This window comes from Tinamus guttatus, unplaced genomic scaffold (genome assembly GCF_059628265.1).
Source record: "Tinamus guttatus ecotype Peru unplaced genomic scaffold, ASM5962826v1 Tinamus_guttatus_pri_ptg000089l, whole genome shotgun sequence".
In the NCBI taxonomy this organism is placed as follows: Eukaryota; Metazoa; Chordata; class Aves; order Tinamiformes; family Tinamidae; genus Tinamus; species Tinamus guttatus.
Genome location: NW_028288623.1, coordinates 2,764,066 through 3,051,609, shown reverse-complemented (window position 1 = coordinate 3,051,609; position 287,544 = coordinate 2,764,066). Strand labels below are relative to the sequence as shown.

The 287,544-nt window shown below is 42.4% G+C and overlaps 9 protein-coding genes and 1 long non-coding RNA gene across 10 annotated transcripts; 6 read left to right on the top strand and 4 right to left on the bottom strand.

Annotated features, from left to right (window-relative positions):
• The first annotated feature begins 51,970 nt into the window (after window positions 1–51,970).
• On the top strand, window positions 51,971–63,419 carry DLL4 (delta like canonical Notch ligand 4). Its single transcript, XM_088520420.1, has 11 exons — window positions 51,971–52,000; window positions 52,046–52,309; window positions 52,775–52,832; window positions 53,733–54,002; window positions 54,965–55,025; window positions 55,134–55,264; window positions 56,759–56,928; window positions 57,970–58,189; window positions 58,639–59,347; window positions 60,077–60,185; window positions 61,566–63,419. Exons 1-11 carry the CDS (start codon window positions 51,971–51,973, stop codon window positions 61,569–61,571), a joined length of 2,028 nt encoding a protein of 675 aa, XP_088376546.1. The 3' UTR covers window positions 61,572–63,419.
• Window positions 63,420–89,701: 26,282 nt separating this feature from the next.
• On the top strand, window positions 89,702–90,758 carry CHAC1 (ChaC glutathione specific gamma-glutamylcyclotransferase 1). The gene is made up of 3 exons (XM_088520427.1): window positions 89,702–89,927; window positions 90,012–90,047; window positions 90,301–90,758. The coding sequence occupies exons 1-3, from the start codon at window positions 89,718–89,720 to the stop codon at window positions 90,727–90,729; spliced, it is 675 nt and encodes a 224-aa protein (XP_088376553.1). The 5' UTR covers window positions 89,702–89,717; the 3' UTR covers window positions 90,730–90,758.
• A 12,090-nt stretch (window positions 90,759–102,848) lies between these two features.
• INO80 (INO80 complex ATPase subunit) lies at window positions 102,849–155,623 on the bottom strand. The gene is made up of 35 exons (XM_088520499.1): window positions 155,399–155,623; window positions 154,354–154,520; window positions 154,185–154,252; window positions 152,485–152,646; window positions 150,603–150,723; window positions 149,049–149,263; window positions 147,994–148,047; window positions 146,274–146,477; window positions 144,982–145,177; window positions 144,723–144,790; window positions 144,215–144,424; window positions 143,559–143,639; window positions 142,334–142,429; window positions 140,385–140,444; window positions 139,584–139,726; window positions 138,661–138,745; window positions 138,031–138,148; window positions 137,504–137,589; window positions 136,746–136,913; window positions 136,156–136,289; window positions 135,259–135,326; window positions 133,798–133,891; window positions 132,543–132,720; window positions 128,429–128,569; window positions 122,669–122,894; window positions 117,714–117,841; window positions 113,513–113,607; window positions 110,926–110,998; window positions 109,765–109,923; window positions 108,645–108,747; window positions 107,974–108,062; window positions 107,047–107,202; window positions 106,471–106,630; window positions 105,451–105,666; window positions 102,849–104,857 (listed from the first exon to the last, which is right to left on the bottom strand). Exons 1-35 carry the CDS (start codon window positions 155,539–155,541, stop codon window positions 104,640–104,642), a joined length of 4,683 nt encoding a protein of 1,560 aa, XP_088376625.1. The 5' UTR covers window positions 155,542–155,623; the 3' UTR covers window positions 102,849–104,639.
• Window positions 155,624–165,855: 10,232 nt separating this feature from the next.
• Window positions 165,856–180,676, bottom strand: EXD1 (exonuclease 3'-5' domain containing 1). Its single transcript, XM_088520419.1, has 11 exons — window positions 180,535–180,676; window positions 179,889–179,957; window positions 179,338–179,389; window positions 177,703–177,836; window positions 176,397–176,464; window positions 175,780–175,866; window positions 174,676–174,780; window positions 174,491–174,571; window positions 172,640–172,783; window positions 170,801–170,992; window positions 165,856–166,167 (listed from the first exon to the last, which is right to left on the bottom strand). Exons 1-11 carry the CDS (start codon window positions 180,659–180,661, stop codon window positions 165,856–165,858), a joined length of 1,371 nt encoding a protein of 456 aa, XP_088376545.1. The 5' UTR covers window positions 180,662–180,676.
• A 282-nt stretch (window positions 180,677–180,958) lies between these two features.
• On the top strand, window positions 180,959–198,216 carry CHP1 (calcineurin like EF-hand protein 1). Its single transcript, XM_088520497.1, has 7 exons — window positions 180,959–181,113; window positions 185,739–185,811; window positions 192,843–192,923; window positions 194,280–194,407; window positions 195,346–195,407; window positions 196,441–196,563; window positions 198,011–198,216. The coding sequence occupies exons 1-7, from the start codon at window positions 181,047–181,049 to the stop codon at window positions 198,062–198,064; spliced, it is 588 nt and encodes a 195-aa protein (XP_088376623.1). The 5' UTR covers window positions 180,959–181,046; the 3' UTR covers window positions 198,065–198,216.
• Window positions 198,217–202,044: 3,828 nt separating this feature from the next.
• Window positions 202,045–206,782, top strand: LOC148595502 (uncharacterized). The gene is made up of 4 exons (XR_015913135.1): window positions 202,045–202,159; window positions 204,382–204,418; window positions 205,014–205,074; window positions 206,003–206,782. It is a non-coding gene; the product is annotated as an uncharacterized LOC148595502 (long non-coding RNA).
• A 10,919-nt stretch (window positions 206,783–217,701) lies between these two features.
• Window positions 217,702–220,413, bottom strand: OIP5 (Opa interacting protein 5). Its single transcript, XM_088520426.1, has 5 exons — window positions 220,152–220,413; window positions 220,018–220,084; window positions 219,138–219,260; window positions 218,560–218,641; window positions 217,702–218,010 (listed from the first exon to the last, which is right to left on the bottom strand). Exons 1-5 carry the CDS (start codon window positions 220,408–220,410, stop codon window positions 217,852–217,854), a joined length of 690 nt encoding a protein of 229 aa, XP_088376552.1. The 5' UTR covers window positions 220,411–220,413; the 3' UTR covers window positions 217,702–217,851.
• Window positions 220,414–220,753: 340 nt separating this feature from the next.
• On the top strand, window positions 220,754–231,018 carry NUSAP1 (nucleolar and spindle associated protein 1). Its single transcript, XM_088520494.1, has 12 exons — window positions 220,754–220,860; window positions 221,962–222,027; window positions 222,833–223,024; window positions 224,265–224,433; window positions 225,492–225,575; window positions 226,200–226,312; window positions 226,948–227,013; window positions 227,232–227,419; window positions 228,042–228,229; window positions 229,636–229,746; window positions 230,313–230,424; window positions 230,914–231,018. Exons 1-12 carry the CDS (start codon window positions 220,768–220,770, stop codon window positions 230,999–231,001), a joined length of 1,470 nt encoding a protein of 489 aa, XP_088376620.1. The 5' UTR covers window positions 220,754–220,767; the 3' UTR covers window positions 231,002–231,018.
• Window positions 231,019–233,290: 2,272 nt separating this feature from the next.
• NDUFAF1 (NADH:ubiquinone oxidoreductase complex assembly factor 1) lies at window positions 233,291–238,874 on the bottom strand. Its single transcript, XM_010218876.2, has 4 exons — window positions 238,255–238,874; window positions 236,157–236,342; window positions 235,717–235,791; window positions 233,291–233,463 (listed from the first exon to the last, which is right to left on the bottom strand). The coding sequence occupies exons 1-4, from the start codon at window positions 238,753–238,755 to the stop codon at window positions 233,329–233,331; spliced, it is 897 nt and encodes a 298-aa protein (XP_010217178.1). The 5' UTR covers window positions 238,756–238,874; the 3' UTR covers window positions 233,291–233,328.
• A 1,940-nt stretch (window positions 238,875–240,814) lies between these two features.
• Window positions 240,815–268,557, top strand: RTF1 (RTF1 homolog, Paf1/RNA polymerase II complex component). Its single transcript, XM_088520496.1, has 18 exons — window positions 240,815–240,917; window positions 242,802–242,912; window positions 250,841–250,988; window positions 252,462–252,666; window positions 255,319–255,433; window positions 257,039–257,150; window positions 257,968–258,103; window positions 258,696–258,873; window positions 260,041–260,123; window positions 261,226–261,313; window positions 261,401–261,508; window positions 262,092–262,169; window positions 263,390–263,511; window positions 263,869–263,926; window positions 264,511–264,588; window positions 265,692–265,787; window positions 266,085–266,196; window positions 267,708–268,557. The coding sequence occupies exons 1-18, from the start codon at window positions 240,840–240,842 to the stop codon at window positions 267,812–267,814; spliced, it is 2,013 nt and encodes a 670-aa protein (XP_088376622.1). The 5' UTR covers window positions 240,815–240,839; the 3' UTR covers window positions 267,815–268,557.
• Window positions 268,558–287,544: the final 18,987 nt, after the last annotated feature.

The window sequence follows — 287,544 nt, the reverse complement described above, 5'->3', positions numbered from 1 at the left end:
TATCAGTGGCCACCACTGAAAAGAGACCATCCCCATCCTCTGCACTCCCTCCCTTGAGGTATTTATATACACTGATTAGATCCCCTCTCAGCCTTCTCTTCTCCAGGCTGAACATCTCCAGACAAACGTACCCATCGCTATCATCTGCTAAGTAAACTCTGCAGAATTTATGAAAGAAAAGCAACAAGGAAGCTCTGAGGCAGGCTTGTCCAAATTCCTTTCTGTATATGAGGATGCTTCTCCTTGCTACATTTCACATGCTTCCTGCAGGTAAGAAACACAATCCTACCAATGTACCTAATAATGTCAATGTAGCTATAATGACCATATGTGCAACTCAGCAAAAAGAAGGTGACTAAGCTGTTTTACCTGATGTTATCCTACTTGCCAAAGTCAGGATGGATGCAACTTCAGTCAAGGTTGGGAGCTGTCACGACATTAGTGTATGAAGTGGCCAGGAAACTGCATGATATATCCAGGCCTTCTAATACCAAATTATGCTACAGCTCTCTTAGCTCTCCAGTAAACCCATATTTCTAATTATTCAGCTGCATTACTTGATCCTGGCAGGAGGAAACCTTACTTTCCTGCATCAATTCAATGTCAGACTCACTGAAGATCAGATCTAAAATATTTTATCCCAAAAGATGTCAGCACTATTTGTAAGCTTGCAGAGCAAAGAAAGACAGCAAAAAGCATCAAATCTATTTGTACTGATAATGGTTCAGACTGCAAATAGTAAATTCCACACAGTGTCAGAAAGACACTTTATCTTCAGGGTTGCCCATGAGCTCTGTAACATCCTCCACACATGCAAGCATTGTCACCCCCCAGGTAAATTCCACTGCCTCTTGGTCTACTCAGGTAAACCCTTCAGCCCCCTTCCCTGGTGCAACATCCAGAATAAAAAGATTTCTCTCCTTGAGAAAGCCAGTATGATAACGCACCCAAGTCGATAACCTTGTTTTATGGCTGAGCATTCTGACTTTGCCTGTCCACCCTTGCCTTTCAATGCAAAAATCTCAAGCAAGAACATACAAGATGTGGAGCCATTTAGTCACCTGCATGGGAATCTAATATTGAAAAGAGTAACAAGCACTGGATTCAAGGTCACAGAAAACTCTCTCATTTGCCTTGTCACCTAATTGGAAATATTTCCCACAAACAATATGGAGTGTTGGCCTCTGTGTAACCTTAGGCTGCACTAAAGGGATGCAAGGAATTTTCTGCTACTTCTCCAGCCTCTTGGCCATAAAAAGAATGGTAAAATGCTGTAATCCAAGTTCAAAAGGGTGATAGAACTTCAGTGCCCAAGATTCTCCAACTCTCTTCTTACTTCCCCCTCACCAAAAGCCCCAACAGCTTCACATAAAGACTGTCCTAAAGAGCATGAAGGAAAGCACCATGGAGAGGGGATCAATGAACTTCCTTAAGATCCCAGGGACGTTGCCTTCTTTGCTAAGACAACAGCTGCACAGACTTCCTATCTCCTATAGGGGCCTCACGGGCAAGGCTACTTCTTCATGGGCCAAAGCCAGAAAACTCAAAATACTACAGACAGATGGCAGCTGCTGGAAAGCCAGCCGAGTCAAAACAGCATCTTGAGATGTATCTAGATTATCCATGTCACGAAGGGCCCTGAAAATAAACCCCATCCTTTTTCTCCTCCCACGTGGGATCCAGGTGGGGCCCAGCTGGCACTGTACACCCTGTGCAAAATGGGTGTTCCCCATGTCTGCACGAGAACCCCCATGGAGCCTGGCTGCGTTGTGGGAGTCTTCTAACTGGGACTTAGTGTTAACATTTCCTTGTATCTCAGATACATGCTGGAAGAGGTTAGCCCTCCTTTTGTCCTGAAGGCCTTCACAAAACTGGCTGATGACAGCTTTCTTCTACGATACCAAACTCCTCTCCAACTCTCATGCTCATATGATTGTTAGCCTATGGTCAGCAATGAAGATTTTTAAGACAACTCTGTAATTAGTTAGTCTACAGATATATAGAATAATGATGTCATATAATGCATCTAAAAAGCCATATATAAATGTCCAGAGAAGGAAAACAGAAATGCTACTAGCCTCTGCTTACATCCCCTTGCCTGTCTCTGGGTGCTCTTTCAAACTGAATTTACCAGCACACTATTAGGTACTTAGCTAGACACTGCTTACTGAACACCACCTACTATTATTGCCCTGCACTTGCAAAGTTCAACTAGAATGAAACCATAGAAAACTCCTCCAATGGTCTGTGTTACCTGGCATCCCGTTATGGTAGCAACTTTCCCATACAGCGTGTTGACCTGACTACCAGCTCCTTTTCAAGACAAAACATCTCTTCTTTAGGGAAGACACCTAAAAACATCCTCTAGCCTTTAGCATTCCATACAGCTTGCAGAAATGTTGTGGCAGCTCCTAACCTTTGAGGTTGTTTTCTCTATCAGTCTCTGCAGCTGAACAATTAATAGCTCCTGTGCAAAGGAGCTGACGAGCTGTCAGTGAGAAAGAATAACTTCTATAAAAAGTTCTTCCTTTTACTTTTGATGATATAGGCTGTAGATGGTGGCACAATGGTAACTCACATCCAGCTAAGAGAAATGAAATGATAAGCCCTGTTCTGACTGCACTGCAGCAGAGCAGCCGCTCTACCCTGATAGCCCTCCCAGGCCCAGAGGTCTGCAGCCACAGACCTGCATGTCCCCCAAGGGCACACAAACATCATGCCCAAAATAGTCTTGCTCACTGGGCCCTTCTCAGATCTGAATCCGAGTCCTCTGAAAAACACACCTACCTCTGGAACTCAGAGTGTTAGTTTCTGTCTCAGCGCCTGAAAAATCTGTGCTGTATGTGCTCTCATCCAGCCTGTCCCCCTCAGCTACCTGAACTTATCCCACCCCTTTCTTTTGTGCTTTTTCTGCAGTCCTCCCTCCCCTCATTGACTGGAACGTGTACCCAAATGATCAGTTACGATCTCCAGCATTTATCCTGGAAACTTGTTTGGTCTGCATGTATTAATGACCATTGTCCTTCCTGCAAGCTAGAGAAACATCTAGTTTCTTCTCCTCTTAATTCAGGCAATGTCTTGTTCGGGAAGCTCACTGTCCATGGAAATGTTCTGTAGCTCAGAGAGCTCAAGGACAGTCTCATGGTTCTTGTGACCCTGACACTCCCTCAGCTACCCTACTTCTCTTTCCCATTTGAAGAGTTTCTCCTGGTCTCCTCCTTGCATCCTGACCAGCCTCACCATATGTATAACCTCTTCTTCCAGCCTCACAGCTGAGATTCTGGCACAACTATGAGTGTGCAGATGTTCCTGGTCTCATTTTTCTTTACCCTGTCTTGTTGTGTTCTTAATACAGCAGTCTCCCCCATATGCCTGGATTTTTTCTGCAGTCTAACAGATCCTGAATTTCACTGCTGCTCATTCCTTGACATTGAGTCATCCCCATGCCTGCATAAGAGAGAAACAAAATTTGACCTGACCACAAAGGGTGGAAAGAGTTCTTCACTGAAAATGAAGGCCTCTCGAGCCCTCCTCAGGCTGCTCAAAATGCAGGTGTGTCTGCAGAGGAAACTTTTCACTGTAGCACCGGACACAAGGACCATCATCACTACTGAGGTATTCCATTTTGTCAAAATGCAGCATTTTTCCTCCCTGTGAGCTATAGATTCAGTAATGGGCTCAGTGTTTGTAACTATTTAAGATACTCGGAGAAAAAAATAAGCAAACGTTTCCATAGAAGCTGTGCAACTTTACTATAAGGGTAACACCAGCAAAGAACATCTGGTTCATTTTGGACATGAAGCTAAATTACAAGCTTAACAGACCGTTGAATTTTTTTAAAAAAAATGCTATTATCATAATATTGGACTTTTTCCTGGTGGCAGACACTTCCAAGAGAAATTTCAGACCAGAAAATGTCAGTGAATTATTTACTAACTAAAAGGTGAATCATTGCTTTCACTTGTATGGGAGAAATTCCTAAAAAAATGAGTGGGAGAGCCCCAGCTCACCAAATCCCAAGAAAAACATTTGTTTCTGCCCTCACTAGAGCTCAGTCAGATCACTGGGGTGAGCGGTGTCCCTCCAAGGAGTTCTTCCATATCCCAGCTCATCAGGACAAGGGTGAGCAGGGCCAGCTAGCCAGGCAGCTATCAGGAAGCTGGAATTTTCACATGTTCCTTCCAGGCAGCATTTTGTACCCAGAAAGAACATCAGAAAACTTGAGGAATATGGCTTAAAATTAAAAGACAGATTTTGAAAAATGACCCAAAGAATCATACTGAAATCCCTACATAGGGCAAATCTAGCTGCTTTTCGCTGCCCTTTTTTTTTTCTTTTTTTTTTCTTTTTTTTTTTTTGATCAGCCCAGGTACAATACTTCATTTCTATTTATTCTATTTATGTTTACATTTCTTGTTTTCTTTTTCTTCTGCTACGCTGGCTCCTAGTTTATGTGTCGGACTGTTTGCCATGAGTATCACTGGAAACTTAACAGATTGAAACGATCATTTCTCAGCCTGATAACTTGACAGCCACTTTCTGAAAGTGAAACTGGTGCAGAGGTAAAAGGACAGTTGTTCTAGTCACGGTTCTAGTGACTAGACACGTGTTCTAGTCACGGTTCAACCACGGTTCCTCTGTTCCATGTGCAATGTGATTTGAAAAATGTTTTCACTATTTCTTCCGAAGCTATTTCTTCTCAAGAGTAAAGACACACAGTCAGTAAAACAACTGTCTCGTCAAATGCAAACAAATTCAGCTCCTAGTCTCCATCTAATCATTAATGCAATGTTTATCCATCCCATGTTGCAAGAGAGTAATACGTTCCAAATGGGAGTTCTTAAGAAAAAAAAAAATAGTCTTTGTTGTCAGCCTTTCCCTCTCTCCTCATTGCAAATACTTTTGCTAAGAGCTTCAGGAATTAGAACTTCTCTAAGCAGCATTGTATCAACATAATCTAACCACCCCACAAACACATTTCAAATAAAGTTACAGAAATCATGTGTTGCACAATGCAAAGACACTTGACATCTCTCTGTTATACTATGCGTGGAGGAAAGCCCCGCGCTTTCTTCCCCTCATTCCAGCTTGAGTCTTTGACATTCCAGTAAATAAATCCAGTGTTCACACTGTAAAAAGACATCAAACATCTTTGAATCATATGCTCATGCTCTTTTCTTAATTAACTTATACCAAAAAGGTCAATGAATGCTTTTTTTCTCCTATGGTTTGAGGGGGTGTTTGTTATTTACCATTTATTGAGTAACACCATATTTCCTATTCCTGGAATCTTCCCATTCTTGCAATATCTGTCTTAGTGTGAGGGCATCTGCAGCATTTCCTCAAAACTGCATCAGGCAGGAGTCGGGCAGGCAGGACAGAACCTGGAAGGGAGTAAATTGGGTGGTAGGGAAAAAGGAAATCTCAAAGTTAAAGCAGCAGAGCAGGACAGAAACAGAACACAACAATACCACTTTCTGCTACTGGTAGAAGACCTTATTTGGTGATACATAAAAATGCCTTTTTGCCATTCTTTTCTGCTGCCTCGTGATACGGTGTCAAACATGTGCTCCAAGCAGACAGACCAAGAGAAAGAAGCTGCTGCAGATCAGCTTTGCACAAGACTTCCTCTTTGCCAAACCATGAGGGGGGAAAAATTCCTTCACCAGCTTCCAAACTGCAGAGAAGCTTAGTCTGCAAAATGCCGAAGGGCTCGATCCAATACATTGGTTCAAGGGGGAATGAAACAAAATACAGAGAAACATAAGAGACCTCTTGGGTCACACAGTCTCGTCCTCTGTATATACAGGCACCAAGCACAGAATTGTTTTTAAAACATCCATAAATCATCTGCTTTTGCTTAGAAAGGAGACAGGAATCACTACAATGTTGCATAAAAAAAAATCTATTCCATAGGGGAATGTAATCTATGAATAACTCTGCAGTTCCTGAGATTGCTCAGATGAACAAGTCTATTATGCTTATGCTTAAAAATATTACTTTCATTCCACCTATGAATTCTTAAACTTCCAGCTAGCAGAGTTTACCAGCCTTTACTGGCTAAAAGAAAAAATTCATTGCTTTCAGACACTTCTTTTTGATCTAAATTTTAATCAGCAAAGATAAAATAACGTCTTAACTTTCTTGAAGGAGTATAACATTTCCTCAACTGAAAAGCAGGTTTTTGGATTGCCTTTTTTATTCTTCAACCTCTTTTCTGACTTTCCTGCAATTTTCACTCCCCACCTTTTCACATCACCTAGCAGTGATGGAGTCAGTTTGCCGTTGTGGTTTCCAAAGCTGTAATACACCAAACTGTAGCATCTCTGTGCTCTCCTGAGGCATCCTGGATTTCCCGCTGGCACATCTCAAGGACAGTGCCCTTTTTTCTGCCAAATTGTCACATTATGTGATCACACCCAAAAGGTAATCTACAATTATTCTTGTGTCCTTCCCAGGTTCCCATCTTTCAACATGCCATTGAACTTAGCTAAAGTGCTGAGTTCAATAGGCAGTGAGACAGCAGAGTTGAACACTGTATGTAAAAGTTTTATCTTGGTCATTGAAGGGATCTACTGGCTAAATCAAAGAGAGTAATAGAGTGAACACAATGAATCCCAAATAAATCTCTAATGCCGCTAATCTTATTCAACAACAATAGTCAAGAATATGCTAGGAGTCCTCGGTCTAAATATTAAGTTCAGATTTGTGGTACTATCACAAAATTTAAAAGTACTATAATCTATTTACATACATTTTAGACACATATTGGACAAATGACATGGATGAATCCAAGGGGTTCAACAACCAAGGAAACAGATAATTTAGTTTCAGAGCGCTCTTCCTAATACACTTAGAAAAATATGAGGGCTTGCCAAAATAGAGCAAAAGTAGTGGAGAAGAAAAGAGATCACATACAAGGACATCACTTCCCCAGGAAATGGTGCTGTTGCACGCAATGGCAGCGTGTGGTAACTTCTTGGGCCTACTATCAAGAGGAGCAAGACACTCTAAGCCTGTGTAGACCTAGAGAGACTCACACTATAGCTCAATCTTCCTCTTGCAGCTAATGCCAGCTTTATTTTACCAAGCTCATTCTTCTATCTTCAAGAGTAAGTCCACTGGAAGAATGAACTGGTGCTGGCCACTATTTCTGAAAGACAGTAGTTGTTGCTGAGAGAGATGCCATAAAATTATGGCATCTAGAGGTAAGAGGACACAGGACACTGCCAGCTTAAAGGAGTTCGAGGCCACGGTAAAGACCAGACTTGCTCACTGTTTGGTGTGAAGAGGTTGCCACCACAGATGAGTTGGAACAAGCAGGCAGCACACCAGAAGATATCTTGACTCTCTGTTTCTGGAGCAGGTCAGTGCCTGAGAACTACTCTGTGCTAGAGCAACAGCCTGAGCCCAAAGAATCCTTTCTGTGAGGCTGCATCTTGCTCCTATGGCTCCTCTGCACCTCAGAGTGGGGTCACAGCTACAGTGACTCTCTGACTATGTTTTTCAGCCAGTCTGACACCCTCTGGTATAACCCGTGTGGAGGGGAGTCCCTCGGAAGCCAGCGAGCCTCCCTGCAAGAGGGCTCTCAGGGATGGGTGCTGGATCTGCCCCCAAATCTCTGTGATAACTGATGCAACAGTTTTCTACTCACTAGATGGAGCTAGTGGATGCTGGCAATTCTGTCCTCCTGGAGGTGCCAAGCAAACTTGCCTCTCGGTCCCAAATGGAGAAAGGATGTTTTCTCTGCCGCCCAAGCAGTGTCCCCAGCCTCTTAGGATTTCATCATGGAAAAGGAGAACTTGTGTTAAGCGTGGAGGACTGGAAGTTTGAAGATTATAATGTTGGCTCATGAAAATTCAGAAGAAGATCTGAATGAACATTTCTTGCAAGTTCTAGAAGGAACAAATTCAAATGAAATGGGGAAAAAATAACACCACTGAAAATCAGCAGCCTCTCGTATGGAGAAGTCAGACAGAAGAGAAATCAGAAAGATGCTGGAAATGCTATTGTCCACAAACATCCCAGAACCAGCAAGGTAAAAGCTTTGGAACAAATTTCTATTGTCCTCAAAAAGCAAAGTAAGCATGTGAGATATTGCTCAGCCCCAGTTCTGCAGGATGTGGGACAAAGAGGAGGGGCTTGTCTGGAGCCCGCTGACTTGTGCTGCCTTCCCTGGGACACAGAGATCCCTGTCAGGAAAGGTGGCCTCAAAGAGGGGACAGTGGTGTTTGCAGGTCTGTGTCACAGTGTTTCCCAGAGCAGCTGTTCCAGTCCATCGAAAGCAGGTTTGTTGAACATGCAGTCATGCAAGAGACTCTCAAGATAAGATTGGCCAGGGGACAAAACTGGTGAATAGTAGAAATGTAAAGGACCCAACCACTGAGCATTAAGGCATGGAGAAGTACTGTTGGGACTGTCGTTTATCAGGTATTCAAGCATCCTTGAGGGCTTTCTGAAAGGAAAGAGCATTTTACTAAGGCCATATGATATTTTAGGTGTTAACCAGACTCCACATTCAGCTTTGAAAATTATTTAACAGAATTTTTGTTTTCAGGTACACGGCCCAGAAAGGGCAGGACATGGGTGGCTTCGGGGAGAAGGGTTGTACCCCACCCAGCTGAAGACTGGAACAGTTGCGTTATTCATGTGTTTGGCTTACCTCCGGTCATGGCGAGCTGCATACTTCTGCACCAGGGTCTCGCATGGTAAAATCAGGTCCCCAGTTGACAAGTTACTTTGAAAGCAGTGGAGTTTGGTTATAGAAACCGGAGGCTCTAACTCAGAGGCCTTCTGCAAGTACCAAATTTTATCATCACTGACACTAGTTCTCTGTATTGCTTGCAAAGAAAACTCATGTCTGGCTACCAAACCCTCCACAAGCCATACCATAGCAGTCATACCAACTGGTATGACTGAAAAGTGGAGGCTCTCCAACCTTACCACCTCTGGTTTCCACTAGTGAGTGGTTCCCACACCACAAAGCATTACGCAGTGCCAATATGCCTTTAGAAAGCATTTCCTAGAGGATAGAGTCCGTCGGGTTGTATCCCCACCCTGCCTACTGTGTGGCTGCAATTTTCTGCAAGTCCCTTTCTTACCCTGCAGAAAGGAGATGATGCTGCAGTGACAGGGTGCCAGTAAGCACAGGGTGATCATGTTCCTACAGTGTCACTCTCTTTCCCAAACCCTTAAAAGCCATAACAGGAGACTCAGCACTTCCAGAGGGATCATCAGTGGCCTATTTCATCCAGACAGCACCAAGAGGCGCTGGCCTATGCCAGCAGCTGAGCAGCACCCATGGCAGCACCACGGCCCCACATCTTGCCAGGACAGAAGCCAGACACAACAATAGCAAAGCTCCCAGTGCCCTTAGAGGGCAGGCGGGCGGCTGAGGCAGGTGACACGCTTCATGCTCTGCTGCCAGACACTGGCAGACCTATTTGAGGCCATCCCTTTGCACGCGGCCTCCTCTCCCTCTTTAGACCACGGGCCAGCAGGGCAGCATTATCCCCTGAGCCCAGGTCTGTTGCTATTAGTCCCCTTGGCATATGGCACCTGAAATCACGCTGGGCATCACTGCCTCTGCGCTGGGCTTCCCTTCTGACACTCCTGCATTCAGCACAGCCCACACCCCGGCCGCAGGGGGATTTTTACAAAGGGGAGAATGCTTCCTTTCAGCAGCCTGGGGTCAGTGCAGGGCTGCTTCGCTCACAGAGGTCAATCATTAGGATGCTTGGAGAGGGCTGGGATGCTTGGGAAGAGTAGGATATTCTCCACCCCCCTGCTTCTCCCAGTGCTGCGTGTTGTCACGATGATAAATGAGAGAGTGAGGTGGGGAAGCTCTTGACTGCGCGTGGCCTGGGCCCCTGGGGCTTCACAAACTACTGCAAAGCGGCAGCTGATAAAATGGTAACTAATTCAATTAGTGAAATTTAATTTAGGTGGGGAGCGGATGGTGACTTTGCCAAGACCATATGGGAAACCAGTGGTGTTTCCATATAGAAGAACTTAATTTAAACAATGAACTCATGGGTCTTCATAACCCAGCAGCCAAAGAGCCCCCAGGAAGCCCTGGAAAGAGTTGTACTGATTAACTAGACAAAAGCATGGCAAGTCTGGGCCAGGCGGCAGGAGGGAGGGGGAGCTGGTAACAAAAATGATCCATGTTCAGATCACGAACATCGCCAAGTTGAAAGAAATCCCTCTCGGCGCCACAAAATAGTGTTCACCTTTTTACATATCCCCCGCCTGCTTCCTCAAAGCAACGTGCTCCACGGCTGAAGTTCCGCAGCCCAGCAGGAGACAGCATGAGCTCGGACGTGCTAGGTGAGAAGGAAGAGCTGGATACGTGCTGCTAATCAGTGGGGAAACTGCTCCGAGGAGCCATGCCAAACTTCTGTAAAGGCTAATTAGAGTAAAAGGCTTCCTGTCTGTCACAGCCCTGCGAGGCTGCGCGCCGTCCAAGTATGTGAGACACCTGCGTTCAGCGCGCCTGGCCTTTCAGTGCTGCAAGGCACTGGTGGCGTGGTGGAGTGAGAGGAAGACTCATGGCACAAATGTTTTGGCAGGAGGAAGGAGTGACGATCAGACAGTCCTGCAGAGCTGGGTCTTCAGCACGGAGGGAAGAACGAGCTGCTGAGGAAACCAGGATGCGGAGAGATGCCCTGCTTTCCCAGGGGGAATCGCACTGCAACGTCTGCAGGTCAACATGAACCTCAGCTTTCCTGCCTGGAGTGGGGATTATTTAGGAGGAAAGTCACACCAAATAACGGGGGGGTTGGTTAGGTTTATTTGACACTGAGTGCCTGCAGAGTCTGGAAAGATTTCTATGAGCAAGTTGTATTAGCAAGATCCTTCCCAGTACTGAAACTGTGGGTGTAAACTTTCCTGGAAATCCATCTCTAGGTTTGAAAACCTGGGAAATCCTGCAGAAAAGACACACTTACTCCTCCAGCAGCGAATAGAAACACCGCTATGTGATGAAAGCAACCAAGTACCACGAACAGTCAGCATAAGTAGCAAATAATGAACGCTTACCGAGAAAACGCTTACGGAGAAATGCTCAATCAGTTGCCTATGGCTGTACCTCCAAGGCCTTGGTGTCTGTTGGGAACAATCACGGCTCAGCAGCAGACCAGGAAAACTCCAGGAGAAATTCCAGCTCAATTCTTATTGCAGCTAAGGTTCATACAGGGAAAGAGTGTCCTGTTGCAATATCCATGCATGGATTAGGCCCATTCTGGTGTATGGCTGTGATTCAGCAAGGCACATCCAAGGCAAGCCAGGAGAACCCTTAGTTTTCCCAATTAACAGGCACTTTGGTGTTTTGCTGTCAGGGAAGAGTTTAAGTGCTCGCATGCAGTGGAACATAAGTCTAAGTAGGAAGGTCTCTGAAACAGCTCTTTGGGCTGTGTAGGTACCAGATAGGTCACTATCTGTGCTGCCTGCTCATGGTCTCAGGGGCTAATCTGGCTCCAGGAGTCATGAGGATGCAAAGATGTAACTGTTCTCTGCATGGAAGCATCACATTAGGACCACATCCTCCAAAGGATTCCTTGCCAGGAGGATCTTCTCCTTCAGATGAACTCATCACCTGCAGATGCTGGTCTGTGCATGCAGAAAGATGCAAAATACTTCCAATGGCATGGGGTGGGGGGAAGAATAAGAGCTAGCCTGTTATAATATCAGGCCGATGAAGAGACATCTCAGGAAATGGATTTGAAGCAAAATATAATGTGATCAACTGCTGCCATATACAGATGATAAGAATATATACACATATATATATATATACACATATACACAGATGGGAGAGTTTCTCTTCCACTGCTCAGACCTGAGCTTTGAGTGCTAGCAGAAGGCAGACCACTCCTCTCGGATACTGTATAGAACCTGTGCCATAATACAGTCAATTCAATAACACGATGGATTTAAGTCTCAAGAGAGCAGGGGAAAATCCAGAGTGGGGCTTTCTGGGGTTTGTTTCTTTTATGCACCACTGGAACCAGGAAATATATCAATATGGAAGTTTAGAAATGGTCTGAGGTTTCGCGGAACTTGCATCAGAGTGGCCCAGTGCCTAATACTACCGTAATTCACAAAGGTCACAAACTGAAGTGCTGGTTTCAGGCAGCAGCTCTGGGAATTTCAGAGGGCTGTTTAAAGGAACTCTTCGAGGGTTGGCCAAGGTACCAATGAAGCTGTTCTGGAATCTCACTTCACCGCAAAAATGCATAAAAATTAACTATGTATTTTGTCAACACCCATGACAATGCAGAACTTTTGTCCATGCTCATGAACTTTTTATCGGAGAAAGATATAAATGTCTACCTAGGGAGTCACAAAATTTTTGAGATGATCGTGCATGGAAAATTTTCAAGTTCTAACCAAAGTCTCTAGGAAAAGACATATGGGAAGTGTTAGCTGGTCTTTCTGCAGTGTATGCTATTGATGAGTTATCTGTCTATGCTCCAAAAGGTTCTCCTACGTATTGTGCCAAGATGGAGATTACTGCACTAGGCTTTTCCAGAGCATTTTGCACTAGTGCAGTGAAAGCTGCAGTGGAGGAAGTCCAGGGGCCCTGTTTAAGACACCTGCCTTTTTTTTTTTTTTCTGTTGTTGCACCATCACATGAGCTTTGCTCCAAAGCAGGGAGAAGACCTGGGGCTGGTGGTCAGCTGCAACACCACTGGTGCCATCCTTAGCCCAGTGGAACTTGCACTGTGGAAGCACAGAGAAGGCTAGTGCATTCACAGAGACAAGAATAAACCACGTTACAATAGGATTTGGCAGCAAATGCTGAGCATTGCTCCCTTTGCTGCTGCTGGGGGTGCAGAGGAACCACAGCTCTCAGAGAGAGGCTACATTTCAGGTCAGTCCTCTGACCCAGAGATAAATGAGGCTGCACCTAAGCCTCCGTGTTTGCATTTGCTTATTTTTTGTTTCAGCAGTACCAGAGGATGGCTGTGATGTTTTTTAGCTTCATTGTAATATACTCGTTTGTGCCGTAATCTGGAGGAGGCAGGGTCTCCTGGTGAAAGTCGTGCATTGGTCAGCACACTTAGCTCCGTCCCACCGCACGTGGCCAGAGTCCCCAGGATGGCTAGCAGCCTGTAGGAACGCAGGCTCTGCCTATTTGAATTCCTGAAAATTCAGGCAAACAGCCTCAGATAAAGATTACAGGCCACATTTTGATAAACATGCACAATTACAGATATAATGTTTTAGACTGCTGAAATAATGAAGAACAGTCTCTGCCTGCCTTAGTGGCAGGGGTTAGGGTGCTACTCTGCCAGGGGTCTCACTGAAATGAACCATTTGGAATAGTCCTGATCTCAATATACACTCATCTATATCATCACATACAGTTTCATCTACCTGTTTATCCATCGTTGTTGGGAAACATGTATTTTTTTTCCAGATTCCCATTGAGCTTGCGGATCTGCTGCTCTCCCAAGCTCATGGCCATACTGATGGCACCCCATGGTGCCTTGGGGGAGGAATACGAGTTTGATAAAACAACAAGGCTCTGAACAGATCTGCTCCTTTGCTGGAAACAATGGGCTGGGTAGGCATCAACCCCACTACAAAATCTTTAACAGTCCGTGTATTTTAAAAGCATGTTTAAACTGCTCTGAAAGCCTCCTATTTAGAGAGCTAAGCTTCAAGTGGCTGCTATAGGCAGAGTGAACGCACAGAGGGAAGTGGAGGTCACAGTCAGGTGGGGCTTTCCCACAGATGTCCCACAGGAACTGTGCACCATGGGCCACGCGCTCGGTAGCTGTCGTGTTATGGCCAAGCTTGTGTGCCACACATTTCGCCACTGAATCTTATCTTAAGGTAACCTTTCTGAACTCAGAATGCAAGACCCTGGCAGCCATACTCATGGACCCCAAGTTCACACACAGGCACCTTTACTGATTTTAAAGAACTTGGATATTGCCAAATCATTTTGCTGTTTAACTGGCCACTCATGAAGGAAATCAAGAAGCAAACTCAAACTTATCCTAAGAAAAAACATCTCGTAAAATTTATTTTACTTAGACTGCTGTCCATGACCAGGTAATACCATTACCATCAGGACAGGCCGTACTGCATGCTTTCCAGGTAATCTGTGTTTCAGTCCCACTTGCTCCTGGGGACTGTAGGGAATCCATCTGCTTCTTGAGGAACTCTACTCACTCCTCCTGCTGAGGAGACTTCAGTACTGCACAAATTTCACAGGCATTTGCCTGTGTGCCCTGTTTGTCCTGAATTCCCAGATCCTGCTGCCAGCCTCCAAGCAAAGCAAACCTTACACATGCTACGCAGCCTTTCTCTTGAAATGACCTCACCATCCCCAACAGCAACTGCTCCAATACGAGCATTTCCTGAGCTGAAAGGACATTGTCATAACTAGGGCCTTTTACAATGCGCTCTACAAAAAGAGGGAAGGAAAGTAAATATAGAAAATTAAGGAGATATTCAACACTCTTAGAGACACAACGAAAGGAAAACTGACAGGAAATGACTTTATAATGGGGCCAAATTCAGACTTGTTAGTCCTTAATCCTTACCGAGGCAATCTTCCTCCAGGAGTAACTGAGCTACAAGCACACAATACCTCTGGAAGTGAGTGCAACCTGCTGAGTAACTACTGAGAGCCTTTGCACTGAGATCACGAGCCAGGCTCTTACTGCAATATCTAAATAAAGCCCTTAGGTTGCTAGCCAGAGGCTTTCAGTTGGGACAGTTTGAGCCTGGCTGGGTGAGCTTAAAACCTCATCTGCAGCTACTCGTGGATAGCGCCGCGACTAGGCCCACACGCTGCTGCAGCACGAGTCCAGGTAGCAGCTTTTGTCTGGTCTATGCCAGTCATCTCTGCACTCCCACAAGTGAACTGAGAGAGACAGATGTGTGTCCAAAAGATAATTAATCCCCTCTCAAGATAGATGGCATTAACGGGGGAGGAGAGATTAAACTGCTGTTTGAAGATGCTCCCACAGACTAGCGGGAAGCAGAGATAACTAACTTAGACTAAACACCTATCCACTACATAGAGAAGGGATGAATCCCATCGCTACGGTCTAAACCGATAATGTAATACAGATGTGTAGAGGAGTAAGTGACCAGATGGTGAATTTATCATACTACAGTGTAGTTTCTTATAATATAAATACAGGCTGATGAAATAGTTGAATTGCTGTACAGACCGTCTCAGCTTCATTGCAAGAGCTAGTCTGGAGCCATTACAATTTGTCACAGGGCTGTAAATATATTTTTAGAAAATAATATGGCCTGGAAATAAAACATTATGTGCAAACAATAATTTTTGGTCCATTAATCTAAGGTTATCCAAATTGAGGAAGAATCCTAGAGTCCATTTTTTCCACACTGTGTAGAAAAAAATATATTTAATGCCAAATTACATTTAAATTAACAAAACCACTGTAAGACTGCAATACATTAAGATTACTAAAGACTCTCCCAAGTATTCCCCTGTGCCTCAGAAGCAATGGTTTTATTCTGAACTAGCAAAGCAAATTTTTCTTCAGGATTCCTTGGGTCACAAAGCTACCAAAACACTTCAGCAAAGCTATTCTGATGCTGTGGAACCTCTTAAAATAAAAAAGAGGGAGAAAAATTTTAAAAATAAATTCAGACCTGTGTGAATCACTCCACCGTATGGGAGCGGTTCCTATGGTGTGAGCAAAGGGCAGCATGTGATGACCCTCCCAGAGCAGGACATGAATCAGGCTGAGACTCACAGCTCACTGCAGCTCCTCCTCTCCTGCTACAGAGCTTGGCGCAAGCCCACCAGAGAGCAAGGGCACTGCCAGGGAGAGCCAGGAAGATCCCAGCATGAACGTGTAGGGTGCAGGGAGGCCTTTGGGACATTTGGACAGGCTCCCTCCAAAGCCCCAGAGCTGTTCTTCAAGAGAAGGACAGTGGAAGATGACCTGCAAGTGCAATGTCTGGGAATTGAAGGATGCTCTTATTTTCAGACTGGGTGCTAACAGCAGCCTTGGCTCTCCCTTAGCCTTTGCAGTGGCCCTCTGGGCATGTGGTGCAGAGCGTGGTCCCCTAACAATGCACCTTCCCGCTCTCCAGGCTGCTTTTGGGAAAGGCTTTGAAGATGTGCATGTTTATAGGGTGTCTACAAAGAATGTTCTTTTTTGATATAAGCTACTTGCCCAGGGACTTTTCCTTCCAAGGAATTTCTTCCAGCTGTGTATGGAAAACCAGTAAGAGCAGGCATTCATCCAGCATTTTCAGAAGTTATGCCTGTGTTAGTAGCTGGCATTGCTTCATGAAAGAAACATCGTGTTCAAAATTGGAAATATCTTTGATCTATTAATCATTTAGTTTACATAACTTTGTCATTAGTGAACATTTTACGCAATTCCAAAGTTCAGGAAAGCAACTCTTCAGGGGAAACGCAAATCAGCAATTCAGGTTGCTAACTGATTACATCTCCTGAATCCTGCCTTACAAATAGACCAGTGTGGCCTAATGCTCTTGCCTTGTATTTGCTTATAAAATAGCCCAGCCATTCAAATTTAGCTATTCTTTCATCTTGCTCTGTCTCCTCCATGGAGCTTTTCTTTATAATAGCCTAAAGAGAAGATCTTAGAGGATATCTTGGTTGTGGGAGGAATAAAGGTGTGTTGAAGATTTGAAAGACAGCATTTAAAAAAACAGGGGACATCGGGGCTACATAACACAATCAATGAGACTAATGCCCTCCAAAGGCCATTCTGGTCTTGAGGGTTGCTTCATCTTTACTTCTCCTCATTTCATCTCTCCACTATTGCTGGAATCCCACAACTGACAGAGTCCCATATCTGGGTTTCAAAAGAAAGCTCCCCTGTGAAGCACCTCATGGACTATGTCACTGTGTGAGGCCTTGGGGGAAGCAATTCAGTTCTAACCAACTGATATCTTGAAGCATAGGATCTGGCTGTTCTGTAGCCATGGATGTTATCAATGCAACAAAAAGATATGTGATTTCATGTTTTGTGATTTTTTTTTAAATCTTGTCCTTGAAGCTTCTGTGGGGCAGGACACCTAATGAAGATTATTGTAAGGGGGCAGATGGAGGGAGTGGGAGAAATGTAAAGAGAAGAATTATGAAGAATCAGAGTCTCTTTTTAAAAGCACAAAAGGTATATAGATGACTGATTAGAGTACCCTAATCCCTCCCTGATCTTTATCTGTCCTGTGTTTACTTAAGAAAATGTCCACTCTTTCAAGTACCTCCCCTTGCCAAGAATTTTATGAATCAGAGGCAGAAAATATCTTGAGATAAAGTAGTTAGACTTGATATAATAATACTTCTTTGAACACTAGATTTTAACATCCCAACCAGAGCAGCTTTAAAGAACACCATTACCTTTCTCCCTCTGAAGCTGTCCTGTACATCACATGTTCAATGTTAGGAGGAACCTCAACACATCCTCTTTGAAATCTTGCAAATAATTCAGTCTACGCTCATGCATCTTTTAGCCAAGCTAACAACGACCTAATTGTCTCGCACACTACTTCACTGCCCTAGAGTAAATCTGGAGGAATTTTGTCTTGCTCAAGAGAGGCAAGTTGGTGAATACAAGAAGAGAGCCAGGTGATGCCTGTACCTGCATCTCTCTTGTCATTTTTTTCTCTCTTTTTTCTTTTTCTCCATGCATTTTTCTTCTATTCCCACTGCTGATGGCAGCAGCAGGAGTGCAGGGCCAGCTGTGGAGCTGCCAGGTGCAGAGCCACCGTGGCCGAGTCACACTTCAGGCGTGAGTGTCGAGCCTCACGCAACCTGCCAAAGCCGCACCGCTTCCCACGGGGATGTAGGAAAAGGGAAATGACTCCTGTGCTGGTTGGACAGTTTCGCGACAGAGCCGACCGCTCCCTTGCCTCACGTATTGCCAGATAACGAGAGCGCGTCCCCACACCAGCGCTTCCCCTTGGGTCTGTGCAGCCAAAGGCCGCTGCTCGCACATTGTCCTGCACATTGGCAGAGGCCGGGATTCAGGACACTCTTATCACCCTCTGATCCTCTCAGGGCACCTCTGTTTGGGGAACTACAGTTCTGTCCCTCTGACCACACACATACCCTTCTGTTGCCCGCTCCTGCAGCATGTGCCCAGGAGCAAGGGAAGCAAGGAATAACATGGTGAAGGTGGCTTCTCCACTGGCAGTGCCACAAGGGCAAGGCCATGTGTCCCAGGGCCACCTCGCCCGAGGAGAAGGAGGTACAAGAGGAAGACGGACACGGCGATGAATGCGGCGCTGACTTTTGTGCACCAAGCCTGCTGGTGCTCAGGGCCAGCCTGGCACAAGCCAGCTTCAGAGAGGAAGTCAGGTACTTCCCAGACACACCAGCTCCGGACTGCGATCACGTTGTTCGTGACCAGAGCCAGCCGGCCCCAGGCAGGGGGGTTAGCTCTCCTGTGAGCCTGTCCAGGCTGGTCTGCCCGCTGAGGTCAGCGCCCGCGGGGTCAGCATCGTGGCACCGCTCAGCAGCACTGACAGGGCAGGCGGCAGCATTGGGCTTCCCCTTCCCCAACACACCAAGTGGACAACAAAATGATTGAAAAATATATCTTGGGAGAGGAAAAGAACATCCTTCACCTTAATAACAAAGACACAGGCCAGTCACACGTCCGGGGCATGAAGAAAAGCTGCCTTTTCTCAGGGCCATCCTCAGGGGCTGCCTGCGCCTTTTCCCAGGGCAGAAAACCCTCGACAAGCCCATCAATCCCTCCCAAGCCTACCGAGAAAACCGTTCTCCCTGACCCAGTCCCCCTTCAGTCTTGCTGACCACCAATATGTGGTCTGTGCATTTCCCTTTCAAAATGTAGCACATTCTCAATAATTTTACAGTAAATCACTTCCCCATTTCCTTTGTTTACGCTAGGTGGATTCGGTGATTTCCATGTCCATGTGACGCAGTATTTGGCACATGAGCACAACCCATACCATCATTTCATCATATGCCCTGCTAATACCCAATGTCCAGGAAAGAAGGTAAGAGGTCCAGCTGTCATTTCCTCTCACTCTCCTGCTCCAGTTCAAACTCATCTCTGGAAACCACAGCCCAGAGTATCTCAGTCCCTTCCTCCCTCAAGCAGGATGGTCCAAACTGCTGGTGCAGCACAACTCAGACCTGCCCCTGCCAGACAAGCACCACAGTTTACTGAGTACAGCTGTTCCTTGACTCATCGCACTGTAATGCCATGAATCTTACATTTCTCTTGGAACAGCAGTGCAGTTTTGAAAGGAGAAATAACTGGTAACACTGCCCACATCCCACTCAGTTTCCTCAAGAAAAGTAAATGTCTAATTCCAAAACTGTTCTATCCATGAGGCGTCTGAGATTCCAAGAAGCATGGATCTCTATCTCCTGAGCTTAGGAAGAACAGCACTTCTCGAAGTGCTGCAACAGTCTGGTCTCCAGAGAAGGGGTAAGTGCTGCCACTGCTGCACGGTTGCACCGGCTCTGGGCCATGTTCAGCCACCCCTGCCTGCCTGCACTGCGCGCAGCAGCACCCAGGTCAGCGCCCAGGGGTGCCGGCCCGGAGGGAGGCACAGCCTCAGGCTCTGCCTTGTCTGCCCCGACTTTGAACACAGCAGTACCCAGCAGCCCGGACCCCAGCAATGATTGCAGCAGGCGTTTTGTAAACCAGCAGTTGGAGAGTTTGGAGTTCCCCCAGTGGAGCACCACCAGGGACAGCGCTGAGGCAGAGGAGTCCTGGTCCCACCGGGACCTGCGGCCCTCTGTCCTCTGCAGGGTGAGACCACACAGGCAGACAAGACCTCCAGATCACATGGACACTCTACACACCTCTTCGCCATTTCCCAGCTGCAAAGTGCTACCTAACTGCCACGAGGTGCCTGATATGGAAGCTGCCTCTACACAGTTTCCAGCATCATGACTATTTCTGGTTGTCATCAGCATAGCCATCAAATGCGGGATGTCCTGACACAGCCACAGTTATAGCTGAGAAGCATTTTAGGAGGATGCTGGCTGTGAATAAGCTCAGGATCTAGAGTTTGATCTTTTCACTGTGCAAACCCCCTGAGGTCCCTAAAGCAAGTAGGCCGAATTCTGCTCTTGAGCAGACCCATCACTACACCCCTCACAGAGCACCAAGACTACAAGATACTCAGGCACCTCCTTCCCCAAGGCTGGGAGAAGAGGGAGGGGGAGCATTGCCTCTGGTGCTATAAAGCAAAACTGTGGATATTATCCCAGGCCTTCTCCAGAGGCCTGGAGCAGGCAGGGAGCAGATACATGTCCCCAGGCAGAGGAAGAGGCACTGACCCTTCCTCAGGGTGGATCGCAAAAATATCCCTCGCTCCTCCAGCAACCTCTGTTTTTCACCTCTCTCTTTCTATCCCCCAGCAAATACTGCTCATATAATGATAGTAAAGATAAATCCAAAGGATACTTCCTGCTACCCTCAGCCTGTGCCAGAAGCAAGGAGTGCCCCAGCACTGCCTCCCTGCCCTCTCCTCCTCCTCCTCCCTGGGCTTTGGGCCTCTCTCTGAGAGCAAACCGCTGGGCTGCACCCTGACATTTCTTGGCTTTTTGGGGCCTGGGTCCCAACCTTGATGTTTTTTTCAATGCCATTTTTTGTATGTGCTGAATATGAGGGCTGGAAGGCTCCACATCGCTGCGGGCTCTGTAATGAGGCTCCTGCCACGCTGGTGCCAGGTGCTTTTCTTCCCAAGGGCCTGGTCAGTGCCAATTCCCCGAGGCACCCGCTGCAGCAGGTTAAGGGTCTCCATGGAGATCTCAGCAAGTCCTTCTCTGCACTCCCTCCCTCCTTTCTGTTTATTGTAAACAGCATCCCTATCTCAGCTGGAGCTGGTAGTGCTCCGCTTTGCCCTGGTCACCTGCCCACCCAAGTTGCCTCTCAGCCTGCTGTTGCCTGGGAAAACAGCAATGCCACCCTTTGAAAATAACCCGCACGTGACAGCGGGCTCTATTCAGTCCCATCTTGTTTTGTTTTGTTCTGTTTTTTCAAATCAGATTTGCCTGGCTCTTCCCTGGCAGCTGCAGGACTGGGCTGCCAATGAAGGCTGTGTGTCCATGTGCGAGGGAACATTTGGGAGAGTCTGTGGGAAGGAGTCACAACCCCCAAACCCCTTTCCTTTCTCCCATCCGCATCACCCCGCCATAGGAAAGGGCACTTGCACGCCTAAGGTAGTTCCCCTGTGTAGCCCTCCCCTGTACCCATTCCTACAGGATAGCTTGACCCAACCGAGATGATGAGGAAAGCCCTTAAACTGCTGACACCCTTTGCACTTTGTTTTTAACACTACCAAAGAAACAAATACCAAAGCTGGGTTGTGCCGATCAGAGACCCCAGCCCTCCCTCGATCCTCCTTCATGTCAGAACTAGGGTTGACATGGCAGAAATTCGCTGACAGAAAAATTCACACATTCACTGACAGAAAAACAATCTTCTCTCTGCACACGTGGAGCTGGCTTTCAGGTGGCTCGGGAAGCACTGCAGCTCCCTACCCAGCTCTTCAGTCACTGGAGGGAGAAGGACAGAGTCTGGCCCCAGGGAGGGCAGGGCTGTCCCATTATACTGGGGTTATGTAGCCCATTATAGCACAACCTTGCCCTGTCTTAGGGCAGGCGTGAGAAGCACCCAGAGTGGGGAAACACTGTTCTCTTCCTCAGGAATTTTTTAAAAGAGATTTGAGGAAATATGTGGGGGAGTAAACGCTCCTGTGTTCCTTCCTAATCTATCACCATCCTCTCTGTAACACGAACGCCTGGCACTTCCCCAGCGTATCACTACCGTCCCTCCATTCCTGACGCTATTTTGAGACTGTATCTTCACAGCAATCAACCCTTCCAAAACAATTTCTCCAATATATTTGGCACAAACAGGAATTTTTTCCCTGACATGTCTGTACAACAGCACATAGTGCTCATCACTGGCTTTTGTGCTCAGCCTCGAGGAAACCTGCCTCTCCCTGTCCACAGGAATGCCTTCCACCCGCTCAGCTTCCTGGCCCCTCTTGGAGCAGCACTGGAGTTTGCTCCTGGAGGCTATTGGAGGCTGTGCGTGAACAGTATGTACATCCCACACTCAAGTCACAGCTGGCCTGCAGGTGGCCTGGAATCCATGGCTTCATTTCTTGGTGCCTCAGCTTCTTTCTCTGGAGCACTGAAATGGTGACACAGGTCTCCTTTTGGAAGTATTTTGACACCTTTGACTAAATACGAGCTAAATAAGCCTCTGCAACCGGTCTCTGTAAATGGTCGTCCATTTACATCGGTAGTTTCCTGCAAGAAATGAGGCAGTATATTTTTGGAGCATGCCACTGCCATAGCACAGAGTAAACATTTTACATCTAAAATTGCCCAGGGAGAGGGTTTTGCCAGCTGACTCCTCTTACAATAGCCAAGCAGTAGCAGTGTGTGTGATTCACCATCCTTCCAGGCTCGCTGCATTTTGCATCATCCGCTCAGCTCCCGGCGGGGCCTTTGCCGCTCCTGACCCCCGGGCGTGTTTACTGCCTGCACGCGGGGCTGCGGAACAGAGCACACGCACAAAACGCACCTGCATGGAGACCTGCCCAGCTCCTGTCCAGGGAGCGATAGGAGCCCTACAGGACCCTGTGTCTGGCACACACCACACATCACTTAGTGTGTCATAAGCCTACATGTAGGAAGCACCATGTAAAATGTGTGCAAAACATGACTATGATAAAATAAAGTTTGTGTGGCAGGTATTAAACCACTCTTGCTTCCGACCTGTGATTTGCACAGAAAGACAGGCACTGACTGATAGAAACTGAGATAGAAGGAGGTCCTGATGGTAAACAAGCTTCTTCCCATTAAATGATTTCAGGAGGATTGGAAAAGCCTACTTCCCTTTTGATATCTGCATCCAGCTATGTCAAACACTCCTTTTTTATTTCATACCTTTGTGACCAAAGATTCAGAGAGAAGTTTACATGCTTTGACGGTACAGGGGTCTAAGTGTCCCAGCTCCAGGGTGGTGGGTGCAGCTCTCAGGTCACTGTAATGGGTAGAGGACCAGGGTCGCGCCCATCACTGACAGACCTGGGGGCAGCTCCCCACCCCACCACTTGGGCAGCCCTGTGCAACAACAGTCCAGGGGCCAACCCCCCCGCTTTTCCCATTTGCCCTTGGACTGCTGCCTACTAGGTTCTCTATAACATTTGCCCTGCAGTCCATAAAGGGGCAGCACCCGCAAGAACTAACCCAGTTAAACTCCTCCCAATATTTTGGGGAAACCAACCACTGCTTTTGGAAAGTGATGTGTGAAGGTCTCTTACTTCCTCGCATTCTTGCTCCCTCAGTAATCTCACTGGGGGGGGGCGGTAGGAAGTGTCTCCAGGGAGAAGAGGAAAGATCTTTCAGTTCCTTTCAGGTCCATGTGAAAAATAAGGTTTCCTACAACCTTTCCTGTTCAAGGCAGATTTTTCCTGGCCTCTAACCAAGTCTGTTCAGCTGATTTGCACTCAAAGCCATAATGCAGGGTCAATGTGTTCAAATGTGAGCTGCATTTTACTGTTAACCGATGCAGTTCTTCCCAGAACCTCCACCTGGGAGCAAAGCTCACGGTGGAGGAGTTTGGAAGCAGGAGCGTTAATGCCAACAAGCACGAACACTGATGACTAGGCAATGAGATCCTTCCCTTGTGCAAAGCAGGCCCTTTCATCCAGTGCGTGACAGGAAGGCAGTGTCTCCTAGTTAGATGTGGGCAAGCCAGTGCCTAACGCTCTAACTTGACTGGCCTCACAAAGGCTCCAAACGACAACCTCTCCCATGGGAGCAATCCCATCTGTTGCTGGGGGAGAATAATCACCTTCAGGCAGAGATGAAAGCCAGGACATCGGACACAAGTGCAGCACAGGTACCAAAAATGGTGCAAACCAATGAGATCATCTTGGCCCTCCCCCATGCTTAGGCAATCCAGGATTGTTCCCTGCCGCCCTCCAAACAATGCCACTTACCCCAGATGTAAGCAGAGCACAGGAATTGCCAAACACAATGCAGTGAAGAGCACAGAATGAGCTCATAGGAGTTAATCCGATTCCTGCAATAAAACAGTGCAGGGCTCTGCTCTCTGTCCTGCCACAGTCTCTGGAGCCAGCCTTTCTCTAAAGATGTGCTAACGCTCAAGCACAAGCTGGGCATACTGGTGAGCTGCTGAAACAACCTGCAGCCAGGAAAATGCGGCACAACATTATTGACAAATGCTCTTGCTACTGAAACCATTGCTTTGTTTAGGTGGAATCCACAAGCCTTATTATTCACTAAGATTTGGGGAGCAAAGCTTTACTTCCAAGAATGCTCATGGAAAGGAAATCCATTGTGTAGGCCAACATGAATAGACCTTGCATATGCAGCTTGTATAGGAAGCATCCAGGTGGCTAGGGAGAAAATAGCTTCTTATCCAATCAGGTTATACACTACAAGCAGCTACTGGTGATTTGAAAGCAGTCAGAATGCATCCCCTTCTCCATCCACACCTCATCCCAACAGGAGTTAGAAACAATGCTGTATAACAAGCAGGCAGCAGGATTTGCCACAATGTGGCAAATCCTCTCGATGGCCAACATAAAAGCCACCCATCAACCAGCGCTCTCCCTCGCTATGTGGGACACAGGAACAAAACAACAAAAAGCATGTTCATAGGGTGAAAAGGAGTTCCCCAAAGGTTCCTTGGATTAGCATCTCACAGCACTTCATGCACAGTAAACCCTAACCCAAAGGGTTAAAGATGCCTGCCATCAGTACACTTTCCTAGAACTGGTCCAGGCTGCAAACCCATCTCCCCCTCCTACTTAAAATCATGTAGCTGATAAAAAGCAGGGAAGCTTTCATCACTATTCTGTATGCATAATAAGGTTTAATTTGCAGAGCAATGAGTACTTAGTTAGCAAGTGCACACACACACAGCTTGTTCATTTATGTGACTGATAACCAGCAACACAATTCCTCAGCCAGAGTTCAGAGAGCAAATATGAAAATATATTTTTATGCTGGAATGCAACAGCCTGCACAAAAATATGTCCTCCAAGTGCAACACACTGTAAGCAGGAGAGTAAGTAAAATAAGCAAATGCATGTCATTTCATCTGGGTCACAAGTTGACTCAGCATGACATTTCCTTTCATAAGGAGGAACACTGGGAGAAAAGAGACTCTTTGGGCATACTGAAATATATTTGGGCAGTTTTTCACTAGTTCTCTTGACTATTTTTGAGATTATCTGGTCTAATAGTTTAAGGTTTTTTTCCCCTGTCACAGTCAAGATTTTCTTTTTACTTGATCTTGTAGGTTCGTAAGTCATAATTCTGCATCCCCCAAAACTACCTTGTTGTACAGCTGTGATTGATGAACTCAGCCACATGATTCTGCCACAGAAAACAGGAGCCTACAGGCTGAAAACATCTCTGACTTCAACACTAGCAGCTTTTTCAAGGCATCTGAGACAACCTCCCTTTCCCCCATGTTAGCCTTCTCCTCGTGAGTGATGCTTTGCAGCTGTCTCTTCCAGCAGCGAGTGCTCCCAAGGGAGCCCTTTATACAGCTGCTCTTCAACGGCTGAAGTGGGAACACGCGTCCTGCGTCTCGACACTCGCACTCGCAGCTCTGGGAAGCCCTGTGGGTGGTTTGTATGGACAAGGCAGCTTGGGCTGCCTTGCTCGGCCTGCCTCGCAGAGAGGACACGCGGCACTGGTCCCTGCCGCGTCCCCTGGGGACACATCCTCCTGTGGAGGAGCTGAGCCGCACGGCCGCCCCTCTGAGCGCCCTGGCTGCAGACACCAAGGAGAGAAGGAGCCAGGACCTGCACTTCAAAAACCTTGTTTGTGTGTTAAAAACTCAGCCATGATCCACACAACCCTCCACACGAGCCCAGGGGCTCCACAGGACGTGGACGCTCACCGTGGCTGCAAGGCTGGCAGGAAAGGCTGACCTAACCCTACTCCAAGCAGCCCCTCAGACCCATTGTCTTGGAATAGGGGTAACGATGGATACCCAGGATGTTTCATCATTTCCCAGCACTGTTACAAGGCCCACGCTAAAACCTAATCAAAAACTTTTTGTTTTCCTTTGATTTTTATGTGCCTAAACTGTTGGCTATTCATCTCCTAACCTTTGATCTCCTGTTATTAAATGAGTGCCCATTTGCCCAGGGATGAGTAGGACAAATCCATGAGTTAACTGGGAGCAAGACCCTGGTGAGATGTTTACCACTTTGGAGATGTTCTTCACCTCTCCTCAGTTACTTCTCCCTGCATCCACCCTCCATCTATCCAAGTTCAATTACTTTTTTCTCAGCTGCACACTTGCCCCAGGATCAAATAAACTAAAGGCAGCACAAGTCAGCAGTAGAAAATAGGGCAATGAGCCTCCAAGTGAGTTTGGCAAAGAGGTTAAGACAACACAGTATACCAAACTCGTGGCCCTGCTTACTGACAATTAGCCAAATATCAGCTGCTGGAATCCTTCCTACCTAATATTTACAATTTCAGAGCTGGTCCCCATGTGTCAATCACTACCCTGCACACTTACTCAGTGTGCCGTTGTCTAAACACAAGAAGTCCTGCAGGTCATGTCCAAAGCAGCCTGAGCATACAGCTGACATGGGGGAAACCTGGCACAATTACACGCTGTGCGAGGGCACCACAGGGATGTGCACACAACAACAACATGATCTTAACATTTGTCCCTTTTCCCTCAGTTTTCTTAGTTCCCTTAGGTTCATGTTCTCCCCTATCCTTGAGCAGGAGTGAAGGCCCCACAATTCCAGGTTGGACCAGGACTTTTCCACCATTGCCACAATAAGCGCTTATATAAGAGCAACAGCAGCACCACTACCATTTGGAAAAGAGGTTGTGTGCAGCACCTTGCACGTTTCAGTTGCTAACGCAATAAAGAAGCAATAACAGCCCTTCCTTGGGTCTGGTCCAGCTGTTTATTGCAGAGGTCCCGAGGCACAGCTGTTAACCACCAGATCCAGACCCTCTAGTTACAGCTGAAACTGTGCCATATTCCTGCTTACAGATTTTGCTTTTCTTCTTTGAAAGAGCCTACTCGGAATGCACTGAGTTTTGTGTAGTTAGATATCCAGGAAAAGTAGATGCTGAACGCTGCTTACAGGCACTTTGCTGAGTGAGGCTCCCTCTTATTTTGCTAGCCCATCTCGCGGGAGCACTGCAAAGAAATTCATCTGCGTCTGCTCCCCAGATGAACTTGCCTTCTGCCTACAGGACATTTGAAATAGAGAGCATGAATTAACCTGCCTTGTGCATACAGGCTGGATTAAGAAAATGCAAATAACTGTAATAGTAAATAAAATATAAGTATCTATAGGAACTTAGGAGGATAACTCAGATAAGTCAGAGGAGGAGATAAAGTTTTTTCCCTCCAGAAAATTTCCTCATCTTTTCTGTGATTAGCCTTAGGATGAGTTGTGATTTACTACTATTATTTGCACAGGTTGTTAAAAAGTAATATGGAAAGGAGGCAAAAACTAGCAGCTACCAGAGACAGGGTAGGCTGATCCTGGTGGAATTCACTTAGAAATAAGGCTTTTATTCATCTGAATAAGACCCAGGTACATGCAACATATGATCTTTATACTATAGAAGGACCTAACAGAAGTGCATCAAGGTAGTCTGCTGTTTCTGGTAATCAGCTGAGAAACAAGTCCTAGGCTCAGCCCACACAATTCTCCCTTTGCAAGGAGGACACGTCCTGCTTGAGGCAAAGTGTGACGGTCCAGACCCATCTGAGAGTGAAGAGCACCTGCATTTAGGCACTTGAGGGTTGCCACTAGACGCAGATGAACTTCGAAAGCACCTCCCTCCCAAAGGCCCCCTAAGCAGGCGATGGAGCTCGCTGTCAGCAGCATTGCCACCCCAGCACTGCCCTACCAAAAAAATGGAGGAGAAAATGTGAACATGAGCATGTTACTACTGCAAATAAGGGGCCAGCAGCCTGGTTGTCCCAGAAGTGTGACCAACACAGCCTTTTCTTCAAACAAAGAGGAAACGAGTTACATCCCCTGATGGAGACTGTTAACTGGGGTCAGGTGGCACGTGCAGGCCTGTAACTTTAGCGATCTTGGTGCCAAGAAAAATATCTTAGCTGCGCTTCCTCCGTGCTGTCGGTGGGCAGGACAGCCCCAGTTGTTTCCTCCAGATTGGTAGGCAAATGGACAAATGGGAATGTTTGTTGTACTTGGATGCAGTCTCGGACCCATCTATAAAAAGATATCTGAGCGACAGTGTGAATCTCTGCAGCTGTTTGCTGAGTGGTGGAAATTGCTCTGCTGACAGTTCCTCAGCTCAGGCTGAAGCTGGTGGCCTCCCTGCCACAAAGGCCATGCAGGCTGAGGCTCGTCCTCAGTTTCAGAGGTGTCTGCTCCATCCCTGCATGCGCTCAGGACGCTGCACTGGGCAGGCAACACCAGCAACGTCTGCCCGCTTCAGCTCCCTCTTGCACCCAGCGCCAGTCTCCATCACAGAGAGGAAGAGGAGGAAATCTGGCACCCCGAAAGCAGGGCTCCACACCAGTGTGGTAGGAAGACCTCTGGGAGAAGGGAAAAGGCCACAAAACAGAAAGGTTCAAGAAGCACCCCATGAGTGAGACCTTCCCGAGGGCCGATAGATCCATCTCTGCCACGCTACGCAAAGCGAGCGGGCATGCACCGATGGGTCAGCAAGCGGTACCAGTACCAGTACCTGCCCCGTACGCATTGGTGCCCGAATAATACCATTTCTTGGCTTTATTACCAGTTACGACTATTTTTTTTCACCTCAGATCTCTTCCACAATTTTGACCTTTCTTCTTTAAAGTCCTACTTTAAAACCAACGAGTACCTCATGAAGTTTTAAGTAATTATCAGGCAGGGACCAACATGGATAAAAAAAAATGCAGGAATTTTTTTTTCCACAAAAGATCTGATTCCATTTTTTTGTCCAGGATGGCAAGAGTGTCAGAAGAGTGTTTTGACCCCTTGCTGTTTGGTAATCTGCACACACGCAGCGGTAAGAGAGCCCAGCCCCTGGGAGAGCCTTCAGGCAAGGCAGATGCCCGGATTCAGGCACGATGCCCTCGAGGCTCGGATTGTGTCACATCCTCCATCCATTAATGCATTGCAAGCTCAGGAAACATCCCAGGCACCTCCTCCGTACCTGAGCAGCTGCTCAGTACTCCATAATTTGAGCTGCAAACTTCCAACCAAATTCCCTTTTTGTAAATAACCTGGTTTATGCTTCTTGGTTAGCACAGAGCGAAATAAAGCCAAAACCCAGCACCTTGATTTTATATTGCCTTGCTGGCAACAACATAGCTGTAAAACACACCACCAACCTGAGAGCACAGCCCAACTGCCTTGCACAAGAGAAAATAGCAACGTAAGTTGCAAGAAAGAAGGGTTCAGAGCACCCTGCTCCTTATGCCCAACCCGCCTGGCAGGCGGCATCTCAGCTGCTCTTCCCTGGAGAGCTCGGTCCTTTCCTTTACTCCTCCAAGTAGAGCTGGGGTCACCTCCAACAACCACTAATATCAGGATTGAACGGGTCCACCTTCCTAAAGTTGACTGCAATTTCTCTCCACTCAATGCATTGTTTCGAAAACACTGAGCAAAGCCAGCCCTTTCCACACACGTTGCTGCTCTCCTTGTCCTGCGGAGATCAACGCACCACAGAGAAGACTCCGTCACGCGCCACCGTTTCAGAAAAGCACGAGAAAGCACGCGTGGCTGCCGCTTAGATAAGAGGCCACAAACAAACCAGAAACAACCGGAGAAAACTCAATTCAAGGTTTACTCCAGGATGGACGTCTTGCTACGATAAATTAAAGTGTTTTTCATTATTAAAAATAAACAAAGCAATGAAAGTGAACCATGTCACCATTCATACACTTAAAAAACATCTTTAATCTGCTTGGGAAAATCTTTTTTCCCTGTAACAGGAAAAAATATTAGTTGTCCAGATAACAAGCAAAACAAAATCAACTAAAGGGCATCAAGAGACTTCCTGAAATTGAAAAAAAACAATGTTTTGTGTAACAAGTTTAAAAAAAAAAAAAAACATACACAGCAAGCAGAATGATTCCTCCAGTTTCTTTGGGTCGTTCTTGGTTTCAGGAACACGAGGATACACAAGCAGTTGAAGGTTTTATTTAACTTTGCAGCACTTTACAGCTGTGCTGACCCTCTTCCCTTCTCCCCTCCCCCTCCCCGGAAACCATTTGTCTTTCTAGTGCCTTATTTTTAACAGCTCAGCCCAGCCTCCGGGGGACATTTGTAAAAAGGACGAGAGAACCTAATCCAGTAGCTTTGGGGTACCCAAGTCCAAAATAACAGAGGTGGCACCAAGCAGCACAGAGGCCCATTCGCAAGCCACGGTGCTCCCTGCGGCCACGCGCGGGAGCAGTGACCGGCTGTCCCGAGGGGATGGGAAGCGCCACTGCTTGCCCGTCGGGGCCGGGGGCGATGCCAGCCGCGCTGTGGGGAGCACCGGGACACTGCTTGTCCCACTGTAAGTCAGCTCCATAAACAAGGCGGGGAAGCTCGTGCAGTACCTGCCGGAGGGCGGCTTGGCCCACCACCAGCGCGAGGACACCTCTATGCTCGCAGGTGCCAGCAGCAAGGGCAGCAGCATGGCATGATGCGCTCTGCGCTGCTGGGTGGGGAGCCCAGGAAGCCCTTGGCTGTGCCTGCTGCTTTGGGGAGCCCAACAAATCATTCCCCCCTTGCTGAATGTGGAACTGTTTTGTTTAATGGCATTTATGGCTTCCACAGGTTTGCTTCTGTGCTCAGCTGTGTGGATTAATCACAGCGAGGGAAGGCTCGAAGGCCTCCCGCATTACAGCTACCCTGGTTTTAGCTGTCGACGCTGGTTGCAGTGCACACGTGTGTGCACAGAACTGTGTCCTTATAAGCACCCATGGAAACAAGTCCACCCTAATACACCTCCAAGCCCATTTCAAATGCGCCCTTGGAGATGCTGAAGCACTTTCTGAGCACATTTATGGCAGTCGAAGTCAGGCTGTTGAGTGTTTGCAGAGCTATTCCCTAGACAGGTGTAGTGCTGGCCAAAGCAAATTGATTTAGAAACGTCAACACATATTCATGGATTATTTGCTCAGTGCAGGCACTTATAGTAAATGTCAATAGAACTAGGAATAGGGCTCAGGGTGCCAGTAAGGAAACCTCTAGCTTTGCAGCAAGCGTCCGTAACACAATGGGAAAGAAACACAGGCCTATAAAGCAAAAGGAAACCCCAGAGGAACGGGACAGGGCAGGAAAGCACAGTCAGATCCACATCCCCCCTTTCTGGGGCCATTCCAGCAACAGGGGTGGTGAGTTACGATGCCTTCTGCGTAGCTCCCCTTCGGCAGGACCAGATCCCTTCGCATAGCAGGTGGCTCCCGCACCAGAGGCGGCCTTGAAGGCCACAAACTGCCTCTGCCACATGCAGCATGTGGGCCCTGGGGGCAAATTCAGTGCTTCCCCGCAGCCCTCGGGCAGGCGACGCTCTCCCACCTCCCCTTCTCTGCTAGGAGCAGCCCCTGCCACATCCCTGCAGGATGGAGACCTGTCACGTCAGACTGCCATATGAGACCCGGAGGGGCTAGAAGACCCCACGCAGGGGTCAGAGGTGCAGCGCATTTGCACCATGGGCAGAAGGCATGCTGTGCTCAAGTGGCCTCCCCACGTGCACACGAGGGGATCTGCTCTTACCCCTTCTTACAGGCAAACTGCCACTATTCAGGTGCCCTGGAAAGGCCTGGGCTCAGTTTGGGAGGCGTCTGGTGTGATGCGGCCAAGGCTACAGCAGGGAAGGGAATGACCCCAGCGCTGATGCTCTTCCAGGTGATGCAGGCACAGCCCAGCTCACCCACATGAAGGTTCATCTTTAGTTTTACTGCAGCACCGTGTTGACACCAGCGAGACCTTTTTCTTGCTGCAGCTGCCCTTCTGCTCATCGTGGGAAACATCACCCGTGCCCATTGCCGCAGCCTCCGGGCTGCCGGCTGCCACGCACAGCAAGGAGACCGGCCCGCAGGGAAATATCCAGCTGGGCTGTGCCACCCACCCGCGGCCCTTCGACACCCCCCATACACACTGCAGGCTTTCACTCCATCGTGCAAGGTCACCAGGCCTGTCGTGAGTCCTAACATACACAAATGACACAGGGCATCAGCAGCACACAGCAGGAAAACGCTGATGCTTTGTCATCAGTTAGGATGTGTGGGGTTTTTTTTCCCCCCTTCTCTAAAAAACAAACAAAAACAACAACAAAAATAACAAAAATAAACATCCTAACTGATTATAGAGATCTGTGCTCTGGGCGGGGGGGGGGAGAGAAGGGGGGGAAATGCATGCAGCAAAAGTATTTTCTATTTTCTACCTGCAGGAGAGCCACATAAGGAAAGCAGTTTCCTTCATTATTATTCTGCACACAGGAAAAAAAAAGTTTGTGTCACTTTAGGGACTTTTTGGCATCTATTTATTTTGGGAAAAATTTTTATTTTGTAAGATACAAGTGCATCTTACAGATGGATAAAGCGCTGTGCCCCTTCTCCATAAATACTTGCTGCTTGCAACATCTGCTTTACCTGCGCATGCAGAAACAAGCCAGAGCGCCCCACGACTGCCAACAGCTGGGAGAGCCGGCACCCTCCAGCATGGCTGCTGCTCACAACATTCACATGTGTTTTGGCAAATATTGTGTGCAAAATTTGGAAATGAACTTTTTTTGGGGAAAAAAAAAGGCACTCTTGAAGGCATAAACACATGCAGACAGCAAACTCTTAAAGCAGCTCTATCATGACTGAAATATAAATAGATATTTGCTGGAAATCGCTGGCAGTATTTGCTTGGCAAGGGTTATTGTTAGAAAATATAATTGATATTAATGTCTAGGGTTATCTCATCTGATTGTATCAGCAAAATACAGCATCTAATTACTTTTAACATGATTTTAGCAGGCGAGCAGTCAATGCTGGAGAACAGAGTTCTCTTTTTAAAGACAGCAAAATACCACCCAATTATAAATTAAACTCCAGACCGAGGCCAGCTAACAATCCTGGGATCCAGTTTGGAGAAAGCAGCAGTTTACTATTAAGCTTGGGATGATTCTTGCAATTATTTCTCCATGGAAGTAACACTTCTCTGAAAAAATAATGTCGTTACCCTGCAGAACATAGAAATGATACAATAGCTGACTGCTTGGAGCTCACTCGCCACCTGCTTTTCCTTGTTTTGTTTTCTAGCCTCTAATTACTGAGCAGAGTCAATTCCTAATGAGGCCGTTTGATTTCCTGTTTTTCATACTTCTTGAGCCACTTAAAGAGCCAGGCCAACATAAAAGAAACCCTTTTCTAAACAGATTTTAAATTAATTATAACAACCTTAGCAGTGGCTGTTGTCGCCATGAGTTCTGCCTTGAGTTTTCCATGGCTGTATTTCTCATTTAATATTTCCATATGAAATAACATTTTTTGTTGTTGTTGTTTTGTTTGGTTTTCCCCCCCAACAATGCAAACTGGAAATTCTTGTCCAGGAAATTGTAGCCAGAGAAACACAGTGTCTGGGGCTGAGGAGGAAAAGGTGATGATGTCATGAATAACTGGGCTGTGAGAAAAGATGGAGCATGAATAAGGAGGGAAATATTCTGACGTCCGTCTTTTAAGCTGGAAGATAAACACTTGTTGTGAATGGTACACAGCGGCCCCCAGAAGGGCCTGTAGGAAGCACCGCGGCATTAAATGACTGCCTAGAAATGCATGAATGATACCAAGGAGGTCTTTGGGTCCTCTCCTAACCCCTCCGAGGGCACGTGACGCCTCTCAGCACATGTTTCAGGGCTGGCCCTGGGAATCTGGAGATTGGCGACAGGTCCTCAGATCTACAGATTTCACAGTCCTTCTCCTTCTTCCACTCTCCCCTTCCTCCTCATCCTGTCCCTCCATCCTCGCTCTACACGGAGGCCATCCTGCTTTCCCCAGCACAATGCTGCTCCCCTCACTCTCAGAGCAGCCCTCATTTCACCAACTTGCAGAGGCACTTAAGGACTCTCCTACGGATCAACCCCATCCTGCAGCCGAGCACCTTCCCCAGATGCTTTCTCTGGGGCAGAGCCCCAAGGCCCTGCCAAGGTAACACACCATCACAGCACATGCAAATGCCGCCAACTTAGAGGGGACCCAGCCCAGCTGCAGAGTCCATCGTGCTGGGACACTCCAGCAGCACGAGGCAATCCCCATCCCAAAAGGCCTGGAGGCTGAGCAAGTGTGGTTACACAGATCAGCCCCTGACTGGTTACATTAGTGAGCACTGGAGTTCCGCTGTGAAGACTGCATTTAAAGCTCACTGAAAAAGCCCAACTTGCTGCTAGAAACCTAGCGAAAGACAATCTGTGCTATAGCTCCAAAAATTAAGCTGTGCCTCAGCCGGGGAGGGCTGCATTCCAACCCCACCCAAATCATAAAGCTGAGAAAACTTCAATGGGCACTAGTTTCTGGATTATTATTATTATTATGACAGGGTTTTCCTCTCAGGATTCAGAGTCTCTGTAAATGGTGGGAAAAAGGGTTTTATACAACCTCCAGTCTCCACATGACAAAGTGACTGCCTATTCCTACAGTCATCTGAACAGAATAGACGGAATAAGCTATTGTCTGTGCTCAGGAGTCAGCTACTGCACCGGCACTTGATTGGTCCAGGATGTAGGGGAACAAAAAGGTCATTGAATAAAAGAAGAACAATACTTCTCATGAAACAAATGAGCTTTTGCTAATTTATAACATGTTTGGTTTGGGTATCATATACATCAAAATGATGTAATTAGTAAATGTCATTTTCTAGAAAGAGAGCGCGCTCAGAAAACTGTTAATGATGGGAATTTCCTGCCCCAGGCTGGAGTCTTTGGACTACCGGGGCATCATAAAGTTGCCATATTTCACAGATAATTGGAATGGGCACAAAGTATAACACAGATGTAGGACAACAAGAAACGGAAAGAGTTCACCTACTGCAAAGGTTAATGGCACTGGAGGATTAACGAAAGAAATACCAGGGAATGGAGGCTGTTTAAAACCTGCCTGGCATATTCCAAACGCAAAGCTTGCATCACCTTTCCACTCTGAAGCACTTACAGCCTGAACTGGAGTCACAAATTTGCAAGGGGCCCTGCGTGTGCAATGCATTAAACCCCCTTTCAAGCACCACCATTGCTCACACTGCACAGTTCAGCTCAGCTCATCCTCTTTCTGTAACAGGCAGAGCCCCAAGCTCAGATCTCAGAGCACCTCATCAAAAGGACACTGAGCAGAAGCTTCACATTTGTGCAGGGCGCTGTTCAACATAAACTGCAAGGACAGTTTTCAATAAGGAACCTCCACATACGCAACACAAACTTCAACTTTTGGAGGTTTAAGAGTGCCAAGCACTCGCTGCCCCTCCACATGCATTCAGGGACACACGGTCGCACTCACAAACGTAAGGCTCACATTGCAGGCTACATTTCCTAGACACAAAGGAAAAACTGCTCTGGTGGAGCTTTCCACCCAAAGGGGAGTCAGAAATACTGGAGACTTGCATGTTGGAGACACTTCTTGAGCAGTGTCATTCCGCATTGCTTGGGGCCATCTCTTACACTTCTTGATGCAAATAGAGCCAGGCCCTCTGCCTCTCAGCAGGATATGAAGGACCTGGGAAGACGAGGAACCTCACTGTTAGGGAAAACACTAAGTGTCTTGCCTTTTCTTCACAAATTAGCCTTGAAACAAAGCTGAAGCACAGACTTGTACAAACCCACCATGAGAAGAGCAACCAGCTCCAGATGTGAAGGTCAAAAAGACCAAGAAGTTCCCTTCAGACACGTGGATGCTCTCTTCAAATAAGTTGTGGCCACTTATGCAAGACTCACTTCCCTCACACCCTTAAGTCAGTACTGAGCTGAATGTTGTTATAATGAATGGAAAAAATATCTGCTGAGGTTATAGGAGATGAGGACGCATAGACAGGAGCTGGGAGGATGGGCGGTCTACCAGATTAAGAGTCTACTATAAAGCCTATGCCCTGATGCATTTCTTCAGGAGGCTATGATAAAGATCCACTGATATGTTTTAATTTCATATGTTATTGACCTTCCCTGCAGAGATTTTGCTTCCGTTTTAGTCTTTCGGATTCGAGTCCTGCTGTAACATGAAGACACTTGAGTGTCCCATGGTCAGCATGATGGGCTCTGCTCAGCAGGGCTCACCAGAGCTCCGGCTGGTCCCCAAGCGGCTCCACACAGGCAGAGTGGTGAATGAATTGCCATCTAGAAAATCTTTTCTCATGTGAAAAATCCAATAGTCAGGTTTATGAACAGAAGTCTCCTCTGGCAACCACCACAGCATTCTGAGCTGTGCGATAAATATCTTATATTAGTTCATGTTTCCTTCTTTGCAGGAATTACTCAGGCACATGTGAAACAATAACGTGATTCGTAAAAGCTTCCTTGATCATTTCTACCACAACTTTGTTCTTTGCGGCAAATTAAATCTATGTGGGAACTGAACTGGGGGCCCAAAGGGCCAGTGAACTCTAATCACAGAGTTTCTTCTGCCAGTAATGGGCATGTTTGAACTGGAAATGTTTAACTGTTAGGGATTTTTACCTCTATATTAGCAAAGGAAGGACACCTCTAAATGTGACATTCTTCTCCCCAGGAAATACCCTTACATTCTCTGCTAGCTCAGAAAGGAAAACACTCCAGTGCAAATAATTTACTTCACACCCGCTTCTTTCCTTTACTTCAATTTGCTTTTTTAAAAATTCTGCCTGCTGCCAATTTTTCTATCTTTTATGAAGATTAACCCAGCAATTCCCACCTTTGCAAGCAGCTCCAACGGAAATCTGCTAAACGAATAATCTTGAGTCAACAAAATTATCCTCTGATGGCCTCTGGTTGAGCCAGCTGTGTTTCTGTAATGCTGCTCACGGAGAGGAAAGCAGGAGCTTTCTCCTGGGAGACAGCGCTTGGACCCTAGGGCTGTGAGGGCACGCTGGACAAGCCACCACATGCACCGGTGCGCACGCAGCGCACGACCCAAGCTCGTGCCGAGGGCTGGGGGCAGCAGCATTCCAGCTTTCCAAAAACTTTTATTGCTTTACTGCTAATCCACTCACACAAAGGGCAGTTTGCTCTTCTTGCAAGAGAAGCGACAGGGCAGCCCTTCCCGAGCAGCCTGGTGGCTACCTGGGCCTGAGGCACCCGCCGCTGCAGGAACCAGGATGTTCCATAAGTTGACTCACAAACTATCCACCTTTCAGCAAATGCCTCACTTACCATAAACAAGCACCTAGAGCACACTTTCAGTTCCTCTAAAGCACACTCCACTCTAACCCTGCCTGCAGCTCACCAGACAGGAACGTGTCCGTACTCTCACAGAAATGCCAGGTCTCTGCAGCTATTTTCATGACACAAGCATGATTCAAAGAAATGAGGCTGCTGGATGGAGAGGTGGGGAGAGAAAGGGACTTTGCTGGAGAGATGAATCGCCCATGATAGCACAGGCGTGGGAAGATGCCTGGGTGGGGGCACTGAAGATATGGGCAGCTCTTGTTTGCTGTAATGGCTTCCCTGATCTTTAGTGGCTGCATGGAGAAGAGCAATAAAGATGCAATTTGGGTTAAACATTTATTTACTGCCTACTTAGAATACATGCCATTAAGCTAACCCAATAGTCCCATCTTATATTGTATCAGCCCAAAGTCCTATAGTCCCACTAAGTGCATTGTTTTTGCCACAGTTCTTGCTGGTACCTAACCCAAATGCTATGGTAGAAGGCATGGGGAAACAGTGGGTAGCAGCAAGACAGTACAAAGGAAGAGTCAGGAATAGGGATAGGAAAAGAAGATAGAGGAGGGCAGAAACACCTAAATAAGCTTTCCAGAAATGAGCAAGTAGGGGCATCCTAAAACACAAGAAAGAGAAGCAGTAAGAGAGGAGATTATTAATCTCCTAAAAGAAGGAGAGAAAGCAAAGAAGAAGAGACAAGACGGGACTGAATAAATGGATACTGTGAACAGGGGAGGGAAACTGCTCTGCTGGATTCTCCTATGAAGTGTATGAAGTGATCATTTTATAGTAGTGGGAGTAATGAGGGATTCAGGGACTCAGCAAGGAGACAAGCACATGGGAGGAGACAGAAGTTAAATGACACCAAAAAGCAAAGTAGCACAGCAAGGAAGGAGACTGGACTAGAACAAAAAAAGTGAAAGGAAAAACAGTCTAAATGCAATGCCAGCTCTGGGGTTAGGGCCATTGCTTTTGCACATTTATCTCCCTTCCTGCATTTCTCTGGAAAAAGTTCTATTCAGCCGGGACAGGGGGTGGAGTGGAACAGCTGAAGGCCATGCAAATGCAGAGGGACGGAGCCAACTTGCCAGCTGGACATATGTGACACGAAAGCCACAGCAAATCTGTGCATTGCAACCTCTAGATAGAGGTCTCCTCTCTTGATATGGAGACTCACATCATGCCAGGGTCCGATGTTCCCATCGGCAGAGTTCTCCAAAGTCAAGATCGTTGTTTTTGTGACGCTTCGCCAAGGTGTCTGTTCCTGAATCACTATGGCAGCAAGGAGCAAGGCTGAGGAGACAGGGAAGGGGACAGCCAGGAGGGATATGTGGCTGCTCACATGCAGAGTTGAGCACAAGTCCCCTGTAGCTAGTTGCAGAAAAAACAAAATTAGATGAAAAATCTAAAATACTCAGGATGACTGATGAGGAAAGCACGTAAGCAAGGGCACGCTGTGGATCCCAGACACTGCACAAACCACCCTCTGCTCTGGACCACAGAGAACCAGGATTCTTGTTCACAGCTTCTCTGCCATGTGATGTGCTGGTGATTCTGGGTACCTTCCCATGCCTCAGTTTCCACTTACATGAAAAATATAACAGCCTTGACCAATTAAAAGGGCAACAATTGCCATGTTAAAAAAAGGTCTAGATAGGCTCCAGAGAGGATGCAATGTATTGCATCAACTAGCAAATGGCAACTGCAAAATTGGCAAGGAGAGCACAGACATTGGAGGGAAGAGGGAGAGGATGGGATCAACATAAGGATGGCTGTACAAGGTCTTTTTTAATGCATAGAAGGTTATGTTTGAACCCGCAACATCTTATAGCAGTGAGTTTCATAATTTAAACATACTCTTTACAAAAAATAAAAACAGTTCCTTCTGCTTCTTTTAAAGTCACAGACTGATAGCTTCATTTAGTGCTTCCAAACTCATAAGCTACAATAAATAGCAACGTCATTCCCTATTTCATTTTCTCCATTTTAGGGATCTCTCTCAGACTACAAAAGCAGGTGACAGAGGCTGGTTGTTTAACCATTCCTCTTAACAGATGCCATGCCATGTCCCTAACTGTTTCTGTGGCCCTTTTCTGTCCCTTTCTAGGACTAGTGGGACCAGGACCGTGGACAGGTCCAGACATGGCAACACTGCAGACCTGAACCACAGCCAGTTAAGTCTTCTCCCCAGGTCCTGTCCTAGAAACTTGCAACATTCCTCCCACCCCCTCACAAAGAGGGACACCAAAGCTGATGGCAAGCATGAGAAGCCTTGGTGTATGCAAGGTGACAAGTCTGGCAGGCAGCAGCAGCCACCTCCTGCATCACACAGGGCTATCCAGGCTCACCTGGAATTCAGGGCCAGACGCACGCAGGGCGAGGGAGCAACTCGCAGAGCCAGGCAGCAGCCAACAGACTTGATGCAGCCAGTCACACATCCCACCTCCCCTCCTCAGCCCCTGCTCCTGAAGTCACACGAGTTGTGTTGCCAGAGGGGGCTGGTGGCAGCAGAAGTGCCACTCCTCACCTTCCTGCCCATTGATTAAAATGCTTGGATGATCAGCTCTGGCTTCCTTGCAAGCTTTTAGGCGCTGGAAAAGCAATACACCTTCTGCATGGATTTGCATGTCGCATTCATGAAGCACAGGTTTCTGCACACGCTTGCGGTGAGACAGTACTGAACATTTGCCCATTCCCAGTGTTACCAGCAGGTTCACAAACAAACTTAAGAGAAATCTTCACACATTGATGAACTTCTAACAACTTATTAATGCAATTTTCTGCTTTGGAGAGAAACAAAACACATACTAAAAATGCATGAAATCAAGACGCTTCATCTGAACAGTAACACACACACACACCCCGATGTGTGCACACCCCCCTTTTCCAAGGGGACGGCCACTGCAAAGAGACCCTTGCTCCCAGAGTTTTAATACTTAGGTTTTGTTGGATTTGCAAGCTGCTTTCCTGATAAGGAGCTGGCACTAGCAACAAGCCGTTATCTCATCTCCACAGAAATAGCTTCCTTTGCCAGACTAGCTTTCAACATTTACTCACAGCAGTTGGAAGAGCTGGATCTCCAAGGGAGACTTTTCTTACCAGCCTGGAAAAAGATACTCCGATAAATGCAAAACATTAATCCTGAGGCACATGTTTGAATTTGACTCATGTACCCACACTGCTGCTGCTCTGCTGCCCAAATGCCCTAGCTGTGCAGATATCCCATAGCAAACCATAGCAGCACCACATCTCAAAGACTATGGGATCTCACTGGGATGGAGCAGAAGGAAACGATGGGAAAATCCTAATGAAGAACGCTGATGTGAGCTCAGCCAAGTGCACTCTTCCCATTGCCATGGCACTGCATTAGGACAGGACAGAGGGAACAACTCAGAGAGGAGAGGAAGGAGAAAGCTCAGACCAGCCTTACACAACTTTAGCGGCTACAAGCATCACTACAAACTTTGCACACCAAAGTTCAAGGACTTGCCATACAGCAATGACTCTGGTGACTTACTAAACTTACGTGTTAGTAAGAGAACACACATCCAAAACTTCCTCGCAAGACTTAATTCAAGCAGAATGGTTTGAAGGCATTGCAAGAACCCAGTCTGAATTATGTCCACTGATACAGAATTAGTTAACCCCTTTCATTGGTTGACTTGGAAGATTCCTATGGTGCCTGACCACTTACAGGATCACAGACAGCTCAGCTCCAGGTTAGCTAAAGTCTATATATGTGAAGCACAACAAAAAAACACTTCTGTATCTGCTTCAGCTGTAGTTAGAGGGCCTCAGAGTCAGCAACAGATAGAGACTTGGGCTTTTCAGCAGATTTCTACTTAACAATACCTGCTGTTTTAGGAGCCACCTGACAGCCACTGCGGTGTTCACATGCCCAAAATATCAACTATGTCAAGATCATAAATATCTTTTGATAAGATCTTTAAGTGTCCTATTTGTGCTTTAAGTATCCTATTTGGGCTTTTGTTATTCCTCATTCAAATTGCAATTGGCTCAAGCATAGTGTTTTTTTTTTTTTTAAATATAAATCATTCTCCTAAGCACCCTTGTTGAACACCTCTAAATGACTGCTCAGTTAGAAGAAATTTGAATAATTAATACAAATATCAGACTTTAGCCCAATATCAGGTAGGCAAAGAGAAGAGAAAGGAGAGTCAGAGGGAGGCACTTGTTCCAAGAGCTGAAACACAACCAAAAGGCATGCCCTTGACTTCCTCCCTCCAAACCGCAGCCTTTGGAGGAGCAGGTACACTAAGGCAGGCTCCCTGATCATCTGTTTAGATCCAGTCCCCTGCCCCAAGTGTCATCTCCTCCTCCATACCTCATTACACGCTCTTCTCCTTTTCCTCATGTCCTTTCTCACCTCTAGGTGTCTTTGTAGGCAACATCACCCCATGCAAACAAAATGCAATACAGGTTCTTCCCCTCACGCTGCTTACCTTTCCAGTCTCCCACCACAGTGCTGGTTCTAAGGGTGGCTCTGAGCACACAGAATGTGCCAAGAGCCACCTGGGCCAGGATTAACAGGGAGCTCCTCAGCAGGCCTGTGAGCCCCAGGTGAACACACAGTGATGCTGCACCTGCTAAGGAATGAGATCTCTGAAAGCATCCTGGGAATCAGAGAAGCATCTTGACAGGTGGATCTGTTCCCTACTTTTAACCATTCTCTTCATTTGCAGAACAAGGAGGTGTTTCAAGGCATGCTCGTAATGCCTATTTATTTAGGGGGATTACAGGGCTTATTTGAGGCTGACTTGAGCTGGGTTCCCCAGCAAGAGGAGCAGGCAGTGAGAAGCAAGCAGGGTTTGCACTAGCAGTCACAGCTGTGCCAGACTTTTATTTCGGAGCATCTTCTGCGCCGGCTCCCCTGTGAGAGCCCCGCTGGCAGTGGTCGCTGTGGCAGAGCTCACGTGGGGAAACGGGCCCTGGGGAGTTTCCTGCAGTGTCATCTGCGCTTGCTCTGAGAAAGAGCAGGTATCATGGTGGTTAAAACTCACGCCAACAGCACATGGCAACCCTCCCATCCCAGCTCCTGCTACCATGGCTGCTGGCAGACAGCATGGGAAACAACCAGGAGAAAGGACTCATAAAGGCCTTGCCAAAACTCTCAAATATAAAAGCTGCAGCTAGGAGTACTTTAAAGCTGGATGTAGTCTTTGTAAATGAATGTTTGCTGTTTTCCCTGATGTTAAGAGTTAGCAAAAATTAATCAGCTGTGAATTGTTTCTAAAAGGAGACAAGAAGCAGCTCTCATCCTCAGGGGGGCTGCAGCAGGCCTGAAATGAAACAGAACATGAAAATGTGGCCAAAGCTCTTAAACAGGAAAACAAGCAGGCACCAAAATAAGCAGTTGTACAGTATGTTGTGTAAAGTGCTTTCGCTGGACAATTCATCATTAACAGAATGTGTTAATGTTAACTGAATATTAACAGTGGAATGAAATAAAGCACCCCTGTTTGGTGATATTCTCCAAAGACTTCAGCTGCCACCCGGTGAATTTCAAGACTAAAAGCTAAAGCCTCTGCTAGATCCTAGATAATAAACATGCTGCATATCTAAATTGGTATATGTCTTGGCATTTGACCAGCAAAACATCCATGTAAAACCGTATGCCAGTAAATCTGCCTTTGGCCTTTAAGCTGATTATATAAGGGTTAACTATGAGATTCCCCTAATAAATGAATAAAATCCACAGATATTTTATAAGCTATTGATCCATCACCAACCCTTTGGAGGCATGCTGAAGGTATAAGCAATAAGATGGAAATGCTTTGTAACCTACAAAGAGGTGCTCCAATGGAAGGAGAGTCAAAATGCAAGAGCTGACTTGGAGGTTGTATTCCTTCCTATTTTATAAGACACTCTGCAAGGATTGTGTTCTCCTTGGACCACAGCATCACCATTCATTTTTGTCTCCATTGTGCGACTGTTTTGTCTGTTCAGACACCAAATGAGGCATTAATCTCATCTCACATTAGCTTTCTGAAAAAAATGACCACTTGACCTGGTCGTTTAGGTTCCTCTGGAGTCAGTGGAAAGAGAAAAGCATCCCCATGAAGATGTTAATCTAGCACAGATTCCCCTCCTAGCATGGGAGATACCATCCCATCTCTCAGCATTGGATCAGGAGGAAATTTAGACACTTGCAGTAGCCTATATGCCTACTAGAAACCTGAAGTAAGATGAGACAAATCCTGTCCTAAGCTCCTGGAAGGACAGCTTCCTGCTGCGGGACATGCACAGGCTGAGCTCCGCACCTCACCCAAGGCTTTTAAGAGAATTGTAAATTCTCTTAATCAACCTCAGTAAGTTAACCTCACCTCACTGCTAAGTTCTTCCCTCATGACAGCTACATGCCCTCTAGGACAGGACTGGTCTCTGTCCTCTGTCCTCTTTGACAGTGTTTGGTCACCTGGCTAGATGTTAGCAGTCACCTCCTTATGCAGTCTCCAATACTGGAGGCCACCCTGTGACAGGAGGTCTTGTGCTCCCGCCCTGCTGGTTGAGCGGGACAGCACAGCTCCATCAGAGCGTGGCAAAGAGCCTTGCCGGCGGCCCTTGTGGAAAAGAGCCTTCACACACACAGATTCACAGAATGGTTGAGGTTGGAAGGGGCCTCTAGAGATCATCTAGTCCAACCCCACTGCTCCAGCAGGGGCACCTAGAGCATGTGTCACAGGGTGGCATCCAGGCGAGTTTGGAAGCTCTCCAGAGAAGGAAACTCCACAACCTCTCTGGGCAGCCTGTTCCAGGGCTCTTCCCAGGAGTCCTCGCAGCTACTCGGCTCACGAGAGGCTCCTGTGCAGGCTGACGCTGGGAACATCTCCACGCCAGTCCCTGGCCTGCAGGGAGGGGACAGCAGCACTGTGGGCCTGAAAGCAGGAGGCAGGAGCCTGGTACCCCATGCCCTCCATGGACTATTGTTTTGCACCATTTAACACTTACAGATTAAGCTTTTACTGCTCATCTATCTAGGGCTCGCTATGTGGTCCAGTAGCAGCTTTCTTTAGTCTACTAAATTACCTGATGAAACTTTTGATTTAAGGAATACAGCTGGAAGCGTGGACCAGCATAGCTTCTACCATCTAAATGGATCTACTGTCACATATGACTGACAAGATATTTATGCTGATGGGTCAACAGACAGACAGACAGATTCATTAATTTTCTTCTCTCTTGTCCTATTATCTAAGCCCCTGTGCCATCCACAGTCACTGGAGTGAATGTTCATTTCTGTTCCATTGTCATACTAACTACTGCTCTAGTTTAAGTATTCTTTTGAACCCTAAGAACAATGTGCACAAGGCACAAATCCATCCCACTCTTCCATGGCTAAGTAGGGCCATTAGACAGGAGAAACAATAGAGACGCAGCGGGGGCTCTGTGTTTGCTCCCTGCATGGCCGCACACAAAGACAAAAAGCGAGGAGGGCTGCTTGGGCCAGGGATGGGTGTTGGACACCCTGGTGCACTCGTTTTCCCAGCATCCCCAGATCACAAAGGAAAAGAGGTTTTGCACGGGCCTGCAGAGGCTACATCAGTCACTGGGCACAGGACCTCATTGTTTGGTTTGTTTTGTTCCCCTGAACAATATGTCACATATTTACTTTCCTCTTGGAGGGCTGATGCTAGCATAAAATCATCACCATGTTATGTCCAAATGTCAGCATGCCACATCACCACAGCTCCACATGAGGCTGCTTCATGGGCCCCCGCTAGGATTTCTGCATCCAATCATTTCCCAAAAGAAGTGTTTGCAGGATGTGAGATCTTCTTAAAATAGGACAAACCCAGAAATCCTGGAGCCGGTGGCAGCCCTCGTTCATGTCTCTGTCTTGAGTGACTCCATCTGGACAATCCAGGATTGCTTTTGATGGGCTGTGGAAGCAGCTGCTCCTGGTTAACAAGTAAGTATAAATGCTATGGATAAAAAGTCAAAATGGTCTTTCTCGTTCTTCAGTCATTAGTGAGTTTCACCTCTAATGCAGAGATTTTAGAAAGGATTTTCTAATTTGTGTGTCCAACTCTATTTTGGATACCTTTAACTTTTACCGGGGCACAGCTCCGGGAAGTTACAACTATCTTGGTCCAGATTTTCCGGTGCAAAAGCAGGTGCAACTCCCATCAAGTCCCACAGGCCTTCTCCTGCTATTACACCATCACCAGCTTCCAAATTTGACCAGAAATTAGGTTCTGGGTGTTCAATAGCCAATGCCTACTGCTGGTCCCCTCCAACAGAAGGGAAAGGAGAAGAGCACAGCAAAAAAGCAGCATAACCACCATATCTGACGCTGGCCAACATGCGCTTGGTGAGTCCAGCAGATCAGCCTGCAGAAGGCAGATACCCTCCGGGCGATGGCACCACAACCGCCTCCACATGTGCAGAGCTGGAGGTGGTGCAGCCTGGGCTGCCCCCGGAGGGGCTTTCATCCAGGAGCCTCCTCCTGCCCTGCCTGAGCAGCCTTGAGCTGCGCTGGCGCCGTGCGCATCTGACTTGGGGACATGCTCTGCCAAATCTCAAATGCCAGAGGTTTGAAGCTTCCTGCTCCTGCTGTCTGAACTCAAGCGCCACAATGCTGGGTCCGTACCAAGCATCCCGTGGGTTTGGTGCGGGGGACCGGAGAGGAGGCGCTGGGCATGCAGTCGGAGCGCGGATCCACGCCACTCCCTGGGGGAAAGGTTTAAACTGCTTTTTACTGTTTTTCAGAGACAGCTCTCTTCATTCAACACTACATAGGATAACCCCAAACATATTTGAAGTAGTCAAGGGCTGCCATCTGCTTGAAGACACGGGCCTTCTGATGCAGGAGTTGCCCAAGTCTGGCCCATGGGACATTTGCTACGGAGTCTGCAGAAGGGTTTCTCCTTGTAACTGAGGCAAACCTGTGCTTTTATACTGTTTTGCTGCCTCAGGCCAGCACCTCATCCCAACACACTGACCCATATGTGATTTTGTATGAATTAAAACTTGGGGTCCTCTGAGCTATTCCCTCTCCAGCTCTCTCCTGTTAATCTCCCTCACAACTCTCATGTTCAAAACAAAGACCAAGATCTACTCATCTCCCATGTTCCAGTCAGAGCTTCCAGGAACTATTTCTATGAAAAATCCCAATTTTGGCCAGTTGTCTTTGGTAAAAAAGCCAAATCACTGAATTTCAAAGGAAATCAGACTTTTACAGTCAGGTGCATTTGAAAATAGTATCCATGGTCTGAACTGAATTAATTAAGAAAGAAACAGATCCACAAAGTTGAAGTATGTGCATATCTATAACTATTTGTTCATATTATGCATTTCATTTTATGTATATTTCAGAGTTAAACCAATAAAGGTGCCTCTCAAGGACTCTAGGCACTCACAGCATAATTAATAGCTCCATAAACACAGTGAGATGAGATCCCCACAGCTCTTGGATCACCTCTTGCAAGGGAACTTGGACAGCCCCACACTGTGCCAGGACTTCTCTGTACCTTATTACCCCCTTCATTTGCTCATAACCCAACAATAAGGTTTTTCCTGCATGCAGATCTGCTAAGAGGCATCTATAAAAAGCAATCCCTGTTTCTCCCTCAGCTGTGAGGAGAAAGGGGGGACATAGGGGCAATTTCCCCCCTCCCGGGGCCCGGGGTGGTCACAGGAAAAGCCTAGACAAGACTTGCCCTTGCCTGTGGTAAATAAGCACACGGACAAGCACCAGGCACCTGCCTCTCGCCGCTCCTGCTGCCAGGGCTGCAGCATGAAGGCACCAGGGGCCATTGCTGGGGAGAGACCCACCAGGGAGCGGATGGACTCCTGTGCCCGGGAGGACCCGCTAAGGGTGGTGGCCAAGCCAGCCTTGCCCCTCGCCACAGGGCAGCCACTCGCATGGGCAGCAGTGCCTCTTTGTGCCTGGGTGAATTCCTTAAAACATGGCAAGGATCTGCTGTCTAGTAAAATAAAAAGGAAGCCAAAATGTCACCAGCCACTCTAAAGATTGAGACCTGCAGGAATCCCAGCACCTGGTGTGCCGGTGAGCTGCCATACTTCAGCAGGGGAGATGGGAGCGGTGCTAAAGGAGAAGGTGAGATTGGGGGTGAGCTAGTCTCAGAGGAAAGCAAAAAAAAAGAAAAAAAAATGAAGAAAAAAAAAAGGGTCCCTTTTAACTTTTTTGTTTGCTTTTCAGCTCTGCTCAGTACGCTGGCAGAGGGTCCCTGTGGAGGCAAAGCCTGGCTGGGTGGCTGTCCCGGTGGGGCGCGGGGCTGGGGTAGAGGTTTGGAGCTGCTGTGGCATCTGGCATGAAAAAAATGTCCCGGGAAGCTGTTACATTAAATGGCCAAATCGATTTATTGAATGGCAGGTGTTAGCTACAAACAGATGGAGAACATAAAGGCATAAGCAGGCATTTGTATGGAAAAGAAGCCATCGATTTGTAGCGAGGGGCTCAGTAGTGATCGTTACACCCTTTAATAGAAATGTTCTTTTTTTTATGGGCTCAGCTCGGAGCAACAAAAGGGCGCGCGGGCACCGCGGCCGCCCGCCACGGGGCCTCTGCTCCTGGCGCTGGTCCGGGATGTGAGGAGCCGAATCGGGCCGGGCGGAGCCGAACGGGCCGGGCCGAGCGGAGCCGAGCGGGGCCGAGCGGAGCGGAGCGGGCCGGGGGGAGCGGCGCGCGCGGCAGCGGGCGGGCTGCCCCAGTTGGCACGCGGCGTGGCCGGGCCGCCCGTGGCAGCGCCCCGCGGCAGATGAGGCACGCGCCGGCCTCATTACAATGAGAATGGACAGGCTGGAGGAGCCATGTGGCAGCAACAGTTTGCAAATCCCCCCTCCTTCTGTGCAAATCGGGAAACATTTCCAAACATTTGTACCCCAAATCGACCACATTAACACCCCTCCGAGCGGCTCTCCCTGGAGAGATGCTCTGTGCCATGCACATTTAGGCAGAAACAAAACAAGCAAGTGGGACTTTTTTTTTTGTCTTTTCTCTCTTTTTTTTTTCTTTCTTTTTCAGACCCTTGGTGTGTGTCAGCGCTGAATCGATGCGCAACTTTCTAGCTAAGGGATTTAAAAGCCATCAGGGAATCGGGTTCCCCAATTCTCTTCGGGGTCGTACACATGGAAGGAGCTGGCGAGCACGGAATAAATGGGCATGTTCCTACTTCAGGAGCCAAAACGACGATCGGCGGAGCCAACAGAAGAGCCGCGGCGACGAGGGGACCGCGCGAGGTGCAGAGCGCAGTGTCCCCCTTGTGCGGGCGCTGAGTACTGACATCGTTATGACACGGTCGGGGACGGCCGGGGGAAGCCCCTTCCAAAAGTCCCACGGGGCCGAGCGCTGCCCCGCTCCCGGAAAGGGACGAGACCCGCTGCCCGCCCGCGGCCGGGCGAGCCTCCCACGCAAGGGAGCGGGGTTAGTTCCCAGCCTTGCGGCCCCTCCGGCGGCAGAAAGCGCCCGCGCCCGTGCGGTGCCCCTTTCAGTGGCCCCTTTGGGGCAAAAGAAAGCGCCACGGTGGCGTCGGATGCACCTGGCAGCGCGGGGCGGGGGGCAGCGCTGCCCGCCCCCCCGGAGGGAGGGGGCAGCCCGGGGCGGGGGGGCGCGGGGCCCTGCGCGGGCTGGCGACGTTCACCCGCCCGCAGTTAATTAGGGCTGGCTCGTTAGCGGTGCCCCGGGCCCCGCTCCCGCCCCAGGCAACGCGCCCCGCCGGGGAGCCGCGTTTCTTCAGCGGGGGAGGGAGAAGGGAGGGGGCAGCGATGGCTCTCCCCGAAACGGCCCGGGGACCCGTGGAGCCTGCAAGGGCTGCGCTTGTGCTCTGCGCTGCCGAGTCTCAGCTGCCTGATGCTGTTAATGCGACTTCTTTATCTGAATCCTGCGCGCTTGGGTGTCACCGTGCAGCAGGTGGTTTACCCTGCTCCCCGGTTATTGCTTTATGGCCGGGCCCCTTTTATAGCTGCAATCGCTCGGGAGCTTCGAAGAGGATTTTAGGTCGGTTTTGCACGACGCGCTCCAGCTTCTGAAAATATTCTATTGCGGTGGGCGCGCGGGTTGCTGCAGCGGCCCCAGCGCCGCGGGGCCAGTCTCGCTCTGCTGCGCTCCCCGCGGGCCGTGGCCGGTCCATGGGCCGTTACCGAGGCCGGGCGACAGCGGCTCCAGGCGCTGCGGAGGTGCCCGCCGCGCGCGCAGGATTCCGGCGAAGTTTTGGTGGAGCTGTGAAAAAGCAGAGATGAGCTCGCCCTGTTCTAACCTACATTAGCTCCGGGTCCATATGGTAGATGCTGCCTGTGGATCTCCAGCACCAAAGCGAGGCCTATTCTTGCACGCCGCCCTGCTTGTGCCAGATGGTGCCTGGACCGAGTGGCCATGCGTGGGGTGGCTCTGGTTAGCCTAATAAACGTCCAATACAAGTCAAAAATCAAAACACACACATACTAACATCTGCTAGAGCCTGCAGTACCCAGCTAGCCTTTCAATACTGAATTAAAGAGCCCCACAGCCCTTCTGTTCCCCTAGGTTAGACACTCATTACCATTTATCAAGCACTGATGTTATCTGGCCTCTCATTTTATTTAGTACCGAAGCTATTAGCATCAGATTTGATTTTGACAGTTGACGCTGCTGCTGGTAAAGCCGGGATCTGGCCGGGTGGATCGCTGCAAAATTCCGAGTTCATCAGCGGCGACACATTCCTCCTTCCGACTTGTTTACGAGGAGGGCCAGACAAAAGAGCTCCTCTCTTGTGCCTCTGCCTCGCGGTTCCTCTCCACCCGCGCCCCGCTGCCGTCGCGCCCGGGGAGGCCGCACGCAGACACCGGGGCGGCAGCTGAGCCGGGGAGCCGGCCCCGGGAGCGCTGCTTGTGCCCCGGCTCTGCCTGGCCCGCCGCTCCACGGGGAGAAGTTTTAATCACCCTTCCAGGGGGACCTCAGGGCCAGACCTGCCTCCTCCCCAAACACACGTACGCGCTGATGCGATCGCGCCGGCCGCGGCTGCATCGTCGCCGGCTCCCCGAGGCACCTCCAAAGCTGTGCCCGGCCCCTCCTCCCCTGCGCCCGAGCCGGCGCCCCAGCCGCATCCCGCACCAGAGCGGGTTTCCAAGAGAATTGGCTTTTTGTTGGCAAGGTAAGAGCGGAGGGGTATGGCCGGGGAAATTTAGTGAGGATAGGCTGCTCGGCGTGCTGCCTCGCCTCCAAACCACCCAGATCTCAGGATTTCAGGATTGTTTTTATTTTTTTTTCTCTGAAGGGGGGGATCCACGCTAGCCGCAGGTGCCTGGGAGGCGAGCGCAGGAGCTGCAGCGCGACATGCGCCGCCGCGGCGCTGTCCCAGGTGACGCCGCCCGCGCGGGGAGCTTCGCCGCGTGGCGAGGCGGGCGCTGGCAGAAAGGTGGCAAGGCCTCATTTCCATACAGCTGAGGGCTTATCTCGCGCTCCCCGCCCCCCGCCCCGCTCTGCTGTCCATTTAACAAGCTGAAATAAAAAGCCACATGAAAGGCCTGCTCTGTGCTCGGCTTTAATGAGGGACACGCGACCCAACAATGCGTGCACGCCGCAATCAGGCCAAGGGCTTCGCTGGCACACGCCGCATCGCGGCGCGGCCGCAGCCCCAGCCCCTGGCAGGCGCCTCGCCACGTACCCACCTCGCCAGCGCCCGCAGGTGCCCTCGCCGCCCGCCCGCTGCCCCGTTCCCTGCGGCCGGGGCGCCCGAGCCGCGACGTGAAGCGGGGCCGCCCCGGCTGCTCTCTGCCCCCCAGTGCAAACTCCATTTCACTTCCACCTGCTGCCGTGGCGGGCGGCAGGGCCGCGGCAGCGGGTGCCGCGCGGGCGGGCGGGCGGGGGCGCGGGGAAGCGGCGCTCCGCGGAGCGGCGCTTCGCGGGCGCCGGCCGCGGGGCAGCCCGCGGGCGCGGGCGCCCTAAATATCTCAACAGATGCTTGGCTTGCTCGTAATCAGCTCGGCTCCTTGGTGGCCACTGCAGCGGCGGCAGCAGCAGGGTATTAATTCTAGATATGAGGGCTCCCACAGCATTTGGCTCTTTTTTTTTTTTCTTCCAGAAAGGAAAGATGGAAAAGGGGAGGGCGGGCTCGCCCGTGAGTCTGACTGACAGTTTACATAATGAGCTTGCGGGGACGAGAGGCAACTATATAAACAGCTCGCAGGGAAGCAACTTTTCCATTTACTGAGCGCTGCTAGCACCGGTTAAAGGAGGAGCAGTCCAACACTAAGCACTCCCCTTTGCGTCGCTCATCGAGTCCACTCGGCTTTGGAGTTTATTACGGCGGCTAAAGCAACCAGAGTTGGGTCGTGGGCTGCAGGATTAATTCCCAGAAGGGGACGTTTTCACACCTGGATTTTTACCTTCCGATTTCTGCTGGTGCTCGGGGAATACTTGGAAGAGCAGGTTGCTCCAGGAGAATCGCCGTGACGCTTCTCTTTTCCCCGCCAAGCGAGAAGCGTTTGCTTAGACCATTTGAGGAATACAGGAAGAAAAGTGAACCCACTCAGAATTGGAAGCCTTGAGTAACACAAGGATGACAGCCTTGCGCACCTTTGGCTTGACGTTTCTGTTAATGATATTGCAGCAGGTAATCACACATTGAAAAAAAAAAAAAAAAAAAAGGTTCGCTAAATGTAAAGCGGGTGATGGCAGCAAGTTTGCATGGCAAAGCCTGGGTAAGCTCTGATTTTGGCTATTTTGTGTGTCTCCCCTTTGTGCAGAGGGTGTCCGGCTCCGGCGTCTTCCAGCTGGAGCTGCACGAGTTCGTGAACAGCCACGGGGCTCTGGCCAGCGGGAAGTCCTGCTCGCCCCACTGCAGGACCTTCTTTCGCGTTTGCTTGAAGCACTTCCAGGCAGTGGTCTCCCCGGGCTCCTGCACTTTCGGCAGCATCATCACCCCAGTTCTGGGAATAAACACCTTCAGCATCAAGGATACAGAGCGATTTGACAGCCCCATTAAGTTACCCTTTAACTTCACGTGGCCGGTGAGATTCCGCTTGAAACGCGGTTGCCGCGGCGGGGCAGGAGGGCGGCAGGGAAGGCGAATCGCAGAGCGCTGCTCAGCGGCGCTGAAAACGAGCTACTTTTCGCTGGCAGACTTATTTCCAGAAGTTACTTTTAAACGAAATGGAAAGTGCATTAAGTCCAGAAGCGCTTAGGAAAATAAATGTTAAATAGAAAGGAGGAGGGAAGTAAGCGGGGAAAATCTGCGCTCTATAAAGCGCGGAGGGAGTATGTGTGTTGGGGAGTGCCTAGGCATTAAAATGAGGAACAAAATGCTCTCCTCCCGCGCTCGAAAGGAGAAACGGTCGCCCGAGGGATGCGGAGCTCCGTGTCGGCGCCGCAGATGCCGTAACGCGATCCGCAATTAGGTTAATTAAGACGCGCGCGGCGGCGGGTGCGGGGGCTTGCGGCGGCACCGGGGCTCACGCTGCTCTTTGCGCCCGCAGGGGACCTTCTCGCTGATCATCCAGGCCTGGCACGCGCCTGCCAACTACCTGCCCGAAGGTGAATGCGGCTCCGCGCTGCCCCTAGGGGGCGGCCGCGCCCCGGGAGCGCCCGCGCGCGCCCTCACCCCGGTAACGGCCCCAACGGCCGCCCCGAAACGGTTAACGGCTAACGGCCGCCGCGGCGCTGACCTCACCGCGCTCACATGTTTATACGATAATTTCAGGGCTGGCTTTATCCTCCCATCAGGAGCGAGTCCCTCCACGATATCCATCAGGGCCGCTTTGATTCTGTCCCCTACCTAATCTCCCAACACAATTGCGTTTCCTCCGGTTTATTTTTGGCGTGGGAAAGAAAGGGGCTCTTTGGTGAGAAAACCGCAAGGCTGCCAAAAAGTCCTGACTGCCTTTTCCTGTATTTTACACCTTTTTCGAATTCCGCCCTTTGGAAAGGAATAATGGCTTTGGGATGTTTTTCTGGCATAGAGGAAAAGGATATTTCAACAGCAAAACAGTTCTCACTTTGAAAAGCTCCCTGCAAAGCCTCTTACGGCCGAGTTCCTAGTCACTGATCCCGGAGGCCACGGGGGCAAGGGGCAGCCCCATTTCCCACCCCATCTCCCTCTCCTCAGCGCTCCTAGCACAGTGTTGCTTGGTTTGCTTACACAAATGTGTGCATTTTTTGAAATATATATATATACACCTATATATATATGTGAAGTATATAGGTAAGAACAGCACCATATGTGGAAGCCGGGTCTTGTTTCTAATTTTTGGTGATGGGGTGCCTGATTTTCACATTGTTCCCTTTCCAAATGACATATATATATTATCTCTCCATATATAAGTTTATGTATAGATTTTTTTTCACGCTGTCCTCTCGGTTGGGGCGGGGGTACCGCGGCCAGAGGGGCACAGGCTGCCACCGCTCACGCCGCTCTTGTCCCCGCTGTCACCGCAGGCTCCCGGCTGCCTCCCGAGGACTGGCTCATCAGCCAGATGGCGATCCAGCGCTCACTGGCGGTGGGCGAAGACTGGTCGCAGGACGTGCAGAGCAGCGCGCAGACCCAGCTGCACTACTCCTACCGGGTGATCTGCAGCGAGAACTACTACGGCGAGAGCTGCTCCCGCCTCTGCAAGCGCCGTGATGACCGCTTCGGCCATTACGTGTGCGAGCCTGACGGCAGCCTCGCCTGCCTGCCCGGCTGGACCGGCGAGTACTGCACAGAGCGTAAGTGCTGCGCTGCACTGCCGGTGGGGCTGCCTTGCAGGGCCTGCGGGGGGTGGTGTGTCCCCTCATGCTTGCACCCCCTCTACGTCTTGGGGAGCATTAGCTGCATGCACTTCTTGAGACCCGCACCTAATGTGAGCGCTGCTCAGCGTGAGTAGGAATGCAGCTCATGGGGGCTTTGAGGAAATGCGTGTCCCCAAAACATCAGGGAGCTGCTCAACAAACGGATGCAGAGCCTGAAAACTGGCTGCCTCGGAGCAGTGGCTCTGAGGGTTTGAGCTCGCTGTCCTTAAACATTGTGGCCACAATGGCACTGGTAAGGCGCCTTGCACAGTCACATGGTAGCCACCAGGCCATGTTTTCTTCCTGACCTTTCTCCTCCAGGCCTGGAGAAGGAAAGTCACACTCTGAGGACTTTAGCCCTGTCTGCTGTGACTGCCAGCGCAGGTGGCAGCAGTGATGGGACAGCGAACAGAGAAGGGCTCTTGGCTGATCTCCCTGAATCCCTGGTGTCCATTCCAAGTTAAAATAATTGCAGCTTGCTCATACAAATGCTTCCACCCTTTCCACTGTCAGAGAGAATCACAGGCGTCGCAGCGTAGTAGTGGGAATTTTTAGCTTAGAGTCAGGCTCCTACTGTTGGGGGTTTTTTAGGTCTTCATTAGCACAGGCACAGCCACCTCCTCTTGCTCCTTTTCTAGCAAGAGTTGCAAGAGTTCATGTTTGTTGTATAAATAGCAAAAACTAAAGGACAACTTGTCAAATGTTGGTTCTCCTTGTTCACTTCCTCCTGCTCCAGAACTCCTCGTACTGAGGATTTTTAAACCAAAGTTTGCACCAAAGAGCAAAACAAGTTTTCAAAGCACCTTTTTAAATGCAGGCATTTCCCCGTTTACAATTGCAGTCTATATTGCCATATGTATTTATCTAAACATTTTTGCATTTTTATGTTCTCTTTACAGCCATCTGTCTGTCTGGATGTACTGAACAGAATGGATACTGTAACAAGCCTGGAGAGTGCATGTGAGTAGATGGCATTTGCAATCTGAACTTCAGTTAAAATGTCACCTTGTAATAGAAACTTCAGCTCTTTTCTGTGTCATTAATGTTTTAACTTGGCCTTTCTTTTAGCTGTCGTCCTGGATGGCAAGGCCGCTACTGCGATGAGTGCATTCCACATATAGGCTGCCGCCACGGGACTTGTAAAACACAATGGCAGTGCATATGTGATGAAGGATGGGGTGGCCTCTTCTGTGACCAAGGTTAGTTCCAAAGGTTGTGCTTACAGCTCTAGGCTGAGTCTTCCTTGGTACTGGACTAAGGAATCTGTGCCATAGTTTCTAAAACTAAGTCTCCTCAAGGTACATGTTTATAGGCATCAGTTAGTACCAAGGCTTTCTTAGACAATATTTTTTTCTTTTTCTTTTCCTTTTCTTTATTTTATTTATTTATTTTTAGCAATTTTAGCTGAAAGCAAACCTTTCTGGCAGTTGCATTTTTGTCTTTTGTTTTTCTTTTTTTAATTGGAAAAAAAAATGGATCAATTGTTGAACAGGCAATTTTTCTGCCTGCTCAAACTAAGTTTAACTTATTCCTGAACAAATATAACAGTTTACTAAACAGTTTCCAGCAGCAGTAAATACCATCATTTGGACCTTCCTAATTTTGCATACAAGGAAGTTAACTCGTGGAGCATAAGAGAAAAATCATGTAAGCAAGAATGAAAAGTACAGGTTCCATTTTAAGGTACACCAGACCACTTCCACCTATTCAACCCACTGAATCACTGAACCGTAGCCAGCTGAGCAGTCATGTCCTCAAGGCCATATATGCACTGCTGGCATTGAGAGCAGTAAGCACTCAAACTAAGTTAAGTGTTTTCAAGTCAGTTATAGGATTAAGATGGGAAAGTCTGAATAAGCAGGAAAAGCAAAGTTGCAGGTTTTTTTTTTTTTTTCTGCTTGTAGTTATCTATTAACCAGTTGTATTCCAATTACTGTGGTATTTATAGTGCTTATAAAGATTTTCTGCTTATGTCCTATGAACTTGTGTGCTTAACCTCTGTCGCCAATTGAATAGAAAAAAAAAGCACTATCAAGTTTGGCAGAGCATTTGGACAGTTTAAACTAATAATATTCATAACAAGAGAGCATCGTAAATAAATAATAAAAGGTTTGGAATGTTTGTTTAAATCTCCAAGAATAAAGTTTTCTTTTTAATTCCCTCCCACTTCCCCAGAACTTGCCTGGGAGCACACTTTTTAAGGATGGGTTTTACTGTTTTAATACGTGGCATACTCCACACTAAGCGTTTCTACGGCCATGGAGTGCCTTTCAGAGAACATACACTTATGAAGTACATTTTCTAACCTGATAGGTGGGCAGCTAAATCCCATTACAGCCAATGCAGCCAATGGAGTTACACACACACAAAAAAGGAGAGTATGCTTAAGCACTAATAGACTTAAAACTTTGCCAGGTCTCCCACAATTCAGAGCTTACTGTGTTGCTGTGGTGGACATAGAGGAATAATGAAAATACCTAATACACTGAAAAAACTGTTTGTCATATTGATAATCTGAATACTAATCTCCAGTATTTCTACTAACAGCAAAAAGATTTCTTATTGAAAATCCTGTGCTTTTTGCTGGCTAAAGCATTTTTGTTTCTATTTACTGTGCTCTTCGAGCCTTGAGGAAATAAATGGCTTTTCCCAGCTGTCAAAGACCTGTCTCTAACGTGTTGGTATCTTTGCAGATCTCAACTATTGCACTCACCACAGACCATGCAAAAATGGAGCAACTTGCATGAACACTGGCCAGGGCAGTTACACATGTTCATGCAAACCTGGCTTTACTGGTGTGGACTGCGAACATGAGATCAGCGAGTGTGACAGCAACCCTTGTAGGAATGGTGGTAGTTGCACGGTAAGGGCATTTTAAATGTAAAGTCTTTGTGAGAAGCAAGCCTAGGTATACCTTTTCAGAAATGGTTTTGTGACAACATAATGGGAATTTGATATTGTACAGGTTCATTACCGACGCTCACAACTATCATCCTGAACCCTTCCCTAGAGGTGTCAGTGGAGGAAGCATGTTACAGGAGATGTATCATCTAGATCGGAACTAGTCAACTGATCCTTAGGTTTCTGTGGCAGCCATTATGAGATCTTGGCAAGATCTATGGCAGGTGAGGGAGCAGAGCTGTAAAACAATAAGCTTCCCAACGGAGGTGCTTATAGAAATGCACTAAATCTGCATTTTAAAGAGTAAATAAAACATTTGCTTTCTGGGAGCATAGCATCAGATAGAATGAGGAAATCAGCTGAGACATCTGTGAAATGTGGTTCCGCGTTTTTAGTTTTCTGCAGTCTAGTGTTTCAGTGTATTTTTAGATCCATTCAGTGATTAACTCTACTTGTTGATAAAGACAGGTAGATTATAGACCTCAAATGTGATAGGAGGCACATTTTGATTAAAACTAATGATGCAAGAGTCTAGCTCTTTTCTCCCAGGGATGTGGACACATTGTATTGGGAAAGAACAGAGAGTTTTGTTGTACTCTAAGTGGGCAAAGTAAAATCAGTTCTTGTGAGAAATGGGCTATCACACAGAAGAAAAACATCCAGATGACAGCTGTATAGGTTAATACATGCTATTTGCTCTAGGGGGACCTCAGGAATCCCAGTAGGCAGCGGTGGCATTGCTAATGCTTTGTCTACTTGCCTGTACTGCGCCAGCTCTGTTATGTACATACAGGACTACTCGTGAGAGCAGAATCTGGTCCATTCATGGCTCCATCCGTCACAGTAAAGTATTCAGATACACACTGTGCCAATGCTGCTTTGGCCACATTTGAGTGTGAATGAGAAGGGGTAGAGCAGCACTCAGTGTTGACCAAAAACAAACATGCAAGCAGCTATTATTTGGTGACATCAAATAACAGTCATTTCATGATGTGTTTTACAGGACATGGAGAATGGTTACCACTGCCTGTGCCCCCCTGGATACTATGGGACTCACTGCGAGCACAGTGCTTTGACGTGTATCGATTCTCCATGTTTTAACGGCGGCACGTGCTTGGAAAAAGAACAAGGGGCCAGCTACACTTGCCTTTGTCCTCTAGGCTTCACAGGGTCAAACTGTGAAAAAAAAGTAGACAGGTGCACAAGCAACCCATGTGCAAACGGTAAGTCTTTTTATCTCCAAATCTCTTGTCTCTTTGACCTGTTCATGCTTTTCAGTGCAGAAGTGATAGAAATCCAATCTGACCTCTATGGTTGCTAGAAATATTAAGCCCTTTTTCCCCATTGTATTCCATATCTCCCTTAATCTTGATCTCTTGGGAGACTTTCCTTGGCATTTTCTCTGCAATAAAAATGCACAAGGCTTATTGTGGGGTGGAAGAGATGGCAGAATTATATAGATTAAATTAACTTTAATTCATATTTGAAAGGGGCATCATTTTAAGCCACAATGATAAAATTAGGCAATCTGAAAAGAACTTGCAGATGCATTTGGTAGTTTTGTAAAATAATATCCCTCTTCTTGAGGCAGGAAAACATTCTTGCCACAGAGATTTAGGTTTCAGAATGAAGTGTATCACCAACTGATTTTTTTTTTTCCTTTTTTCCCCAGGCGGCAATTGCTTTTACCTGGGTCAGATTCGTGTGTGTCGTTGTCGGGCTGGTTTCTCTGGTCAGAAATGTGAGATAAACATCAACGACTGTGCCAGGAACCCATGTTCCAATGGGGGAACTTGCCACGACCTGATCAATGACTATACGTGCACGTGCTTGCCAGGCTATAGTGGCAGGAACTGTGACATCAAAACCAGAGACGAATGTGCTTCTGGGCCATGTGAGAATGGAGGCACATGCTACAGCGGACTTTATAGTGCCAGCTTTGTCTGCTACTGTCCTTCTGGTTTCATGGGGAACCGTTGCGAGTTACCAGTTTATACAGTGCCTGTTACACTTCCTCCTAAACCAGTCCCCTGGATTGCTATATCCATGGGGGTGGGGCTGGTGGCTTTGCTCATACTGTTTTGCATGATAGCCATGGTCATCAGGCAGATGAGGATGCACCCAGAGCAGGAGTTGGAGACAATGAATAACCTGTCTGACTTCCAGAAGGACAATCTCATTCCAGCTTCACAGCTCAAAAACACCAATAAAAATAAAGACCTTGAAGTAGACTGTGGGCTAGAAAAATCAAACTACAAACCCAAGAACCATAAACTGGACTATAATCTGGTAAAAGACCTGACAAGTAGAGGAACACAGGAGGATAAATACTACAAAAGTGAAAAGTGTTTAGGAGAAAAATCTCCCCTCCGACTACACAGGTGAGAATGCGGTCTTTGTAGTCTTTTGTAAGCCTCCCTGCCATCTTCCTAACGAGAAAATACAAAAGAAAGAATTGATTCAGGAAGATAAAATACAAAACAAACAAGAACAAAGCTAGGAATTTTCACACTGGAGTATGCACATGCACGTCATAGCCAAGCAGTGTCCCTAGCTAAGTCAAACAATTCAGTTGAGTGTTGGTGCTAGTTTTTGCTAGTATGGGTGAGCAAGAGTGGCTAGCCCAGTGGTGAAACTAAGAAGTGGCTTTCCTTCCTCCAATACATCATGAAGAGACAACAACAGTATGCCATACAGGCTTTAAAAATAAGTATTTCACTTACTAAGAAGGCAAAGTGAACTACTCAGAGTGGGATAGAATAAATACTGTTGTCCAAAAAGAAAAAGGTATCCACTGGCTCATTAGTCTTCTGATCAGACAAAGTCTTGCCTGAGTTCGGCTTGTGACTCTGAGGTATAGATTTGAGTAGAGCTGAGGAGTAGATTTATGAGACTGGACATGCCAGAAGCATGGCAAGGCAGTACTTATTTCTTACGTCCACTTTTGCAATGTCCTGCCCATTGTATAGAATATGGGAAACTTGATCCTCTGGTCTCGCCTCCCACACCCTCATGGCTCTCTTATTTCACCTCTCCATGTTCACAGAAGATTTCAAGGGCCAGCAATGTTTGAAGTCAAATAACATTCTTTTCTCTTTGCCCTGCTATAGTGAAAAGCCAGAATGTAGAATATCAGCGATATGCTCTCCAAGGGATTCAATGTACCAGTCTGTCTTCGTGATAACAGAAGAAAGGAATGAATGCATCATAGCCACAGAGGTAAGAAGTGCACTGCTCCCTAAAATCATATGGGGGCAGACATGAATTCACAAAGTAAAGGGGGAAAATTATCAACTAGAATTACATCTGAGAAAGTAACTCCGTTTCCAGGGTTCACAGCTACTTTCCAGCATGCACCTCTCCTCTTCTGTGGTGCACAAGAACATAAGGGAACATAAATTAGCAGCTCCAATTTTATTAATCCAGATATTTTGAGCTTAGGTAAATAGGTAGGAGATGTAAGCACTGAATATCAGCCCATAAAATTCAGTGAAGTGTAGATTATTTTCTCTTAAATAGATAGTCAGCAAAAATGGGAATAGTAAGAGTCTACAGATCCATAGATGTAAAGCTAGAACTTTCTTCATGACTACAACAGATTATCTGTGTTCTGTAGAAAGAAGTAAATCTGTAGATTTCCAGCAGAAGATGGTAGGTAACTGCATGTGCTAATGCGTAAGTGTTGCAACCACTTAGGGAGTCTGTAATAAGACATGGAAAGAAGTTCAACCTCAGGGCCTTTAAGCTCCAAATGTGTTCATGGCTCCAAGAGAAATTACTACTTGTGGTACTGGTAAACATGTCAAGATTTTGATAGTATTTTGAAAGGTTAGATATAGAAAACAGATTTTTAAGGAAGGCCTGAGAATTGAACAATCCTAAGATTTTTAAAAGACTTTTTTTTTTTTTTCCTAGTTGTCTCTTCTAGTCTAACTATCTTCAGGACAAGTTGCAGGTAGTTTCAGGCTCCAGGAAAGAGGAGCTTGCTGTACCATATAGCAGTGATCTGTGAATGTAGCTCTGCAGGAATCTGTCTCCCTTGTCAGTATGCATATCAGATTTCTGCTTAGAGGCAAGCTGGAATACAAGTCAACCAGCAATATTAACAGTTTAAGACAAACCAAAAGGATTTTTCAAAGATACAAATGACAGTTAGACACTTAATTCCCACTAACTGACCTACATACCATTTGTTCCTTTGAAGATCTTGCTGACCAAAGCCAGACTCTCAGGATTATATCAAGCACCTCAGGAAGTACTCTTATTTTCAGGGTTACTTCTCCAAACATCAGTCCAATCTGATGCTTTTGAACACAAGCTATTTAAGTATATCACTTGCCTGTTATGGAGACCTTGTAAGCACCTATATTTGTAAGTTTTTAGCCTAAATACTCTTTCCCTCACATAAGGTCAAGAGGCTACTTGTCATATTCTCTCTCTGGATCCAATCAAAAACTTCATACATTGATAGTAAAGCTGCAGGAATATTTAGCTTAAATTACTTTGATTTGAATACTTGATTTATTAACTTGTTAACTCTGCAGTGCTCTGTACACCGTGCTTCCTTTTCATTCCTTGTATTACTTTGCACCCTGACAGGTATAAGACTGAAGATCAGTCCATTTGCACCTCAGATTGGTAATGCCAGTAGATGGACGTTCCTGCTGCATTGTTTACAATTCAGAACTGGATCGGACTGTTTTTAATTACATGCAACTTGCTGCTCTCAGGCGGAGGATGGAACTGGGTGAACTGGACAGACTGTGAATTAACAGAAAGATGCAATACACCTTTTTGTTCTTACTGCCCTTGTTGATACCAGAAATCTCATTGGCTGTACAAGAGGGGAGGCAGAGGGAAAAGAAAGGGGTTTAAAATGCTGTTGTTTTGATACGTTTTTTTAAAGATTCTGAGGCCAGTTCCTCATGGACAGACCCGTGGCTTTCCAGAACTCTGATTATGGGAGGTGCCAGTTGAGGAGACGGCACTGAACTGTCACAGATGTTGCAACGGAAGGTGTGAAGAAAGACACATTGCTATGCAGATAATGGATACAAAATAAATGAGATCTCCATTTTTTTTCTTCTGGGTTTAGAAGTGCCTAAAATGTGTCAAGAGAATCTTAAGGAGCCCAAACAAAGACTTGACTGCTCTACTTGCAGTTACCTGAACAGTATTGGGCAGGAGTGCTTGATTCTTCCTGCTACACATCTATTTGCATCTCCTCTCTATTGCTGCATGTATTGGAGACAGTTCAAGGGGTGAGAGGAGGAAGAAAAGAGGGATACAGAACTTACATTTCATCTCATTTGGTGATGCTTTGGAGAACTGATTGACATAAGCCACGATATGGGACAGGATTTTCATGAGTTTAAACCCTTGAGAAGGGAAAGGTGTGATAAGGAATGTCTACTGCCTCTTCTCCATTATGAGGAGAGACATAATCCCAGCCTTACAAATGCGTTTAAAATCAATCAGTTTCTAGGACCTATATGGGCTGAGATGTCTCAGCTGTTTTCATGCCCTTTGCACTACCACTGATTGTGAATGGAAGTTACATTTTTCTTCTCCTCTCTCATTCTCTCTCCATCCCGTATTACGCAAATTTGGGTTTTATGTTGTGTTTCTGAATTAGGTGCCACCTTCTACTGCAAAGAGTCTCAAAGTCACAGCTGAAACTTTCTGAAGGGGAGGAGATACTATCACCTTTCCTAATTCCCTGTCTGGTTGCAGAACTCCCACTTTTCTTGTTCCAAATGCCCAAAGAGAAGCATCCACCAAGAAGGCCCCTGCCACAAGAGGTGGAGATGAGGGCGAGAAGGTGCTAGGCTTGTCCCATTTCCTTCATACATACCCACCCCCTGACACAGGGAAAAGGGGAAGGCTGCCCCTGGAAACCAGAGGCAAACCTAAACTCTTCTCTTAGACACATATTTACCGCAGTAATACTGACAGCCCCGCAGAAAGTGCTGTGACTGTAAAAAAGATGAGACTTTGGGGTGTGGCAGAATGAGGAGAGAGGAAACAAGACGGCTTCAAAGAAACCTGGACTGTGCTCTCCCTCAGACAGCAATAGTCCTGCCCTTGTAAATCCTGTCGTTGGACTAGCCCATCTACTGCTTGGACTGTGCAGACAAGGCCCTTTCATAATGTCCACTACTGACCTTCTGCTCTGACCATGTAGGACCATTTTGAAGATGACCTTCAGAAATCAATAATATGGGTTTTAGTTTGTCTGTCTGTAGTTTATTTTGAAGTCTAGTATTTCAGTAATTTAAAAAAATCAGAAGCACTGAACTTTCTACGTTTTATAACATTATTTTGTATATAATGTATATTTATAATCAAAACAGAAGTGTAAATATGTTTATTACTTCTCATGTAATGTTTTTAATGTGATGACAAAGTTTGAATTTTATTTTTTTTTCAAACAATGAAAATACTTTCCTGCTACTATGAGGATTATTGTGGTTTGTCCTTTTACAGTCCTGGTAGGTTTCATGATTCTGTGACAGCCTGAGTTACTTGAAACTTCAGACATGAGCTTGTCTGCTCACTGTTAGCAGCCCTGCATTTGCATTTTGCAAACCAGCCTGCTGTTGACTGCTTTTACAACCATTAACTGATGTCAACAAAGATGTTCAGCTGAGTGATACTCATCTGACAGAAAATTCTACATATCTATTTTGTGCTATATGATATTTAAATAATATATAGATGCATACTCTGTTGGTATGAGTGGGATTAAACAGTCAGAAAAGTTATTTTTATTAATTCATTCTGCATTTTTTTTCTTCCATGACAACTTGTGGCATGGAAGGTATAGATTTAATATCTTTCAAAGTGGCTTAATAAATGTCTTGAGTTGGGGTTCACATATAAGACAAGATATGATTTCTATTTTTTTTTAATTCTATTTCTTCAAATTCTTTCATTTTTCCCTACTTGCCTTATTCTTCCACAGCATCTACAACTGTGCTTGCAAAATTGTACTCCTGTTTGTTCGAACAGGGTGGGTGAGACTGAGCCCTCCTTCACAGCATGAGGGGGAGTGTGAGGCTTTTTCCCACAGAGCTGCCTACGCGCCAGCGGCGGCACCATCCTCCCAGGTCTAACAAAGTCATTCCGCTGAATAGGCCTTCTGGAGAACGGCTCCACAAGAAGGGGAAAAAACAAACTTATACAAAATGCTCCCAAGAGGTTTAGTAGCCCTTGAAATGCATGCATTTACAGACAATTAAATCCCTCACTAGATCAGCTAGATGCAATACAATCATCATCTGAATGCACAAAAGCAAAAACTACAAGAACAGGAAACCACTGCTGCTCTATTTAAAAACTAGGCTTTTTTTCTTGTTGACAAAATGCCAAAAAAGCATCTTAGTTTAAGAGGCCTTTGCTATCTTTCTGCAAAATAAAATCTAACCAAAACCCACTAGTTTTCATCTAAAAAGCACAAACACTATAAAAGCACTATACCAAATACATTTTGACTTTGTCTTTAAAGCACTGCAAATAATGGTTAATAAGAGTCCTTCTGAGTGCATTATTAAGGTTACATAAATGCTATTTACTTTGGGTGGTTTTCCTTCTCCCTCTTTGGCTCTTTTCTTAGTGAAATTAACTTTCAAATCCCAATCAATTTCCCCGGCTACCATTAAAACAAATTTAAGATGAAACTCAGAAATAAAAAGCCTCCTCCCCCTCCCCAAACATTCACCCTGTAGAGAAAATTATGAAAAACAAGCCATTGACAAAAAGCCGAGCAGATGCTCCCTGCTTGCAGTCCTTGCTCGGCAATGTGAAATAAACCCAACAGATGCCTCTCTTAATTGAGCCCATGGATTACATACACACATGCACTCTGTCCTGCTTAAAACAAAACACACACAAAAATCAAACAGGAAAATAGCCAGAGAACTCTTCTCAAAGCCTAGGCAAGCAAGAATACTAAGACCAAAAAAGACTCAGCTCTTCCTGCTCAAAGTGAGACAGGAAACCGTATCCGTAGACAGAAGGGAGTTGAAATCCATTAAAACCCATGGACCTGATTATGTAGATCCCACAGGGTAAAACAGGTACAACACATGCCTTTGTGTATCCACACAGGAGAGAGGAAAAAAAAATAAAATAAAAATAAAACGTGCATCAGCTCACAAGGAAATTCGTGAATATTTACTGTAGGCAGCACTGCACTCTGCAGCTACCAGAATAGATCATAGGTCCTACACAGGAAAAACAGGAGCGCGGCCTACTTCCACGCAGGGGGAGATGGAAGCACATGTGAATCTATGCACGTGTGCACATCTCCAAGTCTGTGCCAAAGAAATTACAAGCAAATTAGACAAAGGTATAATATGACCTAGATTTAACCCATATCTTCATCCAAAAAATTCCTCACCAAGCACTGCTGTGCACAGTCTGCTCACCAGCCTGTCCCTCCAAGTGAGCGCATCTCAGAGGCACAGCTCAACTGCCTGAGAAGAGCCTCGAGGTCCTCTGGGGTTAGAAGGGCTCCCTCAAATGTCAAACATTGCCCACAACAACCACAGGTGATACCAGGGCCAGTATATTACATTTAGCTTGCCTGATAGATGTGGATAACACACATCATTGTGCAAAACTGTAGAGTCTAAGACTCACTTGTGGACTGGGACTAACTTTGGTCAGCATAATTTGGAACTAACTATGGCAAGGCTCAAGGACAGATTTATCTTGAGGACTGCACTTAAACTTGCCTTCCACTGTAAGAGACTGCACAGATCAATTCACGTAAAAATGATCTAACTTAACAACTACAAGAATAGGCATTTGATCCTGCAAACCTCTCTCGTGTTTCCTCTTATTTGTACTCTGTAGAAATTGTTTCATAGCCACAGAGCCCTTCATAGCCCTTCATCCACAGCAAATTCAAAGCTGGCTTGACAGAGATGGCTGCCACTCAGTGCAGCGCTTTGCTCATTTTGTTCCAGTTTTGAGATCCAGACCTTCACCATTTACCTCTTAAACAGCCTGCTCTTTAGGAGAAACAGATGCTGGGATATACCCGTAACTATAGCACCCACTGGTGCTGAGACAACATGCAGCAGGACCGCGTTCACTAAGACACAGCACAGGGCATGGCATTCAGCTAGGTATGTGTAGAAGAGGGACGCTTGTAAAAATACGCTTGATACAAAACATGCCCCAAACGGGATAAAATGCAAAACATCCAGACATTGAAATACTTGGCCAGCAGTAGCACTCAGCCTTCAAGGAGCTGTTGAGACAGATTAAGTCAGCTTGTGCAACTACAACCATCCAATAGATGAAACCATCTCTGTAAAAACAGATTTCATGTGCTTTGGTTACTCCTCAGTCTTTTTCTTTCAGTTTATGCTAATAAAAGGCATAGCTAAATGAGGAAGGCGTAGCAAGCCACTAACACCACCTATGCTGCAGTGACTTAAGCAGAAGTTATGTATCTATGTTTGCCTGTCATTCTTCTTGCCTTATCTCACATACCTGATCCATAAATACATACTGATTTTACACAGTAGATAAGACACTCCCATCACACTAGAGCAGGCAGGAGAGTGAGAGTCATAATCCAAATTCCAGTTGTAGAGATGTGACATAATTCAGTGGCCCTCTGCCATGCCTCAACTGTTTTCATAACTTCAATTTTACAGCCTATCTGGAGAGTCAACAGCAATATTTCAACCCCACTACTCTCCCTCTCTGCATCTCTGTTTCCTTTTGCTAACTCAGCTCCCAGAGCTTGCAGGTAGTGACCTGATATTCTGATTGCTGGTGACGCCCAAAACGGTGACATTTCTCTTCTGCCTGTTCTATCCCTGCCCATTCTGCTCTCAAGCCTTGTCTGGACAACACGGTGACTCAGCTCCATAAAACTATCCTTTCTCTCTCTCCTCCCTGCACTGTTCTTATCTCCACTGTTGCCCTCACTCCTTTTCCCACACGTAGCTCTGTGGTACATTTCTCCAGCTCCGAGGTTCTTCACGCTGCTGTGTTAGCACTGGGCTCCTGTCTGATTCACTGCGCAAAGCCCTGCATGTAGAGCAAAAATTCCAGGTGCCAGATCAATGAGTCCATGCACAGCATTCAGTTCAGGGGACCTGCATGTCCTATCTCCCCTTTCCTTTTACGTCATTACAGCAAACTATCAAGCAACCTCCCTCTACAGATATCTAAGCTCTCCCTTCCAATTTGCTGCTCAGCTCTTGGGAGACACAGGGGCACAGAGACAGAAATACCGTGTGCTTACAAAGCTTATCCAGCAATCACTCACGAGCACAAGTCTTCCCTGCTTCCAGCCACAAGCCACAAACCATGCAGTTCGCAGCAGGACTCAGTGGTGACAGACTTGGGGCAAGGGAGGGGCTCTCCAACCCACAGGACTGCACCCCCTGGAGCAGGAAGAATTAAAAATAAATTTTAAAAGTGCAGAGAGAGAAGTGGACTGAAAAACAATTCTTGCTTCCTGAGTCGCCATCTCATTGTCCTCCTTTCCAACTGGGTCACGCAGGGCTCCCAACTAACATGTCAATATTGCCTGCAGTCTGAGACTGGAGACTGGAGAGGTAAGTTAAATAGAGTGGCCTTCACCTGCAGATAACATAATCCTGGATGTTATGTGACCTGCAAAGCACACACAAAAAAGCCCTAGATGGCTTTACCTAACCAGATGCACCAGGCCTAGTATTTCCCGCATCATCACATGCGCTTGCTTGCTGTAGCTCTATTGGCTTCACTAGAACTGTTATCCTGCTCTGCTGCCCCAAGAGCTGACACCTTAACGTACAGCAGCCAAGCAGCTACAGGTCCCCCTTTTGCCTCAGCCAATACCCTGCCAGGTCTCAGGCAATATCTATTTTTAAGTTCATCTAAGAAGTCTGTTCTTGTCAAATCCATCGAGCCAAAATGCTATAAAGACTGGTTCCCCTTTTCACAACAGCGTACTCTGCCTACCTGAAAGGGCAGAGAGGGAGAGACGAGAAAAGATCCCTGAGTCTCCTTCTGCTGGAGACAGCAGGCAAATCTCCTGGCTGCTGCTTGTATGGGGAAGATGCGTTCTGGCTCACAGCAAGCAGAGACACCATCTTGGGGCAGAAGACAAACAGGAGCGGCTTTCTCCCAACTGACCCAAATCATGGGAGCACCTACTCTTCTTGGTTGCTTTGGACAGAAGCAGGAAAAGTCCAGCAAAGCTTAACAACGGCCTATCATCTTTGGTTTGTAGATGAAGGTTTGCCAATTCAGCGGATAAACCCTTCCTAAACTGCTGTCTGTATGACAAAGCTGCCTGTAACATTAGTACATAACTACTGTAATAGAGCCAAATCTATTTAATTTCCTCTGTGAGCATTGTGTCTTTCCTTCTACCAGCTGAGGTGGGCAGTGCTCAGGCTCCCATTTACCTCTGGTTATTGATCTATCTTGCAGGCTGCTCCACTTGGGCAAAGCATGCCCTGGACGAGGTCCAGATCATTCACTCCCAGGAAGAGTCCCAAGGTGCAGAACAGCACCTTGTCCACAGCCGTGTTTTGCAAATACACAGATAAATGAGGAAAACGTAGTTTGAGGAGAGGCTGTTTGGGGATGGCATCTTTTATCTGTGCTTTATGATTTATTTATTGAGTCTTTGCTGGCTTTACGAAGGTTTTATTGATTACATTTTTTTTTAATTAACTGCCTGGAAGGTCACAGAAACACCATGTTTGTTTTCATCAATTGAATTAAACCAACTCATATTTAACATCCAAACAAATTTGTTGAGAGTTAAGCTTATGGCTAGAGCAGCCATTACCAGCCAGAACAGGACGTGACCATCCTGGCACTGTGCAGAAGCTCTGACAATTCCTGTGCTTGGACGTGCAGCTCCCACAATGTGTATGAAAGCAGGGTTGCTGCAGCCAAATTTCTGGTGCAAATATGAATCACTGTGCATTTGAAATTTATTTTCTATTAACACTGTTTGATATTTGCCTTACATTTTCTGCTTTGGCAAAAAATGCCAAAGCATTGCCAAGACATTTTTGTTCTGGTCCATAAACTCATTTGCTCTCTGGAACACTGTCAGCAAAGAAACATGAGAAAACTTGAACAAAATGTATTATGGAAAAAAAAAAAAAAAGAACCAGAATTGAAGTGTGATAATTATGAACGACATGACCTGGCTCTTATCACACTCTTCAATTCAGCCCACCAGCTCCCAGTGCTGGCTTTGCTTCCCCATTAATAACTCCTCCCACTCTCATGTCTCCTTATGCCACAGAGGCGCTTTGCTTCCCTCAGATCTGCTCCCTTCATGAAGATGGTTACACTGATTTTCACTTTGCTAATCGTATTTAAGTTCTGTCATAAGGATATATTTTTTTAAAAACTTCTCCAAAATATTGAATAAAACTATAATACAGGAGGGAAAATCCCAGAAATGGAGTTCGCTTACATTGGAGAAATAGGCAAAAGTCCATAGATTTGTAATTATGAAAAGCTCCTTTTCACTGAGGCAATTAAAGATGACCTTCTATCAGACATGTTTTGTGTACACAGGGAGGAAGAACTTCTTAGCAGTTCTGGCAGTTATACCACAATCTGCTCTCAGCTATTGTGGGCATATGCAGATTAATTTGGAGCAGGATTAATTTTACCTCACTTCAGGCATCCAAATGTGAAGCATCTAGCTTACGCCAATTTTATCTGCAGTTCCCAGAAGACAGACACTTCCAGCTTCCTCCCCTGAAACTGGTGGGGATTAACTGGGAATTAACTGCTTTCTAGAATTTGACTCTTAAGAAAGCCCATACCATTAAGTAAAATGGGATAACCAACTTTAAGTTGGTTCAGACAGTGCAAGATGCATCCCTACCCATAGATTTTCGTGGGAACCTTGGTAACTAAGCACATCATTTTCCTCTGCACTCAGCAGGAAGTGAGCACTTACCCCCCGCATGTGTTTTTGAGAATCTACCTTTTAATGACTATATATATTCCACTTTCCTCAAGTGTAAGACGGAGTTAATAATATTCATGTGACTCAGAAGGATGTTGTGAGGGTTCATTCATATCTTTCAGATTCTTTGGGAAAAGATGCTACGGAAGCGCAAATAATTATTTACTGTTCTCATCTTATTGTTCAAGCAACAGCTCAATGTAAACAGTATCTGGGAAAGCAAAACAGCTGTATTCAAATGCAGGGTGGCAGACCTTGCTCCCTCCTCCTCTTCTCGCCGTGGAAGAGGATTTTTCCTTGCGCGGCAGTCCCAAGCCAGGCCACGCATTGTGTTACAATCATCGCTTCCTGTTTGTTACCTTCTGACATCATGTCCTGCTTCCTGCCCGATTATAACTCGCCAACTGTTTTTCCTCAAGCAAGGGCCGAACTTCCCACCGCCCCCCTCAACCCAACCCCGTGTCTTTTCGCTGGCGACCCCGCCGGCAGCAGGGGGCGCCGCCGCGCCGAGCTGAGCCGCGCCGAGCCGAGCCTAACAGCGCCGAGGGGAGCGCGGCGCCTTGGGGCTCAGAGCGGTTCTAGCAGAGCTCCTCTTAGGACGCCCTTACAGTGAGCGAGAAGGGGCTGCCTATGCGGATACCCCCCAGGGTCTCCCTGTGAGGGAGCACAAGAAAGCAGCACTCCCAGCGCTGTAGGCGGGTCAGCCGCACACAGCACTCTAACGGGGCTCGCCCCGCCTGGCAGCCGGCTGGGCACAGGCCTTTCCCTTTGCTCTGCAGCCTTGTGCTGAGCCGGCTGAAGCACGCGCTGCAGGAGAGTGCACGGCAGCAGCAAAGCACACAGGATTCACGTGGTCCCCAGTAGCTGGTCTCAGCAGCTTATCGCTCTACTGTGCCAAGGCCTTCAGTGGATTTTCTTCTTATTTCAGCATCCAACAACTTTCCCCATGGGTGGCTTTTAGCATGTGGTGTTTTCTCCCTGTGCCTACTATCAAATCATGTCCCAACTTCTGTGTCAGTACCTGAACCAGTGAGGCCCTTTCGGTCTCTCCCTGAACATCTGAAGCAATTTCAGTGGCTTTTCTCTCCGCTCTCTCCAGGTTTTTCAGCATCCTCTTTTTCTTCAAGACCTGAGGACTCCATGGAGTTTTCTTGTATCCAGCTTTCCAGTGCCATAGGGGCAAGAACACCTTCCTCCTCCTCCTCATTACACCCCTGCTTATGCCCCTGAGGACTACATGGATCCCAGCAGAGGTCCCCTTCCCAAGCCACTGGGGGACTGCTCTGTTCTTGCCGGTTGCTTGATGACGTCTCCAAAGTCCTGGCAGGACTTTGAGATCTGAGACATGGAGCAGTCCGCAGGGTAGTAGAAAGGAAACATTCTGCAGTTCTGATTTTTAAGGCTCTGGGGACAGGGACACACAGGAAAATAATCTAACTTTAAAACCAGTTCATACTAAAGCACTCAGGAGATTTCTAGGAACTATTATGCAATTTCAGTCTGTGCCTTTACCTGCGCTCCTGTGGTCACAGGTCACTTCAACAGCAATCCTCTTTACGATACAGTACCTAGTGCAGAGCCTGATCCAGCTAATATATACTAGTGGTTTCTTACCGTGTGTCAGGTCACCACCTTTCGAATATGAAAAAATAAAAAGCTACTGCAGACAAATGCCAGTGGCTGCTGCCAGAGCAGCCTGCACAACTGCAATTTCCTCAGCAGCTGTGAAACAAGCAGCTTTGGAGGCCAGCAGCCAGCCCCATGGCTGCTTCTGTTATACATGAGGCAGATCCTGCCACCTTCCTTCAGCTGAGGAGACCTCCCGGGGGGAGGAAGAATAGGCCTCTTCAGGCCATTCTGCAGTGAGTGCTCTGCCATGGAGAAGGCACCTCAAGGCCTGTGTCCCATGTTTTCAAAGTGTTCTGAGTCATCTGGGAGGAAAACGCTATTGAGCGTTCCTTGCATAGGGTAGATTTTGTGTCCTATCCAATGACTCATTTCTCAGGCCTGTTTGGACAGTCCATCCATGCATTTTCATTTCTTGTGGTCTGCAGTGATTTCTTTTTAAGGCTCTTTGGTGTAAGTGCCTTATAAGTAGAAAATCATGTGGTATTTACTGCCGGTAGTTACTAGCCCTAAGGTTCCTGTTTATAAAAAACGCATTAATAAAGAAGGCAGACAAGATACTGTGAGCCAGAGATGTTTTTTTGAGTGACCACAGTGAAGGGTGAAACACAGCACAATTCAGGAGGTTTGGCTAGGGAAGGTTGCAGAGATGCGGTAACAGTAAAGTTTGGAAGAGTGTTACGGGTTGGCAGTGGAAGTGGGAGGCTGTGTTGTGCTTCTGCTCCTGCAACTCCATGCCTGCAGTTGCTGGCTCCGTACAAACATATCTGTAACTGTTCCTCACACACTGATCGGCAGAAAGGGCACATAGGCCACTAGTGAGACTGGTGCTGCCAAAGCTTAAGATTCTACCAGGCCATACAGATTGGAGGCATTAGAGACCCCTGAACAGTTCTGTGGCAGGAGCTTGATCAAATTTGTGCTTAGCAGCATGCCGTCTGATGAGGAGCTGACTATTTCCTCCCACCTACGGCAGGCCAAAAAAGAGTGCCTCTGATCCTTCACCTTTTGTGAGCCTTGCCTGTTTAGACTGCAAACTATTTGAGGGAGAAACTGTGTCTCGCTCTGGCTTTGGCAATATTTGGGTGGTTCTGAGAAACAGCACAGGAAAGACCCTGAGCATTCTGAAATGCAGAAAGAAGAGATTAAAGTGGCAGTACTTGATCTACAGCAAAAAGTGAAAGCCTTTCCTACTGACCCTAAATGAACATGACATGCAAGCTTCTAACTAGCTGCTTTCTTAATAAGCATGTGCAAATAGGACTGTACTAATGCTAGTGGCCCCACTGCAGTATAGATCCCCATGGCTCCAGTAGTGTAGTCCTTAAGGAGCTGGAAAAACAGTATCTCTGACCAATGGTGCAGAGCCGGTAGAAGTCAGTAGAGCAATCACAGCCTGAGACAAGAGCTCCAAGGCGGCAAAGGTTCAGGGGGGCAGCAGAGTATGCCTGCCACAGGGGCACCATAACTGAGTAGAGCTGTAGAGTTTCTTCCAGCTGCAGAGCCGTGCCCTGGCAGTGCACATTCTGGCTGATAGGGAAGGGAGCCACGCTGCTGTGTGGCCATGGGGTATGTAAGTCAGTCCTGTGGCCACAGGGGTAGCTCACTATTATGCTATATTGGGAGTACAAATGCACTATCGGGTAATCATAGGTAGGACTTCTGCTTTACTAAGTGCAAAGGTTTTGCATAGCTCTGGGACTAGAGAGGCAAGGAATGCTGTAAATAAATCTGTATGGCCACAGGGAGCGCCCTAAGATGCTGCAAAGTGCCTTCTGCACAGACGGATGCCAGGTCTGCCGGCTGCAGGCAGGGAATAGGGTGTGCAGTATTGGGACCCATACTGTGGTACAGCCAAGGTGCAAGCACAGACTCTGGAGACAAGGGGAGGCAACTTGGGCTTTTTTGGTGGGACCTGAAGCTAACACTCCTCCAGATCTCTAGAAGATGGAACAAATTCTCCTCCTTCAGAAATCCATAGAGACAACCTCTGTCCAGATTCCATCAGACCCAGGGAGATTTATAGCCCTAGGCCTTCAGTGATTGAGTGCCTTGTAGCTCCATGACACGGCCATACAGGTTATAGATTTTCATTTGGAGACCTGCAGCAGGGCTAGGAAGGGCACCTTCCTGACAGTCACAGCTCATGTTTCAGTTTTGTGCTGCAGCTTCACACAAGAAGAGCTACTGAGAAACACTAGGCACAGAAAGAAAGCGAAGAGCATCGCAATCCCACTCCAGGACCCTCCTTCAGGGGGCTCTCTAGCCGTGAGCAAGATCACTGGCTTTCGGAACTGTTATGAATGCCATAGGGAAGCACAAAGATCTCCTGCACAGTTCCCACAAGAATTCTTCAAGTACAAGTCACTACTCCGTGCATAATCAGCCTTCTATAATCAGCCAAAACTATTCAGTTGCAGCAGAAGTTTTCATGGTAAGGGGAGAGACCATGTTTCTCAGCTATGACTTACTATAGCACTAAACAGCACTGCAGCAAGTGAAATGGATGAGATCTGCAGCAGAGATGACCATGGAAAAGCCCACTTTTTTGAGCTCACTCTTTAAAATCCACACACTTGTGCTGTCTTACAGAAAAATTCCTACTAGCTGAGGATGATGCTTCTGCCAGACTCTGAATGTCATCATATGGAGATCTGCTCCTACACAGAAGGGTGCAGAAAAGATGATGTGCTAATGAGCTACCTTCTTATCCCTGCTGTCAGTTCAGTGACTCTCTCTCCTCCTTTTCCCTTTCCCTGAACTGCAAATGTAATTGCTCTCCACCAGCACTGATAAGAGTTCCGTCCATCTGCAACCCTGGAATCCCTCCAGAGGGCAAAGTCTTGGCTTTGTGTTTCAAATTATCCTGACTTTTCACTAGAGTAAGAAGGAAATAGCGAGCAGGGCATGGATGCAGCCAGAGTGAGCAATTGGAACCAGGACAGCTTCCCTCTGCCTTTGGACTACCCAGGCTGCCCTCCTGCCAGCACTCAGCAAACCGGTGCCAGCCTGTTGCTACCATGTCACCCGTACTGTTATTCTGCTTAGCACTGACTTGTGTGCTAAGGTCTAAGCAGAAGGAGAAGTGAACCTAAACAGCTGGTGACCTGCTCCCTTCTTGTGTGGCAGACAGGAAGGCAGGCAGGTGCTGGAGGCGAGCCCTCATGTGCACATGGCCTGGGCACAGGCAAACAGGGTACTTTCACCTCACTGACAGCATTTCACAGAATCACAAAATGGTTGCGGCTGGAAGGGACCTCTAGAGATCATCTAGTCCAACCCCTCTACTCAGGCAGGGACACCTAGAGCATGTGGCATAGGATCACTTCCAGGTGGGGTTTGAAGATGTCCAGAGAAGAAGACTCCGCAACCTCTCTGGGCAGCCTGTTCCAGGGCTCTGTCACCCTCACAGTAAAGAAGTTCTTCCTCAAATGAGTTCTTCCTCATTTCCCACTGCACGCTTAGGCAAACCACTTTCTCTCCACCTCTCTTCCAGGTGTAAAATGGGGCTAGCACTTACTCATGTGCCTTGGAGAGGGATCATTAGACTCAATTAGCCAATCTAGGAAGAGTTAGGATTTAGCATTGCTAGAAGATACTGATGCAATGGCTGAGCCTTCTCCAGCTAGAAGCATGCAGAGGCAGTAAATGCAGCAAGGTCGATGCTGAGGTCCCCTGGTGCCTGTGGCCTCTTGAAGACATAACATGATTTCAGGTTTCCTGTGTCATCTTTCACGTCGCCCCTCCACACACTGATTAGAGCCTGCTGAGAAGGGAATGGTTCTGTTGTTTAGGGACCTCAGAAAGGAAGGAGATGAGGAAAGAAACTGATCATTAGCAAGAACCCCACATGGAAATATGAGCAGCTTGCCTACTGAGTTTTCCAAGAGGCATGACAGGTAAAACATTTGAGAAAGAGTAGCATCTGAGCAGTTGCTTTAATTTTCCATACACAAAGGCAGCTTCCCAGGGAAGACTCTTGTCTATAAATGTAGCAATGATACTCTCGAACTTTGCTGTTTCTCAACTCCATCACTTATGGAATCTGCGCAGGACATTTCTTGCTTTTTCAATTTAAAGACTCAAGTTGAGACCTGAATGCCTTTTTCTGCTTCTTAACTAACCTGGTTGCCAAATAGGAAATTTTGTTTCCCAATCCAGGACATTTGGTACTCCACAAACACCACAAGAAGCTGGGAAGTTCAGCTTGTGCTTTATCTGGTCCAGTTTCTTCTGGGAAAAGGCACACCTAGCCACAGGGTGGCTCTCCCCTAGGACTTCTCCCACCTTAGGGCTCTTTAAATGTTTGTACTGCTAAATCCTCAGCAATGTGATGTAACCTTTGCTATATATATCACTAATACTATGACGTCTCACAAGGAGCTACTCAGGTACTGGGTTCTTTTGCCTCACAGTGCATTCCAACATGAGCAATATGCAAAACATTATGGCTATTACACATCCATATGATGACACCTTTCTTCCATAACCACCAATACAGCATCTTGAAGTTCCTCTTTAATTGCCATCATAATCTTCCTCTACCACATATATATGCAAAGGTCAAAAATAGCTCAATAAAAAGGAGCAAATTCTGTTATGTGAAAGTGGTTCACATTTGATGGAGGCTTTACTCCTCAGAATTAAGGTTTCTCAGAGGTTGCTGGGTCCAGTTTTGACTCTTCTGTGGTGAAGAACTGTTTGAAAGAAGCCAAATAGCAGAACTATACTTTTGTTCAGCATACACCAAGTCACAACATACACCAGACTTCCAGAGAGGAAGAGATCCATTCTTGGCTTAGATTTGCTTTTCATACATCCCCTATTTGACTACAACAGGAGCTGTATGTAGGCTTTGTATTAGATATATAGAGACCTCTTCACCTACATCGATCACCACTTTAGGACATCATCTTGCTGCGAAATCTATTTAAATTCTCCCTGCCCTTTCACTTAACTTGCCCACCCATGTATCCATCCAAGCGCACGGCTCTACTTGCTGCTTTGCAGCATGCAGCAATGAAACTTGGAAAGCCAGTTTAATGATCTGGTTTCCCACCAGTTTGATCTGGAAGAGCACAGTTGCCCGGTGCCTTATTTCTAGGAAATTTCATATTATAGGCTCCAGTTTCAACAAAAGAGGTAATGAAGTGGGGAAGAAGAGCGGGTGTCCAACAATTCAAAGATTGGGAATTATATGGCCTTTGGAAAACAATCTGCTCTCCTCAGCCATGGACTCTGGACTCAGCCATGTCCAGAGTTGGAACCAAAAAGCCTAGTAGTTTTGGAGAGATATTTCATATTCTGCCTCCGAAGGTGTCTGTTTTGCATAGGCTCAGACTATCAAAGTCAACATAAGTGCTTAATCGTAAGCATGTGATTAAGTTCAGCTTCAAGGAATTTAAGCATATTCCTAAACAGTCTGCACACAGGAACCTCTGATAATTTTAATCTAGTTTTTCTTTGTTAAGATCCCTATATTCTTCTGTAAGTTTTGAAAATGTTACAGGGCCTGATCATAACATTATACACACAGATGTCAGCCCGTGAATTGAAAGTACCATAAGTGCACACTCCTGTAGGAAGCAGTGGAATTCAGAATAAAGATTTGGGCCTTATACCCATGTGTCAACCCTTAGGAATAAGCCCCCACCAACCAATCCTCTAGAGAGCAAGATACAACTGCCTTCTTTCCCTGAAGATCTGCATTAAGCACCTCTCTCCCAGCCAGTGCCCAGGAGCTCCAGCTGACATTGCTGGCTAGCTGAGTGCTATGAGACCAGACTTCATGAGATTAGGTAGAGGTTTAAATATTATGCTAAAAAATCATTATGCTATTAGAAGATTAGAGGAAAACAGTCTTCCTATCTGAGCTGCTACAGATTTTCTAAAAGGAGAATCGCACTAGAGACAAGACCGAAATACCCTGGCAAGGCCCCGGTGCCCTGCACGACGACATGTGTGCAGACTCCTCAACATGAAGAATAAGCTGTGCACCTCCCAGCACTGCAGCTAGCAAATTCATATGCATAAGACTGTGGAAAGCAAGTGGTTGTACAACCACTTTGTTATAATTGTTTGGAGGCACTAGAGCTCGTTTATTTTCTTACAGTTAAGATAGAGTCAAGGGACTGCTTTCTATTCAATATACGCAAGCAATAGGACAGAGAGTCTTTCCTCAGCAGAGTAATTATCTGAAGCCAAAGTAAAGGGAGACAAGTATCTATTAAAAAGTTAACTTGGTCAGCTGTTGTCCTGGCACTCATCTAGTGTTCCCACTTCACAGAAAAATCTGGCAGTGCACTCCTTAGCCTGATATAACCTCAGGCTATGTGTAACACCAGAATTAGTAAACAACTGATGACGATGCCTCTGCTCAAGTACAGCATTCCTGCCTAATCATTACTTCATGTACCAACACTCAGATTATGACTTTGATATTCTACTGACACACTGGTCATCAGCTTCCAGCATTCGTGCAGCCAAAGTGTCCCACAGCTTTAGTTTGCTTCAGTGAAAAAAAATTGCTATAGCCAGTACTACACAGCTCACTGCCAGCTCTCACCCCAGTCATTAACAGGGGACACCCTAGGAAAATCTGGGTGCCGATTCACCTAAATTACATTTCACTCTATGCTGTATTGTTATGACTGTCTGGTGTCTCTGATAGAGGAGTGCTAGCCAGTAGGAAGCATGATATGCCCGGACGTAGTTGGAATTTAGGTAGGAGGAATTTGCGTAGACTATTTGTAAAAGCACATAAACCAAATCAACCTAATTTCTTCCTTCCTCCTCCCCTCTTCTCCTCCCACCCACACTGATTCCATTATTTTTCAGGAGTCCAATATGCCCAGATGATGCACCCTGTGCCCACATTGCCTTTTGCTCCAGGCAAAGCAGACATCCTGCACTGCCACTCTAATCTGGTGGCATTTTCTGAGTTACCCTGCACAGACAGACATAACGAGACAAAGTATTGGGCATTGGGAACTTCCCATAGCATCTCAAGAGCAGCTGAAAGCAGATATTAGAGGGTGAAGAATGGCAATGGAAACTCTGGCCTTGGTATAAACGGAATGAACTATTAATTTCAGCATGGCTACATTTAGCTTGTGCCCTTAGGTCAGTTCCTAGAAGTTCAGCATGTGAGATAGCATTAAGTTAGAAACACCGACAAACTAAAATCTGCAACAGACTCATGTCATGGCAGAGCTGAGGAAGGGAAAGGTAAATGCCAGGTCAGGTTCAATAGCTGAACTTGAGCAGATGGAGAAAGAAACATGATCTTGTAGGAATTAGTGACAGTGCACTTAGCCAGGAGAGGAGCAACATCAGGATATTGTCAGAATGTAAGAAAAAGTACAGCCTGTGCCACTACTGAGACAGGCGCTCAGGAGTTACCCAAACAGAGGTGAGAACAGGCTAGCAGTCAAAACATTGCGCTGTCCATACTGGATGTTCTATTTGGCCACAGAAATAAGAACACATGCTAGGTATGGCACAGTTCTCGCTGAAGCAGAACTTTATTTGCTCGTGTCCAAAGGTCACTTACAGCAGAGGAGCTCCTAAGTGGAGCTTAAATATATTTACTAGTGATCTTCTACTAGCCAAGAGCTTGTCCCTGCCAGCCTGCATTGTTTTGCAGTCCCACAGTTACTGTGTGGCCCAGTGCCTGTCTCCCAAGTCACCATGTCCCCTTCTCAGAAGGGGATTTACTGTCTCGAGTCACCATCCTGTTGCCTTTCAGTTAGGACCAAGGATTACAGAACTCACCAACACTTCCCATAGACTGCATGGGTGGCTTGGGAGCAGCGCAAGAAGGTCTTCTCTGCACCCAGCAAAAGTCACTGAGTAAACTTTTCTGCACACAGGCTGGCAGCAGCCTTCCTACATCACGTTTGCAGCAGAAGCAGGGAAGCTGCAACAGAAGCGATGGCTGTAGGAGTGCTAGTTGCTTAGACAATCAGATACAGCACAGCAACATAGTTAGAATTTAACTCAAAACCCAGCCCTACCTCATTACGCCCAGGAAACTGAGCCAAGGGCACTGCCTGGGCTTGACTTTGCTTGTTTCTCCCCAGAGAAGGAAGGAGAAGCTGGTATTCCAGTTATGGGTCTGTCTAGATGACACAAAGCTGGGGCAGGAATGCCAATGATCATGGCAAGCCGGGCAGATGCAACCACACAGTCCGAGGAAACCCTTTGCGCAGACAATGGCATGAATCATGAGCAGTACAGGTGGACTAGGCCAGTGGCTCCTGGTCTTCCTACGTGCCTGGAGTCAGCTCCCCTGAATCACACCCCCTAGCAAACTGCCACCAGCTGGAATTTGGGGACTTCATTCTCATGCCCTGACTCAGTCTGGTGACCAACCTCTCTTTTTGTAGCCAGTACAACAGCGGTTTTGGTCAGGCAGTCAGTGTTGTTCCTCCTACCCTACCTTCTGTTACTACCACAGCCTGTGACTTGACACAGTATACTCTAAGGAAGCTTCTGCTTCCGACTGAGCGCAGAGCAGGACAGCCATTCTGCCACATGCACACTTTACGTACCAGGCAGGAAGAAACACAGTAAAACACTTGCATGTCTGCTTTTTTTTTTTTTTAAGCCAGACTCGAACTGCAAAGAGGCTGCAACCGAAGCTGCTGCCAATATGGTGGCAGACCACAAAAATTGTTACTCCTCTTAAAAAATGAATCCATTTTATTTTCCCAGAAAAAAAAATCTGATCTCACGTAGGCTACAGCTGCGGATGGGAACAGGCACTTTCTGACCTCCCATTCCAGAGGGCTTGGGAGCACCATTTCTCCAAAAACTAAATTTTGAAAGAATTTATCTTCATTATTCTAAGAAGTTATTAAGTATTTGAGAGTCATGACATCCCCATGATAAAGACGATACCTTGAAGCTTTCAAATGCTGCTACAGTGAAATGCCACAAAGGCTATTACATGCACCAGGATCAACCATAAGGGCTCACAGCCAATGCACACAGCAGTTCTGGCCAGCCAGCTGTTTCCCCTACTGTCACCTTGCACGTGGTTGAGAGTGGAAGAGCAGTGCCCATTATAGGCAATAGGCAACACTTTTGAGTACTCTGTGCTGCAAATTCTTTCAACTCATATTTGCCAGGGCACCACATGGAAGAGGGGCAATGCTTAGCAGATGTGCAAGTCATCTCCTGGCTGAAGTGTTTTTTTTTTTTTCCCCAAAACAATTTCCATTAAGTAAATAGCATTGTGCTGTATAGAAGGTGGTGATCACTGGTGTATGCTGTGCCATGACTTTTTGAAGAGTACCTGTAATTAGTAGTGACAGATATTCAGATCTTTTTGGCTCATCATGGAAACATGCAGCACAGAAAACTGCAGACCTAGATTCCCCAAACCAATGCAACTTTTACTTGGAGTGGTGGGGCTGTACTGGTTGAGGTCTAAGGACCAAAAACTTAAGTGGACACCACTTAGAAAATCACAAGAGAAGTAGAGTTATTGTAAAGCCAGAGGCTGCCCTATTGCTCTACTGTTGAGCCAGAATCTGAGCAGAATCTGCCATACATGAAAACTCACTGGCTCACATACAACACACTTACAGCTGTTCCTCAAATCTCAAGACAGTTCACAACAGAGGTATCTCCATTACAGAAATACAGAGGGACTGATTTTCAACTGTTTATCAGAGGAATTCTCTATAGGAATGCAAGTTATATTCAAACAAAATCTTAAAACACAAAAATTAGACCAGTGTCCGCTTTTAAAGCAAAATCTTTCATTATTTATCACTTAAAAATTGACTTGGTAGGATCCACAAGCTAACGATCATTTAGGGTTGCCAGGTTTTTATGTCATGCTAACCAGACTCTTCACTAATTACAGAAAAACAAGCAAATCAAATACAGTGATAACACAGCATCAAACACAATTTGTCTTCTTTTCTAGCAATAAGTTGCATTATGCATTGCATCAGCTAGCTTAATTGCCCACAGCAACATTCAAGTGTTTGAAACAGTGAGATGTGATGTACATGAGACGTATTTACATGAACTTAAAAAAATGGAAAGAAAAAAAGAGAAAGAACCCAGTGAAGGGCATCTTACTTATTTGGATGTCTACTTGTTCCTGTTCTCTATGCTGATCCACAAATCTCATGCAGTGACAGCTAATTTGTTGTTTTGATTGCAACATCGACACAGGTATCTTCCTGCCCTAGAACTATCAGAATTTTAAATTTAAACAATGTTACTATCCTTTTGACACGGTTTCTGCCGCATCCTGTGCTAAACTACAGCTTTCTACACCTGAGAGATTTTGCTTTTCTGGAAAGGTCTCAGAGCAGCCCTTCGGCCCAGGTTGTACAGAGATCACTCCCCTCCCGCCTCCCCCATCCACTGCTAGTCACAGAGCAGAGGATGCTGCATCCTCTCATTAGCTGGGGTTTGAAGAACAGCAATTTTCATCACCAAGTCATGCTTGTACCCCCTTTTTCTTGGGTTGCTTGTACACGTCCTTTTGTTTTGTCAAGGATTTGGCTGCGTGGGAGGCAGATGGGGTCCCCCTTTCCCCTGAAATGGGGGCTATCAGTAATTGTTGCTGCTTCTCCTTCACCTCAAGGAGGGCTGAGGCTGCTGTGGCATTGGCTGCGCTCTTTACAGAAGTGCTTACTGGGCTCTGCAGCTAACTGGTACAGGAAAGATTTGGTGCTATTTGTGCTGCTTAGTCTCATTCCAGACATGACCTTTATTGCTTTGTTACAGGTCTTTCTCTCAAGTCTTTAGCTGCTTGGCTTATGGACTTTGTTATGGGCTTGCTTCTCTGCTGGCAAGTAGGACGCGAATTTCAGGCTGCTTTCTGCCTCACCCTTCAAAATCCCACATAACGCTGTCATATCACCCAGTGCATATCTCCTCATTACAGGTTTCTCAGTAGTCAAGTGGTAAGATGCTGCTTCAGTGTTGGCATCAGTAAGTTCTGCAACTCCTACCTTGCTGTTAGTGCAGCAACCAGATGCTTCAGGCACCTCCACTTGTGCCTAGTCTGGGCTCTGTGGTCATCCTCTTGCTAGAAGTGTCTTGCATTTAGTAGAAAATGGATTATAACATCTAGGCCACACAGAAATAGCATTTATTCTGAAGATACCATGCAGGCAAGTCAGTTCAATAACTTATCAGCATAAACTGATGAAGCTTTTCTGATACCATAACACTACAGAATTTTTGAGCTTGCCTCCGACTGATTGAGATTTCACTTAGGCTATTTCTTGTGATGTTTCTGGAACAGAAACTTTGGATTTTGGATCTCTAAGCTAGACCACTCATGTCCAGCTAATGCTCATGTGCTTTGCTTCAGCTTGAATAACAGCCCTGTTTTTTTATCCCTCCATGTCCCTGCAACCAGACATAAGGTAAAGCAGTCCTATTCTCCTGCTTATGTGTAGTTAGACTAAGCAACTTAGGCACATCCAGTCTCCTCTGGAAGGAACAGATCTTCATCCCCTCAGTCATCCTAATAGCGCTTCTCTGTTAAGTCTGTATTTTGTCTTTCTTTTGACCTGTAAACAGTTTTTCAAATGAGGCTTCAGGAGGGTATTTTGCAACAGCATTAACTCTTTTTTGTCCATTTGGCAAAAAGCTCCCTTTATGTATCCAGGAACCACAGTTGCGTGTCTGAGAACAACAGTACCCAGTCAGTGCACCCCAATTTTCTCCTCTTTATCCAGTGCTATCATTGCTCTTTTAACAGTTTGAAAATTTTCAGTGGGAAAATCTTGTCTTAATTCCTGTCTGCATCTCTGCTAATAACTTGTCAAATTGTATTAAATACTTTATTAAAGCCTAGACAAATTGAATCTTCTGCCTGTTTTATCTATAAAAGTCAATCATCAAAGAAAGTTGTGAAGTTAGTCCACAGTGAACTTTCTGCTATGGTCATGTTTTTTTTTTTTTTTTTTTTTTTGTATTTCCGTCTCAAACTATTCTTTCTGTTATGAAGTAGAAAGGTTTTTTTCGTTGTTGTTTTTATTTTATTTTTTAAGTGTTATTGAGGTCAGACTAACAAGTCTTAAATTATCTACATCACATTTTTTTCCTCTGTGTCTCAGATATAGACAATGCTTGCTATTTCCCAGCCACGTGGCACCTGCCCCACTTAGATATATTTACATTCCTTGCTTATAAACTCTTTGTGTCTGTTCTTTCACCTCTCCTGACATAAGCGCCAGGAGCTCTTAGAACTTCTTTTGCTTCAGATGTGGTGATTTTTTAAAACAATTATGATAATCATCATCCTCTCTTTTACTGGCTTGCACCTAAGCTATCTTTAGTCTTGACACTCATGTGTCACTTCTTTCTTTTTAGGTGGCTGGAAGTTTTCTTACCAAGTCTTCAACCTCCTGTTGTAATGTGTAATTTACCCTTAACTTCTGTAGTTTTTGCTTCATTCCATACTAAAGTGCCAAAACACAACTTTCGCTGTTGCATAATCCCTTTTACATCCTATGTAAGCTCCTTGTGCCCTTTTGGAAATGGGCTGGTTACTTCCCTAAATACTTTTCCTTCTTTGATTTAGGATGCAAATCTAAAATTCCTACCTTTGACTTAAAATTCTGAGGCTCTTCCATGTTTCAGTCTTTGGACTCTTCAGTCTATTTGATTTTATCAGTAAGTTCCTTCATTTTTTTTCTTCAAAAATTCTTCAAAATTTCTTTAAAATACATTCTACTACTCTTTATAAATATACTTTTTTTTAAAAGCAATAAACCTGTTTTTCTTCTCTTTATACTTGAATTGAAATTAAATTGCCTTCTGGCTCAGGATTATTTTATGCAATTAGTTCTGATAAGGTGGTAATTAGCCCCAATAAGGACATTTACAGTAAAGTCTAAGGTTCCCAGCCCATACCATATGAGCTATGCATTTCCCATCCCTGCCTTACCTCAAAGGTACTATCGTGGAGCCTCCTTCTCTGCAGATCTTCCAAACCCGCTTGGACGCAGTCCTGTGCCACGTGCTCTAGGTCACCCTGCGTGTGCAGGGGGGTTGGACTAGATGATCTCTAGAGGTCCCTTCCAACCTTAAGCATTCTATGATTCTATGGCCATCCACAGGCTAATCCTTGACTCCTCCGCAGTACCCTTCTAGTCTCCATGTCAGTGTGGTGGCCGTCAGTACTTTCTGGGCAGCAGAGACATGTAGTGGGGTGCAAAGAGCCATGGGTACAACTCAATGGAGGCAGAGCCTGTCGCAAATCAGCTCTGAGGCTTGGGATGCTATAGGCTCAGGTAAAAGGGTTTCCAGCAGGTCTGGACTCAGTTTTTATGTTCCGTTTCTTCTTTGTTCATCCCTCAAGCTGTGCTGGTAGCCACTTCTTGAGATTCTTTCCCAGCCTGAAAGAAGAAAAGACAAAATTCCAAAACTTCTGTTATGATCCTCCATGCTGCCTTGCCAATGTCTAGTCTGTATGTATGTTTTTAACCAAGATAAAAGCTATCAAGAAATTAAATTTCTGATTATTGAGAAATTCTTTATGGACCAATGCTGGAGGACCTCAGTAATCACTCAGCAATGTCGGGTCTGACTGAGAGGCAACGTGATTGTAGCAACACAGAGCAATTCCCACCAGTGTGGCCAAAGCTGCCACCATGCCTGATGTGAGAGTGGGAGGGGAAGTCAGTTAAAAAGCAAAATGCATCAGGAAGCTTTTGTGTATGAGACTCAAAAGCCAAAAAGCCAATGCTGGTTTTCTTCAGAGGACTATGTGGTAAACTATCAGGCCACTGAGAATTGATGGCAGGTAAGCATGCTGTTTGGAATCAGAAAACCAAGCTTTTAGCTGGAAGCTTCAACAACGCCACCTCTGCTTGTGCATGTGTTTGAAACAAGGAGGACCGTGCATTTATCTGGTGTGTGTTCCAGTCTGGAAACTGTAAATTGTAAATGCCAGAAGACTTGGATTAAACAGATAGAAGTGCCTAAGAATTATGGTGGTGCACATGAATGTACATCATGGATTATCAAGGGAATAGTGCTGATTTACATTACTTGCAAATGCTTGTGGCAGTTTGAACTTCCAATCTCAATATTTCTGAGCTTTGCTGAAGCCTTAGCGAAAAGGGGCAAGTTTGTTCGTTTTAAAGATTTTTGCCTCTACAGAGAGAGGAATGCAGTGCCAAGTGCTGACAGAGGAAGATAGGGCGTCTGGAAATAAGCCAACAGTCCTCCTGTTCCCAGTCAATATTTCCCAAATGAAGCAAGTTTTGATAAAACGTGGTGTATCTTCAGCTTACTGAAACAAATAAGAGGCCTGGTATACAAGATGAAGTTAATGATGGTTTCGATCCACTGCTGTGTGTCATGCCAGCCCCATTGCTGGTTCCTCTGGCTCCGCAGTGATTCACCACTATCTTGTAAAACAGGCAACACTGGCACTTTGTTAGTCACCTGGCACTGACTTGCTCACTCTGGACAAGCAGCAGATTTACTGCTAAGCAGAAACTAGATCTTCCCTTTCCTGGAACCTGGGAAAACCACAGTCAGGCCGCAATGTGTAAAGCTACAATTGGCTTTTTTTCGTTCCTAAAAGTCGCCAGGCCAAAACAAAAAGCAAAAACATGCAAAAAGAGAAAGCTTTGTGATTACATGGTTAAGAGATTATGCCCACCTTCTTCTGTTACTTTTTCTCTTATCCAGTTGTAAACTGTAAAGTGCTATGCTTTTTTTTTCCACCTGCTTTTTTTGTGCCCCTGGATCTACACCTAGTTACTTAACAGTTAACACAATTGCTGTTCCATATCCTCCCTCACAGCAATTGGAGCATTCCTGTGGTTTTGGTCGCAGGCTGTTCTTCCTGCCTTATGGAGGCAAGCACCACCAGCACTAAGAGATACTCCTGGGGCCCCTCAGTACCCACCTGCTCTGCTTCTGCAAACGCTGCTCTCCCAACCACCCATGTGCTTTTCTTGCATGGTCACTTCCTCCAATCACTTTCCTCAGCCCTGTTGTCCCCACACCCTTTGATTTATTTAACCAAAGTGAAAAGAAGGCATAGTCTACAATGAGAAATGCATTAATGAAAGCCTGACACAAATGAACAAAAAAACTTAAACTTTTGATGTATATGCCACAACTTCTTTAAAATCTTTCCCTAGGTTATGATGCTAATCCTAAGGCAATATCCCAAGGATTTTACACAAGAAAATCAGGAATTCAACTTTAAAAGGTGTTTCTAACCTCACACCTAATTGATCTGGGTGTAACAGCACTGAAGTGAGCAGAGACCTATTGTTAAACTGGTGTGAGGTCCCTTAAGGGTTTTGCCTTAGGCATTGGCTCTTAATTGCAAATCTGGTCTTGCTATATTGCAGTCTTCTGGCAATGTAAAACATACAATTCAGAAAGCTCCGAGATGGAAAGCAGCTATTTTTCTCCCTCAGTCATTGATTATGTGGTTGCTTCCCAGTAGTATGTGTATATTTTTTTCTTCATTTTTCTTAGCTTGCCCTAACAGCTATCTATTGCTTTATTTGCCAGACTGACGTATAATCCACCTGGATCAAACTCACTTGCAGTGGAAAGAGGCTGGATTTTTTTTCTGGTGTACTCTGAGTACTGCAGCTCTACAAATAGACAATGTATTGGCATTCTGTATATGGAAAGAGGGGAGGGGAAGGAATAAGAGCACCAGAGGAAGAAACTCCAGAAGATGCAGGAGCATTTGTGTGTGATGTGAAGGCTGGGAGGACTCAGTTGACGTTGGGCCTGTGAGTCTGAATAGGGCAGAGAAGGTAACTGTGGAAAGCAGAAGCGGAGAGAGTGGGAGAAGAAAAATAAGGAGCTTACTGTGGGCTTTCTTAAGACTGAACTGGTGATAGACCACCCGAGGTGACCACCCAAGAATAAATCAGAGTAGGAGAGGGCATCTTGTACACAGCACTGTAGGACAGACCTGTGGCCATGCAAGACTCTTCATGTCACCCATAATCAATGTACCAAGCTACAGAGAAGACCCTTTACAGTATATACATATATATGTACAAACACTTGCGTGATGAGCTGAGAAAGGGAACACACCGAGCAAGAAAGAAAGCCCTCCCCTCACCAGCTTTTGCCATGGAAGGCCAGGAAGAGCAGGGGATCAGATGGGGGACACTGAAGACTGGAGAAACTCAAAGAAGTCAAGGCCAGAGCAAAGATCTAGAATCTGCCAAAAAAGGTGTATGTTGGTTGCATGGGATCCAGCGCGAAACTTGAGAAAATCAGCCTGTTTAGAGTGATTAGATGCAAAGGAAAAGAACAGCAATGAGAAATATTTATATAAAAATAGCTCAGTGGTTTTGCTTCTCATTCTTTATCCACACATTCCTCCCAGAATAGCCAGATAATTTTCACCCAGCTCCTTAGCTGGGCACCTTAGTCACCACAGTGTCATTTAAGCTGATTTGCAACCAGGTTAAAATTCAAACAGAGATGTCAAACACAAACAGTTCATAGACCCATCTACACAACAAATGTGATGTATTACAAGCCCATACTCCAGTTTGGCTATAGCACAAGGAAAAGAGCACTCAATTTGCCTCATTCAGCACCAGATCCCTGCATTCATGTGGCTTTTATTATTCTCTTAGTCTCACTTATACACCTTACTTCTCTGCTCTGCTGCCATCGGGAGTTTTTCCTTCACTCAGTTTAATATTAACTACTTGGTCTTCCAATATGGCCAGTTAACAACGCCAGATGAAGACAAAGTGTGGTGATGCAAAATCCTGAGCAGGTCTTGTCAGTTAATTCAGCCTGAATTTCTCTCATTTTCCCCTTGCCCCAGCATGAGCTGGCCAAGAGCCTCTCTGAATGGACAGCTTTCCTGCACAACCAATCCGTTCCTTGGCAGACTGAATACGTAGGAAAAACTCACCGGTGGGTTCTGCAGTGCAATGAGCATGTATGTGCATGGCTAGGCTGGAGGATGAGGAAACACACATGATAATTTCTGCTTCTATCTTCCAATGCATAGCTTTTCTCTATATGTATTTTAAGTTCCGTCTGAAGACAATCTACTTCTTGTCAGCCCTTGCTAAGACTGTACAAACAGAAAATGGAAAACCCCATCAAGTGATGAGTACCTACACGCATACCTTCCCTAAAATTGAAGAGCTGGTCATCGCTGTGAGTAAGGGTCTCGTAGCTGATGATCCACGGTGATCACCGGACTGGAATGTCACTAACAATACCTTTTTTCCACCTGAAGGCCATTTTACTGAGAGATCACAGAAAAGGCTGATTTTTTGACATCCACCAGAATTAGGAACCTTATGAATTCTGCCTAGCAGCATTTCTGACCTTATTGTAAGGTGCAGAATATTTGACTGAGGACAGGAGTCTGACCAGAGAAATCCCGCTCTGGTCCTCACAGCGGCAGATGGCGAGAAACCCAACTTCTCCTCCTAGCCCATGGCCATGCTCTTGGCTGGGGCAGCACCCAGGACTGCAGGGGAGCCACAGGTGCTTTGGACATGGCCCAACCCTGGCTTAGGACACGCCGATGACGCTTGGCACGGTGACATGGAAATACTGGCGTGACAGACGCAATACGGCTCTTAACCTCAGACAGATTACGTGTGTCCTGCAGCCCTCAGATACCTGGCAGAGGCACAGTGGCACAAACATTTGGGTGATAGACTGCAAAACGAGGTTTCCCCTTCCCCAGCCTGAGGGAGTGGCTTCGAGACATGCGGGAAGAGTGTTCGGGGACCGCCCCGGGCCGGCTACGTCAAGGCAGCAGGGCGACCTGCCGCCAGGGCAGGCGTGAACCGGCCAACGCCGAGGCCGGGAAGCCCCCCGGCTCCTTCTCGGCCATGAGGAGAGGGCGGCCCCTCCCCCAGCGCCAACCGCCGCAGCGCCAACGGCTCTAACGGCTCCAACGGCCGCAACCCCTCGCGCACCCCACACCTGACGCAACCCGCGCCCCGCTTTGCCCCATGCGCGAAACACGGCGGCCGCGTTGCATCACCCCGCGCCGCCGCCAATCAGCGCGCGGCAGCGGCCCCCCACCGCCAATGAGGGGCCGTCCGCCGGTGATGGGGCGGGGTCGCCGCCGGCCGGGCCTTTAAAGGGCGGCGGCGGGAGATGCCCGGCACTAGCGCTCAGCGCTGCTGTCCCCAGCGACCCCAGCCGCGAGTGCCATGAAGCGCGAGCAGGAGCTGCCGGTGCCGCCGCCCCGCTCGGGGGAGGCGGGCGCTGCGGAGCCCGAGCCACCCATGTGGATCTTCGGGTACGGCTCGCTCGTGTGGCGGCCGGGCTTCGAGTTCACGTCGCGCAAGGTGGGCTTCATCCGCGGCTACAGCCGCCGCTTCTGGCAGGGCGACACCTTCCACCGCGGCAGCGCCAAGGCGGTAAGTGCCGGGAGCCATGGGCGGGCGGGCGGCGCGGGGGGCGCCTGGCTCTAGTGGCTCTAACGGCTCTGTCTCTCTCCACAGCCCGGCCGGGTAGTGACGCTGCTGGAGGAGCGCGGGGTGAGTGCGGGGCTGGGGATGGGGAGAGGGGCGGGAGCTGGTCCGGGCAGCGGGTCCTCGCTGCTGTCGGCAGCCGGGGGCATTGCCTTGGGTGAGGGGAGGGCGGTCTTCTGCCACCCATCTCTGTCATCAGCTCCATCTCCAAGCAGGTTCCTAGCAGAAACCTGAAAGGAATACCTGAAAACATAGGTGGTGGGCTTGCTTTTCTTTAGCGAAGCTGCAGCATCTCCTAACCACCTTGCTCTTCTTTCAGGCATGCACCTGGGGTGTAGCCTACGAGGTGTGCGGAGAGCAGATTGCTGCATCACTGCAGTACCTGAACGTGCGTGAAGCTGTCCTGGGAGGCTATGACACCAAGTTTGTGAAGTTCCACCCGCAGGATAAGGATGCAGGCGAGCCCATCTTGGCACTTGTTTACATTGCAACACCACAGAACCCATCCTACCTGGGCCCAGCCTCTGAAGAAGACATTGCAGCTCAAATCATTGTCTCAAGTGGTTGTGCTGGCCATAACATCGAGTACTTGCTGAGACTGGCGGACTTCATGCGCTACTTCTGTCCTCAAGCAGAGGATGAACATCTCTTCTCCATTGAAGAGGCTCTTATTTCTATTCTTCCCAGCCTGTACCACACAGAGGAATCCCTAGAAGAAACTGCAAATGTCCCTTCTGCTAAGGGGTGAAGCAGAAGACTTATAGGGTACCAGAAAAATGAACAGTATGGAGAAACAAAATAGGACAACCCTAATTCCAACAAAATATACTGGACTGGGCAAATATAAAGGGAACCTTAGCAAATAGTAGGGCAGAGAGGAAGGGGAGGAGCTGTAAAGGATGCTTGCTATGAGACTTGCAATTGATGTGCCTGTTACACTCCTCATCTGTAACACTAATTATTGCTGCTTTCCCAGTGGGCAGCAGGGATCTTGGCTGGTAGATAACTCTGCTCTGTAAGAGTTGCTTCTGGGGTCAAACCTGAAGCTTTCACTCTCTAGAGAAGAGGCTTGTCTCTTCCATGTACTTCCTTTCTCTCTCTCTTTATTTTTATTTATTTTTTTTCCTCCCCCATCCCCATTTCCTCCTCTTTCTCTGGAGCCCAGTTGAACAGGACTTAACTGAACTGAAGCAGTATATATGTAATTCTACCTCAGGCTGGCAAAGCTGCTTGTGTGGTGGTGGTGATGTGGGCAGGCTCTGCCAAACAAGATCTTCTGTTTTTTCCCCTGTCCCTGTTCCACTACAATGACCTTACAGCAAATGTCAGGATTTCTGTGCAATATTAAGTGAATTTGCCTCTGTAGGCTACTGTGGTCCTACTTCCTTGCCTTGCAAAGGATCAGATGAATGCACTTTTTTTCTAAAATATCACGTATTTATTGTGTTGTATGTCCTTTTAGGAGCAGTTTCTGAACTATTTACTTACATACTACACTGGTATGTGGTTCACATTCAACTTTGCATTTGTGCCTTCTAGTTTAGATCAGTTTTTTTGAGGAGCTAAGCCTGCTTTAAAAATGAAAGCTTTTCTCCAAGCTTCACTGCCTTGACCTGCTATTGATCTGGCTGAGTTGGTAAGAAGTGGTCCTGCCTGTGAGGGAAGCCTGCACTGTCTGCAGGAAACCTGTTTGGATGCAGCAGTGCTTTAACCCTCTACTGGATGAGCCTGTTTATGCTTCTGGATGGTATGAGCCTCTCTAGGGGAGTGCTCTAGTTTCCTACAGAGGTGTATAAGCAATCCCATCTGTATATACAGTTTCCTCTGACTACAAGGGACCATGACTGAGCATATTTGCAAGCCTTTGAGTTAATCAAGAAGCCTCTTTCCATCATAGTAAGCAGAGGCAATGCTGCAAGCTCACGTTCTTCAGCCTCACACAGTAGCAGCTATGAAATCATAGGCTTTAGTTTAAAAAAAACAAAACCCCAACTGTGGCAAAACCATTTTTGGGAGTGGTCTCCTGGGACACTAATTCTTCCTAAGTGTTGTGTGTTTTATTCTATTTTTATTAAAAAGTGTGTGGGGAGGGGCTTGAAAGTGTTTCTATTACTGTGGCTTTTAGTCATATAAAGCTATACTGTACTGTGCCCAGTAATAAAACAAAAAGACAGTTTTTAAATGATCTGTGCCTATCAGCTGTGATTTCCTGTTCCAACTGACTCTTTTTACTAGATCTGAAAAATAAAGCAATGCCTCTGTAAAAGCTCCCTGCTGAGCAGCCTGCTTCTGCCACATCTATTAAGAGAGACTGAGTGACCTCCCTTTCTGAAAAGGAGGGAGTTAAATCATCTTGTTTTTCCCAGCTTTCACCTCTTGCTGGTCCTGGTGGAGGAGTGCTGACCACAGATACAAACTGGCCCTCCTGGCAGTGGTCAGGCACAGAGGTGTATTTTTTCTTTGGCAGGTCAGAGGGCTTCTGTTTAAGTGTAACTGAGCCTTGCCTTACTTCTTGGAAACAGGGAAAGGACAAGAAGGTGCTGCCTGCAGCTTGATGCCCTGATGGGAGCAGGGGAGGAAGCTGCTTCCCTTTCCCTTGGCTTGTGTGCAGCGTGCTCTGTGCAGGGCTGATGCAGGGCTGCCCTGCTAAGGACTGCACCAGGCACCTCTTGCCTCAGGACTGGTAGATCACATTACTCACCAGCATTACCTGTCTTGGGCCTCCTAAGCGGTGAAGGAGGGACAATGGAGTGAAACAAATGATTAATTAACAATAAATTAACTCACCTAATGAAAGGTGGGTGAATATTAGAGAAAACTGAACTCTTCCTGTTGCTTGGAGGCTCTTGCTACAACTGAGCAGCTGCATTTCCCTATGGGGGCTGTACAGCTGGGGTTCAGCTACAAAAAACAAAGACTTGGTCCTTCTAAGGGAGAGTATGCACCAGAAAGCCTCTTTTTTTTTTTTTTTTACTCTCTTCTGCTGGCAGTTGTGCTGCTTCTCTGGGGAATCATAAAACACCTTTGGAGGTGTTGGAGTATCTCCACAGGCAACTCTGGAGATACTTAGCAATGTCCTGTTCCAAGTCTCCTTTGAAAGAAAGCATACCCATAATTGATGTGCATTTTTATTACTAAGCTGGTATTTGGGGAGTTTACATGCAAAATACTGCTAGATATTTCTGAGGATACGAGCTAGTGGCTTCGTCTTTTGTTTGCAGTCTTCTCTTTTCCTCCAAGTTCCCCCGTGACAAACTTATCCTATTGGGTCCCCTCATGTTAAAAAACAGCTTTTCTGTCTATAGTAAAAATGTGTTTATAAGCTCTCTTACCTACTCCCCAAGCTTTCAAGCAGTACAATGCAAATGACTGCAGTTCCTCCTTCACCTTCTCCCAATTGCCCATCCTCTGGTTCGCACGTAGCCCTGGGAATGTAGGCCTGACTCACCATTTCCTAGAAGGCATTAGGGAAAGGCAACACAGCTAAATACTGTAGACAACAGTTAATCCAACTCTGGCCTTCATAGGTATAAAACACTCCTAAGCGGTCCTTGCTAGAAGAGGAGAAAGGAAAAAGATACTTGGGAGTGTTAACAAGATTCAGAGGAGATAAAAGCAGAAGGAAAAGGCTGTTTTTTAGATGATACCATATCACGCAGTGTTAAAAACCAAGGAGACCTCACAGTGATCATTAGAATCATTAGGATGATTCTAGCTTTGGTAGAAATGAGATCCTGGATGTAAATACTACAGTACCTATATTGTAGACCTATACTACAGAACTACAGTACTTATACTGTAGTTCAAACACAGTATCACCAAGCTGTAAACTTACCTAATCAATACTCCATGTTTTTTTTTTTTTTTTTAGATGAGATTCAGGATTCAAAAAATCAATGAGATGGAAGAGGCTCTTACATGCAGTCGGTTGCAGTACAGGGGCACAGTTAAGAAGAGGGAAGGTCGAGGAGAGGCCAGTGACTCCTGAGAGGGGTAGGGAGCAGCCCAGTCTCTCCTGTTTGGGCCGGGCTCCTTGAGGAGAACGCACAGCTGAGTACCCGGAAAGTGGGGCCAGCGCAGACTCTTCACGACATCGAAGAGCCAGAGCAGCCTGGCAGCGCCAGCAGCAGCGAGGCACTCGCGGGGAGGGAAATCACTCTGGGGACTGACCCACAGCAGCCTCGGGGCCCCACGGCTCTGCTGTGCACAGCTGGCAGAGGCAGTGAGTGCCCAAGTGCCAAAAAATGGCACATATTGAGTTTCGCAGCTGCTATGGGAGCTGCAGCTGGTTGTATGTAGCACATGTGTTACTCCATATGTGTCTGCCTGCCACTCAAGAGACAGACTGAAAGGTGGATTTTATCACTTACAGATGCTTCATTAGCAGAGGAAAAATGTAAGCCAAAAGCAAACACCACTTATCAGAGCTACTGGCTTCTGCTCTGCTCACACACAGCCTCTGCAGCAATACAGCCTGGCTGGCACGTGCAGAAAGCAGCCTGTAATTTTGTTGTTGTTGTTATTAGAGCATCTGCAGAGGCTGCGCTCTGTCAGGCTCCTCCATCTGCAGTGGAGGCTGAACAGCACTTCACACACTGCAGAGCTGATCTGTCAAGAAACAACGTCTGGTTTTGTAACAGCCTGTTATTCTGCTCCTGCTACCTAAGAGGACAAAAGAGTGAGGAAGGGAAAATAACAAGGGCCTAATGGATGCGTTCCTGCAGCGAGACAAATGAGATGGGTTTTGTACAGTATGGCCTGATGCAGTCAAGAGAAAACAGAGATGTGGTCACCCATGTACTTTGGACCTTCTCCACATAACAGTTTTCATATATTTCAGTGCCAAAACAGTAGTACTGCCTATGGCCAGCAGATGCCAAAATCTAGTAACGTGAGTCAGCTGAGACCTGAAATTCCTTAGAGGATCTTTAAATTGGTTTATATTGCCTTCAGTTCTGCAGCATAGTCCCACTGGCAGAGGGGAAAATGAACAAGCAGAGTTTTGACAGGAGCCTTCTTGGCATCAGAGCTCCCACTTCCATGCTGTCAGGGCTCATGAAATGCCGTAGACTTTAGTAGCACCAAATCCAGAGGTTTTTTTGTGCAGTAATCTACAGAGAGTGTAAGACAGCGCAGTCCCCGCATGTGAGCGGGCAGTGATGCACCACTAACACACAGCCTGGCTCAGCACTGCACGGTTCCCTGGCCACAGGAAGGGATTAAAAAAAAAAATAGACTTGCAGCCAGGTTATGGAAAAACTACCAACACTGCAAAAGTCGGAACCACTCAGCAGATCTCAGGGTTTCCTATTAACTTTCTACCTAAGTCTAAACTGTTTGGCTTAAGCAGAAGCCTCTCTAGCTTAGCTACACAGTACTGGAGGCATGAGATAAAACTCTGTGTGTTTTCATAGTGTTGTTAGGACCAGGGGGCAGCAGGGAGGAAAGGGAGGCAGGAAGGAAGTGGGCACCCTGGACAACACTGTGGAAGAGCTACATGCTTTATTTACAAGCCCTGTACACTTTTTGTTTGGCTTTTGGATGTGTTTTATTCTTTCTCAGTTCCCTTCTCATCTCATATGTAGTGCCAGCCAAACTGATGAGTGTTTATGCTTTTGAATTCCTGAAGCGCAGCCAGTACCTTGAACTCTAGAGAATGAGACTGAAATAACGTAAAAGGTCAGGCAAGTTCAAAGACAGAGAGATGCTGTTTTCCTAGCTGGGGACACCAAACTGTTCCCAGACCATGGTGAGCCCTTCTGGGGACACAGGAACAAAGACTTCTCTCTTCTGTCCTCCTGTTTATGCTGCTTTTTGCCTCCCTCTTATCACTATTTTCATGAGACTCATTCCCCTTGATCCTAAATTAAAATCACCAAGGATCAGTTTTGCCCAGTTCTTACAATTTAAGTGACATGTGATAGCCAGTGGTCTTAAAAGCTCATATCACCAAGAGAATTGGGAAGGGAGAAGTTTTTATCCAAAGCTTTCAAGCCATGGTAGCTCAGGTGGCTCCAGAAGATAACAGGTACTGCAGCACTCAGTGGCACCCAACAACTGGCAAGTGCTTCGCGGAAGGAGAAGTCTCAGGATTAACTTTATACAGATGAGGTTCCGTTCAGCCTGTAAAACCTTGCTGCTTAGCAATTTTGCCCTGCAAAAACATGACTAACACAGACCTGCGCCCACGCAGCGAGTACATGGAAGCTGGCTGTACCGTGCAGGTCAGATGTTGCGCAGGGAGGGCGGCCACAGGCGGCCTCTGAGGTACCAGGCTCACCACACGTTCTGCACGAAGCCCTTGCGCATGTTTCTGGCTGCAGGTTTCCATGGACCAGGGAGTCATAAGAACGCGCACACACACACACACACACACACACACACACGCACACACACACAGCACGGCCTGCTTGAGGCCAGGCACCTTCCCCTCACAGACTCGCACAGCAGCGCCCCTGCCCCAAGTATCCTCATTCGCAGGGCAAGGGAGAGGCTAAGGGCGGTCTGGGCTGACACCGGCGCTGGACTTCTTTAGCTTATGGCCTCAGTAATCTGTTTTGCTACCTCGAAGCAAAGTCATGGACATAGCAGCACCATCAGCACAAGCAGTACTGAAATAATTTCGCAGACTCACATCCAGCCCTCATACAGGAATTGTAAACAGCCCCAGGGGCAACCGCATCAGCTCGCTGCCATTCAACTCTGTCGACACAAAGCATATGTGGCATTTGAAAACATTCAGGAAAAACAAGCAAAATGAAAGCAGCCTCTTTTCCTTCTTGCCTAGAGGATACAGCAGCACTTGCAAGCCCCAGGTCAGCAAAAAGGCGGCATGTGATGGGGAGGGAGGGAGCACTTGCTGTCCCACTCCCAGGGACGCGTGAGGTGGCCCCAGCGTTGAGAGAAACACGGTGGTTGCGCTGCAGTGTCCCCTCGCCCCACAGGCCCGGGTGCTTTCCAAGGCCAGCACTGTGAGCCACCTCTGGGAACCGCAACCAAATGCAGAGGGGCTGCTGGCGCTCGCAGGGTCAGATACTGTTACACAGAGCTGGGTCAACAGCCTTGTCCTCAGGGCACTCCGACACACATCACAAGCTGGAACTTCTCACTTTGCTGCTTTTTTTTTTTTCCTCAGTGAAGTGCTCATTTCCTTCAGAAAAGTTCCTTTCAAACAGCTAGCTAGTTTTCAGGCTATACACTTATTTGTTCTTCGGTCTTCTTTATAACAGCTTTTCTTCAAGACTTTAATCTTCCTCCAACACACAGAATCATTTTGAAAAAAGAGCAGGAATGCCCAGCTCCCTGGAGCTATGATGATTACGGCTTTTTATCTTCCCTTTCACACTCAAGCTCACACACTCCATTACCTCAGTTGGGGCAGGAGTCAGACAAAATCATCTCTCCTGCTTCTGCATAGCACAGTAGATTCTGGAAGCATTTGCATCGCTAAACCACATATATATTGCATCTATTCCTGGAAATATATCTGGTAACTCGAGGACAGATCAGTCCTAGACTGAAGATAATAAATAACCGTGGGATCACTCTCAATCTCATATCCACTATTTCTTTCAGTGGATTCTTGTCTCATTTCACCTCATGCAGGACGTTAATAAACGAGCAGAAGTTCTTTTCCTTGTTTCCCCCTTGTTTAATAGGTGCTCCCACATTCATTTACTTACCTTGCTCTGAATGCAAGGGGGTTCCCATATAGGTTTTCCTATATTGACTTTTCTCTAGCAAATCACTGTAACAATCTATCACTTCACAAAATTTAATCCATCTCCAGAGTACCTTTCTGAAGCAGCCTAATTTTGATTTTTTGAAATGGAGAAGTGGAAGACCAAGAGTGCAAGTTCAAAAGTGAGCCATGGGTGAAACATTAAGGGATGACATTATTCAGAGCACTTGGAACCACATGTTAGCTATTGTAAGTATTCACAGATCTATCTATCGTAGGCTTTCAGAGACACCCTGTGGGAAAAAGATACTGTGTGTTCATGAAATCAGGACTGCATTTTGATACATTCATACAAGAACTATTCTAATTTTTAATGAAAACCCTTATGTTCGCCATTGTCTACTTTGAATCCATGTTTTTGCAATTTTAGTAATTTCCTCTCAGCATTCTTAAAACTTCACATACTTAACTTGGAAAATATTTATTCACTGGCATAAAATTAACTTTGAAAAATAAACATTTTTAAGTGGTTGTGTTTTGGTTTTGTTCCTTTTTTTTTTTTCTCTCGTCTTTACATATCCTTCAAATTAGCTGTAAGCCTGCAAGCTTCTTTAGCTAACAGCTTAGGTTTGCTGTTGCAGGCAGTTCCAAACTGCGTTTATTCCTGCAACATCACAGACATGAGCTCTGTTTTAAATTTGAAATGTGAACATTACTTCTTGCATTTGTTACCAATGCAGAGATTGGTATCAATGTTGGGGAGACCTCTTCCATTTCCCCTGCTTGCAAGGGAAAGCCATGGAGCTTTGGCACAGGTAGCACAGTGGTGCTCGGCGGGGTGTCCAGCTGCCTTCCATTTTATTTACTAGTCAGCAACACACTCCACCGATGGGCTGGAAGATAAGGGCAAAAACACACACAAAAAAACTAGTGTGTTTAAAAAAAAATCATAATGCAAAGCAATATTTAGCAAACCAAGCTTGAAATTTGCTGACCATCCACTGTCAGGAAAAAAAAACCCCACAACTGTTATCCACTCAGTGAAATACAGAAATCCAATCTGTGCTTTGCAATTTAAGACCAACACAGAAAGGTTCAGGACTACCAAAGGTGACTTCTTGGAAGCAGTCAGGCCACTGCAAAGCAATGCAAACCACGCTTACCCCGTTCACTTCTCTGTGATAAGGTTAGGTGGCTTTTAGGCCTCCTTTGATATCAGTTTAGGCTTCAGCTTAAGCTTGTCTACTGAGAAAAGTGACTTGAATTAAAGGATGTAATTTTGTTACATACAAAAGTCAATATTTCTGGCTGTGAATAAGGAAATTTGAATTATTTTAATATCAATTTTATATGACAGTCCAAAACAGGAGTTAGCTTTCAAGTAGATTGTGGTAATTTCAGAGCAACAACAAAGCTTCTCGTTTTTGGAAGGTGAAGGTTTATTCAAGCTAACAATGCTGCACGCTGTACATACTCTTAGCGTTACTTTAACTCAGTTTTCATAACCTTGAGCTGCAAGGTTATGATGGTCCTGTTTAAAAGCTGACATCTTTAAAAAGCCCTTCTCCTGACAACATGAAGTCCTAACGGCAACACAGGGGTCTCAAAATGAGTTAGATGAGGCTAGGGAGGAGGAGGCAAAACCAGGTGCTTACAAAGTCATAAAGACGACAAGGGAGACGGTGCTCCCTGGACCCTTTGGAGATCGCATCACACTGCTGCTCCTGTGCTACAGTAGAGGATTTAGCACCATCAGTGGTGCTCTGGAAGGAAGGAACAGTCCATAGGGGAACTCAAGAGGGCATGAAAGTGTTATTTAAATTTTTCCTCCCATACCTCATTCTATCCATGACGCTCATCAGCTTAGGCAGGAAGGAGTAGTCATTTCATACCTGAGCACTGAAACACTTCCTCATGCCTGGATGCAAACTAATGGCCTCAGATGCCACTAGAAGAGCAGTGTGTAAATTGAGTTTGGTATAAAATGTCTGGAAGATCCATGAGTTTTGAGGTAACTTTCCTTATGGAAGAAGCAGGACATAAAAGAAGTGTAAAGCTGGAGAAAACCCAACTTGTCACACATTTCTCCATTTCATAAGGTGTTTGTTTCAGGCTTTTCAAAGAAACAAATGCTAGTCTGAGTGCTACAAGAAAAGCTGCTGTTTACAATACAGACCCGCTGGTTGAATCTGAGCTGAGCCATCTGTATGATCCTAACAACGATGCCCCTGTGCAAAATGCTGACCTACTCCCTCTCACCACTATCCACCGGCTTCACGCTGCAAAGCAAAAAAAAAATAAAAAATAAAAAAAATCCTTCTCAATTCAGTGGGTACTTGTACCTAGAAGCAGATACGTGACTGCCTTTACTCTTATGCATGTGTCTGAGCTGTACTCAGCATACAAGCAGCATGTCTTCGCGTAGAGCTAAGGGTTGTTTAAATCCGACTGCCCAAAGACTTCAGGAGAGCATGCAGGCCACAACCACCGCTCCCAGAGCACGAGGCATCCCCATAAAGCTCCTTTGTAGGCAAAATGAGCACTGCAGAGTGAAGAGTAAACTAAATAAATGACAGACATAGAAGTGAGAGGAAGAGCCTGTAAGGGTATCTAGGAACAGAAGCAGGCCAGGGAGATGGGGATTGGCAGTGCTGTGCTCAGCATTTCCCAAATGATGTTGATCCACATCCTGCCCCCAATCCCAAATGATGGGATTATTTGGACTCTTCCTTCTTCTCCCTCCCAGCTGCAACTCAGCTGCCTGCTCTTCAGCTCCCACAAAAGTAACATTCCTACTCCATCTGACCAGATCTTTTCCTGCTGTGTGCTTCAAGTGCTGCCTCCACTGGAAAATGCTGCCAATGGAAATCTTTCAGGCAAATGGACAAAACGTAGCCCTAGGCAGGCAGAAGGCGTTCACAAACAAGACACGGACAACAACAGCAGACGCACTGTGGCGAGGAAAGCATGCAACAGAGAGGGAGAAGGCAGGGGAGCAACACCAGGAGCCCTTTGGGCAAGGCAGGACACGCACCCTGGCGTTAAAACTAGAGCAGTTCTAAGTGGAAACCCTCCTGCAGCAATTTGCCTAACCTTGTACAAAGCACAACAGGGAGACCTACTGGCTGACTGAACAAGGAAAACTGACTCAATCCAGGATACAGACAGAAAATGCTTTGCAGGGTTATTTAATTTAACATTTAGAATATGAGAACCTCAGTTATTTACAAAAAGAAAAAAAAATCAGAAATAGGAATTCTGAAAATATCATGCAATCAAACTGTGGAAGGGACTGTATAGCTAACCAGGAAAATTTCTGAAGACAGCATGATACAGCTCCCTGGCTATCTGATGGACGTGGTTTTGAAAAGGAGTTGGGATTAGAGTGCTCTGTTTTTATAATGTGTCAATCCTACATGTTGTCTTTCACAACTTGTCTGCGGTGAGCAGCAAGTTCTCCTCTCACACCCTTAATGCATACCTTGGCTTCTTGTCTTTTGCAGGACTTTTTGTTTTATTTTTCTGGGTGGCTTGCTTGTTTTTGCCACCTTCTGGGATGCTGCAGATGAACCACAGCCAGACACTACATGTAGAGCAGACTATGTTGGTGCTCCTGGTCTTGCTGCTGTCAGAGGCCTGGCCTCTATGCAGTGTCCGCACTCAAAAGTCAATCATTAGGCTTCCTCCTCTCTGCAGCTACCCCACCTAGTTTTTGAGAAAAGACAATGATCTCAATTATTCTTCCTTTCTTCTTTACACATTACAGAGCAGCACATTACAGCTGCACTTTGTAGTCTCTAGGACTTCATTTTGTCCCTAGTTAGGAAGATTTTTCTGCTGATGGTATGTGCAGTGGGGAGAAGGAATGTTCTGGGGCTTCTTCTGAATTACACAGCCCTAGTAGGAAAACAGAGACGTGTGGATGGGGATGGGACCTGATGGGAAATGGACCCTCTTTTAGAACAATCTTCCCTGTTAACCTAAGAAAAATTTTACATTTAAATAGCTTCAAAAGTAATACCAATCAGTGGTCCGTACTGAACAGTTTTACAGTAACTGTGGAGTAAAAATATAGATGCTATAATCAAATGGCATGAGCAACCCACAAAATTCCCAATATCCCCTTCAAGAATTAAAATCAATTTACCTCTCTAGCTGATCCCACAAACTAGTCCATTTTACTCAATTCCATATTGCCAATCACAAAACTTCCCTCCACCTCCTTAACAGTCCCACAAGTGTGTTTGCCTTTCTAGCACTAGTGAATTCTAAAAACCAAGACATGAGAATAAAACACCTTCCATATTAAAAAAAAAGAAAAAAAAATCCCAATTCCTTGTTTAATGTCAAGGAAACACAGATCTTCTATCATGCACAAAATGAAAAATGGATCAGTTTAACTATTTACAGAAATTGAGATGGATACATTCTAGCAGCTCATTTCTTTATTTCACTGCTACATTAGGTCTTCCAGAACTTACTAGTCTAATTTAGTTTCACAAGCATTTAGGGTATCACTACTTTTATCACAATTTATCATGTCACTCTGTATTTCTTTTGAAGATTAAATTATTTTAATATATATAAAAAGTGATATTCTCAAAGTTTTACAATATAATTGAATTCGCTTCATCTTCCAAAACAGTAGCAGGCTACAGTACATATCACATTTCCCCAATCTTTTCAGATTACAAACCATTTTTTTCTCTCCATTTTGCATTATACCAAATTCTGATGCAACTTTGTAGCAGTTGGAAAATCAACACTGCATAGAAGACAGTATTTTCAAATACTACAAAAAAAAAACACAAAAAGAAAAAAGAAAAAAAAGGAAAAAAAAGAAACTATGGGGAATGATGTCCCCAAAAGAAAAACTATTGAATTCAACTGACGTACTTCAGACACATATATAATTTTCCATATTATACTTGCATATATTTCCTTGTGATCTATTGCATATATACTCCAAAGTAGATCACAAATAGCTAGTGAATACAGATATATAACTGCACAGTTGCAACTGAAAAAAATTACAGAATATGATATTCCAAAGAGGGCAAATACTCGAGAGCATTGCTTTGAGGAGCATATGTCCACAGATGCATTTCCAGATGCACACCCTTGTGCTCTCAGCACTAATCCTTTCATTTGTACAGTTATATGCATAAAAAACACCAAGACACTGATTTACATAAAATTATCTCACTCCATTTTTATTTAAGATTTTCTTCTCCAGTTAGTAAAAGAAAGATGTGTCTCTCTTTATACATATGTACAGTTCAGTTATAAAAATAGACAGCACATTCAAAGAGAAAAAAAGGCTTGGCATTTGTCTGATTCCCTCTAAATATCATATATACATGTGAATACGAGGGGAAGGGGGAAGTCTTTACGAGTTAATTAAACACCATCTCCCCCCTCAATTATCCCCTGCAAATCTGTTTAAAAATCAATCTAACTAAGCTCAGTTCTGCTATTTTCAGGTGTGCAAATTAGAGGCAGAGCCAACAGGAAGCACTCGCTCCACACTGTAGGACGCCAGGCAAAGGATTCGGGGTCGGAAAAAAAATTATATTAATAAAAAAGTCATCTTCTGTTGTCACAGCCCAGACCTGTAACTCGTAACTTGCTTCTCTCTCTTGAGGGAAAGTGCCCTGGCAGAAGAGCCATTTAATTCAACGCGCCAGGCAGAAGAACTGCCCCACATCTCAATCTCAGTGCAATGCAGACAGCGCTTACAGCCAAGCAAGGGGCCACGGAGGGGTCCTGCACAGTGAGGATGGGGAAGGAGCGACCGGAGGAGGAGAACGCAGACAGGCACGGGCAGCGCTGCCTCCTGCCACGCAGACGGGACTCGGCTTTCGGGACCCGCGCGCTGCCGTGGACTCTAAGCTATGTGGGACAATCACAAGGATGAAGGGAAAACACACCGGAAGAACAGTCAATAATGGATGGTTGGGATGAGACTTAAATTTTTCCCACGATGTGACCGGAAAGGGGAATGGCACAGTCCTATTTCTCAATGCTGTCTTTCATTGCTCCCCTCGCAGCACTGCCAGCTGCAGGACCACGCTCAGTTATGGCACAGTGAGAGGAACAGCAGCAAACTCTTCCTCAGCACTTCAGCCTTCCCTCTTCTTGACATTTGTAAAAGTAGAGCCTGATTTTGTTTCCAAGCCTGTAAGAGTTCAGCACACCTCAAAAAATGAGAGAAATCATTCTTAACAGAGTGGATACTCTTGCTGACAGACAAACTTTGAAATGTAAACCACTGGCTTGTAGCTCCTTCCTTTCTATGAAGTGGAGACCGTACTTCTCACTAAGCCTACTTGTGTTCTCATTACTCAAGAGACTCTGAACCTGTTCTTGGCAAGCGATGCTGAAGAGATCCACTCCTTGGAAACCATCTGAGACACCCTCCTTTGAATTTCAGACCTTCAAAGTACCACTCAGAAGAATCTGAGATTCTTTGATCACCCAACATCCTCAGCTTGGCACCTGATTTCCCCCACATGTATGCTGTCCAGTCCCCAGTACGGAAATGTCTTCCGACTCTGCAGGACAACCTTGGGGTTCAGATGTTGATTTCATAGAATAAAACTAAAGCTGGGTTCCACCTCAGGCTACAGGAGAGAAAGTATACTGGGGTGACCTCAAGCACACACGGCATAGAGTAGCTGGATGCTTTCTCAGTAATCTTTGTCAGACGACATTGAATTAAACAAACACAAAAAAGGGGATCTGACACACTCTCAGCCACCCCGGACCACCCCTCCTTCTTGCAGTGTCTGCAAAGACAAATTTTTGGGATACACATAATCAAAGTGCTCACATAGGCCACCCATTCCCATTGTGCTTTGATTTTCTTTTCACACACGCTGGGCAGCAACAAGGCATTCATCTCATGCCTTCAGCTGGCAGGGTGGTCTACTCTGAAAGCCAACACAGTTCAGACAAGCTTTGGGGGTTCAAAATTACTACCGACCGCCTGAGGTGTGGGCACCTTTGCTTTGCTTCCGAATCGGAGTTTCTGGTATGAGGCTGCTGGTCAGGTTTAAGCTTTTGGGGGTCCCACAAACACTGTTTCCTTTGCTCAAAGGGGAGCTCAGGGGAGAAGAGGCGCTTGAAGGTCCAAAATCAGCAAGTCCAGAAGGCCGAATAATTGCTGTTTGTAGAGGGCTACTTGCAGACATGCCTAGCAATGGAAAAGAGAATCAAATACCACGTGAACATGTTATTCCACTTGTTCCTCTTTACCAGCAAATAAAAACAACTTTAATGGTGTCCACATACTAACAATTACTTCTAATACGACCATGAATTCTCTCAGTTCATAAATTTGGACAGTTTAACAAAGAGGGATGTACAATTCATCTTGGGTTTATACTATGTGCAGCCTTCAGCTGGCATAAAGCTGAAACTCCGTCACTGTCAGCTTAGAACATTTGGGAACCTGGTGTTGTATCATCAACATGACAGCAATACAGAAAGAACACAGCTATACTCCTGAGACAAATATCACTACATTTGCCTGGACACCAGAAGAAAAAACGTAGGAGATAATTCACAGGGCAGATGAGACTTCCTCTGCCTGTGAAACTGACTAACCTATCACACAGTTACCATGCCACACCGTCAATTGTCTGGACCTCAGAAGAGACCCAACACAAACTACCAGCAATGCAACACTTCAATCTACTTTTTAACAGGCTGTGAACAAACAATTCGGTCGGATTCACGTGGTCGGCTCTGCTCTCCATAGGCTGCTGCCTCCCCGTCCCCACGTACCTTTGGAGACGTTGTACCCGTAGGCTGCGTACGCCGCTGCAGAGGCTGCTGCTGCTCCTGCCTTGGCACCTGCCATCGCGGCTGCGCTTCCTGCTGTCGACTTCCGGCTTCTGCTTTTCCCAGCGCTTTTGGATCCACTGTTTGGAGCTTTGGGACGACCCCGGTTTCTATTTGACTGGCCTCTCCCAGAGAGAGGTGTGTCTTGCGCTGAAACACCTTCACAAGAGGAGGACATCAAAACAGTTACTTGTAAGTAGCAGACACGATGCCTCACGGCTGAACACAGTGTCATAACCGCCTGCCACTTACACTAAGCTGCTAACAAGCGCTGATTCCCTGGTTTAGACATACAAAATATATACACTGCTCACAACACCCTTCTCCCTTCACTAGCTACATCTCATTAGCTATAACTAATGGTTATTATTATCAATCCCCTCCACAGATAGGTGAAGGATTCTGGGTTTTAATTAGCTCAGGATGAAGTACTTTCATACTTGAAGATACTACTTCTTTTTCTTTTCATTTGCTATCTGTAAATGAATTTATCAAAATTATGGGTCTATTTATTTCAGTATCTAAAACTATGGCAGTTAAAAACATTTCCCATTATGTAAAATTACAGCTGCTTCAATCATCCAGTAGAAAAAGAGAGTTTACTACCAGTCCTATGGTAAATTCAAGTAAATGCTCAGAGATGAATATTTCTGTGGATGCCTATAATTTGGCAAAATGCAAGTAATATGAAGAGCTTTCTATAACACAGGAACAAATGACAAAACTCTAACTAACGCAAGAAACGTAAGTGTGATTGACAACAGACTACAAACAGGAATTTTGCTATCAAATCTGAAGTAAAATTACAGTGGAAAGTTACACTTTTCTAATTTTTTCACCTCTTCCCAAATCTTGCCAGTCACCTATAATACTGTGATTAAAACGCAGGAAGTGCATCATCTAGGCATACAAAAATTAAGGTTTAACAATATGTTAGTAGTAAGTCAAAGCAGCAGCACTGACCATTGATGGTATCGGAAACTGAACCAGTAATGGAAGCAGGAGAGTTTGTTGCCCTTGACTGAGGTGCTGAGGAAGCTGGATCATCCACAATTACGAGCATATCACTGCTGCTCTCATCAGGAGGGATAGAGCCCATGTGTAATTCACTGCTGATGGATATCTAAACAAGATAGAGAACAAAGCTGCTAGCTTCTCACGTTAGGAAAGGGGAATGAAGGGTACAAACATAACGCGACCTTCAAAGAACACACACTCAGATGTAGTTAACTGGTAGTTGTTCTGTCTTTTTTTATGCATCACACTGCCCAGTTTCATATCCTGCCTAATCACATCACACCTGTCCACAGGTTGAGCTGCAGTAAAGACCTCCAGGTACTCTTCATTTCAACCGATCAAAAGATATGTTAAGAAGCTGGAGATTAATGGGGTCAAGAGAGAAGAGAAACCTCTATTCACTTTAAATTACATATTAGCTTTAAAACAAACAAACAAAAACAAACACAGAAAGGAAGAATCCTACAGGGTATAAGTCCACCATTGAAATGGGGCGTAGCTCAAAGCAGCAGCAAGTCTTACCTCACTGAAAGGGCTGGGCATAGCAGAGTCCACACTAATGAAGGAGTCGTCACCATCAGCAGACAGGTTGGAGTTATCAGCTGAGGGAACAAATGGGATCACCAGGTTCATGCCCTCTTTCTTTCTCTTCCCATCCAATTCATCTTCCTTTTTCTTCTGAAAGAAATAAATAAAACAATACAGGGAATGAAAAATACAATAAAACAGGAAGAAAGGGAACAAGCTAACTGAAATCCCAACAACCAATGCAATACAACTTCAGGATCACCCTGTCCAGAATTAACCAAAACAGCTTCTGAAGGACAGAGTACAGATCTCAGCGGCTGCTTCTTTAGATCAAAGTCCTCTGCCCAAAAAAGAGCGGCAGAAACGCTGTAGAATGATTCTTATAGGATTACTTTCATTTCCATTACCGTTTTAAGTGAACTTGAAATTCTTGACCATTATACTGAATTGCAATTAATTAATATAAAACTCCCTATTCCTAAAAAAACCCCTCATTTTCCTGAACTAGTTTTAATGACCTTTTTTAAAACAAACTAAACTTCCCTCATTCCACACGAGCCACAAAACACAAAACGCAGATAAAACCCAAATAACCACATTTACATTCCCTTGTTGACAGTCCCAAAAATCGTAATTGGGTATCCATTTCATATGCCACAAAATGACCATATGATCATTATGTTTTTCAAGCATAAATCCCCAACTGTTGTCTGTAGACTACTGATGAATCTACAAAGACAAATAAAAACGCGATACATATTTTGTAATATCCCTGCCATCAATTGATGCTCAATGGTGAAGGGAAGCAGGACTTATTCAACAGATTGCTTTTGCACAAGATGTTTCCACAGCATGTAATAATATGCCTGAAGATTTTCAGTCTCCATCTCTGAAATAGGCACCCTCTTTGTATCAAAATACCTTCTCAGCATATTTTTCCCTTTTACGTTTACGCTCCTTCACACGATTTGTCTCTTCCTGTTGTCGCTTCTCTTCTTGACGCTGACGCACTGTCAGAACAAAAGCACAAAACTGCCATCACTGGAATGTTGTTTTATAGCCCTTTGTGAATACTATGAGGAACCTTAGTTTGAACAGGGCTGCGAAGAAAAGCCAGTCATATTACTAAAACTCACTGAAGGGCTCAAAGGAGAAATAATATACATATATTTTTTTGTATCCAAATTACTAGAAAGTCTTCCTGAGAAATCTTCTTTGAAGACAGAAGTCTACGTCTAACTTCAAAAGTATAATGAAAAACAGTGTTCTTTATTAATACTTGTTTGTTACGACCTACATAATTCTTTTCACAGCTTTGCCATTCGGGAACAATGTAATGATCCTGAACAAGTGCCAATAAAAACTTTATCATATCATTATGTCTCTTAAACACAACTTATCCTCTCAGCTCTGTAGTGATATGAAACCAGCTTGTACTAACAAGAGCTGGCAGTGCAAAAATGAGCCAGAAAACAGAAGTGGTTATCAGCAATACATGTGTTTGTAGAGATTTAAAAAAAAAAAAAAAAAAAAAAAAAGTGAGCTAATTAACTAGAAGATGGTTTGAATGCTGCAAGATGAATTTCACATACATTTCTTTTCTAGTTCCTCATCATCCAGTAGAAGGCTAACCACCTCTTTTGGTTTCAAGGTATCAGGTTTGAAATTGCCACCTGAAATCACCATTCGCTGGATCTAGAAGAAAAGCAAATCAGAAAAAAGTGTAAGTGCAAGCATGTGAAAGTTGGAGCAGTCTCAACGTCTCGATCATACTAAAGTTCTTAGCAAAACTTAAGGAGATTTTATTGACAGTATAACTATTAAAACAGACAGCAAATGAGCTAGAAAATTGCCATTCCTTGTGCAATGCCGCATGCTTCTAAAGCAACGTGTAATAAAATAAAAACAACAGTATTAAGATACTGCTGAACATTAAGTAAAGATAAAGCAGTACTTTCTGAAGGGTAAATATTACCAATCCTATTTTATAAATAATTTGCAAGGGGTTCATGTAAAAGGCACAAAATTTTCAGTCTCTTTGTCTGAAAACCTCCATATTTAATCTAAATCCCCTAAGTAAGCAACTTTCTCAATTTCTATAGCTTTAACAACAACAACAAACAAAAATAAAGAGAACGCAAAGTATGAAAAGAGATTATACAATTCAAGACCAGAAGCTTTGGTATGAGTTTAAATTATTTGTATTAGCAGCAGAAAGATTATACTCTGCAGTTTTCAGGTTAATGGCAGGTGACCCTATTGTAGTATCCCAGAGCAAAATAGATGAAATTCAGCAGGGAAAATGTGAACACATTCAACTGGAGATGCTTCAATTGCTAAAATGCAAACTAGATGCTAAGTAAAGAAAAGCTAACCACTGCCTAAGTATGAAGAAAGCTAAAAGAAATCCCTGAACACACACAACATCTGAGTCTTGTTACGGGTAAAGGCTCTAGCTTTGAAGAGGTCTGCGTACTTTTAGTGTGTCATAAAGTTTTCATGAAGGCATGGTGTTAATAGTTAGCTTCTTCCTACTTCATATAATACAGCCGTAGTGCTGCTGTGCTGCAACAGATATTGTTGTTGTTCTTATTTTTACTTAGCAAATATAGTAACATCTGGCTTCCCTTCAAGCTCCTGGCACCATTTTTTCTGTTTCTTCATTCATTTCGATACATGTTTCCTGCTACCAGATGATTTCTTTGTTCCTACCTCACTCTTTTCCTTGGCCCTTTGTAAGATGCGCTCCTCAATGGTGCCTTTACATATCAAGCGATAAACAGTGACCTGTTTTGTTTGACCCAGCCTGTGGGCCCGGTCCATGGCTTGCTGGTCTACTGTTGGGTTCCAATCACTGTCATAGAAAATTACCTGGAAAAGAACACCAGAAGGGATTAAACAAAAACACACGCTTAAGAACATGCTGATTAAGAACTAAAAAAAGAAAACAGTTGAGAAAAATTAAAACTCCACTATAGTATCCAGAGAGCTACCTTTTCACTGTAGGCTGAATTCACCTAGCCTTGCGCAGTACTCCAACGACTTCTTCATTGCATTTCAGATGCATTCAAACTCCTCAATACTCTATATTCAATTTCTATAAAATGTCATTAGAATCTTATCTTTTTTTTTTTTTTTTTTTTAAAAAAGAAGTCTGCTTTGGAGGCACAAAATTCTGAAGTTACCATATTAAATCACTATCATGTGACTGACCTATAACTAATTATGCCACTAATCTATTTTAGTGTGTTATTTACGTCAAAAAGCAGCACCAAATTTTAATTTCATGCAAAGAGGAACAGTTCAAGAATAACTTTTTCTTTCAAACCCTATTAAAATCTATCTTCTAATGCTCTTACTACAAACAACCAAAATACCACATTAAATTTATACTGCCCAGTCATTCTAACAATATGCACAGTAAACACAAAGCACAGACGTTAAAACAAACTTAAGGCAGCAAAGTGAAGCATTCAGAAAGTCACAACTGAGAACTAAGACTGGTTATGCAAGAAACCTGCAGGACTATGCATGTATTTCTACTTATTCCCTCTGTTGAAACAATTTCAGTCATGAGTACTTTGCAGTTTTGATCATGCTACAAATACTTTTCCATTTTTTTTAAGTGACAGCAAGATATGACGGTATATTTAAAAAAAAAAAAGCACAGCTGAAAGACTTTCACACAGAAAGCCCAATTTTGTTAAATAAATTGTGGTGACTGGAAGCAGGAGATGAGCACCATGGGAAAACCGGTGTAAGGGGGCATATGAGATATGAAAAGCAAGGAAATATTTAAGCTGAAAAGTAAACATTAATAAGCCAATTTCTATGCTGCATAAGGCTTTGTGAGCTCTACTAAGCTTTACCTACCGTATCTGCAGCTGTAAGGTTAATGCCCAAGCCACCAGCTCTTGTACTTAACAGGAACACAAAAATATCATTCCTGAAAAGGAAGTAGGAAAAAACACTCATTTTGCGCACGATGAACAAGAATTAACCACGGAAGCTAACTTTTTTATCCCCAAGAAATGATCATAGTTATTTCTCCCTCAAACACTTCAGAATGTTTTGTGCTTTTCATGGACAAGAAAAGAAAGAAAACATAGAAAAGAGTGAAAGTAGTTAATATTCCAGCAGCCCTGATCTGTAAACATAAACATGCAGTTTGCTAAAGAAGCTCCTTATTCTCTATCAAAAGAAACCAGGGTTTACTTATCTTGCCTCTATGGGAAATTAAGATTTCATTTGGACAAAGAACAATTTATAGTTTCAAAGAATTGATCAACATTAGGAAAAAAAAACTTGCCCTAACAATGCTCAATTGACACAGAAAGGAAAATAGATGCTGAAACGATGTGGATGCAAGTTTTGTTCTAAATTCTGTGCCTTGCACAGAACCAAGCTTCCTGGGGAGAGTGGAGGTGAATCTTATCAGTAATAAAAACAAACTGTCAAATACACAGGTACAATAGAAAAGGACCAGGGCATGAATAAGCTTCCCGTATGAAAATTTCTTAACTCCAATCCTCATTCTACGGCTGTTTAAATCAATAATTCTGATCTCTTGGGTTCAGTTTCTGTATATGTAAAAAGAGATTAAAATGAATCCTTTCAAGACAATAATGTAAGGATTCTGTTGTGACTGACTGCAGACTGTTTTGATGATGAACTGTGCAGGCAGTGCTAACAACCAGATACTGCAAAAAGAGAAAGTGCCTCTAACCCAAGCTCTTTGAGATTTGTTGCCTGGAAGTTCTGTTCTGAAACTAGAATACAAATGTGCTGGTAGTCTGAAATCTAATATGAAAATCCATTTTGAGTTATGGACAGTTGGGAGGAACTGAAACAAAACTGTCAGGTTCTACACTTGAGGCCAAAGGAGTCTGCAAGGGCACATTCACCATGAGGGTGATCCTTGGCCAGAAAGTCTCCTCAGTGTTGCAACAACAGTGGAACATGCATGTAGACAGTCACCTGAACATCCAGTTTTGAAATGCGCCTGGAAGTGCCATATGGAAAGAAATAGGATAGTGCCACAGACACTACTGCATGGCTATATATTTTCAGCACCCTGCTAAGGCATCCTGTGCAATAGTTTAGTCTTAGTCATGCTTTTTTCCTGGAAACATTTCTCATAAGCAAACTGCGTTTAAGAGGAACTCAAATCACATTTTAATAGGAATTCTTGTTTTGACTGGCTGACCTATCTCTCAAAGGGATTTCCTGTTGAAATGATTATTTTTCTTTAGTTGTTCTATTCATTAATAAAAATAAATTCTGTTCATGAATAAAAACATCTTTTTGACTTCTTTTACAGGAAGAAGCATCAGGATTTCAGGAGAACATCATAAGCACCAAGGAACCTGTTTCTGACAACTGGAAACAGAAACAGGAAGAAAGATTCTGCAAAGGGCTCTCGCTTCAGGTATCGGATATGATCTGTTGCCAGTTCTATCACTCAGAGGAGGAACAGCCTCTTCATTGCACACAGTCACTCAGCTCTTCAAGCACTGCATGAACTAGTGGCCTGAAAGACGAGATATTGTTTCCCCTCCAGTCTCCAACCACGATACCTTGGAACTGTTCTCTGTTCTAAAATGAGTGCCCTCACCCTGCAGTAAGCAATAATGCATCATCCTTACTTCTTTGAAAGCAAAGTGACCATGTTTTTTAAAGATCACATCACCAATCGAGAAGGGTAAACTGGCTAATGGATCATACAGTCTTTGACTCAACTACTAAACCAAAGCAACATCCCTCAAGCCATATCTAAAGATCAAAAGGAAACTCAATAGCCATAAATTCAATAATAAATCATGTATCTCAGTGCAAGCAAAGCTAGACTAAAATATCTGAATTTATAATGAATAAGTAACTTCCTTTTCTGATATGGTAGTGAAAGTTGCAAGAAACCATTTTGATTTACTAAATTGAACTAGTCAGTATATCTTACTATTTAATAAAAACATTTTATCATTAATATATTAGTTTAAGGTTTTTTAATAAATCTTGCCACATTCAAGATAAAATTAACCAATTATACATGCTGAAATGGTATGGCTTGTTATACTGGAATCCAGGTCAGTTTCAAAAGCTCCATCATGCCCCAGTTTTCTATTTCATCTTCAGAATGTCAGTTCTCAGAGCACACAAACATCTGGTCCCTTTCCACTAAGGTGTCTATAAGCATACTTGGGATGGAAAAGAAACAGAACTCAGAGTTCACTAAAATTTGCTTCTGATACTCTGTTTCACAGATTACAAATTCCTGAATGCTACTGGATTCAACAGACACAAATACTGGTCAGCAAATCACCAACAGCAAACCTTGAATGTTTGAGATAAAGTCAATTTGAAATCATAAAATATAACCTAAGCACAAGCATTTTATTGACTTCTATTGTACCTTAGACCAAATCTGCATGTGCACATGATTTAGCATTATTAAATGCATTACCTGTTCTGAAAATCAGCTACCATATCCCTTCGCTCAGAAATCTTCGAAGAGCCATCCAATCTCATGTAAGTATGTTTCCTGTAAACCATATACTCCTACAAAGAACACAGAGAAAAAAAATACAGTTGCTCTTGAAATTGCTCTGTCTTCATTCTTCAGGAAAAAGCTATGAAATGCAATTCACACTGATAGGAAAGAAAACCTTGAACTATCATAACTAAATAAGCTCTAAGTGTATGTAAGCAAAACTTCGTAATAATAGAAGTTTGACGTTAAAGCTACTCTTAATCATTTCTTAATTACTTTTTGCATTTCACACAAGCTAAGGAATACAAATTACGTCAGTTCAGCCTTTATTCATTTACAATTTTCCTTTCAGCATTTCAGAACTGGGGATGCACATATTGGACTGTGTTCAGATACATATATATTTTTTTCCTGCAAGTAAACAAACAGGTAAAAATCACTAACTTTAACAGTTTGCCTTTACATAACCAAAACTTTGACCAAATCAAATAAAAACACAGACACACAAAAAACAAGATAGACACGTTTTTGTTCTCCGCTGATTTTAAACAACTTGACTAGTGGCTCTAAAAAGCCTGCAGCAACACCTGCCCAGGCTTTCCCTCACTTGTGAAGAGCCTGTGAATCTCACTGAGTACAGGAACACTTTGAAACTGGTGTATGAACACATAGCTCCTGCCAAGAGGCAGAACTGGAACCATTGCCTAGGATGCAAATCAAATGGCACCAAACAGCAATGCTGTAGGCAAAGGCTTTCTTCCATGACAGATTTTTTAATGCTGTGAAGTGCCTAGTATTTTCTGGTAACTGTGCAGCAAATCAATGATTTTTTAAATACAGAGATGGATCTCTAGGCTACCTAGATATCCTAGTTTCTTTGAGAAGACACCTTCTTAACATCTTATCACTGACATCCTTTGCTGATCTAACTCCTATTTGTTACATTAGCTGGATGTAAATCCTACTGGTGTATGCATCGCTTTCTGAGAATTTGCGACTGCACAGGAAGACAGAAAGGGAACAGATGGTGCTTTAGAAGTAAGAATCATTAAATTCATCTCGCTCCAAGCTGCAATGTTCAGCAAATCAAGGACTGATGTGGTGTGAGAAGACAAGGTGCTATCTGCACTCTACAGAAACTCCTAACAATGCCACACTCTGTTATCCTTTCCAGTTTTCCTTCACTCTTCCTCTCCCTCTTTCGTTCTGCTTCACTAATGCAGGAGAGGTAAAAACGGCTGCCACACTATAAGGAACCTGGGGAAAAGACTGCTTACCTGAAAAGAAGTTTGAGTTTAAGTCAGAAGAATTAGGAAAATACAGATGAATAAAAAAATAACAATATCAAAAAGGTCATAAGTCCCACTTGGTCTGCCTCTATGGAATATAACTCATGTCTGACAGGACTTTAGCAGAGAGAGATAGAATTTTAAAGCAGAGAAGAGCTGCTTAACCAGGCACTTAGGCCCTCATTTACTATTGCTTTATCCCATTTCCACACAAGGATAGAGTTGTCAGTTAGGCACTATGTGACCTTCTTCAGAGATCTGATTGATCCTCTTTATCACAAGAGCCTTTTCTTTCCTATTGTCTCTATCAGCATTTATTTTGATTCAATCTTTTAACATCTTGACTCACTCTTCTCTCATCTGACTACTAACCATCTCTTCATTAGCACATCTCCTAACCAAACTTCATCACAAATAGAGACGTTTTCCATTCTGTCAAGTGCTTGTCATCCCAGACCTTAATTCCACTATGAAACAATTTACAAAGGAATAAACTATTCTATACTTTCAAAACTGAAATGCATGTTTTCCTTACATGAAATTAGCTTAGTAACTTGGCCTTTAATCAAACCTTCCTTCAATTCTCTGCTTACCAGGTTCTAGGCTCTGAGGCTTCAACCCTCTCCACCTGCCCATGGTCAAAAAGAAAACCTTACAGGGTTTTAACAGCGCTCCTGTGAAAGCCTTTTTTCTTTGTTTAAATACAGTTATTCAGTAACTTATTATTATTATTTTTAATATTAACAGTACACTTGCAGTTCAGAAAAAGAAACTATATTACAATTTATACTACACAGTAGTTTGGTGTTTTGATCACTCTCAGAAACGACATGCTTTCAGCTTTAGGAAAAAAAAAAGGACACTAAGAGCAAAGAAACTATTCAAGAATTAACATACTTGGCTCCCTAACTTTATCTGGGCACTTGATGTACTTGATCACCGCCTATCTTTCTATTCCCTGCAAACGGTGGAGAAACAAGAAAACGCAGAACACGGGGAGGTAAAGCACCACCTAATCCATGACCATCTGGAAGGATTGAGGTCACGCCACTGTGTGCAGATTGCATAGTTGAGACAAAAGGAAGAACCGACAATAACCACATCAAGAGGTACAAGATGACAAAACCAGCAAGCATTGTAATTGTTCTAAAAGTTTTAAAAAGTCAATGGTTAATCTTCTGGGGACACTTACACTAGACTTGTTTGAAAATTCAGCTGATGATCTTTATTAGTCAGAGGAGCCAGCAAGACAGCAGAAGTATTAATGTAGGAAAAATAATGGAATGGACCCTGGCTGTGGAGCACCAGCGGAAGAAATGAGCAAGGAAGAATGACTCCATCAGGTTAATGCAGTATTAAAGTAACTACTCTTCTGGCCTCAGACACAGATGTTTTCTCAAAAAGTATAAAATGTCTTTTCCTCCCTATTTCATTATCCAAATCAAGCTCTGTGTATTTCAACACGAACAAAATTATGCATATTTTGGCAGCATATAAAACTGAGACATTTTACTGAATGTAGAATATAATTTGACCCCTCATCAGATGAATGCAATGTGTACCCTGCCGAAATCACTGGCAATTACTCTTACATACAGGAGAAAACAATCAGATCTGAAAAAAATAAATGTGACATTAGCCTAAAAAGCATGTAATACTTTGTAATACAGAGCTGCATGAAATAATAATAATGAAATTTGTTGAAACAAAATCATTTTCCTCTTTGTATTTATATCTGCTGTTCTGTAACAGCTGAATAAAGAAGCAGTTCTTAAGCTAAAGCTAAATCAAACCAACCTAGTTTTATGACTTTGTAAGCGTGTATTTTGTGCTCTCTGACCTGCATGGATTAGGCTGATATAGTAGCTGTTACACTGATACAATCAAAATACTGTTAAAAGAAACAGGACATCCTATAGTCTTTCATACTTAAGTAGGTTAAGGGGATGAATTTTGATACTTCTGGACAGAAAAAGAAATCTGTTGCTATACAACTTTTGCAAAGATTTTCTCACAACCCGAGTCCTTACTTGACTTTCAGCTGGCTTAGTTCAGGCATCTGAAACATGGTGGGGGAGGAAGTAAAAACAGAACATGGTAGTTGACTTATTTGGGTAATAAAATTCAACAAATGAAGTTGAGCATTTAGGAGATACTATAGGAAAGACTATTTGCTCCCAAGCCTTTAAAATGGAATGCTAACAGAAAAGACAGCAGCACTAAACACTCGGCCTTATGGGCTCCATGGTGTAACGCAGGACAACAACAAACCTGCAACATGTCCAATGCCTGGCACACAAAAAGGAGGCATAGGAAGCAATGCTAGAGAAAGAACCAAGATACAGAATGGCAGCCACCCAAGCTCTCTGCTTTGCCTCATAGCAGGGAATAACAAAACAAAAAGCAGCTTACAAATGAGCTTATACAAACTGCTGGCCTTAAAATGCTCTTACAGGACATGTGATTTAGGTAGTAGAAATTACAAAAATGTATAAAAATTGAAAAGGAAACTGAACACTTTCGTAGAAGAGGAATCAATTTAGGATTACTGAATATACAGAAACCACAGCTGGCTCACAAAGTCCTTGAGTTGCATATTGCTGGAGGCTGAGGTAATAATCAGGAAATATCACCGTTCTTAAACACCTTTCCCCTAACCATCTGCTTCTGTACATCGGTGGAAGCATGACCCTCGTCTGGAATTTTTGTCTGACTTTGTATGGCAACTCTTATATTCTCACTTCAGTCAATGCATTTAGTGGGTATCCCTAATTACAATAATTTTACATCAGGTTTACTACATCCAAAGTACAGAATATTCTCTAAATATTATAGCTAAATCTGCAGCTTCAGAATTCGCCTCTGGTAGGCTACAGTTCTCCTACCTCCAGTAGGTCAATCATCCGTGTCATCTGAGAGTAGATGAGAACTCTGTGTCCTTGAGATTTCAGACGTGTCAGCAGAAGATCAAGAGCATGAAGTTTCCCACTATCCGTGATCAGACTCTCTTTGTCTAAGAGGAAAAGAGAAAAAAGCAGGTAACTAAAAAAGCCCAAACAACAGCATGTAACAAATTAACTTCTAAGTTTTGTAGGATTTCACTCCATCATAATCCTTAAGGTGATGAGCTGTGATGAAAGAAGCTACAAGATCCCCTTTCAATGATTTATATCATCACACTGCTGATGGTAACTTTTGTTAGCTGGAATGGGAACACAGGAACATACCTGCTTGGCAAAATCTCACCACATGTTTCCATTTTCCAGCTATTTCCTCCTTCTAAGGGTTTATCCATGTCAACAACCACAACATGCCTTCATATTAATCTGGCAGTTAAAGTCTCCCTACCCCCTCCCCCCCGCAACTTTAAACATGAAATGTTGTCTTTTGGGCACTTCCTGTTAACGTTTTGCTGAGCTTTAGACCTATTCTTCATGGATTTAGTTTCAAGACCAAACCTGACACCAACACAGAGTGAAAACAATTCTCTAGGTCACTGTAAGGTAACAGCCTCTCAACAGCGCTGCCTTTACTCTTTTTACTCTTTTCTTTCCTCCATTTTTGGTTTTCTGATTGTTTTAAGAAATGTTTCTCAATGGCAATTTTTTAAGCCATTCCAAATCTTATATTTCACGTCCTCTGTGTTTCAGCACCGCTCATGAATTATTTTTCAGGAAGGAGATCTTCCTGTTTGTACATTCTGTACATAAACTTCAGTAAACAATACGTTACTGTTGAAAGAGGATGAAGAGAACTTTACTTCCAAAAATTATCTGTTGGAAAGGCCTCTGATGATTTTTTATTCCTTGGGATGCCTGAATGTAGGTCTGCAGCCAAAACGGAAAGTTGACAACTGCAGATGGTGCCGTGGCTAGTACAGAATCCAAATATTTCCAACGTGTCTAGCAGGTACCATTCTAACCATTCTCTCATTCTCTCAGAAGAGGCAGCCACGGTTTCTGTGCATCAAAACTGCTGAGCTGTCAGAACTGCTTAAAATTATTAAGAGATTATACTCGCACTGTAAACTGTGAGTGTTTTCTCCTTCGGTAAATTTAGAGCAATGAATATTGCTCTAAATTAGTACTTTATCAATTATAAAACCTAGACAAAAGAGCTCTGCTCTTCTTTCCTGGTCAGCCTATTGGGGCATTCAGTGCTCTGCTCTCCCTTTTCCACACAGATCTCATCCCACGGTGGTGCTGTTGCCTTGCCAGGGCTGAGCACCATGTACCACTGCTTGAATCACCAGCAACCACCCCAGGGAATACATCTACTACAGAGGTAAGCCAAGCAGATTCTGCAAGGCAAACTCAAGGTCACAGCTCAGGTGCACATTTGTTTTAGAGGCAACATAATGTACAATGACACACTAACCTCTAAAACGTAATATAGTCTCAATTACATGGAACTTTTTAACAATTTCAAGAATTCTTCTAAGAAAGGCCAAACCGTGAGCTTGCACAGTTAAATGATTACAGAAATAAAGTAGGGTTATTTGGTTTTAAAATACATTTGTTACACCAAAAAGTCTGCACAAAAGGAATGTTTATTCTCTTCACTAAATGGGATTTTATTCTTTAGATGATAAACCACTATGCTTTTCTTTTGTTCTGATCTGTGAGCTTGTATTTCAGAATAAATTAAATAAAAGGAGCAATGTAACATGAAAAGCCTAGATACATGTAACAAACTAATATGATTATTAACCAAAAGCCATCTGAATGGAAGGAGAAAGAGACAACATGCCGGGGCTGTTCAAAAGTCAATGCAGACTGACTCAGATAAACATACCAGCAAGTTTCCAAAAGCAAGACCCTTCCACTTTTCTCATATACTCTTTTTGTAAGCATGAATAGGTAAAACAAAAAATTGGTAACTGGAAATGATGCGTGTCCTTTGCTGCTCGACCTCCACTGTATAAGTATCTATTTTTAAAAAGCAGTATAATTCAAATTACAACCAAAGGACGACTTTGCAGACAGTTTTACAGCTCTGAAAGTTAGCAATTTGTTAACAATTTAGTTTATCAGATATGTTGGCATAACAGAATTTCTAAGAAAATTTTTGAGGAAAACAAAACAGAACTATCAAAAAAGATTTATCACTACCAGAAGAGAAAAACATTCAGTGCTAGACTGGCATCTTTAAGTATGCTCTCTTGACACTGATGTGTTTTCCAAGCTCAAACGCTTTTATGTGCTTAAAGTCTGCCACCTAGTGCTTAAAAATGACCAATTCCATAAACCTCTTAAAAATATACTTATTTATTCAAGCTGTCTTCAGAAAACAGGACATTTAGTAGGGGAAGGAGAGAAGAGGGGAAAAAAATAGCACCTTCCATCTTCAGTTTCTCTCACTGCTACCTCCCTTTTACCATGGGAGAAAAAGAACTTGTTTGATTTTAAATTACACTTCAAAAAATTGCAATTTTACATTCTTGTTTTTTTTATTTACCACTCAACAATTCCAATGACAATGTCTTTTGATTTTCATTTTAATAGTATCATCAAAGGAATATCATTTTAACCAAAAACTTTCAGCAAGTCGTGAGATACAGATCCTGGGCTGCAAGGTAAGTTCTCCCTGGGATGTTATCACTGGGTTCTTCTGCAGTACAGCATGCAAAAAATGTGAAACAACCAGAGCAAAGAGCTAGGAGCTGTAAAATCAACATTGTACTGCTTCAGTCTGGGGAGGGAAGGAAAGAAAAAAAAAAAAAAAAAAGCCCTGCCTCCAGGCACAGAGCGAGGGATATGGACATAAATTACCTACAAGGGGATACTCCGGTATACTATGGCCTGGGAAAAATAGTCACAAGTGATTATGACTCAAAATAACCCCAGCTGGGAGCTCTGGCCCATGACTGGAGCTGGGATTGGGGATCTCTGGAGAATGCGAGAAAGTGCCTCTGGACATGCAAAAAGCCGAGGGAAGGGAGATAAAGAGCGGGAGCAGCTGAGAGCCCCGCTCCCCTCCCGGCCGCCCGCAGCACAATGGGGTCAGTGAGGAGCTAACCGGCTCTCACAGTAAACAGCCAGTGAGGCCGGTGCTTTTTATCGATGCTAAAAGGACTCAGACGCTTCCTGCCATTTAATCCAGGACCATTTTTCTTTCAAAGAACAGGAAAAGCCTCAAGAGATTCCCACAGTGATCGTAAGCGAGCCTGCTGCCAGGGGACTGGGAGCACCGAGTCTGAGGAGAGATAGACCTGGGTTAAGAGAGACACGTTTCCCCTTTGCTCCTGTCACCTCTTCACCACACACCTTCACACCTACAGCTTCATTTTACACTTGCTGGACTGCAGCCTGGTAAACGGCGTCTTCCATGGCTTTCTGCAGTGCGCTGTGCCTGCTTCTGCATGTATAAACACAGCTGTGCTGCTGTGCCATCAGCCCTCTCCCCTCAGAATAGGTTTAGGCTTGAATACTGCTTCCCACCTAAATTAAAACACAGCTGTATCAATCTACTTCTGTATCTCTCAATTCCAAACATCCCAAATTCTACCAGCTTTTACAGCACTCATCCCAACCATACTTTCAGTCAACTTCTGCACTGAGCTCTGGCAGTTTATCTTTCCCTGCACCTATTCACTCATCCCTGTAAGTTTCTTGCAAGCCATCTTTACTCCTTTATAAATTTTTGCCGATAACACAATCATCAGCCTAAAACTGAAAAGTGTTTTGTTGAGATTTTACCCCTCTCTCTACTCTAATGCCAGCCATAAATATTCCCAATTTTCCTCATTTCTCCCTCTATGCTTTCTATTTTCAGTACCTCCCTGTAGTAATCCATCTTCTGTTTCCAAATAATTGATAAATTACCCAATGTGCTCCTAAAGAAAGAACACTGTATAGAATCATCAAATATCATTAAACATTAATCTAGCACAAGCTCAGCAAAAACAGTTCCTCTTCAAATGACTCCAAATACTTGAGGTATCTTCTCAAACCGGACTACAGCAAGCAAAAGGCCATTTTCCTTTTACTGTGTTCACTTCCCCCGCCAAACATCCTTGACCCAAAAGGCTCTGGGAATAACTTAGGATCTGGCAGTGTAAGCTGTTTTTCCTCTTGGCTATCTCTCAGATCTCTAGTGCTTTATGCAGAACTCAGTTCACTGCTCGGGACCATCTTCTGACAAAACTAGAGTGCATCCAGACCACGTAAGTCATTGCAGTATTGGTAACCAAATTCTAACTGATCTTGGATTACTTTAGTCAAATTCCAAGGGAAAAGAAACGAAGTGTGTTTTCTTTACAATTACACTGGTATCTTTTACTGCTTTACCAAGAAATATGAATAAGTCTTTTTTCCAGCTGAAATTCAGTAAATCCCTTATGCCTTATTTTCCAAGCCAATTTCCCTTGAGCCCCAAGCCCTTCTTTCCAAGGACTGTAACAAGTAGTGCTTACCCTTCCACTAGGAAGACCAACAGAAGAACTCTTAGGTCACTACCAAGGTTCTTCAGAAAAAGGAGATTGTTAATTTTATTGAAATCCCTCCCTCTCCAACCTAACAGTAGTATTCTTTTAGTAAGTAAGACCACCTCCTTACAGTCATTTTGAGAGCTAACCGCTACAGACAGAATCATAGAATTACAGAATTCTTAAGGTTGGAAGGGACCCCCAGAGATCATCCAGCCCAATCTCCAAGGTGGTAAACATTTTTATCAGACTTGATCAGTCTTCATACACAGCTTTACCCTAGACAGCAAAGAGTACGAAGTCACAGCATATTTTAAGACAGAGTTAATTTTCACTCATGAAGTAAAAGACTGCTCCCCAAACACTGTGACCACCAAAGAGCAGATGTCCTTATCTAACAAACTATAAGCTTACCTGGTATCCTGATAAAAGACCAGCCATTCTGAGGTGTGATTCCCAGCAGCCCTCCTGGACACTCGGGGAAGAAGCGGGAGCACTGCTTCACCCAGTCAGCGGCTAGTTCGGGGGCTCCGTGGAGCACACACTGCTTTGCTTCTAGGCTTCCTCCTTCCTTTAGTGCCCTGCGCTCATATTCTGCACTACGATCATTGCAATAGAATTCCAGCGGCACAGCAGTTACCTACAAATTAAATAACAATCAATACTCTTGTTCATAAACTCTCTTTAAACCTCATTCCCCAAATCCTCAACTCAATAACTTTCCCCAAAGTTCAAATTTTAAAAGCTAAATCATTACTGACATATACAAATGGAAAACAATCACAGACTGAATTAAAATAAGAAAAGCTGTAATACTTCAGCATTGCACAAAAAAGCCCTATGAACGATCAGTTGTGGACTTCTTTCCTTTGATAAACAGTGCCTTGTGTCAACTGCCATGCAACGGATGGCAAAGCTGAAAGTAAAGAATGTTATCTTTGCTGTGCACGTCATTTTGCCCAGACTTGTTTTTTTAATTTCTGCCTTTCACAATCAGTCTTTACCAAGCAAAAATGAGATTTACAAATTGTCCTTGGCAAAAACTCATGGTATAATTCAAAATTAGGAAGACGCATAAGCTAGGAAAAAAAAAGAAAGGGCAATAGTCACAGCCCGCAGGAGCACACTTCTGAGCAGTCACGCTGACCTGGACAGAAGTGGGCCCCAGAAACAGGGCCAGTGAGCACAGGATCATCTCCTGTTTCTTGAAACCGTTCTACAAATTCCTCGCCCCATTACCTACTTAATTACTTACAACCCAGCTACACAGGCTAGTGTTGCAAACACAGGAAATCTGATTTTATGCCATATGAGCTATCTTGGAACATTTCCATCACTTTTTTTTTTTCCCAAGCCTGGACAGACAGTAGAAGGTACATGTTAGCCAAACAGCTGTATGCCCAGAGGTCTGTCAAGTCCCTGAGTAAAGAGTCTGTTCCAGCTGACAAGGCTGCCCTTTGTACACTATATAGTTTTCTCTTATCTCTCCCTTACCAGGTAACAGGCAACTTCAAGATGCCATCCTGTGCTACAGATAACTGCAGAGAGCACACAGATTTTGATGACTGGCCAATGAAGAGCAAAGCAGCAAGATGAACATAGGAAGTCTCTCCTCACAGATGCATCTCACCAGGAGAGACAAGGAATGCTGCGCTACATGATGTGATGTGCGCTGCTCTTGTACTAGAGGGACAGGGTTGGAGCTTAAAAACAGATCTGTAGGCACAACGATCTCTGAAATTCTTCCATTCTCTCCAACCCACTGGAATAATGAAAACCAAAAAGGGAAACAGACAAAAGCTCTGACATATCAGGGCAGTCTATTCTCCAGGGCTCATCTTAAGATCCTTCACCAAGAGTTAAACCATACAGCCCAAAGCAAATGGAACAATTACAGCACTTTCACTCGCACACACATATACAATTCACTGTGTAACACAAAATTCTTTACAATTAAAGGCAGACTGCCAACTTCTCCCTATCTTTTCTGAATATAGGTCTGCTTTGGGCTAGAGTTCTGGGGAGGCATTTACAAAAGCTATTTATAATCCAGTTCGCAAAATATAGTAGAAACTTTCACATACTATCAAGAGACCTAGAGATTTGTTGTAAACTCACTTAAATTAAAAAACAAAACTATAGTTTAGTATTAAATTTAAGTATAGTAATACTTAAAACAGAGAAAAGTTAGGAATTTGCAATGCTTTGTTTGTAGCTTTTTTCACTAATAAAAAAGCAAATATATCACTTCTTTACAAGCCACATTTTCTGTACTTCAGGAGTAGAATTTAAAAGATTATTATCCATGTATATTCATGTATGTTAGAAGCATTATCATGAAACCTAGCAGTCTGGAGGATGAACACATGAACTAAAGGAATACTAAAAATAAAGCAAAAAATAAAATAGGAACACAGATGAAAACAACTTGCTGAAATTTTCCCATTTTAAAAAAGGGTGTAGAGCTGCACAGTGAGAAATATAAGAGAAGTCTGTAGACTTGGATGGTGAACAGTAACAGCTGAGTTTCTGGAGAATTAGAAAGGTGTGGGAATTTGATAATGGGACAGTTAAAACACTAAAGACAGAGAAAACATTATCTGTGTATTGCAGCTGAAAAAATTCTACGTTTTTGTTATTTTTAAGCCAAACCGGCTTACAGGTCTATATGCAGTGTCATGCGGAATTCTGCAAAGTGAAAGGGACCAGAATAAATAAGATTTTTTTATACATGTGCACTACTTACTCCAACTTACTACACGTTAGGGTTCATGCTATCTTGCACTGCCATCTGCAGTTAAAGCACAGGACTGAGTCCTGAAGAGGCTTCTGCAGAAGCGGATAGGGCTTCTCACAATTCAAAAGTTCAGATCTTGCTGCCTGAAGGACTGATGTCCAATGGAAACCATTGCAGCCATTCGTATTGTTTCTTTTAAGGGACACTACTAACCCTCGGACTTCTGTTCATGTTTCCATACTAGACAGACAGGAACAAACACTGACAGCCATGCACAATCAGTTACACTTATTGCCAGGACATCCAGGAGTGATAGCCATTATACACAAAGCAGAGCAAACTAATAACTAATACAGAAATGTAGCTAATCTAATAAAAACAACATGGAGATTTGTATACTGGGAGCTTTATAAGAAAAATAAAATCACATTGCAAAATTCTACAAGCAATGTTTCAGCAATGCTTTACCTAAAGGAAGACCTATTAGAAGACAGTCCTGAGATGAATGCTGTGTGTGCTTCAGAATAACCTCTCTGTTAGCAGGAACAAATCTTGCCACACAGAAAACGCACCTGGGTAACAGTGACTAACATCTGAGACCATGACCATCTTTACTGCAAGCTTTTGGGGGGTTTTGCTCGTTTGTTTGTTTTTAAAATGCACACATACACACACACTTCTAAGGTAAAGCTCTACGTCTTTTATACCCTCTTACAGGGGAAAAATAACATAACAGACAAAAATTTTCCATTCAAGCTGGTTCTCCTCTGTTTATTTTTTCCCCAAGAAAGAGTGTTTTTTGTCACGCTTTTCTTTTGTGTGTGTGACGTTTTACTTGTGACAAAATGTATGAGAGACCTAAGTGCTAACCCTCATGTATTTCAATCCATTATTTTCGAATAGACTGAATAACAGTGTCACAGTTCATGAACACATTTAAAAGAAAGAAAAAAAAAAGAGTGTTAATACATTCACATACCCCCTTTCCTTCAATTCTGTGACTTAGAATATTTTTTTTTCCTTGCATTTAGGTCCATGCAAAATTAACCCTTTAAACATTGTATGTTGTCCAGAGGCAATTTGCATTGCAATTGTGACACTGGGATCTATCTGCTAAACTAAAATGAATTGAATTAATCAGCTTTCTAATGAAAATACAAGATCCATCTTCCAAGTTTATTTTTTAGACACTGAAGCCTGTATTTCTTCAGAAAAAAATGCCAGCAAATGGATACAAAGAAAAAAACTGTACTGAAATCCCTCATTACCACCAATCCTCCTTGCCTCTCACCTCCATTTTCCCAGAGCTGCCACATGAAAAAAATCACAGTCCTATTCCATCATTTGCTCCATTAACTTCCCAAAATCATCACAAGTCAAACAACAACAGAAGGCTACACTTTCTGGAAACACTAGAAACATATGTGCTCTTTCTGCTGCTTCAGGTCTCATACCTTCCTGCCAAGAGCTTCCAGCAAGCATAAAATTAAGTATTTCTATTCCTAGAAACAAAAAAACATGTCTCCACTTAATCATTTTTATACATCAGCCAAGCCAGAACAAACACCTTTACTAGAATAAAAATCAGACATGACCTCCCTTCTCCTTTCCCTCACTACCACCCAAGCCTCTTCACTCAAGTCCCTTCTGACTTTCTAAAGCAGAGGAAGTATTTGACATATCCTCCTGAGCAGCGCAACTCTAGGCACAGAGAGTCCCAGGGTAAGGGGATCCGAAGGAGCAGGGGCATCATGTTAACTTTCAGAATAACTCCTAACTCCTTAACAGACAGTATGTTGAGATGGGGAGATGATATGCTATTCCTATATATATGCTATTCCTATACATACGTTGTTGAAGGAGCATCATAGAGGCGCTATCTGCCATCCTCCCTTCTCCAGAGGCTAACATGCCATTGCCGACACAGTTGCATTAGAACAGGCCTACACAAGTAACATCAACGCTGACTAAAGAATAGAATATCTGGGTGGCCTGATAATAAAAGTCTACCATTAGCCTATTTTCGTATCACTATTACTAATATGACTGCTCTTGAAAGAATGGGGATTTTATTGGCCTGCTTTGGTGCTTCAAAGCAACTGCAAGCAGACGTCCTCATTCTTAGTCCCACTGATGCCAAGTTTTCACTATATTTCAGGTAGGATTTTTCCCCAAGAGCAGATGATTAACTGGGACTCTGAAAATTTTCATAAATATAAAATCAATTATTCCTTGCAAGAGAATGAAAGTTTTTTCATATTTTATTGGAAAATAAAGCAATGCAAGACAAGTCTATCGTATTAGTTATTGTTTGTAGCTTTGCAATTTCTCATTTAGATTTCTTCATCTCCAATTACTAAGCTGAAAACAACAAAGGACTACACAGCAAAGAAAAAAAAAGCAAAACCAAAAATATTCAAGATGAATAAATTGACTATGCACTATCTGCTTGGTGATGCACAGCTTCAGCTTTTTTGTACTTAACAGGGACAAGGATGTGCCTAGCAGGATTTTACCTCTGTATTTTACCAGCATTCTACAGAAATGGTATGTTTATCTTACTTTTAGCTGCTTCCTCAAAACTGAACATCCAGACAACTACGAGAAACAATATTCAATAGTTTACCTTTTGCCAAAAGCCTGGGTCAGAACCTCCTCTGTACAAAAGGCTGTTCTGCAGATGGAAACTCTCCATAGGTCTGCTTATCTAGTCCGAGGTCACATATGGCAGATTCAAGCCCAGATTTGAATCATGGGAACATTTTGCCCAACTTCACCAAGATGTAGTAAAGCAAAATGAAAACAACAGCCATACACTTGTGAAGGTGCCTTCTGTCAGTCCAACAAATTTCAGCTAAAGTAATTTCAGAATTCAGTTACTAGTGAATAGACAACCCAAAGCAGTGCCACCTAATAGTGAGAAAATTTAGAAAACGCCAGCTCAAATAATCCTCACATAGTGGAATTTGATGTTTCCTTTTTGGAGCACAAGCTGACACAATGACAGGGCTTGAATGTTCTTCAAAAAAGCAATCCTCCTCAGCTTGGTTTGTCAACACACCTGCTAAAAAACATCCCCATCCTATTTACATACCTTACCTACACCCTCTTCAGATTACAGGTGAACGATCTGTTTGGCCATCCGTTCTATAATTTTACAGCTTTTGGTACTATGAGAGAAAGTGAAATCTAGATATCTCCAAATTACTCATGTTGGGAGCATCTTACTACCACTTCCCTTTTCCCATCAATACACATCACAGCCATTTCCCCTATGACAAAAAGCTCTATAGAATACAGTAGCAAAAGGATATCCTTATGACATTTTAACCCAATCAAAAGAAAGTAGTAGATCATTCTGTTCCTTGGACACAATTCTAACAGAAGATTTAAAATACAATAGAAAACATATAATTTACAGCTTAACTTGGACTTACCCGTGGACTGGCTATGCACAGGAAGGATGGCAGCTCAGTCACCTGGCAGCACCGTACACATGAGGTAGCTGATCTCCTTCGGTGTATGACATGATCTGAATGGCCAGTAACTGCCTTGCAGTAGCTACTGAACACAAAGTTCTAAAAACAAAATTAGAAGTTATTATGTTAAAAGCTATCATGAAGTTAATATGCCCATGAAGAGTAAATCTTATGAAATCATACAACCATTCATGTGAAAAAATGACAAGGAACATTCACCAAATATTTCCCTTGGAAAGAGGAAACTCTATACATCATCTGCAGTGAAACTGTACAGGATCTTTGTCTAATTATCAGAATAGTCAAATTTTGAAATGGTTGAAAACAGCACAGCCAACAGTCACATTTAGCCTTTATGCTCAGCTGGAACAGGAAACAAGTTTTTCCTTCTTCAAACCTTCTGATCTTAGCTTTTACGATGAAGAGAGTACATGAACATCTATTAGGTCTACTCTCACACAGCTTTCAAGATACTCCTTTATCTATTCTGCATGGGAATAAAAAAGTGAATTTTGGAATATTTGTGCTAGCTATTTCCGTGCTAGTTCACACTCCTCCTCAAGCACATTTAGCCACATGTATAACCAGAGAGCACTTCAACAGACACAAGCCTAAAAGATACTCTGCATTTTCTCATGGAGGGAATCTGAGAACATAAAAGCCTGCATCAGAGGGCCTGGGATTCAGCGGCTGGGAGGAAAGATGGGAAAGTGAGTGCCAAAGTGGAAGTGAGCTGTAAGTGGAGCAAGCGGCAAGACTGACTCAAAGCAACTCCTTTATCTTAAAAGGCCCCCCCCCCAGGCTCATAACTTGAGGATATAGTTGATCTTATGGTGAACAATCAGTGTTGCGTGCAGTGACATGAGGTTTCCAGTTAAGTCTGTTGACGGCAAGGGTTGGCATACTGATTGTAGCCTGGTTGTTAAAGAGGTTTGTTAACTTTATTTCCTGGAAAGTGAGGCCACAGGAGATAGATAAGAGAGGAATTCCACTTTCTTATAGGCTATTATTCAGAAACAATTCACTAACAAACGGTAGTTTCAAATCTATCAAAGGAATGCAGCTCTACTATTTATCTCTCTTTTGGAAGCCAATATCAAAGAATCATCAAAGATGGCTTCAGCCCAATTAGAAGTATACAGGAAAAAACGTAGGGAAAGCTTCTTAGAAGGCATCCAAAATAAGAAAAAAAGAAACATTATTTTGTATATACACAGTATTAGAAGGCATTCTTGTACATGGGCATTAGTCTAGTTCTCAGCTCCATGCTTTCTGTGCACAAATCATGAGCAAGTCGCATGAGAAGTACCCCTCTGAAATCCACAACATATACAACCATTAACAATCCATGAACAGTGCAGAGAACAGATGTAAGAGGGACAGCAGAGACTGGCTTCCCATCAGTCATCCACATGGAAAAGACTGAGTGAGATTATAGAGCAGAAAACAGACACAGCTCTAAAATGGATCATGTACTTCAGTACAACAACTTTAGTACAGAAACACAAGAGGATATTAAAAAGCAATCATGTACACATCCATTGCAAAGATGCAATCCAAATAGTGCTGAAAGTGACGGCCATATTGCAAATAGGGCTGCAAAGAAATACAGCTAAGGGGCACCAGCAGTCCCAAGTTCATTAACACTTCTAACTTCTTGTAGATAGAAAACACGGAAAGTGAAGGAGAGAACAGGAGAAAACTGATCTCAGCAGACCAGTTTTTATATGCATACAAATAAACACTAATGCTGTGGAGATGCGGAACACAGGAGATGAATGGAATTCACTCGGCAAGAATTTTCTGTGATGATATGAAGAAATTCATGATATCTTCAGAGAGATATTACCTTAATTTCAGGAAGATACATTAAAAGAATGGATTTTTTTGTTTGTTTACAGACTTATTTTTATAGTTTGTGTCACATCGGAAACACTGGTCTGAAGAGTTAAGAAAAGCCTTTCCAAATTTATACCATTTCCTTTTTCCTCTGTTTTTTTCCCCTCCCCACTCCTATATGTTACTATCTTACAAAACTGTAGATGAAGACTCAGGAAATTTCATATGAGAAATTTCTCAAAGAAAGTGCCCCTGTTTTAACTCAGAATAATAGGTGCTGTTAAAAGACAAGGGCAGCTCAGTTTCAACTATTCTCTTCACTTTGCTTTTTTTTGGTTTGTTTTTAGATGAGATGTCCTAAATGTAGACAAATCCTGCAAACATATCGTATTTTAAAGTGACTTCAAGTAGTAACTTTGTCTGTCATGGAGATTTGAATAAAAGTTCTGAAAGACTCCTTCAGATTTACTAGGGTTATCACAAGCATGCTGTACTGCATACACTGTTGAACTTTGCTCCTCAGGAGGCTCTTTTCTAATGTAGGAGCCACTAGTTACACAAGTTAAAACACTCACAGCACTAGGGCCGCCAGAGACACAAGTACTGGCTTCCTGAGAAGCAGAGATAGTTTGGAGAAACCAAATATATATTCAGGTCTTTCCGGATTGTAGCACAGGTGGGATTATAGTCCTTCCATAAGCTTTTCATTCTGCTATAATTATTAAAAGTTGGGCATGCGTATGCCACATTTCACATGTAGCATATATAATGCAAATTGATCTTTTGTTCTTCAAGAAAAGATATCATTTTTCATTTCATTATTTATACAAGCTAATCCAGTCTGTATAAAGACTTGCATATGTAGATTTGCATATAGATTGCATGTATCTGTATACAGATCGGCATGTAGAAGATTTGCATATGCAGATTTCCTTTCTACATATGCAAACATGATTTCTACCTTCCTCTAAGCACATACAACTGTGCTCATGATTACACCGCCTTCTATTTCTTTACTGCTAGGCTGCAACATTTATAAGAACACAAAAGTTCCCTTAGACCATAAAAAGGACCAGTATAGTTTACAGCTACAGTATAGTTTCAAGGATAAGAATTACACAGTCAGTACACAAAAGGCCAAATATAAATTCAGAAAAATTACTGTGGGCACATCAATGCACAGTAGCATTTTACCAAGTGAGATATGGAGGCAGGCAGTACTTAAAACAGCAGCACAGCCAGAGTTAAGCAGCCCAACAGAGTTAGCACACTCAGTTGGCTTGCTCTTTGTTTCATAACTAGGACTCCTTTGCTGGCTTTACTGTTGACGCTGCAAAACATGACACCAAGCCCAAGGTTGGTTTCCTACTGCTTACGCATCTTCAATTTCAACTTCTTCTACATGCTATTGAGTTGAATTCTGGCTATCTCCTTTCCCTTTCTACACTCATGGCAGAAGCAATGATCTTTAAAGAAATTTGGCTTACCCAAGCAAGATCTCACTGCTTCAAAAAGATTTTTTCACTGCATATATGACAACTGCCACTTAAAGAACATTTTCAGCTGTATTCTCTGTATGCTTGCCATTTTGTGAACTTACTTTCCAGTGAAACAAACTGAAGAAGCTATGGTTCAGCACATGAGATTAACAGCAATTTAGTCATGAAAAGACAAAACATCACCACCTATACACATGGAAAAGTTTATGGAAAATAACCTTGTACTACACAGATGAACGTATCTGGAATCTATCTGCCAGCAACAAAAGCAAATTTCAGAGTAGAAAGACACCACTGACAATGCTCATCTACCAACTCTGAAACACTACGAGACTGAAGTGTGCTTATCCCAGTTGCTGCATCAATACTTAAGTTAAAAATGAAGTGGCTTCAATCAATCAGAAAACAACAGAACCCACAGTTCTCCTATTTTTATTACATATCTTAAGCTCATATGCTTAAGAATCCATCCATGACAAATCGTAAGTCTAGTTCTGTTGCACCAGTATTGAGATTTCTAATCCAACTAATCTATTTATTGTACAGCAAGTTTTACAACGAACCATTACATAGTAGGCCTATTTTTCTGCTTAGTAATCTGAACTTTGTGTTTCTAATACAGCAGACAAGAGAGCACACTGATGAAGTCAGCCTGTTTCCAAGTTTGTGTGTTCTGCTTTTTTCTCTCTCATGAGGATTTGCTAATGCCTGCACATCACAAAAATGCTGCTTACCTGCAGCAAAGTGCAGCTGTGCAAGTTGGGAAAAGAGAGTGGTAAATTTACATCAAGCAAGAAATCTTTGTTTCTCAGATAACGTGACCCCTGTTGGTTCTCCCCTTCTGTGTCCACCCAGGAGCGCAAGTGATGGAGCCTGTAGGATGCTTTCAAAGACAGGAAAAGAGCTAACCACCTGAAGAACAAACAAACAAACAAACAAGAAAAAAAATAGACACATCTGTCAACTCCTTTGTGAAACAGGAAGGCTTTAATATATTTAGTAGCACAGTTCCACTTGACATTTGTTTTTTTTCAGAATTTCTAGCTTACAGTGCCCTGACCTGAGGGAAGTGATTTTTTCAGACATTTTCCAATTATATTGGCTCCTACTTTTTTTTTTTTTTCCTAAAGCGGCTTAATTCTTAATGATGAAATCAGAATACACTTCAAAACACTTCAGAAGTGCAGGATTCACTTCAAGGGGGTGAAGCACTTCAAGGTCAAGCCTGAATCAGCCGCTACTACCTATCCCTGCACTCCAATTTCTCCGCAAATTGCTCCGTACATAAATTATTCACTATAACTTGCAGGATGAATGCAGAATATATCTCAAGTATCGTTCATATAGATCAAGAGAAAATTGTATTACGTTAGTGAAACACAGAGAAACAGTCCTGCAACAAAAATAACTGTAACCATGAAAGAATTTGACACTTAAAAAGCCCTAAGAGCACGCTTACTTATTAATAAGGTTTGCTTTTAAGATTAAATTACTTACAGTTACTATCTAACATCAGAGAGTATTTTACTTAAATAGATCACTTCCTTTTCCAAGATAAGGCACTTTACAGCATTAAATCATTCACCATCCCAAGCCCATGTTTTAGAACTCCATTTCACATTGTAAATGGAATATGTGGAAATGCAACAATATGGCTTAGAGATGAATTTTGTGTGTGATGATGCCAAAAACCTACAATGCGCTCCAGAGTAAACTCTTCTCTCACCTTTTGATTGTCTTAGGCATTTTTAATGATGTAAAATCTTTGTAATGCAGTTTTTTTCTTGACAGAGGCATAAAAACTATAACAGAGACCTATACCTGGAAGAACACTCTAGATGTTATTATGACATTAAATAACGACAGATAAGTAATAAATACTAAGAGAGGCAGAAAAAATATTTACGGAGATGCTTCTAATCTACTATCGCTAGTACTTTTACTTTAATCACTAAAAGGTGGGTAGCAGAGGTGGGGGAAGGTCCTCACCTGGCTAAATGTCCCTGATGCATAAGGTTTGCCATTTCTGCTGGAGACATGTCAATAAACCGGAGGAAAGAAAAACAGCTTTCTTCATTGTTACCTATGTCACAGAAATACTAAAGTTAAGGCAGACATTTCAGACACTCATACCTGAAAACATGAGAAAACCTGAAAAACACTGAAAAAACTGAGCATACTTCACAAACTCTGGTAAATTCTATTCAAGAGGCAGAGATCCTCTAACATAAATCTAAGGGAAGAAAATGGAGGTCCTAATTTAACCATGACTTTTTAGAAATACTGAAAAATTCATCTTAATTGCTGTTCCCTGACTCTAAGCTTCAAATGAATTACCAGGCTGTTCAATTTCCAATCTGGGCAAGAGAAGGACATTGACAAAGAAAGACAGACGTGTTCTAGGCCAGAAAAACAAAAGCATATAGTTTATTTGACCTGCCAGGAATCAATGGGCAGTGTGCCTGTTTGGTAATCAGAACATGCATCTCCCAGACATCCTGGCAGGGCACACATACATGAAAGGAGCCTGCCAAAAATGGGCACTCTCACCCAGCCAGGAGACACTGGGATTGGGAGGGCAGTAAGAATACTGTAAAAGGGGGAAAGACATAATAAAAATGGCAAGGATTATGGAAGGAGGGGAGCAGGAAAGGTAGCTTGGACTGTTAATCAAGAGAGCACTAGGTATCCTGAATATCACTCATGCCTCTTTATTTAACAGCTGCACAGAAAAACTAAACACCCCAAATTAATGATTCCCCCAAATATTTTCCCTTTAGGGTATGTCAAAGAGAGTTCCCCTCCAAAAAGCCAGTTAATGAATATCGAAACAAATGCAGACCACAGTAATCAGCGAGAGCATTACAGACAAGTGCAGACTCCTGCTGCTGCATGTTGGTTATTCTTACTCAATGAGAATTTTGTGTAGGTGAACCTGCCCAGGCTAACAGGTTTCAGCATAACAATGCAGCCATTATAGCCTTGTGCCTTTTTTCCCAAAATTTTCCCTACTCCAGCACCTGAGCAATCTGAGTTGCTCTTTTAGTGAGCAAATTCTATCTATAATGTTAAATTTTATTTGTAAGTATAAATAGATTTTTCTCATTAATTATATCCATGGTCATTTTAATTCTCCTCCTTTTTACTTGAAAGAGACATCAGGAGTTTAGCATGCAGTACAGACTGAACTAAATTAATCGAGGATTTCCATACACTGAATCTGTGAAAAAAAAAGTAAGAATATAAAAGCATCATTATTTCTTTAAAGCAGGTTAAAACATGGCAGGAGGAATAGATTAATCAGTGAATAAACAGGTCTCCTACAGAATATTCTTCTACCATCCTTCCCATACTGGAAAGACAAAATATATGTGATGACTTCCCATCAACAAAGGATAGTATCACATACAAATGTGCAACCCAAGTGATTTCTCCAAACTCTAAACCTACCCTTTCTATGGAAGAGAGACTGCTGGATGTGGTCTGGTGCAAATGGGGAAAGTAAAACCTGTAACCACCTGAAAGCAAAACAAACAAAACCTCTAAGAAAATGCTAATGAAGACAATGTTCAAACACATAGACAGAAAAAACATTGTGATGCCCCCAAAGCAGGACAACAGTCCAGTTCCCAATGATCAGCAACTCAACTCCCCAGATATCTGGAACTGCAAAGTATCTGGAACTGCATAGTAGTCGACAAAAAACATCTATCCAGATGCACTGTACCATTATTCATTTTAAACTGAAACACACCACTGTTCTAGAACTGCATTTTATGTTGTAAACCAGTTAGTTTTATCTTCAAAAATGATTTTCTTATGGCCCGCAATAGAATTTCTCATAACCGAGGGCAAAACTGATTAATCAGGAACTGCCACAAACAAGGAAAACGGCAGACTGCACTCAGGCTGCTTTTATTCATCCAAGGTAAGCATTACAAGCTCCCAAGGCAGCAGTAGGTGCTCACACTATTCATATCACAACGAAGACATACTGATAGCTTCCTTAAACATGAAAAGCCACTGAAGGGAAACCATTTTTTTTTAAAGAATTCTACTGAAGCTTAATTCTATTACACATTACCAGCAACAAATTTAAATTCCTTCTCCTTTTCCTGACTTTCCCTTTCAACCAAAGGGATATTTGATTACCAGGATTCCACTAAGAAAGAGCATCAGATATCAGACACTTACCAGCTGAATAAACGAAAAGAAACTAGGAATGCATTGCTTGACCCACGCTATTTAAGAACATCAAGTAAGGAGGTTAATTAACACTTACAAAGCTAAAATAAGTCTAAGTAATACTAAAAATGCTAAGCTGGAGAGGAAGTTGAGTTGGCTTGCCTGTCTCGTGAGTGGTTAAAGACCCTGATCAGTCCATGACGGTAGATGAACTTTGAAATCTGATATGGCTTTAGGGAGATGTGAAATGGAGACCAGGTTTCTTGTCGTTCAAACAGCTCTGGGTGATTACACACCTGTAAGAAAGGCAGCATGTAAACCACTGGGGAGGAACAAATCTAGCCCAATGCCGTATTTATATCCCAAAGTAACTGAGACTACTGATCACTCGAATTCCAGTATTGATTAGTACTACATAGCTATTTTAGCATATCCATTCAAGTTTGAATACTGCATCATTACCTTTTCCTATATACATCATCCCTACTGCGCTCTTACTCACAGGTGAATGCTCTCCCTAGCAATCAATTTGTAGCTAACCCATTTAGCAGAAGCATGATTTGGCAAAAGCTCTTCTAAGCAAACATTGCATATACTCCATCAAAACACAGATGAACTGCGTAGAAATTTGCTTACCAATGCCAGAAACATTTTTTCAGATCGTGTTTTCCAGAAGTCACATTTTAGTTCTGAACTAATGATTGATTATACATAGGAAGGAAAGAAGAGAAACAAAGACAAAATATTCTTACCTTCCTGAACTGCATGACTAGATTCATAAGACTACTAGTGGTAGTCTGTGCTTGCTGAGTAGTGCCCATTGAGGACTGCAACAGGTCATCAATAGAGATTTTGTTCTTCAGAGCTTGGTACAGCAGCTTCTGTCGACTTGTCTGCTGGCAGTACATAAGGATTTCAATCTGGAAAACAGTAATGAAACGTTAACTTTTTTTTTCTTTGAAAGGTTGCAAGAACATATGAGTACACATAAGCCAGAGACAAATGTATCTTCAGGAAAGCACGTACAGTTTTCTCAAAGAATATACACAGGCAACTGAATTCGTATCTTCTAATTTGGAGAGGGTGATCTTAACCAATGTGTTTTAGAAAGCTTATGTAATGATATAGCAGACGTATCTTTGAACATATTTAAGGATTTAAGGCAAAACCTATACTAAATCCATGCCAAACCTTTCTCAACATCCACTGGAGACTTATATAACCCAATCACTTGTCCTTCACTTCATTTACTCATATTTCTATCAACCTGCTCTTCTTTTTTTTAAATAACTCTTAACAAAATGTTTTCTCTAGGTTAAGACTTTGTTAATTAGAGGCTCTTCAATTACATTCACATCTGGAATGGAGTCTGGGGCCAAAAACAGATGGTCTGTGAAAGGCCTACAATCAAACTTCAGCTATGCAGATTAAGGAATGGATTTATAAACAACAGCACTAAGCTGGGACAAAGTTACATGAAATATTCATTCCAAATAAGTATTTTTGTCACCTTATCTGACAACTCATTTTCCACATCTTTCTTGATTCTTCTCAACATAAATGGTTTCAGAATCATGTGCAAGCGGGACAGCTGGTCTGAAATGCAGAATAAGGGAAAGAAAAGCGTATTGAGTTTTCCTATGAAAAGTCTGTTCAGACTCTTACTGCTCAGCCATTTCTGCTCATATAAGTACTTAAAGCACAGGCTTGGTGCTTCTGTTAAAAAAGTGTATATATTATATATGCATTATAAATAGCTATATATGTATATTTACATTTATAATATAGACATGATTTTACATGTATATATAGATGTTTTTCAATGCGACATCTTTACGTTTTTCCACTCCTAAAGTATGCTGTCCTGTAGTCAGGACCAAAAGCTTCCACATAAACTACACAGTCCATAATACTCCAACCCAATACATTCTCTGCTTTACATGACATTCCTCATATGAAACAACAGATGAAGTTTATCCACTGGCAGTCTAAAAAGACAGTATTTTTTTATCCATTGTAATCATACATGGCACTCACTCTCATCAATGGCAGATTTGTTCTCTGCATGGCTCTCTATGTCCTTAGAGAACCACTCATTGAACTCTTCATGGGAATCAAACAAGGTCGGCATGATAAAGTGCAGCAGGGCCCATAGCTAAAAAGAGGAAAAAAATAGCAACTTAGCAAAAGTCATCGTGCTGTGGACAAGTTATTAGGAATCTCAATCTTACTGCAGCTCCTCATATGCAAGTCACCTTAAAAGGTTGTAAGACACAACAAACAAAACATATATTAAAAAAATATTCTTTTTTTCCATTTTACACTGGAAAAATGCCAGATATATCAACTCATTAGGACACCATTAGAAAGCAATGACAAATTCAGGACAATGACTTTGACCAACTGAAGAAAAAAACACTGGAGTTACACTTATCCTGAAATCCAGGTACAACTAACGAACAGATATCTTCATACTGTTATTCAAATGCCTGGCATATACCCAAATTTCTCCTCTGAAAGTTGACCCCATGTTTATTTGCCAATGTCTGCTACACATGTAATCCCACAGCCACTCAAATAAAGCAGATTGCTCAACAGCTCACTCGCTAACTTATGGGATGTATTATTGTCATAAAGAAAAGGTAGCTCTTGAGAGCTTCTGAATACCTCAGCCATTGTGTTCTGGATTGGGGTCCCAGTCAACAACAGTCTATTTCGACACTGGAACTGTAGCAGGATTTTCCAACGGACACTGATTAGATAAAATCAAGAAAATTGTTAAAACTGAATTTGTACAAGGAGTATGAAACAAAAGCAATTTTAAAAGCAAGCATTTGAAGTGACCTTCCCAAGTGAGTTTTGGAGGTTACTAAGTGCATAGGCTGCTGTGGAAGGAGCACTGAGCTCTGCATGGCAGTTTCCAAACAATGCTGTGGAGGCATTAGGTCTGAATGAGTATCCCCCTAAAGCAGTTCTAAACTCATGAAAATGAAGACTTGACGTGTACAGTGGCAATCATGGGAAAGGGTATGACAAAACAAGTAGAAAAGTAAAGATGGAAAAATCTGTTACTTTGGAAAAACTGAATTGAAAACTTCTTGAAACAAAGTTCTGAGACAAAGATTGGGCTTTCCTGCAGCCTGCAGCATCTACAGGTTCTGACCTTTACCGGTATCTGTAGATGCCACTGAAGAATGAATCAATATAATTAATTTAATGGAGGCAACAAAAGTAATACACATCTGTTAAAGGCTACAGATTGTTCCCTAGGAGAACTACATGACTGATTATGAAAGAAGAAGCTAAAAGGCACTTCACACCATTTTATTTCACTGTCCTCTATGTTACACATGTTTCTGTCACACTTTTTAATTACACTTCACTTATTTGGGGCAGCAAAGCCTAAAAACTGCATCATTCTAATTTCACAGAGTTGGATTCATATAGGGACTTAACTAAGTTTGACATTTAAAGGCTCTTGTGAATGTTAATTTTAACTTCTATCTACTTGTGCAGTTTTGACATTTTCTTAGTGTATCTTTGAAAGGCTGATGGATGAGGGAAGATTTTGTTTCTAGTTCATTTATTACCTGGAGCTACTTTTGAGTGCTTGTGCTTCATCCAGCACCATATATTGCCACTTCACTCGCTGGAAATATTTCACATCCTGCACGACTAGCTGATAACTGGTAATTACCACATGGAAAGGAGCATCCTGAGTATACAACGTCTTCTATAATCACAAAATAAGAGACAAACATCCACATGAGGTAAACGGATTGTGAAGAATTCACTAGCATATACTGTGATTTCAGACTCTTTCATAATCTTTTCTCATTCCTACTGCATTCTGTTCTCCATCTTGCTTTTTAACTAATCACAAAAGACACTTCAGCTGGTGAATGTGAACTTCAGCCCACCTGCCCTTGAACGATTTCAAATGCTTCTTAACATGCCAGACCAGAACCAGGCATCGAGCCCTATAAATACTTTTTACCCATATAAATTGGGAACATGCTGACAGACACACAGGGATTCCCAAGTTAGGTTATTAGGTTATACAAACAGAATACACAGTTCTGGACATGGAGATCGCCTGCTTTATCTATCTGCAATGCTGTCTTTTGTTCAGCTGAACTCTGTACTCTCCTAAATTGCCCTGTACAGGAGAGTTTTTCCACTTTGTTACATTAATCATAGAATCATAGAATCATAGAATGCTTAGGGTTGGAAGGGACCTCTAGAGATCATCTAGTCCAACTACTACACTGACGAGGAAACAGAACTCTACATACACACGTTCTTTAGCTGGGTAGGATGTATCTACAATTTCTGCTCTACTTTGCACAAATCATAAAGGTAGACAAAGCGTATGTGAATATCAATATTACCTGACTCCAAAATTTTCTGATCACCTTTCTATCATGGGGATTTCCCCAGTAAGGTAGCACCTGAAACAGCCCAAAAGTACAAAGATATTACGTTCAAATAGAGACATACCTCTAGCAGAATTTATTCTACAAAATGAACAAGACTGCTTTCACCAAAGCAAGCAAAAGGGAAAATGATTTTTTTTAACATACAGAAAAATCAGAAAGGACTTAAAAATACTGAGAATGTTCCATACAAAAGTGTCAAGCAACTTATGCCAAGTGTAGAGTAGATCATTCTGTACTAGAATCTCAATGTCCAGAAGCATCTCTTTCCAGTTATACTTTCAAAATTACAACTGATACTTAGTTTACTGCAGAAGGAAGTTTGCCCAGAACCTGTTCTCCTGTTATTTAACTTTTTGTCGCTGACCATACCAATTCTGTTGGTTTTATACACCGAAACTGTTCTTAAACTCTGAGATAAAGCATCTACTCGTGACATATTTTATAAGAGTACAAAAATAAAAGCACTACTGCCAAATAAGTTTCTTGATCAATTTATAGCTCTGAATTTTATGGGTCCTTTTACTCAGAACATGGATCTGATCTTTGAACTGAACTAAAACAGGTGAGAGTTTCTAGTTAATAATATTCTATCGCCATCTCTCGTCTAATGAAAGAACTACACTGAAGCGGGATTAAAAATACTGAATGCTGGTTTCTGAAGCGAGGAAAGGTCTTAAATGCTTCCATCCTGCAAACCTTGACCTCTATAAAGCTCGCACACAAGTGCCTTTGGCTGGACGTTCTTTCAACCATTCTAAAAGAAGGATACTAGTGAAGAAATACCAAATTAATCAAAGTGTAATTTGTCCTTCATTTTACATATTTTTTCATGCACTGGAATAAATTAATTCACTGTGATTTACTGTAAATATACACGTAACTCTGTATGAATGGAAGAAGGAACAAAAACGGTTTAAAAAATATGATAAAACACATGGTTAGTTTTACATGCTTACAGGTAATAGTATCATTATTAATTTTTACAAAATATTTTGTTCTAGAAAGTAACTAGACATAATGGAAATAGCCCCCTCCCCCAAACAGCTACATAATGAGAGAAACAAAGACAATTATTTTTTAAAATCAAAAAGTGAAAAATCATCTTTTCAAAAGTGTCCTGACTGTGTATTTGGAAATGTCTTCCATATTTCACTTATGAGAAGGAGAAAGTATAAAAAACGCTTACCTATTCCATGCCATAAACTGGTTAGGCAAAGTTATAGAGAGTAAATAGGCAGAATGGACGACTGTTCTAATAATGTTTTCTCTTCTAGGGTTTCGACACAATTCTCTATTGCTTTTGGCTATGCAGAGGTAGTTTTTGCTGTTGTTGATGTTAAGATAATTAATTAAGGTAAGTCTACACTAATTTAAGTATTTCTATTTCTCTTTGTGCATCAGTTTTTCTTGATTATTAATTGCATGCTTATGGTTCTTCTATATTCCCTTAATAACAACTATATTTTCTCTCATCTGTTTAGGATTCTGTTTTCGTTTACATAAAATCTTTATCCTCCGATTAAGTCAAACTACTATGAAAAACTAAAAATGCTGCTCTAAACCTGAGGCATGTAAGGCTGAAATACTATTCTTATGTCTGTTTCCAGGCCTTATATTACAGCTGAATGTCACACCTGCCCAACTTCAATTCCTCACTAGGAAGGTGTCTTTAAGCTGTTCTAGAATGACCTCGTGTGACATAGGAATAACATTTCTAAGCCCCGCAAAACTGAATTCTCTAGAAAAACAGGATCATTAAAGAAATTGCAAAATCAGAACTAGAAACTACAAACTTCTAATTTCAAACTAATTAGTTCACTAAGATGTGGCAAAGAACTCAAGAGAACAAAACAATCTGCTTTTGAGACAACAGAAATAACTTTCCTGTACACATTCATTACCTTAAATTTAGGAACAAATCTGGCAAATTCCTGATGCCAGTTGTTGAGAGTAGAGGCAGGTGAAATTATTAAAAAAGGTCCCCAGATGTTCTCCCTCTGAAATGTATACATTAAAACACACACACATTGAATTTAGAGACTGCTGTAAACAGTATTACAACTACTAAATGGCAATGATTCAAATACACTATATATGAAAACTTCTAGCAGCCCAGCAGGCTAGAGCAGACCTAATGTTTAACTAAGACTTCTTTCACAACAGCAAAGTTGTACCCAGAACAACTCTTCGTCTCACCCCCTTGTTTCTAGAAGTTGGTGCTTTCAGATTAATAGCAGCCCTTGCCATTATGTGAATGAAAAGTCATCAGGTGGCATGGGAAATCTTAGCTCCATCATCTTTGCTTTAGATGAGAATAACAAAATTAAGCCACTAGCATACTGATGGTCATAAAGGTGCATAAAGGAGAGCAGGGAAAAGCAAAAGCTTCCGAAGACTCAAACTACAATGCAGCAGGAAGCCAAGCCTATCAGCTGTCTCCTCCACACAGGTCAGCTCAACAGCCTTGGGTGCTGCAAGCCCTTCTGATATTCTGTTTGACAGTGGCATTTAACTGGTGTCAGAAAGAACATAAATAGATGTAGATAACTGTCACTCATTCACTACTATAAATAGTTCAGTTCTCACTCCAACTGATCAATGTCTTCTGTTTAAGGCAAGCGACTGGATGCCAATCAAAACTTCTTCTTTTGCCGTTTTTAAAATATATCTGCATGAAGAAGTCCACTTTATGTCTTTTGCTTTGTTTGCCTGCCATGGCACAGAAGAATCATTATGCTATCCATACAGACTGCCATGAAGTTCAGAAATTGGGCTTCACTTCTACAGGTAATCTGTAAAACTCAACTATAAAATCTGTAACGTGCTCTGTCATCAGACTTCCACATTAAAGTGTGAATGAAAAGGTGCCGCTTTGAATAATCTTGTATTTTACATTATATTATAGTTAACATAAGTGTAAGTATACTTATAGTTGCATATATAAAGATACATGTATGTATAGATACATGCACATATCCTTTTAGAGATGCAGCTTTAAAACAAATACTATGGATAAAAAGTATCTTAAGATATTCAAGCTTTATCATCTGTAATTAGTCAAACACAGAAAAAAATATGCATGTTCTATCAAATAGGCTGACCAAGAAGAAGCCATAACACACTTACCTCAGCCAAATGTGCAAGGAGAGCAATGCTTTGTACTGTTTTACCCAGACCCATTTCATCTGCCAAGATGCCATTGATGCCCTGCAAAAGAGCCCCAAAAGAATACATTTGCCCTGCCACTTCTTAACGTACAGGACTAGGAGAACAAGCTGCCACCAAGCTTAGTGGAAGCAGACCCATTGCAACAAATCTGAAATGCTTAACCAGCTCCTAAGTTTTCTATCAAGAGGTAAGTTCCCCAAACTGCACTTTCATTTCTAGGCCTATTTTTTTCCCCCCACTCAACCTGCCTGCACTTTGCAATCACACTGCAACCTGCTTGTGGGTAAGGCTGCCTGCAGTTACAGGCTCACCAAAATCTGAAACAGCATGAAACTCCGAGGAGCTGAAATTTCCTCTGGGTGACCTAACTGGTAAATGGTTGCATAAACACCCACATAAAGAATCTTGAGGTAAATTATGTATTCAAAGTTATTTCCCAAGTAAGTCAAGAATAATAACAGGTGTTTTGCATACTTTCTCTTCTACAAAAAGACATTACAAATGTAGCATGCATGGTCTAATTTTAAAACTAGCAATTTATTTTTGACCAAGATTACTCTAATGACTTAAATTATCCTAGAAGTTTTAGATATTTGCAAAATGTACCAAGATACCTGTTCATATAGGTTGGCCAGCCAGTTCATGCCTTTTAGTTGATAACCTTTCAGTTTGCCATTGAAAATGGTAGGCTGAGGAATGTCTTCTCCTGCCCGGATAGATGGGTTTGCTAAACTGTAGCTCTCTCCAAAACCAGTACCAGACTTGTTAGCAGCCCGTAGAGCAGCTGCCCGACTCTCCTTTGCATCTTCATCAAATGATCTGGTCTAAATGAGAGAAAAATATGCATAAGATGATGAACATATAAACTTATCAAGAAACTCTGTAACAAAAGATCTTACATTTCTTATTAAAACATAGGATGTCTGCCATATATCAGTGAAAAATAAGCCTGTTCTCATAGTTCAAATCATTATTTTTCCAGCTGTTTGTCACAGAAAGGGGAAATCCAGCTTGCAGCCATGATAATATATAGTGACTTGAATCAGTTACTGTGAATAATCACAGGTTTAGGACCCTACTACTTTGCCTTCCATTTTTTGCACGGACCCGAAAAATACACACCCTGGCCTGGTGAATCTGGAAAGCATCTTCAGCGTTCTTCAGCGCTTGAGCTTTGTAGTAGTTACTATCTGAAAACAGGAAGTGCATGTTAGAGCTCTGCAGTAGTAACCATCCAAATCGACATACCGATAAATGACAGAAATAGGGCTTCTTACACAGAAGAATTTATGTGCTGGAAATTGTAAGCTTGACTAATAATGTGTAGCGTACAGTAAACTTCAGAAGAGGGCACAGGGAGCATCATAGATAGTTTGCTTACCATAATCTTCCTGGGTGATATTGACCACTACTCCTCCACCAATATCAATCTGCCTTTGAGTAGAGCTGTCTTCCAGTTTGCGTAGGATTTCCTCCTGTATTCCATCATGCCCAATATCACGTTTACGACTCATAAAATGAGCATATAATTCAGTCTGTGTGATCAGGAAGTTAAGTTTTCGCTGCTGCCTCTTAGCCTAAAAGAGTATTTAAAACAAACAAACAAACAAAAACTTAAGACAAAGGTTTAATATTTAAATTATAACTAAAGAATACATTCTAACAACTAATCTATGTAGATTGTATTATGTGCATTCCTATGATATCAGGATGCTAAATTACTGGTTGCTCATAAAAACATCAACTACCACCAAAAACACCTGTATCACCTATACTAAAATATAGAGATGTAATATACAACAAGCATTTTTTTTAACTCTGGAGTTATGGCAAACAGCACTATCATCTGATAAAAATAAGTCTGAAAGCTTTGTTTACATTATGGTTAGGAAACTGAACAGCTAAAAAAAACCCTCTCATGATGCTCAAAACATTCTACTATTTACTTAGTAAAGAAAAAATTGTGCTTATGAGCTGGTAAGAATGAGAGAACAGAGTAAAACAAGGGCATTTAAATACAGAACTAAATCAAAGGTATTCTGAAGCTCAATTTCAGCTCATCAGTGAAATGTAAGGCAACAACTTGTCAGAGAACTCTGGCAAGAAACATTTTTTTTTCTTAAACTCATCCCTTATTATCACGAAAGGAGTGCACAAAGCAGTCAGTTTGTGCTTTAAACAGCCAATGCAACAGTGATCACAGAAGTGTTTTCCACTCTTTGCACCCCAACACTTTCTCTAATGTCCTCCAGAACACTCACACAGAAGGTACATACAAATTAAATTACGTATACAGCAGAAAAAAAAAATCTGTGTGTATTAAAACACAGCTTGCTTCTGAATCCAAAACAATGAACAAACCATCACAAAAGGCTGGCCCTTGCTAACTGTTACGTATGTATGCCAGTGAGACACGTGTTGCTTGGACAACTAGTTCTTCCATTTTCATTCATTTATAAAGAACTTACACAGCTTGAAGGCTTTCTATTACATCTAGCTTGTATTGTGTAAAGAAGAATTGTGTAAAGAATTTGCAGATAGCATAAAATGTAACTGGAAAAGCACTGAAACAAAGCAAAAATCTGAAACTCTTAAGCTAAATTTAGAAATGATTTGAGCAACCCTTTGTCTTCTCAATAGGTGAATTATCTATAATTTGTATTTTTGCTGTACCTCTCTCATCTCCTCATCCAGCTTGCGTTGCTCCAGAGCCTCTTTCTCAGCTCGCTTGCGATGTTCTTTTTCGACCTTTTCATACTTTTTCCAGTAGAGAAGCATCTCCTTGGTAAGACGACGTGCCCGTGGTAGAGTTTCCTTACAGTTTTTCTGGGCCTGGAGAGCAGCTCGGCGTACCTCCCTCATGCACTGATGGGCAAGCTAGGGACAAATAAGGTTAGGATACAGAAGAAATACAGGAGGGTTTAAGGAAATCCACCAAATCATCATTTAATAACTGCCAAATCTGACCCTTTAAAAGATAAAACCTGTGATGCTTTGCTCAGATTTAGCACTTTCGAAATGAGGTGAGAGAACGTCCACTTCCCAAAACCTCCGGAAATGCATACAGGAGATAAGACCTAAAATCATTTTCAGTGGCTTGGTACTCTTTAGTTTTCACTGGCAGGTAGCTCTCTGAAAGGATTCGGGAGACCAGAGTTCAAGCCCTGCTTCCAACTCTTAGCTGTTCTAGACATTTTTCTGTGGTAACTCTGCGCTCTCACTGATTTAACCAGCTGCAGAAGTGGCAACCAGTGTAACTATTGTGTTGGTGTAATCCTATTCACATGCTAATACACTCAAAAATGCCGAGTAACCTGCAATTTTCCTAGCATCTCACAACAACATAATACCGTGTAATTTTTCATTCTGGAATAAATAAATTAAAACTATTGTCATAATGTTCCAATAAATATTTGGCTGTGATGTTTGTGACAGTCTTTTTTTCTCCAGTAAAATTTGCACATGAATAATTCTGTCACATGGAAATTTCAAATGATCACACAAAATGAAAATTAGGAAAAAAAGGAGGAATTTCACAGCTTCTAAATCTGCTGCTTTACTCACTTGCTAAAGTACAATTTATGATATTGACAAAAACAATAATCACAGTCTGTTTGCCCAGACATCACAAAGAAATCTCGTCTCAGCTAGCTATGGAGGAGTGCAAGAGGGAACCTACTACACAGACCAAAATTTCTTAAGATGCAGACATGCATGTCCTATTTCTTGCATCCCTTTCTCAGATAATGTGCCCTTTCTCAATAATGTATACACAGAATGAAAGTTTACTACATCTTCCTGTCTCTGATGATTCTCGACCATGTAGTTCATTACTTTTTCATTAGACATATAAATGAGTCAGGCATTTGAGTGTAACATTTAAAAAATGCTCAGAAAGCCATCACCAAATGTTCCCAAAAGCAAAGCCTTCTAGGTATAAACAATGAGATATCTCAGAGAAGATTTCAATGAGGAAATAAATTCTTTTACAATAATTTAAGTGGAAAATTGTTCTACTTTTAATCTCTGCTCCTATGTATAATCATACAGATTAATACATTTAATATTTTCAAGAGTACTGGCAAAACAGTGGCCAAAGAATTTCTAAAAGCTAGCGTATACTGAAGATTGATAGTATCAAAGATCAGTATATTAAAAATATGCAAATTAAATCTTCTGAAAGTCAAAAGAACCTCACGGAAGACGCTCATGTTTCCCATTTCATCTACTGCTTATGAAATTATACATCTAAAAAACAAAAAACTTTAACTGATAAATTAGTTCCACATATTGCCCTGCTAATGTAAGCAGTACAGTAAGAAACAAAAGAAATATGAAGAGGTTACTGCTTGCTTATTATATCCCACACAAGTAAAAGCTAAACAATGCTTACCTTTTTGCTGTTGGTTAGGAAGAGGTTGCGTGCTGAGGCTTTTTGCTTGAATGCCTATAAAAGAATATCTTAAAATCACTCCAAGAATAATGACTTCAAAATATTTTAAAAGATTATCCAGTCTTTAGAATGGTACGTGCCAACCTCAGCAATGCACACACTTGTATAACTGAGTACGTGTACTGTCAGTATTTTCGACCTCAACTGAAACAGTTTTCATCTTTCACAACTGAAGACAGAACGTAAACATTTTTCAACAGGAAGTATCTTACATATCTCCTTTTTTAGGATGATTTCTTTAGCTACCGTTTTTTCAAAGCAGTGCTCTCCTACTATGATTGAAGAAAAAAAAAAATCTGATGCTTTCTAAAAAGGTTAAGATTCATGTTCCTCATGGGACCAAAATTAGTCTTTTGAAAAAGGAAGGTATATCACACTGGGCATAGCCTCTGCTTGCTTTACAAGTTCATAAAGGATGATAAAGCCATCACTCATACTCAGTTTCCTAAAAATTCTAAGTGTGTTACTGCAGACTTCAAAAAGAAGGTCATAAGATCCATGCTGATCACCTCTCAGAGAACTAATGACAATGAACACAGCTCCCTATTTCAAATAGGCCTGAAGGTCCTTCTGTAAACGATCCAAATAATGCTTTCGCTAGGCAGCTTCTCAAGTGCCAATTTTCAAAAACAGTCAGTACTGAAACACTCCTGGACCGAACTTGAGGCAAGACCTAGATATTGGGTTGCTCTACACTGCTATACTGCAAGGTCACTATCTAATGAAGTTCACTATACTGTTCATAGAAAACATCTGGAGAGCCAAACAAAAGCAGTGGCAAAACACTACACGACCCACAGAGATATCATTGGTGATAAGTGATCTGAACAACCCTTTGCTTATGGATTACTGGGCATCCATTTGGCCATTGATGTCCAACAGAAAATCATGCCTCACTTTACTCTGTTTTTCCACATGTTAATACCTCACTAAATTAATCTTCATTTCACTTTTTTTTCCAACATCCCTGATCCAGAGCCACGGGGCAAGCTCACCTTCGGCAACTCCTTTTTCACTATGCTAAGCCACACTTTCCGCCGACGAGCATTAAGTTGCTCAATGCTCATATGTTTTTTCTTGGACCCTGGTGGTGGAGTATCATGAGAAAACTTGGCAAAAACTTTGGTCTGGTGGTGATGGTGGTGTGGTGATTCCTCCGAAGAGAGCTCTTCATCCCGTCTCCTCTTTTTCTTTACTTTTTTCAACTTGCCTGCATGGGAACAATGATTTCAAAATTAGTTTTGCTGCCAAATTCGAGAATCTTTTTTCTGTTTTTTTTTCCACATTTAGTCAGCTGCCTTTCCTAATTAAGCTGTCCTAGTTAATTTACATATGGAACAAAAAAAAAAAAGGGGGAAAAAGCTCAAACAACTTATCCATGTCCACCAATTCTGACACCATTAATTATTAATTTAATTAATTTAATTAAATATTTCCTCAGCATTGGTAATTGAATTATTTTCTTTTTTTTTTAATAAATAGAGTGGTAAAATTCAAATCTTTTTTGCAAGGAAACATGACATAAAAGTTAAAAATATCTGTGATCTGGTATAATGCTTCTTGCTCTGTGGCAAATTCTACTTAAAAATACTTAAAGATAACAAGATCGGCATTTAATGGGTAAGTCTGAAACCAAACTCAGCATCAGTTGAGAGTGCAGCCCGTGTTACCACTTACTAAAGACACCCACTTTCAGAAAGAACTACCAGATTCTGGTATAGGATTAAAAACACTCTTTGAAAGTATGTAAAACTATGGATGCTACAAGATTAGTGAAGAAAAAAAATATACACAGTTGTGTGCAAGGAAGTTGCAGGAAGTTCGGAAGGAAGGAAGGAAGAAAGCTCAAAATAGTCTCCCTAAAACACAGCTCAGGCTTTAAGTAGTTACACTGGAGAGAACTCATTTTACATTGACAGTTCACAACCTTCTCTTTCTACTTCCTTACAGATTAATAGCTGCTGCCAGCTTGATCAAGAAAGGAAATTGTACTTCCTGGCAAACACGCATCTGAGAAACTGCAGCTGAGAGGTTGCAGAAGTTATTCTATTTTAATTCATATTGGAATTCAATTTCCAGTTCTCTCTCATTTCCAGAAAACAGTCTCACTCCCTATTGTTTCTTGTTCACTAGAATCATGAATCCAGGATTAACTGTATCAGGCATTGAGTAATTTCTCAATATGTGTTTTTCAAGGAGCTTTCACATTTTAAAAACTCTTGAGCAAATGGATCATGATATGCAACAGCATTTGTGGATTCTAAAATACTGCCAAGCAATGAAGCAGGCTACAAAGTGATTATGCCATGATGCTTTCATTCTAGATCCAGAGGTCTGCAAAGAAACTCTAAACCCATGAACTCTAAAATGACACTATTTTGTTCAGCCTCACTTTCTAGAAACCACAATAATAGCATAGTGTTTTCTGATAATTTGGCAGACTGAAGATTAGCTTTCCATTTGTCACCAAAAAGTTTTGAATAGGTAAGTTATCGGAAGGAAACCCTGAAGAAAATAATCAGTTAAAAAGAGAAGATCAGTGATTTTACCTTTTATTTTTTTCTCCTCTTTGAACTTCTTTTTCTTGGGCCCTAGCAGGTGGCGCTGCTGCTCATAGTAAGGATCATGTGTGGAGAGCAATCCTGCACTGTAGTACTGATACTGCTGCAACTGAGGTGGATATAAATAGCATGATAATGGAAAAAGATATAACAAATAAAGACAGCAAATAAACAAGTTCAAATCTTGACCATAAATAAGAGATCAAAAAAATTTAGCATTGCTATCAAGGATCATGAAGTGCCCAAAGTGAAGCCAATGATCCAGAGGCACTCCCTAAAGCTCTACAGAGGGAACCGAAGTGACCCAGTTAAACAGAAGAGGCAGAGCAGGCAGTTGACCTTACAATTTCAAATCATACTGCTCGCTCTCTTAACACGTGGGTGCTACCCAGCAAGAAGCATGGTACATATAGTGGTCCAGCTGAGGACTTCTATCCGTTTTGCTTGTATTTCCGTATGACATATCTGCTCTATTTGTTGTATCAGAAGGTGTGAGAAGACTGAGTTAGATAAAAGGCATTTAAAGCACTTCCATGAGAGCAAGTAACTTGTAACATTCAGTTCTCAAAGAAAAGTACAGAGACTCCAATAGTTTTTGGCAACTGTTAAAAAGGTATTTTCCAAGTGTTACTCAAATAAAATATTAAAGAACCATAAACAGGTTACACATAAAAAGGGAATTTTTTGAATTGCGATCCCTTTAATTAACTTTTTACAACTGAGGACACTTCTAAGTTAATATAAGATTATTGAAAAGCATACCAGCATACGGAGTAACCAGCAACAAAAAAAGATGTTTAGATAGATGCGTTTCCCCCACCCTCTCTTCTATATACTACTGATGTGAAACCACTCTGGCTTCTTCCACTAGATATTATTTCTCAGCAGTCCGGAAATGAACATCCGTAAAATCTAACAAAAACTCTAGCCTGTGTGAAAATTGGATATTTGAATATTTTTGTAATGATGTAATATTTCAAGACCCTAACACAATGTGTGTTTACAATTTAATGAGTAAACAAGGAAATGATGTGGACAGAAGCAAAGACTTGGGTGGGAAAATTCTATTTCTTCACTCTTCTGGTGAAATTTTCAAGGAACGTGAGATAAAAAGGCAAATATACGTTTCAGAAGCATCCTCTAATAGACAAATAGGATGACTTCCTTCACCTCGCTCTCACTTTCTGGTGAAATTCAAACAGCAACAAAAATGTTGGCAAAGTCCTTTACAATAAGCAGGAATATAATATTAGAACAGCCCCAGAAACTGGGGGAAAAATGCAGAAATGCATCAGCAGAAATTTTCTTGCAAGGAAGAGAAGAAAATGAGAATATGAAAAGAAAATCTAGAACAGAAAAGAGAGGTAAGAAAGAAAACCAGGAAGACGCAGAAAACCCAAAATATTCAGAAAAAAACAGCAGGAAGAAAACTAGGAACTCCCTTTCAATAAGATAAGTATCACCTTACTACTGCCCCCAATGATTATGCAAATATATTGCTTTAAATACCCAATTTTAGTCTTGAGTAGGATAACGACTATGCACAGCATTTCACACACATGACACTGTTATTGCATTCTCGCTCCAGTGAATGGGCAGAACACTGTGGAAACTATATATATACACACATACACCAGTACTGCTTACATAGCTTGAGAGGTTGCCAGCATAAGGGATCAGCAACTTTCTAAACTGTATGTAATTAGTTAAATTACACTGGTCTTCAACTGATGCTAGACTTTTCTAGATTATGAAAAAAACCAGGATATTTTCCAGTCCACAGAACATTACAACTTTTCCAGAAAAATCTAAGTGTGGTCAAAAAAAAAAAAGCACTTATCAAGAAAATACAAACAATCTGGGTATTTACCTCTTTGTCTTTGCTATATTTACTTTGATGCAATTTCTTATATTTGTGTAATCGCAGCATATTGTGAAGCTCCTCCCTTGAAAGAGAAAATTCTTCTTCCTCCTCTCCATCTTCATCACTTGGTGAATCTGTATCGCTGGAGTCATCACTCAGAAGGATGCTCTGAAAAGAATAAATAAAGACTAGTTTAACAATCCCAAGTCCTATATCAAAAGGTTTGTTTAAGCAGAATATTTGAGCCTTCACAAGGCCTTAGCACTTACAATGTGTTTCCCATCTGAAATGCCTCAAGTATGAAACAGTTTTCTGAGATACAGTACTGTATAGCAGTTAACCTAATACAGCTATTTTCTGGTGGCTCGGGAGGTACTTCTCTTTCAGTTTTGTATGCTAAAACTGATTGCCAAGAGGTCAGACAAGAGCCAGAACTGATGCATGGCATGCAGCTGGAAGTGGGAGCACAACAGGCCAAATAATGCACTTGCAAATTATATGCACTTTCCTACCCCCTTTGCATTATTTGCCCTGTTGTGCTCGCACTGCCAGCTGCATGCCATGCATCAGTTCTGGCTCTTGTCTGACCTCTTGGCAATCAGTTTTAGTAAAGGGGGTAGGAAAGTGCATATAATCACATATCACAAAATTCCCCTCCTTGTAATCAGGTCTTTTTTTATTGCTGGGGGAAAAAAAAAAAAAAAAAAAAGACTTGGGGGACCATGGGGAGCCAAAATGGTTTATTTACAAGAATATAATTTCAACTAGAGATAAAATTACAATGAAGGTGCAAAGATGGATAAAACCATTATTCCATTTTGTCCTTCCTTCCTCATTGGACTTTGTGCTGAGTTCATCTTAGAAACAAACATTTAACTGAGTCCTGTATGTCCATGTAACATTTAATAACAGCTCATTTTAATTTGTACAGTGTACTAAAACTACTTCAAGTTTCTGAAGGCATACTCATCGTGAAACTTAACTAAAATGTAGCTGCTCACAAAACAGAGAAGACTACTGTCCATTTTGTTACACAATGGAAATGAAAGACACGAATCTACAGAGACTATAATTTTATCTTGTTCTTTGCAAGACCTAATACAATATTTACTCTCCACTGTCAAATACTCTTTCTTTCCCTCTCCAAGACGAGGCCTCTGCAGAACACTTTCTTTTAGTAGGTGTTTTTAATATATACAAAAGCAATCCTTTATTAGCAAGGGTTGCTAGTTACATTTACAGAAGAGGAGAGGGAAAAAAGTGGAGCAAAGAGTTCAACATAGGGCAGGAGAAAAGAATTCGTTTGGAGCCCTTTTCAGTGACCTACAAAATATTACATTACACAGGTGCTCATACATTTTTTTCAATGTGAGATTTTGCATCAGTTAAGATGACACCAGATCTTCTTCAGGTAGCTCTTAAACACATACGTCTAGCTTTCTAGGTTCTCAGTGGTAAATATAAAATTGAAGAACTATCGAAATGATCATAAAAAAATTACTGTATTTGAAAATTATATTTGTGATAATACTTTGACCAGAGCTAAATGCTTTTTCTTGTTGCTGTCTCCTTTCTTAAACATTTGGATCATCATGATTCGCAAGGGATGACAATATGGAACTACTCGTTTACCACTATGTGAAGTGTATCACTGACGGTCTACTCATATATTAAATAACAGCTACATTTCTTGCCAATATTCTTACCTTCAGCCACTTTCTGCTTTTCTTCAGTTTGGAAAAGTTATACAAATTCCCCTTTTCAGACTTCGGTTCTGTTCAGAGGGAAAAAAAAATATAATCGATTTCTTAAGAAATAACATTTTTTCCCACCTTATCCCACAATAAGCAGAGATTCAACCTGCTGTGTGTCTACCTGGCTGCAATACTCCATTCAGGGAATGGGTGTTCAGCATCCCGGAATTTCCCGCTCCAGAAGATTCTCCAAGCAAAGAATTTGGAGGCTCTTCCTTAACTTGCATCAGGGGATCCCCAGACTGAGGCAGCAAAGGATTGTCATCCAGCCCATCTTCACTTTCGTCACTGCAATAAGATACGTAATATGGTCAAAATGAGAGGGAAACATTCAAAAGAGAAGATTTCTATGATACTTTCTTACATGTGGCCACTTTTCTAAGGTTAGAGAATTTAGGAGGTTGCAGGCATAATTATACACTTTGGAAATTCTGCTGGTAATAACTTCCTGGTAAGCCCTTTCAGTGGCAGTTAAAAATAAGGCCAGCCTGGCTATGCTATCAACCCACATCCTCAGCCTCTAACAAGGTACTTGAGAAGTGTGCATCTAGCAATGAACGGTAGTGTTGAGTCAAACCAAAGCACAATATTGCCAGTCTCAACACAACTGTACATATAATATATACAGCACATACTTCTTTTTGTATTTATCTTATCGTGTGCCTCTAATATACCCTTTATCATTACCACCCAGTTTTCAGTTCTGCAACTCTACTGTTCCAAAACTTAAATGAAACTGAAAGCAAATTGTTTCAGGGTAGAAACTTCACCTCGATGACTCATTTCTCGATGACAGAACTTACTTTCTTCTACATAAATTCTGCATCTTACAATAGTGTTTGCATTTCACTTATGGTTATGTGCCAGTTCCATGAAAGATTAACTCGATGCTTGTTCATCCTGCTCTCTGCAGATGAAGAAACTTTAGGCCACTCAACTATGTAAAACAGCCTTATAAAACTGTGTTAATTTGCATTCAGGCTGGCAATATTCAGAAATATCGATATGAGGTAAGAGAAGGAACAGTACAAAATCTTTACAGGAAAAGATTTTTATAGTGAAAAAGTCATTTTTAAACCCTTATTAGAGTGTTGCCTTGAAACAATGCTAAAAATATGCTTGTCTTTCTTCATTATTCCCAACTAAAAGCAGAGAGCTTTGGGTACCTAGATATACTCCTGTTGAAGATGGCAGAGGTCTGTCGCAGGAACTGATCCAACCGCAGAGCTTTCTCCAGGTACTGCAGATAAAGGGGTTTTGCCAGCTCTGAGCAGCTGCCATCCTCCCTGGCGCCCAGCTCTGAGGCCATAGAACAAACTTCTTCTCATGCACGGATGCCTCCAAATGCACAACTGTTAACAAGAAATATCACTATCGTCAGCACCTTAGAAAAGAAAGAGTTAGGTGAACAGACAATACCCACTGCCTGAGTTTTAAATGTCCAAGTGCTAAATGCTTCACAGAACACATGACCAGAAAAGTCCCTGTCTACAAGCTTTGGTTTGCAGCTAATGGTATGTTGAACAAACAGAAATTCACATCAAGACTTCCACCATAATATTAATGTAGCCAAAAATTAGATTTTTAGTCTTCTCTTTTATGAATTTGCAATGGATTTTGAATGGAACAAGCATTGCACTGACCTAGTTTGATAATCCAAATGATTTGCTTTAACAAACAATGATGTAGAAATAAAAAGTACAATGAACCCAGTCCTTGAACATCAAAACTGAATTATCACTATTAAAAATACCATTCTTAATAGTGAGGGCGGCCATGTATCATACAAAACATGTAATTGATTATTTTCAAGTTGAGCCATATATCTAAATTTACTCCAAATAGGAACACTGAAAATATCAGGTGTTTTTACAATTCAATCTGCAGCTTCGTCTGTACATTCCTTAGACTCTATAGAGCCTATGACCCTTCCTTTATTCAAAAGCAGCGCTACTCTCACGGTACTCAGAAATAGCTACCTGTGCACTAACAAGCTACAAATACTTGGGAGAAAAAAAGAAGTTCCAATTGAAAATACAACTATCAATATTAACGAAAGAAGTAATAATTTGCAATTTATTAAATGGTTTTTCCAATACAATTTTTCAATACGAATTTTAAACAGACCACATTAGCTTTCACATTAGCACATAGATTTAAATAATAAAAAAAGCCTTTCTGATTTTTATCTTCACTTGCCCTTGGGATTTGATTCTCAAAAGAAGAAAAACCAGCCCACCACATTTGCATGAAGTTACCAAAACATTCTATTGCTCTGTCAACTACATTTCTGTTTTTCTTCGATTACAAAAGATGTCTTGATGATTAGGAGTAATAGTGGAAAAGATAATGTTAAATACATTTATTTCCAAATTCAAAACTGCTACTATAAAAATGAAAGTGCTGCCAATGGTCTAAGTAGGATAATAGTTACTAATGAATGAAGGCTTTCAGCTTAGGCTTTTGTCTCTGCTGGATGACAAAAATGAAAACCATCAGCTTTTGAAAGATTTATTAGATTACCCGTTCTTCTAAAGTGTTCTTCTGGTTTGTATCAGATTTCTAAAATACTAGAAAACCTGAAGCCAACTTCACACTCTAATCTACTCCAAAGCATTTTATAAATATTAAATTACTGAACTGTTTCAAGCTTATACATGCAAAGACATAAGATAAGCTTTAAGGTCTTCAGATTGCTGTTTATGCACACAATCAGTCACTAGCTTTTGCCAAGTTTCTTACTCTTGAAAACTACAAATCAGTTTCAGAATTCCTGAAATTACAAAAAGTCAAGATTAACTAACTACTACCTGGAGCCTAAGAGCTGTTGTTGAACAGGAGCCCACCCTTTTTTTAAACAAAAAACTAGAGAAGAAATATCCATCCATCCAGAAGAAACAACAGCAGCCTGTATGTTTTAGATATCATCATCATTTAAAAATGAATTTTAGACTGAAGTTGTCTAGGTTGAATTTTCTATATGCTAGATCTTCTTACACCTGACAGAAATAGAACGAATGACCTCTGTTATGAAATACCTGTTTCCAGCAGAGGTTAACAGCCAGAACAAAGCACCGGGAAGGCTTCCCTATGAAAAGGGGATTAAGATTTGTGTTTTCCAAGCCTTTATTTATTTCTGAGGCTTTCATCTTGTGTTTTATTCCTTAACACCCATCTGTAAAAAAACTAAACCCAAAGACTGCCTTCCAACCCACAGCACCACAAGGAAAGTAACGAGGTTAGGAAAAGAGAGGAAGTCTTAACCTAGTGCCCCCGGCAGAAAAAAAAACAGAAGAGGGCAGGGGAAGGGGAAGGCAGAAATAGTAAAGGACATTAAGAAAGTGGTTCTCTGAGATCACCAATAAAAACAACAAAGAGGCCTGATACAATTCCTCATATCAAACCAGAAACAAAACACGGTGACCCCTTTTATGGCTGCATTTCAAAGTGCATCCCTAAACAAGAAATAGCATGTGTTACATAACTATCATATTACTCTAGTCTCCCAGCCAAACCGTCACGTGCAAGTACGATGCTTTACGGTTTTGCTCAGAACCATAAGGCATCTTTGAGCTGCCTGCCCTTTGCAGAAAAGCTCCTTCCGAAAAGTTGAGTAACGCTGCTTGTCCTTGAAGCACTGCAGGAGAGACCTGCCTGAGGGGGCACTAAGCAACGTGGCATCCTTTGGCTTCCCTGCTGCTGGGGAAGCTAACAGGTTTGCCAGGCTCTTTTGCACTCCACCATATGTACAAGCCTAACAGGAAAAATAAAATAAAAGGAAAGAAAAATAAGATAAATTTAACTTCAACTTTTTAATTACAAGACAGCAAGCAGGCTGCAGGCAGAACACACCCAGCTGGACTCCTGGTCTGAACTGATTAACTGGAGGCTTTCGGAGCTGCTCAGATGTGGCTGCCCAAGGGCTGCTCCGGGCCGGCGCTGCCGCCCGCCTGCCCCGCGCGGAGGCAGCGCAGGGAGACACCCAGCAGAACGCGCAGGGTAAGGCGAACCGACGAGAAGACGACACCATCAGATGTGTTCGCTAACTAGAAGATTAAGGCATTTCCTCTGGAGCGGCTCATTCCTATGGCACTGAGTTCCCAGGTGTCTACAAAAGCTAGGAATAACTGCGAGACCAGCAAAAAGTGAGTTTTCATTCAGTATTTTGATACATTAAATTCCTCTTTCTTTTGTCTACTACAAGATGTGCCAAATACCCAACTCACACATACTTTCAGCAAATAATTACGTTCTTTAGTATTACTTCTCAGATCAGGAAACCTCACAAAGTCCTTCTCGTGCTTGCATAATAATTTATACTCTACCCAAAGAAAAAGTGGAAACTTCTGCCTGTGTTCTACTTGGATTTTCCCAAGAGGCTCCTGGAGCTCAACAGTAGCCTTAAATGTAACAACAGTGTCCAAAACAAATTTAGTAGAAGCGTTAGATGGGCACAGAGAACAGTTCAGCCCTTGATTCAGTCTTTTCTTTATTTATATACCACTAGTTGCACAGTGCTTCTCCGCTGATCAAAGTAGTAACAAAGGAAGCTCACCTACAGCTATCTCCTCCTCTACTCTTCTGCTCCTATTATACCTTTTAAGAAACAAGGATTTCCAATGGCTGAAAATGCCCAAAAGAGACACACACAACAGCCTGGTCCAGTGCAGTAGGTAAAAGGGTTCAGGAAATCAAAGACGTTGTCTCAGAGGATTTAAATGGCAATGACATTCACTCCACTTTTGTTTGCCGTCTTTGATGCAAACCCACTGCGCTGACTGCTCAATTTAAGGAGGACTGCAGAAATACTGCTTTTTCAAAAGGTTTTTAATTATTGGCAGCAATGTTTAGATAATCACATTACAGGTGGTAAAATGACTGGATGCTACCAAGCAATGGTTCAACTATCATCACTTCCTTGCTAATAGGTTCCTATATCACACCAAGTTTCAGCAGCCAACTGGGTAGAGTTGCTTGCCCCCCCTGCTCTTCTTCCCCAGAGTAGCAACAGGTTAGGAATCAGCACCGGGATGTAAATAGCTGGAGTACTAGGTGGCAGGCTGGCACCTCCAGTTCCCTAACATTCATGCTCAAGCATAAGCTCACACAGATACTAACTGCATCATGAGGCCCTTTAAATTATTAAACGAACAAGTAAAACACTGCCAGAGGGGTTTGAAATCAGCTACTGGCTTCATGTAAATGACCTTCAGACCTTTAAAATGATCTATTCTTTACAGCCCTAAGCTCATTTTTAAAGTCTTTCCCGTTCTGTTTTAAATCACCTTGCTGAGTTAAACACTAAGGAAGGCCGAGTTTTTTTGTTGTTGTTTTATTTATTTTTCATGTCAGTCCATTACAATGTGCAGCCAGTAAACAAATACCCAGCTTTGGAGAAGGCTCCTCCAATGACATCTTCACAAAGCAGAGCTGTTTTCTAACAAGGTTTCCAAGTTTTCTGCCCACTGACCCTGCAGCAACCAAACAGCAAACACCCTGCTTTCATGAGGCAGCTGAGCTTTCAAAGCAGACTCTCCTAGTTTAACAAGTACCTGCTTCTGAAGGGAAGTATCAGTACCACCAGCATCAACCTAAAAGGGCAGCCCCATAAGCAGCAGCCCCCCAACTCAGGGCTCCTGCCCAGCCGTGCACTTTGCAAGGCTGCTTCAAACAGGACTTTTCCTCCAAGAATCCATTTTTTTGAGCTGCCCCACACCCCTTTGCTCAGTGGCTTTACCTCAGGCAAGGCCTACTTTTTCCCCTCTTTGAACCCAAGGATGACAACAGCCACTAGAATAAATAACAACATCCTAACCCAGGGCACACAGGAAAAAACAAGCCACCAGGGAGCTGTAGGGCCCAAGGTACTGGCTAATCCACACTACCTGTTCGTAGACAAATTAACAGGCAAACTAGTTCAGATGGTTTCTCTCACCATGCGCTAGCAGCACACGCACTCACATACTCAGTGTTATCAGCTAGCAGGAGACCACAGTTACCTGACCAAGCATTTCAGAGAAAAAAAAAAAAAAACTTTTAAAAGCACAATTTCTCAGCTCTTTTCATTTTAATTTTTCTAAGAACCCCGATGGAACACTTAAGTGGGCAAAAAGTTGAAATGAAGTGTACATCAGGAAAATATGCCTCTCTCATGTGTGTTTCCATCACTGAAAGCCCTTACGCATACAGCAGAATTAAGAACTGAAGTAATGAGTGAGAACATAACCTGCTACAGGATTAAGTTCCCTCAGGATTTTAGCAGACTTGTGTTTTTTTTTATTTTTCCATTGGACTTTTCATGCATTGTATTTTTGATACCAACTTATCAAGAGATTTTCCAAGATAATAAGAACACTCAAGATACTTTTCTTTCTTGAAGAAATCAAAAACTGAGCCATACAACTCTCTATCAAAATAACAATGCAAGAATTAGCCTCAGTAGTAGTAACACTTCCAGGATAACCTTGACACAGAAACATACACACAGTAAATATATAGAAATCTTAGAAAACATACATCCAGCAGTAGCATTAGTTAATTTTTTTTTTGGGGGGGGGGAGGCCCCTTTTTTTTATGGGCAAAATATCTAACACAAAAATGTCATGGCACCAAAGAGTTTTAATTGGCGTTTCACTTGGAGAATTATATACTCATCTTCCATCTTGCACCTGCCTTGTATCTCGTCTTGATAAGCATTAGTTAAACTGACAACCCTTTTCTGCAGTGCACTACATGCTGGGTCTTAAATACGAGGGCAATGGTCATATCATTTTTTAAAAAACATTTATATGGTAGGAAATCTATTAAGCAAAAATTTGATATATAAGAGATCATTATTATTAAAAAAAGTTCAAAAAGTAAAAGAAGTTTAAAAAGTTAAAAAAGTAAAAAATATATTTCATATGAACTTAAAGCCCTTGGTTCCATTAAATTCCAGTTGATGAATAAAACACATGTATATAAAACTGAAGAACAAACTTCCATTTTTCCAATTTGAAACAAACAAACAAGAAAAAACAGAAATAATTTTAATTTACAGTGAAAAATACAACTGAAATCCTGAGGAAATTCAGTTAAAAATAGATACTAGCTGATATGGAGCTCTTTGCTTTGCTATCTTACTTTTGTGGTAGTGTTTCATAGTTTTCCAAGGAATGAGACAGCATTTCATTGATCTCACTTCCACCTTTTAATGGCTTGCAAATACAGAGATGTAGAGCCAGTAGACACCAGCTTTGGGCTAACTGCAGAAGCAGCAGTTGCGGATGGGACTCAGTGTATTTTATGTGTATTTCATATATATATATATATATATATATATATATATATGTATATACACACACACACAAAGAAGAAAAAAAAAAGCTACAGAGCTCTACATAAATTTTATTAGCAGTAGGTAGGCAAGTGAATCACGGAATACCTTAAAAGGTGGGTATGAAGCCACCACACACAGAAGCTGGGAAGCCGCAGCTGAGCTGCCTGTTTAAACCCCTACAGACAGGAGGGGAAATGACGAGGCCGAGCGCTGGGCCGGGAGCGGCCGCGTCCCCACGTCCCCACGTCAGGAGTCACCCAGAGGCAGCAGCGGTTGCCCCGAGACACGGCCAGGGCCCTCGCTCCTCCTCCTCTCCCTGCCCGCACCCAGCGCAAGCGGCGCCGAGGAGCTGCTGGCTCGGCCTTTCCTTCCCCCTACGCGCAAAAAGGGAACCATGCGCGAGGGGGGCCCACGAGGCCCAGTCTGGCTCTCGCCACCTCCACCACACAGAACTCAGCTTGTCAGGCAGTTTGCTCTTGCTGCGGGATTTACAGCTTATTTATTGCATTTATACCCACATGGAACCAAGCTGGCTAATTTAAATAGTCATGAAATGCAAGGCAGTATTTTAAGCAACCTTATGATACACATGCAAGAGATGGGCTGGGTCCAGAATTAAAGGAATCATTGTTAGAAACTGGAGAAGGATTTAAGTTATAGCCCTATTTCTTACGCTTTTCCCTATCTGCTCTGTACTTTTATCAATCCCAGGCTATGACAACACACTCATATGCACGCGCATTAAGGGAATGACCACGTATCACAGTCAAGTAACATCAAGTTGAGTTTTGGTGATGAACAGGCACATTAGGTGTGCTGCGTAAACCCCACAGACCCGATTATCTGTACGCTAAAGGAAGAGCACAAGCCCAATACAACACGTAGGGGGTTTCACTGTGGGAGAAAAAGACTTCACTTGCACCATCGTGTAGACACAAGGGTAAAAACAACCTGAAGAAATTGGTCGCTACCTGACAGAACAACACAAACTGAAAAGGTGGATTATTAACGTGTGCAGCAACACTGCTAAGACGCAGATTTACCACAGAGCAACAGCACCGGGGTTAAAAAAAAAAAAACACAAGCAAATAAAAATAATAATAAAAGCACCGCGTTAAATAATCATTAACGAGCAAGGCAGCTGGCGGGTGCCGTTCGCAGTGACCGGGCCCCGGGCGCCAGCGCGGCTCCCCCGCGGCGCGCGCCACGCTCCGTCCCCGCAGCCCGGGGCGGCCCCGGCGGGGGCAGCGGCGCCGCCGCGAGGGCGCCGGGCCGGGCCGGGCCGGGCCGAAGTTCCCCTCGGCACCTGCCGCCCGGCAGCGGCGCCGCGCGGCGCGCCCGGCCGCGGGGCCCCCCCGCCGCGCCAGGCTCCCCCGGGCCCGGGGCGGGCCGCGCTGCCATGTGACAGCGCGGGGGCCCCGCGGCCACCCCCGCCCCCGCGCCCCGCAGCGGCGCCCCCTCCCCCCGCGCGCTCCGCTCCGCCGGGGAGGAGGCGGGGGGAGCGGGGGGGGGGGGCGCCGGTACCGGGCACCCGCGGGGGGCGGGGGGGGCTGGGGACCTGCGCCTTTAAGAAGAGGCCCGGCTGCTGCGGCGGCCGCACGGCGGGGGGGCGAAGCCGCGGCCTGGCCTGTCCGGGCCGCTCCGCTCCCCGCCGCCGCCTCCGCGGCCCGTGCCGGGCTGCGCGGCCCGCTCGCCGCGGGGCTCACCTGGGTGGCGGCGCGGGCGGGCGCGGCGGCGGCGGCGGGGGGCTGGGGGCTGGGGGTGTCGCGGGGCTCAGCGCCCCGCTCGCTCCGCCCGGCCTGCGGCGCGGCGCTGGCGGCGCTGCCGCTGCCCGTGTCCTGCGGCGGGGCCCTCTCGGCTCCTGCCTCGCCAAGATGGCGCCCGCGCTCCTGCTGAGGAGGAGGCGGCGGCTGCGGGCGCTGGGACGGCGGCGGCGGCCACTTTCGCTCACTGAGAGGAGAGGAGCAGGGACACGGGGAGCCATGGCGGGGGGGAGGAGAGGCGCCATGCCCAGGCCTGAACAATCGAGCCCCGCGCGCCCTCCCGCCGCCCCGGTACCGCACCTGGCCGCCGCCGCGCCGCTCGTGCCGCCGCTGCCGCCGCCCGGCCCCGCAGCCCGCGCCGCGGGGGCCATGGCTGCCCGCAGCCCGCGCGGCCCCCGCGCCCATCGATGCGCTCCCGCGGCCGATTGGTAGAGCCTGGCCGTGACGGAAATTGCCGAAGGGACTCGGGCGAAGCGGCCGGGTGAGACAGCAAGTCTCGCGTGAGGGAGGCGGCAACTCTCGCGAGGGTTGGTGGGGAGAGGGTGGTGCCGCGGGGGAGGGGGGGGGTGGTGCCAGGGCGGGCGCGTGCGTGGGGGAAGTGACGCGCGGCCGCCCTTGGCCCGCCGGAAGGGCGGCGGGAGGCGCGAGGAGACCCTCTCCGCGGCGCAGGGCGGAGGCCGCTGCGGAGCAGGCCGAGGTGGCGCCGCGGCGGCGCTTTGGGCCGTGCGTGGCCCTGGCTCTGCCCCCGCGGCGGCCGCAGCCGCGCAGCGTAGGGAGCGCCCCGCGCAGCAGCAGCAGGAAAAAGGCCAGGCCCCTCCGCATCTCCGAGGGGCGCCATGAAACAGAGGGAAAACGCTCAAGGTGAACTTATATTTCAACCTTACTTTATTTTTATAAACAGAGACAAAGAAACTCTACCGTTTAATTACAAAACACAACAGAGGTTAAAAAATAAAAAAATAAAAAAAAAACACACTACACTGTGCACAGACAACAACTTCGAGAATTTTTGGTACCACTCCCAGGAGCGCACAAGTTTTACCTCTAGTTTCAAATAAAGATCTACTTAAATAGTGCTAGTTTAGTACTTAGGAAAAAAAAAGTTGCTCTTACCCTAGCAATACTAAAGAGACAAAATATACAGACATAGCAGGAGCACAGCAATCCGCAGTTAAATAAGGTTAAATGTTACATGAAGTTAAATAAGAAGCCCATGCTCAGACACACAGACTTCATCTTCCCCTTGCAGCCTGGCTTATCTTCACATCTGCAGCCTGGTGCCCAAGTGGTTCTGCAATCAGCTAACAGGCCATGTGACCATTACCTGCTCTCTGCTTCACTGGTGCTCACAGATCACTTAATCACAACCCTGAGAGCCTTCCTTACACTAAGTGCTCTCCACTCTTTTTGAAGTACTTTAACTCCCACACACCCCACTTTTAAACATATTTAAATATATGTATATAGATTCAGAATTTCAAACACCAAAAATCTTCAGTACTGTTGTTCTAAGTCAAGATACAGTAACACATTAAAAGTGTTCCCAGACTCAGAGCGGGTCTGCCTTATTTTGCTGTTGTAGTAATACAGTACTCTGAGTTGGAAAAGACAGCAGGCAAGCGTATGTCCATACCACATCAGTGTTACAGCTTTATCTACGTTAGGTTCATACAGCAGTCCTGGAAACAATCATGGAAGCAGCACTTTTGAGCAGAAAACTTTTTCACTATAGCCTAAGCTAACTCCAACATGGCAGAGTGGTTCTTAATTAGAATGACACTTCTTTTTGCAGGCATTGTTCTTCCCTACTGCACCATCTTTCTGGTCTCACATAGCAAGACCCTTGGAGAGCTATGCAAAGAGATGTATCTGTGTATGAACCAAGCCCCCAGGGGCTGACCAGATATTTTTATTTTTTCCAAGTAAATCCCCCAAATAAGTTTCATTTTTAATCTCAAGGAACAGGCCTCCTGTAAACTCTGCCAACATACTTGGATCAGGCAAGAGCTTTACATACCTGCAACAGGTGACAACAAAAGAACCAATACACTTCAGATGCTGGTCTGATAACAGTAGCAGAAAAAAATCAAGTCCTCATTTTAATACCAAAAAACCCTCTAATTTGCTTGGATGAACTGGTGCAGGCACCTGACAGCAGAAGACAGGAGAAACTGAGCTAAATGCTGAGGCATCTTCACTATTTTTTAGTGGAATTGGGAAGACGCCTTCAGTAATTGCTTCTGCTACGAGGCAGTGCTCTCCAAGCCTTGGCAACACAGCTAGACAGAAAGAAAGTGTAGACTCTAAACCTGAAACAAATCTTGAAAAGCCAGACACAGCAAGAATTGGTTTAGAATTACAGACACTAAAATTATTCCTCCTCAACAATAGGTTTATATGTCCTTGTATGAACAGGAGCTTTGGTCTGAGGCTTCTGCATGGGCTGTATAGACCTTTTCATTCACTTGGGTGCTGTAAGACACACAATCTGCACTCAGCATGTCACCTTCATCAGATTTTTTTTTTTTTTTTTTTTTTTTTTTTACAAATCTGATGTTGAGTCAAGGTTCTCAAATTTACCATTGTGATTTTCATTTTCATGTTTTCCTTGACAAAATCGATCCAGATCATAGAAGGATGTAGTTTGAGATGGCTCTCTCTCTGTGAGAAAGTAGTCCCTATCATCTTTGTGGCTTCCATCCTTCTGTGCATCTTTTTTCTCTTCTAATTTCATGGCTGGTCTGATCAAAAGACCATTCTTGTTTATCTTGTAGTCTTCCATTGCTTTCTTCCTCCGTAGCCTCTGTAAGTCTGTCAGCTGAAGCAGCTCCTCTGGCAGCTCCATGCAAGTGGGCTAATAAGGAGAAAGAAGAGAAATCAAAATAAGACTTACACATATTCTGCATTTATTGGTAGCAGATAAAAATTCCCTCTGCAATTAACATGTGGAACAAAATAAAGACCTGCCTGCAATTCTCCACTTGATCTGTGGAACGCTGCTTATTCATGCGCTCTCGAAGAGGAAAAGGTCCCCCCACAACACACACACGTCATCTTAAAGGCAACCCAAAGTGAAAGCTAACTTACATTTCTTGTTTGCCTCTTCATAATTAAGATCTTTAAGAGTTAAGTAATGCTTTGCATATACGGTTTAGGTTTCTCCCAAGAGACCTTTTGCACTATGAATTTGTTGCAGCATCACCCTACAAGAGGGATAAGCAGTTCATATTTCCTTGTAGGAGCAACTGCAAAGACAAAGCTCTTCTGATTTTTCTCTTAAGCCACATTACTTCTATGCCATGGCTAAAAAATCCCTTATGTGGGAAAAGTCAGTTATCTAGCTAAATCCATGGCACAGCTGCTCCATGAAAGGTGAAATGCACCTGAGCAGCGTGGGGGACTGTTCAAAATATTATATTCAAGAATTTGCTTTGTAGAAAGGACCACATTGCTCACTGCCTTTCTAGGAACTGTAGGAACAGTTGCATTCAGCTATAGTAAGGGGAATAGCTTATAAATAATAATAAAAAAATAGCAAAACAGCCAGGCAAATGTTAATTAAACCCTGAACAGGTAGAATGGATACAAGTTCTAGGCAATATCTTCACAACAGAGTAAGCATTGCTTACCAGCAAAGAATACCAGAAAGGGCAAAAGGAGATTTGCAGGAGTGCAAATATGGGAAGAGTGTATTAAGTATCATTAAAACAAAACAAACAAACAAACAAAAAACCCTCACGTTTTTTCAAACAATAGAAATAGAAAATGTCAGCCAACCTGAAGGGCCAGCTGATGGCTGGAATATAAAGTGGGCACAGGAAAATAGTACAAAACTCTCATATTTTTTTCTTATGTTCACCATGAATAAACTTTATGAAAGCCATGATAACTTCCTCAGGACATCATGTCTGTATTTTTCACTAATTCTGTTTTTAGTGTTTCTACCACTATACCCATTCACACATCTGACTTACCAGCTTATAGCTTCCTATATCTTACCCTGAAGCTTCTTTAAGTGCTTATCAGAGGATTACCGGAGCAGGAAGGGGGAAAACTACACACAAGGAAGAACTTACTTGAAAATATCTTGCTTTCAGTCCTGTTTAACCAGGAGAATTTACATTTAGCTTCCTAATTGCCATAGTATATCCTATAGTGAGAGGTAAGCAGTGTCCTAAACCACCTAAAGTTTAGTTGCATTTATGTTCCTTCATATCGATCAATAGGCATTATGCGCTGCACCAAATCACTTGCCAATTTGAATAATCGGTCTCAGGCATGCAATCATTTAGCCATAAAAAAGAATGTATGCCATCGCACGCTATGAGCATGAAGCTGGTACCCCAGACTGCAGTGCAGCTTGTCTGCTGCAGCCAGGTAGGTCACTCTGCTGCACAGGGTGCTGCTGATGAGAAGCTCCCCTATGGTACCACAGATCTGCTTGTCATCACTTTAACCAGAAAATACTGCATTTCTAAGAGAAGATTTGCTCCTTTACACTGAAAAGTTCCCAAGCCACTTTCACTTTGAATCCAAGTTGTACACATTCAAATGCAGCTGCATTTTCAAGGAGCTGGTTAGGTAACTTGCAGGTATTACCACCAGGTGCTACACTTGCAAAGGAAGGTGTCATACATAATTTACAAAAATCGGAAGTTTAGTATATGCAGTTCAAATATGCTCTAACATACCATTTGCACAAAACACTGGATTGCTGCCCCGAGTTTATTGCTGTGAAAACTGTTAATCCATCTTCATTTCTACCATCTTACTACAGCCTCTGATAGCTCAGGATTTTACATCCCTCAAATTATTTATAAAAGCTTGCCTTAAAGGGAAAGAAAAGTGCAAGCTTTGTTGAAATAAGAAAAAAAAAATCCCTTGCCCCATCAATACTCACGCTTTTTTTCCTTCCCCAGGGGAAAAAAGACAAAAATATAGGTACATAAAACTAGGTAGAAGTCTGAAACCGGGGCTCCAGAGTACGACCCAAGGCCACTGCAATACTTTGAACCCCAGCAGGGGCTCTGCATTGAGCCAAAAGTGCTATTTGCATTGGAAGACAAACTGCCGAGCCTGGGCAGACAGAACCCGAGGGAGGCTGGTGACAGTTACATTCGTCATCCTTCTTCACACCTGTCTTTCTGCAGCTCTTATTGGATGCTGGTGCCTATGAAGTCCATAAGGGCAACTGAGCACACTTGGCTCTTCTTCCACAACTGTGCACATTCACTTTTCCTTGCTCCTATTTCTGAAAATATGAGTAGCATTAGGACTGGGCAGATCTGCTCCTGGAGGCAGAAACCCACAATTAGACAGAAGGAAGCAGGCAACTCCAAAGGAGTAGGTAAGTCGTTCCACATTATTGGTCATTAACAGTCATTGCTCAGCACTGTGCAATGAAAGATGACACTGTTTCCACCATAGCAGGCCAGCCAAAGCATCATTTTCACCAAGTATATCTTGATGCGATCGCTGCATACAATAGCCGTTCACATGATGAACTTTGGATAGGGCAGCGACCCAACAAAGAAGAGGAGGATGGTCCTGTGCTAGTCTAAGTTGAAGATCAATGTTGTAGCCCCTGGCCCAGCAGCTGAGGTTCAACATGTGATACTCGAAGGTGAGAAGGAGTACGCATGTGTATTTCACCTAGCTTCTGCACTTCATTTTCATGGAATCACATGAGAGAAACTATCTGTGTACTTGTCTTACAAGAATGGTTTACACAGGAGTGCCATAAGCTTCCATAATTTCCTCCAAAGTTGGAAGAAAGGGAAAAGGAAGAGCGCGCATCGCTGTGCAACACGATGTCACTCAGTAACATCAGCAAGGGCCACAGGAGGCAGCGCCAGGGCAGGCCTGGGAAGCCTCATGCTGCTTATTGTTCGAATGGGGTATCAAGAGCTCAGGCAGCTCTGCAAGCCAGCAGCAGAGCCCACAACACCTCCACAGAACTGAGCTTCCCCTTGATGAAGGGCTGAAACCTGCTGTTCTGAGCAGAGAATACAATCCAAAAACAAAGTGGAAGCCCCGAAGAGGCTTCTCCTTACCTGGAGTGGCAGAGGTCAGTCACTTTGGAAACATTCAGGGTCAGATTAATTCCCTGGCTAATCTTACAGAGTAAGTAGATTTGCACAAGGATTGGCTTCAGCAACTATTAACCTCAGATCACTTTAAAAAAGTCTTTTACAAACAAATGGTTTACTGCAAGGCAGAATTACTTGTATTCTACTTTAACACTGCCCTCTTCCTTTGTGTCCTCTACTTTTGCATACATTTTACATTGTTATTCATAGTCTGTGGGGGGAAAATGAGCCTGACATCTGAATTGCCAATCTTCTTTCTTGGCAGCTCTCCTTTTAACTGAAAAGGTTTTCCCTTCCATCTGTGAAGCAGCAATGACCTCTTGTGGTTATCTAAATTAATCTCCTCTTAAATCCTCAATGCTGTGATTTACTGCCAGTGAGCAATTCCCACAGGTTTCACTCTGTGCTTTAATACTTGGTCAAACTGAGGCAGAGAAATAGCTTTTCTTTAAAACAGAAGTGAACAAGTCTAAAACATTTCAGTATATTTGCAATTGCATAAACATGAAGCAGTGACATAATCCAAGCAAAATTTCTTCATTCTCATCATAGTGAATGAACATGTCTGATCATCCACCTTCCATGCGATTTTAATGCTAGCGACACTTAAGTTATTACAACACCCTGCTAAATTTCTTCACTGAACAGGAGACAGAAAAAGACCAACCACTGCCTGTCCTGGTTAGCATGAAACTGTTATTTCCCTCAGGGCAGGAAGTCAAGTTCCTTTACTAAAAATACCATCCCTCAAAAATGGACAACAGCATTTACCACACAACAGCTACTCCAAAACATCTGGATATGTATTTGTGAGATACGACTATTGGTTCTATGTAACCAAGAGTTTTTTGTTTGTTTTTTGAGGTAACTCATGAGAAAACAAATTAGGAAGATGTAATCACTCTAGAGGTGCTTTAGAGTGCTCTAGAGGTGCTCAGCAAAAGACAATGTATTTCTCAGAAACAGTTAACATACAACATCACTAAAAATCACAAGATTTAAAAAAGTATTTTGGGGCCTAGGAGCTCAAAAGCAAATTTCCATCAGCTTCAGATATTAACAATTTACAGTTGCCTGCCCCTCTCCATAGCCTCTCACACAGCCCCTGCTGTTCCCAGAGGTTCTCAAATCAGGGCCAACAGAAGGTACATGCCTCAAAAGCTGCCGCTTCACAACCACAGAATTAGCCTGGGGTAGGTTTGTGAGCACAAGAGCAAGCTGGACTGCAGTTATGCAGATATACACACTATGGCCTCTGCTGCTGCACACAGCCTCAGGAGTACGTGGCATGAAACGGGGACAGTTACAAAGGAGGAAGCTCCTATAGATGGGTTCTCCAGACTTCATCCAGAGTATGAGGTCATATCACTGCACCGAGAAACAAGCGAACATGCCTACCTTTGTGCTTCCAAGGCAATCTCCTGACTTGTCCCGAAAAGCATTAATGTAATCATCCACCACGGCTGTTAGGTCAGACATCAACTTATCCATCAGAGATGAGCGAAGTTGCAGAAGGTACATGGCCTTGAGAGCAAGTGTTTTAAGCAGAGAAGGTGGACAGGGCCTCAGGAACCATATATCAGGATTCTCCTGTGCATCCCAATACAAATTAAAACAATTAAGTAAGCATTCTGATTAAAAAACAACAAACTTTTCACCATACTTTTCCCCCTCAGAGTATTTACAGATGCTGGTCTTTATTTTCAGTGCTACTGAAGTTTGCAGCTTCTAAAGCCATGTATGTATAAGTCTGTGGTTGTTAGGAAAGGAAGGCTGGGAAGGTAGATTGCTTCTTTTTGTTGTTTATTATTCCAATATTTAATCGCAGATTCTCACGCATCTCATTTTGTCTGGATCTCTTAGTTGGATTCCTTAGAAATGCTGAACTGGAAGATGTAGGAAGACAAAATCCCCCACAGAAGCAGAGGAAGCAGCTGAGGACAGCAGTATGTTCAGCCCACACAACTGCAACCAGCAAAACATGCAAATAAGTCCCAGTTAAGGAGCATGACCATGATACTGTGGGCAAAACTATCAATAAGAAGTGGCTTATACTGGAATACTTACTACATACAGAACTAGCCATTTTCTGTTTTTAGCCTGCAAACCAGTAGAATAGTTTGAGAAAGTGAACTATGGAAGACAAATGTGCTATTTGTCTTGGATTTGTTATACAGGATTCTCTAAATTGAAAGCTTGGGACACTACTAGGATTCAGAAGCCTACATAAAGTGCAGCAGCACCTATTTTATAGATTTCGCTTGTGCAACTATCATTGTAAGAACAACTGCCCCGAAGACGCTGTACCACTATCAAATAACATTTAACATGGGCTATCAAGAAAGATTTTCAAGTCAGATAAAATACACCATAGACAGTGCAAAATACTCAAATTTATTTGGAAGTTACAGGAAAGACCAGTATGAAGGAAATAAAAACACCAATCAAAGGAAGGATTTTTTAACTAGGTAAAGAAGTCTTGCCTATATGGTGGGGTTTCATCATGTCTAGATCACATATTTGTCCCCACAGCTTCTTTGGAAATACTCTTCCCCATCAACAGAGAAAAGTGATTAAAATATCAGCAAAAGATGCCATGCTTAGCATATGTATATGCTGTTTACTTTATCATGTTTAATATAACATTGTTACATGCAAATTTACATTCCCCAGATCTTGGGAGCCTTTGGTCCTTCAAGTTTTCCCTTGCTTCTACCCATACGAAAGTGACAAAAACAAGGACAATAGAAAGCAGTGACATGCCAAATAAAAATAAAAATTAAAAAAAAAAAAAAAAACAGCCACACGCACGCCAAAACTACAACACACACACCACAAAACAAAAACAAAAAAACCCCACAGAATTCTCCCCTTTCCCTACTTGATTCAGGGTTGTTTTAGCCAACTTGTTTTGCTAGCACCAGGTTTCAGTATCACTCATATATACCGGAGATACCCAGAATGCTTTTTACCCTAGTTGGACATGTCCTCTGTTATAACAGCTTTGTGGCTCTTAACTCCATGTCCAGTGAACTATTAGGAAATACTAGCTTAAGAACTCATGCCAGCTAAAGCTTCTGTCTCCCTGTTTGTGTAACAAAACATCCTCAACTACAACAATTTGACCACCGAGTAGCACCAAATTCTTACATACCTGCATGTCTGTAAAAACATATCTGAAGGGGGCAAAGCACAAATCAGTTGAATCTTCAGAAAGGGCCTCACTGAATGACTCACCCAAGCCATCTGCTCCCTGCCCTTCATGAGGGCAGCTGATCTGGAAGATATGGCTAAGTGCTGCATCAAACACTCCTGTAAGGTGCAGATGCAGTGTGGAAGAAAGCCACCCGTTGCCATTGAAAACTGCAGGACGTCAGCAACCTGCGAGCACATCCGTTAAGCCACAAGAGAGAATGTGGAGATTTGATAGTGGGGAAAAGAAGTAAAAAGTAAAATATACTGTTAATACACACAGAAGAGTAAATTAGGCATTTGCTTGTTCATTTTGTGATAAACCTTGCATTAATCTGTCTTATGGACAGCCTCAAGCTAAGTTTTGGGCAAGTTTCCTTTTATGCTTTCAGCATATATCTCTAGAAAAATACCTATCATTTTGTGTGGTAGTAAACAAATCACTCTTTTTAAACTCACCAAGTCTCACTTGTGCAGATGCTTGTGTAAGTGCACACGGCCTGCTCCAATTTTAACAAGCCTGAAAAGCTGTCTCCAAGAAGTTCTAGCAAATTGCAACAGAAGTACTTTCACAAAAAGGAGCTATGAGTTTGCTCACTGGTGTTCCCCAGTTATTGACCCTAGCTGTACAGAGCAGATGAGACAGGTTGATTCCTCAATATCAGATATACTGTAGTGCACTCAACCCAATTGTTCCAGCAGTTAAGGTATATTAGCAGTAGGATTACTGCTGATCCAGGCCAATTATTCAGGAATATTCAGGTTAATCAGGAATCAGAGCAATTGCATCTAACTCGAGAATTAATCAGTGAAAGCAAAGGGTGCATGCCAGTTCATACTAAAAGAGAGCAACTACTGCAGCTGTGTGCAGCTCAGGCCATAGTATAGATAGTTTTCACTGTTATTTCTGCTGCATCAGTTACACATCCTGGTGCTCTTCCCTCTAACTAGTCAATACAGTTGGCAGAACTGGTAGGAACTTTCAAATTTCCTGCAAACACTAGAGACTTAACAGTGATAACCACCTGTTATGGAATAACAGTATAGTAATTTTTATGGGCAGAAGGCCAGTCTAGGATAGGGGAAGGACAAAGAAACCCTTGCTGCAAAAAGCTGATGCCAGACTAAACTCTGAAGAGTCTTTCATGCTATGACTACAGTCGTGTCTATAGTATTAAAAGTCAGAGTACTGACAAGAACAAGTCACATGTGACTAAGCATAATACACCCACGCCTACTCTGAAAGGTCATAGCCATCAGGTTATTTTTCTCTCCCTGGCAAGCCTCTAAGCTCCTACTAATCATGCATCTTCTTGAGTAAGACAGCTACCAGGGCCAGCACCAGCAGAAGCAAAAATTTTCATGGTTACCTGTCATTTTTCACTTCCACCACTGCATGAATGAACAGATACTCACCAGTGCTGAAAACCCTGTTTCTACACTTGCGAAAGTGACAGAAAGGGTTACAAGGGACAGAAAGCACACGTCTACTTGGCTCATGTGCAAGTCACAATAGCCTCAGGTTGTACCAAGTCTGACCAAGACTTATTATCATATTTTTAAAAATACTAAGCTTCTTGATAATATTAGGTAATAATAAACTTCTAACATGAGGACTTGAAAACATCCAGTTATTTTCCACTTCGACTAAGATGAAACACCTCCTTCTATGAATAACTACATTTAATGTTCTCTAGTCTACAAAGGACAATTTCTAATTAACACTGTGAGCCTTGCCTAACAATTATTTTTTAGTTAGAATACAAATGCTACATATACAGTGTTCGATAACGGTCACATTCTAGCACTGGTAAATCTTTTTTGAGATGATGTCCTGTACAAGGCTGCAGATTCCTGCTGAAACTTGTGTTCCTAATCACAATACCTGGAGAGTACCTGTGTATCAAAGACATTGGAGAGAAGGACTCCATACTGGTGAGAGAGGCAGTCTGAGATCCAGCGACAGTCGTGTATGACCTGAAGCAAAAAAGCTGTCAGACTGGGTCCAAATGCAACTTTCTTGGTGCAGCCGGATCGTAACACACATAGGCAACCTCCGCCCACGCACTCTCTACCTTTACCTTCAAAATGTTTCTATCTTCTAGCACCATTTGTAATCCGTTTTTGAAAGCCTGAGGTCCCAGAAGGAAAATATCAAACAGGAAAATCTGGCTCTTTGTTGCTATCTAAAATAAATTCAGTTGCAGAAAACATGAGGGAGGGAGGGAAAAATAAGGATTTGAAAGTAAGAGTGCTAGCATAATCACACATGTATACACTTATATTGAGGAGTGCACTTCAGTTTCCTTAGTAACCCATTAAAAAATCTCGCTTTTCAAAATTATTATTAATAATAATAAAGAAAAATCACATCTGGCTTCTAAAGTATGAACAGGACATTGAGATATCAATCTTATCCACAATACTTTAATCAAATGTCCCTATGATAGATGTAAGAATTTATTTTAAAAAAACCCGTTCAAGAAAATTGATAGGAATGGCCCTGACATTCCTATCATTATCAAAAACTACTACAGAAGAATTATAGAACATTTTCTATCCTAGCATGTGGGACAGGATATAAAATTCTAATTTGTAATAGAGTAACTAAAGTTGTTTTATTAATAAAGAATTTAGGCATAACAAGAATTTAACAGACAATTATTTATGTATAGAGTTTCAAATTTGAATTAGTGTTTGCTCAATATTAAACACGCTTGCTTTTTGATCTATTTAAAAATAGATCATTTCTAACCAATAATTTACACTGTCCTTCATTCTCTCTATCATTTTCAGATAGTGGTAATTCACTGTCAAGATATTGCATCTTAAAATGATTTTTACTCCTTTAGTTATACTAATACCATGACAGTTTTGCAGTTTTAAAATCACCTATACTAACAAAGCACCTAACTGTGTACATACAGAAGGCAAAGTTGTATTTCTTTATGCATATGTTAAATGAACTAAAAATGTATGAATGAGTTGAATTGGATGCCCTAAACTAGTATCATTCTTTCTATAATATGCCATTTATGAAATACCCTATTTGTCATGAAGAAAAATCACATCTCTCATCAAAATAGTTTTGCCAGTAAATCTTAAATGCAAGCTACACCCCAAATATTTTCCAATTACACCTCTTTAGCGCTACATCTTGGAAAAAGGGCCACGTGGCCCCTTACCTGAAGCCACGCAAGTCTTCCATGACGGCACAGATGAACACCTTCTGCTACTACACTGACAACGGACTGCTGTTTTAGATGCAGCACCTAAATAGAGACAAAAACAATGCTAGAGACTTATAGGTGTTACTGCAAAACCAAGTGGCACAGAGGGCACAAAGGATCAATGGTTTAATTCACAACCAAATAATACTATTAGGTCTAATAATAAATCTACCATCAGTTCTGAGTTCCAAAACAGTCTTCCCCATGTTCGCTGATACTACTATCATGATTTAAGAGCAAAGCTAACCTACATGCATTTCTGGAGTTGAAAACACCTGCAAAAACAGTGCAGTTGGCTCCCTCTCTAAACATTGAACTCTGATGTTTTCTTCAGTAAATAAATAATTCACTAACCAGTAATACAAACCGTTCCTCCCAGTTCAGAGTTGATACTGATTTCCAAAAGAGCCACCATCACAAACTGATGCAAGTTTCACTGCACTCTGCAAAAGTGTTTTCATTTTTCCAAGACAAGACAAGCAGCTCTCACAATCTTGAACCTTCTAACAAATCTTCTGACAAACGGAAGAGGGTTAGAAGTCAACATGCTTCACAGAACATTTTATACTTACTGCTGAGCCAAACTTCTGCTGAAAGCAATCAACAACTGTGTAGTCCACATGCTCTTCCCCTTCCCTCCCTACAAGGAAGAAAAAATCCCACACCTTTAGGAACTTCCCCTACATGGATAAACTCTGCACAAGGTACATATTTTACAGTTCATCACTATTTTTCTGCTGTAGCTATTCAGTTATTCCCTCTCTACTTCCTGAACACACTGATTACTGAACTGCCTGCTTTATGTGTGTCAGCGAGCACTGAGAATGAGCCCAAATTCTGATTTTTTCAGAGAAACAGACTGCTTAAGAATTACAATACCTTTTTTTCCAGTCTTAAAGAAAACCATAAGGTAATGACAAAAATAAATCTGAATAAGTCACAATTCCCACACATGTCCAAGATAGCAAAGGCAGAAATAAAAGACAAGGACACTGCAAAACACTGGCAGCTAAGTGATCAAAACGGGAACAGAATTTAAGGCAGGCTATTTTAATATTTTTGAACACCTGCTTAACAACGTCTAGTTAACAGCTAGAGAAGGAATCTCTATTAGGAGATCTCTAAAGGAGAATTAGGAATTCTCCTTTTCTTTCAGGAGAGATGCCATTGTTAATCATATACTCCATAAAAACAAAAGAAGCAACAACCTTTTAATTTTACACTGTTTTAGAATTTAAAAGAGAACAATTGAGAACAATTATATATGTCTTTTCCAAATCACATCAATTCTTGCCCATTTTCTCCCCTACTTCCTACATAAGGGCTGCTGACCTTCCCTTTAGCCTACATATGCCTTGCATTCTTGTCACAGCTCCATGTAAACACCAAGGGATCCAACCAGACTTTGGATCTGAAGCTATTTAAGTACATAGAGCAGGAACCAGACAACCAAATCAGTGCAAGCACCTTCATAGCACAGGAAGCAAAGAGCAATAGTCTAACCAAGCTTTGGATTATCTCACACACTGCCTAGCAGGCAAACAACAAACACAAGACTAAATCACCCCAGAACACCACCGACTGAAGTACTTTGACTTCTTCAATAGATAAGTTCCACTGCTCAGCTGGTCATATAGTTGATGAGAGCTACAGGATAAACATTCTGGGGAGCAGACAGGTTTCCTTCTAACATTGTGGACATATCTGCAGAGGACAGGCAGCTGGTGAGCAGCTCCGTGAGCTCTGGAGCAGCCTGTGACTGTTGTGCTCTGAGAACACAGCGTGCCGGGCACGGGCAGGCCCTGGGAGGGCACAGGGACAGCTGCCTCTGGGAAAGCTGCCTGACAAACCACATTGTGTGACGAGTAACTGCATTACCTGAAAGACAGTTTTTTAAACTATTCCAGGCTCTCAGCTGGCTCTCTAGGGAAATGCATGGAGAACTCCATGGGTCACAACATGCCCATCTGCTCATGTCTTCTTCTGTGTTCCCTTCAAGGGCTGATGCACACCTGCAGAAGGAAGGAGACTATACACAGCATGGAAAGCCACACATTACACATCATTTTGCCAGCAGGAATATTCCAATAAAGATACCTGTTTCATCCAGCACCATCTACCTGCTGCTAGACAATGAACTGCCCCATGTGAATGAACTTCCCAGTCCAATGTACATGTCTCTTAAGGGGGAATCTTTGAAGCTATCCAACAATAAGAGTTTGTTTTGCCAACTGAATATTTCAGATAAAAAAAGCAGAATGTAAGAGTAGAACTTGAAGAGATGTATGCTGCAATTATCAGCAATAAAGTTTGCAAGAGAAGAAAGGGCCAAAGTACAAACAACATAAAGAACGGAATATATGGCTTGAGTCCAGACATCACATACTTATTTTTAAATCTTCACACTGAATCAAAAAATATTAAGTCTATTTAAATATTATGATTAGACAGGTTAATTTAAAACATGTTCATAAATACATTAAACAGTTACATCATTTTTTTATGGAAGATATTTAATAAGTACAGAAACAGTAGCATATGACAACGAAGAAAAGCTTAAACAGAGCTAGTAACAAACACTACCTCAGGGAGACATGCCACATAAGATGCTTCATTCTTACAACAGAACATTGACTCATGCATACTTCACAGGAAAGGAAGCCCTATTAATATAAATTCCTTTATGCTGATTTAAAAACACATACTATTATTATGCTAATCCAGTTATGTCTGTCCTGTGTCAATAGGGTAAAACAAAGAACTTTCCAGCCCTTAGATAAAGTTGAAGAATGTTATATCTGAAGACTTCTGTTTAATAAATTATACAGAAATAAATCTGCTACTACAGTAAGCGTACTGAATTACACATACTTATGGAGTAAGGAGACAAGACAGCAGCCAGGAAGAAGGTTGCTGTTTTTAACAATGACATGTGCCATCTAACTGTATTTTAAAGAATCTTCAGCAGACGCTGCTTCATTCCTGCTTAACTATTGAAATAGGGTCTTATGAAAAGACTCAAAGCAAAGCCATCCAACAGCAGGGGTTTGCAGGAGTTCAAAGTAGAGTACTTTTACCAGCTTCCCAAAGCCATTTATGTACATTTGGAAGCTTCTGCATAAACCTAACTGCTTTGTGCATTTGTCCATTAACTGTTCAGCCACAAAGAAACAAAAAAAAAAATGCTCGTGGGAAACCCCTCCTTGAAACCACAAGCTGACAAAAAAAAAACAAAGGCAACAACACAAAAACAAAGCAAATTATTCTACCTAGGAAATTAATGGGGCAGGGAAGGAGAGATAAGGAATAATAAGCAATAGCTTGAGAGAAGCTTTTGAAGAGTGGAGGCCTTCCACTCATCACATTCTTGCTACTTCTGCGCACAGAAACACAATCTTGGCATAGCTAAGTCAGAACACTGATAAGAGATGAAGCACAGGTGCTGGCTGGTAGAGCAAGTACATTCCCACCCTTTCTTCTATCATGAAGGAAATAAGTAAAATTTCAACATACTTTGAGAGTGTTGCAGTTCCCTTCCCTGAACCTGGTTCATCCAGCAATTCCACTGTAATTTAAACACATAATTTATATTCTAGCACCAACAAGCAACTTCTTGACAGTTAACCCAGATGCTTATCTCTGCAACTGAATGAAAAAAAAAAAGTAATTGTTTTCAGGGATTTAACTTCCTAGCAGTCCTTTACTGAGAGTTTTCCACAAATAAAAATATATACATTAAACATAACCTGCCTTTAAGTCCTTCACAGGATCCGTGCTTACTCCAACTAGTCTTACAGGATTTCATTCATTATTTAACTACCAAGTTTTAACACAGTACAGTCATAGGACCTTCACGCAAGCACGGAATTAGTTATTTTTTAGAAGACATTTGGGGTTCAGAGCAGTTCTATAATACATAAAATGTTCTGATTCCTAGAGATTTGGGGGGGGGCAGTTGTGCATCTGAAGAATTCATCGGCATCCACAACTAGTTTGAAAAGTGCTGCTAAGAGTGTCTATTCCCACCCCCCCGCCCCCTTAATATGCAGTAAGAAATGCTTCACCATTGACTATTTCATGTCCAAAAAACATCTTTGCTCCAGGGGTACTTCTGCCAGTTTCCAAGTTTTTCACTGAAACGAAAAAAGATAATCCATCTTGGACAGTGGACCAACAGTGGACCAAGCTCAGAATGGTAGAGCCTACCATTCGCAAAGCAGAACAAGATTTTAACACTGATTAGCTCGAAGGGGCGGGGGGGCGCACAGAGTACATTATTTCAACAGCGACCGTTCTTGTGCTCCGCGGATGTCCTGAGCAGAGCGCGCGCGCACGGTGCTCCCCCCCAGGGCAGGGCGCAGGCGGCCGCGCGCACCGCGCTCGCCGCGGCGGGAGCAGCGCGGGAGGCCGCGCGTGCCGGCTCCAGAGGGTTTCAAGGTGGCTCTAGCGCCGTTATTTGTAGACTGGGAAAGTTCGGCCACTTTGGAACCGGACTGGCACGTTGTTTTCTTTGCAGCCAAATAAGATGCCAGTACGCTCTTGTCTTCCCCCATAAAGCCACCTCACAAGAGGGGTGTGCGCGTTGGGGTGAGTGCGGGTCGGCTCTGCCCCAAACCCCACCGTTCTGGGTCAGCGCGGGGTGGCCCCAACGTCTGCAGACTTCCCCGCCACCCGCTCGGGGCTGCGTGCGGGCGCGAGCCCGGCCCCGACCTGTGCACAGCAGGAGGCTCCGATCGGGGTTGACGCGCTGCAGCACCCCCTGGAAGGCGCCGCACGTCAGCGTGATTTTAACGGTCCTCCCGAGGAGGGCACCGAAGCACTCGCTGCTGAGGGCCATGGCGAGGCCCGGCGCGGAGGCAGCCGGCGCGGACAGGCCGGGCTCCCCCGGAGCCGGGCCGGGGCTGCAGCGCGGGAAGGCCGCGAGGCTCCGCCCCGGGGCGGGGAGCGCGCGCGCAACCTACCGCGGTGACGTCATGGGAAGGGGGGGAGGTGTTCGGCCCCTCGCTTTTGCGGCCGCCCGCGATGACGTCAGAGGCGGGCGCGTGCCACCTCTAGGCGGTGCGATGCAGTGCGCATGCGCGCGCGCTTGGCGGCCGTTGGCCGTCGGGGGCGGGCGAAGGGGGAGGGGTGGGGTCTTTGCCTGCGCCGCCGCTGCCGGGCACTGGTGCGCGCGTCGGCCCGGCGCGAGCGGAGCGGAGGCGAGTCCTGCTCGAGGGGCGGCCATGGGGTCCCGGGCGTCCACGCTGCTGCGGGACGAGGAGATCGAGGAGATCAAGAAGGAGACGGGCTGTAAGCACGGGGTAGGGCGGGCGGGAGTGGGGCAGCGCGCCCTCCCTGCGGGCGGTGCGAGAGTCTCGGCCGCGCGGTCTGTGCTGTGCCCAGGCAGGCGGCGAGTGCGGCCCCCACGCCGTGCTGTGCCGCCTGGCCCCGGGGAGCTGCCTCGGCGCTCCCGCCTCGCGGGGAGACCTGCTCTGCTTCGCCAAGCCTGGAACCGGGCCTCGCGGTGCCCGCGGCGGCCTCCGCGCCGGAGGCGGGCGCTCCGTGCCTGCCCTGGCGTCCGCGGTTTCGGGTGGGTAGTGCTCTGGAAGAGCTCTCCGTGCGTTTCGCCCAGGTGGCACTTGAAGTCCAGGCTTTCACCCATGTTGCCCTAAGGATATTCGGGCTGAGCGGCTTTTAAAGCATGTAAGAAGTAGCGTAACCCCTGAGAGTTGGGTAAGAGAGGGGAATGCGCTGCCCCGAGTGGCCTAGGGTATAGAGCTGCTCTGCCGTGTAGTACTGAGCTGTTTCCTATAAATATAAAGGTAAGGTAAAGCTCACTCATTTGTTTTGTTGATTTGGCTGATGACAGTGGTTGCCAGCGTGAGAATTCTAGTAAATGGTGAATGATGGCAAATTTAGGGCACTCTTAGCAGGAGTGATGAGGTTGTGACATCCTAGGTGTCACCTCGCTGCTTTTTATTTTCTGTGGCTTGTTTTTCTCTTCCTCTGGTGAAACAAGGTTTTCCCAGATCATGCTTATTTCCTACTTGTATTTGCTTCTCTGTCTCTGTTATCTGAAAGTACTTTTACCCCTTCGAGTGTTGTCATGTGTTCATTTTAGGTAATAGTTTATTTGTGCCAGGGAAACAAGTGAAGAGAGAGAGAGAGTACAAGACAGTGTGAGTTACCATGCTTTCCATGATCCTTTTTTCATGAATCCTTTCCCTCCATGGGAAGCTTCTACAGGAGCGTTGTGATAAACAAGGAGTAGGAGTTTGAGTATGCTTATCCAGGAAGAACTTGCTCTATGATCTTTAAGTAAAGGTAGCCTCCTGTTAAAAAAATTTTAAATATAAAAGCTCAAATCTGGAATACTCTTCCAAAAGATTTAACTTTCTCATTTTCTCTCCCCAGTTATTTATCTGTGGTGTTTCATTCCTAGAATTTTAGACCATTGGTGGTTAAGTAAATAACCTGTAGGGTGGCTATGCAGAAGAGCTGAGTGATAAACCTGACTGGAGCTAGTACAGTCCTGCTTTAGTTAGCCTCTAGTCACACCTTTGAAGTGTTAAACTTTCCTGTGGCCAGGAGATTTAAGCCTTGTGATCTCAATTTGCTTAATCTGCCTGTGTTTTTTTTCTTCACGTTCATGTACGGGGCTGTAAAATATGACTTGATTAATAAAGCACTGCTAATGTTCTAATGCCTGTTGGTAAGCTGTCACAGAAAGTCTACTTTTTGGCTTCATCAATCTATGTCTGCCCCCAGCCAGTTTCCCCAGGGTAGGAATGTGATTCTTGTCTGTCTGTTGTAGTTCTCTAGTTCAAATGAAAATTGCACTAAAGTTAGCGCTGTCATACACTGTGCATAGGTGCAAATACAAGGTTTGCAAGGTATAGGAGTGGGGCAGGGGGGAAGTGGGCCTCCGGATAATTTGTAGGGAAGGTCACTGGAAGAATGTTAAGCAGGTATTGCTGAATAGACTGTCCTGCTATTTCTTGGAAACTTCTTGTTGGTGATACTTCACCTACTAAAGAGTTTTAGAAAGCGACATGGTAAAAGCAAAACTATTTGACAGGACTGAATGTCCATGTTGAACTAATGCCTGATAAGCACGGCTAAGGAGTCTTTCTTCTTGGGTGTGCCGTACAGTGAAACAGCTTTTCCAGTTCATTTTGGGATAAGTGCAAAGGCATGAACAGAACACTTAGCCTATTGGAAGGCGTTCAATTGTGGAGATATATAGCTCTTTCATTTTTAAATAGCACAAAACTGAACAGCTAATGACACTAATAGGGGTGATAAACCTTATAGTAAAGTTCTTTTAGTTGAGCAGATAAAAAAAGATTTTTTGATGGGAATTTGAAGCAACCTTGTCATTTAATTGTGGTGAAAAACTGACACTTTTTAGCATAGCATACTAAGAAATACCTATAAAGCTAGTGTTTCCAAGAACCTAAAAGTAACTCATTTTCCTGTAAAACCTCTGCTTAGTGGCACATAATCTGTAGTAGGTTCTCAGTAACTGGAGTTAAATGGGAAGTTGACAGCCCGAAACCTTATATGATGTTTTGTGGAATTGTTTGCTTTGCATATCAATATTTTGAAATTAGGGTTTGAAAAAAAAATTCAAGGAGCCCTAACCACTCTTTTATTTACCCCTAAAAGAGATAGATGAGAGTTCCTAGATGTTGTCAGCATTCTGCTGCAAGTTTTTGGAAACGTGTAAACATGTAATAGTATTTAAACAGCATTGGTTCACACCCTTATTCTTGTGCTTACTTCAAGGTGAATAGTAAACTAGTAAACTCATATCAGAACTTAAAGGCATTTTTCACAAAATATCATTTTAGTGGTAACAGGTAATGGATTTTCTGAAATGCAAGTGTATGACCTTACGATTATATTTTGTAGGTTTAACTTGGAAAAAGTTATAAACTGTCTGATTACAATGAACTTGCTAAATATTTAGCAGAAGTATGGTTTTGGGCAAAATAAAGGAGCTTTATTTAAATATTTAAAGGGCCTCATAAGTAGGGATGAGTAAGTAAAAATCATGTTTCAGTTAGCTTTAAACCTTAGCTTTTGTGTTTAAGATGCAAGAATAAGTTGCAGCTTTTGCTCTGGCTCTTTCATTATCAGGGAAGGCTGAAAATCTGCCTTGCAGGAAGGCCCTGAAAAGTGGAGTCAGTGCTGCAGCTTTCATGTGGGATAAGAACAAAAAGAATTTGGGAAATAATTTATTGGTGGACCTGAATCATATATCCTTTCTCATACACTTACAAGTATAGTGTGATGTTACCGAAGACATTTCTTCTGCTGCGGTAGCTTCATATTAATCATGTACTATTACAGAATTATTTCAAAATTGGAGTTGCTGATAGTTTAGAACTAGCAGTTGAGTGAAAATACCATGACTGTATTTCCAGGGAGGGATGGGTGTGCAAGGCTATTTATCCAAAATGTAATGCTCAGCTATTCTTTTTTTCACTATCAGTTGATGTATTTGCATACCATCTTTAAAACGCTAAATCAGAAATGTTGACAGAGTAGTCTTCAAAATGCTGCTGGCCTGTTCTCTGTGTGTATTGCTCAACTTGAAGTTGAGCAAGCTGCCCAATCTGATCATCCAGACGTTGCCTTATGTGGAACTGAGCAAATTGCCCAACCCAGTGCAAAGAATGAAGGTTGCCAGGGAGACATGAGAAAAAAAAAAAAAAGGCAGTTGCTGGCAGGTCATCCTAAAGGAGGGAACAGTTGAACCTAAACAAATAGTTTGGAGAAAGAACAAACCTGATAAAGTAATTCAGCCTTACTTGTCACAGATCAAACGACTGCTGTGCAACCTGTTCCCAAGTAAGTTTTAGAAACTAACAAAGCCTTTGCTGTTGAAACAATTGAATTTGTACAGCTGAATCAGTACTTAGTGTCACTTTCAAAATCACACTTTTACTGAGTAAACATTAAGATTTAATTCGGCCTTATTTAATGTATTGATTAACTTAATGCTAGCTGAAGAGGCTCGGAACTGCCAAAGATTTCTGTAAAGCATGTACTTACAATGTTAAAGAAACTGTTTGTTTTTTTTTTGTTTTTAAACAGATTCATCTACTCTCACCATGGCCTCTTTTAACAATCTAGTTGTCTAGCATCTTGGTAAAATTTAAACCATTATACTAAAGTTAATAACTGGCTTTGGAATTTCTGCTGCAAATTGCATACTTACAATTCTGCAATAATTTTCTTATTTCATCTTGGTGTCCCAAATCCCTGCTAATCCTTTTTAGATAGGAACTTTTGGCTTTAAGATCCTAGAAGTCTGCAAGTTACTTTAGTGAACCTGGAAATGAACAACCCACATCTAGATTCTGATAGTCCTGTATGGAAGGAAACATGTTCAGGCATAAAGTCTCTGTGACCACTTTCCCGAAGTAGAGAAACTGAGTATGCTTTGACTTTTTAGTCTGGAAAAAGACGATAGGAATGGAGACAGGCACTCTGAATGAGTGGGAACTTGTTTCCAGGGTTGACAGGGAGCTTGTGTATGTCAACAGTTTTTTGTCTTAAGCAGTAGACAGCTGGAGATGTAGGAAGACATGTGCTAGAAGCTAAAGTTGACTGTGGCTTTCACATGAGCTCCTGTGAAGTATATTTACCTTCTTCAGGTTAAGATGACTATCAAAATTGAAAGTTCGTCACAAGATCTCTCCAGAAGAAGCTATTCTGTCCCAGTACTGTTTGCCTCTGCTTCTTTACCAAGAGAAGAACAGATTTCCTCTTGTGAAGAAGAGAATTGTTTCTTACAGTCTTGACAATTGGAAATTTGGCAGTCTTGTAATATATTTGCTTGTAACTGAGTAGTTCGGTGTAACGAGATCCAATTCTAGAAAGGATGATGGACATGCTAATTTGTATTTTTTTTTTTCCTCCTCCAGTCTCCCACAGTCAAATCACTCGCCTGTACAGTCGCTTCACCAGCCTGGACAAAGGAGAAAATGGCACTCTTAGGTACGTACCATTGTGAGTTTGGCTGTCCTTCCACTGACCCATATCTGTAATGGTGACTTGCTGTTGCGGTGTGCCTGCATATGTTTTCCTCATATGATGAATCAGTGAGGCCTTTGTAACTGATTCTCTCACACCTGTTGTCTACATGAAAATTCAAGCTCCTTCTGTTTTATGAAGTAGAAATCCAAATGTTGAATTGAGTAAATGTGCTCTAAATACCCATTGCCTTTACTGTGGAGTTAAGGGCTTGTGGCCGTTAATAGAAGAAAGGACAGTATTGATTTTAAGTCTAACTTTGAACATTCATGTCTACAAACAATAACTTTTTTTTTCTTTTTAAGTAAGGGTGAGCTGTAACCAAATCACTGTGACTAAACAAATGCACATTCTATTCTTCAAATAGTAGTTCACCTTGAAAAGGTGCGGGATATTCCAGGCCCTTTAATGTGTTTGCCTTCTGCCAGCAATTTAAATTTACAGTTTGATATTGTGAATCTCTTAAACTGTAGTTTTCAAACTCTAGTCAAAGATGAACTGGTTACAGTGACTGCAGCTTAATCAGGTAAATAAAAATTAGGCTTAAACTTCGTATCTGTAAGACATCCCCCTCCTCTTTGATGTTTTGAGCCTACTGGAAAGTATTCTCAAATGAAATGGAAACTCTAGTGGGATGATTCCTCTTAAAATATATTCCTTTTCTGTCTCTCTCCTAGCCTTACCCACTCCTACTATAGTATTGCATGTTGATATTGGTTTGCTCTTTATTTAGTGAATTCATTATGAATTCTGATTGTATTTAGTTGCTTAACACTCCTTTCTTTTCATAGAGTCTACATATTACAGTAAATAAATTAATAATATAAAATATGGCAAATAAGTTACCCATGATTCATTTACAGGTATAGTTTTATGATGAATATAACCTGGTTTAACTCCATTTTGCTACTGAAATTCTACTGCTTTCTTCTGTTGATGCTAGTGATCAAAACTTATATTTGGAAACTAATCTGTTTGGAAACTTGTCCAGCGAAACAAGGTAAAAGGAACCCAGTTAGTTTTGAGGGTTTTTTTTTTGTTGACATTTGGTCTGTTTTTTTTTCTGCATTCACTATATGGCCACATATGCCAGCACCAGTGCACAGGGAAGCTGGAAGACTGCAATGGAGTGAGGAGGGAAAAGGGATATTGTTATAACATAGAATCAGGAATTGTTTGAGTTTTATATAATCAGACCTTGTAAAATGTGGTCCTGGAATGCCCTATAACCCAAACAACTAGAATCACTGCTTTGAAGGTGAAGGTGCAGTAGTAAGATAACACTGGCTTCCTGCAGCTTCCTTCTCTGACTTTATGCAGATCCTTGTCATGACACGAATTGCTGACTTCTCAGTTACATTTAAGCAAATGATTGTGCAATTGTACTAGATTACAAAATTATTTTTATTTTTTAAGAAAAAAAAATCCCTCCACCCAGCCCCCTCCTTTATGTGCGTAGGTATCGTTAACCTGATTGACTCCATTGATTCAGACTACGTGTCTGTTCCATAAATATCTGGCCTGGCATAGCTGAATGGTTGACAACCTAGACTATAGGTGAGGAAACAAGTGACTTTGGCTGGGTTGGGCAGGAACTTCACAAGCCAGCTCTGTCATGGAAGCCAGTGTATCATTTAAATTATAGAACTGGCTCTTGTGACATACAGATCACCTGATGATATCTAGGCAGGGGGATGTGTGTGGAAAATAAATCTGGATCAGATTTGGCAAAAACTAGTCACTGATTCTATGTAACATTCTGTTGAAGAGTTCAATTTTTGACCACTTGGTATTTTCCTGGGAGAATCTTCTGAAGATATACATCTTTGATGGGATTCATTTTGCAGCCAGCTGAAGTGTTGAAGCACACTCTATATTGAAGTGTAGTGAAATTTGCAAAGGCATGTTCAGTTACTAAATGAAATGGAAATTTCATGCTGAGTTAATTTTGATTTATTTATTTTTTTTAGGCAATCTTTTCAGTGAAAGCTGCACTAAAAGTCTAGAAGTTAGTCCCTGCTTTGTCAAAGAAAGCTGCTAATTAAATGTGTTTTCTTTAAGAAAACTTACTTTTATAGCAATAGCGTATTAGCCAAGTAAGAGAAAGGTAACTCGCCAGTTTTATTTCATGCTAGCAAAGGTACAGGAATGGCTAGTAACTTTTTTACTACTGCTTATGTCTCAACATTAAATTACTTGACAGAAGAACACTAACAGCCTCTTAAACTTTACATGTGGATATAGTGTTTACTGATGAATAAAGATGATGGCTGCCAGGCTACTCCAGTTCCATTTGAACCTTATTTCTCAGGTACACACTGTTCCTTACCTCTTCCCTCTGACTTTAAATGCCCCCATTAAATCCATAAAAGTTGTGTAAAGTTTGAGCTGATTGTGCTCAATTTACTTAAGAAGAGGAATAATGAGTTAAATATGATATGACCGTCTGTTGCACAATGTTTAGTTTAATAGTGTTGCATGTCAGGAGGAGTTTGACTTTCATTGTTGTTAATCACTTAGTACCTTGGAAAGGAAATGAACTTTGTGTGGAAAATCCCATCAAGTTGTGACCCATTAACTTGCAGGATTGTAAGCATAGCCTGTTCCCAAATGTGGCTGAATTAGGAGTGGTATTTGGATTCTGAATCCTGTCCTGGCTCCTGCAATATGTGGAAACAATCATGTTTCTAAGTAATGGAAAACTACTTCCTGATAAAACAATGCAGGGGAGGAGGGGGGAGAACTGCTAATCGGAAACTTGTAAATGATGGTTTCTGAAATGCTGATCAAAGAAAATTTGCGAATTTGAGACAAGCAAGATGAAGAGTTGGGAAGGGAGGGATTCTGCCTGTTTCTATTACCACCTGCTTATTACTATCAAACAATTTAGAAGGAATGTCTTTTCTTTGTTTCCTGTGAGCAAGAGCAATCGTTTCCATAAGGGTGGTTATGGCATTGACTTACAAATGACGAAAATCACTCATGACTGTGACTTAAAGAAGTATTTATTTATGCAGTTGCTTATGGCATAAATTACATCCTTAAATATGAAGCACTGCTTCAAAGAACATAGAAGATTGTGCTGTTCTTACCTTTGTATTTAAAAGGACAAAGTGAAGAACATCTAATGCAGAAGATCCTAGGGTTTAGAGAGCTCAGGTAATTTATTCTGGAAATATAATTCAAAATGGAAATCTTTCCATCTTTTAGAGGATTGTACCCAGTATACCTGTATGTAATTTCAGGGTACCAAGTTTTTATATCTCTTTTTTTTTTTTATGCCTGAATGGGATCCTGTGCAATACTATAGAGCTAAATAAATGAAATGTAAGAGAAGGGAATTGACAGAAGCAGAGCTTTATTTTATGTGCTTTTTTTTTTTGGGGGGGGGGGGGTGCTCTAATATTTCTTTTCTTCGCCTCTCCTAAACTGCATAGGAAGTGCTATAGAACTGCAACCAACTCTTTAAAGGGGTAGAAAAATCTTCCTTTTTTTTTTTTTCCCCCCGGCCTTTCTAAGTGAAATGGATAAATTCTTTGACTTAACGTAATCTGACTGAAACCAGGTTGTTAAAGCCAATATGAAACTGTTCCACTGAAAATCTTCTCAGCACGTTAGATATCAATACTGTGCCATGCTGACTTGCCAAACAATGTTGATGCTCTTGAACATCCATGGATACGGATGGGCTGTAGAATTAATTGTTTGATTAAATCCTAACTTTTCTTCAGGAGAACAGGGTGCATCTTTTCTCCTTTGCATTCTGATTTCCATTATGAGGAAACTGGAGTGTGTACTAGGATCAGTGTATGCTTGCCCCGGGGAGTTGTCTTGTCTGGGTCATTGGAGGACCAGTACCGTAGTGTACCAGTGACCATGGCACCACATAATACATCTGCTTCAAAATTTAGACACTTCCTTTGAGGAAGTAGTGCTAGACCATTGTGGATTGAGCTATAAAAAGGAGATAATTGCTTGAACTGCTACTATGCAACTTCTGCATGGAGCCTCCCACTTAGGATGGTTTCTTCCGCAAAGAAGAAATTAAATGCTAAGCAATTCAGAAGGTTTTTTGTTTTGTCTTTATACTTTCCAGCAATTAGTTTATATTGAATATGGATGAGAGTAGGCAGGCAAATATTCTGAAAAAGTGATACCTAAGGACTGAGGTGTTTCTAATTATCTTGTGCTTACGAAAGCTGTTCATGGGATGGTTTCTTCTGGAGAACTTCTCAAATCTGTGGTCCCGAGAGATGGTGACAGGTAGCTTTCTGTTTGAACAGAGACTAAGCTCATTCATAATAGTTAAAACTTCATTGCAGGCTTTTCAAGTAGAGCATAAGTTAGCTCTCTCTAAATGTGGAATTATTTCTTTGCTTAAAAAAAAAAAAAGACTTTTTTTTTTCCTTTAGCTTTACCTAAAATAGACTAGACAGACAGGATATGGTTTGGATGAGTGAATGACAGACTACTGTCTCGGTCTACACTTCCCTCTTTGGCTGTGCTTTCTTTTATTCATACTGCTTTTTGTTTTGTTTTCTGTTGATTTTTTTTTTCTAATTATCACCTTTTACCTCTAGCACACTTATTTATTTCCAAATGTTTATTATGTAATTAGTCTCATGTTTATTGAGACAAACTTTTTGTTATGCATATGAATGATTTTCTCCTCAATGTTCTGCTTTCCTCAGTTCTATGTAGCCCTATCTTCCTTAACCCTGTTCAGTGAACAGTGTTCCTCAAGCGTTTTCTAGAAGAAGACATATACACAAACAGGAGGGAAAATATATATATATATGTATAAAGAATGGCCAGTAAGTCCTTTTGCAGCATTTATAATTAGGCAAAGTCTCATTCACTTAGAGGTCTGCCATGTACCTCAGAGGATATAACCATGCTTGAAAATACTTGTCTTAGAATCTATGAATTCCTTGCTGCAAAAGGAAGTATGAATGCTCTGGCACAGATGTGAAATGGCTGGTCTGCATAATGATAACATGCAGTTAAGGACTGCTTTGCATGTTATCTTTGAGCAAGGATTTAATGGAAGACAGCCTCCAGGAAGGATCTCATTGGAAGAGCCTTGTTGCTATGGCACATGAATGAGGAAGTAGTAGAGGGCATCAAATTTCTTGCAAGCTCCAGCCTCAGCCAGGTGAAGTTGGTCCCTAATGATTCTTGGAAGCCTTGGTTTATAAAGTAGAGAATAACTTGCATCCTGCATTCATTTACTTTTATGACTGTTGCAGCTATTTCAATTATAACACTCACTCAGTAATGTGCTCTTAACAAGCAAAAATGGCCTACTGCAATCCTGATAATGACAGGACAAATAGATTTGAAACCTGGGGAGTTATTTGTAGTTAATTGTTAATCTCCTGCTATAGAGCAGAACAACAAGAGGCTGAAATGCTGAATGTAAATTGTTTGAGGCTCAATATTAAGAAATAGCGATATATCAAGTAGAAAATGTTTAAGCATTAGGGTTTTGTTCTAAATAGAATGCTGCTTTTGGCCTGTAAATGTTAGCATTGACACAGAAGTCCTGCTGTTAAAATATTGTTACCAGGACACAGGTTTTCCACATCACTGCATCTCATGCCTAAATAACTAATGTCTGTGGTGCCCTTCAGCTGTGGCCTAACATGCAGCTGTCCTGAAGAGTGTGGTAACAAGCTGATCATGCTATACTGATGGTATGTTGAAATGATTTGGACCTTGTCAGAGCAGTGATTCTCTTGGAGATAGCTTAGAAGTATGGTCATGTCCCTCTATATTAGAAGGCCTAATGATTTCAGCCATGTTGCAACAGATACACTATAATTGGGCCTCTTAGCAATGCTCGGGTGTAACAGGGCGCAAAGAGGGCTTTAGGCTGCAACTAAAATTTGAACATATTGCTTCTTTCTCAGCCTAGACTAGTAGTAAGAAGGGGGGGTTAGCTGATTCCTTTCCTGAAGGCCTTTTTCTATCTTTAAGATCTTGGTACTGTAAAAGCATGGTATACTTAAATAATTTCAGGTGTGTTCTTGCTTACTTTTCCCCATTTTTTTTTCCCTCTTTAAGGACAACATCTCAACTTCGTTGTTGATTCATTTAGTGAGCATAGGTGTCAAAAGTAGTGAGCTTTTAACAACTAAGCTTGAGACCTTGTGAACCAAATTTCAGAAACAGGACTGCATTTGACTTGAAGATAATTGCAGGTATTTCTGAAAAAGTCAGGAGATATCAAATAATGCATATTAAGAGTACAGGCTTTTACAGCCATACTACATCACTGTTTTCTTCGCTCTTTTGAGTCTAAATGAGTTCGGAGCGAGTCTTGTACTAACTGGTAAATCGGTACTGCAGAAATAAACCCATTTCCTGAAATCTTCACTGAGAATAATCTACCCCCTTCCCTATAGTTCTTCCCTGGACACACCAAGATTATGCCACTTCTGATAGACCTTCTGATCAGTTGAAAGGAAATAAAAACTATTAGTGTAACTCTAATAATAGAAGAAACCCTGTGATCATGCTGGCATGCAGCATGCAGGTCAACTGCATGTTTGCAGGCATGTGGCATTCCTACAGCATTGTTCCAGAATCTGGAACAAGCTAGTCTAGAAAAATTTTTCTAATTCAAATTACTTACCTCTCAAACACCTATCAAAAATTTCAGAAGTTTCCCTTCCTTAGGTGTTGCGAACTATCAGCGTCAGTTTAGGAAGATTACTAGCACAGACAAATAATTTTAACAACTGAACAGTGCTGTTAACATGATAAATGAATAGCCTATAATATAATATAGCCTTGGAATAGCCTTCTAGTTAACTTTAAACTATTTTCTCTATTACCAATGGTATAAAGAATTATGTTTTGAAAACCAGCAATTGTCTTGCTGCTGAAATAAAACCATACAGAAATGTTTTACTGTCACTTCTTTTTTAAAGTAATGTCATCTTCTTTGACTTTAACTTCATGCAGACTTTTTATGTTCTTCCTTTTCTTAGCCGTGAAGACTTCCAGCGGATTCCAGAGCTTGCCATCAATCCACTGGGAGACAGGATTATCAATGCCTTTTTTTCAGAGGGGTAAGTTCCTGTGACTCAATTAGTGAACAGTCACAAAATCTGTCATTCATAAGAAGCTCCCATAAGAGTGAAAGGCCTGTGGTTAAAGCACAGAACTTGAATTTTGCTCGCCTTGTCATGAGCTTTGTACATCATTTGTTTGCTCTGCATGTTTTCCTTCTGTTGTAAGAGATACATGCCACCCTGAGTTGTTGAGGATTTTGTGAGGTTTATTCAGTGAAAATCTCTTGACTGTATCTATTTTTTTTTTTTTTTAGTCTGCCCAGCCCTGATTTTCTTGCCATGCTGCTAAACAACTTTGAAGAAAGTCCAGGGCATCTGTATACATTATTTCTTCAAGTAAACTTATAGCAATACTGTCTTTTGCTAGCTAACATTACAATTAACTGAATCAATCTTGATTTTTTTTTTTTACACTTTGACCTCTAAGTGTACCTTTGTTATTAGAGCAGCTTGTTAGTTTTGATTTTAGTTAAACTTCAGATTATTGACAGCCTGTGTCCTATGACACTTCTTACGCGAATCCAAAGAGACAATCAAAACTGGAGTCAACTATCTTTGTTATATTTACTGCTAATCTAGACTGTTCTGTGGAATCTGCTACTGCTCTTGAACACATTGGTCTATAGTGACTGATAGTGCACAGTTCATCTAATCAGCTCCTCATACGGGTCAATACCAGGCAGGGCTTCCTGGCTGGAAAGCCTGAGCTCTGGAAAGCATACACATAGCTTGTTCCCACAGGAGCTTTAGAGGAAAGAGCTGTTTGCCAAGGAACAGCAAGACAGGGCTGCACCAGAGGCCAGAGCCAGGCGTGACAGCAGCCCTTGTAAGGGCAGTGCCCTCACAGACAAAAGGGCCCAGCGCCTGAATGAGAAAAGCAAAGCAAGTCCTGTGCTGGTACCTGAGGTCAGCCCACCTATGACTGTCAGAGAAGTCCACAGTGATGAAGCAAGTCTGAGGTCAAGCAAGGTTGTCAAGTTTGCAGGTTAGGATCAGCAAGATGACCAGGCACAGGCATAGCTACAAAACTGCTCAGGCAAGGTCAAGGACAAAAAGTGAGGCCCTGAGCTTAAACAGTGCTCCCAAGCAAAGAGAGGGGAGCGCTACAAGAAAACAGACTTCTTGCAGCTTTTCCGCACCCCCCCCCTCGCTTTCTTCCATACATGAGTCCTCATAGCAGTCTGATCCCAGGTTACAGTTGCAGCCACAGCTCATTTTGAGCATGGCCAACAAAACTGTGGGCGTGGAAAAGGTTGCAAAGCATTGAGACTAGGTATTGGTTGTTCATTACTGAAGTAAAGAATGCATATAAGCCAGGCTGCATCTAATAGGTCTGTTGAAATACTTACGCAGAGAGGACCAAGTGAATTTCCGTGGATTCATGAGGACTCTGGCCCACTTCCGACCCATAGAAGATAATGAAAAGAGCAAAGACCAGAATGGACCGGAACCACTGAACAGCCGAAGTAACAAGCTCCACTGTAAGAACAGTGAACCTTCCTATGTAAACATTTCTTTTTTTTTTTTTTTTTGGTTGGTTGGTTTGCAGATTTTTTTTTTTCCTTTTTTGTTTCCTTTCTGGAAGGGAATGAAAGAGCATGGAAGTGAAGGTTCTCTGGGCAGTCGTTGCCTGTGGAAATGTAATTGTGGGTTGTGGTGTTTGTTTGTTTGTTATTTTTATAAACTCACAAGCTGACCTGTTTAGAATGTCCACAATGCAAAAGATATGAATTATCTCATGCTAGTATTGGAAATCTGTGGAATTGTTTGAAACTGTTAAGTTGGAAGGTCTCCCGACACAAGTGTTTTCAAAAATATTTGGAACCTAAGATATATTACAAGGCAAGTGTCTGATGTGAATGGGCTTTTCCCCAGTCTTCCATGTAATACAGTACTGTGTGTTTGCTCACCTTCAGCTGAGTACTTTCTTCGACAATTCTGCAGTCTGCCTACAGTGTATAAGCAGAATACTCTTGCACACTAGGCTGAGTTGGCAAGAGTCTTCTGAGCACTGAAACTGTCTTACATCTCACCTAGAACAGAATCAAGAATAAACAAAATGTAAAAATATCTGGATTTAAAGTTCAAGTTGAATATATACTAGTGCTAAATACACTTTTATAGCTCAGGGCTTTGAAGAAATTCTTCTGCAAGCAGAGTGCTTCTGTTAAATACTCACAGTGAGTACTGAAGATTTTTACATCTTGACAAAAGTGTTATTTCTGTATATAGTAATCTTGTAGTAATCTATGGTAAACTTTATGGAACTGAACAGGAATTTTATGGTGAGGCAATTCTAAGGTATTTCTTTTAAAATGGTTTATGAATAGCTGCTGTTATTTTTTAATATATAAATATGTGATCATTAAGAAAAATAGTGGCATTCAGATTCAGCTACTTGTTCTTTTCTTTCCTGTAGTTGCTTTTAGATTATATGATCTAGACAAAGATGACAAGATTTCCAGGGATGAGCTGCTTCAGGTAAATAGCATGGGCCTGCTTTGAACAACTCTATCATGATTCTATGACCTTCTTTGTCACTTCACATCTATGTAGGAGGAAGAGGAAAGTTCCAGCCATCTTTTGAAAAGAATTCCTGAAAGAAATTGGTGCCTAGTTGCTTATTTCCAATTTAAAGCTTTAGATATGCTAAACCTTTCCCTTAGACCTTAACCTTTCATAGCTCTGTTTTATCAGACTGAGGGTGATAGATTCAGACTTAAACTAGAGCATTAGGCCAAACAGAACTTTTCCAAATGATGCATAAATACCCAGCAAATACATCAAGTCCCTTAAGAACTATGTTCTATAATTTTTAAAGCCGCTCTTAACAAGACTTCAGAGGGACAGTATATGAGGTCATTTGACTGGTTATCTCTGTGTCCTCTCAGTAGATTCAAACTTCTTGAAACTGCAGCAGAGTTCATTGGTGCTTCATGTATATGAAACTAGGCTTAAGCTAGGAGTAATTACAAACTACTAATCCTGGGAAATAGACATAGTAGTTTGTGGTTCCTGATGTAAGACAAGGATTTACTTTCAACTGAAACGGCCCTCTAACTCCTACCCAAAAAAAAAAAAAAAACACCCTAAATATGCATAGTGATGACAGCTATCATTTGGTCATATACTTACCAGATTCCAGTAGGCAGAATTTTAAACAGTAGATACCCAAATCAAACATCAGTAAGCTCTGAGAGACACAGAAGCTTCAGAACAAAACATATGATTCATTTGTATTCCAGATGCTTTCTAAATTCTTCCATCTGTTCCACTGCCTACTGAAGAAGCAAAAGACTTTTTCCCCCTCAAAGATAGCTACCAAAGGAAGTTGTTCTGATGTACAAGGACAAATAGAAATGACTTCCAGGAAAATTCTATTGAGTTGTTTTTATATAGAATTATTACTGGAACAAAATCCATGAGGAACAACATTAAGAACACTTCTATTACTGTATCTATATATATCTATGTATATATTTCTTAAACATCTGGGGACTTCTGTGTGTTTTAGGTGTTACGGATGATGGTTGGTGTAAACATTTCTGATGAGCAGCTGGGCAGTATTGCTGACAGAACCATCCAGGAAGCTGATCAAGATGGGGACAGTGCCATCTCCTTTGCAGAGTTCGTAAAGGTTGGTAAACTACATTTTTAATAACAAGAAGTGAAATTGTTCAGGAATGGGACAGATTATTCAGACTTGAAAATGCAAGTGGAAATAAGGAGTGGAAGTCATTTGAGCACTCTTGTCTACCTGCGTTTGGTAAAGCAAGCTTTCCACCAGTTCCTCTCCATCCCTTCTATGTAAAGACAGTTTTTCTTCAGGAAAAAAATGCAATTCTGTCAATATATTAATAATTAGTCTGTATGTTTCTTTCATACTCTGCTAAGCTACACTGCTGAATATATTGCAGACTTTTTCACACCTTGGTAGGAAGACTTCAGACATCAGATTCTGAAAAGTATCTTCTAATAGTGGAAATTGTTAAATGAATGGTGAAAGGTGCTTAAGAGAATTATAGGGAAATAGTGGTACTCTTCTGAAGCCTGCTTGCAGTGAGACAAGGTGAGATTTGTATTACAGTAAATGCTATTACTTTTCTTTTGCAGCCACTTCTTTCTACATGGGTAACCTGACTAGCATAGTGACACAGTAACTGCCATATTGTAATTCTGCAAATAGGTTTTTGCTTGAAGATTTTATCCACTAGTGATGCGGCTAAAACCAGCATGCAAATTTCTAGCTCTGATCCTTTGAATTGCATCTTTTATTAGCTGTCAGAACTAGAGAAATAGCAGAAAACAGTTATTATATAGTCAGTGGATAAAGTTGACCTATAGCAGGACAGCTTCATCTCTTCAATGTGTGACCATGAGGATGGCCCAACACAGGAAGGGGTTGCTGAAGATGTTGTAGAACCTTCCTCCCTTGAGATGTTTAGAACTCAGCTGGATAAGACCTTGCTTTGAATGACTGTGGAAAGTTGGATGAAAAGATCTCCAGAGGTCTCTTGAAACCTAGTATTCTGAGCTTGCAGTACCAAAGTTGAGCACCTAAAGCTGCTTGAGGCAGTTTGTTACCGTCTTACCTCAGCATTAAGAGCAATTCAGTGAATGAGGCTGCCACCTATGTTTAAAAATAATCTAAGTTAGTGATGCTGTGGTCTTGATCTTAGCTCTTCACTCACTGTTTATGCCCCTTCTTCCCTTCCATTCTCTCTTCTGTCTCCTGGATGTATGTTCTTATACTAATTTGCCCAAGCATATTTATGCTTGGGTGGAACAACTTCCTGGGAGTAGTTAAATTATCTGGGCTGTTGGCAGGCTGAAACTGTGTTGTTTACACTTTGGTTGACAGCTTTTTTCCAGCTATAATGGCTAAGATTTTTTTCCTTGCAAAGGAAACCGTAATCTACAGCAAAAAATAGAAGTGTCTAAATGAAAGAATGCCCTGCCAAAGGGAAGCCATCCATGTTTCTGGCCATCTCCTTTGTTTGTTTTTTACCAGTCTAGGAAATCTATTGTGACAGAAATATTTCACATACACTATCTAAAATACCTGTTTCCGGATTTTATTGCAGGTTTTGGAGAAGGTGGATGTAGAACAGAAAATGAGTATTCGATTTCTTCACTGATGGATGGAGAACCTGTTTCTTTCTACCCTTGTATGTATAGGGAATAGAACTTAATTTTCTCCCTACCACCTTTCCCCAGACCATTGCTACTGGTGCATGTGAAATACATCTCCAAACCCTCCCTGGTTTGTTCTACTGATGTGAATATTCTCCATGCATCAGGAACAAAGGGAAATAGCTGCAGTGCAACTTGGAAAGGAACATTTTAAATATATATATTTTTTTTCCTTCCATTTTCAATTTTTATGCTTTCTCCCGTCTGTCCTTGTGTATTATTGTATGAACGAAAAAATCTCTTCCTATGTATTGTTATTTAATCTACAGTCTGATTCTTCTGAGCTCTGAATCTGAATGGAAAAAGGACAGCACTCTCCCAAATGCTTTCTGGAGGCAAGCATCTGCTCAAATACTAGGTGCAGCTGCCTTTTTTTTTTTTTTTTTCTCCTTTTTTTTTTTCCTTCCCCAGTTTGTTCTTTACATGCAGATCTTTCTTTTCTCCTTCTAAATCTGCCTTTTACTTGAGGATTTCTCAATTTCCTTGGCTTTATTGTAAGAGTAGGATTCAGGAGAATACGTGATGATAGGCCAGAATAATTTAAAGGACTGTGAATAGATTTTATTCCTTGTGGGATCAATCCACAGGAAGAATAGGAATCTGTGGTGTCCTGAAAGGAAAGATGAATCTTGCATTAAATGTTTAGTAGCAGATGCAGACATTTGTTTCCTTCGAGTGGCTTGCAGACTTGACATCCAGTGGATCACAAAGTGCCCATTCCAGGTTGCTTTACTCCAGGACCCTCTTCCCATCAGGGTGGTTTCACCTCTGAAGGTGTAAACTTGTTTACCAGCATACTTAATGCAAAAACACTAGGCATGTCAAAATCTGGATTTGTAGTTCTGTCACTGCCCATGTAATAGTGTCATGAAAAATTGTACTAATATATATATTTTTAAGCATAGTAATCTGGATATAAATTTGTATTATTTAGTGTGGAAGTCCTGGTATGTTAGTGGTGTGTTGAGGGCAATAGCTGTATTTATGAAAGCTTGGAGGGAAAAATACCTTTTGGGGAAGTATATACCGGCATTTCAGAATGTTTGTATACAAGTACCTTTTTAAGTTAAATACAATTAATGTAATCTTGCTGATAAATTCAAGACAGCAAAAGTATTGAATATAATTGGCTGTGAACCTTCAGGTTCAACAGTGACAAAATTTTCTGTAGTTAGACTGACAAATGATCTCACCCAGCTCCGCTGGGGCATCCTGTTTTCTTGGGAGGTCCAAACCAAGGGAGGGAAAAAACAAAAAGGAGATTCTTTACTGAAGAATCAGTGTTATAACCACTTCTGTGTCACATGTTAACATTTCTATAAACACCTATCAGTCTCAAACTGTACCCTCAAATATGCATTTCCTTTCTTCTCAGTTCCTTTAATCCTTACCTGCGTTAAGGAATAACATGCAAGTGTCTTGAGATTTGTTTGCTTTTAAATTAAGGAATTGTAAAGTGAAATATTGCACTTCGTTGTTTTGCAAACTGCAGCATAACAAGTCCAGAACAAAATGTAAATTAAAAACTTGTACTCTGTATGAGAATGAAATATTCTGGTTTTATGACCATGTCATGTAAAATAGGAAAGTAGCAATGTTAACTTTAGAAATATACAATTTTTTTAGGCATTGTGATCTGCTTATTAAAAGGTGGTGTTCCCTTCTTTTTTGTCTATATAGTTGTAACCCACAGTTGTGCCTTATTGTCATGGTGAGACTGGATATTGTATTAATCCATAAATAAACCCTCCACAGTTAAAACTCTTCCTGTCTGACTATCTTCTAATGGCTGGAGAAGTTAAAATACCAGGAAGCCACTATTAGCAGGCCTCACAGTTTTATTTTATATTTTACCACTTACTCTGAAAGTTATCTAGCAAAAGAAGTCTGATATCTGAGCTAGGGTCTTATAAGGACAGAAAGATGCTCTTGCTAACATACTTTAAGGTTGACCCAAATACTATTAATATGCGCACAGCAACAACAGGAGGGGGGGGAAAATCTAGCAGAATTTAACTTTGTTTGCTTTAGCACTGTAATCACATGGAAGATGAGATGAAAAGCTATAGAATGGCAAATACCAGCTTGCAGAAAAACATGTATGATTATGTCTGTTCACAGTATTGTTTTTAAAAGGGAGCTATACCAGTTTCAAAGATAGATGTGTCAAGATTCTAAGATAAGTTCTTACCTGTTCTTACCTGCTTTGTGAAAAGGATCCGATTAAGAAATACTGTTAGTAGCCTTTTTGAAGGAAAAGCTTCCAAAACAATTTGCTCATTACTAGCCCTCTAAAGGTTAAAATGAGATGAAAATATGAAGAAAAACACACTGCTCTAGTTTAACAGCTCCTGATGCCTGCACTTGAGTATCATATTTGATTATCCAAAACTTACATATTAGGCATGTATGACAGTATGAGATGTTTTAAGATCTCAGCTCTTTAAGTTCATGGTGGAATGAAGATCATACTTACAAAATATAGGGATTACTTTTGTAAATCTCCACAACAGCTGTAATTTTAGTGTAGCTGCTTACTTATAGAAGTTATCTTTAAATCTGCCTCACGATGAAGGTAATCCATGAAGGTTAAAATCTGGAATGGAAATAATATCAGCTTAAATTAGGCAGAACTATTGAGTATTTCTGCCTTTTTTTTTCCCTGAGACAATATGAGAAATAGGTCTTTAAAAAGAGCTGAACTATTTTCCAGTCTATTTCAAAACATCAGACCCACATTTCTTGCAGGAAGGATCTCTGAAATAACTGGCTGCAGAAATCTGTGGTTGCAAAGTTTCTCCTCGACTGTTGTAATACTGCAAAGATCACAGAAAGCTTAAAGAGGATTAACAGCTAATCAGTGCAGAGCAGGGGGCCAGATGAGTTGACTTGAAGAGCTGTAGGCTTCTTAACTTGGCATGCTTTCTAGGCAAAGTAAGAGAATCTTAATACATGATTTGAATCATATAGAAATAATAAAAAATAGTTTCTCTAAGTCTCAGATGAAATACTTCTTTAAAGGTATGCTTTCAACTGTTTTAAATTACAGCCTTGGTTGTAAATAACCTGTGGATGTAATATTTACGGTGATTGAAGTGCTTCATTTAATGTGACTGCCTGAATTTAAAAGCAGTATGTAGTAGAAAAGCGCTTGTTAAATGAAGCTTTCAACTGCGAGGGCTCATAGTAGCTGTGAACGGTGAATCACCGTCAATGGGGGTGTTCCTCCCGGCGCTTCTCAATGGGTACGCACTCCTCCTCCTCCTCATGCTGTTCAGCCTATTCAGCAGTCGTCTCCGAGTGTAAAATCGCTGCCGCCAGAGGAAGGGGGCAGCGGGTGCCACGACACCCGCGCTGCGCAGCAGCGAGGCCCGCTGGGCCAGGCCGCGCCGCTCCGGCCCCGGCGGAGGCTGCGGGGCAAGACCTGCCCGCGAAGGCGGAAGTCGCTAATGGTCGTTGGCCGTTAACGGTCCCCCAGCCGGCCGTTAACGACCCTCCGCCAGCGGCATAGCGCTGGGAGGGCGCGGGAGGGGCAAGGGCGGCCAGGGAGCCCCGGAACAGGCATGTGCCGCCCGAGATTGCGCTCCTCGCTCCCGCAGAGCTCGAGGACGGCGCGGTCGGACCGGACCGGAGGCAGGGCCCAGCGCGGCGCCGCGTCTCCCCTCGCCGTGCGGCCGCGGGCGCTTCCGCGGGCGGCGCCTTCAGCTCGCCGCCGAGGTCAGCGCAGGATGAGCCCGAGCCGGCCCTACTCGCGCCGCTCCAGCCAATCCAGGCGTGTGTTCTCCGCGGGGCCAATCAAGAGGGAGGCGGGAGGCAGGCCCCTCGGATGGACAGTGCCGGCGGCGAATCGCTGCCGAGACTGGACGGCCGTGGCACGGGAGCGATGCCCAATAGGCTCACGCTCGGGTGGGCGGGCCCGGCGTCGCCGGGCGCTGGGGCCCGGCCGGGTGGCCGCGGCGAGGAGGGGAAGATGGCGGAGTGAGAGGAGGCGGCGGAGGGGCCGGCGTCGGCCGCGCTCCGGCGGCCTCGGCCGCACGCAGGTGAGGGCAGCGGCAGCGGCAGCGGCAGCGGCTCCGGCGCGAGGCGGCGCCCGGCCTGGTTGTCCCGCTCCCTGATTGGGCTGGGCCCGGGCGCCGCGTGCCACCTCCTGTCGCCGCTCCCTCGGTGGGCTGGGCCTGGCACCTTCGCGCTCTCCTGGCTCGGCGGCCGCTGCCCCGGGAGCGCTGTCGGCCGCGCTGGGGGAGTCGCCTCAGTTTCCCGGGAGCGGCGCGGGTGGTCGCGCGTTTCGTGCGCGTGGCGCCGCGGCCGGGGCGCGTGGGCGGCGCGAGGAAGCGGAGCGGGACCTCGGAGCCGGCTCCTGAGGGGCCGGTGCGGCGGTTCCCCTCGCTCCGCGGGCGCCTCCTCCTCCGGGGGGGGGCTCTGCGGGAGAGGAGGCGCTCGCCGGCGCGGAGAGCCGAGCAGCGGTGCCCCTTCCCCGCGGCCCTGCGCCTGGGTCGCCCTGGCTGCGGAGAGCGGGACTGGCCGGGGACGGAGTAACTTTGCGAAGAGCCGGAGAGCGGCGGGGGCGCTGCCAGCGCGGGGCTGGCGGGGCGCAGGGGCTCGCGTGGCTGCTGCCGACAGCGACGTGGAAAGGACCTTGCGTGGAACAAAGCACGTGAAAGGGTGTTAGCACTGATATGGCGAGGTTAGCGCCGTGCAGATCAGATTTGTGCTAAAATCTTTGTCCCTTTTCATATTTTTTGTGCTTTCTTGTTCGAAAGAAACACGCTAAGCACGTTTGCAGTAAGGGCTTGTGAAAGCAGTATCTGCTTCTGAGAAAAACTTCCCCGGGAATGCACCGCACATTCCAAGGGTGCGTGACGCGTTTTGTAACGGTATTAGCAGCTTACGAGCGCCAGAGCGCAATATGTTGCTGCTGAATACCTGCTTATCCATGGCTACAAAAATTTAGGATAGGCTTGTCCAACCACCTTTTTGCACAGCATGATTTCAATTTGAGTGTGCAGAAAGATGGCACTGTTTGACATACAATTCATAGTGAAAAGCATGTTTTCACTATCATGCAATAATGAAAATTTGTATTTCTAAGAACTTCCTTTAGTGAGAGTTTAAACTGAACTTTGAAAGACATGGATTTACCGCTGGCGTATTACATACAAGACATCTTACAGTGGTGACCTTCTCTTCAGATATTTCAAACATCCTGGATCATCTAAAGCTAAATCCTGATTGTATTGAAGAAAACCATTATTGATCAAGAAGGCCAGACCTCCAGGGAATACAGAAACTGAGGACTTCTGGTTATGAAACAGTTAGTGTTTAGTGTAATTATGTAGTAACTTAAACTGCGTTTAATGTGACAACATAAGGATGAAAGAACTAACCTGAAACGCAGCATTAAGGATTGCCTGCTGATAACAGTTTTGTGGAAGGTGGGGATCCTCTACTGCTTGCAAAAACACTCTGTGGTGCAGGAATACGGAAACTAGGAGTACTGCAGAGAGGCTATTGGGAGCTTTTAATTGTGTAAGTCTTGCATAATGAGGTAGTCCTGCAAGTCGTCATCGCCCTGAGATTGTGGCTCTGTGTCCTCACGGGCAGGTATTTCGCCTCCGCGCTGCAGTGGGTCTGTGCGAGCTTAGAGCTCCTGCCCTTACTGGAGCCTCCAGCCGTTCTGTGCTCATCTGTTCCTGTGGAGCTGGAACTTGTGTCTCTTGGTGACAGCTTATCAAAAAAAGGACTGCTTATTTTAAGAATATGCTCAATTAAAAATAGTTTGGGTAGCAATGTGTTCATAAGTCTCCAGGTGCAGTCAATTGAGCATGGACTACTGCCTGGTAATGGTGAAGTAAGAATTAAAATTCTAGGAATGTAGGGAATTAATGACTTTGTAGACTACATTCTGTGGAATGACACGCATGGTTTTGCTCTTGGAAACAAAATGGCTTTTGAACAAATGCCCTTCTAGCATGTTTTGGGCATGTGCTTCCCCTCCCCACAGTGTTCTTAGTAAAAGTAAGTTGTCTGTTCTGCGTGTCCGAGGCGAGTCTGACTTGTTTGATCATCTTTTCCCTTAAATTAAAGGAAGAGGTCACCTGTGATCATTTGAAAGTAACATCAGCATAGTCTTATATATGTCTAAAAATCTTAACTAATTTCCGAAAGGTATGACTAATCTGGTGTTTCTTGTGCAGGTATTCTATAGTCTGAATAGCTTATTAGCTGCAAATTTAATCTAACTTGTTTGTCTCTTTCCATCTAGGTTCACTGAAGAGAATGTTGGCTGGTGACAAATAATGGTGAGTAAAGCCATTGAGGTATTGATAAGTGTAAAAGTGCTCAAATTTTGGGGTTGTTCTTCCTCCCCTCCTTTATTTCCAACTACTTAAACCAGTCATTGAGATTTCGGCTTTTCTTAGGATACTTTCAGAGCAGCACCGGAATTCTACTAGTGTCAGCTTTTGGGTTGGGCTTCTTGGGAAAGAAAACCTGATTTAACTGTGTTCTAATCAAAAATTAAAACTTTTGAAGTCATGAAATGCTTGAATTACTCTGTCAATTTGGTCTGCTAAAAGACATTTATCATATAAATTAGACACTTATAATATACGTTACTGTTATATAAATATAGCTTACAATTACCATGCTAAAAATTATTTGTTAAACAGAGCATAGGAAGAACAGTAACATAGTCAAAATGTGAGTTATCAAGTATAAAAAAAGTAAATTAAAGTTTTCAAAGGATGACAGTCAACTTCGGGAGCTTTAGTTTTTGTGCAGTGAGTAAGTACAGATAATTAAGATATGCAATAGATTTAAGAAATGCTTAATTTAAATTCTGTTTAAGACTCTGTTCTCAGCTTTGCCACATATCTTTGGCATTATTTGTTGCAGCTCTCCAGGCCTCTGGTTTTCTCTGCTTCGTAGCAAGAATAAGACTTTCCCAGCAGTATGGGTATGGATGCTCAACTTTTTGATAAGCTGAAGTATTTGAGTGCCTCAGATCAAAAATGGTGATGTGCACTATGTATCCATTTTCATCATCTGCTCACTACTCATAATACAGGAATTTACAAATGTCTCTATTAGAAGTCTCTAGACTATTTCAGAACTTAATCAATTATAAGGTTAAGGTAATAGAAATAAGTTGAGAAACACAGGCAAAGAAAGATCAGGGAGAAGAGAGGAAAGGGGAAGAAAACATTGGCTGTGCCCATGTTCTTGTATATATGAGAGTGAGAGCAAGAAGAGGAGAGGGAAAGTCACTGCAGTGCAGGACTAGGTCATGCCAGGGAATTATCACTGATGAAATGCCCAGAGATCAGGGACATGATGGCTATTAATAAAAGTCTATGTATGTTGTGAACAAGTGGGGAGAAATGAGTAAAAGAAAATGCCTAATCTCTGATTTTACAGCTGTCGTAAGTGCTTTTAATTTTCATAGAGCATTGACAATTTTGTAATTAATTGTGTGATAATTTACAGCATCTCTTTGAGTTGTGACCTATTAAAGCAGAATACAAGCTTTTTGTGTAGTATGTGTTCTTGTGCACCCTCAACACTGGCATGTTATTTCTAGAGTCACACTTAAGGACTCCCATAGCTAATTAACATCTGTATCTTTTTGAATGCATTGCTTCTGAGTAAGCATACAAATTAACACAGCATTTCCATGGTATTTTCTTAGGCAGGCTACAACTAACTGTATTTTAAAATCTCAGAGAACGAAGGATTCTTGTAGTTTATTAAGCCAGCATATTTTGCTTGTTAGAATTGAACTTTTAAAGAAAATGATTTGTGGTTACTTTGATGTTAAATATATTTTATTCTGTTTTCTAAACTACCTTTCTTGTTTTTTCGTTTGTTTTGTTTTGGGATTCCAGATCTTCTCTTGACATTTGAGAAGGTGGTCCTGTTCCTTTTTCTTGGTGACTGCTCTTAGGCTGTGAGATGCAGATCTTTCTCTTCTTGCAAGAGAAAGCCTGTCCTTTATTTCCATGGAGCTGAATGAACAAAGACCTCTCCACTTCCTGTTGCCACCATTTCACCCAACATTTGAGTCACCAGACGGCTTCTCCCACAGAAGCACCACGCCACCTTATAAAACCTCGAAAGCAGAGTACCTGAAATGAGCGTTTCTTTTCCTGAAAAAGCATCTCCTTTGCCAGCTCTTCATCCAGCTTTCTGCATTCCATGTTAAAATGAGAAATGCTTTGTAATCCGGTGTATGGAGAAGCCAATGTTCTTCACTGGTACTTTCTCCTTCATTTTAGGAGGGATAAATTCTTCACTGTGTCATATTGGAGCTCCTGTCAGATAAAGTGTCTGTGTGCTTTCCTATGCCAGGCTGCCTTGATGTGTATGAGAAGTTACAAGAAGAAAGCCAGAATATACTTCTCACTCTGAAATGAGGAAGAAACTTAACCGGGGAAGGCCCAAAGCAGATATTTTTTAGTGCAGGACCCAGGATTGACTACATAGATCCATGTCTTGATGTCAACTCACATAAATCAGGCAATGTAAAGGAACAAATGCAGAATCATCTTGTCTATAGTGTGTAAATGCATCATCCCAATCTGTGATCAGAATTTATATTTGCATGTGCAAATCCACATACTTGGTGGATATGATGAGCTTTGATGAGAAGGAGGAACTACTCTGCACCTTTCATTTTTTGCAAAAAAATGAAGCTTTAAAGACCTCCAGAGTTACAGGATAATGATTGGGTTTGTTAAATCATTCACACTCCATTTTTAACCACAGAAAGAACAAAAATACTCTGCCATCAAAGGGATGGCACAGAACTTTTTTATTTGTTAGAGGAGTTCTCCTCTGGTCTGAAGGAAGACACCAGAGGTCTAAAGCTCCAGTTTATCACTCACCTTCCTTGGCACAGTTTTAGCTTTTCATACTGCTCATGGAATTGACTTTTTAGTTCTTCTGTGGCTGATGGAGAACTGAGATGACCTACATCTTTCCATCACAGAGAAACAGGCCTGAAAGAATGAACTCCTAGCCACTTAAGAATGATATGTTGAGAGAGAGCAGAAATGCATAGGGTGGTCTTTTTGTGTTTCCTCCTGAATTTTGTTCCCCAACAAAGGAGCAATCTGTTGTTTTTATGTTTACATATCATTATTTGTCTTCATCATTTTCTGTCATTCTGAGCTTGTAATGCTCACGTGCTCCCTGCTGCGGTGTTGTTTATGTTAAGTATGATTTCTTGACAAAAGAGCCAGAACAGAGATAGGATATATATTCTATTCCACTTTAATCTGGAGCTCTTCTTAGTGCACCTTATTCAAGCTCGTGATTTAAAAAATGTGACCTACTAGGTTATAAAATAATATTTTAAAATCTGGATCAAATCAAAGTATATAGGTTCTGTTAATAGGGCTTGGGGGGGAATAGTAACAGGGCTGGGGGACATTTGAGGGGGTTTATTTTTCCTTTGGAAAACTGCTGGAAGGAGCCAGGCAGCCTGAAAATGGCTGGGAAAAAAAAAAAAAGCATTAGCTGAATTTCTTCATAAATCTTGATAATATATTGCAAGGGCAGCACTGATATTTAAAAAGTAGGAAATTTAATGGCGACCAAGTTCCATAGTAGAGTGAGGACAAATACAGATTTGGATTCTGGTCTTCAGGATAGAGTTCAGAAACATTTAGACGTGCATTGTAAAAAGATGTAATGAGTTTTATCCATTTTTCTTGGTTTCCATGAAGAAAAGATCAGGCTCAAGTTACAGACTGGTGGGCAAGGCACTGCGTGTCAAAACAAAGCCAATTGTAATGAGCAGAGGTGCTCTGACGTTGTTGGTAACATTTTGATGAGCTATGTTAAGAGTCATGTCAGCTGTGGCAGGCAACCACAAGCTTGGCCTGACTTCTTTTAAGAATGTAGGATTTCCTTGCAGTCTGAATACAATATGAATTTTACTGTTCTAGAGACGATTAGAAACTTGTGTCCTTTTAGGTTCTCCTTGTGTTGAAACCAATGGAGTTTAATGTAGATGTTTGTAGAAGCAGAGTCCATCTCTTAAGTGATGGAATATACTGTCAATATCATAGGATTATACAAGGTGGGAACTTATCTAGTGTAAGACACACATATTCCTAAATCTGGGAATTTCTTTTCCTTCCTTCTATCTATACTCACTATCCTCTGGGCACTGGAGCTGGCAGCTGTTTCTAGTACAGTTTGGAGACACGGGGGACAGGAACGTGTCTGTGTTTTCTGTACGGGTATGTACAAAACTCCGATGAGAGAATAGACACCTTAACCTCTTTGATGCCACGTCCATAGGAATAACGGAACATTCTGTAACCCCTTTTAGCAAAGAAATAGAACAACTGATTTTTTTCTGTCTTCTCCTATCCCTGATGATGTGACAATGTTAGTTTTAAAATTTAATTTCAGAACATAACATTTTTAGCAGGGCTAAACATCTGTGACTTTCACAGAAATAATACTCCAGTAGTGCATGCCCTAGAGACCCCTCCTGCCATATCTTTCCAGCCAGCTCCTGTGTTAGGAAGTGCTGCCTCAGCATTCTTTCTTCTTCTTGCTCCACTTTGTTTCTCTGTGTTGGTTGGAAATCTTCCCCGTGAAAGATTAAAAAAATAAGGGGCATGTGCAATAGATCATATATATATACATATATATATTTTAATACTTGTGGACAAAATAATGTTACAAGTTGTTTGAAAACAACAAAATCACCAATGTCTTCCATTTTGAGATGTGTATAGTTCCATAAGCATTAGTGCTTTGTAGCAAACTGTAGTGCCATGTTAGGATCAGTGCATGAGCCTAGTAGTATTTTTACAATTTCAGAGTGACAAATTTATTAATAAACAGTGATAATGTAATTAACAATAGAAAGGATACAGTAAAAAATATCACAAACATGGTCTAAATATGCAGTATCCTCCCTTTGGCAGTGGTAATACATTCTATTTCTAAAGATGGTATTCACTTAATGGGCTTCTTAGAATCATAGTTGACTTTTTGTTTTTAGTAAATTTGTCCAACTGCAATAGTAAACTATTTTACATCCAGACTTCTCATCTCTTTTTTTTTTTTTAAGTCTTTAGTGAAAGTGATTCCATCAGCAGCATTTTCAGTTTTATTATTACTCATCCTATGATATACTGAGAAATATGAATATGCTAAAGAGCTAGTGTGCGTTTTGTACACATCTCCACTACTTCAAGATTATCATTTACAAACCCTGTTAATTAAGTCAGAACAAAATTTCAGATCTAACTATGTAATTGTTATAATAGGTTAAATGTTAGTGTCATCATCTTGCAAATTGTTGCAGAATGTTATCTGCTATTTTTGGTAGAAATCCATTATCCATTATTGCAGGAGTTGGGAACTATTTTTTCTGAAATCCTGTTGAATCTCTTAACACTTTTGGTGGATCCTGTGTTTACATGCATTTTAACATGGGAGAATATAATAAGATCAAGGGCTGTTAAAAGTCAATGTTGCAGAGTGTAGCTGTTCAGTAGGCTATATCTAGCCTATGTATCATAGATTTCCCCACCCCTGTATTATTGAGAACTCAACTTGTATTTTGGATAATTTTCAGTATTGCTTTTCATCTCTAATCTCTATTTTAATAGTTTTTCTCTCCCTCTGCTTTTTTAGTAGGAAAGTTTAGACCATGGGAAGTCCAAATGATTTAGCACTCAATGGGCAGCCTGGACTGGTCAAATAAGAGACTGTTAGGATCCCTAAGATTTGCAGTGCTCTGTGAATGGCATCTCTTGATTTTCTAGGAAAAAGAGAGTGTTTTGTTTGGTGACAGTGCGTCTTTTCAGCCATTTCTCTCTTTTATAAGACCAAAAATCTTTGTCAGCTTAGAGAGGATACTGCATCTTTTTTTCCAGAGACCTGCCTGTAAATGGCCATTAGGGGGAGGGAGGGAATGAGTAGCTTGGTTTTGTAATTTTAATATAAGTATAAACTAATTACGCAGCATATACTTGGGTGCAAAACCGTTCATACTTGCAGAGTTAATGTATGTAACAATGGAAAACTTACGCATTTACTCCGTCTCCAGAAAATTGGAAAGGTCGGCCATTTACAGTAGAGTTCTGGGGACCTGTCATTGGAGTTAGATTCAGTTCTGAACAAAAGTAGCCGTGTAGCTGTACCATTGAAAAAAGTAGCTTAGTGCTTGGGAGAATCAATTGAAAAATACCTCTGAAACTGGAATGCAAAATAGCACAGTATGTAGGGGGAAGAATCCCTGATGCAAACAAAGCCATAAGATGATTTAATAAGAAAAAATAGAACTTTAGTAGCAATAACTGTTTTGCATGTGATAGTAAATAACTTGCATTAGCAAGATTGTACAGTAGAATAAGTGGGTAATAACCAAATAAGTTTGTGGTGTTCTGTGCTGCAGGGAGTTGCACAATGTCTCTTCTGAAGAAGATGGGTGAGTTCCTCTTAGTGTCCTTCTCGTTGGAGGGAACTTGGCACTTGAATACTTTCTTAATGAACCTGGTATGAAAAACACAGATTATTTTTGTCATGTGTCTGAATCAATGTGTGCTGGGGAATGGCTGGCAATTCTATTGGAAAGTATGAGTGAAGTTACCCTTTTTTTTTTTTTTTTTGTAGTCTAGTACTTGCTCTGTTTCTCTTAGGTAAAACTGAACCCTTCCAAGTACTAAACTGTGAAGAGAACCTGGTTCCGTTTCTAGAAGGCATTTTATTGCAGAAAGTGCTTTTTGCTTTCTTTGTTTTTTTTTTTTTTAAATGTATATAGGAGAATACTTGACACACTAAACATTTGTATTTCCCAAATGGATTTGTAGGATACAAAAATACTACTTTACAGAAAATATAATTTTAGACTTGTTAAACACCCTGTTTTAGACCAAATTAGCTGTTAGCTAATATGTAATATGCATGTGAAAAGCTAATTGATCTGGAAAATTGTAATTGTCTTATATTTCAGCTATTGGATTATTGATAAAACTGGAAGCTGACCAGAGGGAACCTTTATTTGCTTATTATATAGTATTAGGTAAATTATAAATTGATTCTGGTCAGTGGTTGTCAAATACACTTGCATAATAATGAAAATGAGGTCGTGTTCACACTTCAGAAGTATAAATTTTGTGACTGAATAGAATTCCTCAGGGGTCTATTTATTTAGAGAAGGGGGTAAATAAGTAAGACTGCAGTAGCCAGGCAAAGCCATTCATGCATTCATCCCAGTTCAGATTTTATAATGATCTGTACTCCAAGGCCTGCTGAAATAGAAATTGCTCTTCGCAGCAGCAACAGAAATCCCACTACCTTACAGCTACTGAATTATTGTGTGACTTGGCTCCCAAGGCCCTTGATTTCTGTGCTTTTTAAAACTAAGCAGAAGTGGCAGATGCTACCATGGTTCATCGTGTGGTATCAAACATGTAGTGCCCGCTAAAGTCTTACTTCCTTTTGCAGTGCTAAACTTAGATGATGCACGTATACACCGTTTCCTTACCCAGCAGAGCTGCTGCAGAAGGTCTGGTCAGTAGTTATGTTGAGAATTTGCAACTTCTTCTGAAGATAATTGTTAATTCAGGGCTTGAAAAAAAATGATCTTGCAAAGACTCCTAAATATTGTGAGAAGAAATTGTATCAGGCTCCAGGACACTTTATACAAGGAGTGCATTGACGAGCTTGCAGTGTATTTCTGGGCAGAGAAGAATTCGGAAGAGCAGAACAAAGTTTGATGAACGACAAATCTTTGAAATTTCTGCTTCCCCACTTCTCTAAGAAACTATCTGGCCTTCCTTCGGAACGTAATAATCCCCCTTGCTGTTCAGGCACAGAACTCATTAGGGCAGTTGAAGTAAGGTATCTTTAGATTTCTTCTAGTGAATAATCCAGCATATTGCCCCTGCAGCACTTCGACTAGCACACAAATGCCAGCAATGGAACCAGGGTGTCTCATTGATTAGTGCAGATCAGTTTGCTCTGCACTTTCTACTGAGCAAGAGTTTTAGAGAAAGAATGCGTTTCTGTCACTGAGCCTATGTACCAGGTTATAATACAGATTCTCTACGATTTTACAACATCTACTATTAAAGATAAAAGGTAACTATCTAGTGTGTAAATCCTGGTTGCTTTTCTTCTTCCCTTCCAAATGAACAGGTTTGCAAGTTTAATAAGAAGGCAACTTTGTGATATCTTAGAAGGAAGAACTGGTGGAGAACCGAAGGAAAGTAGCACAAGCCCACAAACCAAATCTTAGAGCTAGTATTCTAATTATGCATGATGCAAAATGTCTAGTGTAATGTAGTTATTACCAGTAAATTGAGATATGCATTTATACATAATGAAGCAATAGGAATTAATATACCAATAGCTTGAACTTCCTGCTTTGATTCTCGAATTTTGTTTTTAGAGAACGTACTGCCCCTGTAGAGGAGGGGGCAGAATGTACAGATAGGGACGGAAGCATGGCACCAAAACAGCAAGTCGGGAACCAGCATCGGCAGAACTCGCCTTTATAACCTCTCGGCTGGTTCACGTTAGTGCCCTGGGCATGTACAAAGCAGGGCGTTAACTAGGCATGTTTAGGGGCAAGATGGGGTGTCTCACCTGCTGCAGCTGTAGCAAGGAAAAGGGTGCAGAGTTTCTCACAAGGTGCAGGGGGGAAAAAAAAAAAACACAGTAACAGACTCAAATTAAGTGGTTATTTGCCAGATGTAGGTAAAAGGCTTGGGTGTGGTAAAAGAAATTATTTGGAGAAGACTGAAATCAATAAGCACAGTACATATATTTCAGGTGTTGAATAGCTTTTTAATAGACAGTATTTTCAGGTAACTCTAGCCACACAGGCAGCTGTACTGAAGCATACTGGTATCAGCCAGCAATAATGGCATCTGCAGGAATGAACCTGAAAATGCTGGTTGTCTTGTACACTTTTAAGTTCTTTGACAAAGAGATTTTTAAAAACAGAAAATGAGATTTGATCACTGGAGGTCTTTATCTTTGCAACACAGGTTGCAATATAGGGTTTTTTCTTTATTTCACTTATTAAATAAAAGGGAAATTGGGTGCCATCTTTCTGTAAACTTTCAGTGTATACTCAGTATTATTTCCCAAGTCTTTTAGTGGGTGATGCAGTGAATTTCAGCTAGCAGTATGCAAAATATCGTAGAACCTGTGGCATAGCCTGTCTTTTGCTAATGCTTTTCCTAGTCTGAAGTGTTCAGACAAGTAGAATAGTAGTTTGGCCACTGCAGATTCCATACTTAAGCTTAGCTTAGTTTTATAGGTGGGTTTAACTTGTGCAAATACTCTTCTGTGTATTTGAGGCTCAGCCTTCTTAAGTAGAGTGAGATCTTGGGAGAAGAAATTGTGCGTCAAGTTAACTCCCATTCACACATTTTAGCCACCATCTACAAAACACCATGATTTGGATTTAGAACAGGGCCCGTGTTTTCCTCATGAATGCTCTTCCTACCGATACACAAAAATTGCCAAATGAAAATAGGAATATGAAAAGATAACTGCTTTGTAGTATTAGAAACTAGATTAAATGAATGCTTTGAGACAACTTCAAGCAAAAAGGGAAACTGTAAAACAAGTTTAGCCTAGTGGTTAACCATGGCCATCTAAAATCTAGCTGATATTCTATAGAATGCTTCACATGGTCTTACACCTCAAAAAAATACATATTCTTTCACGTGAAATGTAGTTGTTTCCATTCTTAATGCTTATCCCCTTCAGTACAAAATCAGGGGAAAAGAGGTACTTTAGGACAACAGTGAAGCTCTCCTTTTCAAAAGTAGGATAGAGCAGCAGAGAACTATTAGAAGTAGCAGCTTTTTAAACAGTTGTGTTAATACTTAAAAACAGGTTAGAGAATGCTTCTTATAGGGGGCTTCTGAGGGCATGCTCACATGAATGAGTGGAGGAAATTACTGGTATCACTATGAACTGTGTATTGCCATTGCACACATATTTTACATGGTAACAGTAAAAGAATATCTCCCCGTGAATTCTGAAGTTTTTCCAAAAGGCAGCTTGCTTTTATATCTATGCATCTTTGGGGAATTTCAAGACAAGATTTTATTCTTTTGACAATGTAAAGAGGAACTGTTTAAAAATGAGCTTGGAAACTCTGCACCTGTATACAATTTTTTTTTTAAGCAATAAAGCAGCACAGGCTGAGAATGCACTAAAAACTTGATGTGTCATTTGTTCAAAAGAAAAATTAACCAAGTTGCTACACACTGCATCTTTATGGAGATAGTGACTGCTTCTAAGACACATAGCCACTTTCTGTAACTTTGTCAAACTTTAGCAATTTGGACTAATGAACCCTGCTTTCAGTCCAGCTGTTCCAGGAAACTTCAGGCAGAAGACTTCTTTTGACTTCTTGGAGGCAGCTAAGGAAGATTGTCACTTTAATCATATTAAGATGGTCAATGTACCAAATAAAAGGTTTAAGGATTCTTTTAGATGGTAGTAGAAAACTTCTGTATATATAAAAGCTTGACTAAACAGTAGTAAGTTCCTGGGAAATAAAAAACACTTCACATGTTATTTATTGTTTTGTCAGTTGTATTTCCCCAGAATTCGCCCTGCCTAGAGCCGAGAACAACTTGCCCCGCAGTTGCTGCCAAGAAGAGTTTTCAGGATTGCTGTAACGCAGCAGCAGTGTCTTGGTCACCTCGTGGGTGTTGAGGGGGCTGTGCCTTCCACCCCTGCTGCTCTGCATTGGTCCCCTCCCGCTGGCCCGTGAAGGACATGCAGCAGAACTGTTGCTTCAAGAACCCGCTCCCTTTTGTCTTTAGGGATAGTTCCAGAGAAGTCAGCTGCAGGTTTGCAAACATGAGAATAAAAAACAGCTGTGGCCTGACCTCAAGACTTGCTTTTTAAGCAGCTGGCATTCATGTAAGTAGAATCTGTCCTTCCTGAGTCAAATTGGTTCGGCTGCATTAGAAAGTAAGAACACCTTTCTCATACTGCCTAACTAGAAATTAGGTTCCACTGTGAAAATAAATATTCACTGACCAATTGTAATTTAAGAGAAATATAAATATGGGCCAGATGTGGATCTGAAACCAAATCTGTAGCAGGAAAAGATCAGGCACCATGTAATTCAAAATGCACCCTTAATGTGGTAGCTCAGTAAATGTTTACCTCACACTATTGAGAATAGAATTGCATTTACTTTACATTTCATAAATTAAGGTGGTTTGTTTGTTAAACAAGAATTCAGTTTCAGCATTGTTCTGCTGTTAGTGCCCACAGGAACATCAGGCCGGTGCTGAGGAAATGCAGTTTGACAAATAGACAGAGAAGACTCAACAGATGTCAGGTATTTCCAGTTTCAGAGGTTAGTGAAATGTACTTTAACATGAGAAAGTTTGTCAGTTGCTATTTAAGAAGCACATATTAAATGCTTAAAATCATGCCAAGCAAGTCAGGTATTAATGCAAGGAATGATCATTAATGTTAGTGTCTCATAAGCCACCAATATCTGCATCTACAATGTAAATTGATGGGTTTATGCTGCAAACATCTTATAGTCTAAGTAAAAGAAATCAACTCAAGACTCATAGGGTAGTATATGTAATCTGTATAATAGATATTTCTGTTTTTTTAAATTAAGAAAAGTTTCTTATTTACGATAGTAAAGGTAAAAATCACAACAAATAACTGACAGCTTTTTCCACTTAAGGACACTTAACTAAATTCAGTTCAGTATGATTCCTGCATCTATAATATTAAACATGAAGCAAGACACTTCACCACTACTTACCTTACAGAGAGTAGATGTATATAGTAAAAACCAAAGCCAATGCAGGAATCAGAATGTAAGGGCAAAAGTAAATAGCTCCATTATCAATTATATTTTTTAGAATGATGCAGCAAAAGGGCTGTCTCTTAAAAAGTAAGATAAAAGTGAGATAATACAGCTGAAAATGTTCACCTGAGATGGGGAATGTACGAAATGAGTTTTGTCACAAGACTCCGGTTAAATACCAGTGGGCCCTTAAACATAGTGCAGAAGTCACTGCACAACATATCTTTATTAAAAAAATAATAATAATAACCCTTGTTCTCAACAAGGAAGTAATCAAATACAGCAATTCCAGCCTTACATGAATATACACTGGCAACTCTAAAAAGAACAGTTCCTTGGATAAGGGTGCTCGAGCTCTTTTGAGAGAGGATAACATTTATCATTACAGAGAATGAAATGTCTCACAGGAGTGTAATGTTTATTTCAAGTAGTTACTTTTGCTATCTTCAATTTAGCTGTTATTGAAAAGCACTGCATTTCTGCACTCAAAAACCTAAAACTAGCAATAACAGTCATTCAGGTAGCATATAGTACTTTAATTTAACTGAAGGAGCCTTGCTCCTCTTCCAGTAGGATAGCTGTTGATATTCTGTGTCATATTTCAACCAGAACAAACAGGAACTGTTAACCAAAAGCAGCACGCTGTACATAAATAGTAGGATAAGTACCAGCTGCTCACTTAAACCCCTGGGGTGCCCTGCAGTGAGTTTCATCACCTCCCCTAAGAATTATTTTACAAATAGATCAAAACAACCAAACGTTGATACAGGGAGTACAGTCTGCCATTTCTACATGGAAACGAAAGTAGGGGAGGGCAAATCACATCACCAGAATTAAGTCAATGAAGAAAATGTATGCCTCTGGCCTATTACAAGCAATACAAACTTTAAGGCAGTGGGAAGGAGGGAAAAAGATCCCTTAATCTTTCATCTCACAGGAATTAAGCACTAAAATATTTGGTCCCAATAGCAAGTAGCATTCTTTCCACCAGATGAGCTTCTAAATGTCTGGAGGGGACCAGAACCTATGCAAAACTAACAGAAATGCTCATGAGCAGCCTTCTGCTATTTTGACATCTTGACTGGCCAAAGACAGCAGCTGGACCAGCACAATTTCAGCAGAGCTACATGTTCACGACTGAGCAGAGGAGAAGGGAGGAGAAAAGAGCTTTCCTTAAATTTAATGGCTTCAACCTGAGAGAGATGGGCTCAAATCTGTTAGAGGCAGCTGCCCATAGTCTGAGGCTGCCAGAGCAGAAAGCAAGCCAGTGCAGCACAGCTGTGGAGCTTGGTAGGCACCTGTAGTGTGAGACTTAGTGCTCCAGGCAGCAATGTGCCTCCTGCAGCTGCACATCTGCATGCAGCCAGCTCCATACACCACAGAAGGTGTTTGAAACAACTATCAGGACACTGTTTAGCAGTGCTACCCATACCTGATGCAGCTAACAGCCACTTCACCAACAGCTAGCTTCTATAAACGTGGTATCTATGCGAAAAGACCAAAATTATAGACCTCTGTAAGACTTAATTTATAATGGTTCCTCTTGGTTATCACCTTATTGATATGTTTTATACAGTTCCCAAAACTCCTGAGTTGAACTTTTCAAAAGCAGCTTTTCCCTGAAGTTGTTAGGGAGAACCACAGCAGTACTACTGTTGCCTCAGAGAGTAGTGTGCTGTATAAGTAACCTATTTGTTTTTCACAGCACGGTTTCAGGATGTTAAGATTTTCACGTGTTCCCCCTAGGCTGCAGAGAAGCACTTCAGCGTAAGTTCCTTCTATCTACAGATAAGTGACAGATTAAGACGCTGACCTTTTCTGATGCATTATTTCATCATAATGAGCAAACCCTGCAAAAATGCAGAAACCACTCCAGTAGGTCTTTAAAATGGCAAATTATTTGTTGTTCTTGACTTCTGCATATCCTGGCGTGAGGCCACCTGCATCTGATGCAGCGCTTTGCTTTTCTGCCACATTATTCTTTCGGTTCAGTTCCTCCAGCTTCTTCGTCAGCAATTCCAGGCGCGTGTGGACCATCAGAAACTTTTCTTTTAGCTAGGAAAGAGGAAAAAAACCCAGGAAAACAGAAGAAAAAAAAAAAAAGAAAAATGTTGTTGTACCATTAGATTCTTGAAAGATGTACACTCCGCCTTCAGCAGCTAGACACAGCTGACTTTGAAGATGGAAAATGATATTGGGCTCTATTTTATCATTAGTATCTAATATGGTATTTCTATACTGCATACCGTTTAGCATAGCCAAAATTAGCACCCAGACTGGAGGCCTGTGTTACATGAGATCAACATGTATCAGCACAACCCCTTTTGCAGATGCATGGAAATTTTTCACTTAAGTAAGCAGCTAGACCACATACTTTTTTTTTTCCAATTTAACGCATTACAAGTTTGGAAAGTTGGAGGATTTTTTTTATTTTTTATAAGATCTGGACAGACTGTTTCATCTTTGTTTAAAAGTACACCTAAAAATAGTCATCTGCCATATTATGTTTTGCTTAGGATGGAATATGTGCTTTGAGAGGAGTGTAAAAGAAGAGAGTGGAAAAACAGGTGGCATACACATACAAAGTCATGTAGAAAACCTTACTTTTTTGAGTTCTTCCTGTAGGCCCAAAGCAGGAAATTTTACTTTAGAGGCTTCTATTACCATTTTATTTTTTAAGAGGTAACTGAAAGACAAGCAAGGAAAGGGGAAATACAAGAAAGGAACACTTCTTAAATTATATGGTTGCATCCATTGTTTAAACAGATTATTTAACGTGATTTTAAAGCAAGTCCTAGAAGTGTTGTCAAAAGTGGTCACATACGAAAATATTTAAGACAACAATAGTTTTACTTTAAAAACTTAAGATCTGTCATCATCATCTGAATGTAATTTATAGTTTCTTTTATCAAATCTTCAGTCTAGCATGGAACATTACTCAAGTGGATCTGGAGGGGAAGTAGATTTCAAACTGCAAACAATAAAATGAAATTCTTGAAGTTACAGCAGGACACATTAAAAGTGTAAGGCAAATCAAATGGAATTGTGCCAATGTGAGCAATTTTAATAGAAAGAACATTAAAACGCGTGCACCAACGCACTCAGTCAAAGGTAAAACACCTCTGTTTTAATTGTTTGCAAACTCCTGTGAAGTCATTTACGTAATAGAAGAGCACACTCACCAAAGGATGCTGTCCTTGAAGAAACAGAAGAAGCCTCGCAGATAAGCCAGATCACTGAAAGCGGAATACAGAACGAAGCCCACACTCAAGCCACATGAGCGGCAGGATAACTTGTTGAAAGTGCTGACAGGAGAAAGGGAAAACAATACGTTTAATTGAAAGCTTTTAAAACCATAGCTACTGCTAGTTAATCAGGACATCAGATCAGTTTTACCAGAACAGCAAACAAAACATATAATTTTACTTTTCTTTGTATATAAACAACCATAGAGAGAAAGGGCACGTGAGAAGTTGGGAATGTTGTGTAAGAAGCAATTTCTGTAATAACTGAAATTGCTATCAGGGAAGAACATACAAGGCTCATCATCACCACGGAATTTAAGCTATACTAGTCAGATATGACTTAACCAGTAAAAAAGTACAATATGTCTGTGCCCAAGCCACTGCATGTATAGGTAGATGAAAAAAAGGTCTCATGCAGAGAAAAAAAATGTAAATCTTTATTTTAAATAAATTCTAACCCTTGTGGGTTGTGAAATTACTTTCTAAACAACATTCAAACACAACACTTATTCTGCTGTTTCTCAACAAATTTGCAAACAGGTAGCTTTTACTTCAAACTTTGTAAGCAATATCTTACTTTTTTCTCCTCAAAATAGCCCAGATTTACCAAAGTTATCTCTGACTCATTGGCTAACGAGCGGGACAGCAGAAGTTACTCACTTTCAGCTTATAAAAGCACACACTTTACAGCATGTCTGCTTTACGAGGCAGGAGCGGAAGACAAGGCGTTTAAAGGAGTTAAGAAAAGCCCAGTTTTCCCGCCTTGCTCGGGGGCTCCCCTCTCCAAACCACGGCAAACGCTGGCCAAGTCACGCACCAGCCGAGCAGGGCTCCCTCGAGGCCGATCTCCTGCGACTCCTCGCACGCCACGTCCCGGGTGACTCCTGCGGAGAGAGAGGGCGTCACTGCCGCCGCGGGCGCCCCGCGCGGCCCCGGCGCGGCGGCACTCACGGAGGCAGGCGAGGAGGCCGAGGCGCCGCTCCTCCTGCGCGCACAGGTGCAGCGAGTCGCCCAGCACGGCGCGGCAGTCGCGGCACTGGAACACGATGCACTCCTCCGGCCGCGGGCCCCGCCGCCGCGCCTGAGCCACGGCAGGAGAAGGAGGACGGGGGGAAAGAGGTGGCGGCGGCGGCAATGGGCGCTCCACGGTGACGACGCCGTTGAGCTGCAAGTCCCGGAAGAGCTCCTGCAAGCGCCGCCGCACGGCCATATTCTCCCGCCTAACTTTCGAGAGCGGCACCCGCCTCCGCGGCCTCCCCATTGGAGCGTGGCGCACGTCAATCTCCTCCACTTGAGTCCATTGGGAAATAGGCGGCAGGGGCTCCTTCCAGTGCCCAATCGGGCAGCAGGGGGCAGAGCTTCCCCTCGCCCGGAGCGCCTGTGGCGTTTGAAAAAAACACAACGCCGGCTCCGCGCTGCCATTGGTGGAGGCGCTGCCGCCGGGTTCGCCCCCTCCGCTGGCTCCACCAGTGGGAGGGCGCCGCGGGCCCGTTCGAACGGCGGGGGGTGGGGCCTCGTGTCCGTTGGGCGCGAGGTTCGAGGCCCGGCGGTTGGTGGAGGTGCCGCCATGGCGCTTTGCTTGCTCCAGCAGCTCGACTCTCTTAAGTACATCGAGCTCCAGCGCATAGCCAAAGGTGCCGGCCTGAAGGCCAATCTGCGGGTGAGGCACAGCGGGCGCCTGGTCCGCGGGCAGGATGGGGCGGTAGCTCCGGGGGGCAGCACGCCTGGGCGGCCCCACGGCCGTTATTTCGCTTCTGGTCGCTGCCGTGAGGAAACCGTGGTTCCCTCCGAGTCCGGGGGCGGTGTGGGCAGCGGCGCGGGGCTGGTAGTTCGGTACTTCAACCTTGGCCTATTCCTCGCCGCCTTCGGTAGCGGGTGTTACTAGGAAGGGGAGCAGAGTAACCACGGGGAGCCCTCAGGGGCGAGAGTGGGTTTGCCGCTTTACCGGCAAGCATTAGGAACGAACAGGTAATGCGCCTGCCCCTCCGTTTTGCCTGGGATGCTCCGGGCACTTAACAATTCTCTAGCCTGGCCTAAGCTGCCGGTAACTCCCCCAGCAGGAGTGGGCCAAGAGGGCACAAAGCCTTCAAAAACAAAGGCACAACTGCAAATACACCACTGGAGCAGTTGATTGGACCAAGGATTAGATGTCTTCGTGTTGCTGAGACTTCTACTTGGGTTGTGGTTCTGAGCTGCTTTGTGTGTAGCTTCTAGTTTGTGCCTAACTAAAATCAGATTTGACTTTATGCAGGCCTGTTCAGTTACATATTTAGAAGTCTTTTGTTTATAGCTTTAAACATTGGCAGTGTATTTTTTATTATTATTCTGTGTGAGCATGGAGAAGGGATAAAAAGACTGCTTTGCATGTAGCATTGTGCGAAACAGGAAAAAATTATTGAGGAAATCAAGTGCATTTTTATCTGTGTTCAGTTAGCCTGCGAAATAGTCTCATTTATACCAGAATAATCAGACTTCCTGGAAGAAAGACCAGAAGAAACCTAGTTGAAGAAAACTCTCTTTGTGCTTCTGTGATGTGTATGTTACTTAAGGCCCAGGCTAAATTTGTATGTTCTCAAACTTGACTAATTTTAATGAGGCTCCAGACATGTCTTAAGAGTTTTGTTTTGTTGTATTCAGTAAATGTTTTACTGTCTTGGCCTGATTTTAGGCTGCTATGTGGATTTGTGCAGGACTCTGATCACTTAATGCAATCTTTGGTTCATATCTAATCAAAATATATAATATTTTGAATTCTCTGCAGGCAGACAAACTGTTGAAAGCACTGAAGCAACACTTTCATGGAGCAAATCAAGAAAATGAAAATATGGTAATAATGAAAAAGTTTCTATTCTCTTTAAGAAAGATATATCTATCTCTGTAGCTAGTAAAGTATGGCATGTAGTGAAGATTGTAGTTAACACAGTGCAAGTTAATAGTATTTTTTTGTGATAGTGCCTTCAGTTTAATGTACTTGCATACAGACTGAGACAGGTGTGTTGGTATTGGCTTTAAAGTGGGGCCATGTATGATTGAAGGCTTATTTGTTTTACACTGCCAAAAAATAGCAATGCGCTTTTTAGCGTAAGCGCAATTTTATTCTATACGAACCCTAGCATTTCAGTTTCCATTGACCCTATCTTAATCCTTATGTGTTTGGCTCCAAATGCTAGTCAGTACCAAATGTAAAAATGTCTAGATGAAAGGAACTAGCTATTCATCTCAAAGCATTTTCTATCTACTGTCATTTATTTACTGGTATTATAACAAAGGAGATACAACTGGGATGTTCCATTTAATTATCTATTAGTATGTTGTTTTCTGAAAGCTTTTCCTTTTGTAAGTTAAAACATGTAATCGAGTATGGCTGTGTATGGGTTTTTTTTTTTTAATCTTTGATAGAAAGTAAATGAGAATTTGTGTAAAACATCCATTTTAAGTGTTTCCTTTATAAACTACATATTTTAAAACATGAAGAGTAACTTTTCTATAATCCTTGCTAGTTTGATTTTACTAAACTTTGATAGGTGCGTTAAGTAACAATGTGAATGTTACATATTTTTCCAAGATATAATTAAAGTCTTGTGCAAAAAAAAGTCACTCAAGTTTCATGTTATGATATTTATTTTGTACAGGATTTGGAAAAAAGTGCATCTACTACCATTGAATCAGATGAACAGAACAGTCGGGAGGAATCTATGCCTGATCAAGAGTGCTTTATCACAAAAAGACGTGGAAAAGAAAAGAAAGCAACCAGAAAAAATAGCAATTCCAAGGAGGAAGCTAATAGCGGTGGAGACAATGAAGGGCTTTCTGCTGAGAAAGAGGTGATTAACATTGCTTGGAATTGTCTACCCTGTCTCCCTCCCAAACACATATATGAAGCATAAGTTGTATTGGCATAAGCATTTTGTTTCATTTTACCACTAGCTAACAGGTAACATGTCTTTTTTTGCAAGCAGACCTGCTGTGTTATTGGTCCTCAGTGCTTTATAGCACCATTTTTTTTTGTCTAACTTGTCTATATGCTACTCCAGAATGAACAGATAATATCTGTTTTATTTTGTGTACACTTATTTTGTGTACACCTTTCTTTGTGTATACTTTCAGCTGGCAGGTCGAAGGGGGAAATATTAATTGAAGAAGTTTAATTCCTCCAGGATGTATCATTCAAAATAATTTATCAAAATATATCTACTGGTTCATCATAGTATTCACCTGCATGTTAGACTAGCTTCAAAACCTACCTAAAATTGGTGTGTTTCCACTTTCCTATGTAGTAAAAATTCAGATAATTTTGATATGTGTTCCTTTATTTCTAGTTTTTAAAAATAACTCTTTATATTTTTTTCTAAAGGACTGTGTATAAAGACCAGCAACAAGGCAGATTCATTGTTCTAGGAGACTAGAAGTTTCTTGTATCTCACAATTTCAAAGTGAAAGATGGGGAACTATCTGACTGGGAGGAGCAGTGTGTGTGTGTGTGTGTGTGTGTGTGTGTGTGGCGGGGTTTTTTTTGTTGCTAGGGGCGGTGTGTGTTGTTGTTTGTGTGTTTTTTAATATTCAGAGAGGGAAGGTTTTCTTGGAGTAAGATTCACCACCATCGCCCCTAAAATCACATGCACGTAATGAGAGAATTAAGACAGAACTGTATGAACAACTTTTACTTGTGTAAAGTTAGAGGAGGGATGTGAGAAAAGATGAATCATTTTTAGGTGCTACTCTTTCTTGTGCTGTTCCAATAAGCAAAAGCAATCACAACTACAGCACCAAAGATAATATGGCTGGCAAATTTGTTTTGCTAACAAAGTTGATTTTATTTTAAAATGCTATAGCTGTGCAGGTGCACAGGATAGACCCTGCTCAAAGCAGGGTCAGCTATGAGGTCAGACTGTATTGCACAGGGTCTTTGGTGTTTTAGTCTTGGAAAGCTCCACAGATGGGAGCCTTATAGGGGAGCTATAGCTCCCTTGGGCAACCTGTTCCACTGGCTGACTGTCCTCAGTGAATGTCTTCCTGATACCCAGGTGGAACAATCTGCCTAACCAAAGTATGTTTAAACCACAGGAGCATTCAGAAATGAAAGAAAACAAAGTGCCCCAGTATGAAAAGGGAAAGAAAGTACTGCAAAATGATGAGCCAGTGACTAAAAAGAGAACTATTGAGAATTCAGATGTGAGTATGGGGCAGAAAGAGCAACCAGAGAAGATTTCTGCTAAAAAAGGTAGAGTGGAAGGTAAGTTTTAAAAAAAAAAAAAAAAAAAAAAAAAAGTACATCTTATTAAGCAGTACAAATGACTAAACTTACTCTTTTGGAAGGGTTTTTTTTTTTTTGTTATTCAATGTCTGGTAATTGGATAGAGCAATTGTACTTTACTGGGAATACCCCAGAAGAATCTGTATAATTTGGGCTAATGTGCTTGCTTGCTTAATATATTGTAAGGAAAGTTCAGATAGTTCACAATCCTGCTGTTGGACTTTTAGTGAAGGAGCTCTCAAAGATACCAGTGTATTTGAATCTTGCATCTTGCTTAGGATTAGTGCCCTTAGGAAAACCTCTGCAATGCTACTCAGACCCTTTGCAAAAATGTAAGAAATGAAGAACTTTCTTCCTCATGCTTAATTTTTCTTTTCCTACTTCCTGAATTCAACCTGAAGTCTGTAAAGTCTGTAGTGTTTTGTGTGTTTGGTTTTGTTTTCCTTTTTTTTTTTTCTGTGTGGAAATATAATTAAGTATTAAAATATGAAAATAACTGTTAATACTATACTAAAAACACAGATGGAGACGAGAATTAAAAAAAAAAAAAAAAAAAGCTGACCCGAGAGCAGAAATGGAGAGCAGGAGTTCTTATGTAAACCAGTGGCTGAAAGGTTTGCCAAAACGTATTTATTGGGTACCATAGCTTAAAAATCAGAGCTTATTAAGCAGATAAAGACCTTGTGTGAACAGGCAGTTTTCTTGCTAATTCTACATACCAAATATAGTGAAACAATTTAAAATAGAATAATCTAGCTTGACTTGCAGATTCATGTTGACATTGTAGTTCACCAAGACGTGTCATTCCTGACAAACACCATTTAAAAGGCTTTTGAGAAACTGAAGACAAATTTGTTCTAATTGATGTTTTATTTTTCATAGCAAAGAGGTACTTGGAGCAGATTAGAAGCATGTGTTCTAACATATATTCTGAGGTTTAAGTAGCTTTACAAAATAGGCTTTAATAACACTAAATTAATGCCCTATGGTTCTAACCAGCCTGCCTAATATTGCTGCCCTTGGTGATGTTCTTCCAGCTCATCCTGCAGGAGGGAAGATCCCTTTATATGTAGGCCATACATCAAAGTCTGGGAAAACAGGAATGAAAGCTACCACACCAAGTAAGATGCCTACTGTCTCTATAAATAAATGTGTTGTCTGTGTATGAAGGGAGACTTGCCCTACAATTTTTTATGAATCAAACTTTTCTTTTGATCTTGAAAAAGAAAATATCCTCTTTCAGTAAAAGACTCCAGAAGGTTACACAGGGAGGCTTATTTTCCAATATATTTTTTTGTTGTAGCAAATGACTTGAGTACTTAATAAAAAAGTGATTTATTCAAGGTTTTGATGTATTCTCGATCTAATACTTGTATTCATAGTGGTCAAAACACAAGTGCAGGAAGACATGCCGTGATTCTTACTTGTTTAGCTTCCCATTTCTAAATATTTCTCCTCTGGTATAACAACATGTATTGGCTCATTTTGATCACTGTGAAAAATACAAGCATGCACTTAAATGTTTTGGATCACTGGATAAAGAAAGCTTTTTTTAAAACATCTGGTGAAGCAATGTTATTACATTTTACATTTGATCACATGTGGATACACAGATTTCTAATAAAGATCGCATTATATTTTCTCCCAACTACCAGTGATAGGTGTTATAAGTTTCTTCTGTGTAATAGTATTTTTTCTTAGGATCTTATCAGATATATATCTCTTTTATTTTTGGATCTTCTTAGACTTCAAAAAGTTACATGAGGCTCATTTCAAGAAAATGGAGTCTATTGCTGACTACATTGAGAGGAAAAAAAAGATTTCGGAAAACCGCAGCAGTTCTCTCAAGGAAGTCCAGGTAACTTCTGACAAGGGAAGACATCCACTGTTCACAGTTTTTTAAAATTCAGTGTTAGTATCCACAAAAGCACTCTTTAAAAATCCTACAGAAACTCTGTAGAGCTAGAGAGTTTTTTCATGTGTGCATGCAATTTCACTGACCATAGCATTCCACTGAACTGGAGTTTTACCTAACTCATTAGATATTACTTATATATGCCTTACATAAAAAAATATTTAACTTGTATAGTTAATGTAACTATACATTTATAAATAGTTATTAATGCTACTTCTGAGGAAGTTATAAATGTGTGTAATAGTTATTTTGTGGAGCACGTTCTGAAACTTTTTATTTCTGTTTGAATTGCTACAGATGAATCATTCTTCAAAAGGCAGAAGTTAAACATTATTCTTTTCCTCCTTTAATTTATATGCATCACGTTATTTTTGGTGGCTGTGATTGCCAATTCTTGTATTTTATGTTTGTGTATGTGAGAAGTGGAAATAGGGACTCCTCAGGGTGTAATAGACTTGAAGGGTTTCAGAAGTACTGGACTAAGACTTGTTGTCAATGCACCAAAATCCCAGTGCCCTCAACGTTACACTTTTTTGACAGACACAATGTGTATATAGAATTACTTTATTTTTTGGCAGGTACTGGCCAAAAACACTAATCATTTAAGGGCATCAGAAAAATGCACTCCACATAACAATTCTAAGGTATGTGTTTTTTTTTTTTTTTCAGATCACCTTCTAATAATGGATAAACTTACAAGTTTCAAATAGATCTTTTTCCTTTTTTTTTTTTTTTTTTTTTTCTTTGAAAGCTGAAAAGACTCTGCTTTTGATTCACTATGTGTGCTTTTTCCTTTCTTTCAGCTGCCTTCCTAATGTATCTTTAGTGGAATGAGCCAACTCATGCTTTGCTTTTTCCTTAGAAACATTCCAATGGCAAAACATTTTTATTCAGCCCAAATCCACAGAGAGGCAGATTTTCTACCAGCTGCACTCCTAGCAACCTCCGACACTCACCACGCAGTTCTTCGAACACTGCGAATAGGAGTATTTTATTGAGGAAACCTTCATTTAATCCTTCTGTCCTCTCAACAACCAAAATGAATGTCAGGTAAAAAGAATGAACCAAAAATTGCTCAGAGAGCAGTTTAATATATATGTAAACAACACTTCTGTTTGTACCAAGATGTGCTGAGCTAGATCTTGCAGCTGCACTTTAAGCATAAACTTTCTAGCTTCAAAACATAGCTTTCTTCAATATTTACTCATTGTCTTTCCATACCTTGCATCTTTCAGCTTATTCTCAATGAATCATGAAGTGCAGCTAGCTACTTCTTTTTCTCTTAGCTTTTCTTCTGATGTTGAAAATACAAATTACTTCTAAAGTTTCTTTTTATAATGCTTTAGCTACAGAATCCAAATGTTAAGTAAACCACATCTTTTGGTGAAGAAGTCTCCTAGCTTTACTGCATTTAGATATATTTGCCCTTCGAAATACCAAGGAAATCAATATCCTATTAATCTTAGCAGTACTTATTGCAGATAACGAGGGATCATAAGGTCACAACTGCCAGCAAAGCTGTTTTTAGCATGGCTGCTGTTAGGTGCGAATATCTTGTGTGCATAACTTCGCTTCTGTAAAATGTGACAGAACGCAGAAGGACTAAATGTCACATCGTTTGCATTTCACGTAGGGTAACTAATTTTGTCTTCATATTTCTAATAATCTTCAGGTTCTCGGAAGCCACAAGAGACAATGAGCACAAGCGCTCTCTTACTAAAACTCCATCGAGAATGTCTCCATACTTGGAGGAGGTCTGCACTCCTGATAGCCAGAAGAGTAGCAAAGTCTTAAGTAAGAAAATCAACAGCAGAAATTCCAAAAATAATGATATGTCTGCATCCAAGGGAAAAGTAGATGGTAAAATACCTGGATTCTTTTCAAATCAAGACTTTTTTTCTTATTGAATACTTACAAATCTTCCATACCCTAACTTTATGTAGGTTCAGATTTTTACGTACTTCTCTCATTCATGACTGATTCTTCAGAAACTGTCGTAGTTTCTCATAGTTTCCTGTGTGTTCTGATTAAGATGTTCAGGTGCTGAGAACTAAGGGTGCAATAAGGGTGAAGACTTTGGTATGTCGTAGCCACCTACAAAAGAGATTAATGTAGGATGGAAGGAATAGAAGCCTTTCTGGACTTCTACAGACTGCTTGCAAAGTTTTAGGTCGCAGGCACAGGGAGATCCTTTTCCCCTCTGTGGAAGGGATTCCCAATGATGATCTCATCTTCTCACAGGAAAGGGATATGTGCCAGGCCACTAGCTTGGGTCATCACCCTCAGCAACCCTAGCGGGCTTAGAGCCCTAGCCCTAGGAGAAAGGGAAAGTCTTCCTGTTGCCAGTAACCTCTGCAACAGCAGAGCTCTCCTACTGAACGTTATAGCATCCCACATGCATCAGCCCACCTCGGCAGCCTAGTGTGACATTGCTTTGCTGTTTGAAGGGACTGAAGTCTGGTATGGGGGTGAAAGAAGGGGAAAGACTCACTGCAAATCAGAAACTGAAGTATTCTGGAAAATTGTTCTTTGTTTCCTCTTTACTCTCATTGGGAAACCCAGACCTTTCACACACAACTTGCTCTTAAGGATGAGGAAACTACATGGGACAATATGTGCTGTTCCTGGTCATGTTATAAAGTTGTACTGTGACATGCTTTTTTTTTTTTTTAAATTATTATTAAAAGTAATCATTCTCATCCCTAAGAATAATGAACAGCTCAGGAACAAGCCTTTACCGTTCCTTTTTCTTCTTGAGAAGATAAGGACAATATTTACAGAAACCCTAGTTTCTAAATGCAGTCTGAGGTTATGGTTTAAGATGCTTTGAGAACCACTCAACTGAAGAATAAGTGTGTATATATAGGTGACGCCTTAAATTTCAATACAAAATTATGGAACTTACATAGTCCATTTCTGTGGTAAATGATACATGTAATACAGGCAATGCAATAAAAGAATCATTGCATCCAATTTGAGGTGTAGTAGATCCTCTGCTTGCCAGAGGACTCTACCCAAAATCAGAGCAAAAGAAAGGAAGCTATTCTGTGCCTCTGGCTTCCTCTAGATCTGAACTTTCCCCTTTCTCCCAAATATATGGTGTTTGTGGAATTCTGCCTTCAAAGGTGGCTGCAGGGAGCATTTTGGCCTTTTGGGTTTTGATGGTTGTAAGGTGGTCTTCACAGGAACTTTCCAGCTAGCTATGTACAAGGATGATCTTGCTATTTTTTTTTATTATTAACTATGACATCTTGATGTTTTTGTAGTTCTCACCCCCTTCAAGTTTGCTGCTACTCCTGCAGAACCCACAAGCACAAAGAAGACATTTGACCTCAAAGCCAGTCTCTCAAGGCCACTTCGCTACCAGCCCCATAAAGGTACTGTGATCTGGTGCCTTTAGCTTTCAGCACATCCCATGTAGCAGAGCGCTCATAACAAGAGTGGTACGAAGCACTGAGTGCCAAGTTGCTCAGTCTTTCCTCATGCCTGATTAATGCTGCGTTCTCACGCAACAGCTGTAAATTTCACTTTGCATTGATATAAAATCTGTAAATAAGGAAGCTCTGAAAAGCATATACTAAGAATACACCCTTATCACCTTTATTCATGTCAGTATGTGAATGAACATCTTTGTCTTTCTCTGAAAAAGATGTGTTCAGGAAAATGAGGGTTTTTTATTATTATTTTTAATTAAACTTTATTCTATAAAGTGCAATGCTGCTGGAGAAGCAAAGCAGTGCAGTGCTGTTTGTGTAAAGGCTGTTATCCAGAAAACTACTTGCCTGATACCAGCTGATGAAACTGATAATACAACTGAAGATGTTCGCATTTAACATCAAAGATGGCAAGCAAAATAAACTAGTGTAATATTCAGAATAAGCAAAAGTTAAGCATCCTGATGCTAATATACTAATTCACTGGCCTCTTTGCATCTAAATTATAGGAAGACTAAAACCATGGGGAGAATGTAAAGAAAATGCTGTCCCAAATAAGCCCGTGAATAGCAAAATCTCCTCATACAAGAAAGAGTACAAGCAACCACACCTCCAGACGAGGTTAGTATGACGTTATTTTAAACAACATTACTCATTAAAAGCTAGCATGATAATTTGTTTGACTTTTTATGTATCTTAAAGTATATAGTTCAGGAAATAATATTTTTATATTACAGCAATTTTTACCTCCAATTGTTATCTAGTATCAGGAAAGCTAGAAAGGTAGAAGGAAGATATGAATCAGGTACAAGTTTTTATTCTATGAAAGTTATTAATCCTAGCAGTTGGGCATTTATCTTAATCTCTGAAAGGAACTGTGAGCATTGACATGTTTTTACTTTCTATGTTAGATTTGTATCTCTAAGGGAAGACATTAAGGTTTGGAGCTGATCTAAAATGGAACTGTTATTGCTCCATAGTCAATGGAGCACATTGGTAAAATATATATTAAGCTTGGGTTAATGTATGCTAAGCCTTGGTCAGTGTAAGATTCCTTTTGGTTGCTTGTGGCTCTACTTAAGATCTCTGGTTTGATTATTTTTCTTTCAGGGAAGAAAGACGTGAGAAGCACGATCAGGAAAGAAAAAAGAAAAAGACCCAAGCTCTTGGAAACCGTAGAGGACTAAAGGTGGCTTGAGAAAAATCAGAAATAGCTGAGAGCTCGCTGTAAATACTGTTCTGTAAATATTTGTGTTATTTGTGCATTACAGTGTATGTCAGGTTGCTACTACTAGTAGAATCCAAAGAGCTTTGAATAAGACCTCACAGCATGTCTGAGCATGTTTTTGTGATTGACTCTTCCAGCAAGCTGAAAGTTCTAAACTTCTAGGAGCATAGAATTACCTCCAGTTGCTTAATATTTTACTTTAACTCTGGAACTGACTGGATTCTAACTGTGAATAAAGGCATCTTCAATAGGGGGATTTGTTAAGTCTGTGCAGCTAAAAGATGGATAAGCGAAAAGGTGCTCAAAGACCCTCCTTGTAACTTAGATCGGGCTTCCCCACCAGAGTGCATTCCTTACTCGACAGAATGCATTTTTTGGATTGCAAGTTTCAAAATGTTTTACTGGTAACTGAAACAGTTGGAGACACCTGCTTGCCCCTTTCCCCAAACTGATCCCTGAGTTTTTTGATATGTAATTAGAAATGATCAATAACTGGCCTAAGTGCAGAGTTACGAGGGAATCTCCAGGGCAATAAAAATATTCCAACTCTGAGAACTTACAAGGTTTATAGCATAGCATAACTTTAAAGTATAACCTTAAAAAGGTTACTATTAAAAAATGATATTTTTCAAGTTACCAGATGGATGCTTTGTGAACAGTTCAGACTTTGTTCTTTTCCATGCTGAATAGCAGATGCTACTCTAACAATTATTCTGCTTTATGGTTCTCTATAATGCTTAAAAGATGTTGAAAGTATTACTGAGGCACATGTAGTATCTCACATTTTGAAGCCAATTTTGCTGTTAGCAGGGGAAAAAAAGACTTACCTGGATTTATTATGGATAAAGTAGTGACTGGAAAGGTAACTTAGCAGTTATAAGCTCGTAGCTAAGCAAATAGAAGCTTAAACAATTATCATCTCAAATATGCTGAAATTTCAAGCTCAAGCAATTTTTCATAAACTTATATTGGGGTAAAATAAAATGTTTTGTATATATCTTGGTTTTGTATCAGTGGTCATATTGCTTGTGTGCACTATGCATGGCAGCTTCTGTAGTACAGCACTGATTTTGCCTACATCTCTGTTACTACTTGTTTCCTGTAACTGTGATTGGTTTTCCCTACTGATTAGCTTGCCTCCACCCTCTGGAATGCATGTGTGTTCAGAAGGGATAAGCATGGCTCTTGTTTTGCTCTCAAACTATTAATTCTGTTTAAGAAGAAAAGCAAGATAGTGTCCTACATTATCATTTATCATGCGTCTCTTTAAATGAAAGGTACGCTTAATGTTTTAAATACTCTTCAATAAGGACACTGTGGAAGATATTTTCATTAGATTAAGATTATAGAACATCTGGAACTAAACTCTTTGGTAATTATACTTTAATAGTTTAATGCTGTCTTAAATTACTGGTCAGCAAACTCCTCAACATTGGAGCTACTGAGCTTTTGTGATGCCACCTGAGCCTGTGATTTTTGTAATGCTGCTGAGTTCAGCTGACTGCCCCTTTTTTTGGAAAGGGTGATCAGATCTTGCTGGGTCCATGCTGCTTCTGTAACCCTGCAGCCCAGCAGTGGTGGTCATCAAGCCCTTATTTTAGGCAAGTGACAGGGATGGATGGGTATATAGCTGAAGCTGTTGAAAAGAAGTAGAGCTCTTATCACCCATTCTAAAGCAAAAAGTATTCCACCCCCTTTACCCCCCTGTTCCCGGTGTGACAGAGGGACCAAGAGGCGTCTCTTGGCTTTTGTATTCATGTAAGTCAAGCCTAAAGGCTCCAATCTTTCCCCTCTTTCCTGTTTGGGTCCTGTCATTTGCTATTTTCAGAGGGTGAGTTGCACTTTACTTAGGATGCACTTTACTTAGGTTCCTTAGGATATGAATTCTCACTGCAGTTGTAAAACACGATTTGAAGGGGCAATATGATGTCTGTAAACAGTGTAATGTAACAGAAAATGAAGGCAGTGTGTACCAAGAAAAGCTAGAACAAGCTCACAAACTTGGGTTTTATATTCTGTAATGGTCAGGCTAGAAAACAAATTTTAGTCAATGGTTCCTATTTTGTAAATGTGTATCAAAATGTGCCTTGGGCTATGCTCCATTCCAGCCCATGTGTGGGTGGTCTTGCTAGAATTTGGTGCTTGGCAGCTAGAAGATGCTACAGCCAGTGGCTCATGCATTTAACTTTTTAGTATTTAGTGAAGTCATCTTCACACTGATAAAACACACAGATTAAGGAGTTTCAAAAATTGAGCAGCTGAAGTGTATTCCAAAGGTCACCAGGACCATCTCAGGTTCAAGGATTCAAATAATATTTCTCGTATGCAAATTCTTCTGTATGAGCTCTGTCGTTGATGAGGCCAATAAAATCAATCTCCAGCTGGAACGGACCATTTACTTTGTCTCCCAGGGTGAATCCAAGGGTGCTGATCTAGTTTAAAAATGCAGACATTAGAATAGGGTTTGTAACAATACTAAAATCAAATGTCTAACACTTTGCTATTTTACAAAATTCCAGCCCTTTTGAACAGTAGTATTTATTAAAAATTAAAATCTCAGCCTTAGTCAATTCTGGGACTTCTATCCAGCTAGTGTTAACACTGCAAGCATATTTTCAAAGTCTGTTGCAATTCTAGGGTGAGAAACATGTACTTAAACATTGCAAAGAACTTTCGTTGTAAGTGAAATCAAATACCTGGTATAAATGTGAAAGTCTGCCAAAACTGATGCTTCAGAACCCATGCTACTGATTTTCATATTAAGGTAAGTTTCTTGATCACTGTTCTCTAACTAGACTGTTCACTGTTCTGAAACAGAAGAATGTCTCAGAGGGCCTTCCCCTAATGCTTTCTGCCATCACCCTGCAAATTCAAATACATTTTATTCCAACCATAATAAATTCCAGAAAAAAACAAATCCATGCAGCTCAGACATGTGGCTCACCAGAAATCTTTCTTGGATATTCTCTATCATCCCTCCTCCTTGACATTATCATGCATTATCATTATCCAGCATTATCATTTCTTAGAAGAAATTGGGTAACCCAGTGGAAAAGTATCTATTTAATGCTATGTACCCATGAGCTCTCCCAGAAGTACAAGCCTGATCTATATTAATGATTTTAAGGACTGCTATATATGCAGGAAAAATAATGCTTAGGAAATGTCAGATTATTCAGGTTTATCTACAGGAATTGAGGATAAATACATATTGCAGATAGATGCTAAGTATATAACAGAATAAAGAAAATAATCAAACACACTGACATCCCTCCTAAATTGTTGTAGTGTTTCCACTGCTTTATCTTCAGAACCAGACTTTTCAGGCTGTATTTGCCAAAAGGCAGGTTGCAGAGTTTTTATAGCCTAATCTGTATTCTTGTCACAGATGATGAGGGGAGTTAGTCAGACTCTGTGCTCTAAGCAACCTAGGCCTGTAGAATGATTATTTCCTACCTTTTTAGTCCTGGTTATCCACCCTGTGTTTCCTGTAGTTGGGTACTGGGAAAACTTTACTGAGTAACACTAGAGACTAAGATGTTTTATCAAGATCTCTGTGATATACTTTGACTTCACACTGTTTTCCCTATTATACACTTTTGCAAATGCATTAGTAAAGCTATATATCATAAGAAATACCAAGTATTGTATAAGACAATAAGGGATGAAAACTAGCTGTAGTAGGGTGCTTAGATCAACTACCATTTTATCCCCTTAATTACTGGTAAATATTTTAAACTACCTAATGTAGTTTTATATTTTCACTAACCATATACTCCAAATCCTGTCAAACTCTTCAATGTCTTGAGTACAGAACATAGATCTTTTACATCTTCAATGTCTTGAACATAGATGTTTTATATAACTTGTCCTTTTTCCTAGATTTTTTTTGTTGTTGTTAAGATAATGGGGAACTGAATGTTTTATCATAGGTGATTCTAACACTGACTCCAGTACTGGGCCATTTTTTCCTCTGTTAATATATTTGCTAACATTGTTTTTCTTTTGATAGTCATTACATAGTAGGTTGCCCTCAGTTACCTACAAAAGTTTTTCTCAAATCATTGAATAGGGAGGAGAAGAAACAAAAAAACCACACAGATATAGGAACAGTTTCTTCCAACCTACCTCTCCTCATTAATTAATGAAATTAGTCTACCTAGCTCCAGGGAAAAAAAAGAAAACAAAACAAAAAAAAAAAGTTTGCTTAGAGAGTCCGATGAAACTAAAAGAGTTCCTACTACAAATATGTCAGTTTACCCCTCCCCATCAAGGCCCCTGATGTTAAATATATCCTCGTATAACATGTTGTAATATCCCTTACACTCCTCTGCTAGGAAGGAAGTTTATGATACATATTTATCTTTGCTAATTTCAACAGTACTTTATCAACTCACTTTTTTTTTTTCATTTTTAAGATTTTCATCAGGTTTAAAAAAAGTTTTAAAAAAGTCAAATAAATTGTGAGACCTTTCTTGTCTATCTTCGTTAAGAAAATAAACTGTATGAAAATAACTACTAAGTAGGATAATCTAAAGGCAAAGGTAAGCACACACAAAAAAGGTACCATGCACCCTATATAACAAGGGAAGGTCCTCATTTTGAAATTCGTGTTACATGTCCCAGAGATTCCTAAAACAGTCCTAAGCAAACTTTCAGAGTGATGAGACCTATAGGAAACTTGCCTTGTCTAACCAGAGAGGTTGCTGGTTATCCTGGATTCTTCCTCGACTGGAGAGAAAGAACTTGGAGAATGGAATCTGACAACAAAAAATAGAGATTTTAGTGTCAACAGTATATAAAATAAAAACTTTAGAAAGGCCCGCCTTTCTAAACAAAACAACCATCTTTCTGCATCTGGCAGCAGCAGCACAACCCTTCTAGCTCACCCCAGGACTGCACTGTTCTGTGCTGCCTGTTTCTGGCTGTTATACAGAGTATTTGTCATTGGGTACCAGAAGCACTACTGAATAGACTATATATTGAAATGGAAACAAAGTATGACTGTTGAAAGAATTACTGTTTTACAGAGGTAAGGTCTGTATCCCTGGACTCTATTTCAGAAGTCTCTAAAACAGTAATATATTTAGGAGAGTTTTTAAGATTTATTAAGTCATTAATTTACCTTTATATCCTCCCAGTATGGCCCTCCCCTGGTGAACATGAAGTAGTTATACAAATCATCTTTGTGATGGGAGAAGTAGGGATCCGTGTAAATGTTTATCATCCAAGGTCTGCCATCACCACGGACACGTAAATACAGACAATTGAAGTTTGACCAGTCCAAATATTTCTTCTTAGCAAAAGATCCCTACAAAACATGAAAAAATAGCATTATTCTGGCTTAGCCCTTAAACGGGAATTTTCGTTATGACAAATAAACATACTGCTTTGATCACTTCCCTTGTCCTTATTTCAAGTATCTACTGTGATGCAGAGGAAAGTGGGTTACTTTTTCATCCCACTAGTCACTGATCTCACTGAATTTCAGCACTGTATTAAAGACCCTTTAGAGCATAATCACTCTAAAGGCCCTTGCTTTAAATATAAATCACAGCAGTATAACTATCAGAAATGAGACCTCCTTCCTAGGATCAAATTGCCTACCAGGCAAGTACAAAAATGCTACAATGATGGATCAGGACTGCAGTTCATTAAGTTTAATATTTTGTGTCAGTACTAGATTATCTCAGAAGAAGCTGCAGGAAATTGAAGTGGAATAACTTATTCCCTTTGATAACTTCCCTTTGTTAAAGACTGATTTGAGCACTGACATCATGCATAAGGTTTCAAACATCTTTTGTCATTAACAGTGCCTGGACTACAGGCTTATCTGATTTTTTTTTCAACTGAAGATCTTAAGTCCTGATATTGCAATTTGCACACAGGCAGGCCCAAGAAGAGGGCACTGCAACAACTGTAGGTGGCGGAGCTATTGACCAAAATTGCTTAAGCTAAGTCAAAAACAGCACCAAAAATCCAGAGATTTCTCCTCTATTTTGCAGCACTATGGTTACCTATCAACCTTCCTTTTACAGGAAACATGATTAAGGATAAGCAATGCATTAATTGCTTCTATTGATTCTATGCTTTGGCCATTTTTGAGGCTTTTTACTTAAACAAAAAAAACTAATCCAAACCAAAAATAGCAACAAACAACAACCTCCTCCCTGCCAGATTTTGTATTTATGTCTTCACCCTCTGACCTCAACCTGTATTGTAAAGACAGACTGATGAAACCTACACTACTTCAGAGTTAGGAGGTGTAAGATTGAGTCATATTTGCTCTAGACAGTAGCAATCCTAGGAATTTAGCTTGGAGGAGATTCAACCTAGTATTCTGCTATTCTAACCCTGGGTTGCCATTAAAATCAGCATTACCATTTTAACTAGTGTTCTCTACCTCTCATTCTCCCATTGATTTTGCTTGCTCATATTCTTTGTCTTCCAAAATTTTAGCTCCAAATAAAAAGTTTTACCTGTGTTCTTGCACCAAGACACAGACAACAGAATAGGCCAAAAAAAGGGCCACCACCAACAAAAAAAACCTACCTTATGCACAAAGCCAATATGTTTTCCACCTTTTTAAAGATATTGAAAAAAAAAAAGAAAATAGCAGTACAAATAGTAAACACATGCATTTTTGTTCTCCTTTTCTCAATCTAGAGGTACCAGAGATTAGTCTCCTGCTTTTTCTGCTATCTATTAGGACTCAAGACCTTTAATTACATTTCAAAACACTATTGTCTATGAGGAAAAAAAAAAGAGAGAGAAAGAATATCTCATTCACCTAAAACAAGAGCTTGATGAATGGGCTGAGGTAGAGCTCAGGAATTTTTTTCTCATGATACATTCAATTAACTTCAAATTTAGAAAGGCTCATTTATATTAATCATACCAATTTGGGATATGAAGTTTCATTACAGATCCTTCACTTGTGAGGAGAAATATTAATGAGATTTCCTACTGTATAGCACTAGATGATTAAACATAAAATATTCCTCTTCTAAGAAAGGAGAACCAAATCTGAGAAAAACTTTTAAGTTCATTCCAGGTCAAAGGATAAAGCAGCAACTACATTCATGAAATCTAATGTTCCTGAAGGTGAGGACTGCAACAAACGGGCCACTTCTCCTTATGCAGATGAGAATGTCACCAAAAGCTCCCCCTGCTTCTGCTCCCATTACAGAATAGAGTTCTCTACTGCTAAGCTGTGTACTTACCACTAGCGGTCTGGATCTCATACTGCAGTATCCACTGTATTGTGTCTCCCCATCACGAGGTACTTCAGTATTGAGGGTCCCATATAGCAGGGCAGTCTGGTTATTCCTACTCAGTGTTAGGTAGACTTCACTTTTTCCTCCAATCTCTACATCAGAGGAAATTACCCACTTCTTTAAATCCTCTTGGGTCCGAAAGACCCACACCACCTTTGTCTGTTCTAAAATGTACTCAGTGAACTGACGGCCTTCAGGTCCTACTAAGTGATCTTTTGTCTCCTGCATCAGCAATTTTAGTTGAGTCTTTAAGGTATCTATTCCCTTCTTAAAACTGAAATCAATCTTTCGCCAAGATGGTTTTTTTTCGGGGAGCGACCCTGGCCTCCTGTAGCTGCTGTATGATTTTGACACAGAATCAGTGAGAGGTCCAAGAAAAAGTTGCCAGATTTTGTGCCTGCAGCACCTACTGTGTCTGAAAGCACCGCTCAGCGATGTCACAGCCATAATGGTAAAGCTGAGGGATTCTCTTCCAGCACGGCAATTATCAGCTTGTGATTTATTCAAAGACAAAATTGATATCCACAGATATCTTTAATTACTGCAGTTTATCTCCACCTTCAACAAAGAAGATAAAAGAAATTACACATTGTATGCCATAAAAATGTTTTTTTTAAAAAGATTATCAATCAGAAATCTAACCCACTGTAAATATTACATATGTGCAGATATTTATTTAGTGATTTCTGCCCTATGTCTTCTCCCCTTAGTGACCCATGAAAACAGGAAAAACTTAAGTCAAGTCCATGAAATAAAACTGAAAACCAAAACCAGAATAACTCTCCTTCATCCACTCACTATAAATAAGTAGTAGAATAGTAGTAGTAGCAGCAAAAACAGTCTTAAAAACATTTTTGAAAGATGAGGCCAACGTAGCTAGAAAGTACTATCCCCTGCAATTATGACAAATTGGTGCCCTGTGGGCTGCAATGACAGTCACAGCTAACAGTCACAGATTATAATATACCTTATGTATCTGAAAATGCCATCAGAGCAAACATAATACATCCTTCTTCCATCATGGGGGGGGGCATCTTGCCCCGCTCAGCGTACCTAGCTTAGGAGTACAAAAAGGCTGCAAAGAATTAAAATTATGAAAAGAAAAAAAAAAGCTTTTTTTTTTCAATAAAGTATGGCAAAATCTGAATTTTTTTTTCTTTGTTTTGCTCTGTGTCACTGCAGGTAGGAATGGCCATGCATACAGTTATTATGTAATTAGTAATGGAGAGCCTTAACATTCAACGCTCTGAAGTCTGGTTTTGTATCTCCAGCTCATGAGATCACACTCACTAGTTTTTGGAGCCTGGGCACATGTGTTTGGTTGTTTTTTGCTACAGAATAAATCCCTAACTAATGCCAAATCCATTTGTCCTCTCAAAGATTTTAGGAAAGGCGCCACTCAAATTATGTTGGACCCTTAACTTATTCATTCCTCTTAAGAATTTTTAAATTACAAAACCCACTCACTCCCCTCCTTCACTCTTAACATCCTCTGAGCTTTGAAGTCCCATTCGAGGCCGTTACCATCCTTCTCTTCCCCTTCCCCCTCTCCTTCCCCCTTTCCTGCCCTCCCTCGTTCCTGACACCGCGCTGCGAGGTGAAGCTCACGCTCCGCAAGGCCAACCGCCGCCAACCGCCCTCTCCCAGTGTCCCCCGCGCCCCTCTCGGGCCCCGCCGCGCTCCCTCCTCACCCGCCGCCGGTCCGGCGCTTCCGGGCCCGCCAGGGAACGAGGCGGCGGCGCGCGGGTTCCGGCGGGCGGCGGCCTCCCGCGGTCCGCAGCGCTGCCCCCCGGCGGCAGCTCCAGCGGGCGGGACGGGCACCCGGCGCGTAGCCCGGCTCCCCTAGGAGAGGAGCCACGCCGCCACCGCTAGGAGCGCGTCGCGAGCCCCGGCCTTGCCGCCTGCCGCTCCCTCACGCGTGTGCCGCGCTCAGGCTCCTCTCGTGGACACCCAACGCGAGCCGGTCGGAGCGCGGGCCGAACCTCGGCCATCGCAGCCCAGCAACTTCCGCCCGCCTCATCGATCCTATCCGAACGTTTTTCACTCAAGCGGCACCGCACCCTAACAGCTGTGCGCTGCGAGGGCCTTCAGCGACAGCACCGAGAACCGCCTATTCGCCCGTATAGCGCCTACGAGAGCGGCGCGCGCCCGGGGCGGCTCAACCCGCGCGCTCCCTACCGTGCGCGGCGCGGCCCGCGGCACGCCGGGGTGGGCGGGCCCCCCACGCCCCGCCCCCCACGCCAGCATGCCCCGCCCCCCTGCACGTGCGCGCCGCGCCGCCGCCCGCCACGGCGCGGCCCCTCCCCCGCGGGCGGGGCGGCGCGCTGCGCATGCTCCGTGCCCTTTGTGTCCCGGTCGGGCGGGCGGCGCGGGGCAGGCCGGGCCGCTCGCCGCGCAGCGCCGCGCTGTGCCGAGCCGCGCCGTGCGGAGCCGCGCCGAGCTGAGCCGCGCCGCCGCCACCTCCGCCACCCCCGCAGCCTCCGCAGCCTCCGCAGCGCCGCCGCTGCCGGCGGGCGTCCGCCCGCCCCGCCATGGTGAAGAAGCGGAAAGGCCGCGTCCTCATCGACTCCGACACCGAGGACAGCGGCAGCGAGGAGAACCTGGATCAGGTGCGCGGCGCGGCGGCGGGGAGGCCCGGCCGCGGGGCCCGCGCTCTCCGCCCCAGCGGCGGGGGGCGCCGCCGCCCTCCTGCTCCCGCCGCCATGGCGGGATCGCGGCGCGGGGCCCCGCGGCGCCCGGCCTGCTCCGCTCCGGCCTGGCGGGCTCGGCCCGCGGCGCGGGGCTGGCGGCGGGCGCGCAGCGCGGGGCCGTGCCGAGCAGCGGGCCGGGCCTCTCCCGCCGCGGGGCTCGCTGCCTCCGCACCCCGCCGCGAGGCGGGGGAGGCTGCCGGGGCGCGGAGCCCGCGGGTGCCGCGCGGGGAGCGAGTTGCGGGTCTCGGGGGCTGGAAGCGCCGTGTCTGGAGCCAGTTTGGTCTCGTCGGAACCCCGTGTGAGGGGTATCCTGCCAGGACTGCTTCTGTTCCCGCAGTAGCAGCCCCTCCCGGTGCCGTGTGAGTGGTACGTACAGACCCTGTAGGCCCCTTGTAGGTACCTTATGGGCTGTAGGGAGCGCCCTGAGGAAACAGGCTGGTTAGATGTCCTGAAGCCTGGGTATTCCACAGGGTTTATGTGCTGGACCTTTAGGGCTCCCTTATGCACTAAGTTTTACTATGTCCCAAAAGGAAAACCTTCCTCATGCCTGCAAGAACTTTCTTTCTTAGAGCCTTAGAAAAGTAAATGCAGAGACTCCAATAGCCAAGTGTATCGGAGAGAAGTGTGCACTGATGCTGATCCTTCTTACTACATCTCTCTCCAGTCTACAGGGCTGACAACTTTTTGCTGCTGGTACATTAGTTCTCAACTTGCCCCAGAGCCTAAGAATTAGAGTCATCCCTGACAAAATCAGGGATGGAGATCAACGATGGCAGGAATAGCCGCTTTCTTCTGTGTCTGTTCCCTTGTTTGCTAAAAACACCCTTCTGCAGCTGTACCTGGGTAGTAGGTGGTGGCATCAAAGCTGCCCATCCGTGCTGCCTCCTCTGTGGTGGTGTTTGCAGCAGCAGGGGTCTCCACGCACAGGGATGAAAGTGTTTTTGTGCAGTGATTTAGCTATGAGGATATGCCAAGTGGGGTCCCTGTAGGTCAAATGTTTGACAGCTTTCTGGGGCAATCCTGCTTGTTGAACCAAAGAAGTAGGAGCCTTTTGAATACAGTGTCTTCAAAAGCAGAAAGAACAAGAGTAAAAAGAGAAAAAGGAAAACTGCTGGAATAAAAGTTGTGGTAAATATTCTCATTTACCATGCAGACAGGTAAGCTGTGTTGAAGTACTGTTCAGAGATGTTTGTGAGAGGGAAACTCTGCAAAAAGACCACGTGAGTTGGTGTGGCTTGTGCTCACAGCAACAGAGTAAAATTTGCAGGAATACAGAGTGTTTCGTGGACCTGATAGGCAGTAGTGCAACTTCAGAAAATGTGTTTATTTTATATTAATTCTGCTGTCTTCTGAAGAAGCCATGAGCAGCAGATGATGGGATTTTGTGAGCCATTTAGTTTTTTGTGCTGCTGTGTGTTGCCTTGGAGGGTGCTTCCTTTTGATGGAGAACGGCTTTATATATAGTTTATATATATATATATATATATATATATATGTCAAACTATATATATATATATTTATATATATATATATATATAGTTTGACAGACTTCGAGCTTGATGCCCACTCTGTGCATTCTGCAGCATTTAGGGGCTGTGAAAAGGAAGAGTAGCTAAATATATCAGCCATGATGTTGAGTGACAAAGTATTTTGTGTTGTTTTTCTTCTTTAGACTGTGGGGATAATCATGTTGCTGAGATGCACTCAAATATCACAGAGAAGGTGTATATGCGCTGATCTGAACTAGCAAAACTAGTGACATAATTTTTAAATGTATGTATTTATTTATTTTTTTAACACCAGGAACTTTTGTCATTGGCCAAACGGAAACGCAGTGACTCTGAGGAGAAGGAAACTCCTGTGAGCAAACCTACAGCATCCTCAGACTCCGAGACATCAGATAGTGATGATGAGGTGAGTTTGTTGTGTTACTGGTGAATTTACTGTGGATTATATTCTGGCTATATGTTGAATATATGTAGGTATACCCAGTATATTTGGTGTGCTGACTTCATAAAGTTGAATTGATCCTCAGTGAAACTGATGAAGGCTCATTAAACCCTGAGGAAGTGTACTCAGAAATACGTTTTTTCTTTTCTTGTAATTAACAAGCCTAAAGTTGTAACTGCATACAAATTGTGTGAATGTCTATAGCAAAGTTTATTGGCTCTTCAATGCAGTGTTTGTGGGTTTAATCCCATGTTCTGAATGATTTGGTGATCTGCCTGCCATTGGTGTTGATTTAGGTGAAGATGCAGCAAGGCAGCTGAAGCTGGACCTTAGTAGAGAATCTCTCTCCCTTGAGGTTTAGAAGAGCATCCTTTCTCAGAGGAGAGAAGGGCCAAGACAGGTGATACTATTTTATAGGTGCTGAAGCTGTCCTGCTTAGCCAATTTGATTCTCAAAGAACTCTATTTGAAACTGTTTGTCTGATCATTTGATTGTGCAATATAGTGTGTTTTTAGTGGTTTTTGAAGAAAGTGAAGAGACCAAGAGTTTAGAATTACTTTATGCTAGAATTTTGTCCACTTGTTCTGTAGCAATGCTTAGTTGTTAGATGTGTTTTTGTTATGTGTTCTTGGTGTTAGGTTCTAGAGCTTGTTAAAAGGGCTCATCAGTACGTGAAAAATGAAATCGACTCATTAAAACAGAGGACTGACAAACTGGTCGCATAGCTCCTTAAATAAAAACATTATCTTAAAGTGCTGGAGATGTGGCTGTGAACTTTCCCCACAATGCAGAGAGGTTTCTTTTTATTTATCTTATTTTTTTTTCTCTCCTCTTTGATCTGAAACCACAGAAAGGGTTATTCTGTGACATCTTGAAAACCAATAGCATAGACAAAGATAAACTATTAACTGCTAAGCATTTGGGAATACAGCAGAGCTCTTCCAGTATCAGTAAATGTTTTCTTACGGAGGCATATTTGAAATTGATACATTTGAAACTTTGTTTCAGGCAACCTTTAAAAGAGAAGAGTTGATGGTTTTGATACTACATTTAGTGACTTTTATCTAATACATGCTGAAGACAAAAGCAGAGAGGAAAATATGAATGAGATAGGTGTTAGGTATGTCATCAGGTGATTGCTCAAGTTTATCCCTTGGTGTGTCTTGATCTGCCACTGCTCAGCTTTTAAACTGCTTGGAGACCAACTTGTCTGTAAATGAAGACTTAAGCATGGCGAACACCTTGATGGTAGAGTCTGATGGTTTGTGTTTATTTCTAAAAACTGACAGAATAAATAACATTTTCTTTTGGTTTGCAAAACTATAAATAAGGTCTACCTTTCTGTTATATGTAGACTATGGCAATGTTTCTGTTCATGAAATAACCAGGAAAACAAGTGATTAGGTTGGTTCTGATTGCACTTGCTAGGTCTGTACCTATGAAGTAGCATCTCTGTTGCACCATATGCAACTGATGCACAAATTAGAAAGCTCAGAGTATCATTTCTAGTTGATACTCTGTTCCCTCTAGCCTCCATACAGCAAGAGGCGAAGTTTTAGAAAAGAAGTAATTGGGGCACTTGCTTCTATTCCTGTGCCAGAAATACGCATTCCAAACTGCTTTTTGTTAGAGCAGAGCAAGGCAAGCTGGGTTCTGATGCTTCTGCCAGTCATTCCGTTGTACACGTACTTAGACTGGACAACCTTCCCAGTATTCCCCCTGGAACAGCTTTAGTTTTGCTCAGTGTTCTTGTGGTTGCTTTGAAGTTTGCTCAACACTCAGGGCAAGGGGGTGTTCTGAAAGCTGAAATGAACTTACTGGACTTGCAATAAGATGTGGACTAGGGGCTAAGTCATGGAAAGGGATGCTATAGGCAAATGTACTTGATCTTACAGACTTGCTTCCACACAGTCTTGCAGTATGCACAACTTCTGTGATTCCTGAAAAGTGCTAAATCTTCCAGGATATTCTCTCTGTTTTCTATATACAAGAAAGGAGCCCAAATCTCTGTTTCGGTGGCCAAACACTGCATTCTGTTATTCTCTTAGTAAAAAAAAAAAAAAAAGTTGCTAATGGTGTGTAGGGGTGGAAAGTAAAGAAGATAGTGTTTTAGAATTATGGAATAATTGTATCAATAAATCTTTTTTCATCTATGCAATGGAGCCTAAGTGTTTCCAGTGAATCTTAGTGTTGTGTGTCACAAGGAGAATGCAGTTAAAAGCCCCTGGCCACATCAGATGTTCCTGATGCCAGTGCTGGCATATGTAACTTTTTAAGAACATGTGTGGTCTGAATTGTACCACATGGCAAAGGGACTGAAAATGAGTTGTGGGCAACGAGGTGGGAAGGATGCCCTGGACCATGTTCTGGTGGATCTCTGGAGTAAATGTAACTGTGCTGACTGTGAACTGTTGTTCGGGTGACAAGCGGGGCCCGTGGGACTTTGCAGTAAGAAGCACCACCTTCCCAGAGAGATGCACTGAACTTGACCCAAAGATGTAGAGACAGATGATTCCTTCCTTTGTAGAGAAGCTTGTGGCCGTGATGAGCTCGCCAAGCCCAATTATTGATCCTGCTGCATGTAGCCAGTTTGATATTAGCCGCTACCACTGGGACTGTTGTCTGTGTGCACTGAAAAGTTACTCGACCTGCTTATAGGAGACACTGTGTAGGTTGTGTTCATTACTTGTATTCACTTAATTCTGGATTCTCACTGTTTTATTCTGGCATAATTACTCTCTGTGATAGTACAACCAAAAGAATCTATGAGACTTAGATGATCTACAACAGTTTCAGTAACATCTGTGTGGGTTAGGATGAAAAGCACAGTGCTATCAGTCTTACTTGTTTCTCCCAAGTGAATTGGTGCTAGCAAAGCTGGTCTAAGACGATGCACGCTTCTACTCATGCCAATGCTGACTGTATCTGTGCAAAAGGTTTGGTTGTGCCATTTAAGAACCATGGGGTGACAGTGGAAGATACCTTCAGAACATTAAAAGTTAAAAGTGCTTGGTACGAGGCTGGAGTTTAGCGCAAAAAATCTTTTTAGGCCTTTGTTTTCAAATAGTTCAGTGGGCAGCAGCATAGTCAAAGATCTAATCGGGAGCTTAGAGATGCAGGAAGAGGTGGGCAGTGTTTGTGCCGCTAGTAAGGAAGATGATCCTGAAGAGCAGTTTGCCTGGGAGACTTCATGCCTCTGTTGTGAGAAAGGGCTTAAAATTTTGTATCTACTTACTGCATTTCAAGTTAGGAGTGCTTGGGCTAACCACAGATTAGCAGAAAACTGAATGTTTTCCATCTGTTTGGGGGATGCTTTCTGTGGGTTTGTAGAGGTTAGTGTGGTAAACATCCTCCCTCTGTGCTCTTGTTTGGTCGCACTGCTTAATTAGGCCTCCAAAACTGAGTGGGTTCTCCAGGCTTGAGAGGTCTTAGCCATACAATTTTCAAGCTTAAGAAGTTTGAAGCAGTGTGTGATTTGTTGTTGTTGTTTGTTTGTTTGTTTGTTTTTATCTTCTTTTAGCAGCTATATAGGCTGCATATTCTGTAACTTTAAATCTTCTTGAAGACTTTCCTTTAACTGTTAACATGCGTAATAGTAAAGCTTTCCTTATGGAAGAGAAGTGTCCCTCCACCCCCAACACACGAAGTGCAAGTGCAAATCTGAATAGTGCAGGTTAACTGTGTGGAGGCTAACATGCAGAAAGGAGCAATATGAACCATCTGGGAACAAAATACTGTAAATATTTTCTTTTGTGCTGTAAAAAAAATTTCTTTTTCTTTAAGATGCAAGGTAGGGTGGGAATAGCTCATGCCCCCGGGAGTTATGTGGTATGAGTCTGCAAGAGTGGGTAGAGTAGGGTACCGCAGAAATAGGCTGATGTAGGCATTAGTATTAAATGGTGGGTTATGTATTTCGTTGTTTTCACTGAGTGAACATTTCTCTTCTATCTAGGGAGCAATTTTTGCTGGGAACCAGCTGTAATAGTGTAAGTAAGGCACGGTCTAATATTCAAGAAGTGGTTAAACCTATGTTAGCCTGGCTAATCTTTGCTGGTTGGTGGTGGTAGTAGTAGGAGGAGGAGAGTCTTTTCTTCCTTGTAGGTCTTGGAGGGCTGTCTCTGGAGTTCTAGTTCTGAGATAGTCTGGAAAGAGTAAGCTCTTTCTTATCTGTGTATCAATCTGTACTGCCTGCTGTTGTCTTCAAACAGTCTGGAACTGCAGATTCAGACCGCCTGGAGGGCTGCCTTTTGTCTTCTCTGTATTAATGCAGAAGAGTGAATGAAAGTTTGCAAGCTGGCCTAATGTTTTCTACCTTTGGCCTCTTATGGCATGACAGGTAAGTTTATCTGGCCCAGGAAAGGAGCACATTGGTAAAAGACCTGTTTTGCTTTGATATTGTGGCTTATAATTTGCTTTCTGCTTATAAAAGACATATCCAGGAGGGAAGGATATGGTAAGGCCAGGCTGGTTACCTTATCTGTGCATTTCTGCAGATAGCTAAGTCTTTGAAAAAGCTGGGGAAATACCCACTACTTGCAAAGGAAAACTTTGGGTGATTTAGACACTGTGTGAATAGCAGAAAATAGTGACCATATGAGCAATAGGGCAAAGCAATTCTCCTGTGTTCTACACTGTTGGAGCTTCCAGGTTGTTGTCATGTCTCCCTCTCTCCCACCCCCTCGTCTCACTTCATCTCCCCAGTGGGAATATGTTCCAGATTTGCAGATTTTCCTCAGTGATTGTGGGTAGTTGCTTTTGCAGAAATAGACTTTTAAATTGGTCAGGTTTCTAATGGCTTTTTGTTACTGGCAGTCCATTCTGAGTAGTGCAGCTTAGCTTGGGTTTGTTTGGGAAGCATTTAGGTGATTAGCACGGCAAACTTTTGAAGCAAGAAGCAACTATTGAAATACTCTTCTGGCTACTTCCTGTGCCTGAACTGTAGAGCACTGTTGTTTGGTAGCACCAAACAGCAAACAGAAAGTGGTGTTAATGGCACTTCCATGTGTGTCTGTTAACTTGCTGCATCTGGAACCGTAGATGGTGGTGGCCAAGGAGGCAGCGTTGCACAGAGGGGCTGTTAAAGGGTGTATTATAGTCATGGACGGTATGTGAGACGTGTTGCCTGGCTCTGCTTATGTGGGACATGGAAGAGAGCCTGGAGAAGCTGCAGTGGAGAACAGGTTTTGGGAACTATGGTTACTGTTTACTGTGAGAGATGCAAGAAGGGAAGTGAAACAGAGTAAACAAATGCTGCTGACCGTACCTGGGTGCACATTTTCACTTGATGTGGTGTGCAAATATATTGTTGCCTTTCTTGTTCCTGCTGGTATACTAGAGCTTGGGGAAGGGGCCAGGACTCTGATTTGGGCTGTGGGTTGCCAGGCAACTCGTGACTTTCCCGTGTTGTCTCTTTCCCAGATCTGCTAATCTCAGTTACCTCTTTCTCTGATGTAAGAGGAGGTCTGATGCCAGCTAGTCTTGCTCTGAATAATACAGAACAGTCTTTCAGTGTCCAAATACCACTTGATGGTTCTTGCATATTGTTGCCTTGATCCAGCAAAAGAGCAAGCCATGAGCCTAAGAGCCCAGAACTGTGTGCGTCCTGGCTTTAATTATTTGTCCTCAAGACTTCCTCAACTCTTATTCTGTCCTGTAGTGGCAGCAAGAATGACCAGGTATTCTTGGAAGACTTGCAGTTGTGTGACCCGCTGAAACACCACAGACAGACAGGGAAGAAACTGGTTTTGTTGGTAGTACTAGAACTAGGAGATGGCAACCAGTTATCTCACTTTAGAGGTGAAGTGGTTGTCTGCATAAACAGAACAGTGAAATCCTCGGGCGGAGATTATCCTGAATAGGAACCAAAGTAAAGCTTCCAAGGTTAGGGCAGACCTCTTGATTCAAGAGGCCATATCTTGCTCTTTTCTCTTCTGAACCCATCTTCTGGGCTTATATTCTTGCCCCAATTCTCTTTGAGGGAAAGACTGAGAACAGTGATCTGTGGCACATATACCTATGACTATTAAATATTTTATTGAAATCCTCTATTCTCATCTGATCTCAGCATGGCATAGTTATTGTGGGGGTGCAACATGGCTTTTTCTGCACCTCTTTCTTGCCAAAGTACACACTGAGGCAAGATAGAACTCCATGCTCGAGCAGTGAAAAGGAAAGAAGTGGCAGAGCTCTGGGAGGAAGCACCTGTAAATCCCTGCCATGCAGGGCTCTGCATTGAGCTTTGAGCAGATTTGGACTGAGTACCAGCTTGTTCTTAACTGTTTTATGGGGGCATAGAAATATTGGCAATACCGGTGAAGCTAAGTAGCTTGTATGTCATAACGTTCAACAAGTAAAACATGAAGCCAATAAAGACTTGATTGCAAGTTCAGGCTGATGTACATTCATGTGCTTTCTCTGCAGAATTTCTCACTGATCCTATGTAGCATAACAGATTGGAGTAACTGCACAGGGCATAGATTGCAATGAAAGGCTCAGAAAAGGTGGCTGTATTCTTAGCTCAGAAGTGAACTTCTGCCTACTCTTTAACTCAATAGTTTAAATGCACAGGTGACGCTTAAAGATGATGTGGCAGGTACAAGACTGAGTCTGACGGGACAAAAGGTAATTCCAGTGGTATCAGTATATCAAGCAGTAGCTTCTAACTAAACAGCTGAGTTTCCTTCAAGTGACTCTGGTATCTAAACATCTTAAAGGCAGTGCCTACTTGGTCAGAAGAGAAAGGCAAATTTGGGTTGTTTACTAGCTGGAGGGATGGATTTTGATTCATGCCCCAGAAAGGGAATTGGGTGAGAACTGAGATTTGTACCCTTGAAGTCAGATGGAAGACCCTTCCCCCCCACCCCCCGCCTCCCCTAACCCCCTCTCTCCAGTCGGAATAGCTATGCTGTTGATATAGTATAAATAGGATGTTCAAATTAGTATTATTCTTGAGTAGACTCTGTACGTGAACAACTGGTATGAGGAAGAGAATATTTTAAACATGTTTACCTAAAAAATAAACTGTCTTATTCCTAAGCATTTTCAATTTGGCAAACTTCTAGGAGAGATAGTAAGGTACTGAACATTTCTAAGACTTAAGTCAAGCATAGATAATCCTAAACTGTTCTGTTCTCCTCTGGGATAGTTGGGACAATTAACACTTCTGGAAAGAAATAATGCTGAGATAAACCCTACCTCTTCTCCTGGGTGCCTGGTGTTTAAAGTTACTGCTGCATGTGGTATATGTGCTGCTTGTGGAAGCTGCAGTCTGAGATTACTGAGAATAGGATGTTAGGAGAAAATTAAGATCAGACATTTGAGTCCAGCTTGTGCACTCTACAGAGGTGCAGTCAGTGGCACTGTAGTCCGAGCAAGTATTTCTGTTGCATAAATACAGATGTTTTGTACTTTTGTTAAAACAAATTTCTGGAAGACTTTTGGAATGTAATTGGTGTGCCCTTGTGGAAATCAAAAATCTGTTCTTGAATTAACTGGTTTTGGAAGCACATCTGTTGCAGCTTCTGTTTAATAGTAGGAAACGGAAGCAAAACTTTACAAGTACAGTTGTGGAGTTATTTAAACTTATTTTCCTAGCATTTTTTATTCTATTGGGTATTACAGACCCTGAATCTTGAGTTATTTCTAAAAGAGTATCCTACTACCTGTTGGCTTACACTTATGAAAGCAAGTTACGCATAGTTTCCATTGGTTTTCATCCCCATTTTCTTCCCCCTTTTATTTATATATACACACACACACATATATATATATATATTATTTATTTATTTATTTATTTTTTCTGTTAGGCATTCAACTATTTCTCATTCATTTTTACTCCAAAGTTTTGGAGTGGGGAGAGCGGTGTTCCTATCTCATGGTATCTTTCCTTGCAGTGGACAGTTGGAGGTTCTAAAAACAAAAAGAAGGGAAAAGCGGGCAAGGCAGAGAAGAAAGGAGCCATGAAGAAACAGACCAACAAAGCTGCCTCTTCAGGCAGCTCGGATAAAGACAGCTCAGCTGAGAGTTCGGCGCCTGAAGAGGGTAAGATAACACATGTGCCTCTACTTACAGGGCAACTCTCCTGAAGTTATGTCATTTCACACTGAAGAGTAAAAAAAATGGTGATGTCAAAGGTTATTTTTAAAGAGCTTCCTTTGTTACGAGAAGTCTGTATGACTTCCAGACTTGGCATGGTTTGAAGTTCGCCTCAAAGTATATAATTCACTTTAGTCCTGCCATAAGTACTTCATTAAATTTGCAGTACTGCTTCAGCAGAAGAATTCATAGCATTTAATTATTTGACTTTCTAGTAGAAAATTCTTCGCTCTTTTTCTGGCTTGTCCTACCTGTAGTGTGTACCTTTTTATTCCCACTGATGCCTTTTCCTTTTCAAACTTTCTGCGATAATGAAGGGAAAGGTGAATAGAGTGTATGGTACAAATGGGAGATAAATTTTCAGGATTGCTCCAAATCAGAACTCTCCCATGTTTTTACTGAAACTGAAGAAGAAAAATCACGACTATACTTTTTTTTTTTTTTTTTTTTTTTTTTAATATGAGCATTGAATCTGTTCTTATGCCAGGTTAAGTTCCTGCTTTCTTTCCTGGTTTCATCATGACTATGTAGGTTTGTGGGTGGTGATTTATTATTTCAGTGGATACTAAAAAGTAATAAGAAAGAACATGAAGAAGCCTGCAATTTTATGTAACTTGTCACAGTTGTGACAGATTGAAGCATGAAGTGAGTGAATCTTTACTTGTAAGTACATATGAAGTCAGATCTCAAAGCTGGAAGATTTCCAGAAGTACTGAGACTAGAATGAAACTGGAGAAAAGAATCCCAATATCTATGCTTTTGTGATTTGGTGTAATGTGAGATAAAGCACTTGGGCTGGGGTCAGACTGAAAGGTGGTGTGACTCGATAGTCACAGGCAGATGCTGTTTCCTGTGCTGATGGGAACATGGGGAAGGGTGTTTTACAGTAGTGCCCCTGGTGTCTTGTCTTTGCCAGTTCTGAGGGTTGCCTGTTTCAACCTTACCGTGGGGGATAACAATTGATACAACTACAATCTTCAGATGAGAAACTTTGCCTCTTCGGATTGTTCTGAGTAGTGACGGGGCTCATAGTGCCATGTGAGGTGTGTGCCCACGTGTAAAGTTAGATAAGTGCAAGCCGCTTCTGAGCAACACAAGTGTGTTGGCATAGAAATGTGATCTTCAACACTAAGCAAAAGGGCTTTTAAGTTGCTTGGTCTACTAAGAATTTTTACTTTCTGACCCACTTTGTGTTCATATGTAGTTGATAATCTTCATCCTTCCTATTTCTGTCTTTGGAGCATGCACATCATATAGCAATTAAGTATTTCTTCCTGACTTTAGTTGTCATATGTGTGCTTTTAGTACAGTCGGAGTGTAAAGTTCATTATTGATATCCCTGTACGTATGCCACACTGAAGAGTTGGGCTTTGCCCCTGGTAAATCTGACTGTCTTGTGATTTGTTTGTTTTGTTTCAGGAGAAGTGTCTGACTCAGAAAGCAACAGCTCCTCGTCTAGCTCAGATTCAGATTCCTCATCTGAAGATGAGGAGTTCCATGATGGCTATGGGGAAGATCTCATGGGCGATGAGGAAGACCGAGCTCGACTGGAACAAATGACAGAGAAGGAGAGAGAGCAGGAGTTGTTTAACCGGATAGAGAAGAGAGAAGTGCTAAAGAGAAGGTGAGTTTGTTAATATTTGATTGGAAATTCATAGAGGCTGTTGTGTAGACAATATTTTAACTAAGAACTTCTCAATGCACTATTCGGTTAAATTTTTGAAAATCCTTACAGCAACATTAACAGCGAGGTATTGCATAGCCTGTGTATATCAGTCTGAAACGTATATTTTTATTGCTTCTTTGACATGCACCTAGCATGTTGCAATTTTTGATTCATAAATATCACAGGACAGGGAATTGAGAGATGGGACTACCCTGTTCCTTTTAGGATAAATATTCTCCAGCAGAATACTTGATCTAATTTTCTACAGATAGCCTGTCTGTATTTCTCCTCAATTCTTAATTTAAAAGGCTGCAAACAGTCAGCGCTCTAAATGTGATTCAAACTTTGTGGTGTTTTTTTGTTTGCTTGTTTTTTATCATTTTGTATGTGTGTGTAAATAAATATTCCTTATAGCTTTCCTAGAAGTATGTAGCCTGCATTCTGTACTGTACAAGCAGGCTTTTGAAAGCTTCCCTGCTGTTGAATACATGTGGGTCTGTTGGCCACAATCGCAGCTATTACTGTTTCAGTTACTAGATGCCAGGCAGTCAGTAGGATATCATTCCCTCTCTCCCCACTGCTCTGCACTTTGTCATATGTTGATACTTCAGAAAAATATGGTTCAGACAAAGTTCAGTGTGGATTTGAGCTTGTGCAACTGTTTAAATGCAAGGGTAAAGTGCAGAGCAACGCATGGGTCATCTCTGCAGGGGTTTAAAGCTGGTTGGGGACCTTACAGAGAAATGTGGAAATGGGGAGCAGTGGTCTTGGACTATCATTTTCAAGGGTTTATTCAAGGGTTTCTGTCTTGGAATTGTGCTGGGTTTGTTTCGTTAGGATGCTGTCCTGTCAGCTGGCTCCACTGTAGCTACATAAATTTCTTTCCATTTCTTTCCATTTCTTTACAGTGGTGCTGGTCTCTTTTTTCAGTGGTGGCCACTGACAGAACTAGAGATAATGGCCACAAACTGAAGCATCAAAAGTTCCACAGGAACTTAAGGAAAAATTCTTTAACAGTGAGGGTGACAGAGTGTGGAACAGGCTGCCCAGAGAGGTTGTAGAGTCTCCTTCTCTGGAGATCTTCAAAACCCGCTTGGACGCAGTCCTGTGCCACGTGCTCTAGGTGACCCTGCGTGTGCAGGGGGGTTGGACTAGATGATCTCTAGAGGTCCCTTCCAACCCTAAGCATTCTATGATTCTATAATCTCCAGCATAAAACCTGTGGCTTATATGGAGCAAGCTTTGCAGCTTCTTCCTTTTCAATGACTTTCTCTACTTTTTACTGATAAATTTCTCAGAAGATTTTTTTTTGTTTTTACTTTTTACTGAGAAATTCATCTGGAGGACTGGCATCTGTCTAGTGAATCATGCCAGTACAATGGACTGTCAGACTGTCAAATTTCTCCAAGCCATAACAAGAGCTCTGACTGTTTGTGCTTTTAATACTATTTTCAAAGTTTTCTTTATTCTGTTGCTCTCCTCAAAAGAATCAGAATGGATGAAAGATAGCATTTAGATCAGATAGGCCATCATATTTTTGAATTGCTGTCTCAGTTGCAAAGCAACTGATTTTTTTTTTTTCTTTCAAAATGAGCAGTCTGAGAATATTTGATAGGAAGAAGCTAAACAATCTAGGCTTGAGTTACTGATCTAATCTTAAACAAGTCTGGCCTGTTCTGTGTAGAGGGGTTGGCAGGTAGAGCTGAAGGGACAAGGGGTGTTGCTTTCTGGTAAGTCAAATCTTCAGGACCCGGTCTCTGCGTGTGCTCTGCTGTGTGCAGCAAGCAGCGCGTGTGATGCGGTGCCTGGGCTCTCCGTTATGCAGCATGTTAAAAGGCTCAAGGGGCAACAAATCTGGCACTTTAGCTTCTAGTCACCATAATGCAGGAGTAAAGGACTATTCTTCTTGTATAATGTGTTTATGGATAACACATTTTGAATTTCAGTTATTGTAAGTCAGTTTTGTTCATGCACGCACATCACTAAAGCAATGATCAGCCCCTGCTGCAGTGTCCCAGGGTAGTTCTAGTCAAATTGTTATTTTTTTTCTGAATATAGTGACTTTCAGGGTGACTTCTTTCTTGTGAAGGTAGAAAGAGAAGTGCCTAAATTGTACTGCAGAAGGTGCCTAGGTCTGCTGTAATGTGCTGCAGTTGCTGAGGGACTAGCTATGGCTTCTTCGTGGTCTTTCATATACAAACCAGTCCCAGTAGAAAAGTAGAGTTTAAGCAGGAGAATGTTAGCATGATAGGAGACTTTAAATGACTAAGTTTTAGCTGGAGATTTTCAAATGGCATGGAATAGTTTTTATAGTAGGAGCCATGGTCACTGCAGTGACAGCGATGGAGATGGAATAAGGACCAGTTTCTGTCTTCTGTGAGCCTGCACTTCTCTAGGCTTAGCTTCCCTTCATCTAATTTTTCCTCTTCAAGGGGGCAAAGCAGCCAGTGTAGGAGGTAGGGTTAAAGGCTCACTGATCTCAGACAAGCAGAGGGGGTTTCCTGCAGTCTCCTAACAACTGAGGCTGAGGTCCTGTTTGAATAAAACTTTGCTTCCTTGGGGCAGGAGCATTCTATAATATGCTCTTTTTGCTTCAACATTTGATGCCAGGTTTGAAATCAAGAAAAAACTAAAAACGGCAAAAAAGAAAGAAAAGAAAGAGAAAAAGAAAAAGCAAGAAGAGGAGCAGGAGAAGAAAAAGCTCACGCAGATCCAGGAATCCCAGGTAGGAGATTAAACTGTCCTTATTAACAAATCCCTCTTCTGTGACAATAGAAACTGGATGCTGCCTCTCCCTGCCCATGACACTTTCTGTTAGAAATGTCAGACAACATAGGGGCCAAGTCAGATTTTGGTTCATTTATGTGTTTCAACTATCATTAACTTTTTCAGTTCACTTAAGGAGATTGACATGTTTGGCTTGCTGAGAGGTGCACTGATAACTCCTTCCAGTGAAAATGAAAAAAAGGTTGCAGCTAGAGCTCTAGTTGCTATGATGACCCTTCCATATGAGAAGAGGAAGGAAAGCTGCTGCAGTTTCTTATATTTTAATCAGTCTTTTAGCAGTTAGTCTCAAGCACTTCATACACTGGTCTTACAAGTGAAAGATTTGGGAGAGAGAGAGAGAAGGCCAGAAATACTTTTTGGGGAAGCCGAGTAGCATAGAGTATAAAGAATATTTAGTTTCTGCTGCTACAGGTGTAAGGAGAAACTTGAAATTTAGGAGAAACAGAAGTAAATAGTTCCATATTTTTGTGTGTGTGTTTTCTTCTCCATCTCCTGTAGAAAGAGGGCAATGCCAGTTTCTGGGGTGAGGCCCATGTAACTGAAGTGCAGTTTCAAATGGCTGAGCTGTTATGCTAAGATCTCTCCCTTCTCTATTAAGAGAGTTTGGACAGTTCGATTCCCAGCATGGGAAGGGTTTCATCTTGCCTAACTTTAACCATCTAAGACCTAGGTGGTTGTTCACACTCGTTTTCACTTGTGTCTCTGTGCAATAGAACAGGGCATCTCCAGGGGGCAGTTTGACCCATGTTTTCTTCTGGTGAAGTAGATGTCTGTCTACCACTTGAATCAAGCTATATGAGATGAGTTTTCCCTCAGGCATCTGTTAAGTGGAGGGATTCTTATCTAGCTATCTCTTAACTGCATATATATCTATATATGTAGATAAAATATTCCAAGTTATTTTATGGTGCCTTCCAGAAATAACCTTGACTTATTTCAAATGACTGGAAACAGTGCTTATTGTAGAAGATTCATTCTGTCTTCCTTGATATTCTAGTAGACATGTTAGTAACAGAAAATATTAAAAAGGGAACAAAATACGGGATTTGGATGCATATTGCAGATTTTGCACAGAAATTTATTTCTACATTGAGTATTTTTACCTGAACTTTTCTGACTTTCTTTTGCTAGTGAATGAAAACAGAGGTCTTAAATTGGCCTTGCAGAAGGAAAAAACAAAGAGAACAATTTTTTCAGGTTTTCCTCATGAGTTCATGGACTCACAGAATTACTTCCATTTTATTTCTCAGGTCAGTTTTTAACTTTAAGGAAGAGCTTTGAGATTAAAGCTTGGTAATAGGAATGCTGAAGATAAAATAAGTTTATTGCTTTCGGTGCTAAGTAGAGAAAACAAATGTGATGCAGGGAGATTCACACTTCCTAGCCCTTGGAAAAGCAAGAACTTGAGGGGAAAAAAACCTTCAGAAATGAGGTTTTCATGACTTCCATTCGAAGTTTTCAAAATATGCAAACAGCCATGTTTTTAATTTTGATTTTTGAATTGTGCATTCGTATTGAGGCACTTTCTGTGCGTATTTTTCAGGTCATGTCGCACAACAAAGAGCGGCGATCAAAGCGGGATGAGAAACTAGACAAGAAATCTCAGGCAATGGAGGAGCTAAAAGCAGAGAGAGAGAAGCGGAAGAACAGAACAGGTATGAGAACCTTTTGTTGTTTATTGTGACTTCTTTCCTCCTTGTAATTAAGGCTACGATCCTGAACTTGGCATATCTTGGAGTGAATGAACTCCATATCTGTGTGTTCTTTGGTCTTGTGACAAATATACCTAATCTTGGAGCACCTAGGGTATCATTTGTCACTTTTATGTCTATTTGTATTGTTTTCCCACCTCTCCTAAGGAATGATGGGGGGCATAAGGGAGAGAAGGAGGCTCTCTGCAGTACATTGAGTGGCACTTAGTAATATTCAGTTCATGTGTCTGAACTAGTCACTTAACAGAAACTTCTATCTAATTTGTTTACCAGCCAAACAGTATTTATTATACTTGTGCTGCTGTGACTGCATTTGCTTGTTTTGTCACTGTCGCATCATCTTGTCCTTCCTGTCAAACTATTGATGCAACCCTGTCTTTCTGCTGGATTTCAGTTGTCTTAACCAGATTGTTTTTTTTCCCCTCACAAAATTAAGTGAACTATCTGTTCATAATAGTTGTACCCAGTTGTTATGTCCATCTTTTATTGCTAGTTGCAGTTAAGTTGAGAAACTATTTGAAGATAAGTACAGTTGATGTTTAAGATGTTTTTGGATACTCTGACTTCTTTGCTTGAATATATACAGTGGAGTGCTTAGCTTACAGGTGACTTTAAATGTGGCATGTCTTTCAAACATACAATTAGCAGTTACCTGGTTGTGCTTCCCCTTTTTTATAGAGCAGTAAAGTTTCAGCTCTGAAAGGAAGCTTTCATCAAAAATCACAGCTTGCCTGTCTTTGTTCTGTCTTTCCTCCCCCAGCTGAACTGCTTGCAAAGAAACAGCCATTAAAAACTAGTGAAGTGTACTCTGATGATGAAGAGGAGGAGGAAGATGATAAATCCAGTGAGAAAAGTGATCGCTCATCTAGGTCCTCATCTTCTGATGAAGAAGAAGAGTAAGCAGCAAACGCAGAACCATCTGTTCTGTGTGGACATGCAGTGCTTGAGAAGAGTCTTTGAGGGCAAATCGCTGTTTCGGTGGCTTTGCCACTGGGCACCTGCAGAACACTTAATGTTCAGATGTGTCTTCTGAATCATAGCTGGGACTGATATATGTTGCACTGGTTTGTGACTTTCGTTCCATGCTGTTACCTTGATTCCTACTCATGTGTGGGAATTGTTTACAGGTTTGTGTGGTCCCAGTTTAGTAGTGCAGAATCCATGCAAGTCATAGCCTGGCACGCCAGTAAGAGGTTGGAACAGTGCCTGTGTATTTTGAGGCATTTGCCACATGGTGCCTTGGTGCATCTAAATTTTTGTTTGTTTTGTGGCAGCAGAGGGTAAGAAGTCCCCTCACCAGGGATCTGATTTGGACTTTTTTTCTTGAATGCTATACTTAAGTATGTGACTCATCATACACTGGTTGACTGTATTCTCTTTAATAGTATTTTAAATAGTTGGCACTTGCACTGCACCTTGCTCAAGATGCCTTTGTTTGATAGCATCTTTTTTTTAAAAAAAACTTTGCCTTCATCTTTCCCAAACTAGAAAAGAAGAAATTCCTCCTAAATCGCAGCCAGTGTCCTTACCTGAAGAACTCAACCGAGTACGGTTATCGCGACACAAGCTGGAGCGCTGGTGTCACATGCCTTTCTTTGCCAAGACAGTCACTGGCTGCTTTGTCCGTATTGGCATAGGAAATCACAATAGTAAGCCTGTTTATCGGGTGAGTTCAGTTGCAAGATATTTCACTATAATAATTTAATAATTTAGTAATTTCATTATTTTATAATGTTGTGGCATAGTATTTGCAACTTAGCAATTCTCAGGAAAAGCACCTGTGGTAATTTGGCTAATTATTATGAAAAGATTTATTATAACCTGAAAGCATGATTGGTGCAAAAGAAGTGTAGCAGACTTTTTAAAAACAAATTGATCTTTGGGACCAGCTAGGTGAAGAAGTGGAAATGGTTGATAGGTCTTTAAATCAAGTCAATTTATACCATGCAGTTAGTGATAAATCTAGCTATATATATATATATATATATATGTATGTATATGTGTGTGTGTGTGTATAGAGAGAGAGAAAGGAGAGAGATTGTGATATAAAGTGATTTATACATTCTTAGATGTAGGGATGTATCCTATATACTGTGAGGGATAGATAGCTTACTATATATAGTGAGAGAGAGAGAGAGAGAGTGAGTGAGTGCTAAGAAAGCCTGTTCTTGCAGCTCTGGTTCATGCTGTCCTGCCTTTTCATCTGTATTGCAAACTAGAGTTCCAGACTCTGCTTTGACCAAGTAAGGATGAGTAACGTTCACTACTTATTTCTGGGAATGCTCCCAAGTTATTCGTCTTGCATGGTCTCAGTTCTTACTTTATGAAGTATTTCTAGTATATCCGTGCTCTTCAAAAGAGATGGCAATTGAGAAGCAGTTTTGTTCTGCTTCTTTGCTGTAACTGCACAATTGTAGCATGTAATAGTATTCTCTGAAATTACTTTAGAAAGGTGCTCAGAGGAGCTGAGTTTAGTATGTGAGCAGCACTGAGAATGTTTTATTTGAAAGATGCTTTAACCAAAACCAAGGTACTCAGTTGACAAGGTAATAGGAAATGTAGGAAGGTGCACATTACTTGGTAGGAAGTCAGAACTGAGATCATGTATTATCTAAAAGCTTGATGGAATTTTTATAACTTGCCAACTCAAAGGTATTTGAAGCAACTAATTTAGTACCTGACAATACACACTGAAAAGTGGTTCTTTCCTTGGTGTAGTTGGAATTGTTACTTGGATTAAGTTTTCTGATCCCTAGTGAAAGGACTTAAATATGTTCTAGGAGCAAAACGAGACTCTCATTCTCTCATATGTTTTTTTTTCTTTGTTGTACAGGTAGCTGAAATAACTGGTGTGGTAGAGACTGCAAAAGTTTACCAGCTTGGTGGTACCCGGACAAACAAAGGACTACAGTTGAGGTAAGATACCAAAGTAATCCTCACAGTTCATGAATTGGTTGGTTGGTGGTGGTTCTGGTTTTTAAGCATGTGATGTTCCATGGGTGATTTGGAGATGAGAGCTAAGCAGGAGAGTGGGTCTTGCTATGACACTTTCTGTTTAAAAGTCCTTTTTCCCCCTTGAGACATGGTGAATTGACAGGTCTTGTTTGGGGATCTGTGATTGTGCTGACATCAGAGCACTTCATTTGCTTTGGTAACCTAGAATTATCTGTATGTACCTGTTGGGCTTTGCCATATTCTTTTCTCTTTGCCACCATTATTAAAATTGGGTGCTAGAAATGTATCGCTTGCATCAGAACGAACCACCTATTTGTATTACCACCTATATTGTATTACAACATGAACAGTGTTTTGGAGGGAAGAATCTGAATTTAGCATCAGATTTCTCAATCATGCTTACGGCTATTATGAAAATCACAAGGTGTAGGCTAATGCAGTTAACGAGAGGTTAACTATTTGGATGAAGCAGGAATGTGTGTAGGGAATAGACATGGGTGCATCCTTGGAGTAACAGAAGAGAGTCTTAAATGCATCGTGATATTCAATAGCTTCTTGGGCTTACACTCTCACGAGAGAGTGCTTTGTGTTTAAATTAAATTTTGCACCATGACAGCTAGTTTTGGTAGTGTTTACTCGTAGTAATTTAGCTGGTAGTGCCAAAAGAAGTACTCAGCAGAACATAATCTTTTATGATTTTTGGCTCTTTGCTTGCTGATGAATGTGAAATTAGATAGGGATTTACTTCAGCATTGGGTCACAGAGTAGGATCTATAAAGTTTAGGTGTTTTAGGTGTGTTTGTCTCCTGCTGGAGCTATTACTGCCACAGCTGGATACTATCTCCTACAGACTTATTGCCGCTTTGTACTAATATCTGTCTAAAGCTCTTAAATGATGGTTGACTTGTTTGAAATAGCACATCAGCCAGAAGAGTGCCCCTGTTCTCTCTAGGCTGCTTTTAGGTTTCTCAGATGCTCCACCTATAGATCCAAAACACAGCACTCTACCATCAGACATATTGTGTGTTATTTATTTATTTATTATTATTATTATTTATTGCAGGCATGGCAGTGACCAGCGTGTATTTCGTTTGGAGTTTGTCTCAAATCAGGAATTTACTGAAAGTGAGTTCATGAAGTGGAAGGAAGCGGTAAGTTTGCCAGAATTCAGTGTCTTCCCGGAAGCCTTATGCCAAGGATATTTCAAGTGGAGAGTAACCTCTTTCATCTATACTTAGATGTTCTCTGCTGGGATGCAGCTACCGACACTAGATGAGATAAACAAGAAGGAAGTGTCCATCAAAGAAGCTCTCAACTACAAGTTCAATGACCAGGACATTGAGGAGGTAAATGTGTTTTAGTGGGGTTATGGCAGTGCTCAGAGGTAATAGGAACTTGGAGCAGAGCATTAGTTCTTCCAAAGCCAAGTGGTCAGGGTATCTACTTACCAAAAAGAAATAAAAGGCTTGATATGAAGTCAAGTAACTGGATCAAGTGTGATCCAGCTCTTGTTCAGTGCTCTAGCTTTACTTGACCCCCTGTTCCCTCATTACAAACTTGTCTTGCAGAGCTCTGAGCTCCCAACTTGAGTAAAATGACCTCATTTTCAAGATCTGAAAAGCTACCAGTGTCACAGCAAATGTAGTTATCATGGTTTCTGCAGCTTCTTACTTGCTCAATACTGACCAGATGCGATTAGCGGCAGACTTTCTTAATAAAATGGTCATAAATGAGGGGAATGGAGCTATAATTCATTACCAAGTTGCTTTTTCTCTGCTGCATCTTTAATTTGCATGAGTAAAATTCTGTGGCAGTAACTTTTTTTTTTTTTTTTTTTTAGGTGGTACTTATCTGTTATTTTTAGTGACCACATACAGAAATAATTCTTTAATAACAGCATATCTTTGTCATTTTCTTCACATCTTGCAGATTGTGAAAGAGAAGGAAAGGTTCAGGAAAGCTCCTCCAAATTATGCCATGAAGAAAACTCAGCTTTTGAAGGAGAAGGTGAGAGATGAGATGTTGCCTGCAAGCTTAATGCAGTCTGATTTTTGAAGAAATAGAGTTAAACTGAATTTTGGCAGTAGTCAGCAGTAAGCTTGACTTTAAGTATGCAACTAAAAGGCTGGCTTCAAGGCTTATTGCTGGGTTCAGAACACTTAGTACCCAGTTTAAGCTATTACTTTCTTTCACTATGAGCAATTATCCCCTTTTTGTGTCTTTTGGACAAGAAGCTCTTAAGTTGGTTTGATGTAGGAACTCACTTTTCTGCAGAGTATCTCTAAGAATCAACTGAAAGTTAAATTCCTTCAATTTCATTTTTGAAGAAAAAGAAAAAAAAAAGGGGGCATACATTGAACTATTCCTTATGCAGTATGACTGAATTGCCACTTTTGAGGTGGAGAGTGGTAATTTGTATCGAAAAGAATACATTACTAAAATATTTACTTGCCACTGGACTGATCTTACACATAAGTCTCCTGGAATGAACAGAATTAGCAGTGCAGGGCTTAGAGTAGTCTACTTGAGAAGTCTGAGCCCAGAAGTCAAATAAAAGAGCAGTTATAAGTATCTCTGCAAATAAAAACTGGTATAGCTTTTTTTTTTGTTTGCTTGTGCAGACAGTTTCCAAACCAGTCATACTTCTAATATGATGAAAACAAAGCGGTTATGTTCTTTGCCTTAACTGTATTGCTTTGTCACCATTTTATTGTGCACAACTATGCAAATTTTCTGTTGTGGAAGGCTGCAATAGCTCCCATTGTCACCAGGTGGCATTGCAAGCTACTCTTATTGGTCTGGTGTTGCGCTAGAGAGATTGAGGCCCTCCAAAGTAAGGGGCACTGACAGTTGCAGAAATAACAACTCTCTTCCTGGGCTGGTAATGTCAGGATTACATTTTAATTTGTAGTAGTAATTTCAAGCTATAACTTCAATTATCTGAGTGGTTATTTCTCCTACTGATGGTGGGACTGGTGTTCCTAAGTCTTGAGCAGTTTTAAGGGTTTGTGTTTTGTGTGTGTGTGGTTTTTTTATTATTATTATTTGTTTCCATCTATAAGTACAGTTTAACATACAGTTTAGCTCTTTGTTAAATTCTTACTGTATGTTGTGGAGCACTTGCGGCTGGAATAGGCTTAGCTGGAGGTTTCGTGGATCTGTCCCTCATTTCTCTGACTAGCTCTGTACTGAAGAATTATGCCTAATGAGTTACTGTTTGATTGAAGGCCATGGCTGAGGATTTGGGGGACCAAGATAAGGCCAAACAGATTCAAGATCAGCTTAACGAACTTGAGGAGAGAGCAGAAGCTTTGGATCGTCAACGAACAAAAAACATTTCTGCTATCAGGTGAGAAACAGATACTGGGAGCTTTCTGAAACAGCATCAATCAGGATACACAGTGAGAAGATCTAGTGCAGTAGTGAGTTAATTGGAAAGTCTTGACTTCTCTTTCCTGTATGATATATTCCTGAAGTATGTGTCATGATAGCTCTTCTAGTGTTTGTCTCTCCACTTGCTTTTTTTTATGTGTCATTCAGTTAAAACATCAAAAATACAAACGCTGTTTCCTGAACTCCAGGTAGCAGTTGTGTTGCAATAAGAGTAATTAGCGAATTCATGATCACATTAAAGCTGTGAGAATGTTGTCAGGCATTTTGTTGTGTAGAGCTTGTTACATGATACCTATCTATCTATTTTTTGCAGTTACATCAACCAGAGGAATAGAGAATGGAATATTGTGGAGTCTGAGAAAGCTCTTGTGGTAAATAATGCTGAATGAATTTTTCTGTACAAGAAAAAACGAATTAATATGAACAGATATTTGTATTCTGAAGTTATTCTACTTTATTCATAACCCACAAAATCTTTCCAAATAGCAAGTGATATTTTTGTAAGAAGATAGCTTATCTCTTTGAGCAGCTCAATTATCAGGACATTATTGACTGTAACAGACAGTAATGTTCCCTCCCTGTTCCCTCCCATTCCTTGGGAAAGGAATCAGAAACCAGACCTAAGATGAAAAAATAGTAAAGAAAATATTCTGTTCTCTGTGTTAGAGCTTTTGAGAAAAAATAATCTCGTTAACAAAAGTTGAGGCCCAACATTTGCCTTGAGAGTTGTGCAGTTATTTTCTGTGCTGTATAAGGCAGCCTGCCCTCTAAAGCCTAGCACTGTGGGTATGACATTTTCTAGTGTGTAATGCTATTGCTGGTTTTTTTTGTTGTTGTTTTGTTTTATTCTCTGACCTGGATGGCATATGTAATTGGGATGTGGGTGGGTATATGCTGTGGAGGATTTAAAAGGGTACAGGTACCTAACTGTGCAAAACCATGTATTTTTCTTCAGGCTGAAAGTCACAGCATGAAAAATCAACAAATGGACCCCTTTACTAGGCGGCAGTGTAAGCCCACAATAGTCTCTAATGTGAGTATAATACTGAAGGCAACTGATTACCAACCGAGGCAATTTGCAGAGAGGGAGGAACCAATGTAATGCAAAAAGTAAAAGAAAAATAGTGGGACGATATTTGTAATCGTTCCTGACTATGCCGTGTGCTATGAATCCTCCAGAAGTCAGAGTGGGATATAATCGAGTCATCTCGATCTGTTTCCCTAAAGAAGGAGAAAGTAATACATTCATTTTTCTGTAGCAAAGCATGAAGGGTGTAAGTGACATGGGTAGGTACAGAGAGAATAAGCTGCAATTTGTATTTCTGTAGTGAGTTCTTGTACGTATACTTGCTCTTCTAGTTACCATTGGGAAGAAAGCTTGCTTTAATTATGAATATTGCTTCTAGTTAGTTGAGACTTTTCTGAAAAGGTCTGGCAAGGAGACTAAGCATTTGAGACTGGGTGAAGCAGTTGAACAAAAGCTTTACCTGTGATGGTGGCCAAAGTTCTAGTGCGCTTTGTAACTATATCAATGGTGGATATCCAGGCTGAGTGAGCAACTGTTACTTCTAAGCAATATGGCTTTGTTCAAGCCTCTTCCGGTGTTTTGTATGCAGTTTTGATACCAGTATCTTAAAAAAAAAGATTGGGTTGGCTCTTATCAGTCTCCATCAGTGGATAAAGTGATAGAAAACTTACTTCATTGCAATGCTTGAATTAAATGTTTAATAAAAAGAATCACAGTTGAGTAGCTTTATTATGGTGTACAACTATTACCTTAAAAAGAAGAGTCTCTTAAAGATTTTTCTCTAGTAGAATGTTCTAGCTAAAAGCATGTGCTTTGAAGGTTAGCATTAAGATCAGTCACAGGAACAAACCATATCAAGAAGTAATGTATTTCTCCTCTCAAAATGAAGCCTCTCTGGAGGATGGCTTTTATCCAGTACTCACTACTGGATGCACTGCACAGGTATCTGGATGATCTTAATTGTCTCTGAGATCCTGAAGACTGTAACTGAGTCTAAAGCCTTAGGAGGTTGTAAATCATAGATGTGAACAGTTTCTTAACAAAATGACTAGTCTTCTATAGTTTTCACTATTCTAATTCTTTCTTCTTTTCTTCTTCCCTTCTTACAGTCCAGAGATCCTGCTGTCCAAGCTGCCATCCTCGCACAGCTAAATGCAAAATATGGATCTGGTGTATTACCAGATGCTCCAAAGGACATGAGTAAGGCAAGTTACCCTTTCTGGATCTACTGCATTTCCCCACCCCTCACTGGCAGCATTTGACTCTACAAGTCTATGACTAATACTAAATGTGCATACTGCAGTTCTAGAAATAGTATCCTGTAGAGCATTATTGCAGAAAAAGAACAACTTTTTTTTTTCCTTGGGGAAAGAAAATTTGATTTCTCAGCAATAAGAAAGTGAAACTTAATATGTGTATGACAGGAGTGGGAGGAATTGCTCCTACATGACATTTATTTGGACGTATATGGGCTGATTATTTACCTGTAGCTTTTATTTCAGGGTCAGGGGAAAGATAAAGATGTGAACTCTAAATCAGCCAGTGACCTCTCAGAAGATCTTTTTAAAGTGCATGACTTTGATGTAAAGATTGATCTTCAAGTTCCCAGCTCAGGTAGGTGTTTCACTTGTATTTGGGAAGGTCATCAGTGTTGTGGAGCTCAGTTGCCTCACAATACAAATCAGTAATGGATCTGGAGATGGGAACAAGGTCTCTGTTTATGGCCTTGGCAAGTACATTGAATTTTGGGGTGGTGGTGGATGGCAGGGAGGAGGGGTGGTATGTGTTCTAGTGTTTATCCATTAAGAAGATAAGAACAATTATGCCATATTAGACTGAAAGCATGTATAGCTCAGTATCCTTGCTCTGGGTGTGTGGAGGGGAAAAAGGAATGAAGAATTTCCCAGTATATTCTAGTCTACAGTATCTGGCCAGATAACCCTTGAGGAACAGTTGATGTCTTATTTAATAAGACAATCTACCTTGATATCATCCTTTATACTTGCTCTATGAATTCACCTACTTGCTTTTGAAGACAGATCTTGAAGCATTTGCTATTTGTAATGTCTTATTTCATAGTCTATCCACATGCTATGTGGATAAAATATTTTATTTGGTTTTGAACCTGCTTATACCAAGTTGCTGCTTCCAAACTTTGGTAACAGAGATAATTCTAAAGGAAAATTTGAGGGGGACCACAAGCATACCTTCATTCCCTGCTTGAACTTGCTGACCCTTCCTACTATTCTTCATCTTGACTTTGAGGGCCTGAGATCTGTGGGAAGAAGAGTTTGGAGTCTGAAAAAACACTCTTCTAGTGGAGGGAAAGCATGGGAGTATAGCAGTGCAATTAGACTCATGAGCATCCTTGTGTTGCTGGAGGGATTGGAACTGAGAATCCTTGGAGGGCAGCAATTTAGTTAATCGGCTGTAGGAGTTCACAGAGACTTAAAAACCAGGTCAAGAAGTAGTAGGAGGGTTAAATCCAAACTAGATCAAGCCTGGATTTTTGGGCCTAGGAGTGTGTAGAGTAGGAAGAAAATTCCTGAAGTGGTGTGGAGGTAGTGAAAATTATGAGCATCAGGGTTGTAAAGCAGCTGAGAATTAGGCAAATGATAGACTCGGAAAGCTGAGTCTATCTGGTGCTGAGAAGGTAAGAATGCGAAAGAGGCATAGGCAAAGGTTTAAGTATGGCTGATTTTTATCAGACAGAACAGTGTTTGGGCATCTCACTTTGTGTAGCCTCCTTTCTTAACAGGAGAATAATCTGGGGCTTGGTTAGAGCATGCAGAAGGTCTGAATTCTGTCCCCATATTACCTGTATCTCTTGTCCTTGCTGCTCATGGGATAAGAGAGATCCCAGAATTCAGCCTGAAAGCCCTATCTGTGTTGTTCTCTAAGTGCTGCTGAGCAGTTCTCTCTTAAGAAGCGGAAGTATATTGGCAGGAAGCAGGACAAATAAATGTAGTCAGAACTGAATGTCTTTAACTGTAAACTGTCTGACTTAACTGAAGATTTAAATTGATGCTTTCCAGAGAAGCCGAATGTATTATCGTGGTGAGCAAAAACTAAAAATTCATAGTTTCCATGTACTTTGGTTCTCACTCTTCTCCTATCCCTAACAGAGTCTAAGGCGCTGGCCATCACCTCCAAGGCTCCACCAGCAAAAGATGGTGCCCCTCGGCGATCATTGAACTTGGAGGACTACAAAAAGAGGAGGGGGCTTATTTGAGCATGCCCACTCTGCTGCTTCTGATCCTGCATGCTCCATGATGATGTCCTACCTTTTCTTCCTCCCCTTTCAGTTCTCCCATCTGGGTTGGAGCAGCAATGGAGCTGGGAAGAGACTCTTTAAAACTGCCAGTCATCTGTAACATAAACCATTCAACTATTCACTGTATAGACCTCCCTTTTTGCCCTTTCCTCCTGCCCCCCTCACAAATGTGGATCTGTGCTATTTGGGGTTCTCCCATTTCTTTTAGTTTGAGTTTTGTTTTTATTTGTTGATGCAGCTCGTTGGTCCACTCTGTGTTCAGTATTAGCCTGAGGTCTGGATTTTCATAGGAATCTCTTTTGGTGGTCACAGAATCAGCACTTGGTGATCTCCCCTTACCTACCACCACAGGCACGGTGAATAAACAGTGGCGCAAGACCTTTGTGGCTGGAAGGTCATCTGCACTTTCTTCCTCCTCTTCCTCCTTCATCCTAGCTCTGGAGAAGGGAATCTTCAAAAACTGGCTTAGGTTCAAAGTGTAAATTTTTTGGGAGGGTTGTGTGACTTTTTTTCAGGTGTTTTTTATCATTTTTAAGCTGCAGTACTATTTGTATCTGTCTGTCACAGTTCTTTACGGCTGTTTTGAATTTCTACCAGCTGTACTTGAGCATCTGAAATTGCAAGAAAGAAATTCATTAAATGTGATTCTTCTTACTAAAATGGCTTGGCTGATATAGCTGTTTAACTTCATATTCCTTTTTTTTTTTTCTTTTTTTTTTTTTTCTTATGTTTAACTAAAGAGACATATGTATGTAGCTCTTGATGTTGGAATTGTCATCTATAGCACATCCGGAATCTCCAGCTGTAACTGAGTGGAGTGGCTCTACTTGGGATGCCCCTGGGGTGCTCGTTGGTTGGGATTTAACTTCTGTAAGCCTCCAATATCACGTATTTCTTAAGTCATCTTGTCTTCACTGGGTTCCAGCTCACTTTGTGTTTTCCGCTTTGTGAACTATTTAAACTTGGTTTATATAAACAAAAAATCAAAAAACCCATTGCTTTGTGTGAAAGGGGAAGGACACAATAGTAGAAAGGTCAGTGGGTAACGAACAAGAACTGTAGTTGATTCGTACATGTGGAGTGCAACACTAGCACAAAAATTGTATGGCTTTATGGAATGTTTGACTGGACACAAGGTGACAGCTCAATTTATCACTCAGGTGTAAAAAATCAAAGTGTAAATATAAGTGACATTAAAAAAAAAAAATCTTTTCCAAACAAGATACAACTGAATATATGGAGCTAAGAACTAAATTAAAAGAGAATTAGAAATCTTGCAGGTCAGAGGCCCTCGTTCAGGTAAGCGTGCAAGCACGTGTTTGTTCCTACTCAGGCCAGTACCTATATGCTAACTAAAGCACTGAACTGGATAGGAATGTTTCTGGGGGACCCTGAAGAGGGAAAATGCTGATGCTCTTCCTGTGTCAGAGCATTACTATTTTTCCGAAATCATACACTGGTTATTTTCAAACCTGTGTTTGATGCTTTCTTGTTGGATTCTTAATGAAATTTTAATCTAGTTCCTATATTTAACTTTCTCTTATTCCTTTTTTAATGGTAGTTTAAAAAAATCATGTAATTGTGTGCAGATTGATATTATGAACTGTGTATAAAATGAAAATCAACCTATGGAGCAGCTCTTAGCTACCATGTAAACAGATAATTAGGGATCCTTCAATACTTATTTACTGAATAGTCCATAATTCTAGGACTCACATGGATTATTCTGTAAATATATAATCATAGACTGTTTTATTTGATGGCCTATTTTAGCAGCTTCTTTGGAGTTGTTGTAGGCTTTTGCATATGTGTGCTTTTAACTTTAAGAGTGGATTTATGGAATTCGCCATGGTAACTTCATAGGAAACATCATGATCCACTGTGTAGATATGCATTTAATACAATTTTGGTTTTGCAACAGCTTCAATGATGTTACAGATTTGTAATAAAAAAAATTAAAACTGGCTATTGAAACTTAATTTGCAAAGTAATCTCCCTATGATGCTTTTCAGAAATAATTGCAAAATCATGTAATGTAGATCTTGCTTTGCTCACGGAAATGCTTCAGAGCTTGGGGGTGCAGTGAGAAGTGGTCTCTGAAGGTAAAATCAACTCAGACTCAGTATTTTTAATATGCTTGCACTTGATATGTTGATTTTAGCAGACTTTCACATTCTGGTGACACACGACATACTTTGGCTGTACAGTCAAAGTGCTGGCAAGATCCATACAGTGTTGCAATAACCGCTAGTGCAGATAATGAAAATGGAAGAGGTGCCAGGAGTTTAAAATGCAGCTTTGAACGATGTGACTATGTCCTAGTTATCTGCAACTATGAAACGCCAACTTTGCAGTCTCTGGATTCTGCTGAAATACTGTTTTTGAGAAACGCAACAGTCAGTAAGTTATCATACAAACCTCTTATGTTAAGAATAATACATCAAGAAAGTACTTTTCTTGAATAGTTACAGAACTGTGTATGAAAGCTGTAATCTTTTTTTTTTTTCCTTTAAGTGCATGTAAAGGTGAGTGACTATACCTCCTTCTCATTAGAGGGGGAGAGATTTGTTTGCTTTGTTTCATTGGTGTTCTAGCATAGTTCATTACAAATGTACAGACTTCTATAAATAAACTTGGTTTGTTGGTTTAATAAGGTTGATTATGTTTATCCCTTATCTGAGCTGCTCAGGGTTGCTTGTTGGTGGAAACTTTGCTTTTCAGAAACTGGTGCTTTGTGTATCAATTCGGGACTTTGTTTTTTTAGTATTTTAAAATAATGAAAAATAAGTCTGCCTTTTGCAAGAAGACCCACTGACTCTCTGGATCACTCTCTTCTAACTGCTAGAGTTGCCCCTAGAATTGAGTGGGGCCCATTGGAAGGTTAGTTCACTTGCATTTCTGCTCCATCACTAGATACAAACTTTGTTCATCTTTTAGAAATCTGGGCTGCTCCTGTAATCCAAGATGCTATCCTGTATATTTGAATGCACACACACGCACAAAAAAACTCATCAGTGAGATGGAGTCAGCTTGTTCTTACGGATGAGTGGTAGGAAGACAAGAGAGCATAGGCATAAGTTGAAACGATAGATTGTGCCTAGATGTAAGGAGACTTTTTTTTTCACTCTGAGGACAGGTAGTCAAAGGGCCAGGTTGCCAGAGAGGTGGTTCAGTCTGCATCTGACAGATTTTCAAGACAGATCAAGTGCTGGATAAAGTGCTGAGCAGCATGATCCAACCTTATCGCTTACCCAACTTGGAGCAGAAGGCTGAACTAGAGCTCTCCTGAGGTCCCTTCCAACCCGAATTACCCAATGACATGCTCTAGGTAATGTAACATTGCTTTTCCAGTTTTGCGTGTGTTGTGTGCTTTCCCCCCACCCAACCTCCTCCCAATCCCCTTTCTACATGGTGCCCACAGGAGCTGGCTCCTGAGACCGGGTGGCTCAGGCTGGGCAGTGCTGTGTTCTGCAGCACAGACATGCCTGACGCCCTTTCTGATCCTGTGTGGGTGTCTGGAGTTCATGCTAGGACTATCTCTGAAACAAATCTGTCTTTTCAGTGGTTTTTGACTGAGTGGGTTGTAAAATTCAACTTACAGTATATCTGTAGGCATTGGGCAATTAGACTTTGAGCTTTAGTTGAATATCCTTTAAATTGTACAGAGCCACATTTTTTTAAGGAATATTTAGCATAAGGATTCTTGAGGATGGGTTGACAATTTATTTTAACTGGATTTAGAAGATGTAGTCAATCAAAGGAGGAAAAAGGAGCATGCTGTTGTGCCTCAAAAGAGAAGGGCTAAGATAGCTGTGAGGAGAAAACCTTCTAGAAGAGAAAGGTGCAAACCTAAAATGAGGGGTTTACAGAAGTGTTTCATTTGTTACACATGCTGGAGAGTAAAAAGAACCTGTTTTTAAATAGCAAGAGTCTTAGAAACCTGTGTCCAACATAGGTAACTTGCCTGTACAGACAGGCTCTCTGTCCCAGCAGCCCTTTTTCTTTTGGTCTTAGGGAGGCTGAAGTCAGTGTTTCTGGCGGTCCAATTTGAACACCTGGGAACTACATCCAGGACAATCCAGAACTGGTAAGAGTGGGACTGTCATATGGCCGAAAGGCTTGTGTTGCAGCAAATGCCAAAACCCTCCCTCTGAGGACTAACACTTCCCTTAGGAATCACTTAATTCTGGTGGACACATACCCCTGCCCTAATCCTGGTGCATGCCCAATTTAAACAGGTTAAAAACAGGAGAGCGTGGTGTTGGGGGAAAAGCAGGAAAGTCCCTGAGAGTGGATATGTTCATAATGTCAATGGATGCTTACTACTGGATATTGTATGTATATGGAATCTTCAGATTGTTAAAGCAATAGAGAAACTATCCTGCTCTGACAAACTTAAGCCAGTTGTCAACCACATCACTGCCTCTGAAAGGTCCAGCTCTGCAGTTTTTCAGATGTAGATGCAAGATATTGCAGAAAAATATTATTCAGAAAAAAAAAAAAAAAAGATGTTAACAAGTCTCAAGAAAGACAAAACTTCTGGAATGACGTGATTTTTTTTTTTCTTCACCTAACAGTAGCTGGAGTTATAAAGCAGATGTAAAAACTTTAAAATGGTGATAGGAAAACATAGGATCCTAACAAAGTAGAATCTTTCATACAGTTTTCCCTTCTTATAAAAAAAGAAGACTTTGCTGTGTCTCGGAGATGTAGAATTGTGATCCTTTGCAGCAGGGATAGTTAAGAAAGCAGTTTGGTGTTGTTGGCATATGACTGAGAAACTGAAGTGTCTTTAATCATAAAGAACCCACCTGCCACAGCCTCAGGACTTCTTCACTTCCTGACTCCAACTGGAATCTGGTAAGGAGAGCCTAAATCTTCCTTTTAATATGCTATCCAATACTGTTATGTGCTGGGCTTAGATATATGGATGCCCGTAGATATTGTTAGGGTTCTTGATGACTTGATGTGTATCTAAAGGCCCTTATGCCCTTACTGTCTTGTCTTATAATGAGCTGAGACAGCCTTTGTAGCCACCTGCTTTTATAAATTCTCTTAGACTGAGAAAGCAGGAGAGTGCATTGATGGTATTTACGGTAGAATAACTGATTATATATTGGATTATATTTAGAATACATACCTCGTTTTGGGGTCTGCATTCAAGTGCTTGATGCTTTTCCTTTCCTGAAGTGAGTTATGGGAGGAACACCAAGATGGCTGGGGGCTGGAGTACTTCGCCTTTGAGTAGGGGCTGAAAAAATGGGACTTATTCAACAGGGAGAAATGTAACCGGGTAGCCCTGTAATACAGTATTAGCATTACTAGCAACAGGCTACAAACTTTCTATTGAGTTTGTAAGGCCTCAGGATTGAGGCTTGTCAGGCTTGTTTGAAATTTCTTGACCTGCCTTTAACCTTGTTTTACTTGCTTTAACTGTGACAGCAATTACTTTAACCATCCCCATGTCAATAGCTAATTTGTTTTACTGTTCTTCTTTGTGGACTACTCTCATAGTTCTATATAACTAGCAATAGCAAGCAGTTACATTTTGTGCATGGTGAGATATTTATGACTAACGCAATATAGCGTACAGAAATATAGGCCTATTATGCTATTAAAACATAGGTCTTCTATGACAGTAAAACAGGCATAGATGATAAGAGATGAGGCAGAAGCTTGTGGCTATAAAATACTCATTTATACTCAGTTAAAGAATAAAGACCTGGAGCAGGACAAAACTGGTCTTGGGGTAACACAGAAATAGTAACAAAGACATACAGAGGGCACCATCTATCATAAATTGGAATGTAACGTGGAGATACAAACTAATGAGGAAAGAAAGGTGTCAAAAGCCTGTTAGCAAATGTATAAAAATAACTTCAAGGGGATCCTAGAAAAAGGAAGAAGAAATCAACATTATATTCCTCTTAATGAAAGACTACAGAGGCTCATGACTTGGTTTTAGCCTTGCTAGCTGATGATTTGGTGTCACCTTTGCTAGCTTCTAAAGCTACCGACTTTATGATCCAGAGGAGTAATAGAAGGGTAAGTATAACCAGGAAAAGAAGCTGAAACCAAATGTGTGTTACAATTAAAATTGTACCACTATAGAAACTTTTTTTCTGCATTAAGTGTTATAACTACATTATTTTTAATTTTCTGTAATAATTAGATCTAAAGTAGTAATAATTCTTGAATTAGACTGTTAAGATTTCAATTATGTTAAGAATAAATTCACGTTTTCACTTGTATTTGGTATAATTCCTCTTTGCTTGTGGACAAGATTTTGAATACAGCAGACAGCTTCACGGGGGGTGGGTAATAGCAGCCTTCTGGTATCTATAAAGAACTTACCAACGAGGCAGAGCCACGCTTTTCAGTGGTGTGTGGTGGGAGGATGAGAGATATCAGATGCAAGTTGAAACCAGAGGCTCTGTTTAGATATAAGACTTTTTTTTTCCCTGAGACCAGTCAGTCAGTGGAACACGTTACCTAGACAGGTTGTGGAGCGTATAGTCTTGGAGGTTTTCAAGACCTGACTGGATAAAGCCCTGAGAAACATGGTTTTACCTCATAACTGACCCTGCTTAGTGCGGAAAGTTGGACTAGTGACAGGCTGAGGCCCCTTCCAACTTGAATGGTACTGTGATGGTGTGTAGAGCAATTTCACACCCACCCTGCACTCCAGTATTGTAAGTCTGAAGGCTAGAGTATATTTTTTCTAGAACAAATAATCCAAATAGGTTGGTTGTGGTAGTTTTTATTTATATACACACACGCACAACCTACATATGTTTACTTATATAAACATGAAGCTATCCTCAGGAAACCATTTCCTAAAATGCATTGAGTGGAATGCATTCTATAACTTTAACTTTGCATTGTATCTCCAGTTCTGAAACAAAGATCTTTTTAAAACCAAAAAACGGGCTATTTTCTTTCTAGGAGTGCTGGCATTTATTTTTGAGAAATGAGTGGGCTGAATGCTTTGAGATGTAAGTCTTACGCAGTTAGAATTAAGAGCGTATTACTTTTTGAAGTTTGATTTGGAGAAGAGCTGATAAACTTTTGCAATGAACTTTAAGGACTACTAAACTTTTTGAAATGGGATAATTGGGAATTTATTGGCAACTCATGCAAAAACTTGTAAGCAATATTCCTGACTAGCTGCATGTCCATAAAAAATAATAATCAGGACGTATCAGGAATCTTGCACATGAAGTTTATGAAGTTTGCTTCATATTTGTAAAAGGTAGAAAAACTTTGCTATGTAAGGCCTGTGTGTTTGAATACAGTTCTGGAAAAATTTGTTGGCCAGTGCAGAAATTGGTTATTGCAATGGGAGCAGAAAAGAGAAAAAAGCATTTGGAAAAAAGCCTTTCTAGAAGTCTCAAGTACCTACCTGCTGGCCTGACCTCTTATCTAGGGGAGTTGGATGCCTGCTAGGGCTCAAATATGAGATATCATACGAAGACTGCCAAGGCTTGTTCATGGATCGGACTGTAGTCCTCTGCTGTGGACTACTGTCATCTGTGCCAAGATGCTGACCATTAGCCAGCAATGTGTCTTCGTGGCCAAGAAGGTCAATGGTGTCCTGGGGCACCAGCAGGTAGAGGGAGGTCATCCTCTTCCTCTGCTCAGCCCTGGTGAGGCCACATCTGCAGTACTGTGTCCAGTCAAGAGAGACATGGAACTATTGGAGATAGCACAACGTAGGGCTACAAAGATGATTAGGGGACTAGAACATCTACCCTGTGATTAAAGGCTGAGAGAGCTGGGCCTGTTTAGAACAACTTTTGGTCTTCTCTTCTTCAGGCTAATCAATCTATAGAAATATCTTAAGGGAAGCTGTCAGTAGATTTGGGCTACGGTATTTTCAGTGGTGCCAAGAGAGGACAAGAAGTAACAGGCAAAAACTGAAGCCCAGGGAGTTCAGTCTGACTATGAGGAAAAACTTTTTGAATGTAAGGGGTGCAGGTTGCCCAGAGACGCTGTGAGGTCTCCTCTGCAGCTATTCAAAATCAGCTTGTATGCAACCTTGCACAGGGGCTAGATGACCCTGCTTGAGAAGTGGTATTGGACTAGATGAGCTCCAGTGGTCCCTTCCAACCTTAACCACTCTCGTGACTGTGAATCAATGTTTACTAAGGTTAAGGATCTAAACTTTATGTCAGTTATCAAGTAACATATGTCACTTCCACAGCTGCCTTAGAGCCAGGTTTTGTTTTACCAGTAAATCTCCACAATCTTGGTCTGTAGGATACGAGGATGTGTAGATACTAAATTATATTGCAGGTAGTTTTTAACAACTTGATCAGAGATCTCATTTCACAAGATTCACAAATACAGCTTACTGTATATAGAGAGCACAGGTAAATTTCTAGCACAACTTATGTATCTATGATGACTAAAACAACTTTAAGTCTTAAGGGATTTGTGATTCAGTGTGATACTGACAACTGGGTAGTACTGATTAAAGCATGAACTGGCTTGCTATTACTTGTTTTGCTGTGCCTGTTTCGGGAAAGAAGTTCAAATGAAAGTCACCTATGAAGCATGAGGTGGGGTGAAGTCCTGGAAGCTATAAATTTGCTAGTAGTTCAAACAAACTTTACTGAAATCTTCATGGTTGTAAAAGTTTTCTTGAATCACCCTGGTTTATCTTTATGACTATTACAGAACATGCAGTTACCAAATATAGCCCATTTGGGCCAAGGGAATATTTGTTTGAAGCGCAATAGTAAAAAAACGGTTGACTACTTCCTCATTGGTTTTCTGTTCTCTCAAGGGTTTGCCTTCCAGCAGTTAGTTCCTTTCCACTACTTTTAGCTGTGAAATTGCTGTGTCAAAAAACAACTCCTCAGACCAGCTGCATGACTAACAGACTTCAAGACCTTTTGCTGGAAGGTGCAGTGGAGGAGCACAAGTTGTTGTGAGCAAATAGTCATAGCAGGAGTGGCTGTGCAGTCACTGGGAAGCACTGTAACAGGCTATGGATGTAAACCATAGTTTTGCCACTGTTAAGGCAAAGATTTGAATTTGTGCTGTCTGATTCTGAAAAGACTAAATGAAGTGAAAATTAATTCTGCTCACAAATGAAAAAGACTTTGTTTTTTGAAAACAATGTTAACTGATTATTTCCGTGTACAAACTTATTTCCCCGATATTTCCTCAAGTGATCAAAGACAAGAAGCTGAAGACAGCAAAGTCAAGATAGTTCAAACTTAAATTGACATTAAGCTGAGAACAGCTTTAACTTTTTTTTTTTTTTAATGATCTTTTTTAGTTCTGCTTCTAGTGGAAAGACTGTCTGTGAAGAGTTCAGTAGTCTAGCTTAGCAAGCAGAGTCTGTGAATGAAATCATCTTTATCAAGAAACTTATGCCAAAATCCCTTTACTGCTCTGCATGGAGTTAATAGGGCAGCACTCAGTCCTCAGCTTCCACACACTATGACTATTTCAATCAGCCCATCTGTTCACAGCAAATAGTACTTCTTAAGAGACTGAGTGAGGTGGAAGAAATTAGAGTTTATAAATTGCATCTTGAAATACTTTAGATGAATGCCTACAGAATTCCTAATATTATGTAATGGTTTATTTAGGGCTCAGGGTTCCTGTTGCATTAGATAAGAAGACTCTGCAGAGGCCAGTGGGTAAGTATTTTCACTTATTGGTGATATGAATTTGCTAAGGCACAAGGCGAGATAGTTCCCCTGGTGCATATTTTATGCTGCTTACTGAAGGTTAAGGCTGAGGTTTTCACAGAAAACAACAAACCAAACTTTTGAATGTGAGGAAGGGCCAGCCTGAGTAATTCCTCTAGTCTTGTACTCTTATCTTTGGTTGATACCTGATTACTAACTGTAAGCTACGATTTTAAAATTAGATATAACTTAAATCCTCAAGGCTGGTGTTGCCTCTTCATTCTTTTGTGTCCCTATTCCTATTTCTTATTTTGTCACAACATGGAAGCCATTTATTTCATCTTCTGTATTTACATGATATTTCTTTTCCTTCCCTGCAGCCACTTTTCAAAGGGAGCAATGATGTTAACTTATCCTTGGAGGTAGAAAGTTCATTCTTAAAAGCCTTCAAGATAACACACTGGTCGGGCTGGCTATACATGTTTTGGGTCCCAATCAACATTGTTCTTCAAAGTATGGAGGTATTTTTGTCCTGACTTTTTGAGGAGAGTAGCAGATGGCAAGAGTTGAACAGTAGAAATGTGTGGGTTCCCCCCCCCCCACCTCACATGTTAGAACGTGAAAGCTTGTTGGGAACATAACTACATGTTAAATGCGGTCTGGTTCTCAACTTTGTAAGGAGAGACTGGCTGCAGAGATGAGTGGGAGGAAGAAAGCTGGCAGAGGATAGTGTGGTCTGTGGTGCGTGGAAGCATTTGTAACTCTGGCTAAGGATGGACCTCTCAAACACCAAAATCCACATGCAGAGTTCAGCCCCAATGCTCTGATGTCCTTACTCACTTGAACCCTGTGCCTCAGGGGCAGGAGAGGAACCAGGAACTCTTCCCCCTCTCCTGCCAGCAGTGGTGTTGCTGTCTCTTTTTTGGGGCTGTGGGAAGCAAGGGCTGGGCACTGGGAAGGGGTCCAGCCCTAGGGGCACCAAGGCTGCGCTGTCTAAAGATCAAGGAGGCAGTGCCTTCAAGGCCTACCACTGAAAACCTGTGACCTGTTCTTGCCAAGCACTGCTTGGCATTGCCTGTTTGCCTCACTCTCAGTGTGTTTCCCCAATACCCTGAGTTGAGGAGATGGAAGTATGAGGGCTGCTACAGAGCACGTGTAAATCTGCTCCCCCAGCTCAAGGGTGGCTTGCAAGCCCCCTTTCCCAAATGCCTTCTCAGGCTTCTTGGCATGAGTTGGTAGTAACACAGCTGTACTTGATTAGCTTCTGGGGAGGGAGAGGAATGCGCCTGGAATGTACTGCTGCCTTTGATTACTTTATAAAATTGCATATTTTATATTTATATATATATATGTGCATATACACTGCTCAGCTTATTACTGAAGCTGAAAATTAATCTTGGGAAAAGACCATTGTAAAAAGTTATTCAGTATTAAAAAGAATCTATTTGTCAAGAGCCGGGAGCCAACGGAGGGTTCGGCCATGCCAGGTAACCGTGGTAACGGTCCACCTGGGCGAGCGCGCTGGAAAACATCCCCTCGGAGCACAGAGCGCGCTCTGTGCGCCCGCCGCGGACGCGCGAGGTGGCCACAGCGGTCGGGAAGGCAACGCGCCAACAGCGTGAGGCTGCTGAATAAAATAAAATACCCAGTAGAAGTTGTGGAAGGGTTTTTTTAATACTTAGAGCAATTCAGGTAGAAGCGATGACATGTCTTGCCTGATGCTTGTGGCTGTAAATGGAAGGCTAGGTCAAACCTCAGGGTTTAGAAAATTAGGTGATTCCCTTCCATCAATCCTGTGTTTCAAATCAGACCACTCAAAAAGCCTGAGACAAAGATACTGTGTAGTAGCTTGTAATGAAGAGCAGTGCAAGGGCACAAAAATCAAGGCGAAACTGCTGTTTTGAAATGGATTGAACAGCAAGATTTAACCAATCCCCCAGTGACATTAAGGAGATTGCTATAAGGCAAGTTGCTTTTTAACACTAACTTTTAATAAGGATAGCAAAGGGGTGAGTTTCACGGGACTTCCTGAGCTGGGATACTTGCATGTTCTTTGGATGCGAGCAAAATGGTTCGGTTTGCTTGTAGAAGGAGCTGGAGACTTGCAGACTGGGCTGGCTTCTAGCTTTACTTGGTCAAATGCTTAAATATTCTTACTGTCCCATATATGTCTTGATGCCAGGCTTTACCTTAAGACATGAGCAAAGCTGAAACAAAGTACAACTTAATCCAATAGGTGTTTTTGTATTTATGAGAGAAATATTAAGAGCCCTTATTTGTCATAGTAAGCACTTGTCTAAAATCTTAGGGTGAAATTTCTTATTCTGGGCCATAGCAAACTATGAGGCTTTTGACCTAGTTATCATCAGACGCTAACACAGTGTTCAGTTTCCACAAATTGAACAGAGGGAATCCTTAAGTGCCTATCAGGCTGGAAGAACAGGAATTTTGCAGAATATTTTCTTTTCAGTCTTCAAATTGATTCAGGAAACCTCTGAGGGTACTAGCTGAGAAAGTAAAGAACAACCTGACAAGCATAAGACCTTCCTTTCTTAATCATTTTATCTAAGCTGCAAAAGACTGATTTATCCCGCTTCCATAAGGAAGTGATTTTCTTTTTTCAGTAAAATTGTGCAGTGAAAAGAGAAATATAGTAGGCTTCCTCTCCCAAGAGAGATTTGTAAATCCTGCAAAATCTGTCAAGTGGGGAAAAAAAAAAGATGCAAATTTGGGAAGGGCTCCCACGAGAAGGCAGTCGGACTGTCAGAAGCTTTGCCAGGGACTCCTGCAGCCCTCTTCAGAGGGCGAAGCAACATTCCTTTTTTAGGTGGGGAAGGGCCCAAGAACTGCCATGCTAAGTCTAACCGAATATCCTTTTGGGCCATTATCCTGTCTTGGACAACGGGTAGTCTGGGCAGATGAGGAAAGCAAAATAAAGAAATGGGGCACATACAGGATGCTCTTTCCCCTCAGTGTCTTTTTCTAGCCCTTAAAATCCACAGTCCAGGGGCTTCTGAACCACAGGTTGTTTTCAAGCCACTATATTTAATAACTGCTAATGTACTTACCCTATCTAGGTTTGTTCACAGTGTTTTCTGGAACCCAGGTAAGATGGAAGAGACAGAAACTGGTACATTTTACAAGCAACAGAAGCAAGAGATGCAGAGAGGAACAGTCTCTGGGATTTGCTAGCAAGAACATATGTAGGAAGGTGGAAAGGGCAGGAAAAACTGGAGTGCATAAGAGGTGATGAAATTAGCAGAGGAGTTGTCTAGTGTGGGTGGAATAGCAGGCTTTAAGGTGGCTCGCTTTTTGCTAGAGGATCTCCGTTCTCTCTCTCCATCCCAGTGAAATTGGTGAAAAGGAATTAAGTGAAACATGTTCCTGCTTACTGGGGGAAACAGACTGTCAAGTGCTTTTCAGTACTTTTTCAGTACTTTATAGGTAGTTTTGGGGTGAGTATTGTCAATGAAGGTTTTTAAAGCTGCTTCTCTGTATTAGGAACAAGGGAAAAAACTTCAATGGGAACAGTGCAGAGACAAAGCAACCCTCACTGCCAGACTGGCTGCTCAAAGCTATCTGGCTGCTGGCCTCTGCTCCTTGCTCAGATATCAGCAAAACAAAACAGATGTTTTCCTGGTGTGAGGGAATAAGCACCTTTTCCCTGATGGGTAGCCCTGCTGCTACCATTCCTGCTGCTCCTGGTGCTTAGCTGGCTGAATGGCACTGTGCTAAGAAAAGATGGCGGGGAAGTTGTTACCAAGTTGGTCAGATGCTGTCTGCAAGATATGGCAACTCCTTTAATTTAGTTAGGAGATAACTCTATTGGGTAGAGTTATCTTATTTCTTAGAGTAAGGTTGATAATGCATGATCCCTCTTTTTTGATCTCTTTGCTGCCGTATGCTTCTCTACTTGCATCAAACATGGGCCTTTACTTTCAAGGCATTCTGCTGTTCATCCCTACCCGGCTGATTATTTTAAGTCAATGTTCCTGCCTCTAATCTCTATGGCCAACATAAACATCTTTCAAACAAGTTTTTTCATGCTTTCTCACATGGTGCTTCTCAGGTTTGGGGGAGCTTTCTGTAAATGAACTCAAAGAACTCAAAGAACTTGGCTGCATTTGGGATTCCTCTGCAGAGCTCTTGATGACCACTTCATGCCATAGGGTCTCAGTCCCCCACCCTGCTGCCTCCAGCCAAGCTCCGCTCTTCTGTTGGTCGTCTTCCAGCCTCTTCGGCTCAGCCTTTTCCTCTGGCCCTGCCGCCGGGGGGCTGCCCGTGCGGCAGGGACTGCAGCCGCTGTGAGGAAGCGGGTGGCGGAGGTTCTCCATGTTGTTCTTGAGCTCCTGCCTGCTTTCAGCAGCAGCTGCCGCTTGTGCATGTTCCTCAGCACCGGCCCAGTCTCCTGCAGCGTTAGCCTGTGCTGCACATCGCTGAGGAGCACTTCAAGCAGGCTTTTAAAAAGGAAAGTGCGTTCACAGGCCAGGCTAGGGATGCAGACTGCTGCCAGTTGGTGAGCCCTGCTCTTTGGCTACCAGTTCCAATTTGTTTATAGCTGGTGCCTGAAGAAGCAGATTTTTCTTTCTTCAAGTCTGCTGTTGAAAACAAGATAAGAAGAAATTAGTCATTATTTTATATGTGTATTTCTCAAATGCAGAAGAACACAGAGCACAGACATGGGAAAAGGAGCAAATACAGAAGAAAAAAAAAAGCAAACACATTATCCTCTGTAACAAGCCACTGTAAATAACGCAATGAGGAAAGATTTTTCACATCTAGCAACATTTCCTGAATTTACAATACCTGTAGGAGCCACTGGTACAGCTTATATATAAAGGATAGAAGACTCAAAAAGCATATTTGCCATCTCAGCCTTTTTTATTGTCTCAAAGCTAACCGATTAAAATGTGCAAAACCATATGAAGGGTAGCAACAAAGTTATCACAGATATTTTAAAGAACAGACTGAGAACTGCATGTCAATCTTGATAATGTTTTCATGGATAGGCATGCTGTGTAGCAGCATAATTTGGGTTTTCCTGCAATGTTCTTAACATGCTCTTTTCTCATGAGGCCTATAACCTGTCTCTCATGGATGTGGTGTTGGTACACCACTGAAATAAGTGTGTAGACAGAAACTGTAGGTGTGATGTTCTGTAATATTCTGAAGTGTTTTCATCTGGTTTATCTTCAAGCACTACTTTCTTCTTGCAGCACTGATAACAGTGCTTGAAGGCTGCTTTCAACTTTATCTTGCCTGTGTAAAAAAAAAAAACAAAACAAAACAAACAAACAAAAAAAAAACTAGCATGAAGAAACTTCCAGAATTTGTTATTTTATTCTCATTCTCTATTTTCTTCTTTATGTAATAAAAAATAATAAGGATGATAAGTCACTTTTACTAGAATTATTTTTTGTCAATAGAGACAGATATTGTGGACAAAACACAGTAGAAATTAAAATTCTATGGTTTGTGTATCGGAAGAGTATCACACAAATACTGTACATTATTTTTTGTGTTTATCCATAGCAGAATCTATCTTGACAGAGCTAAGACTTCTAGTTTCTAATAGTGATAACTATAACCATTGCCTGTAGTAATACAAAATAGAATCCAGAAAACTATTTCACACTGATTTATTTCCTTTTTCTACTGCATGCAGTTATCTCCTAGGACATAGTGGGAGAGAAGTCCTGATATTGAAAAAGCCAATGTGAATGTTTCTTTCTGGAGATATTACCTATCATTTGGAAAATAAAATAATCTCTGATGCTCCTGTGCATTTGTCTGTGGAACACAGCTTTGTTTTCATCTCCTGGGTGGTGCTTGACTGCACAGGCTTCTCTGCCAACAGCAGCTCTTGAGGAGGCCCCTTCTGAAGTTGAGGAGATTGAACTCTCACCCCTCCGAGCTACGAGAGGCATCTCTGAACATTCGCACTGCAATGATGTTTATTGCATATCCCTTGAGTAGCAAGTCTCATCTTAGAGACAAGCTTCTGCACTCAGAAGTATTTCTATGGACTTGTGATGACAAATGAGAGTGAGGCTATAGCTGTGGGGGGGGGGGGAATCACAATGTGACTTTCCAGGAATTTGTTGATTTTGGTATGAGTTTAAGCCCATAGTGTTTGGCAAGTCATTAGAATCCATAGTACTTGTTCTGTGATCACTTCAATGTGAACTATGACCTCCAAGGCAAACACGGGCCTTGGACAAGATGCCAAGTATCTTCTAAGGTGCCTGGTGTCTCCAGCAGCCTGTGCTGAGTTTGGGAGGTACATCTCACATGGAGGTTGTCATCCTTCCAGGAGCACCTCCAGCAACTGGGTTCTTTGCAAATGCAGCATGGTAAGAAAATGTTCCTGAGCACTATCTTATTTAATTGCTATTTTAATGTGTTTGAAAAGGAAACTAAAGCAGGGGGGTCTAAAAGATATTCTAAGAAGTTCTAGATAGAAACTTCAAATGTTTGCTTAGTAGAGCAAAATACCTAATCTCTATAAAGAAAATAACTATGTTGCCCTCCAAATACTTTCTTCTCCATAAAACTTTTCTTTACAACCTACTTGACGTTTTCTGAAACAATTTGTGAAAATATTATTTTAAGTTGAAAGATGGGAAAAAATAAATTAGTTCAAACTGTTGTTTTGATTCTTCTGTAGCTTTTTGATAATCTTGTCCTCTTTACAAACCGTATATCTTTTACTCTTTAAATGACATGCAGCATACTTTCTCTTCTCATTCATTCTTTTATTCTTGTGAGTAGCTAGATAGAGTTACTCGAGTAGTAACTCACTCTAGTTGCTCTTATAAGTATCTAGATATAGCAAGTAACTAGGTAGAGATGCATTTTTCCAAAATCAAGGTGTTTTTAAAGCAAAAATATGAAAAAAAAAATCAAGATCTCTTTGGCTTAGGTAATTCGGAAAGGGTTCACTGTGTGTTCATTTTTCAAGTACCACTCAAGTAGTTAATGAACATAAGGGTTAACTTCCATGAGACTGATCTCCTGGCTGCTGGCCTCAATCTAGTTTGGAGCAAACAAGAATTTCTGGTTCGCATCTTACCAGGACAAATGAGCAAATACAGAAACTCTTGTAAAAGCCATCAGATTAATATTCCACATAAGCCTCAATGCCTCAATTCATTTATTCAGTGTAAAACCTGGAGATTTCTGCTATTGTCTTTTATATGAGCAAAACATGTCTTAGGTAGCTATATGTTGTATGGACCAAGCCCATGAATTGTTTGATTGATATTCTGTTTAACTATTAATTCTAGTAGTTCCTTTGTTAAACGCAATGCTTCAATGAAAGCTTTTGTCTCAGAAATAATGCTGCTGCTTTTCCGCTTGTGCCTCCTTCCAGGCCAGGGTGCATAGAGAGAGGTCACTGCCCAACACTGGGCTAAATGGAACTGCGCCAGTCCATGGCCTTGTGAGACAACGCTGCTCCTTCAAAATTGCAAGTACCCATTTTGAATAATGTGCTGATGCTTCTACTGAAATGATGAAATGGTTACAAAAGGGGCATGGAGTTGTTGCGATGAGATCTTTCAGTGTTTGTTCCTATAATGATGAGGGATATCTGATTAATGGGGTGGCCCTTTGGAAGGACTTTTGCCACTTACTGCCCCACAGCCAGAACTGCCTTTATAGCAGGCAGCGGTGGAGGAACCCTTGCTCTGTTACTTTCTGTTCTGGCTGCAGAATTGCTGGTGCCTCCTGGAATAAAACCAGATTGATTTTATGTTAAGAGCATATGATAGGGACAGAAAATTCCTTTCTGTCCCAGAATATTTATGGTCTCTGAGGTTTCTTTTCATGCTCTGCAGGAAGGACTATACAATGCGTGCATTGGTGCTAAGTAAGGTAGCTAGGAGGGATTGTCTTTTATCTTTGACAAAAACAAATGTTACAAAAGTCTCTTCCAAAAGTCTGAACAGCACAATAAGCTTTCAGAAAAGAGAAATGGTTCGCAATGTTCACATGTTTATTAATATTTTTCAATAAACCCAAAGGTCGTACAGTTCTCAGGTGGTCAAACAATGGTAAACCACAATGGCCGTTTCATCATGTGCCGCTTTGAGCCTGAGAGCGCTTCCAGCTTGCCCTGTGCTCCAGACAAAGAAGCCGAATGCGCTAGTGTGAGGGCTGAGTGTTTCGGACATGCAAAACCCAGAGAACTGGGCTGCAAGTGCAGTCGTGACTCAGCTTTGAGGCAAATCCATTCTCGGGTATAGAAGGGTCTGTTGTCTGGGGTCCTGATAGCAGGTTTAACTGATGAGTAACTCAAAAGGTTTAATTTTGTGTCTGCAGGAGTTGAAATGCTGTCATTAAAACAGGGTGCTGCCCTGATTTGTGTGAGTTACGGCTGAAGCTGAATCTCCATGGGCGGGGGCACCCGGCCTCCATGCTGTGCTGCCACACGAGGCCTCATGGTGAAGGGGCCTGAGGAAGGAGGCCCCAAACCACGAGGTGAGGGGATGCCGCTCGTGTGGAGGCTCGCGGCACGTTCCTGCCTCTCGACGCCGCAGCGTAGGAGCGCCCTGAGGCTGGGGCAGCCGCTGCAGGCCGGACTGAGCAAAGCAGGAAGGAATGGGAAAAGCACCTGGCCACCCGCAGATGGGAGTGTGAGTTATGGAAAGAGATGTTTAGCCCCTGCTTCTCCCCAGCTTAGCCCACCAGGGCAGGGGGTGACGCATCCCTGAGGTGCTGCCATGGGGCTGGGGGGATCCCACCGCCTCACACGCCTGTGCCAGCTCTCGCCCTGCTCTCGTGGCCCTTTGGTTTTATGTTCGCAGCTGCCATGCCAGCCCTGAACTGGTTTCGGCACCCGCAAATGGCCATGCTGTGGAGCGGGCAACGTCAGTGTCACCAGGTAAGAGCCGGCGAGCGCGTGACAAGTGGACGGTCGTGATCCCACAAGGGAGCTTGTGTGTGAGAAAGCGGGGGGCTGAAAATGCAGCGACAGGGCAGCAAGCAGCTAAGGGGAGGACGTGGGCCCTGCCCAGGGATCTGCATGGAACAGCAGGAGCAGAGTGGATCGATGGATAAAACTGTACTGGGCCAGAGGCAAGGCAACTGTGAGGAAGCAGAAATGAAATTGGGGAAAAAATGGTCAGGTTTCCAGAAGGAAAGGGGAAGAAATAGGTTTGATGTCTTCGTAACACAACTGAGTAAAAGAAACGGTTTGGGGGATATCTTGGTGAAGGTACACCTTGCAGCAGAGCTTGGGCATCCGCAACCAAGGAAAATGTAGATGGCATATCCTGATGGAGGCTTAGGAAAACAAAATGCGCTAGGCTGCAAAACAAAACCAACCCCTCTCCAAGCGCTGGAATGGAAAAAGACTAAATCGTCCTGGCCAATATTAAACAACTCCCAGCAGGGAGAGAGAGTTGGGGATGCCTGGAGAGGCTGCCCAGCCTGGTGAGCCCAAGCGGGCAGGAGCAGCATGACGGGGCCCACCAGGAGGCAGTGGGGAAAAGGTGCTCCTGGGGCCTGGAAATGAACGGCACAGGTGGAAGGCACAAACCCACCTCACCAAAGCCCTGAGACACGGAGTGAAAATATTTACCGAGAGGCTAAGTAAATATGCTTATGATACAGCAGAATTATTTTGAAAGCAGTGACGATGAATCTGTTTCAAGAGACTGGAACATCTGCATCTTAGTTAAATCCCACTACAGGCTGGTCAGGCAGTAAGGTATAAAGGGAATGTGTGGTAGTTTAAAAAAAAATCAGAAAACTGACCTATTTTTAATTGTAATTCAGTTTATATAATGGGGAAATAATTTCCACTATATAAGTCATTTACATGTCAAGGTAAAATGGAAATAAATAGCTTATCTTTTTTAGGAAAGGAAATATTTATTGCATACTTGTGAACAAAACTATATGCTAGAGTTCAAGTGCAGTACACTGGCATGATTGCAATGACATACAGAGTGTGATAAGTTAGCAAATGCAACAAAAAGTACACAGGCTTGCAGTCTGATAATTCTGATAATGTAAATAATTATCAAAAGCATGTGATGG

Coding starts and splice junctions, on each gene's coding strand:
- DLL4 (XM_088520420.1), top strand. CDS start 51,971: ATGGCAGCAAGTTTGCATGGCAAAGCCTGG. Junction 52,001..52,045: donor GTTTGCATGGCAAAGCCTGG/GTAAGCTCTGAT, acceptor CCCTTTGTGCAG/AGGGTGTCCGGCTCCGGCGT. Junction 58,190..58,638: donor AAGCAACCCATGTGCAAACG/GTAAGTCTTTTT, acceptor TTTTTTCCCCAG/GCGGCAATTGCTTTTACCTG.
- CHAC1 (XM_088520427.1), top strand. CDS start 89,718: ATGAAGCGCGAGCAGGAGCTGCCGGTGCCGCCGCCCCGCTCGGGGGAG. Junction 89,928..90,011: donor ACCGCGGCAGCGCCAAGGCG/GTAAGTGCCGGG, acceptor CTCTCTCCACAG/CCCGGCCGGGTAGTGACGCT. Junction 90,048..90,300: donor CGCTGCTGGAGGAGCGCGGG/GTGAGTGCGGGG, acceptor CTCTTCTTTCAG/GCATGCACCTGGGGTGTAGC.
- INO80 (XM_088520499.1), bottom strand. CDS start 155,541: ATGGCCTCAGAGCTGGGCGCCAGGGAGGATGGCAGCTGCTCAGAGCTG. Junction 144,791..144,981: donor TATCACCCAGGAAGATTATG/GTAAGCAAACTA, acceptor TCCTGTTTTCAG/ATAGTAACTACTACAAAGCT. Junction 138,149..138,660: donor TCCAGAACACAATGGCTGAG/GTATTCAGAAGC, acceptor TCCTCTTTTTAG/CTATGGGCCCTGCTGCACTT.
- EXD1 (XM_088520419.1), bottom strand. CDS start 180,661: ATGGCCCTCAGCAGCGAGTGCTTCGGTGCCCTCCTCGGGAGGACCGTT. Junction 175,867..176,396: donor AGCAGAAGTTTGGCTCAGCA/GTAAGTATAAAA, acceptor GTCTCTATTTAG/GTGCTGCATCTAAAACAGCA. Junction 174,781..175,779: donor GAAGACTTGCGTGGCTTCAG/GTAAGGGGCCAC, acceptor AATTTATTTTAG/ATAGCAACAAAGAGCCAGAT.
- CHP1 (XM_088520497.1), top strand. CDS start 181,047: ATGGGGTCCCGGGCGTCCACGCTGCTGCGGGACGAGGAGATCGAGGAG. Junction 181,114..185,738: donor GATCAAGAAGGAGACGGGCT/GTAAGCACGGGG, acceptor TTCCTCCTCCAG/TCTCCCACAGTCAAATCACT. Junction 196,564..198,010: donor CCTTTGCAGAGTTCGTAAAG/GTTGGTAAACTA, acceptor ATTTTATTGCAG/GTTTTGGAGAAGGTGGATGT.
- OIP5 (XM_088520426.1), bottom strand. CDS start 220,410: ATGGCCGTGCGGCGGCGCTTGCAGGAGCTCTTCCGGGACTTGCAGCTC. Junction 220,085..220,151: donor CGGCCTCCTCGCCTGCCTCC/GTGAGTGCCGCC, acceptor CTCTCTCCGCAG/GAGTCACCCGGGACGTGGCG. Junction 219,261..220,017: donor GAGGGAGCCCTGCTCGGCTG/GTGCGTGACTTG, acceptor TTCTCCTGTCAG/CACTTTCAACAAGTTATCCT.
- NUSAP1 (XM_088520494.1), top strand. CDS start 220,768: ATGGCGCTTTGCTTGCTCCAGCAGCTCGACTCTCTTAAGTACATCGAG. Junction 220,861..221,961: donor GCCTGAAGGCCAATCTGCGG/GTGAGGCACAGC, acceptor AATTCTCTGCAG/GCAGACAAACTGTTGAAAGC. Junction 230,425..230,913: donor CAACCACACCTCCAGACGAG/GTTAGTATGACG, acceptor TTTTTCTTTCAG/GGAAGAAAGACGTGAGAAGC.
- NDUFAF1 (XM_010218876.2), bottom strand. CDS start 238,755: ATGGCTGTGACATCGCTGAGCGGTGCTTTCAGACACAGTAGGTGCTGC. Junction 235,792..236,156: donor CATACTGGGAGGATATAAAG/GTAAATTAATGA, acceptor TTTTGTTGTCAG/ATTCCATTCTCCAAGTTCTT. Junction 233,464..235,716: donor AACCTCTCTGGTTAGACAAG/GCAAGTTTCCTA, acceptor TTTTTAAACTAG/ATCAGCACCCTTGGATTCAC.
- RTF1 (XM_088520496.1), top strand. CDS start 240,840: ATGGTGAAGAAGCGGAAAGGCCGCGTCCTCATCGACTCCGACACCGAG. Junction 263,512..263,868: donor AAAAACATTTCTGCTATCAG/GTGAGAAACAGA, acceptor TATTTTTTGCAG/TTACATCAACCAGAGGAATA. Junction 266,197..267,707: donor TCTTCAAGTTCCCAGCTCAG/GTAGGTGTTTCA, acceptor TATCCCTAACAG/AGTCTAAGGCGCTGGCCATC.